Genomic DNA, 275,745 nt, shown 5'->3' on the forward strand with positions numbered 1-275,745 from the left:
CTCAGAGCCTGGAGCCTGCTTCCAATTCTGTGTCCCCCAGTCATGCTCTGTCTCTATCTCAAATATAGATAAACATTTAAATAAACAATAAATAAATTAATTAATTAATTAGTGCTCTGACAAAATGCTTAGGAGTTGCTTTAAGCAATGTAGGCATTATAAGCATGGTTTTTCCTAACAGTGTTATTCTGCAATAAGAAAATATATTTCTTTACATGAAAAAAATTACTTAAAACAGAAAAATAAAACGATCGAAAGCACAGACGATGAGATGCTAGCGTGTATTATTTCTGGGTGGAGGACCCATGGGTATCTGCAGTTTTGGTCTGGGCGCTTTTCTCTAATACCGTCCCCTAGAGTGCCATTTTTAGGAATTAACTTAGACATTGCATAGAAAGCGCTTAGCACAGTGCCTGAACAACAGTAATCGCTCAAGGTATGTCAGCTCCTCCCCATCCCCCAAATCTGGGGCTCCTCCAACCCGGCCTCCCCTGGGTGGTGCTGATCTCTCTTAACCACACTGGGGGCTCCATGAGACTGGGCCAGGGTAGCCCCATCCCCAGCAAAAGGTGTTGACCCTCGGAGGGATGGAACGTAGTAGGCCCTCAGCACTTTGCCAGGGAGTGAATAGCCCTGCCCAGGACCTGGCAAACAGTGGGTGCCCAATAATTACTCTTTGAACAGACAACTAACCGTTACAACCATGACAGCCGTCCCATCCCATCCCACCCGGCCACGGAGAGGCTTGACCAGCATGCGGCACCAAATGGGTAAATTTTTGGCTGAAGGACCCACCTCCTCTCCACTGCACCCCAGTTTAGATAGGGACTTAAAGCCATCTCTGAAATAGGCAGAGTCTGCTCCCCGCCCTACCCCCCTTGGGCGGCCCCCTGCCCTCTCCCCTCCCAGGATGGACTCCCGAGGCCTCAGGCCGGCTGTGGAATGTTGTGTGGTTGGTTGCCCCGGCAACCAAGGCCTGCTAGGTGGCCGCCTTGCGGAGCACAAAGCCCGCTGCCACACTGCCCTCCATCAGAACATCAGAAACCCCCAGGGCCCCCTGGGCTGGTGCAAAACTCCATCCGTGGAAAGAAAGCCCCGGTGACTGCCGGCACAATGGCAGTGCCCTGGGAGGAATATTTCCGACTGGCCTTGCAAGAGAAACTGCCTGCGTGAGTGTCTTGGAATGGCAGGGAGGGCTGGAAGGAGGGCAGAAGCGGGCGGGATGACCCGTGCCTTCCTCTCGCCCACCCGTGGCGTCTGGCTTCCTTGGGCAACTCCTGCTGGGGTATTACTGTCCCCACTTCACAGAGGAAGAAACTGAGGCTCAGAGGAAACCGGTCTCTGGGCTAGTTAGGGCAGAGCTGGGTTAACAGCCTCTGCTCCGGATCCCCACCCCTGGCTGCCATCCGGCGGCTGCGATTAGATCCTTTGCACTGAGATGGGAATCCCTGCAAAGCTCTGCGCTTTCAAGGAGGAGTAGAGGAAGCTTGTCGGGTGCCTGCTTTGTGCTCAGCAGTGACCGAGGGGCCCAAGCTCAGTGTCGGTCTGGACCGGACCGGTGCCGGGGAGGCCCTCCCGCTCATTCTGTTGGAGCCTCCCTTCTGCTCTCTACACAGCACCGTGGAGGGCTGTGTGCAGCACTGCGCCCCCGCCCCCCCCCCCCCCACCCCAGAGCATGCCTCCAGATCCCAGCCTCCTTCTGGAGCCCTCCCAGGGACGTCTGAGGGAGGCCGAACAGCCTTCCCAACGCAGCCTGGCCGCAGCAAGGAGCTGGTCTCCCCTGCGCCCCATCCAGACTTCCACCAGCCCCCGCCTTCCGGCTCTGAGTTCATCCTTCTCTCCTTTCCCCCCACCCCCAATCGCAGCAGCAGCTGTAGCTGGAACCTGCCCTCCTCACCTCTCCCCTACAACCACCTGACCAGCACCACACTATCTCTGTGTTATCCCGGAACCCCGTCACCGGTCTCCCGGCGGCTGCCCTGCCTCTCTGACGGCCCTTGCCCCCCAACAGCAGCCTCCAGCTCTTCCACAAACCAAGGTCCTTCTCTCAGGGCCTTCGCACTGGCTGTGCCCTGCAGGTGTCCACATGCTCACTCCCCCTTGCCCTTCGCGTCTCTGCCCAGACGACCTCAGAGTCTCCTCTGAGAGACTTTTTCATCTCCCTGTCGAAAGATTTCCTTTTGGGGCGCTTAGATGGCTCAGTCGGTTAAGGCTCCTACTCTTGATTTTCACTCAGGTTCGTGATATTGAGCCCCGTGTCAGACTCTGCGCTGATAGCTTGGAGCCTACTTCGGATTCTCCCCCTCTCTCTACCCATCCCCAATTCGTATGCACGCGCGCTCTCTCTCTCTCTCTCTCAAAATAAGTAAATAAACTTAAAAAAAAAAAATTCTTCCTCCCTCCGCTGCCCCTCCGCTTGTGTGCACATTTTCTCTCTTTCAAAAGGGGCGCCTGGGTGGCGCAGTCGGTTAAGCGTCCGACTTCAGCCAGGTCACGATCTCGCGGTGTGTGAGTTCGAGCCCCGCGTCGGGCTCTGGGCTGATGGCTCAGAGCCTGGAGCCTGTTTCCGATTCTGTGTCTCCCTCTCTCTCTGCCCCTCCCCCGTTCATGCTCTGTCTCTCTCTGTCCCAAAAGTAAATAAAAACGTTGAAAAAAAAATTAAAAAAAAAAAGGGGGGGGCACCTGGGTGGCTCAGGTGCTTAAGTGACTGCCTTCGGCTCAGGTCATGATCTCACGGTTTGTGGGTTCGGGCCCCGCGTCAGGCTCTCTGCTGTCAGCTCGGAGCCCGCTTCTGATCCTCTGTCTCCCTCTCTCTCTCTGCCCCTCCCCTGCTCATTTTCTCTCCCTGTCTCTCTATCTCAAAAATTAACACATAATAAAAATAAAATAAAGATAAGTTAATAAATTTTTAAAAAGGAAAAGATTTCCTTTTGTCTGCTTAATTTTTCCTCTGAGCACCTACCACGGCCTAGCCTTATTCATTGTTAGGTTTGTTTTCTGTGTGCTCTGCCCCCCCAGCAGCCTGGTGGCTTCTGGAAGGTGGGGATTTTGTCTGCCTTGTGCACACCTGCACCCCTCGGTGCCTGGAAAGATGCCTGGCACAGAGTAGGTGCTCGGTACAATTTATTGAATGAATTCAATAAATTCAGCAGCTAGCGTGGGGCTAATGGGGGTATTTCAGGCACTAGTTGGGGGGGGGGTTGGGGGCCCCACCTTCTGCCTCCTTCATCCCTGCCTCCTCCTGGAGCTCCTCCAGGAAGATCCCGGAGCAAAGTGTGGACCACTTCCCGCCAGTGCTGCGTCTCCTGGAGAAGAGGCAGGAGCTGATAGACGCGGACCGAGGCCTGCAGGCCCAGAAGGAGGTGAGCCTCCACTGCGGTCCCTGAGACGTTTTGGGACCCCAGAGCAAAAAAACCACAAGTGTCCAGGTGGGGAAGCACCGAGAAGACGCTGCGGGAGCCCAGAGGAAGCCTCTATCTCCACGAAGGGGTGGTCAAGGAGGGCTTCCTGGAGGAAGTAATGTCTTGGGGATTGGGAAAGGGCAAGCAAGTCGGCTTAGCCAGTAAAGGAGGGTGGGGTGAGGAAGGAGAAGCGGGCAGAGGGAACAGCACATACAAAACTGGAAGGCAAGGACAAAACACAGGTGGATGAACGTCTGGAAGGCAGAGTGTCAGAGGAAGCGGGTGAGATGAGGCCAGAAGGACGCACAGGGAAGCTGGCTGCGGGGGGGTGGGGGGCATTTGGGCTTCATCGGGGGTGGTGGGAGCCATGGGCGGGTTTGAGCAGGGGCGTGCGGACAAGCTCAGGAGCAACAGATAAGTAGGATCCTGAAAGTACTGGATAACTTGGACCCCCAAACACACAGACACCCACTCCTCACCTCCCCCAGGTGTTCCAGACCACGAGAGCAGCGCTGAAAGAGCGCTGGGAACAGTTGGAACAGAAGGAGCAGGAGCTAAAGGGGTCCTTTGTGCGCTTTGACAAGTTCCTGCAGGTAGGTGGAGACTGCTGGGGGGGGGGCAGGTCAGCGGGTCACGGAGTCTCTATCCTGCAGGGGCAGCCTCGCTGGGGAATTTTAAAAGTGTGCTGACTAATACAAGAGGTTGTAGAGTAGGAAATACACACGCACCGTCTGTCGTATTCGAGTTTTCAAAAAGCGTGGGGGAGAGGAGAGGGACCAAAATCAGAGCTACTGCTCACTCTGCCCACGGGCCACCTGCCTGCTACCACGGCTGGGCGCGCCAAGAGTTGGGGCGGTGGAAGCAGCGAGCCCCGCGGGCTCCCGGGTCCCGAGGACGGTCGCCTCCGCTCTGTCCGCCTCCCCAGGACACGGAGGCCCGGCGCAGCCGCGCCCTGCGGAGGGCGGCCCAGGAGCGGCTCCAGGCGGACCGCCGGGAGGCGGAGGCCCTACGGCTTCGGGCCCAGTTCGAGGAGCTGCAGCGGGAGCGCGCGCGGCTGCGGTGCCGGCTGGAGCGCCTGGAGCCCTGCGCGCGCCTGCTGGGGCGAGTGCTGGAGCAGCTGCCGGAGGTGAGTACCCTGCGGAGGCTTTGGGGCTCGGCGCCCCCATGCAGCCGGGCTACCAGGTCGGGTGGCCTCTGGAAAGGCTTTGGGTGTGCACTACTGGAGCGCTGACTGTATGCCAGGAATCACCACTTATTGAGCACTGACTGTATGCCAGGGACAAGGTTTGCTCTGAATTCTCCCCAACGCCCGGTGATGTAAGTCCTGTTCTTGTCAACCGCATGGGGGAAACCCGGGTCCCCCCCCCCATTTTAACAAACGGGGAAACTGAGGCTCAGAATGGTAACTCTCACTCAGGGACACACAGGAGAAGGAGGGGGTGTGCCCAGGCACTCAATAGATACCAGTTGAACAATACATGAACACTACATGAATATTAATCACAGGCAGTGAAGTTGGCTAGGCTTTATGCTGGGGTGGGGAGGGGCGAGAGCAGTCCTCGTTTCTGGGGTAGGGGCCGTGTGATACCCTCATTTTGCACGTAGGCTAACCGAGGAGGCGCCGGGGGGCCAGATGGCGGGGGGAGGGGAGGGGGCTGCGGGCCGGCTGAGTCCCCATCTTGACCGCACCCTAGTTCCAAGAGGTCCCCGAGCTGGTGGCGCGCTTCGACGGCCTGGTCGATATGCAGGCGGCGCTGAGGCTCACGGAGCGCCAGCGGCTGGCCGAGCTGGAGGAGGCGCGCGCTCGGCTGCAGCGGCTGCGGGACGCGGGGCAGAGCGAGCTGCTCGGGCAGGGCCAGCGGCGAGTGCAGCTGCTGGAGCGCCTGGAGGCCGCGAGGGAGCGCACGCTGCGCTGGGTACGGCCGGGAGGGAGGAGGTGGGCACCCGGGACCCCAGCCTCCCACCTCCGGAGAGGAGTGCCACGAGTGCTAAGAGCAGAAGGCAGTGGTTACCCCAGAGGGGAGCAGCGCTAACGGGCGGATTCCAGCATCTGAACGCGCTTCCGGACACAGGAGGCCAGTCCTAGCCCAACCTGACGCCCAATTCCTGCACTCCTCTCCCGGAGGCGCCCCGGCGCGCCAGACTGGAGGGAAGGGAGGGGGCTCCCCCCACCCTCCTCAGCAGGCCCAAACCTTGATCGGGGAAGGGGGCGGGGTGTTCTGCAGGAATCCAAGTGGATTCAGATCCAGAACACGGGGGCGGAGAAGACCCTTCTCCTGGGACGCACTAGGATGGCAGCGCTCAACCTGTTCCAGCTAGTGTGCCGGCACAAGACGCACCCGCCTGCCCTGGACATCGAGGACACTGAGGGGCAGCTGGAGCAGGTGAGCTCCCTCCTTACGTGCCCTCCAACCCCCAGATTCAGAGCTTCACAGTGCCTGAAGTCTCCGGGTTCAGTATGACCCTCTGTGATCAGGGCACACACTTCCAGCCCCCCCCCCCCCCGGGGTGGGGGGGATGTGGGCTCTGTGGCCACCTGGGAACCCTGCCTAGGCGGCTGGGTTGGTCTTGGCTCTGCGGGGCATCTGGTCTGTGGCCAGAAGCAAGCCGCCAGGCCCCTCTCTGGGTCCCAGGCCTCTCACTTGCGCCCAAGGGCCGAGGTGTGTGACGATATTGTACTTTAGGCCAAGAGTCTGTCTTTCGTCCCAGGGTCAGACAGCATTACAAGTGTGACATCAATAAGAAACCAGGTTGAGACTCACCCTTGCTCCTGGCAGGGACAGGCCTCTGCTTCCCCAGGGAGAGGGAGGGCGGGGCCGTGCCCTCGTCTTTCTGCACAAGGGCACCACCAATGGCACTGTGGCCCAAGTCGTTCAGGTTTGCAAGGTTGCAGAATATGTGACATGGTGTACAGAGGTATGTGACATGGTTTACAGAGGGAGGGGGTTTCGGACCCCTCTGTTGTTCCTAATGGGGACCCAGAGCATGGTTCCTTTAAGCGGAAGAAACACAAAAGGAGGCACCCCAGCCCCTGCCACTCCTGTCCTGCGCCCAGCACCCTCGACCCCAACCAAACGCCAGGAACTGGGGCCCCGGGAGCCTACCTTTGTTCCACACCCGGAGAGGGATGGATGTCTCCAGTTCTCCCAAGTGTGGCCCAGCACCCTGCGGTGCACGACTCCAGGAGGGACAGAGGCGCAGTTATGACGTAGCAGGCGAACGCCCGTCCCTTTTCAACCAACCCCGATTCTACCAAAGAGAAAGGCTCGTTGTGGGGCGACTCTACCTTTAACCCCTGTAGTGCTCTCTGGTCTCTGGGCCTGGGCCTGGGCCTCACACCCCGTGGAGGCGACAGCGGCCAACCAGAATGCAGAGACTGGGTTTTGCATTCATTGTAGCATTTTCCCAGTTGTCCTCCACTTACGACAAGGGGTAACCTAACTCTCTCCAATTTTTGTTAGAAATATAGTTTCCCTCTCTGTGACAAACGCTAAGGGAGAACCCAAAGATGAGTTCGTTCAAGCTCTAGCTCTTGCCAGGGGACCCATGGGCGTTCATGAAGTTCGTATCAATAAATAAGTTTAATTAGGACAAAATCTGGGAGTGTTCGGAGAGCAGACCAGACACAGGTGAATATGCCCGATCTGTTTAAAAAGGGGGAAACGAATCGTCGCAAATAAAAATACTTTTAATTGTAACGCAAGTGATAGCCAGCTAGGAAACTATGAGGGTACCTGCCGACAACCACAAACCATTTGGGGGGTTGGGACGGAGACCCAAAGAACCGAGAACAGCTTAGGGCAGGTTCGCCGGCTGCTGGTAACCAGCACGTTGCTGGCTTTTAATAGGGGTCTCTACCCCCAAACCCTGCGTTGCAGCATCCTGGGGTGGAGGGTGGGGACGGGACCCTCGGGGGCTGGGATGGGACTCTGGCTGTGCTGGGGACCCCCAGGTGAAGCTGTTCATTCTGGACCTCTCTGCCATGCTGGCCAGTCTTGGGCAGGCCAAGCCCACACCTGCCTGTTAGCCCTGACCCAGGTAAGCAGGGGGACAGGGGGGCCCCCTGGAAAGGAAGTGCACACTTCCTGTGGGGTATGTGCTGAGTGGCTCTCACCGGAAAGATGGGACGGCCGTGCCCCCTGGGGCTGCCGTGGGAAGTGCATGAGAGGTATACAGCAAGAACTAAATAAATGTGGGCTAGCTGGGGGGCACCAGTCCCTCATCCACCACATGGCCTGGCACCGGGTCCTGCCTCCCAGGACAGTCACGGCATTAAACAAGCTGATGTCTGTCAGGTGTTTGGAACGAAGCCTGGTGCAAATTCTGGCAAATTCTAGGCGGGTGTTTGGTGAGTAAAACAGCGTCGGCAAGAGAGCCACACAGCAAACACCCGTTTGCGGGGCGCCTGCTCACGAAGGCTCTCTTGTGGACGGGCACAGTTGAGAACCCAGCTGCCGGAGGCTGCCTTGACCGTCCCAGGACCCCAAGGCTTGGAGGGCAGAGGCCAGGACAGCTTCTGACCTCTGTGGTGCGGTGGGGACGTGTTAACTCCTTCACAGCTGGAGGCGAACAGCTGAGCCCTCTGCTCCCCACCCCACTTCCCCTCCCCTCCCCCAGCCCATGCCCTCGCAGCTCTTCAGGGCCCTGTCCCTTCCTGCTCCTTGGGCCGACTGTGCTCCTGCTCCACGGGGGGTGCTTGATAAAGGTTTATTACATTAAAAATACATCACCGGGCCTTAGGCACTCAGGGCTCGGCCCCGTGTGGCCGCCACCCCCGGGCTCAGGAACCACCCAGATCGCGGGGAAGCGGCAGCGGCGGGGTCGCCAACTCGGGCTTTGGCCGTCCCGACCTCGCTGGCAAACTCCCGTGCGCCCTCAAAGACCGTTTAAATGTCTCGTCTTGGGCAGAGGCTGCTGGCGCTCCGTGGCCACACGACACTCCTCACGGATGACGGCGCCGGCGGGGAGCTCCGCCAGCGCCCGGCACGGGCCAGGCGCGCGGTGTAGACAGGGGACGTCTGCCGATGTCCGCGCTTGGGCCCGGGGGGCCGGACCACCTTCCTTACATGCTCTTCCTCACTTTGCCCTTCTTGGAGCGCGCGCCCCGGCCGAAGGCGCCCTGCTGCAGCTCCTGGGCGCGGCGCCGGTTGCGGGCGGAGAGCTGCTTGAGGCCCCCACGCTGCAGGAAGCGCAACTTCTGGGCTCGGCGCCGCTGCTTCAGAATCTGCTGCTTGGTCTTGAGCTCTGAGCGCACACGGCCTGCAGGGCCAGCTGGGGTGCGGGGCTGGGACGCGCCTGCCAGGACAGGGATCCAAGGAGCTCAGCCTCCGGGATGGCTCCCGGCTCCTCCCCTTCCGGGGGCCTCCAGACCGCCCCTCGGGGGACCCCACTCCCGTGCTGTGCTCACTGCTGTGGCCCCAGGGTCTGGCACGTCTTAGGTGCTCAATAAAGCTTACACAGTCTGCTGCTGTGGTCAATAGCACAGAACCGCAAGCCAACCCTGCCAGGGTTCAAATCCCAGCTGAGACCTCTTGGACCTCGGGCAAGTCACTTAACTTCTCTGAGCCTCAGTTCCCCACTCTAAATGACAGATAATAGCACCTGCCTACTGGGTCCCAACGAGGAGCAGACGAGTTACTATGTGGACAGTGCTCAGAACAAGGCCTAGCCCAGAGGAAGACCCTCCTGAGGTTAATTATCACGATTACAGATCATCCAACAAAGATTTCTTGAGCATGTGCTCTATGGCGGGCACTGGGGACCCAGCAATGGTGGACAAAGACTCGAATCCTTGTCTCCCTGGATTGCATGCCTTAGGCTTGTTAGCTTAACCTTCCTTTGGTAGCAGAGCAGTCACAGAAGGCCAGAGAGGGGAAGGGACTTGCCCAGGGTCACACAGCAAAGTGGCAGCAGCCCAGGTCAATGGCCTCACCCGGGCTGCTTTCCCAGGTCTCCAGAAGGGCACTTAGCCCCTGCCTCCTGGCTCCCCACGAAGCTCTGGGTCCCCCTCCTCTACCATGTTCCCTCTCCCTGCCTGGCTCCTCCCTTCCCACGAGAGTGACCTTTTCAGGGCTCCCACACAGATGATCATTAAGGCGGCCCCAGATGTCTCCACTGGGGCCGGGGCGCCTGACAGGGGCCCGTCACCTCCTATGGGGACAAAGCTTCGAGGGAGAACAGCTGCTCCTTCCCAAGGCCCCCAGGCCATCCTCCCCTCCCCACAAGCTGCCCGCCCGCAAGCCCAGAACAGCCGTCTGCTCCATCCCAGGTGGGCAGGGGCTGGGCAGCGAGGGTTGAGAGAGCCCAGCGGAGGCAGGGCCACATCACAGAGGCGCAGGGCGATGGAGACACAGACAGAGGCACGGAGAGGGAAGAGACATAGAGACACAGGGAGGGGGAGAGACCAGCACTGGGAGATGTGTGTGGAGAGAGAGGAACAGAAACAATGAGGGAGACAGCACGAGACAGAGAGGACAGAGAACAACCGAGAGATGCAAAGAAAGAAGACAGAGAAAGAATGAAGAGAGACAGGAGCAGGGACAGGGATCTAGAGTCACAGACGGAAAGACAGAAACTGAGACCCAGAGAGAGGACGCTTCTGAGAAAACCACGGACAGACGGAGAGGGACGGACAGGGGAGGCCCAGCCCAGGAGGAGGAGTGCCGACAGAGAGGGAGCACAGCCTCCAGGAGGCCCAGAGTGAGGATGGGGACGAGTCTAGCAGCTGGGACATGGAACAGGGCCCGGATGCAGAGGCACCCAAGAGGCAGTGACCAGCCCCGCGGGGTTGCGGGGAGGCCTTGGATGGGAGCACCCAGGCCGGGTCGCTGCCCTCGCCTAGAAGACGTTGTATCTTCTCGCCCCCAGGTCACATGTGGCGTGCCCAGCATAGAGGCCGTTCCCCCAGAGCAAGGGGGAGCCCTCTGACAGCAAGCTCACTCCCAGAGGTGGGGGCAGCACGGGGGCCGTCGCCCCTCAGGCCATGGCAGGGGTCCTGAGTGCTGCTACCAGGTGGCCTTTCTGCCCCACAGGGCCGACCCGGCCCTGGCGTGCAGGGCAGCTGACCACGCTGTGCCTGGGGAGCGCAGGCCCTGCCGACACAGCCCGTTCAAATCCCACTGCAGCCTGGCGCTGGCCCAAGGGCTCAGGCCCCGATCAAAGGGAATCAAGTGCCCAGATGATCCAATGGGCCACTTGCCACTCTGTTCTGAGGACCGTCCTACCTTGGCCTCTGCCCCGTTTCCCCCCTCTTCGCTCTGGACCTCGCTGCTGGGATGCCCCTTCGTCCTCTGAGTCACGATCATCGACTTTCTGCTTCTGTTTCCACTTCCGGTAGCTGGGAAACGGTGTTAAGGAGGCTGCGTACTGGACCCTGGTGCCCTAGACACCTACGTAGCAGGTCCTGCCCGGCTGGCAGACACAGGTCCCACCTCTGGGGGGCGGGGGCAGCAGGAGCCGCTTGGCCCCACCCCCTGGGCCCCACCCCCGACCCAGCTCCCACCTCCAGGGGACGCTAGATAGAAGCTTGGCCCCACCCCCCGGATACAGGTCCCGTTTGTAGGAGCTGCTGATGTAGTGGCCACTCTCCGTCTTGATCTTCTTCTTGTCTTCCTGGCCTGACTGTCCCACAAAGCGCTTCTTCTTACGGTCCCTGCGGGAGAGGGGCTTGGGAGGACTGCCATGGAGGGAGGGGGCCGGGGCGGCCCGCTTGCCCTCGGTGCCTGTTTCCACCCCAGCCCTCTCACTGCGTGGCTGAGAGGACTCAAGGGAGGCAGCGTGCCTGTGCCTAGCACGCAGCAAGTGCTCAGTAAAGGCCTGTTCCCTGCCCCTCCTCGTCTCTTCCTGGCAGCCCAGGTGTGGGGTCACCGGGAACTGGGGGGCCTGGAACAGTGTTAGGGGCCCCTCTGGGAGGGTTCCCAATCCTACTCTGCCACCTCCTGGCTCTGCGACCCTGGGTGGGGTCCTATCACTCCTCTGGAACCAGAGTCCAAATGGGAGAAATGGGTCACGAGCTCGGTCTAGAAAGATGAGCTGGCAAAAAGGACAGATGGGTCAAGATGGGTCATACCCTGTTGTGTATGATGAAATTCAGGGGGTGAGAGGTGGGGGTGGGGGTGGGGGTGGGGTCACTGTCCTCGCCGTGTGTGATCACGTGGGACAACACGGGGGGGGGTCACCATCTAGGCTGTGCACAATCAAATGGGGGGGGGATTTCCCGCTCTAGAGGATCAAACAGGAGTCAGAATGGGCAGGGGGCCACGTGCCTGTTGCGTGGGACCACGTGGCAGGCGGGGGCACAGAGGGCGCTCGCTCGCTCGCTTACCACTTGAGCTGCTGCCGTCCCCTGGTCAGGTTCTGGGCTTCATCCCCCATCAGGTCCAGGACAGCACCAGCCACCTGCTGCTCGAATGCCCCCGCAGCCCCACTGATGCTCAGGCTGCAGGGGGCCGGGGGGGGGTAACAGGTCACAGGGTCAACGGCGAGCCCATCAGGCCCGACCTGCCGCACCCCAGGACCAGCCAGCCACTGACCCCCGCTCGCTGTCAAAATCCTTGGGCCGGTAGTGGATATAGAACTCCCGGTCCCGGTGCCGGGCCTCCTCCCTCCGCCTCTTGGCTCCCCGCTCAGGTCCCGGCTGCTGCCGCTTCCGGCCTATGACCTCTGTGAAGACATCCTGGCGGACAGAGGCCCCGGTCACACCGGCAGCCCCCGGGGAGCCCAGCTGGCCTCTCCACCCTCCAGTCCAGCCGGAGTCGAGAGCCAGGGGCTAGAAGTTTGGTATTGCCAGTTCCGCCCTCAGTTTCCTCGTCCGCGTTCCGGCACCGCCTCAGCACCGGCAGAGCAGACCGGGTGGGGGAGAGGGGGGCTGTGGTGCCAAGCGGGGCAAGACCCACCTTCCAGACCCAGGCTGGTCCCTCAGACTGCGTGACCAAGGCAAGGCCCTGCCCGTCTCTGGGCCTGGCCTGGTTCTGCACAGTATGGACTAGTCCCAGGGTTTTCACCCGTAGTTTCTGGCTGCTGAGCCCTCCGTCCAAATCAAATAGAAGAGGGACATCCTGGTGGACGAGCAGATCCAGGACCTCGCCCACCAGGCGGACAGGCTGTCCGTGTCCCCCCGGCCCGCCTTCCGGCACGAAGGTCCCACGTCTGAAGCTGCCTGCGTCATGCCCCACTGCTCCCAAGAGTCCCCTCTGCCCCTTTCCTCCTGTCCCGGGCCTCAGGCTGAGATGGTCACAGTGACGATGACAATGATACGGCCGGCACTAGGGACCCTTGGGTGCTGCCGTGAATCTGCCCTGCGGGCCCAAGACCAGGGACCGTTGTCAACTGGCTGCTGTGCCCTGGTCCACGAGGTTCTGAAAATGAGCTTCCCTGAAATGCACTTGGTGGCAAAGGCCGAGCTGAGCCACCAAGAGGCTGCCTGTCACCTCGGCGTGGGGGCCGCACGTCACGTCCTGTTGCAGGACCTCCGATGCCTCTGACAGCAGTGACCCCCCAGACCTCCGTGGGGTGTTAGGTCTACACAGGGCACCCACCCTGAAGATCCTGGATCCTGAGACGCCTCCGGCACCGGGCTTTTGGGTGAGGCACAGGGACCACTCAGCGACGGGGAGGCTGAGGCTCCGAGTTACCGATTTGCACGTGTCAGGGGTGGGGCCCGGCATCCACCCTCAGCGACTGCTCAGAGCCCTGAGAACAGCCCCACCTCTGCCCCTACCCCCCCCAGGCCCAGAATCTAGGGTCCCCAGGGTGGAGCTCATACCTCCAAACTCTCTCCCGCTGCCTCTTCCTCCTCCTCAGGCCTCTCTTCCCGGGGTGCCGGGCAGCCTGGGCCTGGGCCAGCTGGGCCCTCCTGCTGCCCCTGCCGCCCCTGCCGCCCCTGCTGGAAGGTGGCGATGGCCTTGAGGTCCTTCTGCCGCTTGGCGCGCATCACCTGGCTGCTGAGGTCCCGGCTGGAGGCGTTGATCTCAAAGATGGTCTGCGGAGGGGACACAGGAGTCCTTCAGCCACGGGCCGCCTCCTCCCCGGCCCTGCCTTCACCAGTCTGGGGAGCTCCCTATGGCATTTCTCTCCAAGCCCTTTCAACGAGGTGGTTATTCTCATTACCTGCGTTTCACCATTAGAAACGGGAGGCCCAGAGAGGGCAAGTAACCAACCCAAGGTCACACAGCTGAGACAAGCCAGCGTGGGATTTTAAGCCCAGTTCACATGGCTCTGAAACCAGTGCTCGTAACCATGACACTCTCCAGCTCTCCTTCCCTGATACTGGCTGCCTGGCTTGCCCACTCCCGGGAAGGTCTCTCTGCGTTTCCACACGTGCCCCGCACAGGCACCAGGTGGGGTGCTCAGGGGGCGTCAAGAGGGGATGAGAGGCTACTGAAAGCCAGCTCCGGGCCTCTGACACGTCACTCCCCTCCGTGAGCCTCAGTCTACCCCTCTGGAAGTGGCAGGGGATGGCTACCACATGGTGAACCTACTGCAGACCAGCTGGGATGGTTCTAGCACGGGAGGCGTCTCTAGAGATACCGATGAACCAGAGCTGAGAACAAAGAACCTGCAAACTCCCAAGGAAAGCCCCGCCGGGGTCCCGCTGGGGGCGGGGGGCTCGGCCAGAGTCCCGGCTCCACGGCGGCCGCCGCGTGACCCCAGGCCGCAGAGGGCCTCACCCCGCCCCCCGTGTGCTCTCACCCCCTTACTCACCGCCCGCGAGCGGTAGCGCTTGATGGTGTCCACCATCCTCAGCCGCTGCAGCTCCTCCTCCTCGAAGCGCGAGCCTGGTGGGCGTGGGGAGGAGGTGTGAGGCCAGGGGCAGGCTCAGCGGGGCCCACCCACTGCCCCCCGTCCCGTGCCCCAAGCAGGGACTCACTGAAGAGGGGGTGGAGGCCCAGCCCCGCGACGTCCAGCTCCTTGGCCCTCTTGATGGACTCGGGCGAGGGCGCGGGCCGGGAGCGCACGTACTGCTGCTGGGCGTTGTCGGCCACCCGGCCCAGGCCCCGCAGCTCCAGCGACGCTGACAGGGCGCTCCGGAGGCCGCCCTCCTCGTCGTCCACCACGCTCTGCGGCACCCGGCCCAGCACCCCGTCCTCACCGACCGCACCTGCCAGCACACACGCAGAGCCCGTCCGGCCCGGCCCCGGCCTGCGGCCGGCCCTCCCCTCACCAGCCCCAGAATCACGAAATGAGCCGCAGGTACGGAGCAGCTCCCACCGCCAGCCGCGCGGATGTGCTCAACCGGGCGCCCACGGTTACGGCCCCAGGGCCGCCGCCTGCGTTTACGAATATAGTTCTACTGGAACTCGGCCCCATCAATCCGTTTTCTCACTGCCCCTGGCTAACTTGTGCTCCAAGGGCAGGGTTGAGCAGGTGCCACGGACCGTATGACCTGCAAAGCCCGAGCTGTTGGCTACTGGCCTTCTGCCGACTCGCCCACAAGACTACCGAATCGCCACGACACTCCCTTACGGAGGAGGAAACTGAGGCTCAGCAGGGGTCGGGAGTCTTGCCCAGCAGCTCTTCAGCCCCCACGCTGAGTCAGGAGCCTGCCGGCCGGCCTTCCTTCCTCTGCACGAAGTCGGCCCCGGGCCAGGCCACCCACCCAGGCTGGCGCTCAGGCAGACGCAGGATGGTCTCCACTGAAAGCCAACCACTCTGTGGGTGACATTTGCTGGGACGCTGCTGTGGGGGCTCCTTCCCTCTCCCTGCCCCTCCCACCCCCGCCGCCCGGTGTCGATCCGGGTCTGCCACAGGCTCCAGAATGGCATTTGGGTGCCGGGCCCAGGGGCTCGGCCGCAGGGGCTCCTGACGCTCCGAGGCACAGAGGCGGCGCACGGTGGGTGCCCGGCGAGCACGTGCAGGGCCGTATGCCGTGTCCAGGCCCCGAGCACAGGGTCCGTTTACACCGGGCCTCCCGCCTCCCTGCGCGGTAACAAGGAACGCGGGGTGCGTGGCTTGGCCTCACAAGTTCTCCGACGAACGCACGAGAACGTGTGCGTTGAGGGCTCGACGGGTGGCAGGCCCATAGGTGGAGGCTGCCATGACCACCGTTTCCTGCCCTACATGATCCCACCCCACAGAGAGCGAAGGAAAGTTCTGTGAGCTCGGCCTAAACCCGAGTCTCCCTCTACCTGCCTGAGACTGCCCCAGAAACTCAGTTAAGTGCAGGGTCTCAAACATATGCCTCCAGCGGCTGGGCACACAAAAGAAGTGGGGGGTGAAGGCTGCAGTGAACGGGGGGCAGGGGGGGGAGAGGAAGGAGGGCATCTATCCAGGCATGTGGCCTAGCACTGCCTGCACAGCAACCCCAGGAAAAGGCAGACTCAGCACAGCCAGACCTGTTTTCCAAAAGACATCAGAAACCTGGACTTTTATGTGAAATCCTGAATTTAAAATACGGGGATCTCGCCCCGGGGCCAAATCGAGCCCTACCTCCTCCCCAAGCCAGGACAGCGTCACCCCGGGCTGCACCAGCAACCCACAGGGGACCCACAGGAACTCCTGTCCCGGTGCCCCGGCCTCTGCTCACCTGAGGGCCCTTCATGGGGGCGGGCAAGGGTGAGAGCACGGCCGAGGAACAGGTGCAGGTCCAGCAGATAGGGGACCTCGTCTGGAGCTACCAAAGAGTAGGCTGTGCCACTTCGGCCCGCCCGGGCCACACGGCCTGTGGGAAGAAAAGGTCAAGTTGAAGCAAAGACAAGGGACTCCACGGCCCAGCATGAGTCCCACTGGCCCCACTCTAAAGCAGCAAGCCAGGCCAAGGCCGCACCTCACCGAGCCGCTGTCCCCAACTACAAAAGGAGAAGGGGCACCAACGATCACCGGGGTTCCCTGCACGAGCACACGAGCCAACGCCGCGCTCTGGGAAGTCGGCAGAAACAAAGATAAGGCACCTCGCTCGTCGTCAGCATCAGAAGTGTGCAGTGTCCCCACTTTGGGAGATCTTCCCCCAAAGACCTGACAGAGAACTGGCTAAATGAACGAGCTGGAAACCCCAGGGTGGGACTTATACAGGCGAGGGAAGGGGCCAGCACACTGTGGCCGGTGACCAAAGCCGGACCCCTATTTGTGTAAATAAAGTTTCACAGGCACACAGCCTCGCTCCTTCATTTACGTATTTTCAAGGGCTGCTTTCACGCTACAAGGGCAGAGATCACGGACACTATAAGCCCCCAGAGCCTCAAATCTTTACTTTCTGGTCCTTTACAAACACAACTTGCCCACCCGTCACAGAATGATGCTTAATGGTGAGCGAAAAACGCGCACGACGTACACTGATGGAAGAAACAGGTTACAGGAAGGAATATCCGGCGACTCTCGGTCTGTGTTAAGCGAACCCCAGGGTGACCCTCCTTTGGGCTTGTTTCTGCCTCTCGTAAAAACAAAGTGTCTCCATATTCAGGAGGTTCATTTGGGGTGGTCTGACTCACACTCGGTCACAGAGCACAGGAGAAAGTCCCCTGGGGGGGTTCTGTGGACCCCACAAGGAACCTGCAAGCCACCCCTCCCCAGAGCCATGGGAACCAGGGCACCACAAGCAGCAACCAAAGGGAGACCAGGCCCCCTGACCCGCAGCAGGGGACCCAGATGGCGCCTCCCACACACCCCGACCGGAGGTGGAGGCGGTTCTCCCGGGGCCCACCACGGGTGGCCACCGTTTACTCATTCAATGACGTTGAATACACGGAACCTGCCGGCCAGATTCTTCTCTCACGGACGCGTGGTTACCTTACCGGCATTTACAAATTCAACACGCACCTTTGCGAGTGAAGAGGAGACAAAGAAAGCAGAATGGTGGTGGCCAGGGCTGGGGGAGGGAGGATGGGGAGCTTGTGTTTCATGGGAACGGAACTTCAGTTTGGAAAGACGGAAAGGTTCTGGACGTGGCTGGTGGCGATGGGTGCACAGCCATACGAACGTACTCACTGCCCCTGACCTCACCCCTAAAAACGGTAACTGTGTGTTATGTACGCTTTACTGCTGTTTTTAAAAAGACAGCAGTGACGAGGGACACAGCAAAGTGACAGCCATGTCACCAGGGAGGCAAGAAGGGATGGCGGTGAAGAAGGGGTTCCAGCCCCAGCCGCCCCACTTTGCTACCTGTATGACCCCCGGCCAGTTATTAACCTCCCTGGCCTCAGCTTCCTCATCTGTGAAACAGAGCTGATGCCGCTGACACCCGCTACACAGGGCTGTCACAAAGACAAAAAGAGTGAGTAAAACATTGGCACCTGGCCCCACAGGAGCGCTGGGGGACCATCGAGTGGCCATCACATCACTAACGAGAGGCACGCGACTCACTGCCTTCCATTGCTCTGTTTCATTTTGTAGTTTTCCTGCTATGTGCGTGCCTTACTTTTATCACTGGAGATTAAAGAGTACTTGGCCCGGGAGGGCTGAGAGGAAGGGGGGCCCCATGCGCAGACTCGACAAAGTCAGGAGCTCCTGTCCACCGTGGGTGAACAGGAGGCAGAGGGGTCTGCGGGTGTCTAAACTGTGTGAAGGTTTAAAGGAGACGAGCTGACCAGACAAAGTGACAGAGTTACAGGGAGAGGGCTGTGAGGAGGAGGGGCTCAGGGGATGTGTCATCGGGCACCATGACAGCAAAGGGAGGCAGCGAGCCTAGGACGGGGAGTCAAAGTGGGAAGATCGGCGCTCAGAGCCGTGGGGATCGTGCCCGCGCCGTGCCCCGGAGATGCGAACGCATGGGCCCTTCCCCATGGGCCCTCGAGTTCTCCAGCTGTGGCTCCAAGCCCCGCGGTCACGGCCCCCACCCGGGGCCCAGATCCAGCTCCCGACTCCTCACCCACGCGGTGCAGGAAAAGCTTGCCCTTGGCAGGAAAGCTGTAGTTGATGACGTTGTCCAGCAGCGGGATGTCCAGGCCGCGGGCCGCCAGGTCCGTCACGATGAGGGTGGAGCACTTGCCGTGGGTGAACTTGGCGAGGTTGATCTTGCGGGCCGTCTGGTCCAGGGCGCTGTAGATGTGCGCACAACTCACCCCCTGGGTCGTCAGCAGCTGCGCGGAGTGAAGACGAGAGGGAGGGAGAGGGGTAAGGAGGCTGGCGGGAGGCGGGAGGCGGGAGAGGAGGCCAGGCCATGGCGGGGGTGCCACGGTGTGGTGGTAGGACCAAGGGTTCTGGGGTCGGGTCCCTGTGGTCTCAGTCCCAGCTCTGGGGGTAGGTCCAGCCTGGTGTCTTCATCAGCACAAAGGGGACTTCACCCCACGTCTCTGCAGGGCTGTTTTGAGTACCAAAGCAGAGGACAGGTGCTGAGGTCTCCCCTAGAGAAGTACCGGCCCAGGACACAAACTCTGCCGCTAAGAAGCTGTGTGACCTTGGGCAAGTTACCTAACCTCTCTGTGCTTTCACTCTCCTCATCTGTAGGATAAGGAGACTGAGAGTTCCCTCTTTGTAGCCTTGCTGTGAAGATTACATGAGCAAATATGCACACAGGGCTGAGCGCGGGGCCTGGAACGCAAGAAGGGCCGTGACGGTGTGAACTGCTCTTCAAAAACTACTACTTTGGTTTTACTCATCAGTGATTCCAGCAGCTGCACGGAGGAACCACCGTTAAAAGCGCATCAGCCAAGTGAAACCCACTGAGCTGCGTCCTCAGAACACAGACCCCAGGTGGGGCCAACCCGGGGTAGGTGGTGACGACTGGCAAGGGGCCCCAGCAGCCTCCGGGGCACGCGGACTGCCCCACGCCAAGGATCACAGGTATATATGTATGGAAAAACTCATTAGGCTGCTCCCGTAACGGGTGCCCAGGTGGCTCAGATGGTTAAACATCCGACTTCGGCTCAGGTCATGATCTCATGCTCCGTGGGTTCGAGCCCCGCGTCGGGCCCTGTGCTGACGGCTCGGAGCCTGGAGCCTGCTTCGGATCCTGTGTCTCCCTCTGTCTTTGCCCCTCCCCTGCTTGCTCTCTGTCTCTTGTTTCTCTCTCTCTCAAAAATAAACACTAAAAAAAAAAAAAAGCTGCTCTCGTGAGCTTAGGACGCCTTCCTTACACAGCTTTCAGCTTGCAGGGTACGTCTCCACTTTAAAATGTGAGATCTGGGGGACACTGAAAACCTACAAGAAACGGTAGGATTGTGGGGGATGTACTTCCAAATAACCTGGATGCGGGGGAGGATCAGAGAACTCAAGAGCGGCTGCGAGCTGATACCCGAGTACTTGGGAGTCAGTCACGCCATCTGCCGATGTTAGTGTGCGTTCAGAATTCTTCACGACAAAAAGTTAAAGAACAAAAGGGCTCCGGCCCTGGCCTGCATCCAGCTCTGGTGCTGCCCTCTGGTGGCCGCACACGGAGCTGCAGCTCCGGGAGGGGGGGGCCTCGGAGGAGGCGCTGGCCCCCGGGAGGGCGGCCCTGGGCAACCCCGTCCCGGCTCCCTCAGGGCCCCTCTCACCTCGCTGAGGTACTCCGCGTGGTGTTTGGTGGCCACAAACACCACCGTCTGGTCCTGGGGCCGCATGACGGTACGCAGCAGGTGGAGCAGCACGGCGGCCTTGGTGTCCTCGCGCACAAGGAAGAAGGAGGTCTGCGGGGAGAGGGGCGGCCGAGGGTGGGCTCCCGCGGCCTCGGCCGCGGGCCCAGGAAGGGGCACGGGCGGAGCCTCACCTTAAGCTGCTCGTTGAGTTTGGCATCCACGTCGAGCCGGATGAGCACGGGCTCCGTGAGGCCTGCGGTCGGTCGGCACAGGGAAGGGGGGGGTGGGAGGAGGGAGTCACAAAACCAAGCCCCGCCCCCCCCACCCCCCCGCCCGGCCCCCACCCCCAGCGGCGGCCCGGCTCACTCACCGGCCCGGGCGAACTCCACCAGCAGCCTGGGCAGCGTGGCAGAGAACAGGACCGTCTGGTGGCCCCCGGGGAGGCGGCAGAGGATTTCCTGCAGCTGCTCGGCAAACCCCATCTCGAAGAGCCTGGGGGACAGAGGGCGGGGGTCGGGAGAGGCGCTTCCGTTCCCGCGAGCCCCCGACCCGCGCCCCGGCCCCCACCGCACTCTGCCACGCGGACTGGCGTGCGGCCCACGTGCTCCACTCGCTCTCCGGCTCCCCTTTTCTCCACGTGACCTCCTCAGCCCCAGCAGCACCGACCTAAAAACTGTGTCTGTTCTCAGGAATGCGCAGGGTCACGCTGAAGCCAGTGCGGGCAGCCCCCGCCCCCGTCTCGTATCCTCGGGTACCGACTCTCCCAGCACCTGCCCGCACAGGCCGCTGGGTCCCCAGCCCGTGGATGAGCCCGCCAAGGCCCACGGACCCTCAGATTCACCCGAATTCACAGGGCTGCTATGTGATCCCACCCCTATCTGTGCTCCCAGCCGTGTGCTCCTGTCTAGTTCTCTGACACCGCCTGTTGGTTGTTTTGCTGTTGTCTTTGGTGCCCCTAAAAGGGAATACCGGAGGCAAACGCAAAATAAAAACCAGAAGGCCGTGTCAGCTCCGGTGCCGCCTCGGGTCTGTGGCCCACGTTTGGGAAAGCACTGCTCTGGGCAGGCCACGCAGGTCTCTCCCGGCAAAGTCCTTCCTCCCGGCCCTGGAGCCAGCCTTGACGCGGGTGCACGGCGGGGCACCCGCGGCCTCACCTGTCTGCCTCATCGAACACCACGTACTCCACGCTCTGCAGCTTCAGGTTCATCTCCACAGCCACGTGCACCAAGCGCCCGGGGGTGGCAATGATTCTGGAAGGGGGGGTGCGGGCTGGGTCACCCGGGGCCAGGGCCGCCGGCAGAGCCCTCCCCGCACTCCCCAGCAGTCGGCCATCGGGGAAGGGGCCCCAGACCGCCATCCCCAACCCAAACTCACACGTCGGGATTTTCGTGCAGGGCTGCAAACTGGTCTTCTATCCTAGGGGGGAGAGGAGGTGAGAGCGAGACGGAACGGGTCACTTTAGTCCCTCTCCATAACCAGACACCCAGGCGAGGCCCACACCCCAACCCGAGGCTCAGACGCGGGGAAAGGCTATTGCTGTCGTACTAGGCAGAGGCACTGCCCTGACAAGACTTACAAGTTCAAACAGACAGAAGGACTGATACCACAAAGAACTCCCACCGGGTTCCCGTCCTTGCCTTCAGACCCCTGGGCACACAGCCCTAACTTGAGTCCTCCTCTGACACATCCTCGGGACCCCTGGGGGAGCCAGAATTTTGAGTGCGGCCTAGCACAGCCCAGGGAGGCGTTTCTGGCGATCACAAGCCCCCACTTCCCCAGGGTGCTCATCTGTGGGACAAGTGTGCTGACTGCACATACGCACACGCGCACACACACACACACACACACACGCCAGAAGGTGGTACCAGCACACTTTCTCAACTGGGGCGATTACAGACCTCCCTGATGTCTGGGCAACAGCTCACAAGTATGTGCACGTATTAAAACACATACAACCGAGCTACCCATTTAGTTGACCCTGTGCACTGGTGGCTCCTTCAGGAGCCCCGGATCCTCGGTCCAAGTTCCAGAACTTCGGTCGGAGTTGTGTGGGAAATTCCTGGTGTTTTACTGCACGTTTCCCTCCTTTGAGGAGTGTGCAGGGACACTGTTCATGAGCAACCCAGGCTCAATCTGATACCCTGGAGACACGGGGTATGCTTTCATGGTGGTGACCATGGCACGGGGCAAGGGCACACTTACTTGTCCCCGCCCAGGATCAGGGCGGTCCTGAGGCCTGTGAACTTGCCCAACTGGAGAGAGAGAGAGAGAGAGAGAGAGACAGATGACTCAGCCCGTGCAGGCCTCCCTGACCGGCCCCAGCTCAGCCCAGCGGCCCCGGCGCCAACACACCTCCTTGGTGAACTTCATGGTCTGCAGGGCCAGCTCGCGGGTGGGCGAGAGGATGAGGGCACGGGCCCCAGTCTGGGCGCTGCGGGTCTTGAGCCGCTCAAACATGGGGATGAGGAAGCAGGCCGTCTTGCCGCTCCCCGTCCGGGCCATGGCCACCACGTCCTTGCCATCCAGGATCATCGGGATGGTCTGGAGGCATGAGCAGGGGAAGGGTAGGGTCAGCTCCACGCGATCCAGGGTGTCGAGTCCCCCGGGGTGTGGGCGAACTGGGGTTCTTGTTAAGTGGGAAGGGGCTTGTTGCCCAGTCCTGAGCCCATTCCTGCCAAGGCTTATTTGTACACTTGCAGGGAGAGGCAGCTCACTACCCCCACCTCTTTCCGTGGCTGAAACACCGTTCTTTAGGTCAAGCCAGACTCTACCTCCCTGTCTCATCCTCCTCCTCCTTGGGACCCCAGAGAATCGTTGTCTACATCTTGGCCAAATGTCTGAGGACAACACCCACAAGCAGGGGGTGACAATGGGGTGCCTGTGAGCTGCCCGGGAGGGGGCCCAGAGGTAGGCAGCCAGGGGGAGGCTCGAATGGCAAAGAGGCCCGACTTTCTCCACCTGTGAAACGGACCAGCTGTGTGGGGCTTCAGCCAGACTAAGAGGGGATCATCGTGACAGCCGGGACAAGGGGTGGGTGTCAAGAGGCTGGACAGGAGGACCAAGTCGGTCATCCCCTCCTCCCCAACTCCATTAACTTGCCCCATCTCGTACCTTCCTCTGGATGGGTGTTGGCACCTTGTAGCCCTTCTTCATGATGCCCTTGAACACTGGGTAGCTCAAGCCTGGGAAAGACACAGGGATGGTCAGGGGGAGGGGAGACCCTAGGGCCCATTACAGAAAACTACACGGGACAAATGACTGTGTCATCAACAAATTAACAGCCAGAAGAAAAGAAAAGCGACAGAATAAAACTGAGAGAGACTCGGGAGACGCACCTGCTGACTGGGGGGGGGGGGGGGGGGAGGGCACGAACCTCCTGGGGATTGCTTTGAACACACTTAGTGCCACCACACAACTGGGGTCTGAGAGTGGCGGGGGCTCGCAGGGTGCTGGGGAGCTGTGCCTGTTCAGGCGTGGTAAGCTCCTGCGTCTCCTGGAGGCATGTGGGAATTATTCAGGGATACCAGAGCGGATGTCTGCGATTCGCTTCACAATCCTCCGGGAAGACGGGGACAGAGGACACAGGACTAACTGTTGAAACTGGCAATGGGTACCGGGAGCTCACTGTTTTCTAGTTTTTGATACATTTCAAATTTTCTATAGATAAGAGAAAGGGTGGTAAGTTGCCAGGGCCCGTGATGGGCACGGGCGAGGATGCTGACAAACGAAGCATGTGGTCCCGCGTGGGGGAGGTGGCCTTTAGAGACTGAATGGGACGGGCCTTGTGGCAATGGGACGGCAAAAGGAGGCCTGGGGACAGGGAAGTACCGTGGTTGTAGCTGGTTTTTGGTCAATCCTTCATTTTTACAATGCAGGAAGGCAGAAAGTAGCCACGTGTAAATGTTTTTATTTGCTTTTTCTCTAATTATTGATGAAATTTAGCACAGTTTTAGTACGTGAACCTGCTGTCTAAATTCCTTTTGCGAGCCGACTATTCATTTCCTTCACCCAATTTTCTATCAGGGTATCTTTTTCTTATTGATTCGTAAAAGCTCTTTGTATATCAAGGATATCAACCTTGTATCTGTCCGAAAGGCTGCAAGTATATCCCTGAGACAGCATTTACTTTAACTCAGTTTACAGCGTTTTTTGCCATACGTATGTCTGATTGAAAACAAGTCAAATTGGACGATGTTCAGATCATACTCACAAAGGGCTTCTTTTTTTTAGAATTACAAAAATATTCACCTTGACATTTAAATCTTTGTGCCGGGTGCTACTGATTTGTAAAGAGCAAGAAAGAGGGTTTAGCGTTATTTCCAGCGAGCCAGGTGTCCCAGTCCCACCCAGCTATTCCACCTTCCCTCCCTCTGCTCTGAAACGCATTCTGTCATGCAGTAAATCCCCGAATGTCCTGGCCCGTTCTGTCGCCAGCACTGCTTTAATCGCTCTCTCGCTGGGCCAGGCCTCAGTGCACCGAACGGATGCCACAGTGCTGGGCCCAGAGCAGACATCAGTCGCGGACCGCAGAGGGCATGACGAGCCCCTGCTCCTACTGCCCCACTGTCCCCGGATGCCTGGCGTGATCACCCACCCATGGACTGGAAGCCTCCGGATTTCTTCTTCTTCTTGTTCTGGGCTCGTACCATGTCCCGGGTGTCGGGCTCCACATCTGAGGTGCATTCCGAGGTGGGGAAGGCGGGCAGGGGTCTGCCAGGTCCCAGCTGGGAGGGAGGAACGGAGAGGCGGTGTCACTCCAGGTACAAAGAGACCACGGGGGACAGGGAATGTCTTGCTGCGGACGTCCCCCCCACATTCAGGCCGATGTCGCCCCTGCCAGATCACGTGACTTCTCTGCGAAAGGGCTCTCCTACAACCGGGCCAGGGCAGGGCAGGGGGTCAGAGAGTGGGCTGTGTAGACGGACTGCCTAGCTTTCAATCCCAACTGTCACTTACCAGTTGTGAGACCTCAGACCAGAGACTTTATCTCCCTGAGTCTGTGTTTCCCCAACTGGGAAACGTGGAAGACGGACCATGGCACACGCCTCCCTCGGTGTTGTGAAGACTAAATGGGTTAAGTAGAAAGCCTAGAACAGCACCCAACACATGCCTGGGGTGTCACCATCATTGTCATTCTGGCCTGTCATTCAAAGCCCGAATGAAAAACTCTAGGGGCGCCTGGGTGGCTCCGTCGGTTAAGCGTCCGACTTTGACTCAGGTTGTGATCTCGTGACTCATGGGTTCGAGTTCTGTATCGGGCTCTGTGCTGACGGCTCAGAGCCTGGAGCCCGCTTCAGATTCTGTGTCTCCCTCTCTCTGCCCCTCCCTTGCTCATGCTGTTTCTCTCTGTCTCAAAAATAAATAAAACATAAAAAAAAAAAATCAAAAACTCTAGAGGGTCAATCAAAGCATGCAGTGTATGTGTGGTACTAGACTTTCCAAGCTGCCCTGTTCTGGTCCATCACTTGTCCCCACTCTGCTCTCTCTCTCCTCTTGGCCTCCTTCCCCTTATCCAGAACCTTCTCACTTGTCCTGGCACAGCTATACTGAACCCAGACACCTCCTCTGGGGAGCCTTCTCAGACCACAGGACTGTCCCCCTGGCTCTCAGAAATAACATTTCTGGGGGCGCCTGGGTGGCTCAGTCGGTTAGGCGTCCGACTTCAGCTCAGGTCACGATCTCACGGTTCGTGAGTTCGAGCCCCACATCGGGCTCTGTGCTGACAGCTCAGAGCCTGGAGCCTGGAGCCTGCTTCCGATTCTGTGTCTCCCTCTCTCTCTGCTCCTCCCCTGCTCATGCTCTATCTCTCTCTCCTTCAAAAATAAATAAAAAGCATTAAAAAAATTTAAAAGAAATTAAAAAAAACAACATTTCTGGAGCACTAATTCATGATAATGGTTAAAATTTCCATGGTGCTCTCTCTAAGCCAGGTGCTGCTCTGAGCATTCATATAAATTAGCTCACTTAATTCTCACAGCGACTCTGGGAAGTAGGTACTATTAGTCTGTCCATTTTAGAGAGAAAGAAACTGAGGCACAGAGCCATGAAGTGACCTGCCCAGGCTCACACGGTCAGCAGGGATTTGAACCCTGGCTTCAGAGTCTATGTTCTTTCCTCTGTGACCCTCTATCGTCCCTACAACTGTCTGGGCCAGAGCTGTGAGCTAAGAATGGATTTTACACATTTAAAAGGTTAAAAAAAAAAAAAAAATCGGGGCGCCTGGGTGGCGCAGTCGGTTGAGCGTCCGACTTCAGCCAGGTCACGATCTCGCGGTCCGGGAGTTCGAGCCCCGCGTCGGGCTCTGGGCTGATGGCTCGGAGCCTGGAGCCTGTTTCCGATTCTGTGTCTCCCTCTCTCTCTGCCCCTCCCCCGTTCATGCTCTGTCTCTCTCTGTCCCAGAAATAAATAAACGTTGAAAAAAAAAAAAATTAAAAAAAAAAAAATCAAACAAAGCAGACAGTGCCCTTACGTGGCCCCATGAAGCCTAAAATATTTACCATGTGGTCCTGAATAGGAAAAGTTTGTCGCCCTGTGAAAACAAAGTGCTTGGAACACACTGGGGCCCCCGAAACATTTACTGAATGAGCAGAATGCACGAACACTGTAATTTCACCCTTGCAACAGTCTTTGGGCAGCATATAATCATCTGCTTCCTATGCATGTGGAAACTTCTGCCCTCTACAGATGTGGCACAGAGCGGTTAAGCAATGTCTCTGAAGTTCCACAGCCGGTACAGGGTTGGGCCACATTTGAACACAGGGCGAAGCTCTTTGTCTGAACCAGATCCGTGGGCTCTTCTTTGGCACCTGCGCTCTGCGCCCTCCTGTGCTTTAGTAATTTCTCCACATTTATAGAGCACCTACTGTATGCCAAGCACTGGGTTCACTGGGGTGAGGCAACACAGTAAGATCCTGTCTGGTCCCTGACCTGGAGGAGCATAGATCCCTCTCTTCATGTAAACATGCACTCTTTCATCTACTTATCCAGACCCTGCTCTGTGTCAGACACCGTCTGGTCACACGGCTGTGGGAAATAATGGGCTTTAGCTCTTTCGCATTAGTGGTGCTCACACACACACACCCCCATTTGCATACAGTTGGCACTCAGTAGCGGAAACAGTACAAGCCCTGGAACCGGAGGTCTGAATCCTGACTCTCCTGCTCACAAGCTGCGAAGTCTTGGTCAAGCTCCTGAACCCCTCTAGGCCTCAGGGTCCGCCTCTGGAAAATGGGGAAGGCCGCACTCGGCTCAAGGGGCTGGGGTGCGGATTAAATAAATAAGGCATGTAAAGTTCTCAGCAAGGAGCCCGGCACATGGAGCCTGGCCAGCAAACGCATGTTTAATTCACTATTGGTTACCCAGGGCGGCGTCAATGCCTCAAACCACGCGGCCCAGCCTCCCCTTAATTTAACCTCACAAGAATCCCGCAAACTCTCCAAGTCGGAGTTTCGGCACCCGCACTTTTCATTGGACCAAAAGGAGCGAGGACCCGCCCCCTGGGCGAGAAGTAGCCAATGAGGCGCGCGCGACCAAACGCCGGCCAGGAAGGCCCGCAGGCCCCGGACCCCGGAACGCAGAGACTCTGGGCCATCGGGAGCCGCGGCGTGAGGGGCACGGACGCACGTGCTCACGCCGGCGGCCCTGCCCCCGACCCCCGGCCAGCCGACCTCTCCCCACCCTCAGCTGTGACCACTTCCCCAGCTGGGGAAACCCAAGCGCGGGGCGATGCGGGGGGCTGGGGCTCGGGCTCCAAAGTGTGTCCCGGCCCCGCGCTCCTACCTTCTGGGCCCGGGCGTCATCTTCCGCCTGAATCTCAAACTCGCCGTCCTCTGAGTCGCTGCTGCGAGCTTGGGAGGCCGCGCCTCGGCGCTTCCGCAGCCCCTTCTTTTTCCTCCACTGGGCCATGGCAGCACGGGACCGAGGTCCGGCCGCCGGGCGCGTGCCGGCCGCCATGCGGGCCCCGGCGCAGGGAACCGGGGAAGGGGGCGGGGCCCGCGGGGACGTACCAACGGCGCGGCCGAGGAGGGGGCGCCGCGTCAACGTGCCCCCGCCTGCGCTGCCTCCCCTTTTGCAGTACCGGGAGGCTTGGGGCGCACACACGGACCCACCCCTAACTGGCGTGAGAGGTCCCTCTCTAGGCTTTGGAGAACTCCGGGGGCGTCATAAACGGGGCGCCTCACCCCCGGTGCTAATGGTTCCGGCCGCGCCGCCCCGCCCCTCTCTGGTTGCCGCGGGTTGCGCGCGCCGAGCCCACGTCGCTAGGGCCTGGCTGCGGCGGCGCGTCCGTTCGCGCTGTGCCCGGGGCTGCCCGAGCAGCTTTGGGGTCCCGGGGTCCAGGCCGCAGATAAATTGGGGTGTCGGAAGCGCCCGCGGAGGAATCCACACCAGGTGGGGAAGAAGCATGAGGTTGCAGCCGACGTCCGCGAGCCGAGATGCTCAGGTAGGAAAACAAGAATGCAGGGATCTCTGACATCAACTGGGACACTGACTTGGGGATCGGGGCATATGGTGTAGTTGGAGGGGTGGGTATGATCTGTCAGTAGTATAATGGTTAAATGCATAAGCTCTGGGTTCTTATTAGGTTCAAATTTCTCTTCCACTGCTTTAGCTTTATTTATTAGGTGTGGCTTACATATGTGACTTCAGCTTTTGAAGCTTCAGTCTTGGCATCTGTAGAATGGACATCACCGAAGCCACTTCGCAGGACTGTTAAGAGGATTAAATGAAACAATGTTTGTAAAGCTCTTTGCACAAGGTAAGCATGAGATGACATTATATCCACCCCGTAAATATTTACAGCATGTAAAGACCGACCCTGTCTCCCCCGTCCCATCATGCCAAGTTTTCTTCTTGGTGCCAAAATAGACACAGACCCCATCTCTTTTCATCCCTCTAGCATTCTATATTGAGCACTGTATGCTGAGAATGCATATTTATTCATTAAATATTTTCCAGGAGCACCTCTCTCCCTATTGTGATATAGCCAAAAGACAGTTGAACGAATTTCTGAAATGTCTCCTGGGGTTGGAAGCTCCGTTTGAGGAGGACTGGTTGAGGGAGGACCTGGTCCTTGGGATGGGAACTTAAGAGACGGCCCATCTTCCCCTGCTGGCACTGCCCGTGACAGGGGTGCCTGCCTGATCCCCTTTCACAGGGATTCCTGGAGGCAGGGCCTGGCGGGCAGAGCATGCCCGGTATCACGGGGGACCATGGGCAGCATGAAAACCCCCGTGGAGCTGGCCGTCAGTGGGATGCAGACCCTCCACCTTCAGCACCGTTGCCGGGGTGGCTCTCGGGTCAAGGCCAGGGCGTCCTATGTGGATGAGACTTTGTTTGGCAGCCCTGCGGGTACCCGGCCCACACCACCAGACTTTGACCCACCTTGGGTGGAGAAGGCCAACAGAACCAGTCGAGTGGGCACAGGGACATCACAGGCCTTGGGGGCCAACGGGAGCTGTGAGAACACCTCCTCCAGGGTCAGCACCCCGACCCTCACACCGAGGAAGAAGAACAAATACAGGTAACCGAATGGGGAGGTGCATTCCTGTACTCGTGAAGCCACTTGGGTTCCTGTTAGAGCCCTTCTGTTCACATGCTGTGTGACCTTGGGTAAGCACCTTGACCTCTCAGAGCTGCAGTTTCCATATGTGGAAGATGAGACCAAGCGGGATTATTGAGAGTAAATGAAGTGAGGTGTGTACAGTGTGACAGTGGTGACGGTGGAACACCTGTTCCCAAATGCCACAAGACCAGGCAAGTGAGACCCAGAAGGGTCCGGTGATTTGCACAGAGTCACAGAGCAATTTGCGTGTGGTTGATCCGCGAAATGACAAGTCATTTGGAAATGGTTCTTGCTTGAACAAGTTAGAAAAACAGGAGTTGATGCTAACATTGTTGTAAGTTAGTTAGACGTTTATTATTGTAAATTGATTAGATTATAACTAGATTGTTTGGATTATTTCAGGTTAATATCAGCCTGGAGGGAGGTGTCTCGTGGTAGGCCACAGGGCTCTATCTTGTTTATTTTATCACGGGTTTGGACAAAAACAGAGAAGAGACTGGCATAGTAGTCGTTTACTGCTGCCATAACAAAATACCATAGACCAGGGAGCTTAAACAACAAATTAATTTGAGTGCTGGAGGCTCAGAGTCCAAGATCAAGACTACCACCTTCTTGCCATGTTCTCACATGGCCTTATCTCTGTGAGCATGTACATTCGCGGAGTCTCCCCACTTTTTATGAAGGCACTAGTCCTATTCGATCAGAGCCCACCCTTATGATCTTATTTAAGCCTAATCATCTCTTTAAAATTCCGTGTGAAATTTTAGGAGGGCATAGTTCAATCCGTAACAACTAGCCAATCATATTTAAGGGTCCATTCTGAGCCAGGAGGACACAGGTTGGTGGAAAGACGTGAAAATGGGAATAGTGCCTATTTAAGGAGATAAGATTCAGTGAGATAGAACCAAGATTCATTATTATTATTATTATTATTATTATTATTATTATTATTATGCCGGGTTGAGCGCCATGCATCTGACATAGGAGCCTTAAGGTAGGGTCGGGTGACATTAGCCGCACTGACACCTATAACATAGCTGAAAACGCTGATGTAAATGTAGGCCACATTAACAGAGGTATGGTGTCCAGGACAGGGGAGGTCAACCCCACGCTCTCCTGGAGGATAGAATTTTGTTCAGGATGCTGACAAGTAGAGGGTGTCAGGTGAAAAGGTGCCTAAGAGCGAGAGATGCTATTGAGTAAAACCTTTGACACTGGACAGACAGAGGCAACAAGCAGATATGGTTTGAGCAATGAACTCAGGCAGCAAAAAGTTGCCTGGCCAAAAACCATGGAGCTGCCACCTGATAGGTGTGTCATGAATATTTGTGAGACTAATAATAAAAAAAGGAAATTGCTAAGTGAATCCAATTAAAGCTGAGAAGTCACTTATATTTGATATACTGATCCCAGAGCTTGGCCCTTGAGCCAGGCTGGATGTGAACCTTGTCTCTACCCTCCTCCTTGCTCTGGGGCCTTACCCTCCCTAGCCTCCGTTTTCTTGTTTGTAAAATGATCACATCTCCCTCCTGTGGCTGTTTGTGAGAAATAATGGGTTAATGCACATGACTTGCCGCGTCCTGGGCCTGCACGGTGAAAAGCCCTCAGTAAACATCCAACATTTAAAATTTTTTTTTTCAATGTTTATTTATTTTTGGGACAGAGAGAGACAGAGCATGAACAGGGGAGGGGCAGAGAGAGAGGGAGACACAGAATCGGAAACAGGCTCCAGGCTCCGAGCCATCAGCCCAGAGCCCGACGCGGGGCTCGAACTCACGGACCGCGAGATCGTGACCTGGCTGAAGTCGGACGCTTAACCAACTGCGCCACCCAGGCACCCCAACATCCAACATTTTAAAAAGTGTCTCTTTGTAACAGTGTAGCTTTATAACAGAAGTTCAGACTGAGCGCCCCTCTGTCTGCCAGGCACTGGGCTGTGTCACTTCAAATACAGTGGGACGGGCCACAGGGCTGCAGAGGGCTCAGCTGACAAGGCCACTAGGAAAAAGGAGAACGGGGGGGGGGGGGGGAGCAAAAAGGTCATATTAACTGGGACTTTTTTGGATACGAGTGACAAAACTTAACACAAACTGGTTTCAGCAGAAAAGTAATGCTTGGGGCTTGTTTATCAGGGGCTCGGACTCTTGTTGGATTCCGTCTCTATCTTAGCGCACCTTTCCCCCCATGTTCCAGCTGAGCCAGCGACCGGCTGCTTGGCCCTTTCGTCCTGCCGGCCTATCAGGTTGGCAGACAAACATCCTTCCCAGTAGTTTCAACAAGGGTCCTACGGCAGCTCTGGTTGGATAGGATGGGTCATGTGGCCAATCCCAAGCCAATCAGTGTGGCGGGGAAGATGGAATATGCAAATTGGCCGGGCCTGGAAAGGCTGGGGTCAGGATTCTCGGCAGGGGAAAAAAACGACAGAGATGCGAGTGGTGGGACATGAGAGGGCTGAGGCCTCCCTGTGGGTGCCAGGCTGGGAGACAGGGACTTCGACATCTACAGGCAGCCCCCTGTGCTACTGCAGGTGTCCAGCAGGGGGGGTAGGGGCTTACGGGTTTTAGGCTTTGTTCACTCCCCCAGCTCACTGCATTTCTCTCCCCTCTGCCAGACTGATCAGCCACACTCCTTCTTACTGCGATGAGTCGCTGTTTGGCTCCCGACCCGAGGGCACCAGCTGGGAGGGCCCGTGGATGGCAAAGGGGGATGCTGCAAAACTCCATGCCCTCTTCTGGACACCCCCAGCCACCCCCAGGGGCAGCCAGTCGCCCCGCCCCAGGGACACCCCACTGCGAGCCGTTCACCCAGCTGGTCCCTCGAAGCCAGAGCCCAAGGTGGCGGCAGATACCCGGAAGTTGTCCGTGGACGGGTTAGACGCTCCACGCCCTCCGAGGCGAGAACGTTCCCATTCCCTCACACACCTGACCGTCCCCGGCACGGGTCGCCCACACACCAGTGCCTCCCACGCCAATGGGCCTCGGGATCCCAGGCCTTCCCCGTCGGGGGTGACCTTCCAGAGCCCCCTCGTGACTCCCAGGGCTCGCTCAGTCCGTGTTTCAGTGCCAGCCGCCCCTCAGCGAGGTGGGGCCACCCAGAAACCAAAGCCCCCTTGGAAATGAGTTTCTTGGTTCTCAGGTTTGCTCGTGGGTCACAGTGAGGGGCACGGTTTCAGAGGAGGGCACCGGTTGGGGGCGCCTCTGGAGAACCAGGGTCTCCTAGGTAACCACGAGGCGTCGGAGAAGCGCTCGTGGGGGCAGACGCAGCGAGGGCGGGCCGTGCCTCTGTGCTGACAATCGCCAGTTCCTACCTTTTACCCCGTCGTGTGGATTTGACGGCCGCCCCTTAAGATTCCTGTACTGGTGTTGCCATGGCCACAGGCCGTATGAGTGCCAACCCAGGGGTGCCCCTGGGAGGGGCCCGCCGCTCCCCCATCACTCCCACAACGTCTTGCCACCAAGTGTGACTAAGTAGCACCATCGCCAACCTGGAAGGTCCCTTCTTCTTCAAGCCAAGCTTCCTGCTCAGGATGAGTTTCCAGCTGAGTCTGGAGTTTTCCCAGGCACAGTGTGTGGACCGTGGGAAACAGGATCTGGGTGACATGCGGGTGGGCATTTTTTAACTTTAATAATCATGTATTTGTTTCTATGTATTAAATATATCAGTAGTGTATCAAAGCCACGACTTTGACTAATTTGATTTTCCTTAGGGGAAAGGCCACCACAGGCCCGGGTTGCATTAAATAACAAAGTCAAATAATATAACAAGGAAGTGGCAGAAATCACGACAGTGGCGAGTTGGCCACTTGAAGTTTGGGAACCTGGGCCTCATGCGTTTTCCACATTTGCCGAAAGAACAGTGACGAGGACCTTGCCGAGTAGAGGGGTCCAGGAAGGCCAGAAAGTTAGACGTGCGACTGGAGAGCACTCGGGACAGAGAGGCGGAAGCCGGCCGGGAGCCCCTTCCTCTCCGGCCCTGCTGCTTGTCATTGGCCACCCTGGGCCGAAGCACTGATGAGAAACGGTAAAGCCTTTGCTCGATGGAGTTGCACCCGGAATCCCAGGATCCTGCCGGATTGGGGTGGGGGCTGGGCTCTGGCCTCTCTGTGGCCTCTCCTCCCGGCTGCACTGAAGACGGTGACCGCCCATGTGGGAAGATACTGGGCAGCCGACAGCGAGGCTGTGTGTCTGGAGGGCAGCTGGGAGTGGCGGGGACGGGGCAGCCTGCGTGCGGTGTCTGCCATCTCAAAGGTGCCGCTGCTCAGCTCGGAGGACGGGTGGCCCCAGGCTATCCGGATGAGATTTTTCCAGAAAAAGCCAGATTTCTCTATGATAGCCCCTGATTTTTTAAATGCCAGTAGTGAATAAAAATACATACGAATATTCGACTACCTGGGCACCAAATAAAGCCGGCATAAGGCTGGAGGCCCTTGAGCTTTCACGGCGCTGGATGAGGGAGAAATTGGGGGCAAATGGATAGCCCCAGGGCGGGGTCTCAGGGCAGCCTGAAACCCTGATCCTCCCGGAGCCAGGGTCCGGCTTGCCGCTGAGGCTAAAGGAAGGAATGGTTGTGTGCTGGCCCCCAGCGCGTGTGCCCTCCCCACGCAAAGAGCATCTACGAGCATGACACAGACGCGGCCAGCAGCCCCGGGCAAAGCGACGTTTATTCGTAGGATGGGACTTGAGATGGTTTTTAACTTTGAAAAATCCCTCCAGCCGGGAATGGCCGGGCTCCCCCTCCTCGTGGCCCCCCGGCCTGCTCTCCGAGAAGTGAGGAGCGCGGCGACACGGGTGGGGAGTGGGGCGCCCAGGGGGAGACTCACTTCCTGCCCTTGCCCTTGCCCTTGCCCTTGCCCTTCTCCTTGCCCTTCTTGCCCCTCCCTTTGCTCTTGCTTCGCTTTTTCCTGGACCTGAGCACGGAACGGACCAGGTAGCCCTTCCACACGGCCTGGATGAGCGTGGCGGCCCGCACCATGCGCAGCATCTCCTGCTCGGCCTCCGTTTTCTTCTTGGCATTGACCTCCCGCTCGGCCCGGATCTGGGCGAACTCCTCCACGAGCACCTTGTACCTCTGCCTCAGCTCCTCCAGCTGGACCTTCTCCTCCTTGTGGATGATGTCGAGCTCCTCGTACTCGTCCTGGGGTGGGGGGGGCAGGGGGCGGGGGTCACCGAGCACGGGGCGCCGCCTGCCACCCTCCCCTGCGTGCACCCCCGCCCTTCCCGAAGGGGCTTCCGCCCCGGCAGTGCCGCCTACGGTCCCAGAGCTGTGGGGAGGTGGGCCTGAGGGCACCCTGTTTCCTAGGTCTCCATTCGCTAAGCACTTCCTCCAGGCCACGTCCTGCGCCGGGTGCTAGCATTTGTGACCGTGGTGCCTCACTGTATCCCCTTCGTGGTCCCGGCACGGGGATGACTGTCGATCACATACAGAGTCAGGCTCAGAAAGGTCAAGCCCCTTGCTTCCGGTCACACAGCGGGTAAGGGACGCTGGAGTAGAAGCTCCAAATGATAACAGGGACCAGCTTCACCGCGCTGTCCCAGCAGGCGGCACATCTCAGGCCCTCAGGAGAAACTTGGGCGCCACTGAGGGAAGCAGGGGAGGCAAGCCCGTGCCTGAGTCTGCCCAGGAGGAGCCCTGGCTCATGAGGCTGCTGGCAGGAGCCGCGTGCGGAAGGGACAGAGAGTATGGGATGTGGACACTAGATGGAGCCAAGATCGTTGGGCCCAGTGACAAGCGCTTAGTGGCTTCCGGCTTCCGGCTCCTTCCTCTCCCACCTCTCCCCATGCTGTGCGAGGCCAGACAAACCCTTGGGCCTAAGGTGAGGGGCAGGGAAGCCTGTCTGGGGAGGCCCAGAGCTTGGCACAGACCGTGGGCCTTTCCTAGAGGACCACGGGAAACGCACTCGAGAGACTACAGCACAAATACCTGCTTCTCGCCCATCTCCATGTCGTATTTCTGGATCCAGTTCTCGATTTCCGTCTCCACTTTGTATTTCTTCTAAAAAAAGTCAACGAGTCATTGTTTGATGGATTCATAGGAACAACAAACCGTGCCGAGCTCACTCTGCAACAAGCTTTAACGTGCCTTGCCCACAAGGTAGTTTCTCCATGTCACAGATGAGGAAACTGAAGATCAGACGTGCTAACTCACTTGCCCAAGATCACAGAGCGAATGAGAGGTAGAGCCTGAATTTGAAGCCACAGGTGTCTGACTCCAGAACACTCTAGGCAGAGGGAGCAGCCAGTGCAAAGGCCCTGAGGTAGGAACAGGCTTGCGGTGTTTAAGAGCAGAAATTGAGCCAGTGTGGCCGGAAATGGAGTGGCTGAGGAGAAGCGGGGTCCCAGGGAGGTCAGAGTCAGAAGCTGCATCACTGAAGGGAGTGTCAGCAGTGGAAGCAATTTGGATCCTAGCGTAAAGGAGACGGAAAGCCATTGGGTGGATTTTGATGCAGGAGAGGGACATAATCTGTTTTTTAAAGATCAGCTCCCCTACCTACAACGGAATATTATTCAGCCATAAAAAGGAACGAAGTATTGACAAATGCTACATGGATGAACCTTGAAAATGTGAGCTAAGGGAAAGAAGCCAGACACAAAAGGCCACATATTCTATGATTCCATTTATATGAAGTGTCTAGAACAGGCAAATCCATAGAAACAGAAAGCAGATTAGTGGTTGCCAGGGGCTGGAGGGAAGGGGGAATGGGGAGTGACTGCTTAATGGGTACGGGGTTTTATTAGGGGGGATGGAAACGTTCTGGAACTAGATAGAGGTGGTTGTACAACACTGTGAATGTACTAAATGCCACCGAACTGTTCACTTTAAAATGGTTACGTTTAGGGGCGCCTGGGTGGCTCAGTCGGTTGGGCGTCCGACTTCGGCTCAGGTCACGATCTCACGGTTCGTGGGTTCAATCCCCACGTCGGGCTCTGTGCTGACAGCTCAGAGCCTGGGGCCTGCTTCGGATTCTGTCTCCCTCTCTCTCTCTCTCTGCCCCTCCCAGGCTCACGCTCTGTCTCTCTGTCTCTCTCAAAAATAAACATTAAAAATTTCTTCTGGTGGTTAAGTTTATGTTATGTGAATTTCAGTGAAGAACAAATAAACCAACTCCCTAATCCTACAGGGCAAGAGCGCTTGACTTGGGCGCCACGGACGGGCTGGCTGCAGAGGGCCTGTGCCCCCCCAGAACCGCCCCCCGGACGTGCAGGTGTATCTGTGCCTTCCTACGGAGGAGAGGCCCATGGCTTCCATCAGATGCTCAAGAGTCATGACACTACGATGAAAACAGGGAACAAGTATTAGAGAATTCCTTTACGAGGAAAGAGGTCTGGAAGCAAGCTGGGTGTGTGCAGGCCCAGGGCCCAGAGGAGATGCTGGAGAAGGCAAGAGAAGCGACGCGTCCTGAGCAGTTAATGCACTCACTTTCCACCTACCGTCTCATTTGATCCTCCTAATGACCCATTAGACCGATCTGCTCACTTTTGTTTTAAAGATGGCAACACGGGCTGGAGGGAATTACGAAATTCGCCTGAGGTTTAGGAGCTCCTTCAGGTCCTTTGCACGACAAGGTGGGTGTTATCATCCCTCTGGGGCCCAGAGTAGTTAAGGCACTCGCCCCAGGTCACACAGCCAGCGTGCAGGAGGATAGGACCAGTGTCTCCGCCCCAGCCCCCAGGCCCATGTGTAGCACAGGGGGTGGGGGGTAGACACTGGCTCCTTCCTGCACTTCCCCTGTTCCCAAGCCCTCCTCCTCAGGGGAGCTGTTCCCTGGCTGGCTGGGGGAGTCCTACCCTGCCCCGCCCTCCCGCTACACCACCCCTCCCCTGTCCCCGGGGCCTCCGTTGTCCCCTCCCTGCTGTCCCTCGTACCTTCCTCAGCGCCTGCTCTGCCTCCCGGTTTTCCACGACCAGGTTGTGGTGTTGTGACCTCAGCAGCAGTATCTCCTGCTGGATCTTGGCCACCCGGGCCTGCGAGGCCCGGAAGTCTGCCTTCTGCTGCTTCTCGGCCTCCTGCTTGGTGCGAAGGAGGTTGTTCTCGGAGAGCCTGAGCACCTGGTGCAGGTGGTTTTTCAGTTCTTGGATCACGAAGTTCTCTTTCTCCACCTGGGCCAGGAAGACGAGAGGCTCCATCATTACCTACGTGATGCCCGATAGTCGCACGAGAACTGGTACCACACGCTCCCTTGCGGGGGGGAGCCGGCAACCTGCGCTGTTACCTGGCGGAACCCTGCCCCCAGTGCCCAAGGGGGACGGAGACCGCCTGATCACAGCCAAGGCAATTGAGGCTCAAGGGCATCGACTCATCTGTCTGGGGCTGTACAGCTGAGCCGGGGAGGGGTGGGAGTACTTGAAGCCAGGTCTGTCTGATCCAGACCCCATGTGCTTGGCCACCCCCTCTGTCTCCTGGCTTGAGTGATGGGCACAGGCAAGCTGGGGCGAGGCCTCTGGGCAGGTCTGGACGGTGGCACAGAACAGGAGTATTCCGTTGGCAGAGACACTAGGAGTGTTTCATGAGAGCACGAGACACACGTACCGTGGGGATTGCCCCCCGCTAATGCTTGAGGGACAAAACCGCCCTCAGAAGGTTCTAGAACAGGAATAGGGGTGGAGGATGGGGCCATTTTGTAAATAAGCTCCAAAGGCTGGTCACAAGCCCCGGAGTCTCCCTGTGAGCACAGCAGTGCTGTGACTGGCTCCCGCCAGCAGCCTGGGGGGCTGGGGTCAACTGGCAGGGGGGACCCCTGGGGGTCTGAGCTTCTCTTGACCCCGCGGCAGCCCAAGGGTGTCACCCTCTCATTTCACACTGAGATCCAAGTGACACGATAACACTTGTCAACCCGGAGAAATGGAATTTGAGCCCAGATCTGTCCAACTTGGAAGCCCAAGCCGTCTCCACCACCCGAATGAGACCCACTAAGCCGTTTGGGGCCCCTCTCCCTGTCCCTCGCTGGCGCTCTTCCAACCTGTGCGTGGTCTCCCCTGACCGAGCGCCCCGGGCCGAAAGAGACAAGGCCCCCGTCCTCTTATGGGGTGCCAGACCCGAACCAAATCACCAGATAAATAATCGCATAAACATTCCTCAACAAACTCTGCTTTCAAGGACAAATTCAGTGAGAACCTAAGGAGGTTCAGCCTGAGCTAGGGCGTGGGGGAGGCCAGGCGGCAAACAGTTTCGCAGGGCCTCGCGCTCTGTGTATCACAGGGGGCTGGAAATGGCAGTGCCAAGGCTGTGGAGCAGAATACTCCTGGGAAACATGGCCCCAGGCACGGACGACCCTTCCCAGCAAAGCCAGCCACAGGGTGTGGCTAAGATCCGTGACCGTGGGCTACTTCCAGGTTGCATCCCCAAAGGGCCAGGGTCAAGGCCCTCCTCCCCTTCCTGCCTCCTGTTGGCTGGACCAGCGGTGACATGATGGGGGGTCTTCTGGGTCCACGGTTAGAAGCCCTGTGTATGGGGGGCGGTGGGGTGGGAGGGAAGGGTTGGGGGAGGAGCAGCAGAAAGGCCGGACGGAAGGAGCCTGGACCCCTGACGAATTTACAAGGCAGAGCTTCTGTGACTGCTCCAGCTTTCCCACTAGAGAGAAACACATTTCCACCTTGACTAAGCCGCTGTCATCTTGGGTCTCTCCGTCTTGGGAGCCAAACCTATACTTAGATACCACCTCACGGGGACTCTGTAAGGCTCTAGTGAGCAAACGTATGCACAGCATAATACATAGGTGTGCATCCCGGATGGTTATTAGGTTGGAATCATGTTATCGTTCCCCCTTCTTCAAAGTCCTTCTAGAGCTTCCACCTGTGCCGTCTGCCCCTCGCCCTCCGAACAGAGGTCACATTCGTTGATGAGGCCTCAAAGGTACTGTGTGGCCTTCTGGCAAAGCCTAAAGTACGTACTCCCCAGCCCTTTGTAGAAAGAGCTCGCCTGTTGCTGGCCTGGCCTGTTCCTCCTCCCTCTCTTGCCTGGTTCACTCCCTTTTGTTCTTCAGGTGTTGGCTCTGATGTCTCTGACCCTCGTCCCTGTCGTATTTCTCAAAACCGTAACGAAATCAGGTCTTTAAGACCTACCTTCCCCCAAACTGCATGAGGCAGGGACAATGTGGACTCATTTATGAGACCCGGCACCTAGTAAGTGCTCCTAGCAGTACGCGTGGGGTGAGTGAATGACAGCAGGCGTTTAAGTCACCGAGGCAAAGACCCGACCGCCGAAAGGGTTCGCTTCTCCGTGCGGCCCCTTCCACGGTCTGACCGATACCTCTGCGTCCCTGTTCTTCGTGCTCGCCGCCAACTCATTCTCCAGCGCATCAATGATGTCCTGGTTCCTCCTGTTCTGTCTACTGACATCCTGTATGAACTGAGTCTTCTCTCTGGCTTCCATGGGGCTGGTGAGTAGCTTCTCGAACAGGAAGCCCCGCAGTTCCATCAGGCAGTCAATAAAACGCTGGGCTTCTGCGCTTCTGCCCAGCGCGTGCGTCTCCGAGAGCTTTGCCGCCTGCGGGTTATCGAGCAAGAGTCTCAGGACGTCCTTGGTGGACTCTCTGATGTGCTCCATGAGCGGCAGTAGGTTGGACTTCTGCAGCTGCACGGAGAGGAGGCGGTCTCTGAGCCATCCCTCGTCCTCAGACTCTTCCTCCTCCTGCAGCCGCCTCTCCTTATCCTGCAGGTAAGCGACACTGTCCAGGAGGCTGCGACACAGGTCCTCGTGCTCTCTCACCGCCCTCCTGACGTCCCCTCCCAGAATCCCCTCCAGAGCCTCGTCCTTGGAAGCCAAGTGTGAGAGCAGGGTCACCAGCTCCACCTTGTGGATGGTCTCATCCAATACGGACATGACCCTCTTGGTCTCGATGGTGGTGAGTTTGGACTTCGAGGGGACCAAGGGTTTTAGCGGGGAGGCCGGCTTTTTGGACAGCTCTGCCGTCAGCCTCATTCTGTTGATGTCAGGGCCCTGGTAGAGAGGGGCCACGGCGAGGACATCGAGAGCCATTTTCCGAGCGGTCTCCCTTGCCCCTGTGCGCCCTGGGAGGCGCAGACGTTGGCAGACTACGTAGGTCTCCTGCCGTTAGTGGCTCTGGCGACCCTGCGAAGGAAGGAGTAAGCGGTTAGTGGCGCGGTGCTGCACGAAGGTGGCTGCTGTGGCCGCAGCGGCCACCGACCGTTAACGCCGAGAGCTCGTCCCGGGTGCCCCACAGCTTTTACGCAGAACCTCTCACTGAGAGCAGTTTCTAGCGTTGTGACGGCATCGGACACGAGGGAAGGAGGACCAAGCATAGAGGTGGGTCTCAGGCACAGATGTCAGGCAGGGCACAGCCCGGAGTGCAGACACCATTCTGTGGAAGCGACTTAACTAGGTAGGATATTAAGCGTCCCCGGAAATGGGTTTGTTCAGCCATTTACATTAATGAGCATTTAATCGCAACAGACATCGTTTCGGGTGACTTAACATGAATGAATAAAAGTCAATGCTGTTGAATTTTTTTTTTTGAAAGCATCTAAATATAGAAAGCCAGTTACACGGGTGATGGAAAGAGTTGAGAGGCTAACCAGGGAAGGGGAAGCCACCCAGTTACTGTCAACGGCAGGAGGCCACCACAGAAGGAGCTGGTGGTGAGCTTGGAGGACGAGGGTCACCCAGGGGAAGCTGGAACCGCACCCATTTCCTGTCCAGGCGGGGCTATCACCCCCACCCCCCCAGGAGCTGTGGCCACTGCTGGAAACGCAGCCCAAAGCAGAGAGAAGAGGAAATACCGTGGTTTCTTCTTCCTCCCACCCTCCAATCCGACACCAGCGCCTCCCGTTGGCCAAACCCCGGGGGAAGCCAGAGGACAAGACGAGTGGGCACAGCAGCCTGCAGGTGTCAGCAGCCCGAGACAGAGCAGCACAGGGACAGAGGGAACAATGCGGCTGCGAGCAAATGGGACTGGGACCACCAGCACAGCACACCTGCGCTGGTTTTTAAGTATGGATTTTAAAAGTCAGGGGGGGGTGCGAACAGTGACTTTGAAACACAGTCTTTCGAACCTGCTTCGCTACGTGCGATGTTGTATCTCGGACTGGATCCTGGAAGGGGAAATGGACATTAGTAGGAAAATGTAAAATCCAAACCAAGCCGATGGTGTCGTTAACAGCATTGTACCAACGTTAGTTTCTTGGTTTTGACGGACAGACCCATCACGGTTATTGAAGATATTAACATTGGGAGAGCTGAGTACAGGGCATTTGGGAATCCTGAACTATCTTTGCAACTTTTCCGTAAATCTACGGTCATTACGAAATAAAAAGTTGAAAAGACTCTCTGAGAAATTTGTGGCAGCGATCAGAAATCGATCGTGGATGTTGTCTACCTGACACAATGGCTGAGTACTAGCTTCGCAGTAGCCCCACTTGGGTTTAGACCCTTGCTGGGGGGACCCTGGGCTACTTGTCCAATCCTCCTAAGCCGGGGCTTCCTCAGCCATAAAACAGAGATCTTAAGATCCGGTGAGAAGTTGCTGGCACAGGGCCTGTACATGGTAAGTGCTCAATAAATAATAACTAGCATTATTAACCCAGGGAACCCCGATCCCAGGTCCAGGACTGTGGTGATTTCCTGGTCTGAGTGTCTGGGCTTGGCCAGAGATCCAGATGTACCATCGGACTTGCCTCCTGCCTCCTGCCTCCTGCCTCCTGCCTCCTGCCCAGGATTGGCTGGGCCTCCCAAAGTACCATGTCTAAGAGGGACCTCACCGCGTCCCCAGCCCTTACCCTGCTCCTTCCTTATCCTTTGTCCTGGCGATTGGCAATTCTGCCATCCTACTTGCTCGAGCTGGAAACCTGAGTGCCACCCCACACTCTCCTCCCCCCCCCCCCCATCCCAGTCTCTTCGTTCTTTCTCTGACAGCGCCCCCTCCTTTCCTTTCCTTCTGGGCAGCCTCTGTGCCACCGAGTGAGGGCCTTATCATCTCTCACTCGGATGATTAAAGAGCTTCTTAACTGGTCTGCTTACGTCTGCTCCTGCTCCCTGCAGTAAGGGTCATCTATCTGGGTATTTATTGAGCTCCTGGGGATATAAAAGAGATTCAAGGAATGGTTCCTGTCCTGTCAGAGTTTATAACCTAGTTTGGAATATGAAACACGCACGCGTGAAAGTTCAACAACTCTAGGAGGAAGGGCATAAAGCTGTAATCACAGAATAGGTTGAGATCATGCCCAGCTTTCAACATAGAGTGGGGACTTTGGAGTTTATCTTGTAGGAGATTGGGATCCATTTTGATTTTGGGAAACAGGTAACAGGATCAACTCAGATTTTCGAGAAAGATTGGTTGTAATGGATGATTTATAGGGAAAGGGTTGTGGCAAGTAGAGAGCTTGGGGTATTATAAACCTTCCACCTCAGGGCCCTTGCACATGCTCTTTTCGTCTTCTTGAAACATTCTTCTGCCTCCTTATTACTAAGTTAGTTATTTGCACTCAGATCTCAGTTCACGTGTCACTTCTTCAGGGAAGACTTGCCTGGGCTTCCAGGCTGGGTCGAATTCTTGTAGTTGATTCTTATAAGGCCAGCCTCTTTGTGGCAGCCACCATCCCCATCCCAACCTCCTTCCTTCTTGCTTGCCTGTAATATAGTGGCTGGAAATATTCAATGCTCAACTTCTCAACCTCCTTTACAGTTCTGAGTGGCTATAGACACTGTTAGAGCCAATAAAATAGAGAAGTTTTCTAGGGGCTTCTAGGAAACCTTTTACCTTCCCCATACAAAAGAAAGACATTGTTGGCTTCACCTCCGTTCCTTGAACTTGGGCTTTAATGCTGGAGCAGTGGCAGCCACTTTGTGAATGAGAAGGAAACTGCAGGAATGCTATTCCTGATGTCATTCAGCCACTGGACCTTCCAAGGGTCCATCATCTCTTACCCAGATGACTGTGAGAACCTCTTCACTGGTAACCCTGCTTCCGCCCACGTCCTCCATGGTCTCATCACAGCAGCCAGAGGGAGCCTTTTAAAACGTCAGATTCTTTTACTCCTCTGTTCAAAATCCAGCTCACGAGGACCAGTTATTAAAATTTCAGGGTATTTGTGAGGTTCCTGTTAAGCCATTGGTAACTTGACTCTTTTTTTTTAAGTTTGTTTCATTTATTTTGAGGGAAAGAGAGAGAGAGGTAGAGAGAGGGAACCTCAAGCAGACTCCGCACTGTCCGTGCAGTGCCCGATGTGGGGCTCGAACTCAGGAACCGTGAGATCAGTGACCTGAGCCAAAACCAAGAGTCAGGTGCTCAACCAACTGAGCCACCCAGGTGCCCCAAGCCATCAGTAGTTTGAAATCAGCCATGGTGGGAGTATTTACACACGGAAATTGGCAAATACTACAGATCAGTGCCCCCTCCCACCAAACTGGTTGTTGGACATTTACCAGAACCCCCCGCTGCCAACAGCTCCCCATCTCACTCGGGATAAAAGCCAAAGTCCTTACAACGACCTAAAAGGCCCTCCGTAATCTGGCTGCTGCGACCACTTGCTCTTCTGCGCTCAGACCGACCCTTTTGCTGTTCCCTGAACATGTCAAATGTGCTCCAGCCTCTGACAGGGCCTTTGCACTTGCTGTCTGTGCACCACGACCCCTGCCCCCCCCCCCACCCCAAGCCCCAGGGCTGGAGCATTCATCTAAATATCTGCAAAGCTCGTTCCCACACTTCCTCCTCTGCTCAAATCTTGGTGTAGTAGTGAGTGCTCTGCGGATTTTCTTCATAAAACGTAAACCCTCTCCTCCTCCCTGCCCTCCCTGCCCTCCCTTTCCCCCTATCCTGTTTGCTTTTCTCCCGGCTAGGTTCTCACCGTCTGACATCTGTATATGGGCCTGTTTGTTTATTGTCTGTCTTTCCCCCTCCCCTAAAAGGTGAGCTCCAATGAAGGCAGGGGCTTTATCTATTTTGATCACGGCTACATACCCGGCACTGAAGAAAACACCTCAACATCGTCTTGGGGCGAGGGCTGGGCCTGCCACCTCCAGGTTCCCTGTGCCCTTCTCCTTGTCATATGCTGTGGATGCGAGAAATGTTTTGAAGACGGAGTCATCAAGGGGCGCCTGGGTGGCTCCGTCGGTTAAGCGGCCGACTTCGGCTCAGGTCATGATCTCGCGGTCCGTGAGTTCGAGCCCCCCGTCGGGCTCTGTGCTGACAGCTCAGAGCCTGGAGCCTGTTTCAGATTCTGTGTCTCCCTCTCTCTGACCCTCCCCCGTTCATGGTCTATCTCTCTCTCAAAAATAAATAAACGTTAAAAAAATTTTTTTTAAATAAAAAAAAAAATAAACGTTAAAAAAAAAAAAGGAGTCATCAGGACTTGATGAGTGAGACCGTTTTGCGTTTGGGGGACTGGGAGAGAAAGATTGGGCCCTTTTGAGGGACTAGACAAATTGGGGGGAAGGAGGTGTGGAAGGGAGGACAATGAGCTCAGTTTTTTTTTTTTAATATATTTGTAAGATTTATTCATTTTTCAGAGACAGAGAGTGGGCGGGGGAGGGGCAGAGCGAGAGGGAGACACAGAATCCAAAACAGGCTCCAGGCTCCGAGTTGTCAGCACAGAGCCCGATGTGGGGCCCAAACTCACAGACGGTGAGATCACGACCTGAGCTGAAGTCGGTCGCCCAACGGACTGAGCCACCCGGGCGCCCCTCGGTTTTGTTTTTTTTGTGTGGTTTTTAAAAGTCTATTTATTTTTGAGAGCAAGAGAGAGTGTGCTTAGCCACGGTCGGTGTCTGTTGCTTACAATCAAAGAAGCCTAGCTGAGCATGCTCTAGGCATCTCACAACACACATCCAGGGGGTCCTGGGAGGCCTTGGGGACAGAGACATAAATGCAGAGGGAGGAGTCGCGGACGCTTGAGGCCCCAAGAGATATTCAGTTCCCCAAACCGGAGTACACGAACAGAAGAGCGGGAATCAGAGGAACATCTCGAGTGACCATGAGCAAGGAAGAAAGGCAGCCAGATGAGATGCTAAGGACAGCCAGGCTTCCTCGGCCAGGCAAAATGGGTCCCAAAGTCAGAAGGCTCTGGGAGCTGACCGAGTAGAGGCGAGGAGGGCCCTACCTTGCATCTCTTTGTCCCCCCCCCCCACTTTCTGCTCCCCCCATCAATCTCGTGAATCCCCTTAAGGCTCCCGCCCCCCCCCGCCCCGCGAAGATCATGTTTTAGGGACAGCCAGGGAGCTTCCTCGGCCCCTCTGAAGATCTTTGCTCCGTGGCCATGGGACGAACGTGAACAAAGTGCTTCACGAAGCTCTCCCATTGTCCCCCAAAGCTCCCAGGCATAAATCAAAAAACGCCTGAACTCTTCAGAGATTGCAGCTGGAAATGCAACGTTCTATGAAATGTTTCCAATTTGCTTTCAGCCAAATTACCTCTTTTGCTTTAAAGGGCAAACTTGTTTTCTTTGATTATGATGACGCCCATCAGTGTTTGACAGCTCATTTGGGTGAACACGGAGAAGCCAGCGGAATGACGATCGGGGGGGAAATGCATCTCGCTCTGATGACAAAAATCACTGGAGAATCTCTTTCCCTTGAATCCTAATATGATCATTTCATGTCCTTTTTAATGCCACCAACCTTAATACTTAAATCATTTCCAACTTAAGCCTCTCCTTTTAAAATTCCTGCCCTGAGAGTGAAGCAAGGTTGTTAATGGATGGGGAACTTTAATTGGGTCTTCCCTTTATTTGTCATTAATTCTGCTGATGAACTTTATAAATGGAAATAGATCTTTATCATGCAAATTATACCTCGGCTTCATTCAAATGGGCTTGTTGGATATTTTATTACTTTTCACTCTCAGAACATTTTGAGAAAAGAAAAAAAGGGTTTGAGCGAAATGACATTTTCTTCCCCTTGGGGAGAAAAAGAGGAAGAAAACCCGACCCTCGCAACTACCCCGCACATCTCACAATGGTACGTGGAGGCAGAGGGGGTTAAACAAAACTGGAATGTGGTGGGGGGGAGGAGGCGGGGGGGGGGAATCTCATTGCAAAGAACGACATTTTGATATTAGCTAACTCTTGACAACTGATTCCGTACCCAACACTGTTCTAAATGCCTTGGGTGTATTAACTCCTTCATTCCTTACAACAACCTTACGAGGTAGGCACTTTCATTAGCTCTACTCACAGACAGGGAAAGGGAGGCAGAGAGGGAGGCGAGATGTTTCCATGAGTTTATAGCTACTAAGCGGCCACGCTGGGGTCTCAGCCCAGGCAACCTTTCTGGAGAGCCTGCCCCCCGCCGTGACTCCAACTGTCCGGTCTGACCATTTTCAGATCGACTTTTCTAGGGGCCCAAGCACAGTGATACTTTGCCGGCCCAGTTTCAGTGGATCCCGTCAAGCAGAGACCCAGTGGACAGACGGGTCCCAGATCCGGTTCCCACAGCATTCAATCTACTTAGCAGCTACAATATGAATGCTCATATTTGTCGTTATAGGTATATGTACACGTCCCACCAGCAGTGTTCTTGCTGGTGTCGCATTCCCGTGGGCACACCTGGGATCAGACACAGTTTGCGTCAACAGAGCTGTCGCCCCACCGCGCTCTCCCCGCTCGAGAGAGCGCATCAGGAGGCTAATGAGTGAGTGGCTGAATTATTTTAGGGTGAGCTTTGAATCATCTCTCATTGACTTTTATGTTTTTGAGTCAATCATTCACCTACTTTGGAGCTTAGTATAAACTAATTACCGAGACACCCGTCGTAACTGATCACGACACAGGACGGTCGAGCAGCATGAGGCCGTCGTGTGGGAAGCAGAACGTGGGGTCTGGGTCGGGAAAGCAGCCTTCGTGAGGGTTAGTTCTGATTCAGGGTTGTCCAAATCTCTCTCACTAACATTCCACCTTTGTGATTTCTGCCAAGTCTATAGACCGGAGCGTACTATTACCGACTCAACTTTTTTTTTTTTTCCTGAAGTGTAAGTATACTTTCATTCTTAAGTACTTTCATGAAAAAGGAAGCTTTCTAACTAGAAAATCTGTATCACTGTCCTCACAGAGAAGACAAGAATGTCTACATCCTGATATCAATTCACTCTAGCTGGATGCTATTGCTCAGGGACGATGAGCATGAGCCCAGATCTCTGTTGTTAAAAAGCGAGATTAGCAACCGGCAGGGAGATGTTACAGACATACGAAAAAAGAGAGAAGAGATAAATTACAAATGTCAGGAAGGAAAGAGAGGCCATCACTACTGATCCCATGGATGTTAAAATGATAATAAAGGAATGTAATGAACTCCTCTATGGCCATAAATTTGATAACCTAGATGAAATGGACCAATTCCTTGAAGATACAATCACAAAAACTCTCATGAGGAGAAATAGATAATCTCAATGGGCCTTTATATATTAAAGAAATTGATCAATAATTAATAACTTTCCCAAACAGAAAACTCCTAGATGATTTCACCGGTGAATTCTACCAACTATTTGAGGAAGAAATTATACCAGTTCTTCAACATTTCTTCCAGAAAACAGAAGCAGAAAGAATATTTCCTAACAGGTTCTACGAGGCTAGCATTATTCTAATGCCAAAAGAGACAAATACCCTATAATAAAAGAAAGCTACAGACCAATATCTCTCACAAACATAGATGCAACAACCCTTGACAAAATATTCACAAATTGAATCCAACAAAGTATAAAAAGAATTATATCCCACAACCAAGTGGGCTTTCTCCTGTGCCTGCAAGGTCCATTCAACATTCAAACATCAATTCACGTAATCCATCACATCAACAAAAAGGAAAACCATGTCAATAGATGCAAAAAAGCATTTGACAAAACCCCACACAATTCAACAAACGATGACACTAAACTTCTCAGCAAATGAGGAATATCATGGAATTACCACAACTGGATGTAGAACATCTACAAAAGCCCTACAGCTAGCGTCATACTCGATTGTGGGGAACTAGAAGTTTTTTCCCCTAAGATTAGGAACAAGGCAAGAATATCCCCCCTTACGCTCCCCGTTTAACACCATATTGGAAGTCCCGGCTAATGCTATAAGACAAGAAAAGGAATTAAGTGTATACAGATTGGGAAGGAAGAAATAAAGCCATCTTTGTTTGCAAATAACATGATTATTTATGTAGAAAATCCCAAAGAATCTCTATACACGCTCCTGGAATCACACAATTATAGCCAAGTTGCCAGATGTAAGGCTAACATACAACAGACTTATTAACACCAAACTCAGATTGTCTCATTGATGTAATTAGAATTAAAGTAGACCTGGAAAGGATCTTCAGCATAGGCTTCTCACCATGAGAATCGATGTAAGTGGTGTTAGTGCCACGTGTATACATCTCTTCCAAAAAATATCGTTGAACCAACAAAACGAACTGAACGGACCCTCTCTTACAGTACCAGCCTACTGTTTAAAATTCCTAGTACAGGGGCGCCTGGGTGGCACAGTCGGTTAAGCGTCCGACTTCAGCCAGGTCACGATCTCGCGGTCTGTGAGTTCGAGCCCCGTGTCGGGCTCTGGGCTGATGGCTCGGAGCCTGGAGCCTGTTTCCGATTCTGTGTCTCCCTCTCTCTCTGCCCCTCCCCCATTCATGCTCTGTCTCTCTCTGTCCCAAAAATAAATAAACGTTGAAAAAAAAATTTAAAATTCCTAGTACATGTATTCCTAGACAACTATTTCCTCAGTGATTCGTAGCTTCGACTGAGATTTTTTTTTTTTTTTTTTTGCTTTCCTGGCTCCAGTCTTGCTACTTCAAGACTGGACAAAAAAGGTTGCTTGTGGTTTAGATGGGAGAGGGCTAAGGAGGAACGGTTTGGGGTGGGAAATATGGTTGGAGGTGGAGATGACAAAGAGAAGTTTTCACAAGAGATGCTATTTGTTTTTACTTCCTACCCTAGTGGGGAATTTGCAGGTCGAATAAAACCATGTTGTGGATTTCACAATTTGTGTAGTTGATTTCAAGTACTTAAAAAAAAAAATTTTTTTTTTTAATGTTTATTTTTGAGTGAGAGTGAGAGTGAGCCGCGGAGGGGCAGAGAGAGAGAGGGAGACACAGAATCTGAAGCGGGTTCCAGGCTCTGAGCTGTTAGGAGAGCCTGATGTGGGTGTCGAACTCACGGACCACGAGTTCGTGACCTGAGCTAACGTTAGAAGCTTAACCAACTGAGCCATCCAGGCGCCCCTGATTTCATGTGCTTTTGACAGCTCTGTCCCGTTTCTGACCTTTACAATTGCCACCCACCCCAGGCCCTTAGGACCTAACACTCCCTGCTTCATTCTTAACCTGAGCTCCTTCTTGGGATTCAAGGAAATCTTTGATGGCTAAGGGATTCCTGGCCACTTAGTTCGGATTTCACCGCGTACTTGCTGGGTTAATAGGCGGAGGTTTTGCCTTTGAAACAGCAGGAATTTCCCTTTTGGTCTCAGGAGATCCCACTGGTCTGGCAACCATGCAAATAGCTTTCTTCAGAACTCTGTATGCTTTATCTGAGCCTTCTAAGTCTAGAGCGGAGAGAGTGAGCGGCTGGAAAGGGGTAGAGAATCCATGACGGAGACTGCTGTCCTAAGCCAAGATCGCGTAGTGGACACTCAACAAATCACTGTGGAATAAGTGAAGAGACGGCAAATCCAGCCCATTTCCTCACAAGGAGATGTTGGCATCATATGATAATGGTACTTCACGAAATACGTTATGTCCTGAATTAGAACCAGAAGATAGCATCATATTTTAATAATGAAACCTGTGGGCCAGCGTTTGGCCTATTTGTTCCCCATCCCTGTACTCGGGGCTTGGAATTTTAAAATAAAAAGATTTACATCCAATTTGTTTTTTTCTTTTTCGTAGTTTTTTTTTTTTTTTTTTTCCTATCACCACTTTTGAAATATTACCCAATCCTCTCATGTCCTTTCGGAGAACCTGTGTTTTGTGGGTTATATTTGGTTTGCAAAAGATTCCCAGGCTGGAGCTGTTAGCAGTGAATGCTGGAGGTATTAACAGATAACAGACGGAATCTCATCTGCCGTGATGACTTCATGGCTGTGGGCTCCGACGTTACCCTGTGCTTTGGAGACAGAGGGCACGGAGTGGTGACGGAGGCTGGGAGGCAATGCGCTCCTGGGGACAGATTTCTAAACTGTTGGTTCTAATGAATGCTCTCTACTGGACACTGGCCACAGCCACAGCCCTGGGCAAATTCACTTGACCTTCTGGGCCCTTATCTCCTCACTGGTGAAGGAGAAAAGAAAAACATGAGCCTACCACACACAGTGATTAAGGTTGTGGGTTCTAGATCCTTGCTGTGTGGCTTTAGGCAGGTCGATCAAACCCTCTAAGCTTTGGCTTCCTCATCTGTAAAATGGAGACAGTAAGGGAACCCATACTCAATAGAACTGTCATGAGTACGACATGAAATCCTGGCTCAATAATGTTTAGCTTGGGCGCCCGGGGGGCTCAATCGGTTAAGTGTCCGACTTCGGCTCAGGTCATGATCTCACGGTTCATGGGTTCAAGCCCTGTGTCTGGCTCTGGGCTGACAGCTCGGAGACTGGAGCCTGCTTTGGATTCTGTGTCCTCCCTCTCTCTCTCTCTCTCTCTCTCTCTCTCTCTCTCTCTCGCTGCCCCATCCCTGCTTGTGCGCGCTCTCTCTCTGTGTTTCTCAAAAATAAATAAACATTAAAAAAATAATGTCTAGCTTTTATTACTTTTATCATGATTTCAAAAATAATATACTTTAGTATTTTTTAATGTTTATTTATTTTTTTGAGAAAGGGAGAGAAGGCGAGCAGGGGAAGGGCAGAGAGAGAGGGAGACACAGAATCGGAAGCAGGCTCCAGGCTCTGAGCTGTCAGCATGAAGTCTGACATGTGGCTTGAACCCACAGACTGTGAGATCATGACCTGAACCGAAGTCACATGCTTAACCAGCTGAGCCACCCAGGCGCCCCTATGGTTTAGTATTAATATTTGAATACTTCTTAAAAAAATTTTTTTTTCAACGTTTATTTATTTTTGGGACAGAGAGAGACAGAGCATGAACGGGGGAGGGGCAGAGAGAGAGGGAGACACAGAATCGGAAACAGGCTCCAGGCTCTGAGCCATCAGCCCAGAGCCCGACGCGGGGCTCGAACTCCCGGACCGCGAGATCGTGACCTGGCTGAAGTCGGACGCTTAACCGATTGCACCACCCAGGCGCCCCTGAATACTTCTTAAAATAGAAGATGTATTTTTCCTCAGTATGCAGAAGGGTTTATAAAGTGCCAAAATGGAACGACTTTTGACTCTTTTTTACTGTTTTAATGTTTGTTTATTTATTTATTTATGTATTTATGTATTTATGTATTTATTTATTTATTTATTTATTTATTTTAAGGTGGGGGCACAAGCAGGAGAGGGGCAGAGAAAGAGGGAGAGACAGAATCCCAAGCAGGTGCCACATTGCCAGCACAGAGCCTGATGTGGGGCTTGAACTCTTGGAATGTGAGATCAGGACCCATGAGGAAACCAAGAGTTGGCTGCTTAACGGACTGAACCACCCAGGCACCCCTACTATTTGTTTTTAATTTGACTGATTTCTACATTAGTTTCATTTTTCTGTTGGTGATGAAGGAGCACTGGAGTCCCGTTTCCTGTCTCCTCCTCCTTACAAATTAATTCATCATGATTTTTAATTCCTCCTTTGGTTAAATGTCATTTTAGACGTGTTTATTTCTGGTTATATCCAACTGTGGGTAGTATCACTGTGGCTGTTTGAGACAAAAGGAAGAATTTCCTAGTGGTGCATTTAGATTCTTCTAAAATAAACTTCCTCCACCTAAGAAAATATTTAAATCCGAATCTTATCAAATGCGAAACACTGGCTTTTCCTCACTGCTTGATTACGTTCCAGAAGTGTCTTTTTTAAACCAAGGATTACGACCCTTCGGTGAGTAGTGAAATCAATTCGCCAGTTGGGACTGGTGTTAAAAATAAATGAAATAGAATGGGAACTATTAGAGTGCATGGCATGTAGTTAAGTATTCATGTGTTATTAACACGTGTGTGCTGAGCAGAGAAGGAAAATGTATTTCTTTGGTTTGTGGTTAAAGGGAAAAAAATCTGTGTTCGAAAGCCACCCCCCCCCCCCCCCCCCCCCCCCCCCCGCTAAAGGCATTTGATTGGTTGTAGAATATAACCTGCTGCTATTATTTGAAAGCTAAGGTCAAGGAGATACTTTCCCCTGATTTCAAATCATCTTGATTTGCAATCACGTTTGCTTTCAGTTCCACTAACCAGGGCCTGAAGGGAAAGGTAAGGTTATGTGCACATGTACCTGTTCGCATGCAATACCATTTGCCTTGTATGGAAATATCAGTCTGGGACAGGTTTCTTTCTTTCTTTCTTTCTTTCTTTCTTTCTTTCTTTCTTTCTTTCTTCTTTTTCTTTCTTTCCTTTTCTTTCTTTTTTTTTTCCTTTCTTTCTTTCCTTCTTCCTTCCTCCCTCTTTCTTTCTTTTTTCCTTTCTTTGTATGTTTATTTTTGAGAGAGAGAGAGAGAGACAGACAGACAGACAGAGCGTGAGTGGGGGAGGAGCAGTGAGAGGGAGACAGAGAATCCAAGCAGGCTCCAGGCTCTGAGCTGTCAGCCCAGAGCCCCGACGTGGGCCTCCAACCCATGAACTGTGAGATCATGACCTGAGCCAAAGTCCGATGCCTAACGGACGGAGTGACCCAGGCGCCCCCTGTAGCAGCGTCCCTGGCCTCTACCCATTCGATGCTAGTGGCACATTTTTCTCATCACCGATTCTGACCAGTTGGAGACAAAATGTCTCTAGACATTGCCAAATATCCCCACATGGTGAGGGTGGCAGGTCGGGGGATGCCCCTGATGGAGAATCACTGCCTAGACCACAGTGGCCTTGCTCTTCTATAAAATTCCTGCCCCCCCCACCCCCACCCCCAAGTCCAGCGCTCCATCCAGGTTCGAAGGAAGGCCTGTCCCTGGCTAGCTCGGCTCTGTCTGACAAGCTGACATCCGTGCCATCTAAAGCTGCCATCGGTTACGAAATCAAGGTCAGGTTCACAAGCTGAGCGTCAGGAGACCCAGCTGCATGATTCTCCCTGTTGGAGCTCTTGGAATAAGTCTGAACACGTCCCTTATCTCTCTGGCATCTGGGGATACAATACTTGTCCAAACCACATCAAAAGGCAACTGGGTGGAGGAGGGCTGATCTACTGGATGAGAAAGCCCTGTTGAGGGTTAAAAGCCCTCTTCAAAGGGGAGTGATAATTATTATATGTTGAAGCATAAATCAGGTGGTGCCTCACTGCTCTGAGTTCTTGTCTCCTAGGGAAAAGGTGTGTGTGTGGGGGGGGGGGGGGGAGGAATTTAGCACAGAGCAAGGAAGACTCAGCCTTTTCCATTTTTCACTGTAAATGAAGTGAAACCCCAACCTTAAACCATGGCATTTACATCTGACCACGTGCGCCTAGAATGTTCCAGAGGGATGCCTTGCTCAGGGGTAGGGCAAACGCCCTGGACAGCCTGTCCAGCCTGTAGGCAGGGAGACTGGTGCTGGGTCTCTGTCGCCCCACCGCTTCCAATCTAAGGCTGTCTGGGGCTTTCTGGGTGGAGGGTGCAGTCTGGGAGAGGGAATGGTGGGGCAGATTCTTGCCTTCTAGCAACAACTTGTGCATGTCCAGGTGAGGCATGAGCAGTGACCTCAGACCTCACCCCTTCTCAAGTTTGCCTTTCCTGCCATTTCCAGTACCTTTTTGTCGTGTCCCAGCCTGGTCATCTGGCTACGCTTCTATTTTCACTTCCCGTCGACAACTTTACGGATAAGAAAGTCCTCCTAACTCGATTGGTTAGAAAATCCAACCGTGGCATCTTCCCTCATTGCTCAAGAGGAGACATGAAAGGCTGGGGGAGGAGTCTTAAGCAGGGAGTGAGCGACGGGACGAGATCTACTGCCTGGATAATTGTGGCGAAAGGGTTGGCAGGTGCAACGAGACAGGAGGATCAGGTTTGGAAGGCTGTCGCGGTGTCTAGGGAAGAGATGTGGGTGGCCTCAACCAGAGACAAAGCAGTGGACGGGCCCTAGGAACACAGAGCAGGCGAATCAGTGGGATGAGATGAAGGAGTAGCCGTGGGGGCTGGGGGAGAAGGAAGTGAGGGATGGTGCCTAGAGTCCTGGCTCAGGTTGCCTGATGGATTGTTTCGGTGTTTACCCAAAGGGTGAACACTGGGAGAGAAGCAGGCGTTGAGGGGTTGGGGTGTTTACTGATGGCAGAACTTGCTATCCACTTACCAACTGTGGGGCTGTGGGTGCCTGGAGGGGGCGCCTCTTTCTAGTTCACACCAAGGCACGATATATGTATAGACTAGCAGCCAGCTGGGTGGGACATCTGTGAAATGTGGCAGAGTGGTTGATATCTGGAGTAGATTTTGTTTTTTATTGTTATTACTTTTAATTATTCAATGTAATTAATTGATTTTAATTTAATTTGTTTTGGTGAGAGAGAGAGAGAGAGAGAGAGAGCGAGCACACAAGCAGGGTAGGGGCAGAGAGAAGCAGAGAGAAGGAGAGACAAGGTCCCAAGCAGGCCCTACACCATTCAGTGCAGAGCCCGATATGGGGCTTGAACTTACGAACTGTGAGCTCATGACCCGAGCTGAGACCTAGGGTTGGATGCTTAACTGATTGTGCCACCCCAGGTGCCCCTGGAGTAGATTTTAAGAAAGACCCAGAAAAGGGCGCCTGGGTGGCGCAGTCGGTTAAGCGTCTGACTTCAGCCAGGTCACGATCTCGCGGTCCGTGAGTTCGAGCCCCGCGTCGGGCTCTGGGCTGATGGCTCAGAGCCTGGAGCCTGTTTCCGATTCTGTGTCTCCCTCTCTCTCTGCCCCTCCCCCGTTCATGCTCTGTCTCTCTCTGTCCCAAAAACAAATAAACGTTGAAAAAAAATTTTTTTTAAATAAAAAAAAAAAAAAAAGAAAGAAAGACCCAGAAAGACCCAGAAATGTGAGAGCTGTTACTGCACAGATGGTGACTGAAGCCATGGCAGGGACAGAGGGCAAGCAGAGCGAGAAGGATGAAGCTCCTTCACTCTTTTAATGACATTTGTTCTGACTGGCTTCAATCTCCCCGACCAGCCATCCCTCAAAGCCCTCCTGCCCTCACTCTGTGCTGCAGCCACACTGGTCTCTAAAGTGTTCAAAGCACCAGGATCTTCACACACGATGTTCCTTTTCCCAGAAACCATTTCCCAAGCCCTAGATTAGCTCTTTCTCAACCTTCAAGTCTCAGCTCAATGGCTACCTCTCCCCAGACTGGAACAGAGAGGCCACTGTGATCTGTGGAAACCCTCTGTACCTTTTCTGCATGGTACTTATCATGGGTGTAATTTTTTTTTACACTCTATTGAGGTACAATTTACATCCCCTAAAATGTGCCCATTGTAATTGTACCACTCCATGACTTGTTTGTAAATGTCCAAAGTTATGCCGCATCACCACAAAATTTCTATCACTTCCCCCCAACTTCCCATGAGCTAATTTGCAAACAATTTCTATTCCCACATTTAACTTTTCTGGATATATCGTACAAATGAAACCATATAAATGGAATCATACAGTATGAAATCTTTCGTATCTGACTTTGTGCTTAGCTCGGCAATTTTGTTTTCAATTTGAGGGAGAGAGAGTGTGTGAGCGGAAGAGGGGAGCAGAGGGAGAGGAAAAAAGAGAGAGAGAGAGAGAGAGAGAGAGAGAGAGAGAGAGAGAGGATCTTAGGTAGGCTCCACGTTCAATGCAGAGCTCCACTCGGGACTCAATCCCTCGACCCTGGGATCATGACCTGAGCTGAAATCAAGAGTCGGATGCTCAGCTGACTGAGCCCCCCCAGGCGCCCCAGCGCAGTAGTTTTTAGGTAGGGGTGACTCTGGCCTCCAGGAGACATTTGACAATAATTTGGATATATATTTGGTTGTCACAGCTGGGAGAGGGCGCTACTGGCATATATAGTGGGTAGAGGCTGGGGATAAAGCTAAAACATCCTGCCCTGCCCAGAATGGCCCTCTACGACAAAGAATCGTCTATCCCGAAATGTCAGTGGTGCCAATGGACCCGACTTGGCATAGTGGTTTTGAGGTTCAACCATGTTGTAGCATGTATCATTATTTCGTTCCGCTATTCTTTCTGTCTGTATGAATTCGACTATTCTAGGTATCTTATATAAGTGGAATCATACATAGTTGTCCTTTTGTGCTTGGCTTATATTCACCTAGCATTAGATCTCCATGGTCCTTGTAGCGTTTATCAGAATTTCATCCCTCTTACAGGCTGAATCACATTCCGTTGTGCGTGTTTTTTTTTTTTTTTTAAATCCATTTATCCATTGATGGGCTACAGTTGCTCTTTGAGGAAAGGATTTGTCGTCCTCCATGCTCCACCGTTCTAGAAATGCACCTCTACAGGTGCACTTTTACATTTATGTGTATATTACTAGATTAATGACTATCTCCCACATTAGACAAGCTCCATGAATGGAGGAATTAGTTTTCGTTGTTGTTGTTGTTGTTGTTGTTGTTGTTGCTGTTTTCTCTACCCCAGCACCCAGTAGTAGGCACTGGGTGAATACTTATGAATATTTGAGGTATGGAACAAAACGACTCCCTCTGATCCATTTGAAGCAGGAAGACAAATGGGCAAATGTGCCTTAGGAAGATAAAAAAATTGCCACTGTTTGCTGAGCACTTACTACGTTGCTCAGCTCCATGCCAAGCTTTTCATTGCCTCAATTCATTTGATCCTTAACAACTAACCCTTTGAATGAAGTATGCACAACGAAATCACATTTTAAGGACAAGAATGGGAATTAAGTTATGTCGTTAGCACAACAGGAAAACAATGATATAATCGAAAGGACCTAATCTGAACACACCCAAGTGAGATGATTGGCACGCTCATCCTGGAATGCATGGCCTTTGGGCGAAATGGTAGGGAACTTGTAAACTACCCTCTCATCCCCATCACCTATGTTTGACTTGAACTTAGTTAACCAGGATGTGAGTCCACTTGACTAGTATCATCCACGTATTAAGGATGAGGAAGCGGGGATGTGAAGATGGTGAGCGGGGAGGCAGAGGAGAAGCAAGGACACAGAAGATGCCCAGTACTCCTTGAAGGCAGTGGAAAGGGAGGCCCGGACAGAGGCAGGGGCTGGAGAGAGCAGGGTTCTGGGGCAGGGACAGCATCGCGGTGCGGGCTACCGATTCCTCAGGCACCAAATGATAGCGGACTGGATCCTATTCCCCATCTCCCGCTCATTCCCGGCCCTTCCCCACCGGGGTCACTCACCTGCTCCTAGCGCCCTGGTTTCTCAACGCAGTTACTTACCTCCGTTGTACCTGCGTTGCTAGGTTACCCGCCAATCACTGAAGGAGGGACTCGGCGACTGACTGACTTTCTTTTTCACCATTCCATTCCTTGTTTCGCTCAATCCGCCCCACCTCCTGAGGCCTGACCAATCAGGAGTACCGCCTCTCTGACCCTCCGCCAATGAAAAGGCCCGCGACTCTCCCTGGGTTGGGCTGAATGAGGAAGGCGGCGGTGGGGTGGGTGGGGAAAGGGGCGGAGCTTCTTTGTCCCACCTCTTCCCAAGGAGGTGGGCAGGGGATCCTGCATCAGCAGCGGGCGAGAACTGGGGAAGGACGTGAAGCTTGCCCAATCAGAGCTCATCATGCTGCCTGGGTAGCCAATAGGCCGCGGCAAAGAGGTGGAATGGGGCGGGGCCGGGGGGTTGAAGGGACGGTAAGCGGCGGAGGAGAGAGCTGGCGCAGCTGCCGTGGTGGCAGCGGCTGAAGTGGCGGCGCCTGCGGCGGCTGCAACAGCTCCAGGCTCGGGGCTTTGGCGGCGGCGGCGGCGCCGGCGGGCTGGGCTGCGCGGTGCGGACCCCGGCGCGCGGTCCGGGTTGCTGGGGCGGCGCGTGTAAGAATCTGAGGGGTGCGAGCGATGGCCTGACGGAGAGGGCAGGGGCCAGGGGTCAGAGGGCATGGAGTAAGGGGTTGCGCCGCGCTCTGGGCTGTGGGAGGCGGGCAGGGCGGGCCCAGAGGGACTTCGGGAAGTCATCGCCGCGCTTTTCTCCCTCCAGCCCAGGCCGGTGCTTGGCGCCCCCTCTCCTCGCTCCCGGCTTCCTGGGGCGACCCCCAAGTTGGGGCCCGGACCAGAGCCGGGAGCACGTGGAGCTGGAGCCCGCATTCCTTGTCCCCCACCCGACCCCGCCATCTGCTCAGCTCCCTGGCGCCCTCAGGCGCCCCACCCGCAGGGTCTCGTGCCTGAGTCTGGATGGCTGCTGGCCCGCTTTCCTGGGACCTGTCCCCACGGATGACCCTTACTGGGTCCGCTATAGAGGGAGGAGCAGAGCCCACCGAAGGAGCACTGGGCTGGGACTCAGGAGTCCTGCACTGTGTGACCTTGGGCCAGTCCCTGCTCCCCTCTGGACCTCACTTTTCCCCTCTCTGCAAGACGATGGGCTGGAATTCAAATTGCTGGTCTGGTTCTGCCGGGAGGTAGATGGTAATGGTTGAGTGGGGAGGGCCCCCGCATTCAGACAGTCTGAAATTAAGCTGTTGAAATCTGGGCTCTCACCACTTCCCTGCTTATAAAAGGCAGGTTAAATTAGCCCCTCTGAGCCCCAGTTTTCCCCATCTGTGAAGTGGGGATATTAGCTAAATAGGATTTCTCAACAGCAGCACTGTTGACATTGGAGCCACATATTTCTCTGTTGTGGCAGGTCTCGCCTGTGCGTTGCAGGGTGGGTGTTTAGGAGCATCCCTGGCCTCTACCTACTAGCACCCCTCCCCCCTAGTCATGATAATCAAAAATGTCTCCGTATGTTCCTGGTGTCCCCTGAGGGCCCAAATCACCCTGGTAGAGAGCCACGGAACTAACATACCGCATGCATTGTTAGCAAGCAGTCATACATTAAACAGTTAAAATAAAAACCTCTAGCCATTATGGTAACAATGATAAAAAAAAATTTAGAAACCTCTTCTTGATGAGTGGAGAAGGTTGGTAGATCCTCTCACCTACAAAGTAAATGGCAGGGAGAGAATGAGAAAACGTTGATCACTGTCAAAGCCGCGCGCAAGGGATGCAAGGAAGTTCATTTACGTATTCGGTCTATTTTCGAATACGTTTGAAAATACCTGTGGTGAAAAGTTAAACGGAAGAGAAAACAAATAAAACACACGCTGCTTAAGACTGCCCGAGTGGCGAGTGGCGGCGTCTCATCTGGGATTTCCTCCCTCGCGTCTCCACTGTTGAGGTTTCCAAGCAAAATTAATCCCCGGATTTGGGGGAAACTTAAAAAAGTCGCACAGGAAGTTGGCTGGGCAGAGCGGCTCCGGGCTTCACAAATACAATGGCGCTCACTTTCACTGCCTAGTTTTAAGAAGATGTTGACGCACAGGAACTTGCCCAGGGGTTTGCTGGTGGCGTGTGAAAGAAGCAAGTGGCCGGCTTGCCATTTAGTGGTTTAGTTTGGAGACAGACTTGGTGGGGCCCAGAAGGCCTCGGCTTGAGGAAGGAACCTGCTGCTGTCTTTAAGTTCAAGGGTCTGCCGTCCGATCTGCTGAGTCTTTGCTTTTGGTCCCACTCAGCGGAAGCGGGAATGTGTATAAATAGGAAACCGCACCAGGCTAGTTCTGCGGGTTCTAAATGGGGAGTCCAGGATGAGCGCCATTTGCTGTGTGACGCGAGGTCATTTAAAAAAATGCTCGTCTCCTTCCTCCTGAAACACCTAAATCTGGGAAATAATGCTTATATAAGAATGATATGGGCAAGTGTGGGTGATCTGGCACGCTGACTCTGCACGTCTTTGAAGCTAGGTGCTGTGTAAACACCGAGGCTGGGTCTGGGAGAAATTGTAGTGTGGTGGCTAGGATAACCGGTCCGGAGCCAGACTGTGTAGTTCAAAGTTTGGCTTTGGAGCTGTGGGTTCTTGGTCAAGTCACTTAATGTCTCTGAGCCTGAAGTCTCTCATTCTGTAATGGGGGCTAGTAGGGGGGTTAATAACTTGCGGGGTTCCTGGGTGGCTCAGTCGGTTAAGCGTCCGGCTCTTGGTTTCGGCTCAGGACACGATCTCACCCTTTGTGAGTTCAAGCCCAGCTCTGCACTGACAGTGGGGAGCCTGCTTGGGATTCTCTCTCCCCTACCTGCCTCCCCCCTACCCCCACCCCTACCCCGCTTGCTCTGTCTCTCTCTCAGAATAAATAAACTTAAAAAGAAAATCCTACTTACTGTTAATGAAGTTTCAATCAGCTTTACTTAAAAATTGCTAGAAAACCCCTGGTACATAGTAAATGCTCAATGAGTATTAACTACTATTATTTTAATGGTTTTTTTTTAAGTCGAAAATCTTCACAAAACACATAAACAAGGGTCAAGAGGGATGGAGGTGGTGGAACATATTAGCCATAATCTCAATCTCCAAACATAATTATGCTTAAATTTTCAGTATTTATTCTTACACAGTTCCCTGCCATACTTTAATGCTATTACTGTAATACTCTATTTATTTTTTATTTAAAAAAAGTTTTTTTTAATGTTTATTTATTTTTGAGAGAGAGAGAGGGAGCGGGGGAGGGGCAGAGAGAGAGAGAGAGAGAGACACAGAATCTGAAGCAGGCTCCAGGCTCTGAGCTGTCAGCACAGAGCCTGACGCGGGGCTCAAACCCACGAACCATGAGATCATGACGTGAGCTGAAGTCGGACGCTTAACCGACTGAGCCACCCGGGCACCCCTGTAATACCCTTTATTGAGATAGAATTCACATACCATAAAAAAATCCACCATTTTAAAGGGTACAATTCCGTAGTTTTTAGTACTTTGCATGGTTATGCAACCATTGCCACTGTCTGATTCCAGAATGTTTTCATCAGTGGTTGTATTTTAATGATTGTTTTTCTCTTTTTACCCCCCTCCCCCCGAAACCTAGAAGATGCCTCTGATGGAGGAGTTTCTGGGAAGTACCTCTGGGCCAGTGGCTTTGAACGAGAGCTCAAAGCAGAGACTATTCAAAGCTCTGGACATCACATCCTGAGGGCTGCAGGAGAAGAGAATATGGCTGTGAGTTTAGATGACGACGTTCCCCTCATCCTGACCTTGGATGAGGGTGGCGGTGCCCCACTAGCTCCCTCCAACGGCCTGGGCCAAGAGGAGCTGCCTCGCAGAAGTAAGACTGGCGGGGGGGGGGGGGGGGGGGGGCGGCCAGGGGAGGGGCACAGCTCTTCTGTTTCAGGGGGTGAGTTGTGGGCTTGGTGGTCTGGTAATAGATGCACCTATGCTAATGCCTGGCCTTGCATTTGACCCCTGAGTTCTGACACAGAAAGTACTAGGAGATTGTGGGGTCCTAATCTTGCACCCCCAGCTTAGGGATTCTTCCGGGGAGGAGCCTCCCCTCCCGGGGCTCTCCGTTCCCTCAGTGCCTTACCCCCCTTGCCCTTGAGGTACGCTGGCTTTGTTTGTGGATGCTCGGTGGGGACCTCAGGCAAATTGGCCCTTTGGCTAACTTCCCTGCCCCATTCCTTGTTAAAAAAGGAAACAGGGGCACCTGGATGGCTCAGTTGGTGAGCCATCCGACTCTTGATCTCAGCTCAGGTGTTGATCTCAGGGTTGTGAGTTCAAGCCCCGTATTGGGCTCTGTGCTGGGCGTGAAGCCTACTTAAAAAAGAAAAAAAAAAAAAAAAAGGAAAAAGAAAAGCGAAAGACACCGATTTCAACCCTGGCCTCCTCTGTCCAACCCGAAACCTTTGGCAGGAAAGCAGAGTTGAGTGCTTCTCCACGTGGGTGCTCAGACCCTTGCTGCTGCCCAGGACAAGCAGGAAGGAGCCGAGCATTTGTCGTGATCCATTGATTTGAGGGTTTGGGGTTTTGTTTTGTGTCTTCCTCTAAACCAGAGCCTGGCATGAAGTGAGCCCAAGAGAGGCGAGCTTTAAATTTTTTACATTTTAATTGTGTTTCTGGCAGGATGGGAGACCTTAAAAAGCTTCCTGGTCCTTGTCCCGGAGCCATTTCCCTCGCATGCTCAGGCCTGGTGTCCGGGAGAGCTTAAAATAAACTTTCGTTTTGTGGAGGGTCCTGAGATGTCAGGGGTCAGTGCTTTAGGAGCTCCTTACCAAATGGACGTGCTGCCCGCTGGCCATGCTCCTGAGCTAGGACAGAGGGCTGTTGCTGTCCTCCAGATCACATGGGAACACACTTGGGCCCCGGGAAAGACGAGCCTGGCCCTTCCGTCTCCTTTGTCCAGAGAGAACACAGTCAGGTTGCAGGGAGCTCAGCAGCGTCCCCTTGGAAATGATGAAGGACAGCATTGTTCCTGTGGCTGAGAGTATGACGGGAGACCTGGCTCCCTGTAAACTGGCCTCTCCTTGCTTGGCAAATTCACTCCGCCCCCCCCCCCTCCGCCCCCGCCCATGGTAGATCTGGGTGGTCTAGGAAGGTTAGACTATCAATCTCTTCCCTAAGCGCCATTCAGGGCTGAGAAATCAGTGGCTCTGATTTCAGACTCACTTCTTAGATGCCCTAGAGCTAGCAAGCTGAGTGTGAAAGCTCCTCTTATCTGTTATCTTAACTAAGATCCTTTGGTAGCACAGACACTATTCCTATTTTAAGGAGGAGGAGACCATGAGTCAGAGAGGTGAAATAACATGCCCAGGGTCACACAGCCAAGCAAGTGGCTGAGGTCACATTTGAACCCAGGACTGTCTGACTCCCTTCCTCCTCCTTCTCCCTTTTTTCCTCTCCATCACAAGCCCTTGATAAATGCGAGTGCCGGCCCTTAGCATTTGTATATATTAATCTGATCAAGATGAGCGTGTTGTCACTTTCCAGATTTACAGAGGAAGAAACAGCCTCAGAGAGGTTAAGTGACTTGTCCCAAGTCAGACAGCTAGTAAGCGGTAACGCCCCTCTGATACCTGCCCCTACACCCTGTGTGAGGTGCTTTGAAGAAAGTGATGTAAATGAACGTGACCTCGTCTCAGCTTGAAAGTAGGATACTCCCTAGCGAAGGGGTGGTCACGTCCATGGCCAACAAGGGAATGGACCACAAGGGAGGGTGGTTGACATGCTAAGGGTGTGGATCATTCTGGAAATAGTCCAGCTCAGGATTCTAAATTGGAATCCTGGTCATTGTCGTGAGTGCCGCTTTTAAGTCCTCGCATAGTGTCAGCCGATGGCCGGGGTGTTGGGCTCTCCTGCGGATCAGTGGGAAGAGCAACCTAGTTCTGTGTCAGGATCAGGTTTGGAACCAGTGACGGAGCTTGAGTGGGAAATAGGCCAAGTAGACAATAAAACCAACCTTGGATGGGCCACTGGCGAGGCTATTCTTTTTTTTTTTTTTAATGTTTATTTATATTTGAGAGAGAGAGAGAGAGAGAGCGCGACAGTGCTCCAGCAGGAGAGGGGCAGAGAGAGAGGGAGACACAGAATTGGAAGCGGGCTCCAGGCTCCGAGCGGTCAGCACAGAGCCTGTCGCAGGGCCTGAACCCAGGAGCTTTGAGATCATGACCTGAGCTGAAGTCGGACTGCCAACTGATGTAGCCACGCAGGCGCCCCCTGGTGAGGCTATTCTTACCTTGGTGAAGTTGGTGGCTCCTTTTGGCTGTATAAGAAGAATGAAATATAGGGGCACCTGGGTGGCTTAGTTGGTTAAGCACCTGACTTTAGCTCAGGTCATGATCTCGCAGTTTGTGGGTTCAAGCCCCGTGTCAGGCTCTGTGCTGACAGCTGGGAGCCTGGAGCCTGCTTTGGATTCTGTCTTCCTCTCTTCCCACCCCTCCCCACCCCCCCTTTCAAAAACAAATAATAAAACATTTAAAAAAAAAAAAAGGGAAGGTCCAGGGAAAGTGTACTTTCCGTGCAGTGTGTTGGTGCCTCAGTTTCCCCTCTCACCCTCTTAGTAGATCATTTGCTCAAACCTCCAAGAGCTGGTGGGAACCCACCAAGCCTCGCTGGCAAATTGGTCGGGCCTCTCTGAGGAAAGAAGAGATTTCGGAGGAGACCTACTGCGCCTCAGTTCATGCCTTTGTTGTTTCATGCTTGGATTTTGGCATTGACCTTCTCCCTAAAGTCCCCCGTCCCCGTGGTCTTGAACAGTCTGTCTGAACCACAAATCGGTCCCGGTACTTTCCCGAGCTCACAGCCCCCCAGGACCTTGCCGACCCCTACGGGATGCGGGCCAAACTCTTTAGCCAGCGCCCTCGGCCTTGTGTGCCCCGGTGCCTTCTTGCCTGAATGGTCCCATTTTCCTGCCTTTGCCACAGTGTCAGGCCGCTTCGGGCTCTGTGAAAGGCCCAAGCGTTCTTCAGCCGCTCTGCCTTGCTGGTGACTCTGCCCAGCCTCTGGTTTGCTGCCATTGTTGCTTGCTTCCAGTTCTATCTTGGAGATCCTGCCGATACTCCCGTCTCTTCGAAGGCTTCTCCGGACCTCCCCCTTCCTGACAGGGCTAATCACTCACTGCCCTTTCCTGCTTTGGTGTCTAGAGGAGGCTCCCACTATTACAAGTAGCTTACTGCGTGGTAATGACTTGTTTAGCCGTCTGATCACCTGCTGGGCCCTGCGTTCCATTCATCTTGGCATCACCCAGCTCGATGCCTACGGTACCTAGGCACTCAACAGCTCATGGTGGAAATAAACCTAACTGGGTTTTCTGGGGCCTTGTCGCTAGCTCGTGGGAGTGGTGTCAGGGACCTGGTCAGAGGCGGGCGGTATCTCCCCCTGCCTTCTCTCCTAACTGGCACTCAGAGTCTCATTTTCCCCAGTACAGCCGATTGTCCTAGAGGCTCCCACCATCGACACCCAGTCCGTGGCTGATGTAAACCCTTTCGGTATTAAGGAGTTGGCAGGATTTAGACGGAGGCCTTCAGCGGAGTTGGCAGCTACGTGGGCATGAGCCACTGAGAACCAAGCCAGCTTTCTAAGGCCGTGAACCTTGTTCTGGAGGCCGGAAGGAAGTCCAACATCTCTTCCGCGGGAGGGTCAGCTTTTCTCTGAAGCCCTTCTCCTTTACCTTCAGACAGCCGCCTTCTGACTGCGTCCTCACGTGTTTGTCCCCGAGTCTGTGTGTCTGTGTCCTAATCTGTTCTTACAAGGACACCAGTCAGATTGGCTTAAGGCCCAGCCATATGACTCATTTTACCTTCATTACTGCTTTCAAAGCTCCGTCTCCAAACACAGCCACACTCTGGGGTCCTGGGGGTTAGTACTTCAACATAGGAATTTTAGGGGCGCCTGGGTGGCTTAGCCGGTTGAGCGTCCGACTTCGGCTCGGGTCATGATCTCGCGTTTTGTGGGTTCGAGCCCCGCGTCGGGCTCTGCGCTGCCAGCTCGGAGCCCGGAGCCGGCTTCGGATTCTGTGGCTCCCTCGCTCTCTGCCCCTCCGCCGCTTGTGCCCTGTCTCTCTCTGTCTGTCAAAAATAAATAAATAAATAAATGTAGAAAAACAAAACACAACAACAAAAAAAAATAGGAATTTTAGAGGGACACAGTTCGGCCTGTATAACACTCCTTTCCTTTTCCTTTCCTCCTCCCATGCAGGAGCCTGGCTGTGCTGCCTGTGACCTTTGACCCTGTGCTAGGGATGGCCTATGCTGGAATATTATCCCTGCAGGGAGTTGGAGGGTTGGGATTTTCTTCTTCCCTTTGTGGGCAAGAATGGATTTCATCCAAGATTCAGACATCTCTCTGGGCTATAAGAGCGGCTGCCGAAATGCTAACGAATGACTCATAGGCAGAAGATGTCAGGTTGATAAAGGGGGCAGGTATAAGCAGAGGTATTTAAAGCCTGGAAATTAGGAATAACCTTGAACATGGTCAGTGGGGCTGACGTGTGACAGCGTGGTTTAGAAATCGCTCGTGGCCTGCATTGTGTATCAGGCAGCGGTCTAGGCCGCCATTAGACCGTAGAGGGTGAACGCCGTGGGCAATACAGAGGATTTTCCAAGGGAATTCTGGTCACACTCACCTTTTGCCTTCTCATTGCCTTCTAACCCAACAGCTGCCTAAGATGGGCCTGTACTCGCTGCTTTCTCTGGGTGTAAGAAGGATTAGGGTCGAGGGGAGGGGCTGACACACTTAGTCTCATGAGCTACTTTGGGTTTGTTTGTTTTTTTTTAAGTTTATTTATTTTAGCAATCTCTACACCCAACGTGGGGCTCGAACTCACGACCCTGAGATCAAGAGCGGCATGCTCTACTGACTGAGCCAGCCAGGCGCTCCTTCCTAGGCTACTTCGGTGGCCCATGGTTTCCAGGTGACAGGCCATGCAGGGATAAGGCGTAAGGTGACAGAGCAGAGGAGCCCCGTCTTCCTCCTTCACCCTGATGCCTGGCATGCCATCAGGAGTTGCCTAACTCGGTGTGAGGTCTAGCAACGTAGAGGACCACTGCTCCCCTGTCTCCAGGTGCACCCCCTTCCCCCCCACCCACCACAGGGGCCAACATGTGGCACCCTTGGCTCCTTTTCCACAGTCTTCGTTCAGGCAAGGTGGGCCAGAGCTGTTGGCCTGGGGGCAGGTGTGGCCGGGATGAGCTGGGAAAGAGCAGTGGGGGCTGTCCACCCGAGGATGATCACCCCCAAGGTGGGCTCTCCATCAACAGAAATCTGTGCCCACGGTTCTTTCCCTGACCAAGCGTCTCCAGCATCTTGCCAAAAAGAGTGAATGCAGCCCAGAGGACCCGTTGTAGCTTTCGTCACCCGTGATACCCCGGATGGTGGCCTGGTTAAGCACGTGGGCTCCGGAGAGTCAAGCTCCAGGCTTCCACTCCTACCTGAATAGGGATCTCAGCCTCTCTGAGCCTCAGTCTCCTCATCTGTGGCGTCGGCTCATGCTAGCATCTCCCAGGAGGGTTGCTGGGGGGCATTTGGTAAGATCACATGTGTGCCGCCCGTGGTGAGTGTTCGGCTAGTCATAGGCAGGCGTTACTGTCGTGGCCAGAGACGGGGCTTCTTCTGTGGAATATAGGGGTCCTGAACCCAGGCCAGGATCTGAATCCTGTTTGCCTCGCTCCTGGCACAGCGGGTGGCCGCCGGCAAGCCAGGAAGCGGAGGCAGCATGGCAGCTGGAGACCAAGCAGCAATTAGATTTTCACGGCCTCCCAGGGAGCCTGGGCATTTGGCTTTCTTGGGGCCTCGCCGAGGCAGAGTGCCGGGTGTCACCGGGCCGGCGGAGGCACCAATTAAAATGAGCAAGCGCCCGGCATGCTGGGTTGCAGCCATCTAACCCAGACTTGAAGCCTTTTACTTCCTCAGCCCTCCCGGTCTTCGTGGGGGATCCTGTCTGTTGCCTCGGGCCCCCCTGCCATGAGATGCCATCTCTCCCCTCCGCCCGCAGAGAGCAGCCGCGTCGAAACGGCGCGGTGGCAGCTGGGTGCGAGCTGGAGAGCCCCGCTCTGTACCCATCGCCTTGGGGAGGTCTGAGTTCACGTTTGCTCCGGAGCTCCGTGAGCCAGAACCGTCAGCTTCTCAGCCTCCGAGTCGGGGAGGGCACCCGGGAGGGCTTAGATGGCTCACAGCAGCATGTCTCTGGTGGTTTGGGGGTGCGGTGCTCTCCCTGGGGCCACCTGCGAAGGGAACCCGGGCTCTTGAGAGGAAGCGCTGAGAGGGATGCCAGTCCCCAGACCGCCCCCATCCCATCTTTGCGTTCGGGGAGCCCAGAAGGCAGCTCTCCGTTCTCCCTTTGCTGGGGTAAACTCCTTGATTTGGACATTTCTTAACTCCTTCCCTTCTGGTAACGGCTCTCGGGTATTGAGCCCCTCCCATGTGCCAGGCAGTGTCCAGGAGCACTCCGCTTGTGCTGGCCGTCACTGGGTGCTCCCAGCGCTTGCAGGATCCTCATCAACAGGAGAGCAAACTGATGCTCTTGGAGGTTGAAACATACCCGAGGTCATGCAGCCAAGAAGTGCCGGTGGCATCGAACGCAGGTCTTCTGACTCCGGACTCAGGCTCTTAACTGATGTGCCACATGCCACGAAGTGAACTGTGCAAGAGGGAGCATTTTAGGCTGAATTCTCTTTCCCAAAAGGAAGCTGGTTTCTGTCTTTATCTTGTTTTTTTGTTTTTTAACTTTTATTTCCTATAAGACATGGTATTCTAAATTGGAGTTTCGTACCTGGAGCTCCTTCTCATAGCTGGGCGCCTGGGTGGCTCAGTTGGTTAAGCGTCCGACTTCGGCTCAGGTCATGATCTCGTGGTCCGTGAATTCAAGCCCCACGTCAGGCTCTGTGCGGACAGTTCAGAGCCCGGAGCCTGCTTCGGATTCTGTGTCTCCCTCTCTCTCTCTTTGACCCTCTCCCGCTCACAGTGTCTCTCTCTGCCTCTCAAACATGAATAAAAAAATTAAAAAAAAATAGCCCAGCCGATGGGGTTTCATCGTACAAGTTGTATTGGATCATCACAGGGGACCGGAAAATGTGGGCAAGTGAAAAACCAGACCACAAAGGACACCCACGACTCAACCCCGTGAAAAACTGTGGCTTTCTCCTCCACGTTGGCTGTTCCTCCTCTCTTCCTGTGCACAGGCATTGGGCTCAATTTTACATCCTGGTGGTTGGGCTGAAATTGAGAACTTAGGAGTCAATATTGGGGAAGTAGACAGGAAGGACAAACGAAAGGCCAGCTTTGGAGCATGAGACTCAGTGAGACTCAGTGAGGAGGGCGATCCCCTTAGGTCACGGTTCCAGGGGCAGGGGACCCCACATCCGGCCCTCCCTGGAGAATGAATGTTCCTTGGACTGGATAACTGAGTTAGGTCATTGGAATTTGGGCTCTCTTTGGCACTGGGGTCCCTCTTGCCTTGTTTGCTCTTTGTGGGAAGGACTTATCTAGCTGTAAAAACGTGTGGTTCTTCCTCTTCTCGAACCTCATGAGGGTCTGGTTCAGCTGAATTGTCCTCATAGGATAGGGCCTGAGAGCTCGGCTGGCCTGGAGCCCTATAGGCCTGGGGCACGCTGGGGAGCATGTGTGCCACCGTGTAAAGGGCGGCTGCCCCTTTACTCTAGCCACTCACTGCCACGCAGGATCACAGGCAGGTCGTTACCACATTTTCCAGTGTTGCAGGAGAAGTCCAAACCTACATTTTTAATCGGAAGTCTTATGATTTCTATTTTTATTATTTAAAAAAACCTTTTTTTAGTGTTTATTTTTGTGAGAGAGGAACAGTGAGCACGGGAGAGGGGCAGAGAGAGAGGGAGACGCAGAATCCGAAGCAAGGCTCCAGGCTCTGAGCTGTCAGCACAGAGCCCGACGCGGGGCTTGAACTCACGAGCCATGAGATCGTGACGAGCTGAAGTCAGATGTGTAACTGACTGAACCATCCAGGCGCCCTGGAAGTCTTCTGATTTAAAAAATTTTTTTTTTCAACATTTATTTATTTTGGGGACAGAGAGAGACAGAGCATGAACAGGGGAGGGGCAGAGAGAGAGGGAGACACAGAATCGGAAACAGGCTCCAGGCTCTGAGCCATCAGCCCAGAGCCCGATGCGGGGCTTGAACTCCTGGACCGCGAGATCGTGACCTGGCTGAAGTCGGACGCTTAACCGACTGCACCACCCAGGCGCCCCTTCTGATTTTTAAATATTGGTAACTCGTTCTTATTTCGTAAACACAGCCGGCCGAATACAATCTGGTCACTGGGCTGCTGCTTTATGACCTCTGAGCTGGAACACATGAATTCAGCCTTGGCTTTGTGTTCAGAACAAAGTACTTCAAAATAAGGAAACAGTATAAAACCGACCAAGGAACCACGGCCCATGAAGTATTCTTGACCTTTGGGTGGCATTCAGTGGGAATTGGAAAGGCCCTGGGGATTTCGCTCTCTGCTTCCATGTGATTTGCCTAAAGAAAGCCCAGATTTCATCCGTCTGTGGAATGGAGGCCGGAGCTTGGGGGCGGACGTGCCAGGCCGGGCACATATGGATGAGAGGGCAGAGCAGGTGGGCGCATCTCCTACAAACCCCTTTGTCTTCCTCTTCTGTTTATACTTTCCTCCCTCTGGGTTGTAGTTCTTGGAACTCTCGGCTGGGGGGCCCATTTTCCTTTCTTTCTCTTCATTTGCATTCTGTCCAACTTTAAGACCATCTTCTCTGTTCTTAGCTATTTGATCCAAACTGGGGCTGGGAATTTTTTTTTGGCTTTGACTTTGAGATGTATAGTAAAGATTCAGGCCGGTGTTAGAAATTAGAAAAAAAAAAAAAAAGTAACAGTGAAGGGGCCTCTGGGTGGCTCAGTTGTTTTAAGTTTCCGACTTCAGCTCAGGTCACGATCTCACAGTTCGTGGGTTCGAGCCCCACGTCGGGCTCTGGGCTGACTGCTCGGAGCCCGGCGCCTGCTTCGGATTCTGTGTCTCCCTCTCTCTCTCTGCCCTTCCCCCGCTCATGCTCTGTCTTTCTCTTCTCTCTCAAAAGTAAATATTAAAGGGGCGCCTGGGTGGCGCAGTCGGTTAAGCGTCCGACTTCAGCCAGGTGACGATCTCGCGGTCCGGGAGTTCGAGCCCCGCGTCAGGCTCTGGGCTGATGGCTCAGAGCCTGGAGCCAGTTTCCGATTCTGTGTCTCCCTCTCTCTCTGCCCCTCCCCCGTTCATGCTCTGTCTCTCTCTGTCCCAAAAATAAATAAACGTTGAAAAAAAAAAATTAAAAAAAAAAAAGTAAATATTAAAAAATAAAGTAACAGTTGAATAGCTAGTGTAAGAGCGGCAGGGGCGGGGAAGACCGTTCCAGAGGAAGGGAACAGGGGGCAGAGGCCCGCAGGTGTCGGATGGGTGCGTATGGGAGGTGCTTGGGCTGGAGGGTGGGGAGGACAGACTGTCTCCAGATCTTACAGGGTCTCTCCCCGTCCACCTCAGGAGTTGGGGCCTCATCCTGGGTGATGGAGAAGCCCGAGAGGGTGCTTCTGGCTGGGGAGTGACGCGGTCACATTTCAGGGGTGTTGTCGGAGAACTCACTCAGGCCGCCCTGTAGAGAGTGGCTAGAGCTGGGTGGAGACTGGCTAACATGGTGGCAGCCCAGGGACACGGTGGGACCTGTTTTGTTCGGCCTGAACGGTTTCCAGGGGTGGCGTGATCAAGCAGCCATTATGCTTGGTCACAGAATGAGCACACAGCCCCTGTGGCCTCACACACCCCGGCTTCCTGGGTTTGTTACCTGCCTGGGGCCTGTAGGTGTTTGGGTCTGTTGCCTTTGGAGTAAATTTCGGTGGTAGGTTACCGCGGCAGCGACGACACCGTGGCAGGAGTCAAGAGAGCAAATGACAGCGGAGGGTCATCTAAGGGAGTAGCAGACGGGCCTGTGGCCAGGTGGCATTTGGGGACAGGTGGCATCGGGGATGCTGGGGAGACGGGCAGGGGCAGTGGCGCGGGCAGAGGGAAGGACGTGTGCAGGCCAGAGGCCAGCACGCTAGGGGCGCGTCGGATGTGGGCCGTAGTTAAGCGTATAGGCTCTCGGGGGCACCTGGGTGGCTCAGTCGGTTGAGCGTCCGACTTAGGGTCAGGTCATGACCTCACTGTTCGTGGGTTCGAGCCCCGCGTCAGGCTCTGTGCTGACAGCTTGCTCAGAGCCTGGAGGCTGCTTCGGATTCTGTGTCTCGTTCTCTCTCTGCCCCTCTCCGGCTCGTGCTGTCTCTTTCTGTCTCTCAAAGATAAATAAATGTTAAAAAAAAAGAAAAAAAGAGTATAGGCTCTCAAACCACCTGAGTTTGAATGGGCTCTGCTGTTTACGGCCGTGGGTTAAACGAGATGGCATATATCAGGCGATTAGCACAGTGCCTGGCTTACGCCGGATTGAGCACCTGCTGGATGTTGGCTATTATTATTTGGGTCAGAGCAGGCAGACCCATTTTATGGGGAGCCTAGAATGCCAACAGCAGGAGTTTGTGAACTTGGGCACAGGAGCTACTATGTGTGTTTGGTGACATGATGACAAAACCTCTTCCCTCTGACCTCTTGCCAACTCTGGATGCCTTCTCCAGCCACCGTGATATCCTTCCTTAGAAACCCTGAGGTGGGTGAGCCCCGGATAGCAGTGACTTTTGTCCCTGGAGATTGGGCGGTGGATGGAGAGGAGACAGACTCCCAGGATATTCTGTAGCGGCAGGAGCCAGGTTTGGCTTTTTTTTTTTTTTCTGGACTTCCCCGGGGCCGGGTCATCCGCAGTCCTGAGGCTCAGCGCTGTGCCTGCCTCGTGCTAGGCACTCAGGAAACATCTGGACAAAATAGAACTGAGGCGTACTCGCCCAGGGTCCCCTGCCCTGGGGCATAGGTGAGGGCCTTCTAGAAACATCAGGGACGGGGTCTGACAAAAGGGCAAGGAGTTAGTGAAGGAGGAGTGAGATCGGGATGAGTATATTCTGCTATGCCCTGGCCCCCCCCCCCCCCCCCCATGCCTTTCCTAGCCCCACCACGCCAAGCCCTTACGATCAGAAAGGACCTACTCTCCTGATTGAAAAAGGCATGGTGTCCAGCTGTATCCGGCAGATAAGTTTCTGCTTTGTTCCATAGCACTGACAGGACCCCCTCAACAATCCATTGTAATCGAGGGTTGATCAGGAAGGAAGTTCTCAGTCGGCTCAGCCAGGAAGCTAGATCTAACTCTGTCCCCCTTCACGAGAAAGCTTTTATGTGAAAAGAAAGCTTTTTCCCCTCCGTGGAGAAAAGGAGGGTTGGATTCTGTCCTCATAACCACCCTTCGTGTACTGAGGAAGTGATATCTTGGCATACAACTGGGGTATTTGGATTGCAAATTTTAAAAATACATGTGTATATATATATATATATATATATATATATACATATATATATATATACACATTTAAAAAAATTTTTTCAATGTTTATCTTTGAAAGAGACAGTGTGAGTGGGGGAGGGGCAGAGAGAGGAGACACAGCATCCGAAGCAGGCTCCAGGCTCTGAGCTGTCGGCACAGAGCCCGACGTGGGGCTCAAACTCACGAACCACGAGATTGAGACCTGAGCCAGAGATGGAGGCCTAACCGACTGAGCCACCCAGGTGCCCCTATGTATGTGTGTGTGTGTGTGTGTGTATATCTATATATCTATATCTATATCTATATCTATCTATCTATCTATCTATCTATCTATCTATCTATATCTTTTTTATCTCTGTGTATTTTAGCTATAAAAGCAAGCATGGAACATAATATTGTAGAAGCAGTGTCTTTTTTTTTTTTTTAGGCACGATTTAGGGGTTTCTATTTCCATGAAAGACTCCGTTATGTCTGGGGATTCTCCGAAGTGAAGGTTTGGTGGCTTCAGCCGGCATATGGAGCCGCACTTGCAAACCTCTCCCTCCGTGCGCGCTCTGGGTTCCACCCCCTGCTCCCTGGCCCCACGGTGGATCCACTAGCTGCAAATCAGGGTCCTTTATGCTGCCATGAAGAGTGCCTCCCCCCGCCCCAGCCAGTGTTGACGCTCTCTCATTAGAGCCAGCAAGTGCTGTGATAGTGGATTGTGGTTGGAAAGGTTGTGTGTAATAACGTTTCTAACTGGTTTAGCCTAGCGGCCCGCGGGCAGCGATGGTATGCATCCCCGTTTTGCAGACGCGCAGTTGGAGGCATGAAGGAGTGGGGCCCGTTTGTTCCGCCGGGTGGGCGCTCGGGCAGGCAGGTCTGCCCACATCGCAGACCCCTGCCGCCTCTGCTCTCCGACCTTGCCCCGCGTGTGCTTCTCTGCCCAGGCCCTAGCGGCCTTGAAAGTTTCACTTGCCTCCCAGTGGAGAGAAGGAAACCGTAAACTTACGCCCGGTCACTCCCTGAAGGGTAGGCCAAGTTCTCGGGTCAAGTGAAAGACGAAGCCCTTGAAAAGCAGATGCTCTGACCCACCTTCCCTGCCGGCCCCCAGCCTCTGGCAGCTGCCCCAGCGCTTTCCAGGCCATGAGAAATTTCGTCTCGGTTACACTGCTGGCTGATTGGCCTCTGTTCTTTTCCTCCACCCCGGAAATCAGAACCAATGATCAGAAGTCTTACAGCATGGCGCCACTCATATAGTCTCATTCATTTTGTTGTTTGAACCACTTTTCACTCCCCAACCTCTCATGGGCTGCTGTCTCTTGCTTCTGACCTCTCCCCACTCCAGCTTTCCATCGGCTGAAGACCTTTGTCCCATTCTTCCACACGGCCTTCCGCAAGCCTCCCTAATCGGTTAGGGTAGTGGCCGCCTGTCCACACCCTCTCATTCTCTGAATATGCTGTGTGCACCTCATTCTCTGCTCCCTGCGCCCAGAAGCCCGCTCCCTCCCCAGCACCTGCATGTGATAGGTTTGATTAATGTCTTATGTACTGAGTCGCGGTTTGCTTTGTGCCATGATGGATTCCTAAAGATTGTGAGAAAATGGGATTTTGGTGAAGTAGATAATTTAAAATATGGGCAAGAGGGCCGAGTTTGGCAAAGCTTCCTTTCGTAGTATGATTAATACCCCTTAGGTCATCCAGTGCCGAGCTGGGTTTTATAAACCACGTTCCTTCCAATCAGGGATTAACCTGTTAGTGGATTTCTTTCGAGTGTCTCCGGATGCCCATTTGAGGTGGCTGGGGTGGACCGGGCAGGAAGGCGGAGTGCCCGACTCAGTGTAACATCTGGGCGGGTGCTGTTGTTGTGGGTGCTGATGTATACAACTGTGCCTCTTTCTAGTAGTACAAGTTTTGCAAAGGCAAAGACCGTGTCTTTTCTGCACATACTCTGGGCGCTTCATAAACAGATGTCAAGTAGCCTATCTGGAAGTGACTCACCAGGTTCGGAGAACACCCAAGGCCCCAGGTGACTCCGTGGGTCACAGTGTAACCGGCTCCTGGAGCCATCTGGGGTGACAAGGGGACACAAACACATGCGACAGGCCAGAAATAGTCTAGGCAGGGCCCGACCCCCGCCGCCCCTGGGAATAGCCAGCTTTTTGGACGGTTAGGTCTCTGCTTTTTTTAAATTTTTTTTTTAAACATTTATTTATTTATTTTTGAGACAGAGAGAGACAGAGCATGAACAGGGGAGGGGCAGAGACAGAGGGAGACACAGAATCTGAAACAGGCTCCAGGCTCTGAGCAGTCAGCACAGAGCCCGACGCGGGGCTCGAACTCACGGACCGTGAGATCGTGACCTGAGCTGAAGTCGGACGCTTAACCGACTGAGCCACCCAGGCGCCCCTTAGGTCTCTGCTTCTTAACACCTTCCCAGTTCTCCAGGAGCCCACACGTCCCATAATTGTCGCGGAGGCCCGGGGTGCTCAGCTCCCACCTTCCCACACCTCGCCCCACCACCCCACCTTTAGCAGGAGGAAAAGGCTGCCTTTTTCTCTTGCTAATCTCTCTTTTTGTTAGATCGGGTTTTTATTTAAAAAAAGATTTTTTTTTTTCATTCCTTTAGCTCTTGCTGAAAATCAGCTCGGGCAGAGTGGTTGTGCTCAGTGCAGGCTAATGGCTTGGAGCCCCTCCAAGCAGCCGGATGTGTTGGCTTTCACTTGTGGGTGGTCGTCGACAAGCGTGATGTCTTCTCTCTGTGACTCTCGAGGGTGCCCTCTTCTCGCGGGCTCGGCTGTTCGCACTTGGCTGGCTTGCCTTGTCGTCTGCAATCACGGCTTTTATGGTGCACCCCGGGGCCAGTCTGGTCGCCTCGACAGGGCTCAGATCCGATCGGTACCAAAGTCCACTCCGCCTCCAGGCCAGTTGCCCCGTTTGGTGTTATTGTAGGTTATTTTGTGCTGTTTCGGTTTAGAGATCAAACACTGGCCCAAGGTACACGGAGACTCACCAGTGTGGAGACGGGGGTGGCCTGGAGAACTCTCAGGTCGCTAGAAATGTGTGTGTGTTGGGTGGGCGATCTTATCTGCTGGCACATGTCCCGTCTACTGTTTCTTCAGAGCGTCTCAGTCTACAGCAAAGGATGGGGTTGAAATTCCGGCATCGCCTGCTCGTGGCCTTGGAGACTCCGATGAGGAACTTCACTTTCTCCCTCACTTTCTCCTCCTCCTGTAGAAGGGGGGATAAGAATAACTGCATTCAGGGTGGACGTAAAGATTAAGTGGGAAATTCCACACGACATCTCCTAGGACCAACTCGGTGAGTGGAAGCCCTGAGTCATAATAAAGTATCAGGGTTTCAGTTTCAACACAGTAGCCATGTTGCCCCTTCCTGAGCCCTGAGTAGGCAGCTGAAGGACTCTGGACTGAGAGCTTGAACGTGGTCTTCTCTTATTAAAATCTCTGCCTTCCTCTTAAGGAACATTAGCTGGTTTGTTTGCGCTTTCTTACCCATGGTACCCATGGTAAACGGGGGAATAATACGTTTACTCCCTTGACAGCCATCCTGGGCGCGCTGCAGGGATAATTTAATTCAAGCAGCTCTGTCTCTTGCTACCTGTTAGCTTGGCTTCTTGGTTGCCCTTGTATGTTTCTTCCTTTTTCTAATATATACTTTTAAAGTTTCTTTATTTATTTTGAGAGAGAGAGTGAAAGAGAGGGAGGACATGAGCAGGGGAGGGGCAGAGAGAGAGAGAGAGAGAGAGAGAGAGAGAGAGATCCCAAGCAGGCTTCGCGCTGTCGGCGCAGAGCCCGACATGGGGCTTGAACTCGTGAACAGTGAGATCGTGACCTGAGCCAAAACCAAGAGCCGGACGCTTGACTGACTGTGTCATGCACGTGTCATGCACTGTGTCATGCACTGTGTCATGCCCGCCATTGTATGTTTGTCTGTGATGCTTCTTTTTGGCTGCTTCCCCACGTGGCAGGAAGGGAGACTGAGGAAAACAGGAAGCAGAGGCTGAGCACAGGGGCTGCCCACGGACGGTGCAGGCTCTCACAGTCCTCTGGGAGCAGCAGTAGCCAGACAAGCCCGGGCCCCTGGACAGTGGCACGCCTCAGGGCTCAAGCTCTCTGCAGGCTGCCGCCTTCCAACCGCTGTCCCCTCCCCAGCGGGCCTGTGCCCCCGGCCGCCTCACTCTTCTGAGCAGAACCGCCGGCAGCCACAGACGATCCAGATGCTGGGGTGAGGCCAGGGTTCGTGCAGGCCGGGTCCAGCCAGCCCCCTGGGTGCTCCCGGGCAGGGGCTGGTGCAGACCTCTGATCTGTGCTGAGCGGACCGTCAGCTGACGCGGAGAGTGGGTCTCACAGCCAGACTCGTCCCCCGCGCGCCACTTGTCTGTTGGCCTCTTGCAGGGGCTCCGGGGGTGCCAGCGTGCAGTGAAAAATGCCTCTCATCCCCATTTGTTCTTCCACAGCTCCTTCCCTGTCCCTGTGCAGTTCACAATTAGCATTTCTGATGCTTCCGAGTGAATGCGGGACAGATGTTCGCACAGGTGCTGCACTCCTCGTTGGGTAAACAGTGGGGCTTGCAGACTGTGTGTGTGTGTGTGTGTGTGTGTGAAGCGAGGGGCCTTTGACGTGTGCACAGACCTTACAGCATTTCTTTTCAAGGCACCTGAAGCACTTTGTGCATGGTAGGTGCTCAGTAAGTACTTTTCGGTGAGTGATCCGTTCCGGCGAAAGCCCTTCGTTTCAATGAAGCCAGTGACACAGGGGCAGGGAGTAGAATTGCAAGCCGAGTCTTGAAGTTCACGGACGGAGGGAGGAGAAATGCCATCCTGCCTCACCAAGAGATTACCTGCGGGCGTCCGGCAGCCACAGTTCTCTCTCTGCCTTGGCAGGAGGAGTGGCGGGGGATGTGCAGGAGTCGCGAGACCAGGGTGGTGAGGAGCCTTCGACGGTGGAAGTGAGCTTGGTGCCTCCTGGCCAGGCACCTGCCCTACACAGGTGCGCTCACTGTGCTCCCCTGGGAGAGCGAACTTGGAGTTTCGTGCACTGGTTTGTAGATGGGGTTATGGTGCTGTCCAAGACAACTGCTTCCCCGCGGACTTCTGGTTGGTGCACCTGGTCAGAGTGCTTCCCTTTGGAACCCGGGGGCTCAGGTCCCGTCTCCCTAATGTGGCGGACAGCCCTCGCGCGGCTCCCGCCTTGTCTCTGCCCGTGTCAGCCTCAGGATCCCTGAACCCTCTGCGGTCTCCCAGACACGCCCTGCTGTTTGCTTCTCTGAGCTTTATGCATGACCTTTCCTGTTTCTGGAGTGTTCCCCTCACCACACCCCCATCCACCTTGTGAACCTCCTTCATCCTTCATCCTTCAGAAGTGGCCCAGACATCACCCCTGAATCCCCCCGCCCCCGCCTCTCCCCACTAGCCCCCGTGGAAGGTAGCTGTGACATCCTTTTCTAGGCTGTTGTAAGAAATGGCTTTATTGCACAGGATCACTTTCCTTCTTTTGCCTCCTGATTGTGGGCCTCATGAGGACAAAGTACAGGGTTTGACTTTTTCGAATCCAACGCCTGGCACCATGCCTGGTATACAGTAGGTGCTGCATAAATGTGTCCTTCAATTAAACCATAGTTGTTTGTATCAAGAAGGCCAGCCTTTTAAGGTTTCACCCTCCCTCGTTCTCCCCCAAATCACGACATGACGTATGAAGCCTGGAGAGTTGCGGTCAAGGTCGTGTTTGCAACCTCAGGATGCCAGGGGCCCTGTGTAGCCAGTTGAGGGTGGGCACCTGGGGTGGTGATCACTACCCTAAAGCATTAAGAGGCACTCAGTTTCCCAGCCACTGCTCTCAACCCTCTAGCCATTTCCCCTGCGAGTTCAAGGCCCTTCTGTGCTGAGCTCATGTATTACAGGGAATCCCTTAGGTCCCTGTCAGCTGGCCGGAAACAAAGTTAGAGGTAGCACAGGGCATTACCCTGGCCTCTTCCAAACCAGGGTCTCTCCTTCTAGAACAGTGCATGACCCATAGTACTGGCCTAGTTGAGCCTTTTGTTTTCCCTTTCCTCCTCTGGCCTGAGCCTTTGGCAGGACGGGTTTCGGGCTTGAGGCCAGTGATTCAGCTAGGCTGGCTCTGTGCCAGCTCTTGCCTTTCCGGAGTCGGTCTATCTGCCCGGGGCCCTGCCCGGGTTTGCAGTCCCGACTAGCGTGCGCTGCAACATGGGTCTGCCTCCCCACGCCATCTTGCAGCCAGTCAGCAGAAAGGGAAGCCCTGAGCAAAGGAGATGTGCACTCTGCTTTCTTGCAGCATCGGGCCTTTTGCTCAATTTTTATCTGGGGGGCTTTGAAGAGCCAGCCAGCGCAGAAGCCGGGTGGCAGCGCTACGCCCGGAAAACTCATCAGTGTCACTCTGGTTTATTTTCCTCTTCTCTTCGAGCTTTTTCCCATGGAGTGGGGCTCTCAGCGACAACTGGCGAACGGTCGGGCGATTGCTCGTTGTTCATTCTGGCGGGCACCGGTTTCCGGAGGGCTCCGGGTGCTCTGTGGGTATTCACATTTGTCTCTGTGATGCCCGGAGCTCGGTTGGCCCCAGTCCCAGCTAATGGCTGAAGAAACTGAGGCTCCGGGGACTCCGATGGTGAACCGGGGGAGGGGAGGGGCACCGTCGGGAGTGAACCTGGGTGTTTTATCTCGAAGAGGATGCGGACGGTGTGTGTGTTTGAGAACGGGCGAGGTTGTGGACATGTAAGAGGAGGGGGGACAGGAGCAAGGATTGAATGGGGCTGGAGTCCCTCCCCCGTATAAACCTGCCCGGAAGCGGTCACGGCCTGGCATCCTCTCCCGTCCAGGAGCTCAGAGGCGACCTCTTTGTCTAGGCCCCAGAGGAAGGTCGCAGTGGCTTCGCCCCGCCTGTGCCGACCCTGCCCTTGCTGGGTGGGGGTTGGGACATAGAAGCCCTCCCCTCCTGCGGGCTCCTTCCGTCTCCTCCCTGGTGCAGCTTTATGGCGGCATATGGAAACTGTTTCTATTTACCCGGCACCACCAGGATGCTGCCGCACGCTGTGCTCCAGCGAACGGAAACCTTGGATTCCCCGCAGGGTCGTTTCAGAGGCTGCATGCAAAGCAGCCAGCTGTTTTGCAGGGAGCGTCTGGGCCCTGTTACATCAGCGTGGAGGAAGCGTTACCATCTGTGCAAACAGGTCATATCCTCGCTTGTCGGCCTGTCCTCTGTATGGGGAACTTCGCTCCTACTTGGAGTCAGTTTTTTGTTACTGGTGTTTCGTATCCTAATGCCTGCCCGTTGGGCCTTTTCTTTCAGCTCCTTCCCCTCCTCCTGCCAGTGATTTTCTGTTCACCTCCCTGGGGCTGATTGCCAAGGTTCAGGGAGGGTAGTTAAGGGTCAGGTGTTGCATAAATCTTCCGTGGCTGAGGTCTGCTGGCCTGAAGAGGCTGCCGCCCGCCCTCCTGGTTTCCGCATGAGAGCTCTCTGCCCAGGGCAGCAGAAGTGTGGGACGAAATGTTTCCCTTCGGGGAACTTTCCCCGGAGGCACAGAATGGGACCTTCTTGGTTTTGCCAAGAATGTTCCTGGCCAGCTTCCTCCGGCCCTTCTAAAAACCTCCTGGGGGCCAACGGAGAAGCTGGCCTGCTGGGAGGGCCTGGGCAGGGTGGAGGCTCCTCCCATCCTCCTGCACCTGCTGCGTGTCTTTCCCCTTCTTCCCTCCCGCTTCCAGCCCAGCCGCCTCCCAGGAAAGCAGACATGCAGAGGCGAGGGCCAGCCACCGCCTTCCTGGAGGAGGTGGTAGAGGGCCAGATTCCCGACAGCCCCGTGGTGAGGTCATCTCGTCTCCACCAGCTGGGCCCTTTCGGTATGCCTTGACCTTGCCTTTCCACCTCTCCAGGAAGAGCCCACCGTGCTCCGGGTGAGGCCAGTGCCCAAGACTGAGGTCTCACGTGTTGATTCTCGTGAGGTCTCTAATAATCCTCCGTGTGAGAGGCCATCCCGGCCCCCGGGACTGGGCTGGACCTGGGGTGTTGTGGTGAGAGGCCCCCTGACTGCTTGGTTATCCAGGACTCTCCTCGTGCAGAGGGCACTCACGGGAGCACCAGCCATTCACCTGGAGGCGTGGGGGCAGATTCGGCCCGGGTGGGCAGGAGTAGGTGGCCAGGGCAGCTGGCTGCTTACAGCCACCGGGGCCTGAGGCTCCCCAGGCAGGCGATCCGCGGCAGACCCAGTGGGCGCGATGTGTAGGCTTTAACCAGGACGTGGGAACACGTTATCCCTGGCACTTCGTGCCCCGGTGACCAGTCAGGGCAACTAGGAGTCCCTGCACCACCTCTCAGTTCCCGGTTTCCTAAGGAAGCCCACTGGGGTGTCTGTTCCCCAGCAAGCAGGTCCTTGTGCCCCCAGATACCCCACTGTTGGAACTATAGGCCCACAGTTGCGTCCCCGGGCTAGGCTGCCTCCTCAACTCTGTCGCTGCTCACCTGCCCCCTGCACCCCTGCCTTCCTCTCCTTTATGGACGATAATTGTCCTGCCGCTCTCGGAAGCTGCTGAGCCTTTGAGCATGCCTTATGCTGCGGCAATAAAGCACTTGGGATTTGGAGCATTTCCATCGCCCCTGTGTGGCCACTTTTCCAACCTAGGAAGTGGGAAGCAGCATTTGGAAGCAGGGAATTAGGACCCACGTGGTGCCCCAGCACCCCGCCCCCGCCCCCCGCCCTCATTTGCTGTGCGGTGCACTGAAAATCCCTCTGGACTTGGCCTCAGGGCCGCCCCCTCTGCGTGAGGGCTGCTTATAAACTGAACAGGAGAAGCCAGAGGCTCCCTGCCTTCCATTTGCGCCCTTTCTGTAATCTCTAATATAATCTCTAAATGTGCTGCCCAGCCCTTGGAGCCAGGTGTGAAGGGGGCTCCGTGAAATCCCCCATGGCTTTCTTGAAAAGCCCTGCAGCCCCGAGGGCCTTTCAGCCCTCCCCGAGTATAAGCGCCACAAACAAGCTGTGGGGCTTTGCCTTTGGGGACCTAGTAAGCAAGCCAAGTTCTCTGTGTTGCGCAAGCACCAGGTTGAATGGTTAGAACAAAGTCCGCCCTGGAGGGGAGACTTCTTTCTTGGCTCTGCTAGTCCCGTTTTTCCCTTTCTTTCTAAGGTTCTGCCCTGAATTACTCATACAAAATAGTGGCTCTCCAGCAAAGTCTTAAAAGAATGATTTTTAGGAAACACGAGAGATCAAGTTGGTGCCCCTTAACACCCTCAGGCACCCCCACTGCCCTCCTGAGGGAGCCTAGTCTGTGCATTCCTCCTGGGCCCTGCCCTCCAGCCACTGGCCTGGGACCCTGCTTCCTGGAATCTTCAAGGAAAAGCATCATTTCACTTCACTTCGGATATGTTTGTTGAGCACTCATACATCATGCCCAGCACTGTCCTGGGTTCTGGGGACACCACAAGACCAAAGTCCCTGTCTTCGTGGAGCTGCCATTCCAGGCAGGGAAACAGGCACTAAACAGGCCAACAAGTAAATAAATGCCCTGCCGGGTGGCGATGCAGCCCCAGGAAGAAGCCCAGAGCAGCATGAGGACGGGGGGGTGCCAGTGATGTGACTTCCAAAGATGCGAGAAGCCTGGGGAGGACAGAGGGAACAGGAAGTGCAGAGGTCCTTAGGAGCGAGAGGGTGGGTGGGGTGAGAGATCTTGGTCTCGTAGGCCATTTTCTTTGATTTATTTATTTCTTTAAGTTTATTTTTTGAGAGAGAGAAGCGTGAGCAAGGGGCAGAGGGGGAGAGAGAATCCCAAGCAGGCTCCTCACTGTCAGCACAGGGCCCACCTCGGGGTTCGAACTCACAAACCGTGAGATCGTGACTTGAGCCAAAATCCAGGGTCAGATGCTTAACTAACTGAGCCACCCGTGGCCTCATAGGCCGTTTTAATCCAGGGAAGGACTTCAGCGTTTTCTCGGGAGCTGGCTGCTGTGGTCTATTTGGGGCAGAGAAGGGATACCATCTGGTTTAGGTTTTTAAAGAATTATTGTTATACTGAGCTATAAAGTTTACTTAAAATACACACACACACACACACACACACACACACACACAGGACTTCTTCGGTGTAGAGACTAGACAGGGGCAGGGTGGGAAGTAGGGAGCCCAGTCAGCAGAAGGGGTTGTGCTTCCCCGAGAAAGAGGTGGTTCGGGCCATGGCAGGGGGTGGCAGGGGGTAAGCTGTGGGATCTCATGGTCCAGGCACAGCCAGTGTCTGGGGGTCATTCAGCAGAATGAATGAAGGGCGTATGAAGGGTGAACCTCCTGACTCCCGAGGAGCCTCCTGCCCTGGGATTCGTATGGGTGTGGCTGCTCCGTTCAGCACGTTAGGTCCAGGAAAATATTCTCCTGTCACCCCCTACCAAGACCCTCTGCCTGTCCGTCAGTCACTCCCGGCCCCCCTGGGCATCCTAAGAGCTCCGGCCCACGGGAATGGCGGTCTGCGCGAGGCCCAGCGCTTCTCTTTGATGGGTCTCACAGCCGTGTGCCCAGTGGGCACGGAGCCACCCGCCACATGTCTCTGGTGAAGGATGAGTGACCAGCGTTTGTGTTGAGGAAGGCTCTAGATGAACCGGGAAGCCCAAGTGCTCGACTTGGCTCTCCCACCCCGTCCCTGGCTCCCCAGTTGCCCGCCTCTGAAAGGTGGGCATTGAATTAAGTGGTCTCTGCCATCCATTCCAGACCTGACAGTCATTCTTTCTGAGATTAGCAACAGAAAGTATCCAAAAACCTGTGCTGGGAAACCCCACAGCAATCCTCCTCAAACTCACTTCCGTTCGTTGCCTTGTCCATAAAATGGGGACAGTAATGGCACGTCGTGAGGATGAAGTTAATACGTATGTGAGGCGTTCAGAAGGGCGCCTGGCACAGGGAATCCGCTCTGGACGTGCCTAAGTTTGTTATTTGGGCAGAAGCGGAGTTGCTGAGCCCTGGGCTATGTAGGTCCGTGGGGCTGCGGTTCTTCAGAGGAGGGGCAGGAATCTGGGTGCTAAAAGACCCTGTGACCCCATCCGTGCAGCCAGGCGGTATTTGTGGAAGGCTGTTGGTAACCAGCCAGGTCCAGGCGGCTGGGCTCTGCCTCACAGGAAGCTCATGAATTTGAGTTGTTTTTAAGGCCACCTGCCCCTGCCTGCCTGTCCCCTCGGAGTGTCTATGTACCTGTGAATACATAGATGCTGGGAATCGCGAGGGGAGCTGGTCCCAATCGCCACTCGCCGGAGGAACCTCCTTTCTGTTGAAACATCCCCACGTTTGGGGTGGGTTGGCTGTGGAACCTCTTGTCGAGGCCCCGTGGTGATGGGGCACTTGCTGCCTCCGGGGCCATCCAGGTACCTCCAGTCCCCGCCCAGGGCCCAGCGCCCAGGGCCCAGCGCTCAGCACCGCCCTCCGCCCCTGGGGACGCCCATCAAACAGACAGGTGGATGAACCGCGCAGTTGTTGATTTAAAATAATTTTACTCAAGGGGGCGCTCAGTTGGTTGGGCATCCGACTCTTGATTTCGACTCAGGTCACGATCTCACAGTTCGTGGGAGTCGAGCCCCGAGTCGGGCTCTGCGCTGGCACCCCAGAGCCTGCCTGGGGTTCTCTCTCTGCCCCTCCCCACTGGCGCGCCAGTGCACGCACGCACGTGCTCTCTCTCTCTCTCTCTGTCTCAAAAAACCATTTTTTTTTTTTACTAAACTATTTCCAAGTTACAGATCCTATTTGGGATAAAATAACAGCGATGTACCCAGCTGCAATAGAGCCTAGCACTTATTAACTTACTTTAGCAAATCAAGCGTGACAGTTAAAGACCCCCCTGCCCAGGGCGTCGTTGGGCAGCGCTGTTTGGCAGAAAGGCCCTCCCTGTGGCCTCCCCTCCCCGGTCTTTGTTCTGCCCTTCGCAGCCCTGTGCCATGTCTCCTGTCACACACCGGCCAGCCCAGTGGGATCTGTGGCTGAGGAGCGCGTGTCTTACCAGCGGTCCCTGTGGATTTCAGAGACCGGAGGGGGGCTGTTTGCAGCATCGAGGGGAAAATGGCAGCCAAGGCAGGATGCTTCGGGATGCCGCAGGGCACCCGCTCCCAGGCAAAACCCGCCGGCGTGGGTGTGAGTGAGGTGCCTGCGCTGGGGGACGCTGTGGCAGTTTCCAAACGCGGACTGGTCACAGCAGTGTGCAGTGTAAGTGTGAGGGCCAGAGGGGAGAGACCGAGGCGGGCCAGGCGCCTTCCCCCACCAGAAATGGGCTAAGGGAGCTCCCGGCTGGGCGGAGGAAGCTGGACCCATCCGCTGAGACCCCCGAGGGAGAGGAGGGGCTGGGGAGGCTCGCACAGGGGGCCTCCGAGGCGGGGATTCTCGCAGATGCCAGAGTCTTGCACCGGCTGGGGGAGTGGCGCTGATGTCCGCTGCCGTCTGTGCGAGCTCGTCGCCGCCCACCCCGCGCGGGCCCCGTCACTCGTTTCACCTAGGACTGCCGTGTCGCGGGCACAGGCTCCTGCCGTGGCACGTGAAGGTCGTGGACGACAGGCACGCGAGACCACAGCACCACGCAGCGGCCTGCCCGCGGCTTCTACGTGGGAGGCACGTGAGCGCATCCGGGAAGGCGGTTGGACCTCCTTGCGTCTCCGCCTCGGGCTTAGTTCTTTCAGAAATAGACACTGGGATCGGAGGCGGGGAATGTCGGCATTGGGTAGAAGGACCAGAGTGGTCAAGTGCACGCTGCAGCCAGATGTCCTGCCTCCTGCTTGTACCTCCATCCAGTGAGGGCACCTGCTGCTGTAGTTTTCATCCTCGAGCGGCTTGAAGGGTACCGATTAGGAGCTAGTCACCTAGCTTGGTATCCCAGCCCTGCCCGCCAGCCGCTGCTCGACCTCAGGAAGGTACCGAGCCTTCCTGCACCTTAGTTTCCCCGAGTCTGAAGTAGAACAGTAGTACCTCCTTCGTAGGATGGTTGTGAGAGTTAAACAGCTCAGTTGGCATAAAGTACTCAGACATGCGTCGGTTATCTGTCGCTGGGACCTAGTGCCTTAAGAGCAGATATTCTCTTCAGATCTTCTGTGCAGCAGTCTGCAGCTTGGGCAGGGCCCGATGGAGGGGCTTATGTCTGAGCCACTCAGTGTCACTTTGGGCACTTGTCCGGGGCTCGGGGATCTGGCTTTGAGGTGGCTCATTCACCTGACTGGCAAGGTGGTGCAGGCTGTTGGCTGGGTGGGGGTGGGGGACTCAGCTGGGCTGGGGACAGGGGGCCTTGCTTCTCCTCCACGGGCCTCTCCACCAGCTGCATGGGCTTCCACACAACGTGGTGTTTGGGTTCCAGGAGCAAGGGTCCCAGTAGAAAAAGGCGGAAGCTTTTTTGTGACCTGGCCTCAGAAGTCACCAGCACTCTGTCCTCCATCGTACACTGGTCAAGGCAGTCACAGAGGCTCACCTGGTTTCAGGACAGACACAGGGGCGCCGCCCATCTGGGGAAGTGGCAAAGGTTCTGGAAGGGCACGTAGGATGAAAGATCGTGCTGTGGCTATATTTGGAGAATAAAACCTGCCACGGCCTAGGTTCTGGCATGCAGTAAGCCTCAACAAATGCGTGCTGTCACTAGTTCGAAACCATTGGCAGCTGTCCTTCCTCCCAGACTCCTGTTTCTTAGAAGGTGGTAGTATAGCACAGTGGTTAAATGCACCTGCTTTGCAGCCAGGCTACCCCGGGTCAAATCCCGACTCGGCCCCTTAGAGCTGTGTGACCTTGGGTGAGTTGCTTCACCTCCTCAGGTTGTAGAATTTATGATGATGAGATTGGGATTGTGCAAATTACATCAGCATGGAGCATGGAGCCTGCAATAGTGGTCACTGATTACTTAGATGCCTCATTGGTGCAGTTCCTTCCAGAAAGATTGTCCTATTTACACGTCCTAGCGATGGAGAGGAAGCTGGATCCAGAGTAAGTTTGTGAACGGGAAGTCCCTTGCGCTTCCAGAAGCCTGAAGGTTGGGAGGGGAGAAAGGGAAGTGTCCTGTTAAAGGTCGCGTACTGTACATGAAGTGGCACAGTAGATTGCGGTAAATTAAAAACGTGTACTCTAAACCCTACAGTGACCTCTGAGTGACAAAAGAAAGTCTTGCAGCTAAGCCAACAAAGGAGATAAAACAGAATCATAATAAACACTCAGTGATCCAAAAGAAGGCAGAAAAAGAGAACAAAGAACAGATGGGAGAACTATAAAAATAAATAGCAAAGATGATATATTTAAACCTAACTATATTGATAGTTACATTAAATGTGAGTAACCTAAATTCTCCAATTAAAAGGCAGAGATTTTCAGATGGGGGCGGGGGGTGGTGAAGCAAGACCAAACTGTATGCTGCCTACGAGAAACACAGTTTAGGAGCTCCTGGGTGGCTCAGTCGGTTAAGCTGCCGACTTTGGCTCAGGTCATGATCTCACAGTTCATGGGTTTGAGCCCCACGTCAGGTTCTGCACTGTCAGCAAGAGCCTGCTTCAGATCCTCAGTCTCCCTCTCTCTCTGCCCCTCCCCTGCTCTCCCCCCCCTCTCAAAAATAAATAAGCATTTTGGGGCGCCTGGGTGGCGCAGTCGGTTGAGCGTCCGACTTCAGCCAGGTCACGATCTCTCAGTCCGTGAGTTCGAGCCCCGCGTCGGGCTCTGGGCTGATGGCTCAGAGCCTGGAGCCTGTTTCCGATTCTGTGTCTCCCTCTCTCTCTGCCCCTCCCCCGTTCATGCTCTGTCTCTCTCTGTCCCAAAAATAAATAAACGTTGAAAAAAAATAAATAAATAAATAAGCATTTTTAAAAGTTAAAAAAAAAGAAACATGGTTTAAATATAAAGATGCTAAGAGATTAAAAGAGTGGAGAAAGCCACACTAATCACTCATCAAAAGAAATAATCAAAAGCTGGAGTAAGTATATTAATAATAGATAAAGACTTGCGTATGTTTAGAGAATATGTATGCGTACATATAAAAGAACTCTCAAAATTCAAAGATAGGAAAATAACCCAATGAAGAAACAAGTAAAAAATTTGAAGATACTTCAGTGAAGACGTACATGTGGCCAACAGGCATATGGAAAGACGCTCAATAATATTAGTCCTAATGCAAAGTAAAAACATTGAGATTAAAACCGAGCAATGCCATCACACAGTTTTTAGAATGGTCAGAAGTAAGAATGCCTGAGCGTGTCAGGTGTGGGTGAGGGCGTGGAGAAATCGGGACCCCCCTGCACTGCAGGTGGGAGTGTAAAATGGTACAGTCATTTTGGAAAGCAGGTTGGCAGTTTCTTTTTTTTTTTTTTTAATTTTTTTTTCAACGTTTATTTATTTATTTGGGACAGAGAGAGACAGAGTATGAACGGGGGAGGGGCAGAGAGAGAGGGAGACACAGAATCGGAAACAGGCTCCAGGCTCTGAGCCATCAGCCCAGAGCCCGACGCGGGGCTCGAACTCACGGACCGCGAGATCGTGACCTGGCTGAAGTCGGACGCTTAACCGACTGCGCCACCCAGGCACCCCGCAGGTTGGCAGTTTCTTAAAAAGTTAAACATACGACCTAGCTATTTCACCCCTAGGTGTTTACCCAAAAGAAATGAAAACATGTGTCCCTACGAAGTCCTGCACATGAATGTTCATAGCAACTTCATTTGAAACAGCCCCAAACGGGAAGCAAGCTCAGTGCCCATCAACAGGTGTATGGATAAACCGCGATAGGTCCATACAAGGGAGTACCGCTCAGCAAAAAAAAAAAAAAAAAAAAAAAAATGGAATGAGCCATCCACACACCATACAACACAGAGGAGTTTTGAATAATTATGCTGAGAGAGAGAAGCCAAACAAAAAAGAATACGTGCTCCATGATTCCATCGGTGTAAAATTCTAAGAGACGCAGATTCATCTAACAGTGACAGAACAGATCAGTGGTTGCCTGGGGGTGATGGGCCGGGGTGGGCACGAAGGGGCGATGGATGTATAGTCTTGATGAAAGTGATGGTTCCACAAGTGTGTGCATGTATCCGAACCTGTCAAATTGTGCATTTTTACTGTGTGTCCAATATATCTAAATAAAATGGTTTCTGAAAGTGCGTGGAGAAGAGCTTTGTTGGATCCAGCTGACCTTGGCTGGCAGTGCAAGGTCAGAAAGGACCAGTTATGACCCTGCAGCCCTAGGAACCCTACCAGTTTCCCGCCCTTTCCGATTGGCTTGTGAGTTTTACATATTTGATTCCTGTCATCTCTGCCTATCTCCTTATCCAAACATATTTCGTTCTTTATTTTCCTGTAGGTGGATCAGTTTGAGTGTGAATTGTGGGCAACCGAACTCTTATCCTAGATGATAGTAAATCTCCCCGATTGGTGCCTTTGCTTACCATGTATCAGTAGACACACTTGAGGGTTTTGACAAACCCAATTCAGACAGGCTTAAATATAAAAGGATCTTTATGGGCTCAGATTTTGGAAACGCTAAGAGGTGGATATCAGGCACAGCTTGATCCTAGGGGTGGCAGCTGATGTTATCGCTGTGATTCTTTTGTTCTCTCTCGGCTTCCTTTCTCAGGCAGCCTTTCCTCAGCCACCTGCAGCAACAGAGAAAGAGCCCCTCCTTCCTGAGTGGTCCAGGAAAAGATCCCAAGTTCAGCCCTCACTGGCTGGGCCTGGGACAGCACCCTGCCTGTACCAGTCTCTGGCCAGGGAGATGAGGCGCTTTTTATGTCATCTGCCCGGGAGCCAGGGGTGGAGTCGGCCAGATACAAAGAATGGGTGGAAAGTAGGGAGAGGATGTTCTCCAAAGGCAGGTGGGGATCAGTGTTACTGGAAGCAAAGAGGGCATGGGTGTCAGCAGGGAAAAGCAACAGAGGACCCGGCACCGGGGAACAAATCCGATTATTTTTATTTTTTAACGAAGTGGAACGTTAACGTGCTTCCAAAAGTCAAAAGCGTACAAAAAGATCACTCACGCAAAGGGAGCGACCACTTCTACGCTGTTCCCCACTCCCCTTGTAAGTCACTGATTTCTGTGAGTCCTAATTTATCCTTCCTGCTTTCTTTATTTTGTAAAGAGAGATATCTGTATGTTTTCTTGTTTCCTCCCTTCTTTACACAAAAGATAGCATACTATATGTGCTCGTTTGCACTTGCCTTTTTCATTTAACAAGAGAATGAAAACATTTCTAACTAGCCATGCTAATTCTTGCTATTATCACACGGGATCCAGCGCTGACTTGTAGATAATGGGATATACGTGTGAGCGTACGAGCCTTTTCTTCTGGTGAATGGTGTCTTTATCCTTTTGAGCCTGGGTCATGAGTGAATCACTCTCTTCTTCCCATGCAGATGGAGGCAGCTATGCCGTCCACGACTCCCGGGCCCCCAGTCTAGGCTCAGGGGGTGAGAGTCCCCCATCGAGCCCCACCGGACACAACTGGGAGATCAACTATCAAGAGGCAGCAATCTACCTCCAGGTGAGCGTCTCCGATCAGGATCTGTTCTCGGTGCCTGTTGGTCGAGTAGGGTACCCGGGCCTCTGCTACGTGCCCAGAAATTCAGTTCTGGCTCTGGTTCCTGCCCCTGCTCCTGTCTCAAGTTTCAGTGAGGAGAGCCAACCCGATCGTGCCCAGACAGGGAGGGCGATGTGCGTGGGCTTTCCTGTGACTCCCAGTATGTGGCCCTGCCTGTCCCCAAGGTTCGCTGAGTCTGTCCCCTTGGCCTTCCCTGCCTCGCTCCCCATTCTCAGGCACTGACGGTCAGTTCTTGAGGGGGAGTTCTTGAAATAACATAATACTGTAGCAGGGGTTGGTCGGCCTGGTATGGGAACTTAGAGATAGATCTTTATTCCTTTCCTGACTAATTTGCTGTTGCTTTCACATTTGCTATTTCTTTATTGGTTCTTGTTTTTTTTTTTCCCCCCTCTTTTTTTCAATAAAAACAATACTTTCTTTATAGAAGTAATACATGCCCACTGCAGTAAGTTTAGGTACAAAGGGGATGTGGCAAAAACATTCACCTGAGTCACTGTCAACATTATTTAGGAATAAGGGGTGCCTGGGTGCCTCGGTCGGTTAAGCGTCCGACTCCGGATTTTGGCCCAGGTCATGATCTCACGTTTTGTGAGTTCGAGCCTTGTGTTGGGCTCTGTGCTGACAGCATGGAGCCTGCTTGGGATTCTCTATCCTTCTCTCTCTCTGCCCCATCCCACTCATGCTATCTCTCTCTTTCAAAATAAATAAACTTAAAAAATTTTATTAAAAAAGAATAGTACAGGGGTTTTCTGTGTTTTGTAAAGTAATTTTAAAGTCACGTGATACGTACAGTTGTATAATCTGCTTTTTTTATAGTGTGTGACAGAAGCTTTTTTCTTATGTTTATGAAAATTCCTAGAAACAAATTTTAACGACTTTATATCTGATAAATGGATCCTAATTTATGTAAACTGTCCTGAAAAGGCTGGATAGTTTCCCATCTTTTATACTTCCCTTATTATATATTATGCATTTCCCTATTATAAATTATAATCCAAGGACAATCCATGCATCGAGCTATTTCTCTCTCTCTCTCTCTCTTTAAGATCCAGGATTATTTTATTAGGAAAGCCTCTAAGAAGTGGAATTTACCTAATGGAAGGAAGCAACATTTTTAGGGCCCTTGATGTACAGTTATCAAATATTCTCCAAAGGGGGGACTGCCTCTTAACTGCCTGTCTCACCGTCTGTAGCATTAGTCACTATAATCTTGCCATTCTTGTCACCGTAAAATGTCAGTTTCCTGTGTGCACTGAGTAAGAGTGTAGATGGGGAAGTGGAATTTTTCTTAAATTCATTTGAATAATAATTTTCCCTAATCTTTTTTCTTTGAAGCAGCTCTCACATTGCAAGTATGCATGTGTGTGTGCGTGTGCGTGTGTGTGTGCGTTTTAAAGATTTCATTAAATTCGGATAGTCCTTTCATAGTTGCTCAGCTCCCTTTATGCTTCTCTTGTTTTATGCAGCATCACATAAGTTGTGTTCCTCACCAGATACATTTTGGTTCAGGTGAAAACAATAGAAATGCTTCCGGGACATTTTGGCAAGCTCGGGCATGCCTGTCGGTGATCTGGAAGGGTGCCCCAGGGTCACTCTGTGCACTGTCACCTTAAGGTTGAATAGACGCTATCTAAGCACAGGATGGATCAAAACACAGAGTTAGGATGGCTTGGGGGACTTGAGAAGTCTGGTAATTCCTTCACTCCTTAAGCAGGTGAGAACATCAGTAGTGAAAATATCTGCCTTTAAGTGGGCACCTGCTGGTCAGTCTAACAACCCTCCAAGGTGGTCTGATCATCTCCCGTTCACTGACAAGCAAACGACACTCAGAGGGGCTAACGGAGCCCAAGGCCACCCAGCTAATAAGTTAAAGAGCATGGATGTAAATCGCATCCAGCTCACCTCAAACAGTGCTTCTCTGCTATACATTGTTGCTTTATTTCTTTACCCGGCCACGTGTATCCACTTGAAAATGGGCCCCCGTTGTGGAAAAAGAGGCCACAGAACTGCAAATATAGTATGATAATTTTTACATAACGTTTATGCATCCAGACACACACACACACACACACACACACACACACACACGGGTTCATATACGTATCTAGCAGCATACACCTGTGTGCTCACGCACATGTGCGTAGATCCCCATTCCCATCTGGAAAGTTGTTCATCCAACTCGTAAAGGTGATTGTCTTTGGCTGACGGAATTTTTACTGCCTTGTCATCCTGTGTATTATTTGAATTATGTTTACCAACAACGCATCTTTTTTTTTTTTTTTAATAAAAATCCAAGCAGAACTCAGACGCCTCTGAACGGTAGTTCACGGCTGTTTCGTGTGGGGTGGGTTTAGCTGTTGTCAGATGGTCTTTTTTTCCTGCTTTGCCGCTGAGCTGCGGCATGGCCCCTGAACCAGGCTGTGGGTACGCTCGGATAGTTGGCCCCTTGCTCCTCTGAAGATACCTGGGGCCTGTGGTTTCCTCTCTTCCCCAATTTTACCTGTTAACTCACTCACCCTCGGGAGCCGGGAGCTCTGTGGTCCTGGCACCTCGCAGTGAGGAAATAAGGCCAGTGTTCTCCTTGGGGTTTGGATCAGAATCCAGTGATGTGAGTAGTATTTTCCTCCATCCTTGTTGGTGGAGACCTCATCTGCTCTCCTGGCAATTCCAAGTCCTGGAGGTAAAGCCTGAGCGCCCCCTCCCCACCCCCCCCTTGTTGGTGGTTCCCTCTAGCCAGACCTGACTACTTATTGGAAGATGTTACCCAAGAATTGCATTTTTTAGTAATTCGAACCAGAAGCTTCCCGGGCCACCCTGTGTGTCCCCCCCCCCGCTCCCTGGCCATGGCGGTGGTGGTAAAAACCACAGCCCTGCACAGATCACAGGGCTACGAGTGAGGCTTGCCGGCTTGCCCTCTGTCTGCCTGCTGGGATGTTTGTTCCCTTTGTCTGGCCTGCCCCTGTTGAGTCTGTGGTTTGTCTTTATTTTTTGGTATTGAAGCTAGTGATGTCTCTGGCTTCAGGGAAGTGACTCGTTCAAAGCCACCCTGCAAACCACAGCCGAGGTCAGAGCTCCCCACCTCCCAGCTACTGGGAAGTCCCAGGACGGGCTGGGGTCTGGAGAGGTGATCTCTTACAGGCGTGGATCATCCTCCCAAACATCCATTAAACACCTCCTGTGTGTGCCAGGCATCGTGCTGGGTGAGCACTGGACCGCATCCCCGGCCTTTCCTGCTGTCCTGACACAGGCTTGGTGAGCTGAAGCGGCCTCGGGGTGGCACGGAAGCCCACCAGGCCAGAGTGCTTTCCACGCTTTCCACGCCCAGCGTGCCCCTCCGGGCCCAGAGCCGCTCTTCCTCCAGCCTGGCTGCCTCTTCCACAGGAATCACTGCGGTGTGTTAGTTTCACCTCCCCGGAATAAGGGTTGTGAGGACGGAGAGGGTGGTCTCGTCCCAGAGGAGCCGAATAGTTGGAATAGTTGAAGGTCTGACCTCATTCCAAGACAGCTGGAGAGCTTCCAGAAGGGCTCTGGGTCAGGGGGCCTGGGTGTCCCTTCCTGCTCCACGACTTTCCCCTCCAGGAAGTGAAGCCCGTGGGAAGAGTCTGCTGAGTGTTCATGCTGGAAGTGAAAGAGGCAGGTGCCCTCAACTCAGCATTGCTGACGTTCGGGGCTGGGTAACTCTTCGGCACGGGGGCCTCTCCTGTGCATCTCAGGATGTTTAGTGGCATCCTTGGAATTTGCACGCTGGTTGCCAGCAGCACCCCCAGGTGTGATGAACAAACGTCTCCAGGCCGGGATGGGGTGGAGGAAGCAGGGGGCGGGGCAGCGTTGCCCCTAGTTCAGAAGCACTAAAGACGACGCGTGCGGAACATTACCGGCTTTGGCTGCTGGATGGGGTGCTGATGGGGGAGAGCTGATGGGGTGGGGTGACCCTTATCGCTGTGCCCACCAATTACAGGGGGGCAGCGAAGACTCCTCCCCACAGCCACCAGAAGGCTGACCCTAACAGGGAGGGTCAGCACTGGCCCTAGGGTGTCATCTGCTTGTCACAAGTGGACCATCCCCAGGGCCCTGCCATCAGCAGGAGGCTCATCACAATCTGGTGATTGTGCGGCTCTGTGAGCTCAGGGGCCACTGAAGCTTCTGTGCCGCGATTTTCTCATCTGTCAAATGGGACAATGAAAGCCCCTGCCAGAGAGGGGATGTGGTCAGGAGTAAAGGAGTGTCCAGGGCTCAGGTAAGGGGCTGAGCCTGGTGCCTGGCCGGGTGGGGACCTTGGTCAAGGTCAGCCCCTGTCCCATTACTGTCGGAGCTCAGGAACGAGGGCAAGGCCTGTCATTGTGGAGGAGTTAGGAAAGGAGATGAGTCAAGAAGTGAAAGAGGCAGGTGCTCTCAACTCAGCACTATACTTACTATATGTATACGTATATAGTCTCAGGCTCCTTTTTTTCTCAGTGTTAGTATCATTTATAATCATAATAACAGGTAATATCAACAGGGAGCCTATTGTATGCCAGACATCCCAAGTGCCCTACAGGAGTCCTGTGAGTAAGGATGCGTGTTGTAGCCCACTGGTAGTCGAAGAAGGGGAAGAAACATTCTCCGCATCGTCCAGGGAGGAGCAGGGAAGCCAGGACTCAGCTGTATTTGCTTCCCCTCTCCCCCCACCTCCCGGCCCTTTACAACCCACGGGCGCTTCTGAGAGCCGGAATTTGGCCACTGAGGGGCTCACACGTGCCGCCTCTGTTCTCGTTCTCTCGGGGACTCTTTATTCTTTGATTCTTCCAGGCGGTCCTGAGGAAGAAGCCGGTCTCTTGAGGGACCTGACCGGGGTGCAGTTTGGTGAAGACAATACTTTTGGTCTCCCATCGGCTTCCATCCCGGGCTCGACACTTCGCTCGTCCGCCAAGGGCCCTCCTTCTCCCCCAGCCCCTGGCACCTCTTTGGTGCTGTGTCTCCTCGAGGCCCGTTTGCCCACACTGCTCTCGTTCCTTCAGGAAGGCGAGAATAATGACAAGTTCTTCACCCACCCCAAGAACGCCAAAGCGCTGGCGGCCTACCTCTTCGCACACAACCACCTTTTCTACCTGATGGAGCTGTCCACGGCCCTGCTCCTGCTGCTGCTCTCCCTGTGTGAGGCCCCCGCCGTCCCCGCGCTCCGGCTCGGCATTTACGTGAGTGTCCGCTTGGCCAGCCCGGAAGGGAACATCCTGGTAGAGCAGATGCCCCCGGTGGATTTAGAACAGAGAGGCCCGGGTGTGTGCGGCGGGCATCATAGAGGCCTCGGGAGCAGCATTGGATTGCCAGTCTTGCGTGGGATCCCTGCTGGAGTGAATGCTCTCTGTGATTGGGCTTACTGGTACCTTCCGGGGGGGGGGGGGGGGGGGCGGCGCCATCTGATTGGCTCACGGAGGGCTGTGGGCCACACCTTGGTTCCAGGGGAGCAGTGCACCTGGCTGCGGTCCCGCCCACCGTCCGCAACCTCAGGGGAAAAGGTAGCCGGGTGTGACCGCCGGGAGGCCAGGGGGCTGGTGGGGCTACACCTCCTCCTGCCCTCTGGTTGCAGGTCCACGCGACCCTGGAGCTGTTCGCCCTGATGGTGGTTGTCTTTGAGCTCTGCATGAAGTTGCGGTGGCTGGGCCTCCACACCTTCATCCGACACAGACGGACCATGGTCAAGGTGATGTGTCCGTGTCCGAACGGCGTTTTCTCCCACGTCAGCTTCCGGCCTGTATCTTCAGTTCAATTCCAAATCCCCCCTGGGCCGAGCCCTGCACTCGGCACTGCAGCCCTGGGGCCCTGTCCTTGCCAAGCCTTGCAGAGCCTCGCCCCGGATGTCGTGGTGATGCTAACGGGAGCCACTGTGATTTGGCACCTAGCGTGTGCCCGGCATCGGCACAACAGCCTTTGCGGGAGATGTGTTACTCTTCCTAGTTTACACCCTGCCGGCCAGACGAGAATGGGATCTAAATCCCAAAGCTTGGGGTTCAAACCCAGGTCTGTCTGGCCTCCAAGCCCACGCGGATCAGTAACCAGTAACATACCCCTCTCTTCTGGGCAGTGAGTAGGCATGAGTCAGAGTGCGCTTTGCCATGTAAAAAGCATGCACGCTCGTCCAGGAGAACGTGCCCAAGGAATGGCACATCAGGATGCCCTGCAGACGTCAGGGGCCTTCCCGGTGGGAATGGGGAGGGCTGAAGGCAGAGGGTGGGCAGATGTGGCCAAGCAGAGTGGCCGATGAGCTGCTGGGAGCAGGGCTTCATTCCCCCCGGGGCCATTACATCTGTGCCAGCAGCCAGAGGGCTTGTGTCCAGGGGCTGCTCGATGTCGGGGGGCTGGGGGGGTTGCTGAGAGAGAGCTGGAGAGAAGGGAAGGGCCTCTCGAGGCCAGAGTGGGCAGGATCTTGCCAGCCCTCTGTTCGTGGTGTGCAGGTGGGGGCTGGGGAAGGAGCTGATGGAGCTCTGTGCCCGTCCACCCCCAGACCTCCGTGCTGGTGGTACAGTTCATCGAGGCCATCGTGGTGCTGGTACGGCAGACATCCCACGTGCGTGTGACCCGGGCTCTGCGCTGCATTTTCCTCGTGGACTGTCGGTACTGCGGCGGCGTCCGGCGGTAAGGCCCGGGGGACGAGACGGTCGCTATCCTGGCCTGGCCTGGCCCGGACCTCTGGGCCTGTGGAGCAGGACCCAGTGAGTCAAGTAGTGATGGGATCAGTTCTGCACGCTGGGAGAACACATGCCCGCTCACTTCCTTCGAAGTGGACCCTCACAGGGCAGAAGGCGGTCCTCCACTCGGGTTTCGGTTTCCTGGCTCCGGGTCCGGGGCTCTTTCCCGTCTTATTTGCAGCCTCCTGGGGCTGGCTCCTCTCTCGGATGCATTATTTGCCCAAACACAGCGGCAGTGACCTCTCAAAGCAGGCAACTGCACAAAGACTGAGTGACTCAGCAGGCTGACCCCCTCCCCGAGCCCGGGGGCTGGACTCAAACCTGCCCACCAGCCTGGAGTTGAGCTTAGTGCTGCAGACTCCATCTGGAAAGTCTCTTGGCTGGGATGCTGAGAGAGAGCAGGCTGGGCAGTTCATTCTTCGGGCCCGTGCTTGTTTCCAAAGCTGGAAACAAGTGTCCCAGGACTAGGTGGCCCTGAAATGTCTTTGCGCGTCCTGCTCCTGGAAGCTCGGTGCCCAAGGCCATGCGCTTGGCCTTCTGCTTGTTCCCCCCCACTACTCACCAGGGCCCTTGCCTGCTTGGGCTCCGCAAGCAGGAGGAAGGGGCTGTGTGTGGCGTACCTGGCCCGGTTTTTCCCCGTCGTCCCCGGGCGGAAGTCCCCTGGGAAAACGCCGAGCGTGACGTCACAAACCAGGGTGCCGCGGGCCTTAGTGTGGTGTGAGTCGGGAGCCCCGGCCCCTGCCTCGCCCGTGGAGTCCCAGACAGCCCCCCACTTGGGCCCCGCGCCCCCTCCCCGCCTCACCCCTCCGGCCCTGCTGTCTCCCCAGCAACCTGCGACAGATCTTCCAATCTCTGCCACCCTTCATGGACATTCTCCTGCTGCTGCTCCTCTTCATGCTTATCTTCGCCATCCTTGGTGAGTTCCCCGCGCCCCGAGGCCCTGACGCTCCCCCCCCCCCCCCGCCCCCAGATCAAATTCGTGGTTGAAGACGAACTCACTCTGACAGTTGGAGAAGTTCAGGAAGCTTTTACACGTGTGCAACATGCACGGCCTTCGGCTTAGGAAATGAAGTCTTAGGAGTAAAATGCAAAGCCCCTCTGTATCTTTTCATGACCCCCGGTCCCTTCCCCTCAGAGGTACCCCCCCCGACCTAAGCCTACCACTGCCACGCGTATCTTTCTAGCTATACTTTATATTTCCTGCAACAGCAAGTAAGTGGTATTGCTGTGCATATCAAAACATGTTATGGGGCGCCTGGACGGCTCAGCCGGTTGGGCAGCCGACTTCGGCGCAGGTCGTGATCTCGCGGTCCGTGAGTCTGAGCCCCGCGTCGGGCTCTGGGCTGACCGCTCGGGGCCTGGAGCCCACTTCCGATTCTGTGTCTCCCTCTCTATGTGCCCCTCCCCCACTCCCCCTCTCCCCCTCACCCCCCCCACCCGCCGTCTCTCAAAATGAATGAACATTAAAAAAAATTTAAACAAATAAACATTTTATAGAAATGGTTACATGATGTGTGCGGGGTGGGGGGGGCCCTCCTGCAAGTTGCTCTTTGGCGGTTTCTTCCGTTGTTGGGCGTTTTCACCATTACACGTCACAATGTAGTGAACGCTCACACATCGGCCACTGGCTCCCTCTTTGCCTCCGACCCTCCACCCGACCACCCCACTCTCTGTAGAACTTCCTTTGTGCTCCAAGGGGGCTAATTACCTTGAGGGCAGAACTTTTTCCCTTTTCCCACTCGGGATTTCAAGGACTCAGGGCAATAGCCCATTCCAGGAGGGAGGAAACCAAGGGTGTTCGCACCCCAGGACCCTGGGCTATATCAAGGGAATCTCTTTGGAATTGTCACTTGGAATTGTCCAGCCTGTGGATGAGTTTCATTTGGTCTGAAAATGTTGAGCCGACATTTGAAAATTAGATTCATTACATGAAAATACAGATTTCTAGCCTTGAAAAAAATGGGTTTTTTAATTTAAAAAACAGAGGTGTAAGTGACATACAACATCGTATTTGTTGTAGGCGCACAACAGAACGATTTAATATTTGTGTCTATTGTGAAAGGACCACCACAGTAAATCTAGTTACCGCCTGTCACCACACACAGTTGCAAATTTTTTTTCTCTTCCGATGAGAACTTTCAAGACCTCCCTGAGCAACTTTCAAATATACAACCGAGTGTTAACTACTCAACATGCTGGACGTCCAGTCTTTTTTTTTTTAAGGTTATTTATTTATTAAAAAAAAATTTTTTTTAATGTTTATTTATCTTGAGGGAGAGAGAGACAGAGTGCAAGCAGGGGAGGGGCAGAGAGAGGGAGACACAGAATCCAGAGCAGGCTCCAGGCTCCGAGCTGTCAGCCCAGAGCCCGACGCGGGGCTCAAACTCACAAGCCGTGAGATCGTGACCTGAGCCAAAGTCAGACGCTCAACCGACTGAGCCACCCAGGCGCCCCCATCCAGCCTCTTTAAACAGCAGACTTGATTCTTGGGCCACGTATCACACCTGCTCCTTTGGACAGAGCGCGTGTTCTCCAGAGTGCTGCTGTCCCCACCACTCCCTGATGCTTTCCCTCTGCCCCCAGCACTCGTTTACATTTATTTGTGCAGTCCTTTGATGTCAGGTTTGGGACCTCTGCTCTAACCCTTTTTATCTGTGTGTTTTCTGCCCCCGTGTAGGTTTCTACTTGTTCTCCTCTAATCCTTCGGACCCCGTAAGTAGTCACCATGTTTATCCTGTTTCTTCTTCTATTTGGGGCCTATCCCCGCAGACAAGGGGGCCGGCCGGACGCCCCGGCCACATGAGGAAGGTTTCTCAGCACGGCTTACGGCTCCTTGAGGGACGACACTTGAGCTGGTCCCTTCCTTAAGCACTGAAAGGGAATCCCCTTTGCCTGCCTTGAGAGGCAGGCTTCCAGGATCAGATCTGGAACAGATTTGGTGAAGGGACAGTGGAGGGGCGCCAAACGGATGGCGCAGACATGGGATTCTCTAGGAAAACAGTCCCGCCGGTTGTCTGCTTCTGCCAGAAGCGCAGAGTTCGAGAAGGCTAGAGGCGGCTGGACTCCGCATTCGCTCACCCCCGCTGCCATCCGTTAGGACTCCTTGGGAGGAGGGAGAGTGGATGGCGAGGGGAGGGGAAGGGAAGGGCGGGCACTCCAGGTGGCCCATCACAGCCTGCCTTCTTTCCCTCCAGTACTTCAGCACCCTGGAGAACAGCATCGTCAGTCTCTTTGTCCTTCTGACCACAGCCAAGTGAGTCTGGCTCTGCGTTGGCTTGGGCCCTCTGCTGGTGCCCCAGGGTCTTCTCTTTTCAGCAAGAATATCCCACACCTGAGGGCAGACAGGTGCTCGGGACACTGTGAGGGATGGGGGTGGCCCAATGAGCTCAAAGCTCGTGGACGTGGACGAGAGGAGGGGCAGGTGGGGGTGGGGCTGGCAAGGCAGAAAGGAGAGATGTCCTCCGTGAGGATGGAGAAAGGGAGAAGGCAGCCGCGGGGCCCTGCAGTGATGCTCTGCAAATCCAGTTTCCCAGATGTGATGATGCCCTCTTACTCCCGGAACCCCTGGTCCTGTGTCTTCTTCATCGTCTACCTCTCCATCGAGCTGTACTTCATCATGAACCTGGTGAGTGAGCGTGCGTCGCGCCACCGGAGCAGCCGTCCCAGCGGGCACAGCGCCGGGCACCGCGGGCATGGGGAAGTCCGGCCCGCTGTCGGCCTCCGTCCGGGATGGGGTCCCAGGCTGTGGTCAAGTGTGGTGTGGTGGCAGATGCCCTGGCGGGACTTGAGTTCAGCTGGTTCCCGGTGGGTACCCCTGGGATGATACTGCCGCGGCTCTTAGGTCTGGAGCTAGCCCTTAGGTCAGGGTGCCCTGGGGCCGTTCGTTCTCCAGCAAATGTGTGTCACAACAACTCTAAAAGCTGGCACCAACGAAGCCTTTGCCAGGCACCGGGCAGAGTGCTCCGTACGTGAGGATGAAATGATTTTCCACAAAAATTCTGGAGGCTCTGTTACGATCCTCAGCTTGTAACTGAGGAAACTGAGGGCCAGACTGACAAAGCAACTTGCTCACAGCTGCACAGCTCGGGGTGGCCAGGTGAGCTGGTCCGATCCCAGAGATCTGCCCTTAACCGCTCCCTCTGACTGCACCCACGTGTCTGTTTCCACCCCATTGATCGGGAACCATTAGCAAAGCAATCCAGGACGCATTCTGCTAAGGAGAACGTCAAGTCCCCGCGCACCCTGGGAACTTTGGAGGTGTTTGCGGAGGCCCAGCTGGCCACCAGAAAGCCTCTTCCCATCAGCAGATGGCCCCTAGGATGAGGCCATTAGGTCCGTGTCGAGACCACACGTCAATGCCAGACTGTCGGCAGAGGCTTTTATCAAAGCTTGTATTTATTTGTATACTTCTGAAGAGCATTCCTCCGCCGGCCCAGGGTAGAAATGGAGAGCACCTCCCCTGGGGCAGACTTAGGAAGTCTCCTAAAAACTTGAAATCCTATCTATCTTTATATGTGGTATAGTTCTTATATCCTGTTGTCGGTTTAGAATCATAAAAAGATATTCTGTGTAACTGACTTGTTTTCATTTGTAATATATTTCGAGCTGTGAGAATCTAGGGCACAGGTCAGCAAACTGCAGCCTGCTGGCCAAAGCCAGCCCACCACCGATTTCTATAAATAAAGTTTTATTGGCGCACAGCCATGTCCATTTGTTTGCGCATCACCTGCGGCTGATTTCATGCCACGGCTACAGGGTTGAGTACTTTCAACAGACACCATCTGGCCTTCAGAGCCTAGAACATTTGCTATATGTCCCTCTCCAGGAAAAGTTTGCTGCCCCTCCCTCGATCTAAAGGAGGAAAAAATGGGGGACCAATTTGAAGGGATGGAAAAGACCAGGGAGTGTCCCTCAAGATATTTTCGAGAGAAAAAGAAAGCGTTTCCAAAAAAGCTTTCTTTCAGATCTGATCCCGCCCTCCCAACACAGACTGTGTCGTAAACATTCCAGTCCTGGAATTGGGCAGCCCGGCACTGTTGTGCCCTGGAGGGCAGGCCACCTCACTGCCCGGATTTCTGGGGTTGTGCACGAAGCTGTGACTCACCGGGACTGGGAGGGAGCAAGGGGGCGAGGGAGGACCGTCCTGTGCCGTGATGCTCCTTCTTGCTCCGAGGTTGGGGTGGACAGCGGCTCCCCGGCCATCAGGCTGGGTATAGAATCCAGGGCGCTTCCCTAGCCGCTTTCCCTTAGAACACTGCCCAGCCAGGCGTGGGCTTAGGTGGAGAGAGGCGACCAGGGGAAATACAATGACGTCTTCGCGTATCCCAAGAGAGGAGACTTACAAGTGACCGCGGGTGAATTCCTCTGCAGACGCCTGGAGACTAACTTCCCGTATCCCCGAGGGGCAGGTGGGAGGGTCCTCTCAAGCCCCCCTTCTGGGGTGGCTGGGAGAGCACCCTCTGGAGGCAGAGGACGAACTCCCCGACTCCTTCAGGCCCCGCCACGCAGGGGAGCCAGGTCCTGTGTTCTTCCCTCACAGCTTCTGGCCGTGGTGTTCGACACCTTCAATGACATTGAGAAACGCAAGTTCAAGTCTCTGCTGCTGCATAAGCGAACCGCCATCCAGCATGCCTACCGCCTGCTCGTCAGCCAACGGGTACGGAGGAGTGGGGGTGGGGCCGGGGAGGGGACCAGTCCCTGTTCTCTCTCGCTGGCCCAGAGTAGCGCCTAAGCACGGCCGGGCCGGCAGCTTTAGAAACCAAGAGTTCTGCCCCTGGGAAAACACGAAAGAGCCAGATGCCCTGGGATCCCTCGTTGTCCTGGGCGTCCGGAGTGGCTGCCCCCAAGGGAAGGGCAGTCTGGGCTCTGTGTTTCCCCGTGTTCGCATGGCCCTCTGTCCTCTCCCTGCAGAGGCCCACCGGCGTCTCCTACAGGCAATTTGAAGGCCTGATGCGCTTCTACAGGCCCCGGATGAGTGCTAGGGAGCGCTATCTGACTTTCAAGGCCCTGAATCAGAGCAACACATCTCTGCTCAGGTAAGAGTGGACGCCAGGTGGGGCGGAGTGTCTGGACAAGGTGTTCACACGAGGGAGCTGGGGCAGGCAAGGGCCCCAGGAGGTGGGTGGGCAAAGAAGCTTCTTAGAGACTAGTTTTCTCCACAGAGATTCTTACACACGTAGATGGCATCGTTCCTCCGGTTTCTTTTCACAAGTAACGGCAGTCCAACCCGAACCCAGTTCCAGCTGGCGTGACAAAAAAGGAGTGTATCGTCTCGCGAAATGGTCCGGCTCTGCCACTCACTCTCGAGTCCTGAGTGAGGTGGGGTAATCCCATTCGAGCGGAGCCACAGAGCCTGGCGAGCACGCATACACACACACACACACACACACACACACACACACACACACAACACGCCCTCTGACCACAGTTCCTGGGAGAACCTCCAGAACTGGCCCTGAGATGTGTGTGGGCAGTCCTGGTCTTCCAGAATGCTGATGATCCGAACCCTTGTTTCCGGGGAAGGAAGCGGGCCAGCTGTAGAAACGCGAGCGGCTGAGCTCTGTTTGGGCTGAACGCAGTCCCAGCTGTTGCATTCAGTCCTCCGCCAGAGGAGGCTCTGTCCCTGGCTATCTAAGAATCCTAGTGACTAAAGCCATCAGTAGTCAGTATAGACCAAGCGGATTCAGTGGGCATGGCACCCAGAGGAAGGAAATCAGCTGCCTGCAGGTAAGGGTCCCTGGGGCACCGAGGTGCTGAAGGTCGCAGGTGTCCCCGCCCCTTTAAAGGTGACCACGGGTGGACGAGGGAGTCCTGAAACTCAGTGGCAGTGGGTTCTGAATTTTTTTTTTTTTTTTTTTTTTTTTTTTACTTTTCCACGTGGCTTACAACAGCCTGAAGGACTTTTATGATATCTACGAGGTTGCTGCCTTGAAGTGGAAGGTGAGTGTTCGTACGAGACAGAAGACCAGAGAGGGAGCGGGGCTGATTGCTGGGGGGGGTGGGGGGGGCTGGGTGCACTGGCGGCCTGACTCCTTCCCGCTGGAGCAGCTCGGCTCTCGGCCTGCCTCCCCGCCCCCCAACTGCAGGGCTACAGGTGGCCATCCGTGTGCCCTTACACTTGCCCTGTAGCCTCCCGATTAAGAGCACTGAATCTCAGGTAGACCGCATTAGTTACTGTGTGACATCCGGCAAGCGTTGGAACCTTTTCAAGCCTTGTCCCACCTGGGAAATGGGATAACGATGATCCCTACAGTTATTTCCAGCATCATATAAAAGGAAGGCACATGCATGGTTCCATTTAAATGCTCAGTAAACTGGCTGTCTTTGTTGTCATTTAGATCCCCGAGTGTTTTCGTTCTTCCCCAAGTTAGCTGGGGAAGCAGGGAAGGAAAGCGGCGTCCTGGTCCCCCAGGGCTGGGTTCTGGTCGCCGGTCCTAACACCCTCTCTCCATGGCCCTGTCTCCTGGCCAGGCAAAGAGAAACAGGGAACATTGGTTTGATGAGCTTCCCAGGACAGCGTTCCTCATCTTCAAAGGTAGGGTTGGCCTGAATGTGACATCTCGGCAGCTAGGGACAGATGGAGGTTTCCAGAGACCACAGACGAGCACCTTAAGAGCATATTCATAAGCTGTGTGTGTGTGTGTGTACAAGAGACAGTGTGGCCACCCCAGCAGGCAGATAAGTGTTGGACTAGGAAGGAAATCAGTAACTTAAAAACCAGACCAAAAGACCTTTGTGGAATAGTCACTGAAGAACATGTACAAAGTCAGACAAAATGAAAAATTTCCACCTAGAGGTAACCACTGTTCATTTTCTGATGTGTTTCCTTCTGTGTTTGGTTATTTTTCTGTGCACTTTTTAAAAAAGATGTTTTTATTTAGTTATTTTGAGATTGAGGGAGCGCCCGTGGGGAAAGGGGCAGAGAGAAAGGGAGAGAGAATCCCAAGCAGGCTGTGCACTGTCAGCACAGAGCCCAACGCGGGGCTCGAACTCATGAACCTGTGAGATCATGACCTGAGCCGAAGTTGGACATGTAACCGCCTGAGCCACCCAGGCGCCCCTCTGTGTACTTTTTAAAAGGGAGTAGGATGACATTATAGACTCGGTTCCCAACCCTGCCTTTTTACCAAATAATGTATTCTGACCATCCTCCTCACAGGATACGTAGCTGGTGTATGTGATCCCTTACATCATGCTTGCGTAGCATAAAATTCAAAATTTTAACATCAAAGCGCCCATATTATTGTTGCCCCTTAGTTGAGTGCCACTTGCAAAGATCCAGTTAGCTCACGGGGCATTTCTCGTGCAGAAAGGCTGAGGCCTGGGTATGGGCCATTATGAATGAGAGTGAAGAGGGCATGTTCTATTTTGTGACTTCTCCCACAGCTAGGGCTTGGGGCACAGCTGTTATCCCATATCCTGTAGAGGGTTTTCCATCCCGTGGGATGATAGCCACTCAAGTGGATGAATAAATGGTCCGGGGTCAAGGCCAGCAGCAGTGAAGGCTCCGTCCTGGCTCCGGGTTGCCCAGGCTCTCCCCAGAGCAGCTGTTGTCGGTGTGGTCTTGCCTGAGCACTAGCGTGGGGTCACTCTGACGGCACACCGTTCCTTCCTCACCCCTGGGCGTAAACACCCTGGTTGCTCACGTGTGTGAAGTGTGCGGTAGGGGAAGGTGTACTTGCACGTGAAGATTTCGCTATTAACATTTATTCTCTTCAAATAGGAATTAATATCCTTGTGAAGTCCAAGGCCTTCCAGTATTTCATGTGTAAGTGTGAAATACCACAGCTCCGGGTCCCTTCCTGCCTGAGTCTTTCACTGTTCCAGAAGGTGGAGAGGCAAGAGATTAGCCCTGCAGCCATGTTGTTGACTTTTTATTATAGCAAATTCCAAGCGTGTATAAAAGTGGGGAGATGACGGTCACCGTGAGCATCCACGGTCACCTGGCTTCAACAGCGGTCCCCCACGGCCAGTCTTTCTGTCCGTCCGTACCCTCACTGTGGCTCTTCGACCCCTCCCCAGACCTGGAGATTTCGGACACAGATTTCAGAACCACAGGATGTGGTCAGTGGCTCTGCCACTTAAGTCTGTCTCAGTCTGTAGGTTTCTCTTCCATCCCCTTTTTCCCTCTTGCGACATTTAGTTGAAGAGACAGGATTGTTCGGCCTTCGGTCTTCTTTTTGTGTATTCCCCCCGTTGGTTGGTTCCTGTAACTATTTCTAGATTTGTGTTGTCCAATGTGGTGGCAACTAGCCATGTGTGGCTATTTATATTTAAGCAACTAAAATGAAAAATTCAGTTCCCCAGCCACGGTAGCCACATTTCAAGTGCTCAGCACCACATACAGCTAATGACTACCAATTAGCACAGAGAAGGGAATCTCTGTTGTCACAGGAAGTTCTCTCAGGCAGTACTAGTTGGGAGGTTGGCTTGAACTGAGACTTTCTAAGGAGCTCTGGTTCCATTTAGCGGGAAAGGGTGTTTAGAGACCACAGTTTGAAATGCTAGAAGTGCTCACTGCTTGGAGTTGGTTATTATTTCTAGGCCTTTCCATGGACAGAGGTGGGATTTTGTCTTTGAAGATAAACCGTATCCGGAGTTCCGGAGTTTCTCCTGACATTTCTTTCTTTCTTTCTTTCTTTTTTTTTTTTTTTTTTTTAAATTTTTTTTTTTTCAACGTTTATTTATTTTTGGGACAGAGAGAGACAGAGCATGAACGGGGGAGGGGCAGAGAGAGAGGGAGACACAGAATCGGAAACAGGCTCCAGGCTCTGAGCCATCAGCCCAGAGCCCGACTCGGGGCTCGAACTCCCGGACCGCGAGATCATGACCTGGCTGAAGTCGGACGCTTAACCGGCTGCGCCACCCAGGCGCCCCTCCCCCTGACATTTCTAATTCAAATTCAGGACTACCGTGTTTTTACTTAACTTCCTCATTCTTTCAAATCCAGATTTCCAGTCTTAAAATCTTGCTTCCCAGCACCATTCACACAATTACTCACTTGCTGTACCCCACGGTAGACTCATAACCATCTCCAGAAAATGATATCAACACTGTCCCAACAACACAGACCCTAGTATACTACTCTAGGGACAGACATTCAGATTTTTGTGCGTCAAGGCCACAGTAGTTCCCCGCCCCCGCCCATGTGGGTATGTTACCAACTGGAGACACATTTAGGTTTCTTTATTTCGTTTTATTTTTCATTTTCAAGGATTGCTTTTTTAAAACTTACTTTTGTTTTATACTTAGGTAAAATATCTATGTGGTTCCAAGTCGGACCTATGAAACAAAGTATATTTAAGGACGTCTCATTTATATCCTGCCAACCCCCCCCCCCCCACCAAATGGGTAACTTTTATTTTGGTTTATTCTTCCAGTTTTTAAGAACTCTAAGTAGATGCATATACGTGCCTCTCCCCGTGTCTTAAATAAACAGTCACATACTTGATACACTTTCTTCCCCACCTTTTCGGCTTTTTTAAAAATATATTCGGGAGACTGCTTCCCATTGTAATATATAGAGACGTTCCTCGTTTCTTTTTAGAGTTGCTACTTCACCATTTCACGAACACGTCATAGTTGATCCCACCAGTCCCCTGTTGGTCATTTAGGTCATTTCTAGACTTTTGCCCTCACAGATAGCTCTCCTGCAAATGGCTTGCGGTAACATTGTTTTGGGTCTCGCTAGTGTCTCGCTAGAGTGGATCCCTTGAAGTGGGATTGCTATGTGAAAGATCAAATGAACGCGTAATTTTGCTAACTGGTTCCTGTAGCCTTTCTTTTCTTTTTTATTTTTTTTTAATTAAAAAAAATTTTTTTAGTGTTTATTTTTGAGACAGAGAGAGACAGCACGAATGGGGGAGGGTCAGAGAGAGAGGGAGACACAGAATCCGAAGCAGGCTCCAGGCTCCAAACTGTCAGCACAGAGCCCGACGCGGGGCTCGAACCCACGAACCGTGAGATCCTGACCTGAGCCGAAGTCGGACGCTTAACCAACTGAGCCACCCAGGCGCCCCATCCTTTCTTTTATTTAAAATTTTTTTAATGTCTGTTTTTGAGAGGGAGAGACAGAGAATGAGTGGGGAAGGGGCAGAGAGAGAGGGAGACCCAGAATCCGAAGCAGGCTCCAGGCTCTGAGCAGTCAGCACAGAGCCCCCTGCGGGGCTCGAACCCACGAACCGTGAGATCCTGACCTGAGCCAAAGTTGGACGCTTAATCGACTGGACCCCCCCAGGTGCCCCTCACGGAGCCATTCTTAAAATCTAGGGAAGAGCAAACATTTTAATACTCAAACACCTCTTACACGGACTTGGCAACAGCAGTGACCTCGAGGGTGTTTTTAGGAATCCATAGCGATTTCCTGCGCAAAACCCCTGGCTGGTGTAGCTCACGTGGTAAAAGCACGAAGCGGAGAGAAGCCCCTGTCACATGGGCTTGTGGGGCGTCGCCCCCCGGGGCTGCCAGGGAACGTGGCCGGGGTGGGGGGGCTGCGGCTGTGAGCTAGAGATTTGCACACCCGCCTGTGCTTCCTCTGTCTGTCACGAGCCTGTCTGTTTACAGACTTGGTGGTGGCCGTCAACGGGGTGTGGATCCTCGTGGAGACCTTCACGCTGAAAGGTGAGCCCTGGCTGAGCGACCGGCCCTCTGGTGGGCGCACCTGGTGCCTTTGAGCTTGAGCTCCCGCCTCCTGTCTTACAGGTGGCAACTTCTTCTCCAAGCACGTGCCCTGGAGTTACGTCGTCTTCCTGACGAGTAGGTTTCTGGCGGTGGCTTTGCCGAACGGCCGGGCTGGGAGGACCCTCATTTGCTTTGGGACCTCGCGGCTCTCCTCGAAAACAGGGAAGCTTGGGGAGAATGGAGCAGGAGTTGAGTCTGATCCCGTTCCACCCCCGTCCAAAGCTCTTTTGCGCTTCTCCGCCGCCCTCCGGATCCCGTCCCCATCCTGGGCGTGACTCACACTGCCTGGCCACCCGGGGCCCGCTCAGCTTCCGCCCTCGCCCCGGCTGTGGCCCCCCACCGAACAGTGACCCGCTCCCTGGCCCCCCCCGTGCCCGGGGCCCCTTCTTACCCGGGGCCTCTGCCAAGGTTGTTTTGTCCACCTGGTGCCCCCCCCCCCCCGCCCCCGCCTGACATTCTCCCTCCTCCTCTTTCGCCTGAACGTCCCTGAGCGCACTGCACCGCCCTGCCCCATTCACCTGCCCCATTCTGGGGGTTGGCTGGAGGTGGCCCCAGTTGACCAGCCTCTGGGCCGGGCCTCTCCCGGGGGGAGGGGCGGTGTGGGTGTGACATGGCCTGTCGCAGAGGCTGGAGACCTCCGAAGGGCCTCAGAGGGGGGGACGGAGCCAAGGCAGGTGTGGGAGAGGCTGTGGTCCGGCCGCTGCTAACTGCCTCCTTCTGTTCCCAGTCTACGGGGTGGAGCTGTTCCTGAAGGTTGCTGGCCTGGGCCCTGTTGAGTACCTGTCCTCCGGGTGGAATCTGTGAGTGCAGAGTGTGTGTCTTCCCCACGTCCGCGACCGAGAGAGGCCCTCTCCCCACACACCCGCAGCACACCTTTCTGCGGTGGCAGGAGGAGGGGGCGGGGACAGGACGAGGCCTTTGAGCTCCGTCTGTGGCTCTGGGACACGCCAGGGTCAGGCTCTTGTCTTACTCTCTCAGGTCCCTTGGCCCGTTCCTCCGGGACGTGGCGTCGTAAGGGGCCTTGGGCTGGCTCTTCCTGAGTCATTCGGCCCCTACACCCACCCCTGACGACGAAGCTCCTGCCTCCCCCAGGGAAACCACGATACCGGCAGCAGCCGGTTGGGGGTGGCGACGAGACCCGAGTGGCCCTTGTCCCTGTCCCCAGGGAGACCTCAGAGGCCACCTCCCGCCCACTTAAGTTGACTCGCCCATGATATCAGGCTATCCTCACAAGGTCTCAGTCTTGACAAACAGAGGAGTCGAGGAGGAACAGTGGTAGCGTGTGCACCATGCTGTTTTCAGGGCCTTAACACACGTGTGCAGAGGACAGAGGCCCTGGCTGGGGCAGGGCTGGCTGGGCTCTAGGCGGGAATCGCACCCTTTCCCTCCATAACCTCACCGGGGTCAGTGGTCACCCATAGAACCCGACGTGCGGCGTTAGACCGGTGCAGGACCTTGGTGGGGAGAGGGGGTGGTTCTGGGCATTTCTGATCCCTGCTGTATGTGCTATGCCTGGAGGGCTGGCCAGGCCGGCCTCAGACACCCCCAGGCGGCAGAAAGCTGCTTCCTGAGCTGTGCGGCTGCGGGCCCCTGCTGGGCACCCTCTGCTCTTGCTGAGGTTGGCGGGTGGGCTCCTTGGAAGGGAGCGTTGTGGGAAGGAGGCAGGCTCCGGGCAGGACAGGCCCAATGGCCCGTGGCTCCTTCCTCTCCCTCCCAGGTTCGACTTCTCTGTGACCGTGTTTGCCTTCCTGGGACTGCTGGCTCTGGCCTTCAACATGGAGCCCTTTTATTTCATAGTGGTCCTGCGTCCCCTCCAGCTGCTGAGGTGACAGGGCCGGGGCTGGGGAGAGGCGGGCAGGGGGAGGGTGGGAAGGCCTTGGGACGGATCTGGGAAGTGGCCGGAAGGAGCCAGAAGGTTCGCAAGCCTGGTGTCAGAGACTCACCCTCCTATGACGGCACCCGGCCCCTGTCGCCTTCCTGTGGGGATGTGCGGCCCGCCCGTCTCCTCCCGTCACCGAGACCAGTAGCCTCTGACTGTGGAGGAGAAATGTGGCCCGCGGCTTGGGAGAACCCGGCCTGCGGTGAAATCTGCTGTAGCCACGGAAACAGACATGCTCAGACTCATAAACCAGAAGGCCATGGCCTCTGATGGTGCGAGGGGCCCGACCCCATACATGGCCTTCCTGGGAGGAGAGGTGGAGGTGTGGGGGCAGCCAGGGCAGTGTCTCTAGAAGACCCTGTGGCCATGCCCCGGGGGTGGTGGCGAACGTCCGCGTCCTCCCCACGCAGGGCGTCCTTCCTTTACTGATGACCGGTCCCTCGCCAGGCTCCTCTGTGGGCGTGGCTTCCGGTCCCTTCTTTCCGAGGTTTGCCACCCCGTCCCTCGCCAGGCCTTGCTGCTCACAGAGCCTCCTGGTTCCAAAAGAAAACCGCGGCAAATCGCCGTTAGCGAGAGACTGGGGGGACACGGCGGGTTCCGGGTCCCTCCGGGGAGGGCCATCCAGCCTTGGTGTCCCGGCCCCACCGCTGCCCCTTCCCAGGGCCCCGAGGGCCACCGGGCCTGGGACAGGGAGGCCCCCCCGGTCGAGGAGCGGGGCTGCGGCCGTGCCGGCCCCTGAGCGCCACCTGCTCTCCTCCCTCAGGTTGTTCAAGCTGAAGAAGAGGTACCGCAACGTGCTGGACACCATGTTTGAGCTGCTGCCGCGCATGGCCAGGTACTGCCCCGCCTCTGGGCTCCAGGGCCAGGCGCCGTGAGGCTTGTGCCCCCGAGGGGGCGGCTGGGCGGCCGTCGGGGGGGGGGGGGGGGGGGCCGGGCGGGGCGGGGGGAAGGCCCGGAAAGGACTGACGCGGAGAGTCTGACGGGTCTCCACGGAGCTGAGATGTTGGCCACCACGCGTCTCCCTGGCGCCACTTCTCTCCTCTGACCTGTCTGAAATATCTAGTAGGGAGGGCAGGGAGCTGTCAACTCACTTACCGCCTGTGTCTACGTTCACAGGTAAGGGGTCACCTGTGAGTCTACCTTCACAGGTAAGGGGTGAATCTCTGGTGAAGGGGCATCTGTTCCTAGAGTCCTGATCCGAGCCGTTTTTGACCCCAGACCTGAATCACGAGGCCCCTTCCCTGCAGGCACTTTCCAGCTGGTAAACCTGGCTAGGGGCATGCCTGTCTGTCAGTCAGCTCAGTGGGTCTGAGGACGCCGGGGCCGCCGGAGGCGCTGGGCTCTCCTGCCTGGCCCTAAGTCGCCCTGTCCCTTCTGACCCTCCTCCCCAGCCTGGGCCTCACCCTGCTCATCTTCTACTACTCCTTCGCCATCGTGGGCATGGAATTCTTCTGCGGCATCCTCTACCCCAACTGCTGCAAGTGAGTACTCGGCGGGGCCCGGCCCTGCCCGCCCCCCGGGAGCCTGTGTCTCTGCCGGGGGCCGGTGGGGGGGTGCCGAGCCAGCCCCACTGAGCAGGTCGCCCCCAGCTCAGGGGCCTCGGGCACACCTCTCCCAGCCGCGACACCCTTTCGAGGCCTGGGAATCCCTTGGCCTTGCTTTCACTGGCTCAGCTCAGCGCAGTAGCTAAGTGAGGGACCTGGGATCAGAGAGGGCTGTCTCTGAAGCAGTGACATCTGAGCAGGTGTCCCTGTCCCCAAGCAGGCCTCTGTCACCTCGCCCTTGGGGCTGAGGTGGTCTTCAGGCTGCCGCAGAACGAGGAGCGGCCCGGGGCTTGGGGCCCGAGTCCCGTGGCTTCCTCCCACTTGTCTGGGGGCGGGGGGGGGGGCTGGGCAGACACGTCATCTCCGGCGGCCTGTTGGCATGAGACAAGTGGACACCCGCAGGAAGGCCTCTGGGGACAGGGGTGGAGCGCACAGCCTCCACGACCTCTCCCTTTCTGCAAGCCACCACATTGAAAGCATTAACTCTGGATTCGCAGTGTTCTCTTTAAAATTTGGCCCGGGAGGCCTCAAGCACAAACTCCTTCCTATGACGCCGGTAGCCCTTCCGAGCGTCAGGCTGAGCCCAGAACCAGAGGCCGATAGCAGGGGGCCCAAACTTTTTTTTTTTTTTAATGTTTTTATTTAGTTTTGAGACAGAGAGAGACAGAGCATGAGCAGGGGAGGGGCAGAGAGAGAGGGAGACACAGAATCCAAAGCAGGCTCCAGGCTCTGAGCTGTCAGTGCAGAGCCCGATGGGGGGCCTGAACCCACGGACCGTGAGATCGTGACCTGAGTGAGCCAGAGTCGGACGCTCAACCGACTGAGCCACCCAGGCACCCCGGGGCCCCAAACTTTATGGTGCCCCGTCATCAGGGCACTGCCTGCTGAACAAGTTCCCTGGGGGCCCCGGGACCAGAGGTGTAGAATTTCTGGCATGAATGTTAACAGATCAGCCATAAAGCACCGGAAGGAAGGCAGAGAATAAGCTCTCAGACAGGGACGACCTTTCGGAGCACTCCAGCCAGGCAAGGAGCTCCCGCTCTGTGCGCACTACCCCACACACAGGCTCTAGAGCAGATCCCAGCCTGGGCAGAACCCTCCGGTAGCTGGGAGGGAGAAGGCTGCTGGTAGCAGAGAAATGCCAAGTGGACACAGAAAAGCAGGGGGCAGGCCTAGGGGTTCCCACCAGCACCCAACAGGTGAGAGGAGCCCAGGGCTTCCCTTGAGCCAGGAACATGGGCGAGGATGCGGGGCGCTGGGCCGGGACAGATGCTTCCTGCCCGGACCTTGGACTTTTGTCCTCTGTCGAGGTGGCCCATTTCCCTGTGACTTTCCCTCTGCTTCCCTGGCCAGTACCAGCACAGTGGCCGACGCCTACCGCTGGCTCAATCACACCGTGGGCAACAGGACTGTTGTGGACGAAGGCTACTATTATCTCAATAACTTTGACAACATCCTGAACAGCTTCGGTGAGTGTAGGGGCCCCAAGCAGGACAGTCCCCGGGGCACACCGCCTCTGTCACCGCAGGCCCCAGACACGGCGGAGCAGAGCTGTCTGAGGCCTCCCCTCCCCCAGCCGTTTGCCACACTCTCCCGAGTCCCCTCGAGCCTCAGTGGAGCCTGTGGTTTGCCCGGTCCCAGGGGTGCAGTCCAGGCCAGACGCGAGCCCTCACTCACCGCCAGGTCTCACTCCTGGGAGCAGAAGAGCCCCGCGCTTTGCCGGAAAGGGTACAGCCCGATGCTGGGGAGCCCACCCCCCCGTCACAACCCCACACCGCAGGGTGGGGCGCAGCCACACCAACCTGCCACGGTGCCTGCACTGACCCAGGCTCAGGCCCACACAGCTCTGCTCCTGGGTTCCGTGGAGAGGCCGGGGCAGGAGCAGGGCATAGGTCAAGAGGAAGGGGAGCCCCTCGGGGCATCCCAGATCTCTACGGAGCAAGGTCTGCCTGCTCTTTCCCTACCATCCACCCCCAGCCCTGGTTGGTCACAGGCAGCTGAGGCAGGAGGCACGCCCTTTTGGGGACAGGCCAAGTTTGCCGTGCTTCTTGTGGGGTGGGAGTCGGGGGGTGGGGGGTGGCGCTCACTTCTGGAACTCACAGCCCAAGCTGGCAGGTGGGATGCCATCAGTTAGGTGCACAGTACCCAGGAGAGGCGGAGACAGGCCATCTGAGACAGACCTTGAAAAAGCGAGCCTGATCAAAACACTCCTCCTCCTCCCTTCCCTTTGGCAGTGACCTTGTTCGAGCTCACAGTTGTCAACAACTGGTACATCATCATGGTAAGGACCTCGGTCAGCTCCTGGGGGGGTGCATCTTCCCACCAGCCTCTGAGACCACCTGTGGTCTTGCCCGGCCCTGGATGGGATGCGTTGCTCTTGTGTTCCCCAATGGGGTCTTGGGTCACACAGGGTTGGGGTCCTGCCCAGAGCCCACTGTCGGGGCTGGGCCCCAGGAGCCACCCCTCTGCATCTGCTAGACATGGGTTCCATCCCTGCCCCCATACAGCCCCTGGCGGCCAGGAGATGCCCATTAGCCTATGGGTTTCCGTCCTCCCCCCACTGTGGCAGGGGCTCTTCGGTCAAGGGGTGGTGTGGCAAGGGTGGTTGGCTTTTGTTTTCCATTCCCTAAACCCTTCCGAGCGCCACTGCCTCTTAGAGCACAGACCGCCCGCGTTAGTCTTGAACCCCGCGGTCCTGGGGAGCATCCGGGCCTCATGCAGCACAGAGGAGTTCTGAGACCCGGGCAGTGAGGTCCCCCTCCTGTGTCTCCCACAACCCAAGGCCAATCAGGCAGGGTCTGTGTAGAGCCGGCCATGTGGGGGACCACGGAGGGGCCCGGGTACACGGCGACCCGGCCCCGCCCAGGCGCCTGCTCACTGGCTGCCTCCCCGTGTCCCCAGGAAGGTGTCACCTCTCAGACCTCCCACTGGAGCCGCCTGTACTTCATGACTTTCTACATCGTGACCATGGTAGGTCCCCGGCCCCAGCACGCCCTTCGCCCCTCGCCCTTCACTTCTGAGTCTCCGGCTGCCCCTGCAGGGTGGTGGCAGCCCGGGGAGGAGGGGCCCGGCCGGGCAACGGGCATCGACGGGCTCTGCTGAGTGCAGGCCCCACAGCAGCTCACACCCCCTGCCCCCCGCCAGGTGGTGATGACGATCATCGTGGCCTTCATCCTCGAGGCCTTCGTCTTCCGAATGAACTACAGCCGCAAGAACCAGGACTCGGAAGGTCTGTGCGGCCCCCGCGGCCCCCGCGGCCCACCCGGCTGGCTGCCCCACTGTCCGCTTCTTGGCTGTCTGCTTGTCCGGGCCTCTGGCAGCTCAGCTGATACCTGTCTGGCTGACCTGTGACATCCCTCATTCACGCTGATTTTCACGCACGTCACCACCGAAGAACGCCCTTGATCTCATTTTTAGAATAAAAACGTTACGTGTCTGAGATTAGAAAAATCAGCCAGCAGGGACAGGCTTCCTGCGAGCACAGCCGCCCTCCGCCCCGCCTCCCTGCGCCTCCCAGACACTCGTCACCCTCTTTGTTATCACCTGCGTCCACAGTGTGGTTCTAGACTTGAGGGGCGTAAATGTCGCGCCGGTGGCTCCTCCTGCAGCTTCGGTGCTTGCAGCCCTGATCACCGGCTCGCCTGTTCCAGGGTGCAGGGCTGACGCGTACTGATCATTCTTGCCCCATCCCCCAGAGCCACCACATACCGATTGGATTGCTCGTCTCCAAATCGCTGTCCCCTCAGGCCACGGGATCATTTGCTGTTTGCCCAGACTCCCTGCCATAACCTCTGTCCCCTAGAAGGTGCTGGCCCAACCAGCCGTCCTGCCAGCCGCAGCAAAGGGAAGGGAAGGGGCAGGACAAGAGTGCCACGCGGCAGGGGGTGGGGGGTGCGGTTTCGCTCAGAGAGGGAACCTCGGGGACCCCCCCCTCCCCGGGGCAGCAGGGAGGATGGCTGAAGCGGACCAAGGCAGACCGGGGGCTCTGAGCCCCAGGCTCCTTCCCAGCGCCCGCTCCCCTCCCACAGTTGACGGAGGCATCACCCTGGAGACGGAGATCTCCAAAGAGGAGCTGGTTGCCGTCCTGGAGCTCTACCGGGAGGTGCGAGGAGCCACCTCGGATGTCAGCCGGCTGCTGAAGGTCCTCTCTCAGATGGAGAGACACGAGGTGAGGAGCCTCAGGGCCGCTTCCAGCGGAGGGGGCGGGTTCGAGCTTCGCGTAGGCCCTCCCCCACCGTGCTCCCCTCCAGCCAGCTCGGGCAGTCCCTAAGCCTCCGCCCTTCTTTAGCAAAACTCCGTGGTGTTTCTGGGGCGGAGATCGAGGACCAAAAGCGACCTGAGCCTAAAGATGTACCAAGAGGAGATACAGGTAGGAGCGCCCCTGCCCGCACTGCCTCGGCCTCGCCCCGGCCGGCTCCTGCCTGGGGGTGGGCCTCCCGGCCCCATCCCGAGTGTGGAGCGGCGCTGGCTAAGGGGGGGATCGGGGCCGCCCGTTGGGGCCGCCGCCAGTGGCGTCTGGGACTCGGGGTCAGGCGGGATGTGGGCTCAACCGCGAGCCCTCAGTCCTCCCCCAGCACAAGCAGCTGTGGTGTGCTGTTTCCCTACGGCACGGCCACCAGGACGTCACCTCCCTTCCTCGCTCTGAGCCAGAACCGCAGGTGCAGCGTGTCCCGCGGGAGACAGATGGGCACGAGGGGGTGCGGGGGCCGTGCTGCGCAGGCCGGGGCGCCTCTCCTCAGGCCCATCGGGTTCTGCCGTGTCCTTGGGTCTCTTGGCTCTTTTGGCTGTTTGGGTTTTTGGTTTTTGGTTTTTTTGGTAATGTTTATCTATTTTGAGAGAGAGGGAGAGAGAGTGGGCACAAGCAGGGGAGGGGCAGAGAGTGAGAATCCCAAGCAGGCTCCACACTCAGCACAGAACCGGACGCGAGGCTCAAACCCACAAACCACAAGATCATGACCTGAGCTGAAATCAAGCATTGGATGCTTAGCTGACTGAGCCACCCAGGTGTCCGTTTGGGGTCTTATTTTTGTTCTCATTTAAGAGAAGGGAGAAGTTTTATATATACATAAAGCCTTCTGTTCGGTCTCCGGGGCCCAGGGCTCGGGGGAGAGTCTCCCGTGCCGCTTGCGTGACGGTGCCGTTGCTGGCATTCCGGCAGCTGAAAATCCTGTTTTCACTGGGACGGTGATGACCAGTGTCCACACCCAAAAGGCAGGGAGGCTGCAGTCCCCAGAGCTGAGTCACTTGCTCTCTGTGAAAATGCCAGGGGCGAACAGACACATGGCGGCTCAGGAAGCAGGAGTCACGGGGGCGCGAAACCAGCAGGGGCTTTGGCTTCGTGAAACCCGGGGGGAGAGTGCCGGTCCGTTCCCACCTGTGGAAGGGGGGCCATCTCCGGCCCAAAGCAGAGGAGACGGCTTCACGGGGGCACGCGCTCAGCTGCAGGCCTTGTCCTTTGTCCTCTGCCCGTCCGTCCACTCCCAGCCTCAGTTTCCCCCCCCGCCCCCGTCCAGTGCTGGGCCACAGAAAAAGCCCATCTCAGTCTTTTTTTACGCCATCAAGTTCTGTGATTCAGACTCTTTGAAAACGTTAAGGGAGGTTTTTTAATTCCTCGATTACCTGAATACCCATCCCTGTAAACCGTGGGTGACGTGACAACGGTCTTAGGCAGGTGGCATTTTTTTTTTTTCCCCAAAATGCTTTCACAGCCTTATTGGAGGGCACGCAGGCAACGTGGGAGTTAGGGGAGGTGCTTCACCCAGTTCACCTGGCTTTTCTGCAACTTCTGAGCCTCGCTTTTGTCAGGTGTTTCACGAGGACACCGTTCCTGCCAAGCCCAAAAGGGGCGACAGCGGGGAATCCCTTTGTGAAGGACAAGAGATTGGGTTCACAGAGGATGATTACCAACTGCCTGGGCTTCTCTTAAAGAGTTGATATATGCCAAGGAGAATGTTTCCAAGGAGGTGTGCAAGCCTCTAATTAATAAGGGAAAGATTTCTGTCTTTCTTTGTTTTGAGAGGGAGGGAGAGAGAGAATCCCAAGCAGGCTCCACACCATCCACGCAGAGCCCGACGCGGGGCTCGAACTCGTGAACTGCGAGATCACGACCTGAGCCAAAATCGAGAATCGGGCGCTAAACCGACTGAGCCACCCAGGCGCCTCAATAGGGAAAGATTTCAGTGTAATTTTTCTGTTTGGGCCATATTCCGGATTCCCAGTAGGTCCAGGGCTCAGGAGACCCTGCGGTCACTGTTGGGTGACTTGCAGCCCCGCCCCCTCCGTCCTGAGGCCCCTGTTGCCCACTGTGTGCCGGGGTGTGTGTGGGGGGGGAGGGGGCGCAGGGCTGGCGGGGAGGAGTGCAGCCAGCTCAGCGCCCTGTCTGCGCTCTGCTCTAGGAGTGGTTCGAGGAACATGCCCGTAAGCAAGAGGAACAGCGGCGACAGCTCAGCGGCAGCCGCCAGGCCCCCTCCACCCCGCAGCTCCCAGGCAGCCGCCAGCGCTCCCAGACCATCACCTAACCCCAGCCTGCGGCAGCCATCCCTTCTATGCAATAACACAATAGTATTATTTTACTACGATGTATTGAAGAAAAAAAAAAGGTGTGTGTGTGTGTGTGCACGCGTGCGTGCACACACACGCGCACACACACACACCCATATATATGCACATATTTATATATAGGAAAAGAAAAAGACAAGACGGGGTTTGCTGTGCAACCACCTTGCCCTGTCTTCCTTAACCCCAGAAGTCACTTTGGTTTGGGGGGCGGTCAGGCCACCGTGAGCTCTTCCTAATGTGGAAAGTTCCAGAAGGCCTCTTCAGAAGAAGAGCACTTGGATAGATCCTGCCGATCTCTGCAGGGCTCGCCTTCAAAGTGGGCCAGCCCCTCCCCAGGCCAGAGCCAGACCGTCTTCCCGATGCTGCTCTCACACTCACGTCCCAGCTGACAGCTTCCCCAGTAACTTTCCCTGTGGCCCGCGTCACGGGGTTTCTGTGCCCTGCTTTAGGGACGAAACCACTTAGGATGGAAAGAACCTACATCCTCGGGGTTAGTATTTCTATATATATGATAATGTAATAGAACATTCCTTTGGGGGAGCAGTGCCTAGGTCCTAATGGAAAGAGTAATCAAGGGGTGTGATTATACCCGTGTGGTCAGATCCCAATTAGCCGGCGCTGGGCAGCGCGAGATTGTGCGAATTTCACATCCTGGCTCTGTAAGCCTTCTCTCCCACATCCCACGCTTCCTTCGGTTTAACCCGTGTTGCTGCAAATCCTGACATGGCCTCCTTGAGAACCTTGGCCCGGCAGGGGGAGGAAAGCGAGAAGAGGCCAGGCTGACGGCTACCACCCCGGACCAGTTCCCGAGATGGGCTTTCTCCACCAAGTCCCTTTTCCTTGCGATCGTCTTGTTCAAGCAGAGACACATCTTGGGTAACACGGGATTCTGCTAAAGACAGCGGCAGCCCCTTCACATCGTGCATTAGGTTCTGCTGCTGGGAAGGGGCCTACAGGGACGTCCACAGCAGCCCTGTGGCTGGGCCCCTGCCAGTCCACGTGGACCGCTCCCCCCGCGCCTTGAGCAGTCACCTCCGTGGACTCGACCGAGGCCAGAACGGGGGCGGGGCGGGGGGCGGGTGGTGCACAGGTAGGTCGGGTTGAGCGCTCGGTTAACCGAGCCCCCCTGTGTCTCGTGGGAGTGCTCGCTGAGGTCGGCATGGCTGGGGCAGGACCGGTGCTCGAATGCAGAGAAGGCAGTTGGGGGGCCGCTTCAGTGGGCGCGGCAGAGGCGGGGTCAGAGCACAGGGACCTCCAAGGTCAGCTTTCCTGGGCTGCCGACCCAGCCTGGGCTTCCTGCCCCTCCCCCGGCTTCCCAGCTGCCTCCACTGCCTTCCAGAACTTAGGAAGGTGGGTGGGCAGAAGGTCCCCGGCCTGATCCCAGGGGTGCCATACTGGCTCGCCCCCTTCCCCCCGTCTCTCCCCGGCCATCCGCAAGGCCAAGCCTTCTCAGGACGGCCCTGATGACGCTGCACAGCTGTGCCCCTCCTGGGGGGGTGGCGTGGGGGGGGGGCTTTGTTTTTAAAGCACAGCCCTTTGGGGAAACAATGAACCAGTGAGATCTCCATGGGGCATCAGGAGACTGGCATCGTCCTCTCCGGCTCTGGAGGGCCACCAGCCAATCCAGGCAGCCCTGCACCAGGCCGTAACCCTTTGCCCTCTCCAGAGAAGGAACTTTATTTATTTGCACAATTGGGTGCCTTTTAGCATTTGTGTATTGAAATGGGTATTTTAGAAGCAGGAGTCGAGGGACAGCTTACAAAGGATAGGTCCCCTGCCCTCAGTGCCTGGCCCTCATTCTAGTCCCTTCCCCCCGGGAACCGGGGAGGGGCGCCAGGGTCGTTGAGGCCCCCGGTGTGGGGGATGGGATGGATGCCGCGGGCCAGACTCCTGTTGGCAGTGGGCGCCCTTGTCATTGAGGCTAAGGACGGCTGGCCCCTGGGGGTCACCCAGGACTGTGAGCTCTGAGGGACCTGGGACATCATCCAGCTCACATGCCCTTACCTCCCACGTCATAGCTGAATGAAACCGAGGTCCGCCTCGCCAACCCGCTCTGGGTCCCGCAACCTGCCAGCAGCCGCGATGGCACTGTGCCCTGCCCCGCTTTGGGGGGACGCCATCTGGTCCCTCCTCCTTGCTTCCCTCCCCCCACCCAGCCTTACTCCACACCATGTGACAATCATTTTGTATGGATAGCGGGAGCGACGCTGCAAGGTTTTGTACATCGGTGTTTTGTTACCTAGAAAACCCACCGTGTCTCCGGGTTTCTGGCACATTAATAAAGGCCTCTGCTTTGTAAACGTGGCTGCCGCCTCGTGACTTCCGTCAGGTGCCGTCCCGTGGCTTCCCCTATTGTGGGGAAAGAGGAGGGAGGCTCGTCCATGGTTGCCCCTGACCGCCCACCCCAGCCCCACCCCTGGACGTGCCACAGATCCATCAGGCCCAAGAGCCTTTGGCCCTGGAACCAGCCGCTCGTCACCTGGCCCAGGGAAGGAAGAACCGGTAAGAGCTGGGTGTATCCCTTTCTGTACACTTGAAATATTTAATGACTTTTTCACTGGAAAAAAGACAGTTGGACCCCTTTGCCACCACCGGCATAAGGCGGCCGGGCAAACTGAAAAGGTAGGTGCTCCTTGGAAAGTCAGGTCAGCGGCGGACAGCGGGAAGGCACTGGGGAGCACTCATTCTGTCCCCGGAGCTTTCGGGCATTGTGACCCCGGCCCGGGGCTCCCCCTGAGGTAGGCACAGGGCCATGGTCAACGGACTCCTGTTTCACAGCTGGGGAAACCGAAGCTCAGGGCACAGAGGCGCTTGCGACAGTCGGCAGACAGTCCCGGAGGTAGAGTCGAGGGCTGTGTCGTCCAGGACGGTGGCCGCTGAGGGGGCCAGAGCCACGTGCTGCGTTTGGGGCCACTGAGCCATACGTATGGTACCACGAATTTCCCCCCGTTTGCTTTGGCTTTTATTAACGTGGCAACTGGAAATCTCAAAGTCAGGCAGGTGTCTCCTATTCCATTTCTGTCGGATGGTGCAGCTCTAGAACTCAGCCCCGGTGGCTGGAGGCCCGTGGTGTTGTGCCCGCCCTCTGAGTCACTCTGGCTAAGCCCGGGCTTGGCAGCGGTCTGAGTGAGCCCTGAGAAGATGCGGGAAGGCAGCAGGGCGTGACTCCAGGCCCCGGACACGCCGGTGGTCTTCCAGTAACAGCTTGGAAGGCACTCCGTCATCCCCTTCACCCCCAACCCCAGCCTCCGAGAGGCTCCGCCGATCATCCAAGGACGTCTGCCTTCTGTCTGCAACTCTGTCCACAGCGAGGCCGGGTCTCCGACGTCGGGAAACAAGGCTTAGCTGGTCGCCCCGCCCAGGGCGGCGACCGGGAACCTCCAGCCCCATTCACGGGCCCCCCGGGGTCCGACTTCCATCTTTCTGCCTGCAGTGACACCTCCCGGCCACCAGGCGGCGCCGGCCACGCGGCGTCACTCACACGCTTTTCAGGTGAATCACCCCAAATTCGGTAAGCAGGGCCACCACGAGGAAGCTCACGTAGAAGAGGAGCAGGCAGAAGCCGTAGACTTTGTTCAGCTGGAAGCACTGCAGTGGGACCGAGACCAGGGAGTAGACGAGGCTGAGGCCCAGGGCGCCCGCCAAGACCCACACCAGCAGTCCGTCTGGCTCCAGCTGTGGGGGGATCGGGGGGAGAGGCGGGGTCACCGCGGCCACCAGTCCGGCACCCACCCCTCGCCAGGTGCGGGAGCTCTGGCCCCGTGGGATGGCACGCCCCGCCCTCAAGTTCCACGCTCTGAGCCACCTACCTAACTGGTGGTCACTTGCCATGGTAACCCTAGGAAACTAACACGGTCTGTTACATACGCGCGTTCCGTGCAGGTGGTGGAAAGTTCTCCAGCGATACAGAAGAGCGAAAAGAAGTGAAATGACCCTCTCCCTGCTTCCCTGCCTCCTGGACTTAGCATTCACCTGACATCATCCGCGAGGGACTCGACAACTGGGTGCTGTGCTGGGTGTTTTCACCCACTCCACGTAGCGTCTCATCTGTGCGTCGGGGTAAGGACCTCCCCCGACGACCTGTGAGGGGAGCGTCTTCACCCCAAGGCACAGGCGAGGAAACAATAATTGGTGCCAGAGCCCACGTCCACGTCCAAGCTCTTGACGACACCCTATCCTGCCTCCCCGCCCAGGGACGAACATGCACACACGCGTGTGGATCCACACACGGAGACCTGCACGTCCGTCCTGAAGCCAGAAACGGAATCGTAGGCAAAGCAGTGCTTAAGAGCAGCTGCGTTTTCCACCCAACACCAGCCCTTGGCCATCCGTCCGTGATGCCTTCCATCCCTAAACTCCGCACAAAGGCAGTGGAATGCGCACACACACACACACACACACCCCACAAAGAGCAAGAGAAAGGAAGAAATCGGCCCCTTGGGGAGCCAACCCTAAATCCTCATTAACTGGAACTGCCCGGGAATGGATCATGAAAGAAACCTATTAAACCGTGAAGCGTCTAAACAAAATTTGCAGCCCGTGTTTACCTTTTAGAAAAGCAAACTTTCCAAGCAGTCAGTAGCTATTTGCTTGTGGGCGTGGCTACCTCGAAGGCTGGCCCTGCCGCCAGCGAATTCCAGGCCCCCTGCCCGCAGGAGTCACGGCCAAGCAGAGCCCCTCAGGGAAAGCATGGGTGACGGTTCCCATTGATAACGCCGCCTTTCAGCCCCACGGCACCCCAGCTGCTCTCGCGTGGGGGGCCCGGGCGGTGGGTCCTTAAGAACAGAGATGCCCGAGGCACGATGCGAACTGGTGGCCGGGGCGGGGTCGAATCTGCCTCCCGCCGGCTTCCCGTTTGCCCTGAGCAATGTTTGAGACTCGAGAAAGTTCCCCCGGGAATCCTGATTTCTCCTCTAGAAAATGTGGACCATCTGGCCACATGAGGCCCACGTGAATCACCCACACGTTTTGGTTGCCTCCCTGGTCCTGGTAAGGGCTGACGTTTTCAACCTTGTTTGGAACAGGGTTTCTCAAGCCACCTACCTTCATCCGTCCCCAGGGAGCTGCTTTTAAAACGCAGTTTCCAGCCCCCACCCGCTGGAAAGCCCCGTCTCATGCACCCCTCGGGCATCCTTGAAGCGTTAAGAACCTCCACTCAGTGCGTCTCAGAACCTTCTCCAAATCTGCCAGGCTCCCTGCTGGGGCTGACTTAATCCTCCCTCCTGGCCTGTCCTCTGTGGGCAGTTTGGGCAAAGGGGTTCCGCCTGGCCCTTGCCTCACGCATGCTATCCAGGAAGCTTGTGGGGGCGCCATCTCACCCAGTTCCCAGGTGAGGAGACTGAGGCCCAGGGATGTCCTAACTCACCCAGAGTCACACGGCAGGAGACTTAAAGTGATTGACCGGGACATAAATCCAAGGGCCTTCCTGACCCCCTACTCCCACCCTCCCCCCCCCGACCCCCGCCGCAAGGCTATATCCTAATTACCCTGGGAACTTGCAAAGAATACATTTTTTTTCAACCCTGCATTCAGGCTATTTTAAAAATATTCTACACATTCTGACTTGTCACAAGTTCAGGTAACACCTCTCCCCAGCAAGCATATGCTGCTGAGACGGGAATGTTCTCGCACTGGGGGACAGGAGAAAGATGAGGAGAGAGTGACTCCGATCTTGACCTCAGGGCCGTGAGTTCAAGTCCCGCGTGGGACTCCGCACTGGGTGTGAAGGCTGCTTAAAAAAAAAAAAAAAAAAAAAAAAAAAAAAAAGGAAGAAAGAAAGAAAAATCCCAGAAGGGGCCCCTTGCACAGGGGTCCGGCCACTCACCTTCACCTCCGCGTGGCTCCTGGAGATCTGGAGCAGGCAGCCCAGCCCTACTCCCACCAGGATATCTGCGGCCCGGCTCAGGAAGTTTGCTGGAACAACGCCCCCCAACCCCAACCCCACGCCCCTCGGCTTCCCTTGTGGTCTATGCACCCCCAGCCCCCCCAAACCCTGAGGGGACCCTTTCCAGTTTTAGCCCCTTTTAATGTACATTTCTCACTCAAACTGTAAGGAGGAAATGAGTTTGCAGAAGTGCTTGGTCCCTGGTAAGCACTGGGCTTCCCTGCGGCTAGGGGAGGCGACCTGTGACGGAGCACGGGTCAAGGCCATCTACAGGTGTCGGTCAAGGGACGCCGCTCCGGGCAGGGCTCCTTCCTTCCCACCCCAACCTGAGGGCTCAGGAGAGGCCACAGCGAGAAAGCCAGGACCAGGTCTCAAAGGGCCACCCCCCGGAAGGCCCTGGCCGGCCAAGGAGTGACAAACGGCCAGTCCCCGCCCACGTTTGCTGGGCACACGTTATGTGCCGGGCACCGCCCTGGGTGCTTTACCCCATCATCACTCTCCACGCCAACCCATTCTAAATTTACAGACTGCTGAGGTTCGGAGAGTAAGATGTGTGCAAAGCCCCGAGGTCACACGGCTGGCGAGTGGTGGCACTGCAGCCGGAACCGAGTCCGTCTACTTTTAAAGCCCTTTCTTCTCAGCCCCCGGGGGAGGGGGGCGGGGCTCGTCCTTGTCTTTCCTGCACAGACCGGGGCGTGGCGAGTTGCAGCCCCCAGGCCAAGCGGCACGCCGGCCGCTGTTATAAATAAAGTTTTATTGGGACAGAGCCACACCCATTCATTTCTGTATTGCCGATGGCTGTTTCCACACGACCACAGCAGAGTCAGGTGGTGGCAAAAGAGGTTGGCGGGGCACACAAAGTCTAAACTATTTACTCTCCGGCCCTTTAAGAAAAAGCTGGCCACCCCCTAACATCTACAGACCACGATGTCCAAAAGAAAGAGGAAGAGGGTCTTCCAAAAGGGCCCGCATAAGCTCGGCACGGGGGCGTCTACGAAAAAGAGTATCTGCCGTCCACTGAGGGCTCACCAGGCACCAAGCATTTCTGTCACCTCATTCAATCCTTACGACAGCCCTTCTGAGGTCAGTCCTCTCAGCACGCCCATTTTACAGATGAGGAAACTAAGGCTCGGGCAGCTATGTCACCTGCCCAGGGGGTACAGCAAGGGCCAATCCCAGGGGTGGGGCGCCGAGCACGCCCATGGCCCTCGGAGGCTGGGCCACCAGAGCCGAGGGGAGGGCGGCCCCATGAAGGATACTCAAGATGATGCCGCCGAAACAGGCTGCGAAGGCCATCCGCGGGTAGCCCTGGCGGGCCAGCGTGAAATCTGAGAAGGCGTCTGCGTGGAAACGAGAGACCCCCTTGAGGGGTGGGGAGTGGCTCCCCCTGGCCCTCTGGTCATTCGCTCCCTAATTCTTAACCAGAGTCGTTCGGTCAACAAACACCCACGAATGCCCATCTGGGCCTTGCGGTAGCTGGCTGGGCCCTCAGCCACGGCCTCCCACGACATGATTCCCTCCTTCGTTCTTTCTATCCCATTCCCTCCCACCCGGGGTGTGACATGCCATTACGGCCAGCACACATAGCACCTTTATGCAAATTAGAAAAAGGTACCCCGAAAGGTGAGTGGAAGGAGATGTGGATTTTAGCCCCCCTGACTCCTTGTCTGAATGCTCTTGTGCAGTGCACAACCTGGCCAACCCTACCCGGCGGGAGCAGTTAGAGAAGGGTATATGGGTGCGTGTGTGAATGCCCACGTAGGTGGCATACCCCACGTACACGTTCAGCGTGGTTGGCTGTAACGGGGAGCCCCATGTCTACACATCGGACAAGGGGAAAGAGGCGAGGGCTTCTACAGTCTCCTGGCCCAGATACGGTCCAGGCCATCTCACCCCTATGACCAGTTATGGTCACTCCAGAGCAACAGTGGGCCCGAGCACATGCCCACAGGCACTCTGGCCAGGGGAGCAAAGGACAGTGAAATGCCGGCACTCATCCCAGAAGCCCACCCGGCCCTGCGTCACCTCCGATGCTGTTCCCCCAGGCCAGCAGCGTGAGCCCCAGGACGGTGTTGCTCAGCCGGAACACGACGCCCAGGGACCGCAAGATGTTCACCACCTCTGTGGCGGCTGCGTTGATCCACAGGGCGCTGGTCAGGAAGCCCAGGAAAGCAAAGAGCTGGGGAGGGAACGGTGCGCTGATGGCCCAAGGCCGGTCCCCAGCAGGGATACGGCCTCAGTTCCCCCATCAGTAAAATGGGATGATCACAGTACCTACCCCCTGAGATTGTCACGAGCATAAATGAGTTAACGGATTCAAAGCAGTGAGTGCTTGGCACACAGTAAGTGCTCAGTAAAATGCTAGCTCAGTGTTACTCTTTTGTCATAGCTCTCTTGGGCCAGAGGCCCATAGACGAAACTCCATCCCCGTTAGCGGGGACTCCCCAGCGCACCCCACCTCCCTCCGGTGCCCAGCAGCTGCTACTCTGCTCCCTGCCTGCTCTAGACACGCCATATACACGGCTGCATGCAACACGTGGTCCTTTGTCACTGGTCTCATTCACTCCGCATCACGTCTTTCAAGGTACGCTCCCTGCTGGAGCGTGTGCCGATGCCTTAAAATCCGCAGTTTTTAAAAATCGATAAATAGTTAAAAAAAAAAAAAAAGGAACATTTTAAGTGAACTCTTAAGAGTAAACTCTGGACATACTGCCTAAAAATTCCTCAGGGTGTTGCAGGGTGGAGAGAATGGGAAAAAAAACCCACCCACGAACACCGGAAAATTCTATCCCTGGAACCTGGCTGTTGGAGACACAGGGGCTTCCTGCAGCAGGAAACAGTCTGGCAATCGCTCGGAAAGTGACCCCACCGTTTCGCCTAGGAATACACCCAAGAGAAACAAAACCTCCCAGCCACGCGTTTTTACGCGAAAGTTCACAGCGGTGTTACTCGTAACATCCCCAAAGTAGAAAGAATGTCCGTGAATGATGCACGGATAAGCTAAATGTGCTGCATCGCCACACGATGGATGGCACTGAGCCACGAAAAGGAGAGATTCATTAATCCCTGCTCATGCCCGGAACGACCTTGAAAACACGACGCAGAGTCACAAAAGACCACATATTGTATACGTATGTGTCTACAAAAAGTCCAGAGCAGTCGAATCCATAGGCACCAGAAGCAGACTGGCAGTGGCCAGGGGTTGGGTGACAGGCGTGGGGTGTCTTTTTGGTGTTGAAACGCTCCCCAACTGATAACGGTGATGGCTGCACAGCTCCGTGAATATAATAACCACCGAATCCCATATTTTACAGGGGTGAGTTGCATCAGGATATGTGAATTACATCTCAATAAAATAAAGCTGCTCCAAAAAAGAGAAAGAAAAAAAGAACCTTGAACAGGTACGAAACTGTCCAAAGTGTGGGGCACCTGGGCGGCTCACTTAGGCGTCTGACTCTTGATTTCGGCTCACTGTTGGTGAGTTCAAGCCTCGCTGGGATTCTCTCTCTCTCCCCCTCTTCTCTCTGAGCCCCCCCCCGACTCGTGCACTCTCTCTCTCTCTCTCAAAATAAACTTAAAGAAGAAAAACAACAAACCCAACAGTCTCAAAAGTGGCTTTAAAGACCTGTCATCACGGAAAGTGATTACTGGCCTAACTGCCCCGGGAGCACGAACACCCATCTTTCTGGAAGATTCCAGTGTCCCCTCATCCCACCCCGGAGCACCGGAGATTCTTACCCAGTGAAACCTGGGAGGCTCACTGTTGGATGTGGCAAAAAAGGTCACCGCAGCCAGGGCTGTGCCCACAATCACCACCACGGCCCAGACAGGAAAGAGGCCACCGATCTCGTAGATGCCGTCTGCGGAGAGGCAAGAAAGGGACTTGGGACCACTGCTTCCGTGTGGCCGCGCCTCCTGGAGGGCACACGTCTTCCCCAGAGTGAGTGGGAGGGCTGGCAGAGAGACCCAGGGATAAAACTCACTTGCACTCCGTCGTTGGACACGCAACGTGCCCAGTGCTGTCCCGGGCACCGCAAGGGGACAGAGAAATTAAAGACAGAGCCCCTGCCTCAAGCTAGTCACACTGGAAAGGCAGCAGGCCCGTGAAAGACAGACTCTCTCCAGCCCTCTCCCGTGAGACTAGGACGGGGGTGGCTCAGCCCGCTCCCCACCACCGTCCTCTCCCACGCCGTGGCAGACATCACTAGTCAACCATGATGCTGATGCACCACATGGTGTCGGTACGTGGACAAGACGCTGTCGTGCCACAATCACACCTCAGGCGAGGGATTCCTCCTTCAGAGAAAGTCTCCCTTGGTGCTAATGGGTCTGTGACGTCTCTGACACCTGCTGAACGCCCTCTGGAACAAAGGCTCCCGGCTCAGATGCTTAATTTCTGCTGTGCCTTTGCCTTGCATGTATCGGCAATGAAGCCAGTTTCCTACTAGTGCGGCTGATACAGTTTCCTTCGCGGTGAATGTAAGTTTAAGGACAGCGGATTCAAGAAAAATGTCAGACTTAACAGTACACAGAGGGAGAAAAATCAAGAAGATGGCTCATGAGTGACCGACGCCTGGGAACTACTCTTTTAAGAAGCCACAGAGATCATGAGAGCAAGGCCCCGGGGGTGCCCTGACCGGGAGACGAGACCCTCCCGCTCAGTAGGGAACGAAAGGCTGAGGGATGAGACGGCTGGCACCCCCAGGGGGCGCCCTTCTCGGCTCTGGGATCACACCTTGCCCTGCTGGACAGTCTCTGTGCCCCCTCCCACCTCCCCCCCGCACCCAAATCAGAGAGGAAACCCCCAGGGAACTTGGTAGCTGTCTGATGCTGACACCCGGCCATGCATTTGTCACCAGAGTCCCCCCCCACCTCCACGTGATGGCCAGGGGACAGAGGGATGGGCAGCACGTAATAGAAAGAAGCCTGCACAGCAGGAGTTGGGAGACACCTGATAACACTGGGCATTTCTTTGGCCAGAGCAGGTCGGAAAAGGCGAGGGCAGCCTGGTGCAGACGGGAAAAAACTCGAATTCCCCAGCCAGGTGCCCCAGCAGGTAACAGAGGGGACGGCCGTGATTCGGACAGCAGGCACCCCCCACCGGGGACGCCCTTCTGCCATCCAGGCAACTCTGCCTTCAGAAACGTGGCCCGGAATGGGGGGCGGGGGGAGGGGGCCGGCCCAGGACCATACTCACAGGCGCCCGACTGCAGGGTCAGGGCCAAGACCAGCGGGCTGATCACCAGGTGCAGGCAGTTGAGGGGCCGTTTCCAGTTGCCATCGTCCTTGTCGGGGTCCACAACTGGGACGGTGAGCAGCAGCAGGAACTCCACGGGCAGCTGTCAAGTGGGCCAAGGCAGACGGAGGTCACGAGGGAGGCGCGCGTCCCAGCGGGCTGCGCGAAGGCTTGGGCAGGCCCAGGCTAAGTGCCCGTATTAGTCTCCCAAGTGCCGCTGGGACACCTTTGCCAGGAAGGAGTGCCTTCCGGCAAGTTCTGGGGAACAGGCTCCTAAAATCAAGGGGCTGGCAGGGCCGCACCTCTTTCTGGAGGCTCTGCGGGAGAATTTGTTTCTTTGCCTTTTCCAGCTTCCAAGGCCGCCCGCATTCCTTGGCTTGTGGCCCCCACCCGGGTCATGCCAAGCTGTGCTTCCGTTATCAGATCTCCTCTGACTCCGTCCCCGCCCCCCCGCCCCCCTCCTTCCCTAGAAAGAGCCTGGTGATGACATCAGGCCCACCTGGATAATCCCAGAAAATCTCTGCATCTCAAGATCCTTAATCACAGCTGCAAATCCCTTTTTCCATGAAGGTAACATAGTCATGTTTCCAGGGAGCAGGATGCAGGCATGGGGCGGGGGGCGGGGGGCCGTTCTTCAGCTGACCACAGCACCTCGCCCGCTGATCCTGACGACAACCCCGTGCATAGGAACTAATCATTTCCCACCTTCCAGACGAAGAAACTGAGGCTCAGAGAGGTTACGGAACTTCTCCAAAGACACACAGAAGGGTATGGGAAGTTGGGATACGGGGCCAGCTCTGACCAACTCCACACCTTGTGTTTTCAGCCAGTAACTAAATTAGGTAATAACACGGACAGAGTGCTGCCGACTTGCAAACCTCAGAGACATCATGGGTTTGGTTCCCAACCACCTCACTAGAGCGAATGTCGCAACGAAGCGAGTCAAACGAACGTTCTGGGGTCCCAGTGCACACAGAAGTTATGTTTCCCCTACACCGTCGCCTATTATGTGCACAGTAGCCCTGTGTCTACAAAAATGTACATCTCTTACTTAAGGAAATACTTTGTTGCTACAAAATGCTGTTATCTGAGACTTCAGCGAGTCATAAGCACCGACTGCTAAGCACTGACCACAGATCACCACGGCAAATATAATAATGAGAAGTATGAAATATCGCAAGAATTACCAGAACGTAACGCGGGGCCACACAATAAGCAAATGCTGTTGGAAAAGTGGTGCCCACAGGGGCGCCTGGGTGGCTCAGTCGATTGGGCGTCCGACTTAAGCTCAGGTCATGATCTTATAGCTCGTGAGCTTGAGCCCCACGTTGGGCTCTGTGCTGACAGCTCAGAGCCTGGAGCCTGCTTCCGATTCTGTGTCTCCCTCTCTCTCTGCCCCTCCCCCGCTCATGTACTCTTTATCTCTCAAAGATAAATAAACATTAAAAAATTAGGGGCGCCTGAGTGGCTCAGTCGGTTGAGCGTCTGACCGGCTCAGGTCATGATCTCGCGGTTCGTGAGTTCGAGCCCCGCGTCGGGCTCTGGGCTGACAGCTCGGAGCCTGGAGCCTGCTTCTGATTCTGTGTCTCCCTCTCTCTCTGACCTTCCCCTGCTCCACTCTGTCTCTCACATTGTCTCAAAAATAAATAAGCATTAAAAAAAAAAAATTAAAAAATTAAAAAAAAAAAAAAGAAAAAGAAAAGTGGTGCCCACAGACCTGCTAAACACAGCCTGGCCGCGAACCTTCAACTTGTAAAAGATACAGTATCTGTGAAGCTTAATAAAGCGAGGTGCAATGAAATGAAGCATGCCTGTTAAGACACGGGACCCAGCCCTCCTCCGCATATTACTTTTTATTAAATTGTCACAGCGACCGTGACAGGCTCCATACTGTTCACGATGCTCCAATCCCTTCCCGCGACAGAATTCAACACCCACACGCTTTGCCAAGTGATAGGAGTCTGCAGGATACGTCGCCCTGCCCCACTGAACTTGGCCGTGTGACGAGCTTTGGAACAACGGGCTGTCGGCGAACGTGATGGAAGTAGAGACTTCAACCGCGCTTGCAAAGTTGGCCTTGGCCTCTTCTGCCGAGACCAGAGCGCATCCCCAGCACCCACGGGCCCCAGAATGAGACGCTGGGTGGACCTACACCTCCGAACACAGCCTGAAGTCCCCCCAGACAGCCCTCAGGCCTTTGAATGAGAAGAAAAGACTGTCGTCGTAAGTCGGTGAGATTTGGGGGGCTGTTTCCTGTAGGGCATTGCTGTGGCAGCAACTCACAATTACAGTCACCCCAGAAGGAGGGCACTGTATCATTGTCCCCATTTTGCTGCGGAGGAAACTGAGGCTCAGAGAGGCCCCAGGTCACGATGCCACCGGAGCCACCGTGGAGGACGGATAAGTGTGTGGCACGTGCCTCCTGGAACAGAGGGGCCGAAAATGTCTCCGCGTTGGCGGCCTCCAGGTTCTCTCCGGGAGGAGATAGGGCTGGGAGGTGAGACCCTGCCCCTTTTGCTCTGGGTGGTGAAAGGCAGCCACAAACCAGCCTGGGCACCCCGCTCAGGTCTACACCTCAGGACACGTTAGCCCGGGGAAGCAGCAAATGGTCAGCACGGCTCAATCTCATTCTCGTTGGAGCTCACCTTGACCCACTCCCTCACCCCAGCCCCAGACCCCCGTTGCCCAGTCAGGAGGGGTCCCAGAGGCTCTCCTATCCTCCACGGTGGGGGCCGAGCCCCAGGTCAGGCCCCCAGCCAAGCTCTATGACTCAGTTGCCCCATCAAGTCCCAGGTAACCTATTCTGAGAGGGTCTCAGCAGACTCCAGCCCCTCCCCTGTCATTTAGCTGGAGAAGGTTGAGCGGCCACTGCCCTGCCGCTGTCGTGGAGCCATGAGCCTGGCTCCAGGGGTCCCCCCTCCTACCTTGAGCACCTTGAGGGCCCTCCAGTACACGGACTTGTTCCTCCACTTCCTGTAATCCAGGGGGTTGAGGGCCCGGGCCAGGATCTGAGCCGTGGTCTCCTGATAGAGGAGAAGCGGCCGGTACTCTTCGCCTGGGTGTGCAAGGCGGAGTGTGCGGCTGGCTCGGCTTCCAGGAACCCCGCTCCCCTCCCCCACTTCTTCACCCCCACCCCCGCCGGGCACGGAGACCAGACTCACTGTAGTCGTAGCTGTTGGAAGACACTGGTTCCACCTCAGAGTCTGAGAGCATCTCTGTAGGAGAGAGGGGTGTTTCGCACGAGCCGGCCAGGGAGCCCGGACGCTCTCCACCACCATTCCAGCGCGGGACAGCCCCGGGACAGGGCGGTGTCCAGGGCCCAAGGGTCCAGGCCCTCTGGAGCTCGGATTGCTCAGAATCCCTACGCACGCCCAGGATTCTTACCGAGTGAGAAAGCCTAACTCAAAAAACATCTCCAAGTGTAACGTAAGGGCGTTGGAAGAGGTAATTCAAACATTTGCTGACTTCAGTTTGGGACCTTCCAGAACTTGGAACCCATCCCATGTTTCTCTGTCAGTCTGGAACTTTCCTTGGAAGTCCTCTGGAACGCTTACAGCCTGAGCCCGGCAAAGAGGGGCCTAAAATCAACATGGTCTTTCTCAAGTGAGTTCTGCCTCTGTGTGACCTTAAGGGCCCTCTCCGGGCTTCATTTCTCCCTCTTCCTCCAGCCTGATGGGCTGTGATGGGTCTGGAAGACGGCACAGGGGTGATGGGTGCTGAAATCGGAAGGCTCAGTTGCCACGGGGGAGGAGAGGAAAAATCATGGCAGACTTCCTGTAGGGGGAGTCACCGGCACCCGCGTGTTGTTCAAGGGTCGGCTGCGCGTGCGTGTATGCACGTGTGTTGTGCACGTACTTGCGTACGTGGGTGTTACGCGCGTATCTGGGTATGTGGCAGCGTCACTGGATGTGAGCCGTGACGGCTCTTGGATGTCGCCCTGGAAAGAGCACGGAGCAGGAGGGACTCGAGAACCTGGACAGGCAGCTGGGGGAGAGGCCTCACCGGCACCGGCGAAAGCGTGGAGGCGGGACCTTGGGGAGAACGGGTAGAAAAAGTACACGGAGGAGCTGGACGATGACATTGGCCTCCAGAGATCTAAGGGAGCAGCGAAGGGCACAGAGGGTGCCAGCCCTCGCCGGCCTCTCTCGGGAGCTCGACCTAGACCCTTACCTGGGGTGCCTGGCATGGAATAGACCAGGGACCTCCTCCGCTGCCATCGGTATAGCCAGGTGCAGACAACCACGGTAAGCACATAGAACACGTACAAGCCCAGGTAGCCTGCGGACAAGGGCGCGAGCCGTCACCAAGCGGCATCCTGACCACGGGCCCAGAGCAAAGGGCTGTCAGCGCCCCTGGTGCCTGGTGCCGCTGGTCTGTGCCAACCTAGCCCCGCGCCCGCAGGTACACGGCAATTTCCCGGAGCCCCCACCCCACCACTCTGCTCTCCTTGGCCCACCTCCCCTTCCTGCCCCCCACGGTCTGGAAATCAAAGAGGAGACGCCCGACACAGCCAGTGGCCTTCGGGACCTGAGTCGAGCGCTAAGGGCTGGCGTCCTGCTCTGCGCCCTGGGAAGCCGGAGCCCCAAGACCGCAGCCCCCGAGCTCCGGCTGTGCCGGGTTTGGCCAGCAGGGGGCCCACCAGCAAATCAGCAGGTGGCAGGAGAGGGTCTGCGGTACCCTTCCAGGCTCCCTCCCCGTGGTGCCCTGTCTCTGGCGGGGCGGGGCGGGGCGGGACCCTCTGTGACTTGTCGCTCTCGCCCTCGGTGGCACCAGGTCTAGACCTCCAGTCCTCACTAGGCTCCAGCTAGCATGCCCTGCCCTTTCTGGGGCTCCTACTGTGCTGATCCCCAGATGTCTCTGCCTCTCAGTGCCCCTCGTGGGTGTCTGTAACCCTTTAGAAATTGTGCCTCCACCCGCGTCACCTGAGTCAGGAGTGGAACGCATGCGCAGCAAGGACCCCGATGGCCACCGTCAGCACCCTGGCTCTATTGCTTGTTAAAATGTGACATCGTGAAGGTCTGCAACACCACCCCAGTCTCCGCCCTGCCCCCTTTGGTTACCTGAACCGTATGTTCCTTTTTGTTGTTGTTGTTCCGGCCAGCTCGAGTAGGGTTTCCCCTCATTTGGGACCCCAGAGGGACGCTGTGCCCCACTGGCCTGCCACCTGCCAGCCCCGGGTGATGGATGACCCACCCAGCCCCGCGGCTGCTCACCCAGGGCCCATGCGAGCGTGACTCTGCCCAGGTAGAGCGCGGTGAAGGTCAGGAACACGGCCACCATGTAGAAAACGATGTCCCGGAGGAAGGGCCTGGAGGCGGCCGTGAAGGGGCGCAAGATGGCAATGCCACCGGCCACCACGGTGGTCACCAGCACACCCGCACCTGGGGGAGAGGACGGCGTGCTCAGCCCGCCCTGCACCCGCTCCCGCTGCCCCACCCCCCCAGCCGGGCCACTCTTACCGAACAGAGCCCCCAGGGCCAGGCCGGCGGTGCGCGGATCCGAGAAAGCCACCAGGGCGCTGAAGATATCAGGTGCACCGTTCCCAAAGGCCAGGAAGGTGACGCCATGGGGGGGTGTGCGTCAAGGGGACACAGACCAGGGCCCCCGGCCCGGCCGGGCCTTTCCTGGGCCACGAGCCACACCGCCCTGTCTCCCAGCCACCCCTCGGACTGCCCTCCCTCCCTCTCCCTCCGGGGTGCAGGCCCTGGACAAAAGGATACTGCCACATTGTGAGAAAGCTTGAGCAAGGTGCAAATGGCTGACAGGTTCGGGCAGAAACTGCGGAGAGAAAGGCACCAGTGTGGGCCTCCCCGGCGGGTGGTCCCTGCCCACCTCCTTCTCCTAAACACGGGGTCACCCGAATGCCAACGCCCCCGGGGGCTCTGTTCCCATCTAGAAGCAGGTCCGTGAGCCCAAGGCCAAACTCACAACTTTGCGGCGGTGACTCCCAGAATCAGAAACAGGTACAGCAGCCAAACAGCCTGGAGGGGCGGCCGGAGAGGGGAGGGAGGGTTAAGTCCGGCCCGGGCCGCCACCGGCCCCTCTCACCAGCTCCCCGGGGCAGGGCCTCACATAGAGGGTGACGGCCAGAGGGAGCAGGTTGGGTGGGAGGCCACAGAAGATGCCCTCGAGGTAGTTGAGGTAACCCCCTTCGCTGCGGCAGTCAGGGTTGGTCCTGATGAAGTCACAGCGGTCAGAGACGTTCAGGCCGCACACCTCACGACACTGCAGGAAGGGGCGGGCGGAAAGGGGGGGAGGGGGGGGGACATGTCAGGGGTAGACGCCCTGAGGGCAGCCGGACCGGGACCATCCCAGCAGCTGAAGACAAGCTCCTTCAGCCCGACCCCTAACCGCCCCACCCCCCCCGCCCGGTGCCAACCACATACTTTAATTTTTTCAAAGAAACTTGTGTTTGAAATTAACACAAGTAAGTCACGAATACGTATTGGTTTCCAAACACAAATATGTACGGATTTCTAAATCCCCCATTCTCTTCCCTACACGCCACAATCCCCCCTCTTCCCAAAGGCCCCACCACCGTTAGTTTCCCGAATAACCTTACAGGCATAATGACCTTGTATATACATCCTAGCACACAGTTTGTCTTGTTTTACAGAAACGGATCCGTCTTCACTCTCTTCTTACAATGTGCTGTTATCACCTCACATACGTGCCGTGTGTTAACATATCGGTACACATGACAACGGAGAAGCGGATAGAAGTCAAAGCGTTCTGAGTAATGGCTATAAGGCAGGCACTAGGCCAGGAGCTTAAAATGTATCTCAATTGGGGCGCCTGGGTGGCGCAGTCGGTTAAGCGTCCGACTTCAGCCAGGTCACGATCTCGCGGTCCGGGAGTTCGAGCCCCGCGTCGGGCTCTGGGCTGATGGCTCAGAGCCTGGAGCCTGTTTCCGATACTGTGTCTCCCTCTCTTTCTGCCCCTCCCCCGTTCATGCTCTGTCTCTCTCTGTCCCAAAAATAAAGAAACGTTGAAAAAAAAAATTAAAAAAAAAAATAAATAAAAAATAAAATGTATCTCAATTAACCTGCCCCACAATCTTTCAAGGAGAGCCCTATTATCGCGCCCGGTGCACAGATAAGGACACGAAGGCGGTGTCCTGGGGTCCACTCAGTGGTAGACAGGGTGGGAATCCAGTCGGTTTGAGCCTCCAGAACCCTGTCCTTAACCCAAGGTTGGGTCCATAACCCAACCTTCACCATCACACTCCCCCTAGACTCCCTGCCAATACATTTCAATTCTTTAATTTTCAAGTAGGCTTCATGCCCAGGGCGGAGCCCAACGCGGGGCTTGAACTCACCACCCTGAGATCGAGAGGCAGCACGCTTAATCGACTGCACCACCCAGGTGCCTCTCCCTGCCGATCTGTTTTTAACATCAACGGAGGAGTATTTTATACTCTGAAGGATACACAGGGGAGGTAACATTTCCCTACTGGCAGGCCTATGGGTGTGTCTGATTTTTCAAGATTGCCAACAATAAACTTCCTTGCATGTGACTCTCTGAGTGCACGTGAAACGATTTTGAAAGAGAGAATTCTAGAAGTAAAAGGGCTGAGTCAGAGTGTATCATAGTCTGGGTTCCTTCAGAAGCGACCGGGACACAAGGATTTATAAGTGAGTATTTGGAAGAAAAAAAATTTTTTTATGAAAAAAAAAAAAAAAGTATTTGGGAGCTGTATGGACTACAACTATCAAAATGAGGCGGTGGGGAAGGAAAAGAAAGCTACCAGTGAGCCTGGGCTGGGACCACGCCCACCTCGGACTAGTAATCCCGCTGGGACCACGCCCACCTCGGACTAGTAATCCCGCTGGGACCACGCCCACCTTGGACTAGTAATCCCGCTGGGACCACGCCCACCTCGGACTAGTAATCCCACCGGCAAGGGAGCTGGGGTATTTAGACACTGACTCCTACCGGTCGCTAGCTGGCTCCCCAGCACTTCTTCCCACCATGCTTAGGGGCGGTTCCAGAAAAAGATGCTGGCAACTTGAAGCCAAGAGCAGCCCAGCAAAGAACGGTAATGCCCAAAGGATAGGGGCGGGGCCCTGCCCGTGTCTCTTGCAGAGACAAATCCGTTAAACGTTCCATGGGTTCGGCCAAAATCCCCGCCCCCGACCCTACATATTATACACACTCCCACCAGCAGTGGCAAGTGGGATCCACACCAGTGCTTCTCACTAAGTCCTGTCCAGGCCAGCGCGGTGGGAAACGCCTTGTCGCTAAATTGCAAGTCCCCGATTACTTGCCAAGTGCCCCTCTCGTGCGCGAACGGTCACGTGTGTTCCTTTTTCAAACTGCCAGAATTTTCAGCTGGAAGCTCTCTGTATGATGGATATTTGCCCTTTGTCGGGTCTGCAGCCTAGGATTTCCCTCCCCCTTCTCAAACTTTTAAAAGCTCTGAGGGGCACCTGGGGGGCTCAGTGGGTTAAGTGTGGGACTCCGGCTCAGGTCAAGAAGTCGCAGTCCGTGAGTTCGAGCCCCGCGTCCGGCTCTGTGCCGACCGCTCGGAGCCCGGAGCCTGCTTGGGATTCTGGGTCTCTCTGGCTCTCAGAATGGAATACATGTTACCCCAAAGAATTAAAAAGAAAAAAAAAAAAAGGCTTTGTAAATACCGTCTCACCCCCATTAGGAGGGCTGCTATATAAAGCAAACAAACCTGGAAAATAGCAAAAGGATGGGGAGAAATCAGAACCCACGCGCACTGCTGGTGGGAATGGAAAACAACAGTGGGGCAGATCCCCCCAAAATTAAGAGAATTATCAGTCCGGGGAGGAAAGGCACCACGTGGTGACCAGTTAGCGCTGCTGTTTGGGACGTATGAAAGCTGTTAGGACAATAAATCCTAAGAGTTCTCATCATGAGGGGTAAAAAAAAATATATATATCTTTTTCTTTTCATCTATATGAGAGGAGAGATGTTAACTAAGCTTCCTGTCCTCGCTTCACATAACTCGTGATGCCGGACGCCTTCAACGGCGGCAGTGCCGGACGTCCGCTCTATCTCAATAAAACTGGGACAGAACCAGATCGGGTAAATCCGCTTCCGGGTGTATGCCGAAAAGAACAGAAACCCAGGTCTCAGAGAGAGACGAGCACACCACGTTCCTCGGCACTATTCACAAACCGCCCAAAGGTGTAGAAGCGACCCCGGGGTCCCGGAGGGATGAACGGACGACGAGGTGTGGCACATCCATGCGGTGGCCTAGGACTCTGCCTTCAGAAGGAGGGAAATGCCGCCGCCACCGGGCGCCGCCACCACACGACGGAAGGGCCTTCCCCGACTACCTCCAGCCTAGGGCGGATCCCCCCTAGTTATAAATTCTCATCACCCCAGGTGCCCCCCCACCCCTGCCAAGCACCTATGTGTTCTGAAGTCCCCAGCGATTCGTAGGCTCACACACTGGTTAAGTGCCCACCTCGCCACCAAAGCCTTGCACAGTGCCCAGCACACAGTAGGTCCTCAGCAACTGTTTTGTCACACGCTGTGCCGGGCACCATCGCACTCGGTCTTCGTGACAGACCTGGGAGGTTGGTACAATTGTCTCCATTTGATAGATGAGAAAACGGAGGCACAGAGAGGCAAAGTGATTGCCCAAGGGCGGTTTCGAACTCAGCTCTTTCCAAAAGTGACTAGCTGAAGCTCCTGGGGAACCAACCCGGTGGGGCAGGGGTAGCCTCCCCTTCCAGCCCGCACCCCCTCCCCGCTCCTTGTCCTCAGGGTCAGCCAGGGAGACACAAGCCCAGCCCAGGCTTGTCTTCATTTCCCTGACATCAGAACGAGCCAGCAAGGCGGGTCCCCCACATCAGCCTCCAGAATCACATTCTGCTACGGCGTGCCTGCCCCCCATCCCAAGGAAGTCATGCCCTCCCCTAAAGCCCAGCAGCACCCGTCCCCAGCTCTCTGCCCTGGGGTGGCAAATTCACGGTGGCACTGCTCTGAGTCTGGGGTGGACTTTTCGGTTCCTCCCCATTCCCTGAGTCACTAAGGACACCCAGGGGAGTATTTGGCCCTCTCCTGGCTCTGGGTTCCCCTCCCGGACCCTCAGCACCCTCATCTATGGCAGAGATGTGTCCCTAAATGGGGGGGAGGGGGAGGAGTTGGGGGAGAATTTGTTGAGCGTGCCTCGGTGCTGGCCTAAGTGCTCATAAACTCAGAGATTGTCTGGCACAAGCCACACGTTATTCAGGTTTTCCTGCCCCCGAGGAGCCTGCCCCGAGAGGCTGCGGTGAAGTTTATAGCCACACTAACCACAAACCACTTTCCCATCTGTAAAGTGGGTATAATTACCCGTTCACCTGCCTCCGAGGGTGGGCACGAAGGTACTCTGCGGCCCTACAAAACTGGCGTGGGCGCCGAACACCCCCAGCTCTTCGGTGTAAGAGGAAGGAGTTTGTAATTCCATTCTCCCAAGGGGGAATGGCGGGGACTCCAGGGGTCACGGTGACCAGTCCCCTTTCTTTTTTTTTTTTTTTTTCTTCAACGTTTTTTATTTTTATTTTTGGGACAGAGAGAGACAGAGCATGAACGGGGGAGGGGCAGAGAGAGAGGGAGACACAGCATCGGAAGCAGGCTCCAGGCTCCGAGCCATCAGCCCAGAGCCCGACGCGGGGCTCGAACTCACGGACCGCGAGATGGTGACCTGAGCTGAAGTCGGACGCTTTACCGACTGCGCCACCCAGCCGCCCCCAGTCCCCTTTCTTCAGTCTTTCACTTGGGATCTACTGTGATCTCTCCCCTGCTCGCAGACATCAGAATGGCATGATGCAAGTTCCCGCAGCCTGTCTCAACGGCCCCCACCCTCCCTGTCTTGGAGAAAGACTTCCTGCCTCTCACTGAGACATCTGCATTTCTCTCCCTCCATGCATCCAAGTCAAGAGCACCACCGTCCCCCCCCCCCGAGATCTCTCTTTCTCCCACCACCTCATCCGTTGGTAGATCCCATGCAGTGTGCCCCCAATGTTTATGCCAGATCCGCCCCTCCGCTGCTCTCCCCGCTGCCACCCTCACTCCTCTCAATCCACTCTCCCCAGAGAAGCCAGAGAGCTCTTTTGAAGAAATAAATCAGATTCTGACAACACTCCGCTTACAACTCTCCACGGACTCCCAACTATTGTAAACAAATATCACCTCCTAGCCTCAGCCTATAAGGCCTTTTATAACCTGGCCACGGCTACCTCTCCATCCTCATCTCTTAACATTCTCCCCCTCGCTCGCCCTGTACCAGCCACTCTGGCCTCCTCACTGCTCCAGGAACATGCCAGGCTTGCTGCTGCCCCAGGGCCTTTGCACTTGCTGTTGTCTCTGTCTGGAATGCTCTTTCTTCCCCAGATGTCTGTATAAGTGACTTCCTTTTTCCATTCGGGGCTTGGCTCAGAGGTCAGTGTCTCACAGAAGCCACCTGTGACCACCTATTCGGAACTCATTGAAAATACACCCTCCTCATCACAGCTCCCGCTAACGTCTTACCACCTGAAATTTACATGTTTTACTCCTTGATCTGTCCTCCCAGAAGACTGTTCGCTCCATGAGGGCAGGGAGTTTTGTCTTTATCGTTCCCTGGTATATCCCAGGGTTCAGCTGGGTACCTGCCACATAGCAGAGACGCAACAAATATTCGTGGATTGGGTGAATATACCCCCACCTGATGCCAGCTTCCTACCTGGATGTACACGTCTACCGTGGAGGTCTGCTTCACATCTGAGGCCGAAAACGGGGAGCTCATGTGGGTCCCTGTAAATGGGCCCCTGGCCCCGGACACCGTCTCCACCATCCGCAGCACAAGGAACAAACTCAGCACCCAGTGCAGATCCTTCTGTCTGCCGGTCATTGGCCCCCACGGAGACTGGCCCGCGCTCTCCCCTTCCCCTTCCGCAGCGTTTCCCTTCCAAACAGCTGCTAGCTCCAGTGGCCTGCAGGGTGAGGTGAGAACGAGGGACAGTGTCACCAAAGAGCCCAGGCCCCAGCAGGAGGGGACTGAAAACTTTTTCAGCTGAGGAGCTGCCCTCCGTCCTGGCCCCACCAAAGGAAAGCCAAATGTAGAAACCCACCCCCTGGATGGAGGCTCTCTAGAGGGACCCAACTCACCCAGCGGGCAGGTTTAGTTACACTCCCTTCTTCCTAAGCCCCCAGGTAGTGTCTCCATGGAGACGCAGGCCTCTCCCTGTCCCTACGCCCACCCCCTAGCCTGAGCCGGGACCCTCAGGGCTGCAAGGAGGAATCCTGGGACTCCAAGGGGATCTTAGCTCCAGGGACCAGGTGGGTGAAACAATATGGGAAGTGGGCAGCGGGGGTGGCGGCTTGGCAAGCCCTCAAAACAACGAAAACATACTCGTGGGGGTGCACTTGGCCTTTGGGCCACCGATTTGAGGACAGAGAAGCAGTGTGGTTGCAGGTCCTGCAGTGAGCTAAGCACTTATCACAGATGACCTCACTGAATTCCCAGAACTGGCCAAGAGAAGGCACTGTTATTATTTCCATTCTATGGATGAGCAAACCTGGGCACAGAGCCAGGTCTGTTTCCCCAGCCGCTGTGCCTCACCTCTCTCATCCAGCCCTCAGGACAGCGGTGGAGAGGTCACCGTCCCCGCCCCTTGCACAGAGGAGGGAGCTGGGCTCCGAGGAGTTCCCTAACCTGCCCAAAGTCACATGGCAAGGAGGTCCCAAAGCCCACACAGCTCCTGGGATGGGGAAATCAAGGCCCAGAGGGAAGTGCATTGCTCAAAATCACACAGCCTGTTAGCAGCCGAGCTGAGCTGGGTCCTAGCATCTGCCTTTTACCTCGACACCAGGGCAAAGCCAGCTTTATTTCCTCCCAAGGAAATCAAACTGGAAAGAAAACAAAACAAAACAAAACCAGGTCCTGGGCACACCGATTTCCTTCTTCTGGCTCTCCCACGTGTTATATACACGAGCATGCTTTGTTTTTGCCCTCACGAGAAGCGAAGTCCAGAAAACCACATTGGGCTTGTTTGTTTGTTTTTGTAATTCTTTACACAGATGTTTCTCAATGACCTGACCAGGCAGGAGGGGGAGGGGGAGACCCCAGAAGAAAAGAAGGGAAGAGGAGGGGGCAGAAGGGGCCCGTCCCTGCGTTCTTTTCTTACCTGGTGACTTTCCCCCTCTTCTCTTGTTTTCCGGAACTTCACTTGGCACCTACTTGGAACCGGACACCGCAAGTTTCCAATCCGGTAACGGCCACTTACGAGCCGTGCGGCCTTGGGGAGGTCACTTCGCCTCTCTGAGCTTCCGATTCGGCATCTGCAAAATGAAGCCACATGCTGACCCATCGGAGCACATAGTAAAAGCTCAATGAATGTCTGAATCTCTGGCGTCCCCAGCTTGAGGGTCAGGACCTCCCTCTCTGTGGACGACGGATTGCTTGTACTCATTCACAAAGAGAGCATGTATCGAGCGCCTTCTGTACGCCTGTCCGAAGCCCAACGCTCATTAGATGTGCAGTCCTGATAGGAAGAGGCGGGCACAGGAAGTTGGGCTTCCACCCCATCTGCGGCTGCACTTTCTAGGTGCGAGACTCCAGGAACATCAAAGTGTTTCCTAATCTTTGAGAAAATTGAGAAGTTGAAGTCCGGGTGCCCGGCCCTCAGGCGGCGCCCAGGCGGGCGAGGAGGCTCCGCTTACCTCTGGCCGGGCCTCGGACTCGCAAACTCCGAACCTCGATCCCGCCGGGCCTCGCGGCCTTCCCGGTCCCCGGCCGCCGGCCCGCGCAGCCGGACCTTTCGCCCCCGTCGCCGCCGACCTGGGCGCCCGGCCCGCTGCAGAGTCCTGGGCACTTCCCCGGTTCGTCCCCGCCCCGCCCCGCCGTGGCCCCGCCCCCGCTGGCCCCGCCCAAGGACACGCCCCGAACGCTGGTCCCACCCCCTCCCTTAAAGGCACAGGCCCCCGCGAGGTCCCGGGGAGGTCTCGAGGTTCCTCCCCGCCAGCCGCCCTCCTTTCTCAGTCTCCAGCCTGTCGGTTTCGCCGTAGCGGCTCCGGCGGAAGCTGAGATAAAACCTGAAGGGTAAAGAGAGCAGGAGGCCGGAGAGGGGCAGTTAGAGAATGAAATTAGGAGGTTTACTCCTAGATGCTTCTGGTAAAATCAGCGGTGGTAAGGGGCGCTCGAGAGGGTCCCAGGAGAGGCGGGTCCCGCAAATATTCCGGCTGCCCTGCCTAAAATGCCTCCGTTCGCGAGACCTCCTGATTGGGGTCAGCACTCTCTCTAGTAGCATCGCTTTTAAAAGAGGAATAAGGCAAATAAGTCAAGACAGGGGAGTCGGTGCTCTACTCCTACCCCTCCCCGATTCCCAGCCCCTGGGGAGGTTCGCGTCTTCGGCGTCTTTCCGAGGGCTGGGCGGCAGGACAGCAGGTTGGAGTTGGGGCCGACGTCCCCTCCCTGGCAGCTCCGCAGGCTCGCTCCGCCCCCCGCCCTTGCACGTAGGACGCCGCCGCCTGGCTCCCCCGGTGCCCTGGTTCACCATCACCTGCCCGAGGCGTTTGGGGCCCCTCAGCGTCCAGCCCTCGCGCCCCTTTCTGACCTCATCTTGTACCCCCCCCCCCACCCCGCCGCCACCCCCTCCCGCTCTGTCCCGGGGAGGGTTCCCCATTCCCTGAACACCCTGCTATTTACACGCGGCCAGCACCTCTGTTCCTTCTGAGCTCCCTTCCCCGGATGCCACGCTTCCCTGTTCCACCTGACAAAAATCTTACTCATGCGCCTGGCCCACCCTCCCCCCAGCCTCCGTCGCCCCCACCCTCCCGGGTTCCTCGCCGTCAAAAAAGAGCATACCCCTGGGTCCCCACTCTGGGACACGGATGACACGGTGGCCCAGTGCATGATATCTTTGGAATCTCAGAGCGTCTGGTTTCCTTGCAACCTTTGGTAAACACGCTCTAAGAGCCTCACTTTCCTTCCCTGGCAAATGAGGTTGATAATAGTACCTACCACGAGGAGTCCTTGCAAAATGAAATCCAACACTGTGTGTAAAGGCCTGGGCCTTATGCCTGGGGGCTGAGTGAGTACTCCCTCCATGGAAGGCATCGTGGCAACCATTATTTCATGAATCCTGCAATATAGGGGCTTACACACCTGATCCCTCACCAGCTGGGAGTCTATCCGAGCAGGGTGCAGGCCAGGGGTGCCCACAGCTAGTGTCTGGGCAGGGGAATGACCGCTCCCCCTCTGTGGTCAGCTGTTCCCCGGGGCACCCGCTGCTTGGAGAAGTAGCTCCGAAATTGCTGAGTTTGGAACCAAAGTCCTCGTTCCCTAAGCGGCCCTAACTGGTACTTGGTGTCCCAGCCAGCAGAAGAAACTCAGTGTCACCATCTAGGTCAGCTGTGCAAGCGGATCACTATCTCCTGGTCTCCCAGGGCTGCGGGGGTGGGGAGGGGGGGTGGGGAGGAGGAAGGGTACGTGTTGAGAGACCCCAGGAAAGAGCCAAGGGAGGGAAAGACTCATGGGGGACAGAGAGGGGAGACAATTGGGGCCTGGGACACAGCCCGTGGTTTGCCCTTGCCCTGGTGGACAGTGTTCAGGGTTAAGGCCTATTTCCCAGTCTGGGAAAGGCCATTTTTTTAAAATCTTTATTTATTTATTATTATTATTATTTTTTTAATGTTTATTGATTTTTGAGCCAGAGAGAGACAGAGCATGAGTGGGGGAGGGTCAGAGAGAGAGGGAGACACAGAATCTGAAGCAGGCTCCAGGCTCTGAGCTGTCAGCACAGAGCCCGACGCGGGGCTTGAACTCACGGACCGCGAGATCATGACCTGAGCCGAAGTCGGACGCTCAACCGACTGAGCCACCCAGGCGCCCCCCCCAAAAAACCTTTACTTATTTTTTAAGAAAGAGAGAGAGAGAGCAAGAGTGCACACATTTGCACAAGTGGGGGAGGGGCAGAGAGAGAGAGAGAAGGAGACACAGAATCCAGAGCAGGCTCCAGGCTGTGAGCTGTCGGTGCAGAGCCCAACACGGGGCTCGAACTCACAAACCGTGAGCTCATGACCGGAGCTGAAGTTAGATGCTCAACCAAGCCACCCAGGCGCCCCTGGGAAAGGCCATTTGGATATCATGAGTCATCGTAGGAGTAGCCTCAGGAATCACCCAATCCAAGTTCAAGTTCTAACTCTGCCATTTACTGGCTACTTGACCTCGGACAAATCATTTCATGTTTTTGAGGCTGAGTTTCCCCATCTGGAAAATGGGTTGGTAACAGCACCTAACGGCACTCACGGGACTGTCGTGAGATTATATATGTAAAACCCATAACCCGCTGCGCGGTACTCATAAGAGCTGAACACACAGAGGTTGCTGTTATTATCATCATTATCACCGGCATTATTATTGCTGAGGGTGGAAGAGCCTGACCCAGCGTCTGACACCCAGCGGGTGAAAACGTCGATGTTGAATGAAGGATTTCACGCTTGCGTCGGGTGCCTATAGCCGCCCTCCTCAAACAAGCACGTTTTATTATATGTCGGAGTTTCTACGGGTCAAGAATTCGGGAAGGGCCCCCTCGGGTGGTACAGGAACAGGGCTCTTCTGTGCTTGCTCGGGTGCGGTGGCTGGGCAGGGGCGGCTGGGGGCCGCCCGGACATTCCTCTTTCTTCGTGGAGTCTCGGGCCATCTCCGTGTAGATTTCTCTGCAGGAGCCGGTCTCGGGCTTCCCTAGATAGAGCACGGCAGCCTCGGCAGCCGGACTCCACGGATGGCACAGCCAGGGGCTGGGGCAGCTCAGGGTATGCACGTCAAGGCTCCGGGGCTCGGGGCAGCGGCCACATTGCCTTTTATGGCTGGTTGTGGAAGTGATGCTGTGTCACGGATCCCCCCAGATTCAAGAAGAAACAGATTGTACCTCTCGGTGGGAGATACGTCAGGCTCCTCTCATAGGAAGACGGTGGGACACGTGAGCTCTCAATGCGGACTCTGCTGGGAAAGCACAATCCGCCACCGTGTCTGACTCCACGGAGGGAGGAGTCAAATGGTGCATATTTAGGTGGCGGCCGAGCAGCGGGAGGGGAATTGTATTTTGGGGATAGGAGGAGAAAAGACCCTCAGATCCCATTGCGTGGACAGCTGCCTGCAGCAACACGGGCAGGCTGGCCCAGGGCTCAGCGTAAACCGGATAAATAACCACAGTTTATCGAAGACTTTATTTGCACTGAGTGTTCACGTGCTTGTCACGTTCCCCCTTGCACAGAACAGGGAAACTGAGGTTCAGGAAACGAAGTGACCCGGGCCCAAGGCACTCCCTGGGAAGCGTCAGAGTTGGGATTTGCGCCTAGGTCTGGGGGACCTCGAATGAGTCCCCTTCACCACCCTGGGCCTGGCGTCCCCCATCACGCCAAAGGTCAGGCCAGCTCTGCCCAGCACTCCGCACCCCTGTTCAGGGGGCCCGGGGCATACGGCGGGAGCTCCGGAAACAGCGCAAGTACCTGGGGACCGCGCGCAGAAGCGGTGAGGCTGAAAGCGGAACATCGGAGGGGAACAAGAGAATCAGAAATTTCAGTCTCGGGCCCAGAGACCTGGAAGGTCCCGTCGGGGCGCCTGAGTCTCACCTGCAACCGATCCACGTGGCTTCCTGATCCTAGCAGCCCTGAGCAAACGGTCACATCACACCTACTTAACTTCCCCCACGGATGTGGCGCTCACTACCTCTCACAGCAGCCCAATTACCAGAGGAAGTGTTTTCACTGGCTTTGTGTGTGTGTGTGTGGGGGGGGGTCTCCATTGGAATAGTCTTTCTAGAAAGTGACTTGGCAATGGATACACGTCAATTCCAAGGGCCTCAAAAACACGTGTGCCTTTTGTGCCGCCAGAGATGCTCCAGAGGTATCTGTGGTGAAAAAGAGAAGATATGGGCAATGCACTGAGCGCAAGAGTGTTCTCAGCAGCAATCTTTACAGTTGTGCAACAATTAGAAACCCCTAACGGTCCCACAACAGCCGGCTGGCTCGACCACTTATGGGATCTCCTGGGAAATATTGCCACAAAGCCATTTAACGTTCTGTTTTTCTTTCTTCTCTTCCCTTTCCCCCTCCCCCTTCTCCTTCTTCAGAGAGATAAAATCTGCCTTTCGACCCACTAACAACTGCCTCGGGGAAGCAATTTAGATCATATGTGGTGTGCTGAGCTTGGAACTCTGAACTGAGAGAGGGGCTGAGGCCGGAGCACGCTGGCTCTGTGATGTTCTACCTGGTGCCTCCCCACCCTCGTGTTCTAGAACGCGGTCCTGTTCCTGGAGAACATCTGGTCAACCTCCACCAAGCTACTCCATATACACGTGGCTTCCTCTTCCAATGGAGGCTTGCCGTTTATTTGCTTGCTGGCCTTGTTTTTTTAAATGTTTTATTGTGGACTATATTTTATGTGCAAAATGGGGCAAAAATAGTTACTTATTTGCAGTTAAAATAATAAAATCAACACCCAAATACTCTCCATTCAGATTAAAAAACAGAACCTTATCAGTACATTCAGAGTCCCTGAAATCACCATCAACTTGATGATTGTTTAAATCATTCTCCCATCATAGGGGCGCCTGGGTGGCTCAGTGGGTTAAGCATCTGACTCTGGATTTGGGCTCAGGTCATGATTTCATGGTTCATGAGATCAAGCCCCGGATGGGGATCTACGCCCACAGCATGGAACCTGCTTGGTAGTTGCTCTCTCCCTCTCTTTCTGCCCCTCCCCACTCTCTCTCTCTCTCTCTCTCTCCCCTCAAAAATAAACTTAAAAAAATCATTCTCCCATCGTGTGTATAAAACTTTGTTTCATATATATATGAAACATAAAATGTGTGTATATATTATTTCTAATGTATTTGCTTTGATGCTCATAATATAAGAGATATTGTATACCTCTTGTAATATAAGAGATATTGTATACCTCTTGTAATATAAGAGATATTGTATACCTCTTGTAATATAAGAGATATTGTATACCTCTTGTAATATAAGAGATATTGTATACCTCTTGTAATATAAGAGATATTGTATACCTCTTGTAATATAAGAGATATTGTATACCTCTTGTAATATAAGAGATATTGTATACCTCTTGTAATATAAGAGATATTGTATACCTCTTGTAATATAAGAGATATTGTATACCTCTTGTAATATAAGAGATATTGTATACCTCTTGTAATATAAGAGATAATATATATTGTGGTAGATTATAATGTATATTATATCTACATCAAATATACATGCATACATTTATCATTACATACGTTTGCCTAAGCAGCGACTTATTTTCTTCTGCCTGTCTTTGAACTCTACGGAAATGGAGCAGTATTTTACATATTCCTCTGCAACTTTTTTCGTTTGCCTTCCCGTTCGCGGGCTTCGTGCGTGTTGTCCTGTGTGGCCACAGCTGCTGTGTGCCCAGTGCTATGTCATAGTCGTTGCATGACTGTACCAGGGTTTGGGGACCATTTTTCCGTTGATGGATGTACGTGGGTTGTCCCCGGGGTTATTGCTAATCAATGTCATCTTTTTACACGTCTCCTGGTGCGTTTGCAAAAAACTTTTCCTAGGGCATTGTGTCAGCTGGGGTTCAACCAGGAACAACCAGGAGGAGATCGGGGTTCAGAGATGCACTGCAAAGAGGGATTTACAAGACTGTGGGAGCTAGTTGGGTGAGTCCGAAATCCAGAGGGCAGCTGGAAAGTTCTAGGCATGAGCCATCACAAGTGGAATTTCTTGGGGGATGGTTGGGTCTGCTCTTAAGGCTTTTCGACAGATTGGATCAGACCCACCCAGATGATCCAGGATAGCCTCCTTTGCTTGAAGGCAACTGATTATGGACTTTAATCACATCTACAAAATTCCTTCACAGCAACAGCTAGCTCAATGCTTGATGAACAGCCAACTGGGGACTGTGGTCCAGCCAAGCGGACCTATAACCTTGACCTTCACATCATAAACCAAGAAGTGAGATTGCTTGGGCCAGAGCAAGGATCCAGGTGTGAAGGAGGCGTAAGTGCGTGTTTTTACACACAATAGCATTCCCGTTTGTTTCTTTTGTTATCGGAAGGGCGGGAAGGATAGTGACTAAAGTCTGAAAGCCAATACAATAAATTGTGAAATTCATTCTGCCCTCCTCCCCCTTTCTGTGGGCCCACCACCCCTCTACCCTGCCCCTGCCCTGCCCCAGACAACCAGGTGAGAGCAGGTGTGTGTAAATATATGCCATGCAGGGATCCCAACTTTGACTTCATTAAATTTTTATAAAAGACTCCTGAGATTGATGTTATCTTGTAACTTGCATTTTAAAAAATTGATAACATTTTATGGGTGTCCCTCATGCCAGGACATTTAAGTCTAAAATCATTAAATCATTCTTTTTCTTAAAAAAAAATTTTTTTTAATGTTTATTTATTTTGGAGAGAGAGACAGACAGAGACAGAGAGCAAGTGGGGGAGGGGCAGACAGAGAGGGAGACACAGAATCCGAAGCAGGCTCCAGGTTCCAAGCTGTCCGCACCGAGCCCAACACGGGGCTCGAACCCACGAACCATGAGATCGTGACCTGGGCCGAAGTTTGACACTTAACCGACTGAGTCGCCCAGGCGCCCCTTTCTTTCTTTCTTTTTTTTTAACTGGACTTCACGTCCAGTGCAGAGGCCAATGTGGGGCTTGAACTCACGACTCTGAGATCCAGACCTGAGCTGAGATCAAGAGTTGGATGCTTAATCAGCTGAGCCACCCACATGCCCCAAAGTTATTCTTTATAATAGTTGCTTAATATTCTGGTGGACAGAGGAAAGCACTGTAACTGTGCAAACACCCCCCTGTTGCTGGGTACTTGCTAAACTTCAGGGTTTTGCCCCCTATAAACAATGCTCCATAAACATCCTTACAGACATTTCCTTGGGTGCACGTGCTTTTATTTCTGTAGGACAGAGTCCCAAAAGCAGAGGGCAGGTCAACAGGCATGTGTGTTTTAAATGCCAAGAGAGGGGCGCCTGGGTGGCTCAGTCGGTTAAGCGTCCGACTTCGGCTCAACTCGTGATCTCACGGTCCGTGGGTTTGAGCCCCGTGTCGGGCTCTGTGCTGACGGCTCGGAGCCTGGAGCCTGCTTCGGATTCTGTGTCTCCCTCTCTCTCTGCCCCTCCCCCGCTCGTGCTCTGTCTTTCTCTCACTCTCTCAAAAATAAGTCAAACATTACAAAAATGATAAAATAATAATAAACGTTGAGAGACTCCAGCAGATACTTCCCTAGGAAACCACAGCAGTCCAGGCTCCCACCGGCAATGGCAGAGCAGGGAATAAAATCATTCCCTGCATGCTCACCAGACTGATTTTTAACAATTTTGCTAACTCTTGCCAATGGATAAAAAAAAAAAAAAAAAAAAAAATGCTTTCTCATCGCTGCTTTAATTTGTATTTTTTTTCCCCTGTTGGCAAAACTGGTGAATTTTCACAACCCTGGTGGCTACTTGCATTTTTTTTTCATGTTCTGCTAGCTCACATCCTTTGAGTATTTTTCTTTTCTTTTTCTTTTTTTTATTTTTTATTTTTTATTATTTTTTTAATTTTTCAATATATGAAATTTATTGTCAGATTGCTTTCCATACAACACCCAGTGCTCATCCCAAAAGGTGCCCTCCTCAATACCCATCACCCACCCTCCCCTCCCTCCCACCCCCCATCAACCCTCAGTTTGTTCTCAGTTTTTAAGAGTCTCTTATGCTTTGGCTCTCTCCCACTCTAACCTCTCTTTTCCCTTCCCCTCCCCCATGGGTTCCTGCTAAGTTTCTCAGGATCCACCTAGGAGTGAAACCATATGGTATCTGTCTTTCTCTGTATGGCTTATTTCACTTAGCATCACACTCTCCAGTTCCATCCACGTTGCTACAAAAGGCCATATTTCATTTTTTCTCATTGCCATGTAATATTCCATTGTGTATATAAACCACAATTTCTTTATCCATTCATCAGTTGATGGACATTTAGGCTCTTTCCATAATTTGGCTATTATTGAGAGTGCTGCTATGAACATTGGGGTACAAGTGGCCCTATGCATCAGTGCTCCTGTATCCCTTGGATAAATTCCTAGCAGTGCTATTGCTGGGTCATGGGGTAGATCTATTTTTAATTTTTGAGGAACCTCCACACTGCTTTCCAGAGCGGCTGCACCAATTTGCATTCCCACCAACAGTGCAAGAGGGTTCCCGTTTCTCCACATCCTCGCCAGCATCTATAGTCTCCTGATTTGTTCATTTTGGCCACTCTGACTGGCGTGAGGTGATATCTGAGTGTGGTGTTGATTTGTATTTCCCTGATGAGGAGCGACGTTGAGCACCTTTGAGTATTTTTCTATGGGGGTCTTGTCTTGCCATTGTTACCTCTACAAAATGACATTGTTAAACCAGTTTTGGGGAGACTCTACATTGGAAGGCTGCCCACGTTGAGGTCCCCTGTTATGTCCTGGATAAGAATTAGGTCTTGGCTCAGCCAGACTCAGGTACGCTACTCACTTGAAACTGTCCCTGGGGGAAGTCACCTCTCCTCTCGGACTCTGGTTTTTTTCTACTTTTAAAACGGGCTGAAGGGCTCTTGGATCTCTTAGGCTTGTTGAAAAGATTGAAGGGGAAAACGCACATCAGATGCTTGGGATTTGTCAGCGCTCAGCAGGTGGATGGCAGATGTTATCAGGGGTCGAGTCTCTGGGAACACAGAATTGCTCCACGGTCACATGCAGCACATCCAGAGTGACTGGTCATAGCAGAGCCGCAGCAGTGGCCATGGGGGGGGGGGTCATATGACCCATGGGGAGGATCAGAGGCCCTGCGCTGGGGCAATGCTCTCACAGCAGGGGGCCTGCCAGGCACTGCCTGGGCCATCCCTGAGCCCGAGCAGTGCCCTCTCTGCCCGGGAGCCTGTTTTCTTGGCAGAGATGGCCGCTTTGGATGGTGGAGACCTCAAAACCTGGCTGTGGTGCAGGTAGCACCTGCTAGGTGTGGGGGACAGGCCAGGATCCTGACTCATGAGGTCTTGCCCCTTTGCGCGGGGCCCGGAGCAAGCTGGGGGGGCACCACAGGAGGCCATTAGGAGGCAGAGGGAGAGGGTCCCATTACTTCAAGGCTTCTGTAGTGCCCAGCACTACACAAACCTCTGGACAGGCCTCCACGGTGTAAATGATCATTATTCCCTTTTTACTGGGGCTCAGAGAGGTGAGTTCACTTTCTCAAGATCACACAGCCGGCACATGACGGAACTGGGATTTGAACCAAGTCTGTCTGAATCCCCAACCCCATGGTGCTATTCACCCCACGCTGTCTGGCTAGTGAGAATGCCACTGCCCTTGCTTCCACGTGGTCAGTCCACAGTGGGCACCGGGACCAAATTTCTCGGTGGACCAGAATTCTCGGTGGAGCCGCTTTAATTAAGTACTTGGAAGGCACCGGGGCTGACGAGTAACAGTTACTGAGTCCCCCTGAGTTTCAGGTGCCGCGCAAGGCTCTGACTGAATCCTGGTAGGTCGCCTGATGAAAGAGGTCCCTCTCTTGCCCCCTTTTTAGAGATGACTAAACTGAGGCACAGCATGGTGACGTCACTTTAACCAAAGACACCCCCCCCCCCCAGCGAATGAGGATTGGAGTGGGGGACACGGAGCCCAGTCTGTCTCTAGCCAGTGCCCCTGGCACCTTTAGGAGGGACGCAGGAAATGCTCTCAAACGGGGAAGCGGTTGGGAATCGGTGGCGTGCGCCCTCTGCTGGCGGACACCACGGGGCAGCGCCCACAGCGCCGCGGAGCTGAATTCAAATCCCTGTTCTCACATTTCCTGGTTGGGTGACCTGGGCAAGTCACTTCACCTGCTACCGCCTCAGTTTCCCCACCTGCACAATAGGAATAGGAGTAGTGGGGACTTCTCGGGTCGCTGCGAGGCTTCTGTAACAGAAGGCGTTCACAGGTTATGACTGACCCTTGATAGTGCTGATGGATGTCAGTGGCAAGGGAGGGACTCCTTTCTTCCCAGGATGGGAAGGGAGCTGGAGTGCCCCCTCGCGCCCAGCTCACCAAGGGCGTGAAGAGCGGGAGGAGGGCACCTTGAAGCTTTAGAGATCCTTTGGGGAAATCAAGGACCATCCCGTTATCTTATGCAACCTTCTCCCCTCCTTCACTGGCCTCCTTTCTGCTCTTCCAAGGCCACACAGTCAGGACGTGTCAGAGCAGTGCGCCCCCCACCTCATGACGGTGACCACTTAGCAAAGCAACCTCTTGGCCAATCTCCCCCAAGCCCTACCTTTCTCACTGCCTTCACCCCCCGGCTCTGAAACCAGCCATGGCTCCCCATAGTTCCCAAAGTTCACCGTCCACCGTCTGCCTTCAACCTACCCTTCCAAACTGTCTCTCTGTCCTCGTTGGGCGGGCAGAAAGCTAAAGATGGGGCTGGTTGTTGGATCCCGCCAAGCTGGTTTATTCACTGCCCCAGAATCAGCCTTGTGGGGTCACCTCTGGGCCTCTGCCCAGGCTGGACCCCCACCAGGAATGTCCTTTCCCCCCTCTTTGGCTCTAACCCTAACTCTATCCAAAGTGAGAAATGGCAGTAACCAGCTGCAGGAAACCAGAATTTGATCGCTCTAACCCGCTCTACTCAAAGATGTAGATAATGACACGGATGTATGGATCGCATAGGGCTGTAGATAGACATATAGATACAGACATACAGACACAGAGTAACACGGATAGACAAATGGATATACTTACAGACTTATAAATGGGCATGCCCATAGACATGTAGGCATGCACATTTTTTTTTTCAACGTTTATTTATTTTTGGGACAGAGAGAGACAGAGCATGAACGGGGGAGGGGCAGAGAGAGAGAGGGAGACACAGAATCGGAAACAGGCTCCAGGCTCTGAGCCATCAGCCCAGAGCCCGACGCGGGGCTCGAACTCAGGGACCGCGAGATCGTGACCTGGCTGAAGTCGGACGCTTAACCGACTGCGCCACCCAGGCGCCCCATCCCCTCCATTTAACACATCTACCAGCAAAGTAGGCATGTCTATTTCCCCAGAGTCATCAAGAGCGTAAGCTGTCAAGCGTCTTCATGTTTTTCTAATCTGAAGGGTGAGAAGTAGTTTTTTTTTTAAAGTTTTTTTGAAAAGTAGTACAGCTTATCCGGCTTCTCCCAAGGATAACGTGCCACATAACCAAAGTGCAATGATCAGCGCCAGGAATTTGACATGAACACATCACTTTTCACTAAATCACAGACCTTACTCTGATCTCCCCAGTTTTTACACGCACTCAAAACTTCTGGTGTATATTTCATTGAAATTTTATCCTCAATGTAGCTATAATTTGGGTGTCTCTTATGGCCAATGAAGTGAGCATTTTTCGTAAGTTTAAGGATCATTGTTACATCGTTTTTCATCAATTGTTCACATTTTTGTCCATTTTTCTATCTGGTTTCCACATTTTCCCCCTTTCACACTTAAAGAGTTCTTCATACATTAATGATATTAGCCTTTATCTATAACATATGTTGCACGTATTTTCTCTTTGTCAGTTAGCTGTCTTTTGACTTTGCTTACGGCGTTTTCCACGTGTAAAAGTTACAGAAGATGTTGTGTACTCAAATGCATTGATCTTTTATCACATCTGGATTTTAAGTCGTAGTTGGAAGGCTATCCCCCGCCCCCCCGCCCCCACACACAAGCTATGGAGGAATTCACCCATATTTTTTTCACCACTTCTGGTTTTGTTATTTACATCACGCTCTCATCATTTAGGAGTTTGTGTTTGTGTATGGTGGGAGGGGTGGATCCTGGGTCAGATAAGTACATAGAACAAAATATTAGCCATAGATGGCAGGCACACGGGTATTTGCCACGCTTGCACCTTTTCTCAAGGTTTGACCATTTGAAAGATAAACAGGGGGCAAAGCGAGCGAGGCCGTTGGCTTAGGTGGACGGGGCGCCGGGGCCCTTTAAGACGGGCCCCGCCCACCCCGGAAGAGCTCGTCCAAGCCCCGCCTCCCGCCGCGCTCCGCCTTCTCCCCGCCTGCGCCGGCCTAGCCCTCCGCCACCGAGTGCAGTCACGTGAGCCGGGCTGCGGTGCCCCGGTCCGCGCCGTCATGGTGGCCCCGATGTACGGCTCCCCCGGCGGCCGCCTGGCCCGGGCGCTGACGCGGGCCCTGGCGCTGGCCCTGGTGCTGGCCCTGCTGGTCGGGCTGTTCCTGAGCGGCCTGACGGGCGCGATCCCGATCTCGGGGCGCCAGTGGGGGCCCGACGGGCCGGTCCCACCCGCCTCCCGCAGCCGCTCGGTGCTCCTGGACGCCGAGACCGGCCAGCTCCGACTGGTGGATGGCCGCCACCCTGACGCCGTGGCCTGGGCCAACCTCACCAACGCCATCCGCGAGACCGGGTGAGGGTTGGTCCGACTCCGCGCGGGACCCGCTGAGGGAGGGGGTTGCATGGACACGGGCCTCTCGCCCGCCCCTAGAACGGGGCCCCTGTCTCCCCGAGGGTCACTTTTCCCGCCCCTGAGACTGCAGCACAGCCATCCGGACCGGATCCCTGGGGCTAATGCAGCATCTCTCAGCTCATGGGGACCAGTCCCTGGCCTTGAGCCAAAGGTGACAGTACCTCTGTTACCCTAGAGACCAGATCCCTGCCACCCTGGCCCCAGTGACTCCATCTGCATCAGGTCCGCGGAGCGCCGCCCCCCTCCCCCCATCTTGGGCCCGAAGGCTGGTGATAGCTCTTCAAGAGAGAAACTCTCATCTCACTTCCTTGGTTGTGGTGGCTTACCCCATGGGTGCCAGCTTCCTGCCTCTGTTCTAGAACCAGGGCAGCGGGACTGAGCCTAGATTGTAGGCCAGTGGGAAAAGCGCGAGGTCCCTAAATTCACACAGACCCAGATAGTATGTTTGCTTGGGCTCTTCTCCTTTCTCTCCTCTCTCCCGGTCCTCTCTCCTGGTCCTCTCTCCTCTCTCCTGGTCCTCTCTTGCTTGGCCAGATAGTATGGAGCCAAGTGTTCGGTCCTTGGTAGTCTCGATTGCTGTCCTTATCGCTGGAACCCCGGCTGTCGTTCTGACTCCCTTGCTTGTCTGGGCTCCCATTTCTGTGATCCAGATTTTGGATGTGCTCCACCGGGAGGTTGAGTGGTACCCTCTCAGGCCCCGTACCAGGGTTTGTGCCCATTCATTCATTCATTCACTCACCTGATGTACTTGGCTTTGGGGACACCGAGCTGAGCAAGGTGAGGGTCCCGATTCAGTGGGGAGGCAGACAGTGCCAGGAGGGAAACCGGAGCCCGTGGGCGGGGGAGAATTGCCTAAAAGCCTTGTCAGCAGGGCTCAGGCCCTGGATCAAGGCTGTGTTGGGGATCCTAGTGAACCCTAAGTTCCCCTCTACTGCCCTCCCACTGCCCCCATCCACTTTGCTGGCATGCATTAATTCCTGCAGGTGTTGGGGAGATACAGAATGTGGGAGACACCCCCATTCTGGTGCTTTGTGGGACTTGGGAGGGTATCGGGTAGACAGAGGGGACATTGTGAGGAAGGATTTGCTGCAGACACAGCGGGTGGGGCTAATGTGGGAAGGCTCCCAGGGAGAGGAGGCCACAGGGTGGGCTAGAGTCTATGGCAGGAACTAGGGCTCTGTGGCTCTGTGACTCTGGAATCTGGTTACCCTTTTCTCTGCTGACTCATACGTGTTTGGGGCCCTAACAAAGCCAAGAGGGCCTGACAAATCTCTGCCTGAATGCTGGCTAGGAAGGAGGCACAGAGGTGAGGCCCCGCATAGGGCGGGGGCTTTGTCTTCAGGAGGCCCCCACTGGGCTGTGTTGCTCTGAATTCTGGAAAACAGACGTGGAGAGAGGACTTCCTTGATTGTGCCGGATGGAAAGGTCTTTCAGGCCCAGCTCCTTTGCTCTGCGACCTTTGCTCTGTGAAGGGTAAATCCCTTCACCTCTCTGAACCCATTCCCTCCTCTGAAAGGAAGGGCGGGGGGGAAATTCAGTGGGGTCACAGAAAGCACCTCTGCTTACTGAAAGAAGGAGTGAGTGAAAGAAAGGAGCAGGTGCCCTCTGCCCCATTTTATAGTTGGGGAAACTGAGGCCTAAGGCAAGAGGCCAGGTCTCTTCTGTACTTCTCGCTTTCACCTCCCCTTTCCAGCATCCTTTCGGTCCAGTCTTCCCATTTAGCACTTGGGACCATGATGTAGGGAGAACTGTATCAGAAGCAGGGAAACTGAGGCCCTTCAGAACAACCTCTTAGAACTCAGAGGTGAGACGAACTACATGTGGGGTTTCCTGGTCCCCGATCAGCAGAACCGCCGAGCTGTGGGTGACTGTCTCATTTTTCCAAGGATGGAGGCCAGGAATTTGACTCGTCTTTTGTTTACCTGGACTCGGGATCTCTCCTCCTTCTGTCCCCCAGATTTCGCCACAGGATTGTCTGGCTAAATTCCATTTCCTCTTCCCACATAGTCTGCCCTCTCTCGGTTGTGCTGTATCTGACCTTGGACCGATACTCCCCGTGAAGCCTGAAACAGTTAGGATTGGGTGCGTGGGCATCTGAGCTGCCCCAGGAGGCAGAGCCTTCGCCAGTTTGGCTCTGACCTTGGTGCTGGGGAGGCTGAACCCTCCAGCCTTACCTTTTCCCCCTTCCTTGACGCCCCCCTCCGTCAACCAGCTGCTTGATACAAATCACAGATCACCTTGGAGTCAGGAAAGGAAGAGAATACCAATAAGAGGGAATTAACCTGTTAAGAGGCAGAGAACCAGCCCAAATCCACCAGCCAACAAGCAGAAGCTTGTGAAGTGGATAAATACCATCCAACTGTTCTTGGAAGTCAGAAAAGATAATCATATTCCATCGAGAATGAGGAAGGAGTGATAGCCCCAGATGAGGTAGGGTGGCCTACATACCGAGGGTGCCCAGGGTACCCTATACCCCGAAGCAGGGCGTGGTGACCAGGGGAGATTTGTGACCCCCAGCTCATCTCACAGGAATGGGCTGGTTTTTCTCAAACGTGGCCTCTTTAGACCCTGGAATCGTCAGGCATTAGGCACCGACAGCGTAAAATCACAGTGTGGCCCATAGACGTTACAGAAAAGACAAAAAAAAAAAAAACCAAAAAAAACCCCGGAGGGAACAGATCAGTGTACCAACTTTTTATTTTTGTCGAAGCAGTGCATTAAGAACAAAACAGAGAAGCATTTATTGACCTCTGTCAGTTTTATCTCCTAACAGATCAGCTCTTTTAGAGTAAGAGTAGAAAGTAAGCAGAAAGGACGTGTTCTTTAATAGAGAGCAGTCTAATGGGTACATTAAGCTTCAGAAATGCTCTTGTCAGTGGTTTCCTCTTGACCGGGGATCGGGGTAGAGTTTGGCAAAGTGGTCAGCACAACAGGGAACCTAGAGGCCGTTTGCCCAAATTCAAGCTTCCCCGTTTCACAGATGGGGAAGCTGGGGCTGGAAGGGCAAGGACATGTAGTATGAGGCCGAGTGGCTGCCTTACTGTCAGAGACATTTGGGGCCCTTCGCCTGCCTCATCTCTGTGGTGACAACCTTGGAAAAGAAGTCATTCGATGGGCGCCCGGGTGGCCCTGTCGGTTAAGGGGCCGACCCTCGATTTCCGCTTGGGTCCTGGTCTCACAGTCCGTGAGGTGGAGCCTGCATTGGGCTCGGGCTGACATCGCGGAGCCTGCTGGGGATTCTGTCTCCTTTTCTCCCTGCCACCGCCCCCCCCCCACCATAAACAGATACATATTAAAAAAAAAAATCATTTGATTAGGCCCAGGGCCTGTGGCAACAGAGGGATCCTCATAGATCAGCCTCAGGGGCTCCAGCCCTGAAATCTGGTGACTTAGAACAAAGCCCCTTGCATGGGAACTCCCTCCATGCCAAGTGTTCTGGAAATAGGCGGAAACCCATCAACCTGGGTTTTCTGAGGGCAAAGTGAATACAACCCACCTAAATGGAGTCACCTCGGTTGCCCTTTGGAACGAGGCCGCACACCAGGAGATGGGGGGGAGGGGAGGGGTGGGGCTATCGCTTCCTGCTGCTTCTTCCTCGTTTCCGTTCTCTTTTAAGTTTTTGGAATTATTATGCAAGTAGTTAATTGTATTAGACAGGTAATTAATTATTATACAAGCAATTCTTGTGGTAAAAATCCCAGCAGTCTAGAAAGTTAAGACAGGATGCATGAAGTAAAAATACAGCCCCAGAGATAACCAGGGTTAGCTCTTTCTTCCAGAACTTTCTGTGCATAAATAGGCCTAAGTATGTATGCCTATGTATAAGCATAGGTATGTGCGCGCGCCCGTGTGTGTGTGTGTAAAACGCTTTCCCACAGACCACCAATTGCGCTTCTCTAATTTAAAAAAAAATTTTTTTTGGGGTGCCTGGGTGGCGCAGTCGGTTAAGCGTCCGACTTCAGCCAGGTCACGATCTTGCGGTCCGTGAGTTCGAGCCCCACGTCAGGCTCTGGGCTGATGGCTCGGAGCCTGGAGCCTGTTTCCGATTCTGTGTCTCCCTCTCTCTCTGTCCCTCCCCCATTCATGCTCTGTCTCTCTCTGTCCCAAAAATAAATAAAAAACGTTGAAAAAAAATTAAAAAAAAAATTTTTTTTAAGGTTTATTTGTTAGTTTGAGAGAGACAGAGACAGCATGAGCGGGGGAGGGGTAGGGAGAGAGAAAGAGAGAGAGAGAGAGAGAGAGAGAGAGAGAGAGAATCCCAAGCAGACCCCGCACTGTCAGCACAGAGCCCAACGCCGGGCTTGAACTCACGAAGCCATGAGATCATGTCCTGAGCCGAAACCGACAGACGCTTAACCGACTGAGTCACCCAGGCTCCCCTAATTTTTTTTTTTAAAGGAAATTCTTTTTTTTTAATGTTTATTTATTTTTGAGACAGAGAGACAGAGTGAAAGTGGGGGAGGGGCAGAGAGAGAGGGAGACACAGAATCTGAAACAGGCTCCAGGTTCCCCAGCCGTCAGCACAGAGCCCGACACGGGGCTCGAACTCACGGACCGCGAGATCGTGACCTGAGCCGAAGTCGGACGCTCAACCGACTGAGCCACCCAGGCACCCCAGCTAATTTTTTTTTTTTTTTTTCTTAACGTTGCCTCTGACATCTCGTCAGCACATGGCACTCTCTTCCCATCAGAGCAGTGTCCCTGTTATGTCATTACCTGTTTACATGCCGACCCCTCCCCCCCTCCCCTGCATTGGCCTTTGGAAGGCCGAGCCTGCTTGTCGTTCATTTCTTGGCGCCTGGTACCCAGTAGGCTCTCAACGAGGCTTGCTTGCCCAAAGTATCAGGCGTGCACATTTTGACCGTCTTTTCCTCTCCAGAGCCCTCTCTGGGGCTGAGCTGTTCCGGGCCTGGACCCCTTCCGGGGGCTTTTTAGCCGCCTCCCCATGAGGCTGTCCCGGCTGAGCCTGGCTGTGCCCTGTTTTGTCTCACACTCTCATTAGTGCCTTCCCGTAGCCCTCATTTTGTTCGCAGGAATTGCCTTAACCAGCGTTTCTCCCCTAGGTACAGAAGTCACCTGGGTGAATAGTTTGGTGTCCTTGGAGCAAGGATGAAATCCGGAACCACACGGGAAAAGATGGATAGATTTGGCCGCACACACACGAAAACCTCTGTGTGGCAAAAACAAAGGCGAAAAATCAATGAAAATGCAAACATATTTTCAGTGTTAGTGACAAGCGGAGGGCTAATGTGGACGTAGAGAATTTCGCAGATCAATAAGCAAAGATAAACACAAGGGAGAAAAGAGTAAAGCGCGTGCACCAAAGAGCTACAAGTGACGAATAAAAATGTAAAGACAAGTGCAATTTAACCGAGGAAAGGATTACAATGAGAACAACACGATGGAATTTTTCGACCATTGCCCGAGCAAAGGTGGGAAAGATTGATAGGAATCATTCCCAGCCAGGAGTGTGTACCTTGTGACGAGGCAGCCTGTTAGTTAGAAACACGGGGCCTCGGGCCCTGCCCCAGACCTCCTGATCAGAATCTGCTTCTGAACAAGGTCTTTTAGCCACACGGATGCACATCAGAGTTTGGAAATGCTGCTTCCCAGGGGGAATGGGAGCCAGCCTGCCTGGAATTGAATTTCGGTTCTGCCCTTTGCCGGCTCTGTTTCACGCTGTGGGTCTGCGGACCTGGTCCGCTCCATGTTTCTGGGAGCGGCGGGCTGGCTGGGGCATGTTCTCAAGTCAATAGCAGAGGCACAGGAGGGTGAGTAGAAACCAAGGAGGCCTCTTTTTTTTTTTTTTTTTAAATGTTATTTATTTTTGAGAAAGAGAGAGAACCAGAGTATGAGCTGGGGAGGGGGAGAGAGAGAGAGGGAGACGCAGAATCTGAAGCAGGCCCCAGGATCTGAGCTGTCAGCAACAGAGCCTGACGCGGGGCTCGAACTCATGAACCGCGACATCATGACCTGAGCCGAAGTCGGACGCTCAACCGACTGAGCCACCCGGTCGCCCCAAAGGAGGCCTCTTGAGGGCTGATCTTATAACTGGCAGACGGTCATTTCCACCCATGTTCTGTTGGCCAAAGCAAGTCCTGTGATGTCACCGAGCCCAAATCAATGGGGCGAGGAAGCGCTTGGCCGTTGGTGGGAGGGACCACAAAGTTGCACAGCAGAGGGCACAGATACGGGGGGCAGGGCAGTAGCACAGGCTCCCGCAGCAGTGACATAACTCTGTGCCTTAATTTCCTCTTCTTGTGTGATGGGGGGTGGGGGTAACCATGCCGACCTGGTAGGGTTGTAGGAGGGTCACAAGGATAAATGAGTTCGTACGTAAGAAGTGACTAGAACAGGGGCGCCTGGGTGGCTCAGTCGGTTAAGCGTCCGACTTCAGCTCAGGTCACGATCTCGCGGTCCGTGAGTTCGAGCCCCGCGTCGGGCTCTGGGCTGACGGCTCGGAGCCTGGAGCCTGTTTCCGATTCTGTGTCTCCCTCTCTCTCTGCCCCTCCCCCGTTCATGCTCTGTCTCTCTCTGTCCCCCAAAAATAAATAAACGTTAAAAAAAAAAAAAAAGAAGTGACTAGAACAGCGTCTGGCACAGGGGAAGCCCTCACCGGACGCTGGCTGACGTGATTGTGGGGGGTGGGACGTGGATTGGTACGGTTTTGTGGGGGACGGATGTTTCTCAGTGTTTATTGAAGTGAAAAAAACGTGCCCTTTGACCCAGCACTCCTCTTGATGGACATTCGCGTGAATGGCCGTTCCTCACTGTGTTTTTCAGGGTTTACCGCTAGAGATGGCCGTGTGCCCAGCCGGGGGCTGGCTTTGCATCTGTCCCCGCGCTGACCAGGTGTCCCCTCTCCTCCCCGTCTAGATGGGCCTTTCTGGAGCTGCGGACGAACGGCCGCTATAACGACAGCCTGCAGGCCTACGCGGCGGGCGTGGTGGAGGCCGCCGTGTCTGAGGAGGTAAGGCCGGACCCGGGGGCGGGGAGCAGGGGACCCGGGGCTCCTGCCTCCCGTCCCACCCAGCGTGTTCCCCAGGGAGCTTTGAAGGGCTCTGAGGTGAGGCGTGTACAGAGGGGGCTCCCCTGCCTCTGCCCCCAGCCCTGCACCTAACTGGGGAGCAGGGGCTCACGTGCATTCCCGGAAAACTTAACGCCAGGTACCGTTTGATGCGTATAAAATATACGTAACGTGTCCCAAGTCACGAAGCACAACGAGCCAACGAACATCCAGACTAAAACGTAAGGCTGTTACTGATACCTTTGAGGCCCAGCCCCCGCCCCCAGAGGCACCCGTCACCCTAAATGTGACTTCCATTCATGCATTCACTTATACGGGGGGATAGAATTCACATGCCGTAAAAGTCACTGTTTTAAAATGCACAACTCAGTGGTTTTTAGTCTAGTCACGGGGTTGTGCAACCGTCACCCCTAATTCCAGAGCATTCTCATCGCCCCAGAAAGAAACCCCGTGCCCCTACCTCCCTTCTCTCCCTCACCCCAGCCCCGGGCAACCCTTCATCCACCTCCTGTGTAGATTCGCGTGTTGTTAGCGAGGTTTCATATGAACGAGTGGTCGCCTGTGTCTGGCTCCTTTTACGCGGCGTCATGTTTTCAAGACGCATCCACGTTCTAAAGTATATCGAGCCTCGCTCCTTCTTGTGGCCACGTGATACTGTATCGTGTGGATAGAGCCCATTTCATTCATTCGGTCGCCCGTGGACGGACACCCGAGTTATCTCGCCTCTCTTACTTCTGGTGACTTACGTGTACTTCACGTGATGAATCCCCAGGCGACATACCTACTAATCTGCTTTACTTGATTTGGGGCGCCGCGAAAGGGATCTCATAAATTTCGGAAGTCAGCCCATGTCAACAAGGAGGCGAGGCTGTGGAGTGACAGCCCTTCTCCCCGCCCCCCGCGTGGGTGGAGGTGTGACGCCCGCTTTGGAAAATCATTGGGCAGTGAAGAGCCGAGGCTGCCCACGCCCGGGGTTCCAGCGGCCCCAGTCGTCGGGTGTGCCCGGGGCGACCCGAGGACGCGCTTGAGGGGCTCAGAACTGCCTTAAGGTGGCAACAGCCGAACGCCCCTGGCGCGTGAGTGCCCAGATGGTGCCACGGTGGCAGAGAGCCGATGACAGGGCCTTGACAAGGAGTGAGCAGCCGAGCTGCGTCCAGGTGCTCGGGGGCGAGAGGGAAGAGCATGCGACAGACGACAGCACGCAGTGGGACACTCCTTTAGGAAACTCACGCTCCTCGTCCTGATACGCCAGCAGCACTTTGGGACGCCCTCCTGGGATCCCGATGTCCGGGGAGCTGCTCAGACGCTGGGTCGGGCCTGTGCTGCTTGGGGCGCTCGGTGGTGAACGAGACCTGATTCCATCTCTCGGGGGGCCCGTAGCCTGCCAGGAGCACCGGGGCAGGGCCACAGGGCTCCCCTGTAAGGAATCCCCAACACGTGTGCCCGGAGCTTTGCCCGTGTTCTCTCCCTGATCCTGCACACCGCACCGAGGCCCAGAGAGGGGAGATTACTCACCCAGGGTCACACAGCCCGTCAGCAGGGAAGCCAGCACTCAGACCCGCCTCTGTCTGCCCAGAGGTTCTGCTGCCTCCCCTACTGGCCCGGGGGGCTTCCCGTGACTGGCCACTGCGTCCTATCCCAGGCTGTGTCCCCTGCGCCCAGGCCAGAGACTGGTGTAGGCCAGGCGCTGGGCAAATGCTTCTGGAAGTAGCGGAAGGCTGCATGGTCAAGGTGGCATCTTACCGAGGCCTCCAGGGCTGAGTAGAATGTGAGGGTGTTTTCAGGGAGATGAACGCAGAGTGGGGGTCCATCTACACCTTCCCATGGTTCGAGTCTTGACTCTTTGATTCATTACCTAGAGGACCTCGGGTAAGGTCCTCGCACGCCTGTGCCTCAGTTTCTGCAGCTACAAAGTAGGGATGCTGACGGTAACGTTTTCTTAACGGAGTTGCGGTGGGGTTCGACAGGGTTGGGTCACGCCGAGTGCTGTTAACGCTGGCTACGGGCAACCGGCCACTTCTCCGTCGCGCTGCAAGTTAGGGGACTTCCCTCCCCCTGCTGGAATGTCACTGGGTGGATTTGGGATTCCAGGTCAGGTCTGGCTGATCTTGGCCGGCCTCCCCCGGGCTTCTGCAGTCAGCTGACAGGTCAGCCGGGGCAGCCGGGTGACCTAGAATGGCCTCATTCCTGTGCCTGGGGTGGGCTGTCTGCCACCTGGGGTGATGGGGCGGCGTGGTCTTTAACCTCCCAGAAAGGTGGTCCAGGTTTGCTCGTGTGACATCAGAGCAGCGGGGGTGTGGAGGGCCTCTTGAGGGCCAGTTGAACGGGCACGCGTTCTCTTGCGCACGTGTCGGTTGTGAGTTCCTTGCTGTGTCCTCGGGGCTTAGGATGGGGACACAGTAGGTGCGTAAACAGTAGCTGACTGAATGGGGACGTAGACTGGGCGTCTGAGGCTGTTCAGAGGCACAGTCTGAACAGACTTTGAACGGCGGAGGCTTTCAAAGGAGGGAGGCAGCCAGAGGCTCTGGGCCCCCGAAGGGACGACAGCGGGGTGGGGGGAGGAGAGCAAAGGTGCGGAGGGGGCCTCCCAGGGCGCCTCGGCTCTTTGGAGGCTGGGGTGGGGGCGAGGCATCGGAGCCCGAGTGGGGGGCCGGCTGGGTCCTCCGCGAGGGGAGCAGCCCGGCTGCGCCACCCCGGCCCGCGCCCACCTCGTCCGCCCCGCAGCTCATCTATATGCACTGGGTGAACACGGTGGTGAATTACTGTGGCCCCTTCGAGTACGAGGTCGGTTACTGCGAGAAGCTCAAGAACTTCCTGGAGACCAACCTGGAGTGGATGCAGGAGCAGATGCAGCGGAACAAGGGCTCTGCTTATTGGCATCAGGTGGGCGTGGCCCCCGTGCCCATTGGGCGGGGCGGTGGGCGGGGCTGCTTTGGGGACCTGACTCTGCTGTGGGTGCTGTTGCTCTGACCGCCGGCCTCCCACCCCTCTTCGCCGGCCCTTTCCCCTCACTCTCTCCTTCATTCTTCCCTCCATTAGTCAGGCCTTCCTCCTTCCTTCCCTCCCTCTCCAGCCACCCGTCCAGTCCTCCATTTGTCTGTCCATCCATCCAGTCTTCCCTCCATCCCTCTCTTCTTCCCTTTCCCTCTATCCCTCCCTCCCATCTGTCCTTCCAGCCATCTCCCCACCCACCTCCCCACCCACCCATCCGTTTATCCATCCACCTACCCATCCATCCATCCACCCATCTACCCACCCACCCATCCACTTCTCCGTCCAGCCATCCAGTCTTCCCTCCCGCCATACTTCCCTCCCTACCTTCTGTCTTCCTTTTCCCTCAATCCTTCCTTCTCTCCCTTTCACCTGTCTACCCATCTGTCCATCTTCCATTCATCCTTCCCTCCCACCCCGCCCTCTGTATGTCTAGTCTGTCCACACATTTACCACCCACAAGCTTATCCCATCTTTCACTCTCTTCCTCTCACCCGTCTGTTACCCCCACCCATTATAGCCCCACCCTTCCTGCCATCGATGTGCCCCATTGGGTTGTCTGTCTGTGTCCCTGTGCACCGTCTACCCATCTGCACACTTCCCCCCTACACCCCCTCCCATTCACTTGCCCAGCTGTCTGTCTGACCAACCACCCTGTCTGCTTTATTCCTCACCTTCTTCCTGGCCATCGGTCCTTGAAGCACCTGTCAGTGTGAGTCTGTCCATCTGTAGCTCCATCATGCCTGCTCTCTCTCCCCATCTTAAATCTTGCCAGGGGCTGCCCTGTTCCCTGGGGATCATGCCCACACACCTTTTGCACCTTCTCTGTCCCCAGCTTCGTCTCTTGCTGACCACGCTCTGTGCTCCAGCCTCCCCGACCTCCTGGTTCCTTGAACCCTCCTCTTCCCTCAGGGCTTGTGGCCCGCTGCTCCTTCTGCCAAGAGCACTTCCTCTGCCTGGCTCGCCCCCCACCCCTCACCTCTGTCCGGTCCCCACACTTCCCTGTGGTGCTCTAGTGAGGGACTCAGAGTCCGTCTTCCACTGCCCGTGAGGACAGGCGGGGATCACATCTACTTTGTTCGCCAAAATACTCCCAGTGCCCAGCACAAGGGCCGGCACATAGTGGGTGCTTTGTATGTAAGGGATTGTTGAACATTTATAGATGAAGGAATGGGTCTGTCTTGTCCTGTCTGCCCATCCAGTCTATGCACCTGATTAGACATCTGTCCTTCTGTCCACCCTGCCATCCATCTGGACGATTGTTTCTCTTTCCTTTCCTTCTACATAACTTAGTGACCACCCATCCATCTTTCAGTCCTGCCTGCCTGTCTGTCTGTGTAGCTTAGCCTTTTGTCCATCTGTCCATCCATCTTACAGATGCTAGGTGCATGGTCAAGGCCCCACGGGGGACACAGTGATGATCTCCCTGGTTATAGAACAGTGACAGTGACAATGGGGGAGAAGTCAGTTACAAGACACATGCCCTGAGGCAGCAGCGCAGCCAGTAGCTAAACTCAGAATTGGGAGCAGTTGACAATGGGTCAGGGCTGGCTGGGAGGCTTCCTGGAGGAGGTGGCTTTGAACTGGGCTCTTAAGTGGGAGTGGTTTAGGTTGGCGCAGGGAAGAGAGATATAATTAAGTAAGTAATGGCAGGAAGGGTGGGTGCTGGGTAAGAGGGGGCTCAGGGCTGGCTGGAGCCATGAGGGTGCACCTGGGCCGCTCCTGCTCTGTCTGGATCCCCAGACCAGAGCCCCTCCCACTGCCTCACACTCCCTCTGCCCCTCCCTCAGGTGCGGCTGACCCTCCTGCAGCTGAAGGGTCTGGAGGACAGCTATGAAAGCAGTGTGACCTTTCCGACTGGGAGGTTCACCATCAAACCCTTGGGGTTCCTGTAAGTGCCACCCCCGGAGTGGACAGGGTAGGGGAAAGGGCCCCGCGCCTTATAGTCAGACAGACCTGGGTTCCAGTGCCCATTCTGCCGCTGCCTGGCCCGGCCTCGGACCGCTCAGCTCACCTTCCAGGGCCTCAGCTTCCTCATCTGGGAAAGGGGTGTGTAAGTGCACTCCCGGCAGGCACGGTGACCCGCTGGTGCCCGGCCCTGCCCAGCCTGTTGCAGCTTGCTGGGGACCTGGGAGACCTAGAGCCAGCCCTGAACAAGACCAAGAGCAAGCACGTCATGGGCTCTGGTTCGTGCTCCGCCCTCATCAAGCTGTTGCCTGGCCAGAGTGACCTCCTGATCGCCCACAACACCTGGAGCTCCTACCAGAACATGCTGCGCATCATCAAGAAGTATTGGTTCCAGTTCCGGGAAGACCCCCAAGGTGGGTGGATGCGGGTGTATCTGCGCGCGTGGGCGCGTGTGGGCGCACGGGGCGGGCTGGAGGGTGGGCGGAAGGTGCGGGCCTCGGCCCCACGCACGCCGCGGGGCCGCTCTAAGAGTTCGTCTCATTTTTAACACGTCTGTTTCCTTTTAGTTCGTACTTTACAAGGTGTGTCAGTCACCTGTTGCTGCGTAACAAGTCAACCCCAGTGTAAAACAACCAAAGCTTGAGACCCAGCCATTTACTTGTGCTCGTGGGTCAGCCGGGTGGTTTTGTCATCCGGGGCCAGGCAGGCCTGGCTGATGGTGGCCGGGTCCCTGACACTTTTGTGGTCAGCGGAGGTGGGACGGCCGCATTTGCCCGTCTGGGGCTTGGCCGTCAGCTGGGTGTTGGGGCGGCCGGGCCGGCCCGGCCGGCCCAGGCTCCTTCGTGTGACATCTGGGCAGGGAAGCGTGGAAGGCCTCTCGAAGGCTGATTGAAACCGTTGCTCAAAGCAAGTCAAGTGACCCACTCAGATTTGAGAGGTGGGGAAGCAGAGCCTGCTGTTTGAGGTGAGGAATTGGAGGGTCCCACTGCAGACGGTATGGGTGCGAGATCGGGAAGAATGACGGCCATTTGCGCAAATGCTCAGCTGCGTAAGGAGCGTGCGAGTACGTTCTTCCTGTCCAATGTGAAAACTTGGCAACTAAGGCCCAAGTACCCCAGAGTGGCTCCCCGCCCACCAATCCCCGGCCCCAGCGCCGCAACCCCCACCCCCCCCCCCGAGGTAGCCACTGTCACATGTTCGCAGTGTCTCCCTCTTGGCGACCCTTAAAAATCAAATGTTGCCAGGAGGTGGCGAGGCGGTGGGGAAACATACACCCTCCTCCTCTGCTTACGGGACTGGGGCTTGGTGCTGCCTCTTTGAAGACGAGCCCAGCCGCCCTCTAATAAGATTCAAAATCTGTCTCTCCCATGGTCTAGCAGTTCTTGGCTCGGGTCTGTCCCTGGAGAAACATTGCGACTTCCTGCACAGAGCCCGGGTACAAGGATGTCAACTACCTTAATGGTTTGGAAACAACCTAATGCCCGTTAATTTCAAGTAAATTTCTGAATTGACTGACACATATACAGAGAAGTGTGCGCATCATTCATGTAGAGCTGGGATGTTTGCGGCCTGAACGGCCCTGGGTGCAGCACCCACATTTGGCCTCACCCCAGCATAAGCTCCATCTGACTTCTTACAGCATAGACGAGGTTTGCCTGATCTTGAACGTCACGCGAGTGGAAACATGCGGCATGTGCTCGCCTGTGTCTGAATTCTCCCGCTTAGCGTGATGCCTGTCGGGCTCGTCCATATTGTCACCTGCGGCCATAGGTCTCTCCTTTCCGTTGCTGTAGATCCGTGAACACTGTAATGTCTTTTTAAAAAACCTACGTAAGGGGACGCCTGGCTGGCTCAGTCAGGAGAGCCTGCGACGCTTGATCTCAGGGTCATGAGTTCGAGCCCCGCGCTGGGAGCAGAGTTTACTTAAACAAAAACCTACATAAGTTATACACATGTTACAGAAAATTGGAAAATACAATAAAACATTCACGTAGAATCACAATCACTTTGAATGCCGCATGACCCCTGGGAGATCATTTCGGAGACTATTTGGTTATGTTTTTTCTGAGACTGAAATATACTTTATTTTTCCATTTGCTTTAACTGATTTGTATTATGCTAGTAACATGTGAATACATTCGTGCAGACACAAATTCTAGCAATGTAGATGAAGAAATACATCTCTCCCGTGAAACCCTTCTCCCAAATTCCAGACCCCTCCTAAAAGGACACCCGTTGCCACTTTGGTTTGGATCGTCTAGATTTTTTTGGATGCCTTTATAATGTGTATGTATGAACCTTTTTTTTTGGTTAAGTCTTTATTTTTTATTCTTATTTTTATTTTATTTATTTAATTTGTTTATTTATATTAAATATAATTTATTGAGGCTGGCACCTGTTGGGAAGTCTTTAGTTTTTAGAAAAGCTTTAGGTTTACCGATAAATTGAGTGGCTATTACAGAGAATTCCAATATACCTTCCCACTCCTTTCTCCTATTATAAACATGTTGCATTGGTGTGGTGCATTTGTTAACAGTTGATCTAGCGATATCCGTATGTTACCGTCAACCGAAGTCCTTAGCCTACATTCAAGTTCAGTCTGAAAAGTATGGTTGTACAGATTTTGGTGAATGCACGATGATGTGTATCCGCCTTTATAGTATTATACAGAAGAGTTTCACTGCCCTAAAAAGTTTGTTTTCTGTCTGTTTTTTTTTTTTTTAAACATAAATGAGATCATACCATATGGATTGTCTGCAGCTTGCTCCCTTTGCACAACAGCTGGCCTTGGAGAATTTTTTTCTTAATTTTTTTTTAATGTTTTTTTTTTTTTTTTTTTTTTGGGAGAGAGAGGCGGGGGGGAGGGGCAGAGTGAAGGAGACACAGAATCGGAAGCAGGCTCCAGGCTCTGAGCTGTCAGCACGGAGCCTGCGAGATCGTGACCTGAGCTGAAGTCGGACGTTTAACTGACTGAGCCACCCAGACGCCCCTGGCCTTGGAGAAGTTTTGATGATTGCCATGTTCAGTCCACCTTCTAACTGCTGGATGTTAAACTTTAAACTAGTTCTTAGTTGAGGACTTGGGCCATTTCCAGGTCTTTGGTGTTTGCAAGACAAGTGGGCCCCCAGGTAGAAACACTAGGTTAAAAGACGGGATAATTAAACATTTTAGTCTCAAGATGCACACGGCCAAACTGCCTCCAAAAGTGGCTGGGCCAGTTTATACTTGTCCACAAGGCTGGGAGGTATCAGCTTTCCCCTCAACCTTGCCAGCACTGGGTGTTATGGTTTTTTTTCCATTTTTGACATTCTGATGGGTCATAAATGACATCCCAGACTGAGCTTTTTTTTTTTTTTTTTTGTATTAACTTTACTGATGGTTAGTTTAAACACACGTGTAGGATGTATATATTGATGGGTTTGGACAAACACAGGCTGTCATGTAACCGCCACTCAGTAAAAGCAGAGAACACTTCCGTCACCCAGGAAGGTCCTTGTGCCCTTTGTAGTTATCCTTCCGGCAACCACGCCCCTGATCGCCTTTCCATTACATTAGTTTTGCCTGTTCTAGAACTTCATATACACCCCCCCTGATTGGAGGCCTACTGTGTACCGCCGTGGGCTAGGCGCTCTTCACCTTGGCACTCTTGGAAGTTAAATCCTTAAAGAAAAGGGAATCCCTGCCACTTTCGACAACATGGACAAACCTGGAGGGCACCGTGTGAAGTAAAATATGTCGGACACAGAGAGACAAATACTGTATGATCTCATTTATAGGTAGAATCCTAAAGCGTGGAAGCAGACAGTAGAAGACTGGTTGACAGGGGCGGGGGGAGGGTGAAGCAGGGGGACGTCGGCCGAGGGCACAAAGTTTCCGTTCTGAGATGAGTAAGTTCTGGGGATCCGAGGTTAACAACTGGGTCATGACACTTGAAATTTGGTAGGAGAGTAGACCGTAAGTACTTTAACCCACATGAGATGGCAACTATGTGAGGTGATGGGCGCCCTCGAGAGCTTGACCGTGGGCATCATTTCACAGTGTGTGTGTATGTGTGTGTGTGCGTGTGTGTGTGCATGCATCAGACCATCACACTGCACACAGTGAATACAGGCAACTCTTATTCATCAGTTATATCTCAGTAATTCATCGGTTGTATCTCAGTAAAGCTGGAAGACAAACAAAAACAAAGCCCGTGCGCTCAGACTTCTGGGTTTTGCCCTCTGAATTATCTTTTTTACAATAGGTCTTTGCAACTAAAAAAAAAAACAAAAAAAAAAAACAAAACGGGGGGGGGGCGTGGAATGCCAAGGGGTGCCTGGGTGGCTCAGTCAGTCAAGTGTTGGACTCGATTTCAGCTCAGGTCATGATGTCACGATGGTGAGATCGGGCCCTGTGCTGAGCGTGGGGCCTGCTTGGGATTCTCTCTCTCCCTCCCCCTCTGCCCCTCCCTTGCTCTCCCTCTCTCTCAAAACTAAACTGTTACTAAAAAAACTTAAAAAGGAAAGCCAAAGCGTTCTAGTAAACGAAATATATTTTTAAAGAAACGTGTGTGTATATATATATCTCTCTCCCTTTTTTTTTTTTTTTTTTGCTACGGCTTTCCTTTTTACACATGCACACACAGACGCGCGCACACACACACACACACACACGGCAAAGGCATGGTTTGCTACACATCAGAACGGATGGAGGCCCCCCCTGAGGCCTGCTGCTCCCCACCTGGAGGCTCTGTGTCTTGGGCGGGGGCGCAGGGGTCCCCGGATGGGCTGATCTGACCTGCACCCCTATCCCCCGCTGGGCTTACTCCCCCCTCCCCCCCCCACAGCGAATTCTCCACTGGCTCCTGGCAACAAGCTGGTCTTCTCATCCTACCCTGGCACCCTCTTCTCCTGTGACGACTTCTACATCGTGGGCAGCGGGCTGGTGAGTGTCCCTCTCGTGTCTGCCGATCCCCAGTCCCTGCCGGGGCTCCACATTGTCTGCTCCGCGATCACCCCCTCAGCGATCCGTCGCTGGTTTGGGGCCCCGTTTGCGGTTTTGTTCGTGTGTCTTTAGCATACGCCGCCCCTCCCTCCACCGTGACCTTGCTGTTTCTCGTGCTGCCTCCCCTCTTGCCGTCCCCACACTCCCTCTAGCCCGGCCAGGTTTTCTGAATAAATGTTGTTTCCAATGTGTTGTTTTTAGTCGGTTTTCCTGGCCGGGGTCCAGACTCGTTTAGAAATCTGTTCCTGGCATCCCCGAGCCGGGGCATTGAGCCCTGAGATTGCAACATGCGGAGGAGAAAAAACATTGCTTTAAAATAATACCCTCCTCGCAGAAGGTGCCGGTTCCCGGGGTGGGGTGGGGGGCGGCGGGGAGGGGCTCCTTCCTTCCCTGTTGCTTTCTGAGAGAAGCATGGGGTTTAGCTCCCTTAAATGTGGACGGAAGCGGGAGAGGGCCAGGTCGTGGGGGCGGGGACCCCCTTGCTGCAGTCCTGGTGGGGAAAGGAGGGTACGGTCTGGGGAAGGACACCCGAGAAGGTTTCATCCAGTTCCCTGGCAGGTGCCCCGGCAGGAAATTAACCTTCCAGCAGGGTCCTTAACTGTTTCTGTGCCACAGACGCCTTTGGCAGGCGAGGGGGTTGTGGAGTAACGTTTTTAAACGCATAAGCCAGAATATAAGGGATCATAAAGGGAACCAATTATACTGAAACGCATTGATCGCAACACCACGTAAGGAACCTTTGCATGTTGTACACGTGCTGCTTACCGAACGCACCGAAGGCCTGACCACCGTGACGCAGAAGGAACGGGGAGCAGAAGTGATACCCTGAGCGAGGTGCCGCCCTGTCGCATGCTGGGCAGACAGACGTCTGTGACCTCTCTTGGTGACGGTCTCAGGTGCCACGTGCCACGGGGAGCTGCCAGTCAGTGGAAGGAGATGCCGAGTTTCAGTTCGGTGGAGGGCTTCCCTCGTCCCGCCGCCGGCTCAGAGCTCCCCTGCCCCGGGAGGGGAAACCGCCCTCCGGGGCTTTCCGGGCCACGCCGGTCCGGGTTCTGGCAGTGGCTTTGGGTGCTAAGAGCAGTAGAGCGAGGGACAAGGAAGGGACGGGGTGGAAGGAGTGGAAGACGGTGTTCCCACCCGGGCGTCGCTATCACGGATTGGTGTGAGAGCCGGAAGTTCAGTGATCGAACCTCGGCCCATCCGCTTACCAGCCATGACCTCTCGCACGTCCCCTGGCTGTTTCAGGCCTCACTTTACCTTTCAGTAAAGAGGGGCATCAGAGGTCCTGCCGCGTTTTCCCCAAGCCCCCCGACTTGCCCTGCAGAACTGCAAGGCAGGTGTAGAAATGGGATGCCGTCTCTCTGGGGAAAGATCTGACCGACTTGGTCGGGAGAACGGGTCCAGAGGAGCAGCACCGGGGGCTCTGTCCGTGGGGGCTGTTCTCCGGGACAAAGGCGGATGCGTGATCGTGAAGCCCCCTCGGCGCTCAGCCGAGGAACCAGTGAGGAACGCGCACCCAAACCAGGACCCGGGGTTTCCAAAAGCTGTGAATAACCAGCGTGCGGACCACGATTGGGGCAACGTTGCCACTTGGTGGCAGCGTGCCCCGGTCGTAAGTCAGGTGGCCCTTCGGTGCAGCGTCCCTTCTGCTCTCCCACAGGTGACACTGGAGACCACCATCGGCAACAGGAACCCGGCCCTGTGGAAGTACGTGCAGCCCAAGGACTCTGTGCTGGAGTGGGTCCGCAATGTCGTGGCCAACCGCCTGGCCCTGGACGGGGACGCCTGGGCGGACATCTTCCAGAAGTTCAACAGTGGCACGTGAGTGGGCTTCTGGCCTCCTCATCCCCGAAATGGACCAACCCCCCCAACAGTCACGCCCCCGGGGACCTGACGTGGCACCAGGGCCAATACCCCACACCCTCCGCAGAGCCCTCATGGTTTTTCCTGGAGTTGGAAAGTGCCTTAAAGTCTTCTCCCTTGTCTTATATCTAGGGAAACGGAGGCTCAGGAAAGGAAGGGCTTTGCCCCTCTCCTGCAGGCTCTTCTATCCAGGGACAGGCTCTAAGAGGGAGGCCAGGGAGAGAACCTGGAATATGAGAGCTCTGGGGACAGAGACACTGGAGCTGGACATTGCAGGGCCTTGGAAGGTTGGGCAGAAAAATTGACTTCTGTTCCAATAAGCACTGGGGAGCCATAGATTCCTCTGGAGCAGGCAGACGGTATGATGAGAGCTGACGACACCTGTTCAAGCTGCAACGTCAGGGTGACAATCAGACGGCCGGACATCCCCCACCCCACCCCCACCCCATGAGTCCCGACTCCGCGGGCCACTGGGGCGGTGGCCCCAGGGTGTGTTCAGTCCCCCTTCCTTGGGCACGGCAGGTACAACAACCAGTGGATGATCGTGGACTACAAGGCGTTTGTCCCCGGCGGGCCCAGCCCTCGGAGCAGGGTGCTCACCGTCCTGGAGCAGATCCCGTGAGTACTGTGGGAAGGACGGAAGGGTGTTCCAGGCAGAGGGAACTGCCTGGGCAAAGGTCTGGAGGCATGCTGGAATGTGTGTGGGAAGGCGAGCATCTGAGGAAGGCCAGGTGGGAGAGGGGAAGATTCAGGACGCAATCTACCCCGGGGCAGTGGGGAGCCATCAGGGGTTCTGGAGCAGGGCAGCGCCCACAGGTGCTCCTTTCCTCACCAGTCCTGCCCCGTCTCTCTTCTCGGTCCCAGGGGCATGGTGGTGGTGGCCGATAAGACCTCGGAGCTCTACCAGAAGACCTACTGGGCCAGCTACAACATCCCGTATGTCCCCACCCCTGCCCCATACCCGCCTCACCCTTGCTCAGCTCTCCGGGCTGGCCAGGGGTCCTTCCGTGCGTGATCTTTTCAACCCGTGGAGCAGAGAAACCGCTCTGCCCTTTCTTTGGCCAGAAAAGCCCTGCCGGTCTGGGGGCTTAGGTCTGCACCCGCGGCAGGGTGGTGGGGGTTGGCCCGGCTCAGGTGCCGACCCCTGCGGTGGCTCCCTCGCCGTGTGTCCTGTAACTAGGCTGCGCAGCCGCAACCTCTTGGCCCTCTGGTCCTCTGCCAGACGAGAGATTTGACGCTTACGACCCCCTCCCGGCAGCCACGGCCACTGTTCCCATGTCACAGATGAGGAAACTGAGGCCTTGCGCGAATGCCTGCCTTTCCTGAGGTGCCTTCCACAGCTGTTCAGTGGCGAAGTCGGCATCTGAACCCATGTCTCTGGGACTGCAGAGCCTCAGCTTGGTCACCTCACCAAGCCGCACCACCCCCCCCCTGGCCTCAACGGAAGACGTTGCTGTCCTGTCGTGGTTGTTAGTGATCATGTTCTGGAGTGACCCCCCCCCCCGCCCCCCGCCCCCCACCTCCCGGGCCACAGCCGGTGCGGTCAGAGGCCGGGAGTGACCCTCCTTGTGCCCCGTAGGTACTTTGAGAGCGTGTTCAACGCCAGCGGGATGCAGGCCCTCGTAGCCCAGTACGGGGACTGGTTCTCCTATGACAGGAGCCCCCGGGCCCAGATCTTCAGGCGGAACCAGTCGCTGGTGCACGACTTGGACTCCATGATCCGGCTTATGCGGTGCGTGGGGCAGCGGGAGCCCCGAGTCCCGTGGGGCTTTCTGTGCGCTTTCCTGGCCCTTGTGTGACCCTCACGGCAAGCCCGGGGGCCGCGGGGCGGCGGCCACCTGTAGCCGCGGGTGCGGGAGCCCCGTGGCGCTGTCCTCCTGTTCCGGGCGAGGGTGCCGGGCAGCTGTGCGGTGGGCCACCCCGTGCCAGGCACCGTGCCCGGTGCCAGAGAACCCGCACTGAGCAGGGGCGCCCTGGCCGTGGGAGGCGCGGAGCCCGTCAGGCGCGTGCACCGATGTGGGCGTGAGCTCGGGCTGGCGGAGCCCCGAGAGATGCCAGAAGGGGGCAGGATGGGGCATCTAGCCCGGCTTGGGGTTGGGGGCGGCCTGAGCAGAGACGAGCCGCTGAGCATGGTGCGGGCAGGTGCAGGGGTGAGGGAGGCCCGGGCGGCGGCGGGGGGGGGGGGAGCAGGACCTGAGGGCGGGTGGCTTGTCCCGGGGCTCTGCCGCCACGGGGAGCTCAGCCCCCATCTTGGTCCCCTCTCCCCGGCACGACTGATGCCCCCTCCCTTCCCTCATCCAGGTACAACGACTTCCTGCACGACCCACTGTCACTGTGCAAAGCGTGCAGCCCGCAGGCCAACGCAGAGAACGCCATCTCGGCCCGCTCCGACCTGAACCCGGCCAACGGCTCCTACCCTTTCCAGGCCCTGCAGCAGCGCTCCCACGGGGGCATAGATGTGAAGGTACGGCCCCGCCCTGGGCCTGGGGGCTGGGGGTGGGCTTGGGGAGGAAGGGGGGGTGGCGGTGACGGCTCAGGTCAAAGCGGATGGCAGGACAGGAGGCAGGGTCGGCGCTGGGCTGCGGTCGGGGTCAGAGTTAGGGCTGGGGGTCGGGGCCCTCCGGACTGGGGCGGCTCGGGGCCCGGCCTGGGCTGGTGCTCAGCGGCCTCTGCCCTGGCCCCCAGGTGACCAGCATGGCCCTGGCCAAGGCCTTTCAGCTTGTGGCGGCCAGTGGCCCCACGTGGGACCAGCTGCCCCCGTTCCAGTGGAGCGCCTCGCCCTTCAGCGGCCTGCTGCACATGGGCCAGCCCGACCTCTGGAAGTTCTCGCCCATCGAGGTGCGGTGGGACTGAGCCTCCGTCTCGGCCCCACCGACCCCTGTGGGGCCACCACGTGCCGCTGCCCCGACCTCCCACCTGCCCGCTCCGTGGGCTTCGTCACCTGCTGGGACCCGGGTCTGAGGGTTACTTTCATCTGGGTCGTCTCCTCGGTGGGACACGGGGCCCGCCGGGGGCCAGCACTGACTCGTTTGCTCCCCGTAAGTGGGCGAGTGCCGCCCTTGTCCCCTGCCTCTGCACCTCTCTCTCTGCCCCGTCTGCTTCTCTCTCTCCCCCGGCCTGGGGCCCTGTCCTCATGCTGCCCTCTCCTGAGGGCTTGGGAGGGGTCCTCGGGTGGGGTTCGGGGCCCCTGCTGGGGCAGCGGGGGACTGTCTGGGTCCCTGCCTCCCAGTGTCATTCCTGCCGGTGGCTCGGGAGCTTGTGGGGTTTCGGCCCCGAGACCTGGGCGTTGCCTCTGGTTGGCATCCGTCCTGCCACCTCCTGCCCCTGCCCCCCTCGGGAAGCAGCCCCCTGGTTTCTCTCCTGGGCGGCTTCCCTGAGGACAGAAACTTGAAAACAAACAAAAACCAAAGTTTCTGGTGACTCGTGGCTGCGGGGGTGTGAGTGTGCCTCGTTGGCCTCGTTGGCTGCAGCCTCGTGCCCCTTGCCCCCCAACTTGGGCCTGCCCTTGGCCTCTGGGCCGTGCCCACAGCTCCCCTGCTGTAGGAACCAAATCGCAGGCTGTGCTGCCATTAAATGAGAGGCCGTGGCCCCTGTGCTGTGCTTTTTGGGGCAGTGGGGAAAGCTGGGTTGCTGCCTTTTCTCCTCTCTGGTTTGGGTTCTAGACCATCCACTCTTGCATTCTCTTGTCCATTCTTCTGTCTATCCACCTATCCATTTATTCATTTGCCAACCCTCCTATCTGTATCTACCCACCTACCCAGCCAGCCAGCCACCCATCCATAGATCCATCCATCCATCCATCCAGATGTTCATTGAGCACCTACTTTGTTCTGGGTCCTGTCCTGGGGCCTTCTGAGCCAACAAGACTTTCCCAAGTTCCACTGTGGGGTACTACACAAGACGAAACCGAGCCTGTCACCGTCTGACCTTAGCCGGCTGGCCGACCCCAGCCCTCAGCGCCTCAGCTCTTGTAGTGGGCGGAGGGGTCTGCCCCGCCTCTTTTGGGGGCTTTGTGCCCACACAGGCGGGACAGTGGAGGCTGGAAGCAATCCAGTGTTCTGGGCAGGTTTTCTTAAACTGAGCGCTATTTTAGTCGCAGTCTGGCTCCCGGGGAAGAATTGTGGGGCCCCGGGGGCTGCTGGTATGCTGTTCCTTCCAGCCCTTCCTTGGTATTCCGTCCCCTGTAAGATATATGTGTGCCCTTCCTGGCTGGAAATCGGGGGATGGGCCTGTGTCCCGGGCGGGCTTGGGGTGGGGTCCCCACTCTCCCCTGAATCTCACAGCCCCTGCTGTTTGCTCGGCTGGGTGGGACTCTGCGGAGGGAGCCGCATCGTGTCCTGAGGGGCTCCGGTGGGGGTCTCAAGCTTCACCCTGACCTTGGGGATTCAATGAATTGCCTGAGGCTGCTGCCGGAGGCGCAGGGATGCCCGTGAGCAGCGTGGGTGTCCCTCTCGGACCTCGGGGAGCCCTGGCAGGCCTTCCTCGGTCTGTTTTCGTTCGCTGGCTTCCGCCCACGCTTTCCTCGGAAGACGGGTGTCCTGGTTTGAGTGACCTTCTCTTCAAGTCCGCCCCTTCCCCTACCCCGGAGATGGGTGTCCAGTCGGTGTAGCTTTGCCCACCCCCACCGGTAGGGGGCTCGCTGCTCTGCTCCCAGCGGTTCTGTGCTAAGTCATTCGGCTCCTGGCCTCGTCCGCCTCTCCGGCTGGTTCCGCCTCCAGTGGAGGCAGCCCCTGCCCCAGCTCTGGTTCAGCGCCCTTCCTTGCTTCCTGCTCGCTGTCTCCGGGCGCGCGAGCCCAGCTGCGCGCAGGGTCCTGGCTTCCGTGTCCTCGGGGCCCCGAGGTTACAGGGGTGAGGGTGCAGGGAGCTCGCTGTTGAGAGCCGGGGCCGCGAGCGGGCGGGTGGGGTGGGGTGGGGGAGGGGAGGGAGGCCGACTGCGATGGAGGAGGAGCCCAAAGGACCTTCAGTCCATAAATATATTGTTTTCTTTTTCAACGAAAAAGTCTGCAATTAGAAAAACGCCTGAGGGCGGGGCTGGGCGGGCTTGGGGGGGGAGGGCAGCTGGTTCTCAGTTCTGGCCCCTGGCCCCGACCATGGCCCCCTCCAGGGAGGGGGCCCACCCCGCCCTGGGGACCTGGTAGGGGACACGCGGGCAGCCGTCGCCTAGCAGGGGTGGCCAGGATAGTCGCGCCGAGACGCCGGAGAGGTTCAGATCCAGCCTCGCTGGCGGCCGACCCGTCCCCCACCTTGGGGCTTCGGCCCCTCGGCCCAGAAGGAACCGAAGGAACCGCCGGTCGGGGCCGCAGGCTCACCGGCAGACGCAAGAATAATATTTACAGTGAGACGCTGGATAAAACTCCAGCTCCCCCGGGGGTACCTACCCCCCACCCCCCCCCCCCCCCCCCGGGTAGGGGAGGCCGGCCGCGGAGAAAGGCCCTCACTCGGGCAGCCCGTTCTTCATGCCCAGCTGTTCCTTGAGGGCCCGCAGCTGGCCCAGACTGATGTTGCTGCCGCCACAGACGATGACCACGAGGGAGGACAGTGGGGCACGGAGCTTCCCCTCCGCTTGAAGCTTCTGAACCACGCGGCTGTACACGGCGGCCAGGGCCGCCCCGCAGGCGGGCTCCACCAGGATCTTCTCATCATCTGCCAGAGGAGGGGGTGATGAGGGTGGGGCCTGGCTTCCGCCGGGGGCAAGGGGACTGACTGTTGGATCCCTGGGAAAGACTCGGGGCTAGGACTCTGGGCACCAAACCTCCCTTCGCTATCCTAGTTGACCTTCGGAGCCCTGAGGCAGGGCTAGGTTTCACCCGGAGCGCTCCCACCGATGCATGTTAACTGCCCGAGCACTGTGTTGAGAAGGCTTGGGCCCTCGCTTGAGCAAGACCGCCATGGTTGATTAGCCAAACTGACGGCTGGTACAGGAGGATTAAGTGCTCCCTTTTGTGTGTGTGTGTGTGTGTGTGTGTGTGCGGTCCCTGTCCTAGGCTGAACCCAGAAAGAGTCCAACCGCATCACAGACCCACTTCTGAAGCCAACCCTGGGGTTGGCTTTCCTTTTTCACCCTGGCTACCAGGAAGCTCCCTGCTATCATGGTTATCAGTCCTCTTCACTTGTGGCTTTGGCCTTTCTAGTTATACTGCTGCCTTGTATTATCTTTCATTAACGGGAAGTTCTAGCAAGGGGTGGGAGACAGAACTGTGAGGAAAATTTGTCGTGAATGGGATCTGTTAGGACACCAGTTAGTCCCTGAGCCAGCAGGGCTTGGAAGGACTTGGCACATACCCACAAACTTCTCAATGGCGGCCACAGCCTCCTGGTCCGAGATCACCTCAGAGAAAATGGGGTGTTCCTGAAACAGCTTCAGGGCCTGAGCCCCCACGGTCTTCACGCACAGGGCCTTGGCCACGCTGGGAGAGGTGGCGATGGAGAAGAAGGCCGGAACGGGGGAAAACAGGAGGGAGGGAGGCGGCAGAGATCGGGACGAGGAGGGATAGAAAGAGAAAAATGGATTTGAGAGGGGGGAGGGAAGTGGGGTCCACGGGCAGGGGCGCGGGGCATGCCCTCTGAAAGGCCCCAGAGGCTCCCCGCCAGCGTGAGGTCTCCTCATAAGACGCGGAGGCGTGAGTGGGGTAAATAACCTATCCTGATCCACGCGGACGGAAAAGCCCCCTTGCGGTTCCCTGAAAGGACGCCACCTGCTCGACCCTCCCTCAGCTGGGCACCACTCTGCCCGTCCCAGTCCCGCCCTGTCCTTCAAGGCTCAGGATTAAGGCCACCTCCTCCAAGGAGTCCCCCAGGGACTCCAGTGCCTGTGTCTCCGGACGGAACTCTCGAACGGTCGGTCCTCCCCCATAAACAGACATAGCGACCCCTTCTCGAGGGAGTATGAGGTACCACCCGTTTTATGTGCATTTTTAAATCCTCACGGCTGTGTTTGCCGTTCCACTGGTTCGATTCCGTGGAAGAGGAAACCCAGGCAGAGAGCACGCGGGTCACTGGCCCACGGTTATGTGTTCAGGGAGTGGTGGTGCGGGCACCCGGAGCAGGATCCACATAACCCTGGGACCTGCACGCGTAATCGGTGCCTTGTCTTTCTCCCCGCCCTCCCTGGAGTCATCGTCGGCTTTATTCCCAGCTCACGTCTCCCATGAGCACCTGCAGCCTGGACCACCTGAGCCCTGAGCCCTGGCACGTGACTCGTGGTAGGCACTCCGCCATTATTTCAATGCCTACGGCGCAGGATCAGAGGCCAACATGGTGGCTGCTGGGTACCAGGCTCAGGAATCCACAAGGAGGTCTCACCTGGACTCAGTCTTCCCTATCCGAGGTAGGGACCTGTCTACCCAGTATCTCTTCTAGCTGCACACGTGGAGACCCGATAGGAAGACATTTCCCAGCCTCCCCTGCAGTAGTTGTGGCCATGTGACTAAATGCTGGCCAGTGACAGGTCAGTGGAAGTACTGTGTCTTTAAAGGCAGGGGGCATGGCTCTTTCTGGCCAGATGGACCGTGGGTGTGACAGCTGGCACTTAGGCAGCCCTTTTGGGCCGTAAGGCTACATGATGAGGCTGATGGAGAACAAACTCGAGGAACCTGGACCCCTGGCTTCAGGGAGCTCCCTGCCCCGAGACTGTGTACCTCTAGACATTTTTTTCACTTTATAGAGAGGAAGTAAAGCTCCATCTTGTTTAAGTCACTGTTACTTGGGCCTCCTGTGTAACGTGCCAAACCTAACCCTAATTACACACCATCTGTCAAAGGTTCGGGGCTGGAATATGAACTCCTTAGGAGCAGGGGCTGTGTTTGTTCACCACCCTGTCCCCAGGATCAGCAATGCTTGCACCTGTTAGGGGCTCAGAAAATGGTTGGCAGATTAACGAGGGGTGTAAAACCCTGTGGCAGGGGCCTTGGTCAGTGGTTAACAGTGAACTCTTCACGTGAGGAAATGTGACGTTCATCCTACAGAGTCACACAGACCTGGGCTCGGTCCCAGCGGACCCACTCTCTGGCCGTGTGACTCTGGGCAAGTGGAAAGCCTCAGTTTCCTCGTCTGTAAAATGGGACGGGTAGCGGGGCTCTGCCTCGCAGCGGGCACCGAGGTGGGCTTCCCAAGGCCTGCTGAACATCCGCCGGAGGGGGCCCCGCTGCTCACCTGGTAACCTGGGGCAGGGAGACGAGCTTGCCCGCGGTGGTGGCGGCGTGGAAGCTGTGGGCTCCGGCGGTCTCCATGGCGATGACGGGCACGTCCCCCCAGCCCACCTTCTGCAGCCCCTGGACCACTCCGCACAGCAGGCCCCCGCCACCCACCGACAGCGCGATGGCCCCCGGCTTTGCACTCAGCGTCTCCTTCAGTTCTTCCACGATGGAAGTGTGGCCTTCCCTGGAGAGTTAGGGACCGGGGGTGGGGGGGGGGCGGGTCAGGGCTGGGCTCCCTGGAGACCCCACGGGGGCTGGGGGTGATCCTGGAGACGGCTCGTCCTCAACCCAGGCGGCTGACGGGCTTTGGGCCAGTCGCCTCCTCCTCACCTCCACCCGGTTTCCGGCTGCCCGCATCAGTCACCTGCCCACGAGAGCCCTCTGTCGCCCCCTGCACCGGGTGCCTTGGGGCTCCACATACCAGATGAGGGGGTCGTCAAAGGGAGGAATGTAGACCCAGCCTGGGTTGTTCTTTGCCAGGGCCTTGGCCAGCTCAAAGGCCTCATCCAACATCTGCAAGACCACAGGGGAGGTTGGAGAGGGTGAGGGGCTGGGGGGACCCTGCCCTGCCACCAGGTGCCCCCCCACCCCGTGGTCCCTGCCCCCGGGTTGGTGCTCACCTCACCCACCACCTTGACCACGGCGCCCTCATTCTTGAGCCGCTCGATGGTGAGGGCAGGTGTGGTGCTGGGCACAACGATGGTGGCAGGGATGCCCAGCTTCCTGGCGGCATAGGCGGCTGCCATGCCTGCGTTGCCCGCTGCCGGGGATGGGGTGGAGAGTGTCAGTGAAGGATGGCCTGGGAGCCCAGCTGGGACTGTCATCCCCAGCCTCGGGGCTCCGAGGCCCCCCCCCCCCCAGTGACTTCCCGCCTTCCCCTGGAATTCTGAACGGGGGCTGCCGCAGGCGTTTGTAATGGCTCGTCACTGGGGAAACCAGGGCCCAGAGAGGTAGAGCGCCCGGCCCTGGGACACACAGGAGGAGGCACACCGCCACTGACCCGAGGAGCAGACGAAATGTTCACAGCCTTGCTCAGCCCACTGTGGAGACAAGGGGGGAGGGTCAGGCCCACGTCCCAGGCTTTCCCTGGGCTCTCCCCTCCCCCAGGGAGTAAGACTTCGTATTGCCCTTGCCTCTCCGCGGACATCGCCCCTCCCCAAAGGGCCTGGCTCAGGGAAGGGTCCGGGGGGAAAGGCAAGCAAATGACGGCTCTGGGACGAGTCCACGGGCAGACCCTCCCGGGCGGGCACCGCCTCTTTGGGGGGAGTGCTAACCGCGGATGCGTCGTGGGACTTCACACAGCTCTGGCCTCGCCCTGTCGAGGAGAGAGGGCCTGCCCCCCTCCCTCAGACGACGCGGAGCCCATCCCGTACCATCCTGCAGAGATGTCCGATGCCCCGGATCTTGAAGGAGCCTGAAGGTTGGACGCTGTCCATCTTGAGATAGACGCTGGTGCCCGCCACTTTGGACAGGGACATGCTGTCACGGACGGGGGTCCGCACGTGCAGGGGCTCTCCAGACGTCATTGCTGGGAGGCGGGAAGGAAACCCAGACGGTCGGGAGAGCCGGCCCCGGGGCCCTTGGCGCGCCTGCCAGCAGGCCCTGCCCTCCCCTCCCACGAGGCCGAGGGAAACGCCCACATGAGAAGCATCCCGGACGCCTGGATTCCCATCTCAACTGAGCCACCTACTCACCAGGTGACATCAGACGAGCGATGCCCCCTCAGCTCCAGCTGCCTCGTCTGTAAAACGGGGGAGAAGCCCCCCCCCCCAGGGCACACTGTGCTGGGAAGCTGTGAACTCAGAAATAGCATTGGGACCTGGCACCTGTCAAGGGGCGTGACTCAGATGGTTTCGCAGGGGCGGATGCAGAGCGAGCTGCGAGACGGTTCTGTGCTAAAGAAGGGGCAGGACGGTGGGTATGTATAGTCTGTGCAAGGACATGGGGACACGCGCACACACACACACACACACACACACACACACACACAAAATCCATAGGCTTCTGTGGGCATAGAACATCGCAGGAAACACACAAGAAACTCGCTAGGGTGAGAAACGCTCTCTGGGGAGAGCGGGCACTCGGCCTCCCCTTTCGTGCTAGTTAACTATTTTGCTACGAAGAGGTATTGCCTCTTTATTTAAACACGTGTATTTAAAAAAATTTTTTTTTAACGTTTATTTATTTTTGGGACAGAGAGAGACAGAGCATGAACGGGGGAGGGGCAGAGGCAGAGGGAGACACAGAATCGGAAACAGGCTCCAGGCTCCGAGCCATCAGCCCAGAGCCTGACGCGGGGCTCGAACTCACGGACCGCGAGATCGTGACCTGGCTGAAGTCGGACGCTTAACCGACTGCGCCACCCAGGCGCCCCTAAACACGTGTATTTTTTTATACTAACCTTTGGAAAGCCCTGTACCCAACTAGGGAAAGCTTTTTATTATTATTATTTTATAATAATTACTATATTGTTTATTAATTGCTTATGAAGCGATTACCATGTGCCAGGCACTATTTTAAACTTGACAGATATATATAGTTTAAGTTTACCTATTTATTTAGAGAGAGAGAGAGAACATGAGCAGGAGAGGGGCAGAGAGAGAGAAGGAGAGAGAGAATCCCAAGCAGGCTCTGGGCTGTCAGCACAGAGCCCGATGCGGGGCTCAGTCTCATGAGCGGTGAGATCGTGACCTGAGCCAAAATCAAGAGTCAGACGCTTAACCGACTGAGCCATCCGGGCGCCCCTAAGCTTTACCAACATCAATTCACTTATTCCTTTGAGGACAAAGGCTCGGATTGTGTTTCCCAGGATGGATGGCCCCTGCAAGCCCTTCCCATCCCTCCATGATGGGACACAGATGCTTTTCTCAGTGAGAGGCGGGCTCTGTGTTTCCTCCCCTTGAACCCGGGAGGAGGGGGGTGGTCTGTGGCCGCAGTTGGAAAAGACACGATGCGATTTCCAAGCGGTGGTGTGCTTGTAAATGTTCAACAATGGACTCTCCCAAGACAAAGCCCCGATTTGTAGCGGGCGCACTTCTGTTCTGTACGTAACCTTCTCCAAGGCCACTCTCGAGCTACCAACATGACGTCATTGCCTGTGGAGCTGGGAAGAGACGGCACAATCTGCTGGCTCCAGTGCAGCCCTGCTCCCCAGGCCAAGTCACAGAAGGGGACACAGCCTCCGCCTGGCCGTCTCTCTGCGGCAGCTCCCCTCTCGAAACCCAGCTGCCAGGATGGGAGTAAGCCCAGGCCGCATGCAGAGGCCACATGTAGGTGCCCTACCTGACAGCTGATGGCCAGACATGGCGGGGTGACCTTGAGATGTCACCCTGCAGCCGTCTGAGAGACCCCAGTGCGAACTGCCCCGATAAGCCCCAGGGCCATGACAGACAACAATACGATGAACGCTGTTGACCTTGGGGCGGTTGGTCACACAGCAACAGGGACCGGAATATTAATGTGACTTGCCCAAGGCCACACAGCTAGTTAGTGGGGGAGGCAGGACTGGATGAGACAGTCTAGCACCCGGGCTGCAGGCTGTGGGCGCGGCTCAGGGCTCCCCTTCTGCACGGGCTCTGGGTGATCGAGAAGCTGAAGTGGCCCAGAGTCTGGCCACCACACACGTCCCTTCTCCTCCTGGAGTCTCCCCAACTCGGGCTGAGCCAGAACTGATCAGCGGGTGGTTGCGTGGGGAGCCTGTCTGGCCCTCCCCATGTCCTTCTCCGTCCCACACAAGGCTGGTTGCCTCTCCCCACCCACCCCTGCCCCATTTCCAGTGACCCACCCGGTGCAGCCCGCTCTGGCCACGGCCTCCAGCTCAGGCCTCTGGCTCCCAGAGAGGGCCATATATGCCTGGCTCAGAAGAAAAGCGAGGGATGGGGTTCCTGAGCACCTCCCCAGCCTTAGCTCCCCCACATACGGACAACTGATGTCTGTGTGAATTAACTAACATCCAGGGCCTGGGAGCGGGAGGCCCTGAACGGATACCACTTCTCCCCTAGGTCTCCTGAACAAAAGCTGGAGACTAGATGCACCCCATTACAGAAGCGTCCCCATATCTATTTGATTATTACCCTCCTGGAGGTTATTCCTGAAACCACGGCACCCCCCCTTCTGGCTGACGGGACCCCGTGTGCGTGTCGCCAATCTCTGGCCTCAGGGAGCTCTCCGGGTTGGCAGTGGGGGGCATACCCCCAAGACTGCTTTCGGGCGGATTTGGGAAGCCTCTGCCCCCACCTGGGTCTGGTTGCACCACGGATGCCTTCAGATGAGGGGCAGGGACCCCCTATGGGCACTGCTCCCTCCAGCCTCCAACATCCTGGGTGGGGGGTGCCAAACACGGAGGAGGGAGGGGGCTGGAAGCTGCTGTCTATGTGTCCCCTCTCGCTCAGAAGTCACTCCCCCTCGGGCGCCTGGGCGGCTCAGTTGGCTGAGCATCACGACTTCGGCTCAGGTCATGATCTCCCAGTTCGTGGGTTCAAGCCCTGCGTCTGTGCTGACAGCTCAGAGCCTGGACCCCGCTTCGGATTCTGTGTCTCCCTCTCTCTCTGCCACGAATCCACTCACATTCCGTCTCTCAAAAATAAATAAACATTAAGAAGAAGGAGAAGAAGTCACTACCCCTCTCATAGCAAGAGCTCAATAAAAACGAACTCTCATTTTGAGTGCACTATCTCACCCTTCCCACTGCCTGATGAGGAAGGGTCCGTCATGACCCCCATTTTAGAGAAGAGACCACTGAGGCCCAGAGCTAGATGCCAACGCAGCCGGTCTGGCTTCAGAGCATGGGTTTTTACGCTCCACGGGACTCTACCTCCTCTCCTTGGCCTGGAACCTGCCCCCTCCAGTCTGGGGTGGGGCTGAGGAGGGGTACTTACCTGGCCAAGGCGGCTGGACAGAGCGAGCAAGCCGGGAAGGGACCGCCAGGAGGTGATCTAGATGGATGGACTGGGTAGATGGGCCTCGGACAGATGGAGGGTAGCGGGGCAGGTAGAGGGTCTCCCGATTTGTCCCAGGGACTACCGGTCTGGGCCTTCGGTCCCAGGCTTTATTCCCCGGGCGCCTCCCGGCAGCCAATGGAGCCCCGGGGCTGGCCACGCCCCCCGCCAGGCCCCGCCCCTGGCCGCTGGCCCGGGGGCTTCCGGGAGGGGAGGGGGAAGCTGGCCAGGCTTGTCCTGCCTGCGGCTCCGTCCCTCGGGTCTCTGTCCTCGGTGGCCACCTCCCTTCCCCACCCCCACCCTCCCCCAGGGCCTGCGGGGAGGATGGCGTGAGACGGTGCACTTAGTCACTAGCAGGTGCTTGGCACCTAGTGGGCCCCCAGGGGAAAGTGGGTACTGTCACTACCCTCATTGGACCACAAGGGAAGCGGAGACCCACGTGGTGACAGAGATGAGCCGCCCCGGAGCCCAGTGGGCTGCAGTGTGAGCACAGGTCTCCGTTGCCTTCCTCTGGCGCTCTCAGTGACGCTTTCATCTCAAAGGGGCAGATGGCCTTCTGGGGACCACCCTGGCGGGTCGGGGTTCAAGTCCTGGCTCTGCCAGTTTACTCGCTGTGTTGCCCCAGGCAGGTCCGTTTGTCCCTTTGCATCCTGGAGCCTCCCTCTGCTCATCCGGAAGATGGGGGGGTGGGGGGGGGTGGGGGGGGTGAAAATGGAACCTCCCTCCGCGGATTAGATGACCCAATAACGTGTGGACCTGCTCACTCCCTGCCCCGTGCCGAGCCTCCTGTCTGTCTGTCTCTGGCCGTGGGCAGGGGTCCGTAAGCCCCCAGGGGTGCTGCGCGCGCACACGTCCGGCTCGCCTTTTCCGGCCCCTTCAACAAAGCCCTCTTGTCCCGCTGGCCAGGACGAGAATAGCAATGAGACGGAGGGCCTCGAGGGCACAGACAGCCCGCCCAGCCGTCCCTCTCACGGGGTGCAGCAGGACTGAAGACGCGTGGGCATCGCGAAGCTCCCACGCGGTAGGCACAGCCTCCCTGTGTGCATCTGAGCGTATACAGCCGGCACTCACGACGCCCAAGCCGCTGCCTGCGGCCGATCCCGTTCCGAGTGGGGCCGTGTGGGGCCTCGCTTAACTCTGGAACCGCCAGGCGAGTGGGCATGTTGAGCCCCCTGTCACAGGTGAGCAGACAGGCTCAGGAAGTCGGAGTTCTCGGCAGACGCAGGACTGGGGGGTGGGGGAGGGCGGCGGGGAGCTGCCAGGGGTGGGGCAAGTCGAGTCTGTCTTTCCTGAGACTTCTGCCGGTCGTTTCGTTGGCTTCAGCAAGGATGTGTCACTGCTGTGATTTGAAAACCACCCCGTTAAGACAGCCAACCGTGTGAGCGCCCGAAAGAGAAACAAAGGCCACACCTGTACCCCTGTTGTGGACACCCACCACTTGCTCCCCTGTGCCCCCTCCCTGGAAGGTCTTGGGGGAGGAGGGGCAGCCGTCCCTGTGCAGAGCTCAGCGGGATCAGTTCCGGCCTGTGACTCTCCCATCCCGAGGTGTGGCAGCTTTCATACAGCAAGTGAGTCACTTTGCTGACGGGCCCAGGTTCAAGTCCAACTTTGGTCATCGACTTGCTGTGTGACCTTGGACGAGTTACTTAACCTCTCTGTGCCTCAGTTGTGTGTTTTTTTTTTTTTTAACTGATAATAGTGTCCGCTTTGTAGATTTGTTACGAGGATTGAAACCGAACTGGCGTAAAGTTATAAGGATAGTGTTTGGCGAGTGGTGGACCCTTGAGAGGTGATGGTCATCCTTATTTTCTGGTACCCAGGAAGGCGTTTGAGTTCTTAGCTCTGGGTGATGGGGAACAAGGGCTCTTCTCTTCCATCTAGTCCTCCTTTGAAAGGGCTTCAGAAGTAGGGGCAGAAAGTGCAACCCACCCTCTCCCATTTAGCAGATGGGCAAACTGAGGCCTGGATCTATCCAACGTCGGAAGGCCAGGGGGCAGCGCAGTCCCCGTCCCGGGAGGAGGGATGGGAGTCTGGCTGGGGAACCTTGGGCAAGCTGCCTCCCTCTCCTGGGCCTGCTGCTTCCATTACATCACACCTTTTCCAGAAGTGTCCCCGTGGATGGCCAAATCAGCGTGTCCTTGGCCGCGGGAGGCGGGGGTTCTGACGATTGTTTTCACAGCTCAGAGAGGAACGGGCAGCTCCCCTCTCTGTTTGCCCGCCCTGGCTGGAGCCTCCGGCCCTGGAGTCTGCTGATTGGTTAAGGTCTCTGGCTCCCGAGCCCGTCAGACCTGGGTTGAAACTGACCCCCCGGGTGTGACCTCAGAGAAGTCGCTTAACTTCCCTGAGCCTCAGTTTCTTGCCCCCAGAAATGGGGACGATGATACCTCCCGGGTCTGGGTATTGCAGCCTAGGACCGGGCACAGAGTAAGGGATCCGAAAATAGTAGCTGCCATTCTGATCGTCTTCGATCTCATTATCGTAATCCAGGACCTTCCCACACTTGCTGGGCCCCTGGCCCTGAATCTCCCTTCCTCGTTCATGTTCCCTCCCCAGCCAGTCGTGGGTTAGTGCCTCTTTGGGATTCTGCAGCCTGGCGGCCCCTGGAGTCTCTCCCTGGGAGCTCATAAGCAGCCTTAGGGCAGGTTTGTACGGACCCCTTCCCTGCTGGATTCCCCTCTCTATCCTCTATCCGCTCAACATCCTGTCGGGCACAGGACAGCCCCCCACCAAAGAAACACAAAGGGTTATCTGGCCCCAAATATCAGTAGTGCCAAGGTTAAGGAAACCTGCGTAAGGGTAATATGGAATGAGACCCATACCTCCCTCATTCTACCTTCTCTACTTCTATTAATATGACCAGGAGAAATGAATTAATCCCACCTGGGTGACATGTGCTTTATCTAAAAAGCTGTTGTTCTGTATCCAACTGCTTCCCAATCGACCTCCAGAGAAGTTAAACGATTTTTTTTTTTCTTGGTGAAATTAACCCAATCAGATAAGGCCTATCTTGTTTTGGACGTGATGCACTTAACCTCTGTGATTTCTCCTGTGGGGCTTGGCATTCAGTCCCCTTCATGTTCATTCGCCTGGCTTCGGTCCATCGTTTGATTCGATTGAGACTTTGTGACCCCTCCTTCGGTCATTGGACAGAGCCGTCTGTAGGGACGCCTCCCGGCTTTGCGTCATCCGAAAATGTGACATCAGTCTCTTGGTGGGCCTTTATGGCTAAAACTGGCCACGGCCAAGGTCAGGACCCCAGGGCCACACTGGGCCTCCCCCTTGGGCTTATCATCACCCATCAATCAACATGTGATGGGTGGAGTTGGCTAGGTCCAGATGGCCTCTGAGGGATTTTGTCCAAAGTTCATAGAAGAATCAAGATATTTGCAGCAGGATTAAATCTCGGACCACACACTCCATGTGCAACAAATGGAGACTTCTTTATTTTCCCCTAACCCTGATTAATTTTTTAATTATTTTTTTTAATGTTTATTTTATTTATTTTTGAGAGAGAGAGAGACAGAGACAGAGTGTGAGCGGGGAAGGGGCAAAGAGAGAGGGAGACGCAGAATCTGAAGCAGGCTCCAGGCTCCGAGCTGTCAGCACAGAGCCCGACGCAGGGCTCGAACCCACGAACCGTGAGATCATGACCTGGGCCCAAGTCAGACGCTTAACCGACGGAGCCACCCAGGCGCCCCGAGGCTAATTTTTATTTATTTCATGCAGATAATTAGCTGGAGGCAGTGAGGGGTTTCTCCCGCTCACCAGAGACGGCAGGGAGATTCAGGGGCCAAGGCGGTACAAGGTGGGGTGCCGGGTGGTTCTCAGCTGTCTGCCCCCTGACCCCAGCTCGCCTGGGGGCCCTTCCTCCTTCCCAGCCACGTGGGTCCTTGTCCTATAGTCTGGGGCCCGTGGCAACTGTTCCAGAGAATGCTTGGAAACTCAAGGTGTCTTCCCCGAGTTGTGGCCACTGCCACAAACCCTCTCTCTTATTTTGTTGTTCCCTCCTTTCCCAGAGGCAAAGAGCACCCCCTGCTTGTAGGACGCCCCCCCCCTCCGCCTCCCCCAGCAGTGGAACAGGGGAGTAGGTTCCTTCCAACTCTCAACTTTGCGGGACATTCGTGAGCCAAGCTTTGGTAGCTTGCAACTGTCCACGGAGGGAGTGGTGACACCACGGACATCAGCTGATGCTGTCAATCAGGACTCTCCTTCCCTTGCTTGCTTTCTCCATGTGTCTTTGTCTCTGTCTCTCTCTCCTCCCCGGGGAGGGAAGTAAGGGGGAGGGAGTGATAAGTTCATAAGCTCAAAAGATTATTCCTCCCTCACACACGCCTCACCGCATGCATTTTCCCGGCCATGCAGACAAATAACCGGCAGAAGGGAAAAACTGTGCCGATGATCCCGGATAGCTCCCGTTCGCTGCCCCTTCTTTCTCTGAGGCTTGCAACCGATCTCTTTTCCAGCTTCTTCTCTGTCATCCGCTAGCTTCTCGACAGCTCTGTCCCAGGGTTGGGCCTGTTTCTGGCTTCGCTGTGAAACACAGGGCTTCTGTGACAGAAGCAGCCCCATTATGTAAGCCCTCTCGGAGGAGAAGCTTTCTGCACAGAATCTGCTTGTAAGGGGTATTGTTTATTTCCCGCTACTTTTGTAGGTCTGGGGGTAGGGACTTGGAAAAGCCCCTTTTTTAATTTTAGAACAGGTTTAGACGGACCGAAAAGGAACTCTAAAACTGCGTAGATAGTGCAGGGACTTCCCGGATACCCGGCTTCCAGTGTCCCCTGTTATTAACGACTTACATTACTGTGGTCCATGTGTCACAGTCACGGATTCAGGACGGGCGCGTGGGGGGCTCAGTCGGCTGGGCGTCCGACTTCGGCTCGAGTCATGATCTCGCGGTCCGTGAGTTCGAGCCCCGCATCGGGCTCCGGGCTGACAGCTCGGAGCCTGGAGCCTGCTTCGGATTCTGTGTCTCCCTCTCTCTGACCCTCCCCTGTTCATGCTCTGTCTCTCTCTGTCTCATAAATAAAAATGTTAAAAAAATTAAAAAAAAAAACAATTATTGATCTGATATCGATACCCTGTTACTCCCTGAAATCTGTGCTCTCTTCAGACCTCCTGGTTCTTCCCTAACGTCCTTCCTTTGCCCCGCAGTCCCATCCAGGGGCACGCGCTATGTTTTGTCCTTGTCTCCTTACGTCCCTCTTGGCTGTGACATTCCCCAGACTTTTCCTGGCTTTCCATGCCCTTGGCAGTTTCCAATAGTACCGGCCGTGGATTTTGTGTTGTGTTTTGTTTTGTTCTCATGAGTAGGATGGGGTTCGGAGATCCGGGGAGGAAGACCGTGGAGGTGACGCAGTCCTCAGCATTCTCGCATCATGAGAAGGCCATGTCAAGTACCAACGTGACTGATCACTGCTGATACTAACCTTCACTGCCCGGTTGAATTGGTCTTTGTCAGGTGTCTTCGTGTAAAGTTCCCTCTTTTTTCCGGGTGTGGGTTTTTTTTTTTTTTTTTTTTTTTTTTTTTTGGAGAGTCAGAGAGCGAATGGGAGAGGGAGAGAGAAAATCTTAGGCAGGCTCCGTGCCCAGTGCGGGGCCTGACACCGGGCTCGATCCCATGACCCTGGGATCATGACCTGAGCCGAAGTCAAGAGCTGGGCGCTCACCAACTGAGCCACCCAGGCGCCCCAGGTGTGGGATTTTTAAAAGTTGTGTCCATCTGAAAAAAAAAAAAAAGTTGCGTCCATCCGTATGCCACACGGACCGAGTGTTTGTTTTGGGGACTTACGTCCCTGTTGGGTCGTTGTCTTTCTGTCTGCGGGCCACTCAAATCTGTCTGGCTTGGGACGAGGGCATCGTTACGCAAAGCCTAAGGATTTCCTGATGCTCCTTGCTTTCCTGGTGACAGTGATATGTCTCGTGTTGGGTCCGCACTGTCTCTTAGAGTCTTCAGAATTTTGCTGCCCAATCCAGTCGCCGGTGGCCGCTCGCAGTATTTAGGTTTAATGAAGATCGAACAAGACTTAACAGTTCAGCTCCCGAGTTGTGCAGACACATCTCACGCGGGCAGCAGCCGTAGGTGGTGATGAGGGGCTAACACATTGGACAGTGCAGGTGACGGGACATTTCCATCCCCGGTTTCATTACGGCCCCCGTGTCTCCTCACCCCTCTCCTCCCTCGTCCCCAGTTCCCAGGTCCCCCAAGGACAACCCACGTGATCGGCGTTGTTCTCCACGAGCCTACAGGTATTTACGCAACCGCAGGCTGGTGTATGACGCACTTTGGGTCACGGTTCTTCGTAAAGAGAAAAGAAGCTCTTACCCACCGTACGTATATATGTTCTCCTCGCTTGCAATGCGTTGGGACTGTCTCTTTGGGCCAGTAGAGTTGCAGCTAATTTATTCTCTGCGATGACTGCATAAAATTGCGTGCTGAGAGCGTATCACGACTTCACAGCCATTTCCGGATTCAAGGGCGTCCAAGCTTCCAGCTTTTTGTTTCTTTGTTTGCTGTCCCGAACAGGATTCTAAGAAACCTTCTCATACTCAAATCCCTACCCTGTGGCACTTTTCACTTTGGAGAGTAAACCTCTTAAATTAATGTGTCTTGGTCAAGGGAATGGGTATGGATTAAGTTGTAATCGGTATCGACAGATCTGTTTTCCGAAAGGCTGTAGCAATTTCTGGTCGCCCCAGCCACGTACGAGAGAGCCCATTTTCCCTCATGCTCACCAGCCCTGGTTGTTGCCGCTTTCATGCTTTTGAAGAGTTTTTGCCAACCCCATTGGTTTTTTTCCCCCCTAAGTTTATTTATTTTTGAGAGAGACGGGGAGGGAGGGAGAGAGAGACAGTGGGAAAGGGTCAGAGCGAGAGGGAGAGAGAGGGAATCCCAAGCAGGCTCCACGCTGCTAGCCTAAGCCAGTCAGGACCACCCCCCCCCCACACACACACAAAAGCTTTTTTTTTTTTTTTAATTTTTTTTTATGTTAACGTTTATTCATTTTTGAGACAGAGAGAGACAGAGCATGAACGGGGGAGGGGCAGAGAGAGAGGGAGACACAGAATCGGAAGCAGGCTCCAGGCTCTGAGCCATCAGCCCAGAGCCCGACGCGGGGCTCGAACTCACGGACCGCGAGATCGTGACCTGAGCCGAAGTCGGACGCTCAACCGACTACGCCACCCAGGTGCCTCTTCACAAAAGCTTTTTTTAATGGCATTTTATTGTTGCTCTGATTTTCATCCCTAACACTTTATGGCATCTATGCACTGATATGTCGACTCTAAGCCCCTTGAGGGCCAGGAATGTATATTTGATTTTTTTTTCAACGTTTTTATTTATTTTTGGGACAGAGAGAGACAGAGCATGAGCAGGGGAGGGGCAGAGAGAGAGGGAGACACAGAATCGGAAACAGGCTCCAGGCTCCGAGCCATCAGCCCAGAGCCTGACGTGGGGCTCGAACTCCCGGACCGCGAGATCGTGACCTGGCTGAAGTCGGACGCTCAACCGACTGCGCCACCCAGGCGCCCCCAGGAATGTATATTTGTTTTCATCTCTCCTTCCCTAGGGTCTAGGTTTTGGTGGTTTGGGGTGATGTTTGCTGAATGCCTAAAGGAAAGGCTTAATTCTGAAAGCCTGGCAAGAATTTCCCTTGGTCTTGCTTGAGGGCAGATGTTAAGCTGTTCGCTTCCCCCCCATCCCACCCCCACCCCCGCCGCTGGCTTCAGCGTCTCCATCCAGAAAGAGGTTGGATTAGGCCCACATAGATTCTTCCAGCTCAGACATGATGACTGTGGGTGTGTAAGTCTCTGAGGACAAGAGCATCCAGGTTGGATGTGGGCTCCCTTGAAGACTGGTCCTGTGGCCTGTTTGCTGGGCAACTTGGGCCAAGTCGCTCGACCTTTCTGTGCCCTCTGCTTCTCCCTTGATAACCGACTCCTTCTTTTCAAGGGCGAGAGAGAGAGGGAGAGTTCCGGTGTGCAAGGGTCTCAAACTCAGAGATCTCAGGGGCCGGGCGGGGGCCTGTTGGGTGTTGAGGATGCCACAGGGAGGGGTGGCAGGTGGAGAGCCACATATACTGTGTTAGAGGACGTGGTGGGTTAGCTCCAGTCAGCGGAAATGCGGCCCCCGGGTTTGAGACCCTCTCTGCGCCAGAAGGATTTAGCGTCTTGGCCAGAGTCGAGGGATCCGAGACCTCAGCTGAGATGCCGTGTCGCATCGGACATCAGAAGACCCGGGTCCACATCCCAGCTGGGTTACTCGCGGGGGCTAGGCCAGCCCCGGTTGGTGCAATGCTGCCCCCGCGGCCTGGAAAGTGAATGACACAGAGTCCGGGGTTAAACGGGAATCGGGGGGGGGGGGGGGGCAGTCTCCTGTGTCCGAGGTTCCATCCCTCCTCACCCTGGCGACAGCTGGGGTGAAGCTGGTAAGAGGAAGCTTAATGAATAACCCGGGGGACTGGCCAGCGTGAGTGTTTGGCGGCTGTGGGCGTCAGGGACAGGGGCTGGCTGACGAACGTAGCTCTGGGCTCCGGGGGGGCACGGGTCAGTGACCCGGGCCACCCCTCCAGTCTTATCTGCCCTCTGATGCAGCCATCCTGGCGTCCCCACTTGGTGCCCTTCTAAGACAGGTGCTCTGGAGCCTGGCCCCTCGGCTTCTGAGCCCTGGCTCTGCCAGTGCTGTGTGACCTCGGGACAGCGGCTTGACCTTTCTGAGCTCGGTCTGGATGCTGACACGCAACAAGTATTCCGTGATCTGACGACGTCGTGTCACTTCCCACCGTCGCGTGCCGCCACTGTCTGCTGTTCTAAATGTTTTACATGTCTTAACTCGCGTGATCCTCCCTGAAACTCCACCAGAGAGGTTGTGTTCTAGCCCCCTCTTACAGTTGAAGGAACAAAGCACAGAGAGGCTGAGGGACTGACCCGAGTTTGCACAGCGAGGAAGTGGCAGAGCTGGTGTTTGTGCCAGAGGCTGGTTCCGTGGTCTGCGTTCCAGAAACCGCTGCCATGGCTCCCACTCACTATTCAAACGAACAAAACACAAAACAAAACCTTAAGAACATCGTAAAGAAGAGAAAATACGTGTATAGTATTAAAAAACCCACATATAAGTGGACCTGCGCGGTTCACATCCGTGTGGTTCGAGGGCTATCATGCTTCTTGTTCAAGTCTAAGCTGTTTGCTAAGGCCCCACTCCTCCAGGAAGCCCTCCCTGATTCTCCCCCACCCCCAGCTGCCCTGTGCGGACCTTCTGCTCTCTGAATTGGATGTCTTCCTCTCCCCTCCAGGCCAGAGGCCACCTCGGGGCACGAACTGGGTTTTGCCACCTCTGCGTCCCCAGTGCCCCGTCCAGGACAGGACATTTGACGAGGACGGGTACATGTTTCGTGGGAGGATGGCCAGGAAGCTGCCAGAACCCTCATCAAGGGTCATGGCCAAGCAGCTCAACTTGACCGCGAGTAGCCAGGAGTTAATCATCAAGCCTGGGGAGGTCACACGTAGTCCTAGGAGGGCAAAGAACATCTCAGCTGCCAGGTCCTTCCTGGAGCTCACCTCCCGTTTTGTATATAGGGAAACTGAGGCTCAGAGATGGATATGACTAGCTCGGTTTCACCCAGCGAGATGGTGACAAGATGTAAATTTGCTCGTGTTATTCCTCTGCCTATAGTCTTCTATGGGTCCCCAGTACCCCTGGGTAAGTTCCAGATTCTGGAGTGGCATAGGCATCCTGCAGACTGTGGTTCCTGCCCACATCTCCAGCCCCAAACCTGCCGTCCTTCAAGAAATTTCCCAGCCCCCCCGGGACCAGGTGAGATACCTGCTCTGGGCGTCCACAGCCCTCCCCCACCTCTGCCTGATAGCATCTGATAGACACCGATGGTAACTGCTCTCTGGTGGCCCCTTGGGGCTTCATGAGGGCAGGGGACTTGCTGTGTCCTTTGAGGCTAAAGTCCCAGCGCTCGACACATAGTAGGCGTTCAGTACATATTTGTTGACTGAATCAATGGTCAGAGTCATTCATTTGAACCATAGTAATTATTTGGGTGCCTGTATTGGGTGTGAAATATTAGAGGTGAGGAGGGGCTTCAGAAAAAAATTATGCCTTCTCGTGTGACAGATAACAATTGTCTCTTTGTCCTTTGACCTAAGCCGACCTGACAGTGGCCCAGGGATGGTGGCTTGGCACACAGAGCAGACACTGGACCCTGGGTAAGAGGATTCGGAGATGTCGGTGTCACAGGAGAGCTGGTCCTTGGCCAAGGAGAGCCTAGCTGGGTGGCCTTGGCCAAGAGAGTCTCCCTCTCTGAGCCTCAATTTCTTCATCTGTCCAATGGGACCCTGGACAGCGCACAGCGGGGCAGTGAAGGTTGAATCTTGTCCCCTTTCTTCCTCCGGCGGGGAGGTATCCCTTTAACGGGGGAGGAGGGGCCAAGGCTACAGGAAGTTGCAGGAAACTGGGCAGAGCTGGTGCTCCGGCTGGGCTGGCCGCTGGGCCACAGACTGGAGCCAAGCCGGGTCTGAGGACTGTTCGGCTGGAAGGTAATGGGGCCTGGGGCCCGAATGCTGCCCCTGGGGCTGTGTGTGCATGTGCGCGTAGGATAGTCTGGAAGGTTCTGGAGCAAAGTCCATGATGAGTGGACACAAAGTGAGAGGGTACGGGTGCGAAACCTTCCCAGGAACGCTCATTTAACTCGGGGTGCTCTGTGGTCTGGACTGCCTTGGAAAAGAAGGCGGGGTGCCGGGGACTCTGATGGCCGGGGAGCAGGCCCTTCTTGCCAGAGGGGCTTCCTGCCAGGCAAAGCTTCCCGGCACTGGTCCCAGGGATTTGGCTATGCCACCCAGGTGGCCTCTGGGAAAGCCTGAGGGACAAAGGAGGCAGAAACAGCAGATGACTCTTACCCTAATTCATAGATGCGGCAGGTGAGGCCCAGTGAGGAAGAGGGACGTGGCCAAAGTCGTGCTTGCTGGGACCTGAACCCAAGCCCCGGGCTTCCCACTGCATTGCCCCACAGCCGAGAGGGCCCGGGGCTCCCACCTCAGCCCCAGTGGTTGCCACATTTGGTCAGAGCCATGCGTCCCTAGGCCAAGCTCTCACCTTGGCCCCAGACCTCAGTCTGGGAGGCCTGCGTCCTTATGGGCATCTGGGCCTGATAAGGCTGTTGACGGTTTGAGGCTTGTCCATTTGACTGATGCCTGCCGTCCTTCGGTGGGCCGATAGTGTAACTGACAGCACTAGGCGGGCCCGGGAACTGAGCCAGGAGCATTTGGCGCCTAAGGACAACTGGCGATTAGTATGAAACGCTCACAACCCTAACCATCCCCATCGTCGCCATCTAATAGAGAAAGCATGGCACGGTGTTAAGAACACAGATGCCCAAGTGCGCTGCCTGAGTCTGAAGCCTGGCCTTGCCATTTCCAGCTGTGTGACTTTGGGTAGATAACCTAACCTCTCTGGGCCTCAGTCTCGTTGTCTGTACAACGGAGCTAGTGGGTGAACCTATCTCGGGGTTGTTGCGATGATTATATAAGATGGCATATAAGGTTCCCGGCACGGTGCCTGGCTGGCAGCGGGTCCCGCACAACTTGCTATTAGCTATTATTAGATGTCAGGCATGGAGTTGATGCCTTCACCACATGGCTTCACTTCATCCTCACAGTGACTCTGTGAATCGCAAGCTCTTCTCCCAGTTTCTGTGTGGTGGGTTCATTCTCATTTCTCAGGTCCCAGTGTTAATGGCCACTTCCTGCAGAAGCCCTTTCCTGACCCTTCTATCAAAGTAGGTCCCTGTTTTCTTCTCTTTCAGACTCCCTAGGTGTGTGTCTTCCTCCTAGCGACTTTCACCATTTCTGATTATTTTGTTTGTCTATACAGTTATTTGTTGATCGCCGATCTCCCCCATCAGCTCCAAGAGTAGATGTCTGTCCTGCTCACCGTGGTCTCCCCAGTTCCTAGGTCAGGGCCTGCACCTTGTGGGTGCCCTACAGACATGCTAGAGTGAGGGTAAGCACGCCCGCCTTGTGAGAAGGCCCCAGTGAGGTAATGCCTCTAGAGGACTCCTCTGATGTCTGGCATATACTGGGGACTCAACGAAGGGGGGCTATTATTACTGTGAATGCACACCATGCCCTGCGAGTCTGGGGACTGTTATTAGTCTCATGTTACAAAAGAGAATACGGCACAGAGAAGTTGAGACACTTGTTGGAGTCACACAGCTAGGAAGACAGAGCTGGTTTCTAACTTTGGTCTCTGATTCAGCCCAGAGCCCAGGGCCAAGGTGAGGCCCAGGCTGAGGGATGCTGAGCTTGGGTGACCCACGGGGCCGTCTTCGTCAATGCCATGCCCAATTTGAGAAGTGCCCCTGATGGAACTGGGTGCAGGTGCCTCAGACTCTGCTCTAACCAGGGAATCCCAGGGCCATCCCAACAAGGGCCCCAGGTCAACTCCAGGGGCAGGAGCCCGGAACTCTGGTGGGGCAGGGGCGCAATGTGACTAAGTAAGGGTGGACAAGAACCCCCGGGGCGGTGGAGGGTGGGCAAAGCTGCAGCGCTCCTCCTACTGGCCAATAGCGGAACTGCAGGGGTTGGCCCAATGCTTTTCTGCCCCCACTGGAAAAGAGGGGTCGCTTTTGCACTAACGGGGCCTTTGCTTAAAACCTCCCGATGGCTTCCCACTGCAAGCAGAATTAGAAGAACATTCCAGTTCCTCCCCGTGGTCTGGTAGGCCCTTCCAGAAGTCCCTGCCCAGCCCTCCTTGCTCGCCTCCTGCGCCCAACCCCCTTATCCCTGCACTGGAATCTCCCCAAGTTCATTTCTCTCTCAAGGGGTTTCCACCTCTGTCCCCTCTGCAGGAATGCTTTTCCCTGGGCTCCCTGTTGTCCCTCATCTCCAACATCCCCGTTGGAGAACCTGCAGATCGAAAGAGAATTCAAAGACCTCTCAACCAACGCACACGCGCAGATCCGATCTGCATCCTGCTTCAAACTGTTAGAAACCCCAAATCACTGACAGCAAAACCAGCCATTTATCCAGCTTAATGAGAGGGATGGAAAGGTGAACAATCACCAGGTATTTGATGATAATAAGAGATGATTAATAATATTTTTAGAAGTGATAATGGTATTTGACGATTAAAAAAAAACCTTAGCATCCTTGAGGTGTAATTTCCATAAAATAAAATGAGCCCACTTTGAGTTAGAATTCAGTGAGTTTGCCCAGACGTATACAGTTATGAAACCATGTGGCTACCTTGTTGGAAAAGAGTTCTTCATTTTCAGAGATGTGTGCTGAAGTATTTGCAGATGAAATAATACAGGAGGGAAATGTAATAATAATGATAAATAGGGGTGCCTGGGTAGCTCAGTTGGATAAGCCTCCGACTCTTGATTTCCGCTCCGGCTACGATCTCATGGTTCATGGATTCAAGCCCCACGTCTGGCCACCGCTGGCAGTGGGGGGCCTGCTTGGGATTCTCGGTTTCTCCTCTCTCTCTGCCCCTCCCCTGCTCACATTCTGTCTCTCTCTCTCTCTCTCTCTCTCTCAAAAATAAATAGATTTTAAAAAATTTAAAATACTGCCTCCTGCCCCTGTCACCCCTGTTTGACGTTTTGCGATCCTGTCTCCGCAGCTAGAATGTGAGCTCTGGCCAAGCAGGGGCTGCTTCTGACTTGGGCATTCCTGGGTCGCCAAACCTGGAACTGCCTGGCACATAGTAGGTGCTCAAGAAAAGGGTTTTTTTTTTTTGCAGCCTGCTTGAATGAATAAATGATGAGTGAATGAATGAATGAATTCTACTCTGGTTCATTCATCCCCAGGTGCTGGCCACGTTCTATATCCCCAGCACTGTGGGCAATGCCCGTTACAGAGTGAAACCTGGTGGTCCAGATGGGGACACTGAGCAGCTAGTTGCCTGGAGTGTCACAGCTCGGCAGCCAGATAGGGCTGAGGGGCCTAGCCGAGGCTCTTCTCCCTCTTCCCCTCCTCTGTCCTGGTTAAGGGGTCTCCTGCTGGAGCAGCCTGGGCTATGACCGTCGCGTTCTTCTGCAGGCTGCTGGAATGGAGAGCCCCCTGGCAGACTGTGCTCAGGGTGGGCATTTCCATGTGGTCACTCCTCTGCTGGAGAGCTGGGCACTATCCCAGGTGGCAGGCACAACCGTCTTCCTCAAGTGTGAGAACGTGCAGCCGGCCGGCTCCTTCAAGATCCGGGGCATTGGGCATTTCTGCCAGGAGGTGAGGTGTTGGCAGGAGAGGAGAAGTGAAGGCGGAGGGGAAGGAGGAGGAGGCGGGGGATGGATGCCGGCTGGATGGGGGGCAAGGGCAGGAGGGGAGAAGCAGACTTGTACAGATGGGAGGGGCAGGACGAGGGGTGAGGAGAGGGCTGGGGACGGTCTGAGTCCATCCCGCACAGGCTCTGTGACATCTGCCTGGGTCAGCCCCTAAGCTCATTCCTTCTCTTCCCAGGCGGTCAAGAGGGGATGCAGACACTTGGTGTGCTCCTCAGGTGACCCTCAGGGCTGGGTCCTCAGCTCTGGGTGTGGGGGAGGAAGAGCTGGAGCAGCAGCAGTAGATGTCCGGGGATCAGCCTCCTCCCGAAGGTCCCGCCTCATCAAGGTCATGGTCAGGTGGCCACTGTCCTCTGCCTGCCCTCTTCCCGTCATTCAGGACTTATGGCAGAAGTGACCAAAACCCAATTTATACAGGCGTAAGCTACAGGTTCCAAGAATGGAAAATTCTTGGGATTAGTGGCTTTCAGGTACAGCTGGATCCAGGAGCTCCCCTTTCTATTTCTCCTTCTCTTGGCTTGTCTTTCCTCTGTACTAGCTTTAATCTCACGCAGACCTCAGAGCAGCAAGATGGCCATCAGGAGTCCCAGGCTTGCCTCCTGTCATCCTATCAGCCCTAGTGAAAAGGGAGCACCCCTTCTGGCTGGTTCTCCTCAATCCATGAATTGGTCTTTTGCACCCGTCTTGGGTCATGTTCTCATCCCTGAAACAGTCACAGGTTAGGGGACTGAGTTCTCTGATTGACTCATTCTAGGTCACATATCCACCTCTGGGACCAGAAAGAGGACAGAAGGTGGGGCATATGAGCGTGGGGAAGGAGTGGCTCACAAAGGGAAGTAGGGGGGAGGGGGGAGAGTGTGTTAACGGGCTAAAACCACGCTGACCACCCTTCCAATTCTTCCACAGGGGGCAACGCAGGCTTTGCTGCTGCTTATGCCGCTCGGAAGCTGGGCATCCCTGCCACCATTGTGCTCCCTGAGGGCACCTCCCCGCACGTGGTGAGGAGGCTGCAGGGGGAGGGGGCTGAAGTCCAGCTGGCTGGAAAGGTAAGGACCCCAGGAAGTGGAAGCCGGATGGAGTGGGCTGTTCCCCTTTACCCTCCACTCACCCCTAAGAGACGGTATCCCCCCCCCCCCCCATCCACACACATTTTTAAAATGAACTATGCCTGGAGCCCAGCCTTCTCTTAGGATGGCTGAGACGAGGGGCAGGAGCGAGGCATGATGTATATTGAAGGCTAGCACTTTCCCGCCTCTACTACCTCTACTTGCCCTGCGTGGGCCCAGGAGAAACAGGAAGCTAATGGGCCAGGAGTGTGCCCGTGTCCTCACATCCTCACTAACACTTGGCCTTATTCGTCTGAAAATTGTTGGCATTTGATGAGACAAAAAGCGTAGAGAAAGATGACGGTGGCATCATTTCTCATTCTGAGACCACCCCAGTGAGAAAGGGGCCCACCGTCAAGGATATCGCTGGCTTATCTCGTTACTGAAGAGATAGAGATGCAACTGTGTAATCCTTCTGCCTTCCTGGAAAGAAGGAAAAAAAGCATCCTTGGAAAAGAGAATTTTTTAAAGCATCAAAATTAAAACTAAAAACCATACCATGGTACCTGAGACCTAGTGTCCAAATATTCAGTGTCCAGTTTCCTTCCTTCCTTTCTTCCTTCTTTCTTCTATTTATTCATCCGTTCAACCATCCTCCCATCCATTACCCTCTTTCCCTCCATCCCATCCATCCATCCATCCATCCATCCATCCATCCATCCATCCATTTATCCATCCATCCATCCATCCATCCATCCATCCATCTATCCATCCATTTATCCATCCATACCTCATCACCTTCCCTCCCTTTGTCCCTTCCTTTCTCCCTCCTTTCTACTCCTTCCTTCCTTCCTTCCTTCCTTCCTTCCTTCCTTCCCCTCTCCCTCCCTCCCTCCCTCCCATCCATCCATCCATCCATCCAATATTCATTGAACTTCTACTATGTGCCTGTAGTATGTTAGAGCCAGCGATATAGAGATAGTAAGCCATGGTCTCTACTCTTGCAAAACTCCCCGATGTTGGGGAGACACACAGATAAGCAGATGGTGACAAGAGAATGTGGTAAGTGTTCTGATGGGAAGCACAGGGCCCTGAGGAAGAACAGAGAAGGTGTATCGTTTTAATCGGTGACTGCTGCTAGATAATGCTGTGTAACAAACAGCCCCCACATATCAGGGGCTTATGAGAAACATGATCTGTCTTGCTCATGGGCCTGTGGGTGGGCCAGGGTGGCTCTGCTTCAGGCTGCAGACAGGATTAAGGTCTGCACGTGTGCCCCTCATCCGTCTTGACCAGTGGCCACCTGGGACTTGTTCTTCTCAAGGTGAATGTCAGGAAGAGTGAGAGCAGAGTGCCTCTCAAGGCCGTGGCTCAGAACTGTTGTGCTGTTGCTTCTGTCACATGGCATTGGCCAGAGCAAGTTCCACACTGGGACCTACATCAATTGGTGGTGAAGAATGTCCTCTGCCCTCTCTAGTGGGAAGAACAGTGGTCACCTGGCAAAAGCATGATGTGTGAATGTAATGGAGGGAAGGAACTGGGCAATGGTTCAAACTACCACCAGGCTGTGCCTCAGATTTGGGGAGATGACCCAGGAAAGTCTCCCCAAGAAGGGTCCCCTGGGTTGGGTCTTGAGAGGGAAATACAAGTCCTCCCATTGGAGAAAGGGGGTCGTGGGCAGAAGAAGGAGTGAGGGAAAGGCATGGATGGGGATGAGCATGGTGCATTCCATTCCCCGGGCGGGGGGGGATGACAGGTGAGGCCCAAGAGTGGGGGTGGGGATGGCCGCCTCAGCAGCAGGGTGGCTTGAGGGTCAGGCTGGCACAGGTTTTCATCTGAGGGCCATGGGGAGCCATGACAGGATTTTGAGCAGGGGAGGGACACGATGGGACCCTTACTCGGGCAACGGACAGGAGGCAGGAAGCCTGTGAGGAGGCAGCTGCTCCAGGTGAGTCAAGGGCCACATGGTTTTGAATCTCATTTTTGTTTCAATAACTCAAGAGAATGAGGCCCGTCTCTTCGGTTAGATTAGAAATTCCTTGCGGACAGAGACCATTTCTTTGCTTTCTCTGCGTCCCCTGACACGGGACTGGGGCCATCCAGGAGACCTCAGGCTCTGCTCCAGCCTCCGAGTGGTCTGATGCCTGGGCCTTCTGAGACCCTCGATTTGTCTTTAGGTCTGGGACGAGGCCAGCCTGAAGGCACAAGAGTTGGCCAAGAGGGATGGTTGGGTGAACGTCCCTCCGTTTGACCACCCCCTGATCTGGTAAGGTTGCTGTCCCTCCCTCATAGAGCTTAGAGCCCAGACCCTCGTTGTGTTGGTGTCCTCCCAATGTACAGAAGGGAAAACTGAGGCCTAGAAAGGAGACGATGCTTGGAAGCCACGCACACTGGGGTTCAGGCCCTGTTTCTGTCACTTGCAAGTTGTGGGACTCGGCAAAGTATCTCACCACCCCATGCCTCAGTTTCCACATGTATAAAATGGAAATGTTAATAACAAATCCTGTTTATGGCGTGCACTTTGGGATGCATTTAATCATTTGATCCTCCCCAAAGCCCTAGAGGTGAGTGTTTTATGCCCATTTCACAGGCACAGAGGGGTCAAGAAACTTGCCTGAGATCACACAGCTAGTACGTGGCCAAGACATTGGGTCCCAGGCCCAGAACTTGAGTCAGCTGGTTCCAAGTGACATGCTGGTCTCCTCTTAAGCACACACTAACTACCCATTTCCAAGGTTGTGGAGGGGATTAAACGGGACAGTGTCTGAGAACGTGCCTGGAAAGAATGAGTGAATGAATAAATTGAATGAATGAAAGCTGAGTGAACTAAGTGTTCCTGGGTCTCCTCTCCCCTTGATGCAGGTGGGGATTGGGGTGGTGATGAGGAGAGTTTGTGTATATGTGAGCCTTTGGGAATGGAGGAGAGTTTGTGTATATGTGGGGAGACCTTGCTCAACCTGCTTCCTCCTTCCCCCAGGGAAGGCCATGCCAGCCTGGTGCGAGAGCTGAAGGCAGCACTGGGGACCCCACCGGGGGCCCTCGTGCTGGCAGTAGGCGGTGGAGGGCTCCTAGCTGGGGTGGCAGCTGGCCTCATAGAGGTGGGCTGGCAGCATGTGCCCATCATCACAGCAGAGACCCAAGGGGCACACTGTTTCAATGCAGCCATCAAGGCAGGCAAGCTAGTCACACTGCCAGACATCACCAGGTAGGTGTGGGCTGGGGGCATTTGTGGGGGGCTGGAGGATGGGGGTGTTAGTGTCACTGGGCTTCTCAGTCCCAACCAGTGGAGGCAGGGTGTACACAAGAGGTTCTACTTCACCTGGGGACCCCGACCATGGAAATGTGGATCTCACTTAGAAGGTGATGCCAAACAAGGAGATGAAGGATATGATTTATTTAAGTTTCATGAATTAATAAAACAAGTTTCATTGGTATGTACCATTAAAAAGGAAGTTTAAGTGTGTTGCAGGTAAGTTAGAAAATGTAGGCAAGCAATAAGCAACAGAAAACAAAACGGCACCTTCAATCCCACCATCCAAAGATGAACAATGGGCTACATTTTCCCAGTCTTTGTTTTCCCCTTGTGCATGCATAGTTACACACAAGTAAAATGTGCCTGGCATATACAGTAGGTGCTCAACAAATGTTTGTGAAATGAATGAGTGAATTTGTATATGTATATGTATTTGTACATATATATGTATATATATAATTTATTTATATATAAAATTTATTTATTTTGAGAGGAAGAGAGAGAGAGAGCGAGAGCGAGCACAAGCTGGGGAAGGTCAGAGAGAAGGAGAGAGAGAGAATCCCAAACAGGCTCTGCACCTCAGCATAGAGCCCGATGCAGGGCTTGAATTCATGAACTGTGAGATCATGACCTGAGCTGGGATCAAGAGTCAGACACTTAACTGACTGAGCCACCCAGGCGCCCCCTAAGTCATCTGTATTAAGCACCTATTGTGTAAGGTTCTGGGTGGCCAGTTAGAGAAACAACTCAGTCCTTACCTCAAGAACTCTATCTGGGGGCACCTACGTGGCTCGGTCAGTTAAACATCTGACTTTGGCTCAGGTCATGATCTCATGGTCCGTGAGTTCGAGCCTCACTTCAGGATCTGAGCTGCTGGCACAGCATGGAGCCTGCTTCTCTCTCTCTCTTTCTCTCAAAAATAAATAAACATTAAAAATATTTAAAAAAATAAATTAGGAATGCCTGGGTGGGTCAGTCAGTTAAATGTCCGACTTCAGCTCAGGTCAGGATCTCGCAGTTCATGAGTTCGAGTCCTGCATTGGGCTCTGTGTTGACTGACGGCTCAGAGCCTGAAGCCCACTTCAGATTCTGTGTCTCCCTTTCCCTCTGTCCCTCCCTGGCTTGTGATCTCTCTCTCAAGAATAAATAAACATTAGAAAAATTGAAAAAATTAAATTAAATTAAAAAAAAAAGGAGAATTCTATCCTGATATATGAGTCTCCTTCTTGTCTTTCTGGTTACCGTCTCTCCTCCTTTCTGGCCCCACCCACCCTCCACCATCTCTGTACTGCTTTTTTCCTGGAAATTATTTGTGCCTCTAATCTCTGAGCCTTTCTTGTCCTTTCCACCTGAAATACCAGCCCTTCTTGCATTGATGAAATCCTCCGTGGCTCAGCCAGGCAGTTGCCACCCAGTATATAGTTGACCTATAATACTCTATTCATTTCCGGTGTACCTCATAGCGACCCGGGAAGCCTATACATCACGCTGCGCTGGCCGCCATGAGTGTTGTCGCTATCTGTCACCACACAAAGCTATTACCATAGCGTTGACTCGGTTCCCCATGCTGTCCTTTTCATCCCCTTGGCTTGTTAATTTCGTAACTGGAAGTTTGTACCTCTTCCTCTTCTTCGCCTATTTCGCCCATCCCCCCAGCCCCCTCCCCTCTGGCAACCACTAGTGGGTCTTTGTAGTTATGAGACCATTTCTCTCTTGTTGCTGTTGGCCTTATTCTTGGCAATGGCGATGATAATAACCACTGCTAAGCCTTCTGTAGAACTCACATTTAGTGAAATGCCAGGCTCTCTTCTAGGCCCTTGAAATGTTCGAAGTCCGTCCCCAGGACAATCTCATGATTATCTGCATTTTTCGGATTGAGGATACTGAGGCTCAGAGAGGTGAAGTGACTTTCCCAAGGTCACACTGCTAGCTCAGAGCCAAGGTTTCAAACCAGGCAGCCTGGCTCCCGAGTCTATGCTCTGGGCCCCTCGGGACGCAGACCCAGCTGTGATGGACTTGGCAAAGTCTCTCCTGGGCCTGAGGCAAACTGCCCAGCTCCGGAAAGTGCCAGCAGGTAGGTGATCCCAAGCACAGAGATAAGAAGCAAGGACCTTGGAGCCAGACTGCCTGGATTTGAATCCATGTTCTGCTACTGACTCACTGTGTGTCCTGGAATCAGTTACTTATTCCCCCTGAGCCTCAATTTCCTCTCTGTAAAAGGGAATTCATAAATTTCTTTCTTTAAAAAAAAATTTTTTTAATGTTTATTTATTTTTGCGAGCGAGAGACTGAGTGCAAGAGGGGAAGGGGCAGAGAGAGAGGGAGACACGTAATCCGAAGCGGGCTCCAGGCTCCGAGCTGGCAGCACAGAGCCCGACGTGGGGCTCGAATTCACGCACTGTGAGATCATGACCTGAGCCGAAGTCGGACGCTTAACCGACCGAGCCACCCAGGTGCCCCAAGATTTCATAAATTTCTAACTCAAGGGGTGATCATGAGAATTGAAAGAGAAAATGCATCTATCACCCTGCAGACACTCAGCAAGTATTAGTTATCGTGCAGACGTGATAAATAGTTATTAATGAATAAGATGCAAAAAAAAAACCAACCCATTTCTATGCTTGGGTTTCTGGGGTCCGTGCAAAGGAAGGGCACACTCATGGTTATCGAGTGGGAGGGAGTGAGGTGCATTTGTCTGCCATTCGTGGGACACCCGATTGTTGAGCACGTCCTCTGGGCCAGTGCTGTGCTAGCCTCTTACAGGGCTGAGCCGCGGCTCATGGCTGGATGGGAGGGGGCCCTGGGGCTTGGAGGGCTGGGTCCGCAAAGGCGGAGGTCCGAGGATTCACCAGCTCTTCCCCACACCCCTGCGCTCCCTGTCCTGCCTGCCCCCTCCTGCAGTGTGGCCAAGAGCCTGGGTGCCAAGACTGTGGCCAGGAGGGCCCTGGAGTGCACGAAGGAGCTGGAGATCTTCTCTGAGGTACTGGACGATGCCCAGGCCGTGAGTGCTGTGCAGAAGTTCCTGGGTGAGTGAGCCTTGCCCTCCCTCCCCAGGCTCGGAGACTCATGAGGTCCCTGGGCCCCTAGAGGTAGCGTGTTCCCTCTTGTCTGTATCCTCAGTGCCTGCCACGGGGTTGGGCGTGCGGTGCTTACCAAATAACTGCACGTTGAGTGCACGGAAGAGGCATGTGCCGGGCCGTCTCTAGCCTCCAGGCTTCCATGTGTACCTTCTTCCTTCCGGCCGTCCATCCCTGGCCCCTGTTGATTTCGTGTGACTCAGGGCTACTCAGTCATCATGGCACCTGCTCCGGGCAGCCTCCTCCGGTCTCCCACGCACATCCTGCAGGGGTTAGAGACGTCCCAGGCATCAGTTTGTCTGTTCATACCTGCCTGGTCCTTATTCATCCACAGCACTAGATGTAGCCCCCGTGAGGGTGGGGCCTGCTGTGTCCTGTGTACTGTTGTGTCCCCAGAGCCTTCCTAGCATAGGGCCTGGCAGAGAGTGGGCACTCAATAAATATTTGTTGAATGAATGGGTGAATGTATGAGTGAGTGGAAAGGTAGATAATGGATGGATGGGTGGGTGGGTGGATAGATGGATGGATGGACACGTTGATTAATGGACACATTGACGGATGGACAGACAGTCCAATGATGGATAGGGGGATGGATGGATGAATGCATGGATGGATAGATGGACGGATGGATGGATGGATGGGTACATTGATTGATAGATACACTAATGGATGGACAGACAGACAGTCCCGTGATGGAGAGGGGATGATGGATGAATGGATGGATAGATAGATGGATCCGTTGACTGATGGATACGCTGATGGATGGACAGACAGACAGTTCCATGATGGATAGAGGGATGGATGGATGGATAGATAGATGAAAGGTGGATGGATGGATGGATAGACGGTCAGATTGATGGATGGAGATGGGGTCAGCCAAATGATGGATTGCGAGATGGCTGGCTGGCTGGCTTCATGGATTTGCAGTGCCCAGAGCCTCCTGAGCACTGACTGGTTCCTCCTCCCTTTCTCTCTTCTCATCCACCCCCGTCCCCTCCTCCGGGCAGACGACGAGCGCATGTTGGTGGAGCCTGCCTGCGGGGCAGCTCTGGCTGTCATCTACTCAGGCCTCCTGGGGAGGCTCCAGGCTGAGGGCCGCCTGAGCCCCTCCCTGGCCTCGGTCGTGGTCATTGTGTGTGGAGGCAACAACATCAACAGTCAAGGGCTGCAGGCCCTGAAAGCCCAGCTGGGTCAGAGCTGAGGGCCCCTCCTCCGGACGGACACACCCGCAGGTGGCCGAGGGGCCTCTGGGCTCATGGATGGTGCAGCCGCCTCCTACAGGAAGCCCTCCTGCTCCCTGTGACTCCCCGCAGCCCTGGCCAATAAACCCTTTCTTAGTTGAATTTGTAATTCCAGCTAGTCCAGTCTCTCCTCGAGGCTGGCTCTGCGGTGAGGCGCCTCTTTCTACATCACATGGCGTGGGCGATAATAGCAAGGATGCAAAACTTGGGTCTCTAAGGGAATCCCGTCATGCAGAACCCCCTCAGGGCTTTCCTCCCTGGGGGACCCGCTCGGGAGGAGGGGGACCTCAGGCCTGGGTAGGCAAGGACAGTATCACCAGTCTTTACCGAGTGCTTTTTGTTAAAAACAAAAAGTTTTAACCTTTATTCATTTTTGAGGGACAGAGACAGAGTGTGAGTGAGTGAGAGGCAGAGAGAGAGAGGGAGACCCAGAATCCGAAGCAGGCTCCAGGCCCTGAGCTGTCAGCACAGAGCCCGACGCGGGGCTCGAACCCACGGATTGTGAGACCATGACCTGAGCTGAAGGCGGACGCTCAACTGACTGAGCCACCCAGACGTCCCTTTACCAAGTGCTCTCTATGCATTTGCTTCTTTAATGTTCACAAAGGTCCTTATGAAGCAGAAACCATTATTATCACCCCCGTTCTAAAGATGGGGAAACTGAGGCACAGGAAGGTGACCGAACCCACTCAAGGTCATAGCTGGAGTGCGGCCCAGCCAGGCTCAAACCCTGTGATTTTCAATATGACACCTTTGTGTGCAGGTCGATGGTGGCGGGACATTGGGGAAGGAGGGAGGACCTCCAGGTTGGTTTGGATACAGCTGCGGGTCACAAGGAGGGTGGGTGCTGATCTGACCTGTGGGAAGCATCCCTTAGGAAGGGAAATTAGAATCTTTTGGAGCCACCAGGGGGCAGCAAAGCGTCTCTGATGGGGAAGCCTGGCTCTGGGCTGGGAAGGCCGGGACCCGCCCCTCCAGCCTCCCTGGGCTCTGCCCCTCAGGGGCCTTCACCCCAGCTAGGGGTGCTGAGGTCCCACAGATGGCCGGAGCCCATGAGGTCTTGGCATCGGGAAGCCCTATCCCACCCTCACGACCCTGCTGGAAACAAGGCTCCGAGGGTGTGGGGTCCAGCTGGCAACAGCCCCTGGCTCCCCTCCCACGGAGTCCCCCCGGCTGCCTCAGGAGGGCTGTGTCTGCTTGGGCAAGTGCCCTCCCTTCTCTGGGCTTCAAAGCCTGCACCAGTGTGCTGGCTTCCCGCCTCTTTTCCTTTGCCCAAGCGCTTCCCCCTTCCAGGAACCTCCTCCTTCCCGCAAGGGAATCTGAGACCTGCCGTGACCTCCCTCTGCCTGTGTCCCATTCTCTCTTTGACCCTGACGTTGGCCTCGATGGCCAGAGTTGCCCCTCCAGAAGCCACTGGGCCGTGTGGTGTTTCCTGGGAACCCTACGGTGTGAGCTCCCCGGAACAGAGGGGGCGCGGAGAGCCCCGGCTGTGGATTCAGCCAGAACCGAGCCCGGCCCTGTTCCTCCTCATTGAGCAAGCACTGCCCGGCTTCAGAGCCTCAGTGTCCTAATCTGCAAAATGGGTGGTTTGCGGATTCTTGCTATGGGCCTGGCCTATTTCAATCAATGTTGGTTCTTACTACCTCCTGAGCGTGCTCCCCAGCAACGAGGGTGCGCGGGGGGCCAGAGTTTATTCGTGTCCTGAGTACTTACTGTGTGCAAATGGGCCTTAGCAGTCATTGAATCCCGCAATCACCCACGTGGTGGATACCATTACCTTCATGTTTGCGAACGAGGAAACTGAGGCACAGAGAAGTTGAGCGCTTCCTCCAGGCCACACAGCCTGACCAGAACCCCGCTGCGTAAACCCCCGAGGCGCGTGTGTGTGACTGCTCCTGCTCTCACGCTTCTCCGTGCTTCTAAATCCTACGTGCTTTCAAAGCACATCGGCAGGGCACCTCCTCCCAGAAGCCCCACGGGATTGCTTCAGCCAGCGATGCTCTCCCCCCGCCCCGTGCTGGTCCAGGCAAGGGGCAGGGTGCACCTCAGTCCCAGGTGCCCTATCTCCCAGTCAGGCCTGGGCCGCGGCTGCACCCCTGGGAGACTTGTCAGCTGCTGTTTGCTCCCCTACCGGTCCTGGCGAGCCAGAGATAAGACGCCGAGGGGCCCGTGGCCCCGCTCAGATAACACCCGGCAGTGACCTTACTTTAGCCCTTCCTGGTTGACACCCCAGGAATGCCAAGGGCAGGGCGGAGGCGCAGGGAGGGGGTGTAGCAGGACGGGCACCGGACACGGGGACTCTCACCATCTGTCTGTGTCCTCGCAGACCGCTGCGGGGGGGAGACGGGGAGCCTGGAGGAGGGTCCTGGCAGCGGGAGCTTCTCTGTGTTTTGTTTGTCCAGGGCTGTGCAGAGAGCGCAGCAAACGGGGCCGCCGCCAGGTGCACGTACCTGCCCTGGGTACACGCAGCCTCCCCGCCGCCACCGGGGCCCCCGCGCGGGGCACAGGGCCCTTTTGGCCCCCCGTGTATTCTAGTAGCTGAGGCTTCCTCTGCCTCCTGGCCGGCCTGACTCAGGCACCCTGCTTCCCGATGCCTCCCCTCCATCCGGTCCTTTGTTCCAGCCTTAATCCGGGGTGACACAGGGGCTTGGAACCCAGACGAGGCGGGATGTGAGGAGGGGGGGACCAGAGTCATACATGCAGACACACATCCCCCTCCTCAAGCCCCAGTGGGAGCCCATGCAGGGCGGGGCACATGCCCCAGCACCTGCAGGGCAAGACCTGACCCCCATGCTGGGGACGTGACGGCTCAGGCTGGCTTTGTGTCCCAGGTCGTCTGCGTGCGCTTGCGTGTGCCCCTGCGTGTTTGGGTCCACGTGTGTGTGCATGTGGGCGAGGGCACACACTCAGGTATTTATGAGGGAGTGTTGCCATTAGTCGAAGTCTATTTGAGGGCCACCTGGGTGGCTCAATGGGTTGTTGAGCGGCCGACTTTGGCTCAGGTCGTGATCTCGCGGACCGTGAGTTCGAGCCCCGCGTCGGGCTCTGTGCTGACAGCTCGGAGCCTGGAGCCTGCTTTGGATTCTGTGTCTCCCCCTCTCTCTGCTCCCGCCCCACTCACGCTCTGTCTCTCTCTCTCTCAAAAATAAACATTAAAAAAATGTTGGAAGGCTATTTGATTTCTCTCATAGTATGCTTCACATCTTTGCATTTGGGACTTATCCAACCACAAGCAGATTTCAAACTTCAGTGTCTACAGGGAGGCGGGCTGGGGGCTACACATTAGGGAATGGTGGGGATTGGAGCAAACTGAGAACTTGTGCTCTGTCTCAGGGAGGCAGCCGCTGCTCAAGCCCATCTAACCACAGTCCCGGTACAACAGATCTCCTGATCGTTCGGCCAGATTCAAAGCAATTTAGGAAACACCACATGTCTTTGCCCACGTCTTCATGGAAAGTCTCTGATAAGTCCTGCAGGAAAGTGACTGCTCTGAGTCCGGAGGAGCCCGTGACCCCAGCCTGAGCCAGTTGGAGGCTTGTTTGTCCCCTGGCCACAGTGATTGGTTCCCGTTGGGCCCAGGAGCCACGCTGTCCAGTCAGAGTGTCTGGTCAGGACTTTAGGAGGGAACTGGGAGCCATCCATGGACTGTTCATTTATGCAAGCCAGTGCATTCCCCTTTATAGCCTGCAATGTCTGTCACTTGGGACAGAAAGGGCCCTGACTGATGGCCTACACAGCACACGTCTCACGAGTTGCACTCACTTGCTTCGAGCTGCCTGGGTTTGAGCCCGACCTGCGGTTGGCCCTCGGCAAAAATGAGGCCAGTCTGGGCAGCTTGCCTTTCGTTCTCCGCCTGTCTTTGGGTGTGCTTTTCATTCTCCCTCCTGGGCATGGGGGTTCATCCCGCCTGCCTCTACGGGAAGAGCAAAGCCTAACCCACTGTGATATTGATGATGTTGGGGGGCAGTGTTTGATGAGGCTGGGAGGGTGTTTTAAATCAGAGGGTAGGAGTCTCTTTTGGAAGTAGCCGGTGTGAGTGGTGTTGGGGCTGGTGGAACCCAGAGACGCCGCCAGCTTGTAAGAAGACGGTTGCCTAATTTTCCATACACCCCCGGGGCCTGCGGCCAGCATCACTCTGACTTAGAGCCTCATGCCCACCTTTCCTGGAAGGGCCGGCAGGACTGTTAGCTGCCGGGGGAACCAGGAGGTTGGCGAGGCCCGGAGAGGGGCAGCCACTCCCTCCAGGACACCTGGGCCTTCACAGAGCTCTCGTAGGGCGCCTGTTCTCACGAGGATGTAGACCCCACTTATTCCTAATCTCAAAGTCTGGCTCCTCTGGGGCTTTCTGGGGCAGACTGGCCATTCAGCGTCCCATGCAGAAGGGTACGGAGGATCCAACCCGGAATCACACACTCAGTTCCATTCTTTCGTTGTTGCTGGTTCATTTCAGAATGAGTAAACGCACGCGAGTGTATCAGTTAGGATTAGGTTCCGCGTCGCAATTCAGAAAACACAGAAATAAGCGGCTTAACCAAAATAGAAGGTTATTTCCCTTTCACTTAAAAGGGCTGGTGTAGTGTCTCAGTGGTGTCAGAGACCCTTTGCTTTTGGTTCAGCTGTGAATGGATCCCGTTCCCATGGTCACCTCACAGTCCCAGATGGATGCTGGGGGGCCGGCCATTACATCCTCATTCCAGGCAGTAGGAAGGCAGAGAGGATGAGGAGAAGCACATTTCTTCTCTTTAGGGACGCTCCCTGTAATTAAGGCACACTGTTTTCTACTCATAGCCCATCGGTCAGAGCTTAGTCCCACGGCACAGCTAGCTGCAAGGGAGGCTGGGAAATGTAGTCTTTATTCCAGACAGCCATATGCCCAGCTAAGACCAAAGGTTCTGCTATAGACAAAGAAGAATAAATGAATATTGAGGGATGACAAGACGTCTTTGGCACACAGACTGAACGAAGAGACCCCACGCTACGGTGTTAGTTCAGAGAAGGGAGGCAGCTCTGTTCCACGAGGTTATAGAGGGACCCAAGTTCCTTCTGTCCTGTTGTTTCACCACCGCTGAAAATATTGTCCTTGTCCACATGCTCAACATTGGTCCGTAATAACCGAGGCTGCCGTGGGGAAAAGAGAAAGCAGAGGGCAAGACGTTTCCTTTTTATTTAAAAAAAAATTTTTTGGGGCGCCTGGGTGGCGCAGTCGGTTAAGCGTCCGACTTCAGCCAGGTCACGATCTCGCGGTCCGTGAGTTCGAGCCCCGCGGCGGGCTCTGGGCTGATGGCTCAGAGCCTGGAGCCTGTTTCGGATTCTGTGTCTCCCTCTCTCTCTGCCCCTCCCCCGTTCATGCTCTGTCTCTCTCTGTCCCAAAAATAAATAAACGTTGAAAAAAAAAATTTAAAAAAAAAAAAATAATAAAATAAAAAAAAATTTTTTTTCAACGTTTTTTATTTATTTTTGGGACAGAGAGAAACAGAGCATGAACAGGGGAGGGGCAGAGAGAGAGGGAGACACAGAATCGGAAACAGGCTCCAGGCTCCGAGCCATCAGCCCAGAGCCCGACGCGGGGCTCGAACTCACGGACCGCGAGATCGTGACCTGGCTGAAGTCGGACCCTTAACCGACTGCGCCACCCAGGCGCCCCAAGATGTTTCCTTTTTAAGGGCTTCACCTGGATGTGACACCCTTTGCGCCTGCTGGTGGCCCCTCGGCCAAGACTTAATCACATGGGTCACCTGGCTGCACAGGAACATGGGAAATGTAGTCTGTAGCTAGGGACGCACTCTCCAGGCTGAAGCTCAGGGTTCGACTTCCAAAGAGGAGAAGTGGGACCAAAGGGCAATTTGCAGTGTTCACCATGACGAGGAACGAAGGGACGGGTGATTGGGTGACGGTGGATGAGGACGTGGCAGGTGCCCCGACTGGGCTGAAGTCTGTGCTGGGGTTAGATGCTCAGATGCCCAACCCCAGACTCACCTCTGCTTGGCCGGGTGACGCTGGGCCGGGCCCCGGCGGCTTTGACCGTGTGGTCTGGCTGTGTGGTTTGCTTGGAGAAGAGGTGATGAGTTTGGGGAAATATGGAATGTGTCAAGTGGGACCGACACGACCTAGTGATTGACTTGGCGTGGCAAGGGGCCCACCAGGCTTGGTGACCGTCTGGGAAGATGACTGAGAGGGGAGATCCGAACAGAGGGAGCATGTGGGAAGAAAAGCCAATGGATCCATCCGTTCACCCGCCATTCATTTAGTCACTCAATAATTCGCTTAGCAAATATTTATTCAGCACCTACTCTGTGTTGGGCGTTTTTACAGGTGATGGGAATGCAGCAAAAGCCCTGGCCTCACAGCGCTTACATTCTAATGGAGACGGACAGACAATAACAAATCCCCAAATAAAAATATGACGTGTCAGGGGCGCCTGTGTGGCTCAGGTGAGTAAGCGTCTAACTTCGGCTCAGGTCGTGATCTCACGGTTCGAGCCCCGCATCGGGCTCTGGGCAGACAGCCCAGAGCCTGGGGCCGGCTCTCTCTCGCCTGCTGCCCCTCCCCTGCCTGTACTCCGTTTCTCTCTCTCTCAAAAGGAAAAATAAACATTACAAAAAAGAAATTAGAAAAATGTATGACACGTCAGACGGTGATGGATGGTGTGAGGAAAGATGAGGCAGGGGAAAAGGAGAGAGAATGCCTCGCAAGAGGTGGGGGGCTAGTTTGTTCCGCTGGAGTCTGCCAAAGCAATCCCAGGCATCATATGGTTTGACTTATAAAGTGTATCAGCATGGCCCCTAATAGATAAGGAAAAAAATGTTTTTTTTTTAATTTTTTTTCAACGTTTATTTATTTTTGGGACAGAGAGAGACAGAGCATGAACGGGGGAGGGGCAGAGAGAGAGGGAGACACAGAATCGGAAACAGGCTCCAGGCTCCGAGCCATCGGCCCAGAGCCCGACGCGGGGCTCGAACTCACGGACCGCGAGATCGTGACCTGGCTGAAGTCGGATGCTCAACCGACTGTGCCACCCAGGCGCCCCGGAAAAAAATGTTTTAATGCAAGCATGATACCCTTACCAGGTCCATCGCCATTAACAAGTTACTGCTTAATGCGATCCGCTAGTCAGTCGGTATTCAGCTTTTCTAAGATGGTCTCAAAGCTGTCTTGTTGGCGTGGGTTTGTTGGAATCAGGGGCCAAAGTGTTCACGTCGCATTCGGTTGTGCAAGGGGTCTCTCGGGTCTCTTACTCTGTCGGTAGGTTGAGGTAGGATGGTCCAAGAAGGCCTCTCAGAAAAGGGAAAACCTGAGCTGAGGCCTGAAGGAAATGAAGGAACGAGTCATGTGGGGCACGTGGGGGGAAGAGCAGCGGGGAGAGCATGTGCAAAGGTCCTGAGGTGGGAACCTGTGAGGAGGCCAGTACGGCTGCAGGGGAGCGGGCGAGGGAGAGAATGGCGGAAGATGCTAGAAGGTGGACAGAGAGGCGAGAGTGTCTGTGTGTGGGGGGGAACAGGGCATCGGATCATGGAGGGTCTTCTGGGCGGTAGTTAGGACTTTGGTTTTCACTCTGTGCCTGAGCGAGAGCCCTGGGATAGTGGAGGATGAGACCACCCCCCCCTCCCCTGCATCCCCCAGCCCCGTCCCCCGCTTTGAGTTCCGTCTCCTGTCCAGGGACCCCTTTGTCTCCACAAGGGACCCTACTGCTGCCTCTCTCCCTGACTCAAGTCCCCTTTATCAGGCAGGTGCACCATTCCGCAGCTGCTGGGGGTGTCGGCTGCTAATAGCCCCCAGCTGCACCCACCCTTCTCCAGAGAAAGGTCAAGGGGAACCGCTGTGTCCAGAGACGCGCGAGAGGCCACGCCCCCCCTCCCCCCCCCCCCCGCCCCGGGGTAGCCCGCAGCCGATGACCGATGGAGGGAAGTATAAAAGAGACCCCTTTGCGAGCCCCAGGCGGGGCGCTTCCGTGGTGCCATCCCCAGAGCAGGGCCCCCTGGGTGGCATCAGGCCGAGGGCAGGCTCCGCCTGAGCCCTCCGCGCCCTCCGTTCAGCCACTGCCCTCCTGCTCTGCTGGTGGAGAAGCCAGCCGAATGGGACCCTCCCTCTCGGCTCCCCGTCCCATCGGCCTCTCCCTTCTCCACTGTTTGTGCTTTTTAAACTCCACCAAAAATGTCATGGGCCGGTTTCTCTCATTGCTTCCAAACTCCCTGATAAATTCCACCGGCCGGGCAACCCCTGGAGAGGTTTTCTGGAGCAAGGAACCCCATAAATCACCTCGCTGCCACTCCGGCGTGGGCAATATCTTATGTAAAAAGGTGTTTCCTGGGAGCGCCATAGGCAGGAGAATCCTATTACAAGCCGCCCCATTAATTATAAAGAGTCAAGCCGACCCTTTGCTGCGATTTTTTATCTTAAGTCCGAAAACTGATTACCTTCACCAAGCCTTCCTCTTCCAAAAACAAAAAAACAACAAAAAAAAAACCCCTAAAGAATAAAATAAATGTTTGAGGAACAAATACCAAAGTTTCTCCATTTAGGGGAGAACCAGCAGAGAGAGAAGTGGGTGGGGAAGGGCTTTTTTCCCCTAACTTTTAAGGGAAAAGGTACTGTGTGCTTCGCCGGGGCGTGGCTTATTTAATTTCCTCGACCCTTCAAGTCTAGGAAGTGGGTACTACAATTCGTCCCACATTGCAGCTGAGGGAAACTGAGGCTTGTTTATTTGAAGTCACGTGAGGCAGCCCTTTCTTCTGAGCTGGTAAGGGTGGGCAGAAAGTGGGCCAGACCCCACTGGTCTCCCTGCCCGGTGTTGGGGCTGCCCTCACCCCCTGATCTGGAGTCTAGGACGAGGCTAAGGCAGATCTTTGCCCCCTCTGCCTTACAATACCCTCCCATGCCCCCACCGCATTTAGCATAAAGGGCCCCCCCTTCGCCTTGGCCTATAGAACCCTGTATCATTTGATCTCTGCTGACCTTTCAGACAGACCTTAGCTCCTGCCTTTCCCCGGCCCCTCCTCACCTCTTCCCAAATTGCAGCCACACCAGCCTCTTTCTCTTCCTAGGATTCACCAAGCTTGACCCGGCCTCAGGGCCATCGTCAGTGCTGTTCCCTTTGCCTGTCACACTTTTCCCCCACATCTCAGCTGACTCGGCACTTAGCTCAGAGGGGCCCTTCCTCTGAGGGCTCGCAGCCTGCCTCTCAGGGCCGGGTCTAGGCTGAGGAGGCTGAGGCCCAGAGGGGGTGAGTAACCCAGTTCAGCCACACAGCACAGCCACGGCCGAGCAAGCCGCACGCATGAGAATCCCACGGCCCTGCGTGTTCACCGCAGAGAAGTCTCTGGTGACCCCGAGCCGGCCGGGTGGGGGCCAGCCCTCCTACCGTGCGCATGTACCTGCAATGTCGTCCCGGAACCCCCCGCTGCCACCTAGGGTTGTGCGTCATCTTTACTGGTACCCAATTCATGCGTTTCTTGAAATCTTAAATGCCTTCTAGAAAGAAAACGTTAGCACCGCTCTAAATGGAGACACGGTATCACTTCCCAGAATTAGGCAATGAACGTAGCGATGAACACAAGGAAAAGCAAAGCGATGCCTGTGCGGGCGGGCGGGCTTCGGGTGCGCCGGGTCTCCGAGCCTGCCTGCAGTGTGTTTGAGACGCAAGCGCGAGAGGGGGCGTTGAAGACCCGCAAACACCCAGCGGGGACTGGCCCTGAGACTGGTCAGGAGAGCGGGAGAAGCAGGGGAAAGAGAGTGACTTCCTGCTTCCTCCAGAGGCCCCTGCCCCTCACCCTGGGAAACCCTGCCTCGGTTAAATAACGGCCCGGTGGAACCACACAATGATGCCGATTTTATTTCAGGGAACCCGTCCCCCCCAAAGTCGGCCAGGAGGAGCTGGAGCCCGAACATCCACCGTGGGCAGGAACAGAGGCCCCAAGAGACTCTTCATTCTCCAGCAGGGATTTATTTATTTTTATTTTTTTTTCAACTTTATTTTTTTTTATTTTTTTTATTTTTGGGACAGAGAGAGACAGAGCATGAACGGGGGAGGGTCAGAGAGAGAGGGAGACACAGAATCGGAAACAGGCTCCAGGCTCCGAGCCATCAGCCCAGAGCCCGACGCGGGACTTGAACTCACAGACCGCAAGATCGTGACCTAGCTGAAGTCGGACGCTTAACCGACTGCGCCACCCAGGCGCCCCTGATTTATTTTTTAAGTGTTTTTATTTTAATTTTTGAGAGGAAGAGAGACAGAGGATGAGCGGGGGAGGGGGCAGAGAGAGACGGAGACACCGAATCCGAAGCAGGCCCGGGGTTCTGAGCTGTCCAGACAGAGCCCGACGCGGGGCTCGAACCCACGAACCGTGAGATCATGACCTGAGCTGAGTCGGACACTTAACCGATTGAGCCACCCAGGCGCCCCTCTTTTCATGTGGAAAAAATGAGGTGAAACACAGCATAAAATGAATCACATTAAAGCGAACGATTCAGAGGCAGTGAGCACACTCATAATGCTGTGCTACCACCTTCTGTGTCCAGTTTCGGGACGTTTCCGTCATCGCAGAAGGAAACCCTGTGTACCCATTGAGCAGCCACTGTTCATCCTCGCCCCCCTCAGTCCCCAGCAACCGTCGGTCCGCTTGCTGTGTCTGGATGTGTCTGTTCTGGATATTTCACGGAGACGGTAAGACCAGACAATGTGTGATTTCCTCGCACCTGTCTGGCTTCTTTTGCTTAGCGTCGTGTTTTTGAGGTTCTCCTATGTCTTAGCGGGTATCAGTACGCTTCATCCCTTTTCATGGCTGAGTAATAATAGCCCACTGAATGGACATACCACAATATCCTTTCGTTGTTGACAGTGCAACTGTTGGGTGCCTGGGTGGCTCAGTTGGTTGAGCGTCTGACTTCGGCTCAGGTCATGATCTCACCGTTCATGAGTTCGAGCCCCGCATCGGGTTCTCTGGTGTCAGCATGGAACCCGCTTCGGATCCTCTGTCCCCCCTATCTTGGCTTCCTACCGCATGCGGGCACGTTCTTGTCTTTACAGGCCCTATAATTTTCCATCTAGCAAGTTTTCCATCTATTAGTACGTTCTGGAAAGTAATACATTGCATATCTATCCAGATAGGCTGTGAAGTTAGTCTTTGTCCTAAAAAAATGCTTGGGGCCCCTGGGTGGCTCAGTCGGTTAAGTGTCCGACCTCGGCTCAGGTCGTGGTCTTGCGGTTCGTGGGTTCGAGCCCCGCGTCGGGCTCTGTGCTGACCGCTCAGAGCCTGGATCCTGCTTCCAACTCTGTGTCTCCCTCTTTCTCTGCCTCTCTCTCTCTCTCTCTTTCTCCCTCTCAAAAATAAACACTAAAAAAATTTTTTTTAAAAAAAAATTTTTTTTTTCAACGTTTATTTATTTTTGGGACAGAGAGAGACAGAGCATGAACGGGGGAGGGTCAGAGAGAGAGGGAGACACAGAATCAGAAACAGGCTCCAGGCTCTGAGCCATCAGCCCAGAGCCTGACGCGGGGCTTGAACTCACGGACCGCGAGATCATGACCTGGCTGAAGTCGGACGCTTAACCGACTGCGCCACCCAGGCGCCCCTAAAAAAAATTTTTTTAAATGCTTTAATCACCTTCTTCAAAGAAGAAAACAGGGTAATGGTAATAATAACGACATCAAGCAGTAAGTGGCCATTGTTATCTTACTAAACTATTATCATTTCATTCAGGGTCTATCACTCCGTTGGCCCGCTCTATGCCAGGCACCGCGCTTAGACTCTGATCGATGTGGCCTTACTTAACCCTGACAATGACACTTGAAGTTGGTATTGTCGTACCCTCTTTACAGCTGGCAAGCCTCAGAGAGGTTGAGTGGCCGATGTGAAGTCACACAGTCCCTGATTTCAAGTTGCTCGCAGCCCGAGGACGGGGATGGGCACGCAGCGTGGGTCAGGATGTCGCCTCGCAGTGCTGCAGTCTCCCTGGCTCGGCCGGCTGCCTCGTCTTCACTCAGGTTGACCGTGAAGTTGGGGTCCCTGCTGACCTTTTTTTTTTTTTTTTTTTTGGCGTGCCTGCCCGAGAGCCACGGGCACCTGCTGGGGTGAGGATTTCCTTCCAGAGCCCTCAGGAGCCCATCGGCAGGTGCTAGGGGGAAGCGGCGGGTGGGGGGGGGCGGGGTGGCGGTGGTCCTGAGCCCGGGCCCAAAATGCAGAAAGAGGAGGCCAGAGACGGCAAGGCCCCAGAGAAGTGGCGGGAGAGATTTCCGTTCATCACAGAAATGGCCCATTTGCAATGATCGGTTGCCCAGGTGTTAATAACACTAATGGCATAGGAAGGGTAAACTCAGTCACTTGGCTCAACAGAAGAAATATGCAGAGAAGTGCTCAGGTTTCCATAAATCAGCCGTGTGCAGCACTACGAGGGAGACAGGACTTAAAATTCCGGTCAGGAGATGGGTATTCTCATAATCCGAGCTGGAGAGGTAATTTATTCTGTTTATATCTTTTTACTGCACGACAAGGCTTGGGAACCGGAGCCCTCCACAGCCATTCTGCATTTTAAATATTAGTCCTAAGCACAGTGGGTCAGCTTTCGTGCTCTGTGGGGGGTTCATTTCCGGGCAGGGGGACAGGGCTGGGGCTGGGGAGAGCAGGCAGCAGGGGTGGGGGGGCCCGGAATACATGTGGTTTCACTGCCCAGGGTTGCCAGAATCGCAGCCTGGGGGCAGCGAGGGAGAGGAGCCGGCCCCTTTCTCCCAGAGCTGGAGGGCACCGCTTGGGGGGGGGGGGGGCAAGGGCCTGGCTAGCTTCCTTACGGGCACAGCTCGGAGCATTTTTTCTTCCCCCTCTTGGAAATCTTTTATTTTTAAATGATAATAAATACAGGTGATGAAGAGATAGAAGAGGAGAGGAACAGTTTCATTAATGGAGGTGGAAAGAGCTGGCCGTGGGGAGGGAGAGTGAAAGAAACAAAGGCGAGCCTGGAGAAGCCGGAAGTCCTTGTGTCTTTTGACCTTGGCGATTTTCCTTATGCCCTTTGCCCTCGGGCTAGCTTTGACCCCTGAACGATCCGGTGAGGTTGCTACCCGTGAGAGTTAGCACCCGTTAGAGTCTCTCTTAAAGAAATCTCTTTTGGTGGCAGCTGCACTTCATTCATTCATTCATTCATTCATTGTAGTTATTCCACAGAGAACGAGGCGTTCGTTACCTGGGCCAGGCTCTGTCCTGGGTCCAGGGGCAACATGGGCTCTGGAAGCAGGAGTCCTGCTTTCAAAGCCTGGGTCTGCCACTCCCTGGCTGTGTGACCCCGGGGCAGCTCACTTCACCTCTCCGGGCTCAGTCTTCTCGCCTGCAAAGTGGGGATAACAACACTCACGCTGAAGGGCGTCTGAGGGTCTACGTGGACCCCAGATGGACGAGACTTCATCGGGCAGTGGTCCTGAATGTTTGGGGGACAGCGGAATCAGCTTGGGAGCTTGAGTGGGTGGAGCATCTGGGGTGCCGGGCCTGGGAGCCATGCCAGCCAGGGGCCAGGAGGCCCCGGGGGGATATGTACTCCTAGCAAGCACCGTCCCCTGATCACACTTTGAGAAAATGGTTGTGGGTCTCTAGGGACCGGCAATCATGCCCAGCCCTCCCCCTTCTCTGGACGGCCTTCCTCAGGAGCGGTCTCCCTAACTTAGCGCACCTAACTTAGCCACTACACCGCGGGTCCCCTGCAGGGGCACTGAGATGAGGTGGGTGGGGGTGGGATCTCTCCTCTCAGAGTCCCTGGGTCCAAGTAGGCACTTGGGCCATTGAGATGAGCTCACAGCAGTGGGCGTGGGCTTGAGCAGATGTCGACTGTCGACAACACCCCCCAGCCTCTTGCTTGTCCCCTTTCGAGGAAGCTGGTGTGTGTGGAGGTGGGGGGAGATGGGGGTGGGAATTGAACCCAGGTCCTAGATTTCTTGAACCTTGGCCACAGGTTGAATGAATGACATCTCTCCGATGTGCATGAAATGCCATTGTGAGCCCATTTTGCAGCGGGACCAAAAAAAGCCTCAGAAAGGTGATACGGTGACCAACCAGATAACCTCCGGGACCCCAGGACCCTTGCTCTGTTCTGCCCTCATCCTGGTCCCAAGAGACCTCTGCTCCCATCCTTCCTCACTCAGGCACGCTCAGAAGGAGTGCCCTGGGAGTCAGCCCCCAGTACTGATCACGACCCCACAGACGTCCCTCCCTCCTGGATTCTGGTTTCTGGAACCACCCTCAGAGATCTTGATGGACCACCCCAGGGCCATTCAAGCATTCCCTGGTGCACGAGTGGGCTCCTTCCACTCCCGGTTCTCTCAGGCCGAAACTGTGGGCATGCGAAGGGCGGGTATATGCTCTGAATCCATGTGCGCGAGCACACGTTCACAAGGATATGAGGTTTGGGTTTGCGGGCGTCCGTGGGGGCTGGGCATGTGGGTTCAAAGCATGGATGTGTGGGCACGCGTGTGTGTGCTTGTCTGCGCTTGCGTATCTGTGCAAATCACACTGGACACAAGCACGTGGGGTGTGCACATTAATGTGCCTGTGCTGGCATGCCTGTGTGTGCATCGGCAGGAGTGCGTCCGTGTGCCTGTGCCCATGTCTGTGTCTGTGTGGGTGTTCTGTTTGTGCACATGTTTTTGTATGTGTGAATGTGCATTTGTGTGAGGACATACGTGTGTGGTGCGTGTGCGTGGGCGTGTGCGTGTGTGTGTAGCTGGATGGGGGGCTGGGAGGGATGGTGCTACCGAGAATTCTCACCCTGTAGGTCCACTCTGCTGTCCCCAGGAAGGAGCTGATACCTCTGCTCAGTCTTTCCACCTGTCGGCACCTGGCGGGGGTGGGTGGAGTTGGGGGGGGGGCGGCTGAGCGGTAGGTCACGTGACCTGGCACAGCTGGGGTGGGGGGAGTCCTCCTCTCTCTTGTAAATCCCTTCCCCTCCTCCTCCCCTGCTTCCATGACCCTGTCACAAGCCTGTCTGCAGGGGAGTGACGGTGAGTCTGTGCCTCTGAACTTCACTTGCCCAGGTTTCTCTCTGGTGAAAAGTTCTGAGCGAGCCTAAGCTTGCAAAATTCACATGTGCCCAGAAAACACTTGGGGGCCTGGCAGAGATGGGGCCCAGAATCTTGCAAATTGTCTCTGGGGCTCCGAGACCCATTACAATCAGGGCACCCTTGTGGCGTAGAAACACAACCTGATACATACATGGGCCTGAATCCCTACTCTGCCACTCCCAGCCATGTGACCTTCTGCAAGTCCCTTGACCTCTCTGAGCATCCTAAGGCGGCAAATAATACCTCCCCTGATACAAGTCGAAAGATTTAGCGACGAGGATGTCTATTCCAGCCTGGTTTACAGCGGCAAAAAGCTGGAAACAGACCCAAATGTCCAACAACAGAATAGGTTAAAGAGAAAACAAAACCCGGGGCACCTGGGTGGCTCAGCTGGTTGAGCATCACATCTGGGCTCAGGTCACGATCTCGCGGTTCACGAGTTCAAGCCCCACATCGGGCTCACTGCTGTCAGCGCTGAGCACGCTTCAGATCCTCTGTCCTCACCGCCCCCCCCCCCACCGCCTCTCTCTGCCCCTCCCCCACTTGCACTCTCTCAAAAATAAATAAAACACTTAAAACCGTGAAAGGGTGGTTCGCCCATCACCAGGAAGTTTTCGCCAGTCACTCCAGAGGATGACATCGCTCTATGATCAGTTTATTAACCTGGGGATCTTGCTGAGTGAAACAGAGCAGGTAACCATATAGTGTGGGGAGAATGATCTCTAGTTTCAAAATGAAGACAAAAACGAAAGTCTGGAAGGAAATGCGCCAGATACATCAGCAAGGCGCTTGAGATTCTGGGTGATTCTGTTCTCCTCCCTTTGTTTAGCTGAAGTTTCTAAATTTTCCTCAACGAGCACGGAGCATTGGTCTGATAAAGACAAACGCATGTCAGGGGAAGGAAAGAAAAAGCCAAGCCACCTTGAGTTACTGCCCCACAGTCCACATAAAAGGGCTCTTACTGTGTGCCCATTCCTTAGTCTCCCTTGTCCCCTCCTGGCCCCTCTGCCCCTGAAGTGGGCAACCCCCTCCCCCCGGCTTGGGTGAAAAGGGACCCCGTGCAAGACACTCTTCCATTTACTGGTATCTCCCCCATCTGCCTCTCTAACCCTACAGTGTCTGAGCCGGAAGGGAAGGTAGCAAGCCCTCCCTCCAATCCCCGCTTTTGGAAATCAGGAAACTGAGGCAACAGGAAGGAGGGACTTGTCTTCAGGTAGTGGCCTCAGGCCTCCGGAATCTCTAGCACTTTCCATCATGCTGCTGCGGATTTACCTGCTGGCGAGCCGCCTCGCATCAGAAAGGCAGAGGACCTCAGCCTCAGCTGCTCACTCTCCCTGGGGCACTTCTGTCCTAACAGGGCCTCGGAAGATAACTAGCTTACCAGCCCGCCCATAGTTTTTGCCCGAGGGGGCCTCATTAGGAGCCAGGCTGGAATTCTTCTGACCCACACTGAGGGCGAACAAATGACACAATCATGCGTTCGTCAACGGCTTTGAAGGCCTACTGTGCGCCCGGTGTGAGAGGCGGGATATTACATACAGCAGCAGAGCATTAAAGCATCTGGGCTATACTGTGCCCGGCACATAGTAGCTGTGGGGGAAAAAAAAAAAAAAGATGGCAGCCATTGTCATTACCTCCTGGTTCTTAAAAGCACCCCCCCCCCCAGATGCAGAGAGGGCTGTGCACCCATCGAGTCCGTGTTATGTGGGACACGTGGACCAGAGAAAAGAATGGCTCCCTTCACTCTCAGCGGCTGAAGGCAGGCACACACACAAAAGAAAACCACACACACAGCACTGAGGGAAAAAAAAGCATTTTTTTTTATTAATCTTTCTTTTTAAAAAAAGTTGATTTTTCGTGTTTTTGTGTTTTTTTTTTTTTTTTTAGGTAAACCTCTTTCTGCCTCCCCTCCCTCACTCTGCCCCACCCTCCTCTTAAAAATATAAAAATGTCCAACCCCGGATAACTAGAGTACAATAAATAAACAGTAAACACAAAAACATACTTTATTTGTTTCTTCTTTATACAAAATAAGGAAACTAGAAGCGTTCGACTTCCAAAAAAGTATAATACTGTACATCCTGACGACCCAGCCTCCAGGCCCCGGGCAGGGAGGGTGGTCTGTGGGCCGGAGCCCGGAGATCTTGGCGCCTTGCCCTTGCCAGGGGGCTGGAGAGCAGGGTGGGCGAATGTTCCAGTCTGGCCTGGACCCCCGGGCTCACAATAAATGTCCAAGGAAGGAAGAGTGGAGAGGCAGTGGCGGGGGGTGGGGGGGGGGGGTGGGGAGCGGGGTGTGGGTGGGGGATGGGGGGGTGTGCCCGGCCCGGGGCCTCGAGGTCCGGACCGCCCCCTTCCTAGAAAGCTGACCTTGATCCTCCAGTTTGGCCACCAGGGGGCGCCCACGCGCAGGCGGATCCTTCGTCCTCCCGGCGACACCCCTCCACCCCTCGAGCGCGCTCCTCTCTCTCGCTCTCTCTCCATCTTCTCTCTTCCTCATTTTGCTCCCTTCCCTCGCCCTCCCTTCCATCTCTCTCTTTTTCTGATCCTCTTGTTTTAAAGACGGGGGAAGCAGAGTGAGAAATAAGGTTACCAAATGCCACTCGGATGGCGGAGGGGGGGGAACGTCAGCCTCGCCGCTGGGCCTCGACCCTCTCTCGGTCCGAAGAGGCGGTGGTGGCGGGGGTCGGGGGAAGTCTAGGGCGTTGCTCGAAATCTCTCGACCCTCCGCAGTATTGACTTTGGTCCCGAGCACCGCTCGCGCCGCCGGGACGGCCCCGCGGGGTGGACACCGGGGCGCCCCCGCGCGCCCCGCCGAGGAGCAGCTGCCGCTGCGCGCGGACGCGAGAGGGAACCCCTGAGGGCGGCGTGGCGGTTCGGGCGGCTGCGTCCGGGGGCGCCCCGGCCCCGCGGCCTTACCACACGGCGGCCTCGTTGAGCTCGGGGTTGGGATGCGACAGGGGTCCGCTGTAGCCGCTGGCGCCGCTCATGGGGAAGGGCGGGCTGGGCCCGCCGCTGAACACCTCGCCGGGCAGGGGGTGCAGCGCGCCGGGCAGGCCCGGCTCGGGGCTCGGCGTGTCCGGGTGCGAGATCATGTCGGTGAACCTGGGGTTGTCGGCGGCGTGCGGGCCGGCGAGCGGTGGCTCCAGCGCGCCCAGCGGCGTCGAGCCGGGCCCCGACGCCGCCAGGAAGCTCGAGTCGGCCGGGGACTGCGCCTGCGACGGCGGGCCGTGCGCGAAGAAGTCGTAGTTGCCTCCGGGCGCGTAGTAGTCGCCTTGGTAGTCTGCGGGAGGGGGCGGGGAGGAGACAGGGACAGGTCAGAGGTGGCCGGGCCGGGAGGAACGCGGACGGACGGACGGACGTGGGCGGGGGGGGGGGGGCGCACACCGACTCAGGTTGGCGAGCCCTGCGGGGAGGCCTGCGGAGACCAAGGGAGAGGGCGGCCGGCGGACAAGGACACAGACACCCCTCCCCCGCCCCCCCCCACACCCGGGACAAGCGTCCCCGAGAGAGACCATGAGAGCTGCCCGAAGGCCCAGAGACCCAGGCTGAGAGACACAAGGACCAGAGCCAGAAGCACAGACAGAAAAATATCCTGACTTCAAAGTCAGAGGTTCCCCGACAGACAGAGACAGACAGTGGACATAGAGTCAGTGAACCATCCGAGACGGTGCCTTTGAAGTGGGGAGATCCACGGAGAGCCGGAGACACGGAAATAGCCAGAGACAGGGTCACTGGGAGATGAGCAGTGAACAGTGTGACAGGGGGGCGAAGAGGGGGCCCAGGAGGGAGTCCCCAGACTCAGGTCGGAAAAGAGACCCAGAGGCACCAAGCCCAAGGCAGAGACAGAGACCAGGGCGATCGTCTAGGATGAGCACAGAGAAAGGGATGAGATGGACCGTTGGTTAGAGATACACCGAGAAAAACCCATCGAGAGCCGGGGAGGGGGGGAGGCCAGGAGAGACAGAGGCGCCCACAGACCCGGCAGATGAGTCAGAGACACGGGAGAAGAGCTGGGTGGGGGATGCTGGGGTGGCCAGAGACCAGAGACCAGAGCACCAAATGGTTGAGAGGGGCCAGCGACCTGGCAGGGGGGGGTGGTGGAGAACCCAGACCTGGTTCTGGGGAGAGACTCTCTCTGAGCAGCGGAGCAGGGCTGAGGAGTTGGCCTGGGGACCCGGCAACCGGAACTCTGACAGCCCCCGGCACCCCACGGCCCTGGCCGGTCCTTCGCCCCCTCAAACACAGCCCTTGGACCTTCTGGGTGAATGTGGGGGTCCCACCATTTGTGCTGGCCTCACTAGAAGCCTGGAACTTGAAGGAGGGAGGGTATTCGCCTGGTCACGTCCAACGCTTCGTGGGTACTTCAGCGGGAAGGCTGGGGCCTTCAGTCTCACCCCCGGGGGCGGGGGGGGGGGGCGGTTTGCCAGGACACCCAGCTTCAGAAACATTTGGGGACACTGAGTGCTTCTGAGAATCTGGTGATAGCTATGGGCTTTCTCCAGAAAAATGCACACATCGCATTTCCCCCACAAAACCAGGGGGCACAGGGGCTCCCGGTGACAAGCCCCCCCCCCCCCCCCCGGTTCTCAAGAAAATTGTTTCCGCATCACCTCTCTCACCTCCTTCCAGAACCCCTTCGCTTGGGTCTTTCCACGCAGCCTCCTCCCCTCCTCCGCCCGTGAAGGTTTGAGGTGTGGGACGCCACGGAAGGAACACCTTGTAGCGGCCACCGGTGACAATAACCCGCTTTGTGCGCGGGAAAACCAGCGCACCCCCAAGCCGGGGTTTCCTCTGCACGCCCCCCCCACCCTCGCACTCCGTCTTGGGGGGGTCTCCGTCGCCGGGGCGAATTCGGGACGTCCCCTGCCGCCGGCTCCCTTCCCTCCCCAAACCCCAAAATCAGTCCAAATGGGGGGGGGGTGCCCGGAGGCGCGCGGCTTGTCGACGGTTTCGGCAACAGCTAAAGCGTTGGCCAATTAACTTTTTAAAGACCGGTCGTTCCATTCTCCCCGAAAGCGAAGAGAAAGGTTGGAAGCGGCGAACTTGGGGCCCCTGAGGGACGGGGATGGGGGCCGGCCGCGGCTCCGGGCGAGCCGGCAAGCCAGCCAGGGCCGCGGCCCCCGCGCGCAGCGCGCCGCCTCCGCCCATATGGCGGCCGGGCCGGAGGTAATTGGAACAAACGCCGTCTGAAAAGGGCACAAAAGCCGCAGCTGGGGCTTTGTCCGCGCTCCCACGGGGAGCCGCCGGCCCCGCCGCCCAGCCCCTTTCTCGCCCGCTGCCGGCCGCCGCCGCCGCCGGGATCTCCCAGCGCGGATTAGGCGGGGCTGCCTCCCTGGGGCTGGGGGGGGGGGGGCGGGGGTCCTGCCCCCCATTCCGGAGAAAGAGGGGCCCGCGTGTCCAGGCCCCCCGCCCCATCCAGCAGACGCGCGGGGAGAGGAGGCAGCGGGACCGGTGGGGGCACACGAGTCCTCGGGGAGACCTCGCTTAATTACCCAGGCGGGGAGAAATGCCGGACGGCGCCGCCCCACCATCTCCCCGCGCCGGGCGGAGATCGTGAGCCGAAGGACGCAAAGATCGGTAGAGAGAGTTGGTGACTGAAGACCCGGGGACACGTCCACCATCCGAGCCGTCCTGGGCGTCTGCAGCCCCCCAGTCAGGGCCCTGCCACCGCAGAGTCTCTCCCCAGAACACAGCCGCCCTATATGCCCACAATTTCTGGCGGCCCTGGCGGGAGGTGAGATCTAACCTCCTAGACCCACAATGTGCGGAAGCCTTCCTTCCTGGGTCGGCCCGCGTGCCAGGCGCCCACCCGCCGGCCTCGGCATTGCCTCCAAACCCACGTTTCTAAGAAAAGTCACCTCTCCCCAATCTGGGACACCAGCCTCCCCACAGGCCTGTGGCACTGAGCAACTCAGCAGAGATGTGTCTGAGGCATAGGCACTCCTGGGGGCTCTCCAAATTCAGAGGCTCAGAAACAAACAGAAGCGGGAGGTGTTTTCCTTGAGCCCAAAGGTTGGGGAAGTGCAGGACCCGGAGTGGATTCCCTAGCACACTCGGGGTCTCAGAAAACTGTGGTGAGGGAGTTGGGAGGGCTGTGGGGGGTTGGAATGGGTCGCCAGGCAAGTGCCAAGGAAATGGAGGGGGGGGGGTGATGGTGAGGAGACTAGGGAGGAAGGAGAAGAGGAGGGAAGGAAGAAAAGAAGTGACCAGGAGGAGAGTTCACCCAGGCCTTGAACCCGGTAACAGCAACAGCAGAATTCTCTCTGCAAAGTCCAGCTCCTGGCCCCCTGCAGCTCCAAAGACTGGGAGTGGGGAACCGGGTTGGTCAAGTTCTAGTACCTCCAGCCCTAATGACCACTGGCGTGCCTGGAGCTGGAGAGTGCTCGGGAGTCCTGCCCAGAGCGCCCAGCCCGGCATCCTGGCTGACAGTTCCAGACGCCTGGGGCGCACAGCACAGTCATGGATGGATCCCGACCCCTCCATCCCTACCGCCTGCGCTGCCCTCCAGTGCCTGTGTTCCCGCTGGGGCCAGGGACACCAGGCCATGGGGCAAGGGCAGCACGAAGGCTGAGTGTCCGGCTGGCGCAGGGGGCAGGTGGATTTGCCAGCGCTCGCCTTGGCATGACGCTTGGGGGTGTGTGAGCCTGTGCATTTCTTTGGGTATATTTGTCATTGAATGTAACTGGGGAGTGGCACCCACCTGTGTGTTGTTGTGTGGGATCATGTGTCTAGATTTGTGTCCACGAGGTCTCTGAACTCCAGTGTGTGTGCAAGGGAGTGTACCCGTGAGTCCTGCGTGGGTGCGTGGGTGCGCGGGTGTTCATCTGTGTGTGTCGCTGTATGGGTGTCTGATTTGGGGTCCAGGAGTAGGAGAGTGCACACGCCTACGTTGCTGTGTGTCTGTTAAGGTGTGTTCGTGATTGTGTATGTACCTCCCGCGTGAGTAGAAGGGAGGGAGGGCGTCCCTGGCGGCCAGCGGCGCCCGGGATCCCGACCTGCGTCCTCAACCCCCAGAACGGCACGGGCCTGGGTGTAGGGCAGCGCGTTCCGAGGTGGGGGGAGGGGCCCTTACCTCCGTAGTAGGTGTACGGAGTGGACCCCAACATCTCAGACTCGTCCAAGCGGCCGCCCAGCGGACGCATGCGCCGCGGACTCCGGAAGAAGGCGTGTCTCCGGGCGCCCAGCGCGCTCAGTTGTTTCATCCTGCGTTCTTTGGACCGTCGGTTCTGGAACCACACCTGGGACAGAGCAGGGATTGTGAGCTCCGATCCGGGATGCCCTCTCCTTCCTGCCCAGGCCGCTCCTTCTGGGTTCTATAGCCTCTTCACCAAGACTGCCCAGGGGCGGGGGCGGGCGGATTAGGCCAGGAGAGGTGGAGAGGGGCTTCGGGGAACCAGCCAAGGGTGAAGGATTTCGCGGACCCGTGGGGCGACTCATAAAGACCTGGGCTTCCTGGTCCTCGGCCCGCCCTCGGCCTGACGGCTTTATAAAGGCCTCCCGCCCTGCACGGCCCTGGTCCCGGCCCCTCGGCTCCCCAGCCGGGCTCTGGCCGTTTGTCTGTCCGCCCGCGCACCGGCCCAGGGAGAGGGCACGTGGAGAACCGTGCCTTCTTCTCCGCTCGGAAATAGGAGAGGAAGGGAGGGGGTACCCCAGCGAGGCTTAAAACTCCTTGAACGGGGAGGGGGCGGGATTCCGAGGGGTGAAGTGACCCGCCCCAGATCGCGCCGTCAGGAGGTCAGCGGGGCTTTGCAGAATCTTTCGGTTAGGAGTTTGACCAGCCGGCCCTGCCCTCGGGCAGAGTCTGCCCTTCGGCAGACCCCAACTCGGCGCACTCTTGGCCAAGGAGGCTGGGCGGGAGGCTCCCGTGGGCCTCCTGGCTCCGGGGCTCCTCTGGGCTGGGAAAGGGCGACCCGGGCCCAGCCGCACCTGGATGACGCGCATGTTGAGGCCGGTCTCCTGCGCCAACTGTTCGCGGATGTGGCGCGTGGGCTTGGGCGTGGCGGCAAAGGCAGCCTTGAGCGTCTCCAGCTGCTTGGCTTTGATGGTGGTGCGCGGGCCGCGCCGCTTCGTGCCCGAGTTCTGCTCCTCGTTCTCGTTGTTGGCCGTCTCCTTGTCCGACGACGTCGAGTTGTCCGTCTCCTTGGGGTCGTCCTGGAGAGGGTCCTGGAGGTCCGGGGACAAACTGCGGTCCGTACAGGATGACACTGCGGGGCGCACAGAGCGGGAAGAGGACCCCGGCGTCAGCGGCGGCCCAAGGTCTCTGCAACCGGGTAGCGGGTTCCCGCCGACCCCGGCGCGCCGCTACCCGCGCCGGGTTCCTCCCCAAGCCTTGCGACAGCCCCTCCCCCAGGGGCCCGGCGCCCGCCCACTCCCTCCAGGCGGGGCCCGGCCTTCGGAGAGACCCTTCTCCAGCCCTCTCTAGCACTTTTCGGTTATGGCCTGGGCGAGGGGCAGGCACGCCCTCTGGGGGAGCCCGGCCTTCGCGGAGAGGGGACCGGGAGGAGGCCACAGACGCCTTCTCCCCTCTCTCCTTCCTCCAGACCCCACTGACCGTCCTCCCAGAGCGGCCTGAAGTTACCAGGTGCTGCAAAGATTCGGAACGTGGGGGGAGTCGTGTGGTTCCAAACTGGGGGAGGAGGGCAGCTTGGAAAAGATCCCTCCGGGGAAGGAGAGCGGGGAAAGAGCCGGGAGTCCGTATCCGGTGGGGACAGACTCCAGATGCTGTCCCCCTTTCCCGCCCCTTCCATTTGCCCCAGAAATGCCTGGTGGGAGCGGAGAGCCGAGCCTGGCACAGAACGCACACGGGGGTGGGGGGGTGGTGGTGGTGGGGGGGTGCAAAGTAGAGAGGGCCGGCCTGCGGCACCGCAGGGTCTCAGGGCCCCTGGCTGGGCAGGGGAGGAGGGCTCCTACCTGAGTTGAGGCTGCCCTCCTTGAGGCTGGAGGAGCTCAGGTAGTCATCCTTGCACACGAACTTGTTCTCGTCAATGACGTAGAGCTCCTCGCCCGTGGACAGCTGCTTGTTGCACACCATGCAGGTGAAGCAGTTGAGATGGAACACTTTGCCGCGGGCCTTGCGCACCAGGTCGCTGGGCGAGATGCCTTGCCCACAGCCCGCACACTTAGTGCCAAAGCGCCTGCGGAACGCAACGTGGCCTGTCACCTCGGAGCAGCCCGGCGTCCCATTCCCTCGAGCCCCTGACCTCTTCCCACGCGCCCTAGCTTCTCAGAAGCCCCCCCCCCCCCCCGTCCACATCTGTCAAACGAGACCCCAATCCTATGCCGTCCGACTAGCGCAAGAGAGATGAGGCAAATGTCCCGGGCTGTTCTTGGGGCGGCGACTGTCGCGTGCCTTGTTCAGGTTTATCCACACACCACCCGGCTTGGAGCCTGGAGCCAAACACAGGCCAGAGCACCCCGAGATGCCAGCCCCGTCCCTGCCAGATCCGCCCCGGCTGCTCTCCTGAGGCAAACTTGGATCTCCAAGTTAGGAGGCATTTTAAGCCCGGCAAGCCAGGTTTGGACCACCCCTTCCTTTGCCTCCTGGATGCTTTTCCAGCCTGCTGGGACCCGGGTAAGGCCAGACGGGCCCAGATGGCAGGTCCTATCAACGGGGTGGGGAGCTCTTCGGGGCTGGACCCGAGTAAGGACGAAGGGACCTTTAGCTGACTCCCAGTGCCACCGGCGCTGGAGGCCTTCCAGTCCGGGACCACTCTGGGACCCGCTGGAGCTAGTTGGGAGCCTGTGGACAGCAGGGCCTCAGAACGATGGTCTCCGGAAAGCAGGGATCGGGTCTCCCCCGCCCCTCCCTGTCGCCAATCTCTGGCCCTGGCAGGAACTGGGAGAATGTAACCAGAAGGCAATCCTCAACCTGCACGGCCAGGATCTCTCAACCCCCCCCTTTCCTGCGTTCCTGATCTAAATCCTTTTCTTTCTTCCTTGAGCGCTTGGAGAAGGCCAGCCTCCCCCCAAAATGGGTGGTGCAGGCCAGCACTGGGAGGGGGGAGGTGTGGGTCGAGGGGGAGAGTGAGGACCCAGGACTTTGGGGCCCCCCATCGACTCATACCCACGTCTCTAAACAGGGCGAATTTGGGTGACGTTGATGTAGTGAGGGCATTAGAAGCCATAAGTCACTTTTGGCCTTATCCGGCAGCGTAATTGGCCATATGCACCTTATCAAAAATCATTAGGCACTTTGCAAGCACCACCACATTAGGGGCCTCAGGCCTCCGGAGCCAGGGAGCTGACACGTGTAAAGCCGAGGCTGACATTCTCTCCCGTTCAAATTCCCTGGTGCCTGGCTGCTGGGGCCGGAGAACAGCCTTTCTCCGCGGTGTTAATCACGCCCCCCCCTTCCCTCGGTGCCCGGGAATTCGCACGCACAAAGCCGGCTCTGGGTGCCTGGCGGAAGCAGGCAGGGCTGAGCTGCCGAAAACCCCACAGCCTTTCAGGTCCTCCCCTGGCATTTCCCAGCTGGGGAAACTGAGGCCCAGAAAAGTGATCCGTGGGCGGCAAAGGGAGGTGACACATCGCAGACTGGACCCTGGAGGTCCTGATTCTCAGCTTCGATTTCGTTTGGACATTTCAACGTGGGAGAAAATGTTTAAGGAGTTGGGGGTGGGGTGGGGGCAAGGAGGAGAAGGTTCCCTCCCTCCGTCATCAGAGGAGATCTTCCCGACTGAGTTGCCTCGGAGTTGGGAAGTTTCGGCTTGTCCAGGAGGGCTCTGGGGCCCTGGCCTGCGGGAGGTCAGCCCCTGGGCTCCCGCACTCTGCCGGCCGGGAGAAGCCTCCAGCAGTCCCTAACTTCGGCAAAAATTCTTCCTCTCTCAGAACCGGGCCTGAACTTCCACCCTGGGGTCGCAGCTGCGGGGAAGGGGCAGAGATGAGGGGCGAGCAAGTTTCTCAGGGCTTCTCCGCCCTGCCCCGCCGCGGCTCCAGGCCGGGCTGGAGGAGCGAACTAGCGACAGCGAAGAGGCAGCATTCTCCTGACTCCGCCCGGGCTCGGGCGCCTTCCCGGACCCAGGGCAGGAGGAGAGCAGTGGGCCGCCCGCTTCCCGTCTAAGGTTGGGAGCCCAAGGAGGCTGCTTCGGCGGTCTCCCCCTGCCCCGGCGCCCCCGAGGAGCGCGCGCAGGGCGGGCGCGCAGGCAGCAGGGCGGCGCGGCCTCTTACCTGAAGAAGTCATTTTTGCAGTAGAGCTTGCCCTCGCGCGAGAAGCACTTCTCCGAGAGGTTCGTCTTGCACTCGCAACACTGAACGCATTTGACGTGCCACGCGCGGTCCAGCACGTTCAGCAGAAAGCGGTCGAGGATGGGCCGTTCGCAGCCGGCACAGTGCACCATCATAGCGCCCCGGCGGCTCGGGCCGCCCTGCCCTCCCTTTGGGCCCCCGGCCCTCGGGCCCCCGGGCCCCGCCGCTGCGCTCCGCCTCTTATCTCGGCCGCCGCCGGGCGAGTCCGGCCCGGACCAAGACTCAGCCGGTCAAGTCCTTGGGTGATCGCTGGCCTGGCGCTGGGCTGCCGGGGGTGGGGTGGGGTGGGGAGGGGTGGCCTGCACAGCCTCGTGCCCCGGGCCGCGCGCCCCAGTGCCGGCTCCCGGCTCCCCCAGGTGTCTCGGGTGGCGAATGGCCTCGGCGCTGCGGAGCGGCTTTCCCCGGTGGCGGAGGCGCCGGCACTTTCCCCCACTTTCAAGCGGTCCCGATCCTCATCTTTGTCTGGCCGCCGCCTAATTCGCGCATCCTTATTCAGATTTGGTGACGTGGCGCGGCACGTAGGGGGCCCGGCGGCCAATGGGCGCGCGGTGGCCATGGCAACCTCTTAAATTTATAGCATATCTAAATTGGCTACAGCGTTGCGGTCCGGACAGAGCAAAAAAAACAAGGCATCAGTATTGTTGAGTATTAGCTTGTACCTGGTTCGGAGGCTAAGTAAGTATTACCTTCCAGTTTGGGGCTGGGGGCGCGGGCCGCGCGATCTCAAAACTGCACCTCCCTTCCTCTGTCTTCTCGTAAATATTTGGGGGCCAGGATTCCAAGGCCTGGCGGGAGAGGGACCCCTGCCCCATTCGCCATCCCCGGAACTTGCAGAAGTTGCCCGAGGCCCGGAGCGCGCTCTGCGTCCACCCCTCCTCGTTCCCAGTCCAGCACGCCCAGATTGGACTCCCTCGTCCCGGCGTCCCTGGGGTCGGCTCCCCGAGCGGGGCGGCTTCTTTTGTCACACACGGAGCTGGGGCCCAGCCCGGCCTTTCTCATGGACCGAGAGACAGAGAGAGAGAGAGAGAGCGCGAACGTGCGAGCGAGAGAGCAAGCGGGAGCGCGAGCCGCGCCGCGCCGTTTGGGTATCTTTCCCCGCGCAGGCCCCAAACCTAGGTGGAGCGGGGCGGGGGGGAGGGGGAGTGGGTCATCTGGCCTGGTCCGAGACCCTGGCGTTTCAGGCCTGAGCGCGCCGCCCACGGGTACTCTGGGGGAGAGGTGGGGAGCAGACGACCCAGGGCGGACGGGTCTTTCTGAAGCCAGCTCAGAGGTGGCGTTCACCACGTCTCTTCTCTCCTCCATGCACCTTCCAGATCCCGGCTCAGCCAGTCGGGGCACCGTGGTGAGTGGGTCAGGCTTTCGAGGGGTGGGGGCGGAACGCTAGAGGTTGTGTGGGCGCTGCTTGTACTTGGCGGCGCGTGCGGGCTGTGTGTACAAGTTGCGTCCAAAGTCGAGCGAGGGAAGAGGGCTCGGCGGGGAGCCGAGGGTCTGGGGCGTGTGGGGGGCGCTTGCAGGTGTGTGTGTGTGAAGAGGGAGGGGTGGGTCTGGGGGGGGTGGAGGGAGAGGCCAGGCCACCTTTCCCAAGGGGCCGACCTGGCGAACCCGACTCACCAAGGCCGGGAAGCCTCCGCAGTATTTTTTCCGCCCTGCTCGCTGAAAAGTCGCCATTGGCCGACCGGGTAGGTAGGCCCTGGGCCGGGGCCAGAGAAGTGTGTTTGTGCCAAGACTTGGCTGTGAACGTGTGTTTGGCGCATCTACAGAGTTTGTTAGTGTATGTTTGCTGTTTGAGAATTGCATTTTTGCCTCTATTTATAGTTAGCCATTAATCACGTGAATACATTTGGGCATGTGTCTTTTTTGGTGCAAATCTGTGTGTTTGCATTTGTTAATAGTTCTGCGCTGTGTTTTAGTCTGTGTGGTCTTGTTTCTGTCGGGGTGTGCGTATGTGTGTAGGCTGACTTTCAGACACTCAAGCGGGAGGGTGTTTGCACGTGTGAGTGGGCGTGTGGATAATATTATCGTGTGCGTGTGCTAACATTGATGTGTAAGTGGACTTAAAAAAGCCTGCAGGTGTGTGTTTGTGCGTGGGTGAGCGTGTGCGTGCCTGAGATGCCGTGTGTGTGTGTGTGTGACTGAGCTAGGTTGTGTGCGCAGATTTTTGTGGGTCTGTGCTTGTATGCCAGTCACTGTGTGTGTGTGTGTGTGTGTGTGTGTGTGGATGGCCTGTTTTTGTTTATGTGACTCCTGTAGGCTTTGGGGGCCCTGTTGTGTGTGTGCTCCTCATATTACCTTTGTGGATTTGATGGGGGCAGGATTTCTGGATGCCCGTGTTGGGGCATTTGGTGGAGGCACGGGGATGCTTACTTCTCTCTGTTCCTGTCTAGGCTTAGCGCTGTCCCCCAGTCTCTAGGGGAGGCGATCTGGCTGGGGACAGGAGATTGACAGATGCTGGTCGCCAGGTGGGACTCTGACCCACAGCTGGGTCTCTGAAAAGAAGTCCCCAAATCGGGTAGCTTCTGCCTGATGGTGCTGTCACTCCAGCCTCTGGCTTGCCCAGGGACAGGTGTCCGCACGAGGTAGCAGCGTGGCTGGTTAGAGCCGGGCTCGGCCAGGAGCAAGTGGACCGGGGCTCGCCCGGTCCCCTAGGCCCAGCTGGGAGAGCTCCCAGAGCCCCAAACGAAAACCACAGTTTCTGGCAGCCTGGCTTTGCCCTCCCGGGGCATGAGGGGCCCCAGCCTCCAGCGGGGCAGGGTCCGGGAGGACCAAGAACGCACGAGGAGAGAGGCGCCAGGCTGGGAGTGGAGGCCAACTGGGTTGCCTACCCCGCCTTTGTTTCGCTGGGGTTTCTCTCTCCCGCGTTCCCTGCACATCTGTTTTCCTTTCTGTCTCCTTTTCTTTCTTATGTTCAGCCTCTGCTCTCTTTCTGTTTTCCCTTCATCTCTGTTTCTCCATCACTTTCTCGATTTCACTCCGTTTTTATCTTCTCCCCCCTTCTTCTCTGCTGGGCGTCCAAATCCAGCACCGTGCTCAGTGCTTCAGTGAACAATTCTCATCGTGCACCGCACAGCTCTTGGGGTGCTGGGAGACTCACATACAGTCATTAAAAGCCCCATCTGACAGCCTTCTGCTCTGTTCTGGACTAAGCACCTCAAACTCACTGTCCTCCAACGCCCCCCCCCCCCCCCGCCCGACTGGGTCCTTGAGAGCCAGGTTACTGTGTCTTCCCAGCCCTGGCTTTGCCAACCCTGCCGGCTGCTGGGTGCTGTGTGCCGGGTTCCATCTGGGACAGACCCACCTGCCCTCATGTCCTGGATGTGCTTAAATGCCAGTGCACAGCCAGGCCCCAGCAGGCTGGGGAGGTAGCAGGAATCGGGGACGGTCTCAGCAGTTCTGAGTCTTCCGGAGCCTGGATGTGGTGAGTCACGAGGGGCCGAGTGCCCGTTTGCAGGAGAAGAGAGCTCTGCTTCCAGAAGCCCTGCTCTGGCCTCTGCCTCCTGTAGCTGGGTTTACCCATCCCGTGCAGGACAGAGCCCCCCCCTTGAAGTCACCCTGGGGGCCTCAGCCCAGCCCAGCCCCAGTCCAGAACCTCCATGCCCCAGCCCCACCGCAGGAAAGCCTGCTTGGCCTTTACCAGCCTTCCACCTTCCAGGGCGCACAGCATCCGAAAAACGCCGGCAGACCAACTATTAGACGAATTATCCCGCCCTAACAGCGCTAACAGATGGCGACCAGGCAGCGAAATCCGCTCCTATATGTAACTAATAAACCGCTTGTGTCTTAACAGGGTAATGCATGGAGACGCAGTGTCACTTATACAAGATGTTGATGGAATTTACTATATAAAAATCTTCCTCCTAGACTAAAGAGTATCAACATTACAACTCGACAGACGGCGGCGGGATAAGTAAAACAGACAAAAGACAAGCAAGATAATAATCTGTTTCCAATCACTTAAGCCCTGTAGAGTTAGTAATATGCGGTTTGCATATTCCCCCTTGAGTTCGGTAATTAATTACCGGCGAAGAGGCACACACCCGCCCGGGGTGGGAGTTTGGAGGCGCGCTGAGCTGGGGCTTGGGGTGCTTCTTCCTTGTCTTCTCCAGCCGGGGACTCGGGGCGGCGGCCGGAACGGGGACTCTTCGCGAATTTGGAGCTGGCCTCCCCGCAGGCTAAGGAGAATTTTCAGTCGCGCCTCCCTAACTCCCTGGAAGCTCTCTTGCCTGGGGTGGGGCGGGTGGGTGGTGCTGCAGGCCAGCAGGAACCTGGAGCTTTTGTGGCGGCCGGAATATCTCCTTTCGCTCCTCCGAAGGCATCCCCTCCCCTTGAATGGTCCGGGGCGGCTTGCTTTCGTGGGGGACGCGCGCTCTGAGGGAACCCGAGGGGTGCGCCCCTCGTTGGCTTCTCCGCGCGGCATCTTGGGCGGCGCTGCCGGTCCGCTCGCGACTTCGTTCATTACCTCCCCCCAACCCCCCCCCCAGCCAAACGCATTCTCCGCATCCACCCCCCCCCCACCCCGCCCCCAAGAGCCGGCGCGGGCTTTAACATTAAACAAACGCAGCGAGCGCCTCAGAGCTGCGCTCTCGGCCGGGTCTGCGCGGCGGCGGCGGCGTTACAAATTGTAAATTTAAATTGCTCGCCGGATTCATTACTTCCCCTCTTTGATTTCAGCCAGCCGTGAAAAATTATACTGGTGTACCACTGAGAAACTGTTTTGCCGCAAAGAGCCCGCGCCTAATCACTGGCTTTCTCCCTCCGACAAAAGTGTAATTATTTTGTTTGGGGTGTAAATATAGGCCGCGCCGCGCACACACACTCAGCGTCCCGCCGCGCCGCCTCGCTCTGCCCGCCGCTGCGCGCAATCGGCCCCCGAGTAAGAGCGGGCGTGGAGGCTGGGCCCTGACGCCCGGAGGCCTGAGAAGAGCGCCTGGTTTGGCGCTCCGGAGAGACCCAGAGAGCCGAGCTGGCCGGCCGGGTCTCCAACCTCTATCCTCGGGAGTTCGAGTTTGCCCGAGGACGCCCGGAACGCGTGCGCCCTGGCTGGCCCGGGTGGACGCTGGTGGAGTGCCAGGAGTAGGTCAGGGCTCGGGCGCAGGCCTGGATATCCGCACAGGGATGCAGAATGTGGGGGTGGACGAACCTTCCGGGAGCCCCAGGGGGTGGCCACCTGGGGGCAGCCCCGAGTCCAGGCAGGGACAGTATCTGGGCCTGGGCGTCCCCAAGAGTGCCGGGACATAAGCGGAACCCTGGAGGACAGGGGCGATGAGGCCGGTGTGCCCCTAACGCTCTGCCTTGGACTGCTTGGTTTCCAGAACATCTCTGCGGGGTGCGGGGCCTTCCTGTCAGTTGAATTGCGCATGGCTTAATTAACGGTCTCGTTAACTGGGCAGGCCCGACCTGGAACGTTTAATCAAAAAGGCAGGGAATCCCTCTGTTTCCTTCCTTCCTTCCTCCCTCCCTCCCTTCCTTTCTCCCTCCCTTCCTTCCTCCCTCCCTTCCTCCCTTTCTCCCTCCCTCCGTCCTTCCCTCCCTTCCTTCCTCCCTTCCTTCCTTCCTTCCTTCCTCCCTTCCTTCCTTCTTCTCTTCCTCCCTCCCTCCCTTCCTTCCTCCCTCCCTCCCTTCCTTTCTCCCTCCCTTCCTTCCTCCCTCCCTTCCTCCCTTTCTCCCTCCCTCCGTCCTTCCCTCCCTTCCTTCCTCCCTTCCTTCCTTCCTCCCTCCCTCCCTTCCTTCCTCCCCTCTATCCATTCAACAATGGCACTCTTCCTCAAGCCCCCTCCCTCCCCTGAGTTCCCTTGCCAGAGCCTGCAAGGGTGGCTCTTGAGTCTGAACTCAACCCCAGTCTAGTATCTGCTTGGGACTTTGAGGGGCCCGAGAGGGGCAAGCCAGCAGGGGTTGGGCAACACTGTCACATTGGGTAGCTTTGGGACGGACTCGGGGGCCAGAAGACTGTGGTCAGCTTCACGGGGTGGAGAGTCGGGTGGCCGGTGCAGGTCAGCTCTGCAGCCTTACCAGGCGCTGGGGAGCACGCCTGGCAACTCTGGGAGGGAGCAGATGGGGAGGACAGCGGCTGAGCACCGCTTCGGGTTCTGGGAGATCCAGTCCCAAAGCGCGAGTGCTTCTGAGTGCTGGCCAGCTTAGAGACCCCGACAGTGGTGCGGTGGGGGCAGGGAATGGTGGCCCCTCTCTCCTTCCTGCAAGCCCCTCTCCTGGAACGCACCCTTCGGGAGTCTCTACTTGCCCAGCAAGCTCCTGCAGCCTGTATTCCGAGATTGGGCGCTGCGATACAGGGCGGGACTCAGGCTCCATTCGTTGGGAGGCTACCGGCTGGGGCTGATTCCCCGGAACCAGAGGGGGCCCGAGGAAGACAGAAAAAAAGGTGCAAGCCAGCCCCCCCACCCTTGAGGAAAACACTGAAGCTTTTGTTCAGAGAGGGGAAACGCTGCCCTTCGCACTTGGTGCTGAGCTGCGGGCCGCCCCAACGCTGCCCGCCGAAGCGCATCTCCCGGGCGGCCAGATAAGACGACGGTCGGAGCTGAGAACGGCTGGGATCCTCCTCAGCCTCGCCCTGGCGGTTAGGCCTGGAGGCCAGCCCCAGCCGTAGGGCGTCGGAGGGCCGGCAGCGCTGAGGGATCGGGCTGTGGCCACGGCTTCCCTGGCCCCATTGAGCGTATCTGAAGGTGGAGACCAGCTGCGGGACTGAGGGAGCCGTTTGGAAGGAGGTGCCTGCAACCCTCCGCCATCTCTGGAGCACAAACGAGAGAGCTTTCTGGGGACTCTAACCTTCCGATTTAGGACCCCTACACTTTCTGGTTACCCTTGAACCAGCGAGTCTGCGTCTGAGCCCGGATCTTGCTGCCTCTTTCTTTCCTCTTGGTCTTTTTCGCGGTCTCCATAACATCCCTCCCGCCCTTCTCTCCCCGTTCTATCCCACCTCCTCTCCCCGCCCCTCCCTACCCCACCTCCTTTTTGTTAGCCTCATATGGGTTCCTTTAGAATCCGCCCGACTTTGGCAGCCTGGCGCTGTGTGTGTGCGTGAGCGCGCGCGTGTATTTCTCGGCTGCTAATGATTGTGTGTTGATAGAGTAAAGCAGTGGCCTCATTAGCCTTTGTTTAGAAGGTGTTAAAAGGGAAATCTGCATCGGAAAGCGGCGGTTTACACCGCAGCCGGGCTGAACGACGCACCGGAGCGGGCGGGGTGGGGGGCGTCCTCCCCCCAACCCCCGCCCCAGGCGTCGGATCTCGGGAGGGGGGAGGGGCCCAGGGAAAGCGACCCCCGCTCCTTCCTCCCAAGGCGAGTATGTTTACCCCGCTGAGCGCCCTTCTGCTCCACGGGGACCTCAGCGGGGATGCGCTTTCTCTAAAACTCCTTTGAGCTGCCCAACGGTGCGCGGTGGCCTTTCTCCTCCAGGTTTCTTGGGGGGAGGAGGAGGGGAGGGACAGAATGCTGTTCAAAAAAAAAATCCAGGAATTTTTTTTTTCCCCCGAAGGGGATGGTGAAGCATCTTATTTTGGAGGCGAATTCCAATCCGTCTACAGTGGCTGGACTGGGCTCCGGGTCTTCTGGCTGGTTGGTTTGTGGTGATATCTCTGTGCTCCAGACGCTGGTGTGGGGGCCCTAAGCTTCAGATCTGCAAGGGTCCGCTTTCTTTCCTCCTAACATATTTGCGGACTGCCAAAGGAAGTCCTCCTTGTGCAGGAGGCTCATTCTTAAACTTCCCTCGTCTCTACCCCCACCCTAGGGCTCCACTTGGGGAACAAATTCTATGAGAACAAATGGTGGCTTGGCTGGTCGACTTCTCTGAAGCTTGGCAAAAGCGCAGAACTTTAGTGACCCTAGGCTACATTCTCTGTGTGTGTGTGTGTGTTAGGATTTGGAGAATGAGTTTCACATGCACGGCATCTCCTACTTCCTTGGGGAAGCAAGGTTTGAGGCAGAGGAGAACATGAGGCGTTCTTTTTATCCTGGATCCTACGAAAGGGCCCAGAAAAAAAAAAGTATTTTGAGCAGCCTCTGTGGGTGATGCTTGTTGAACTCAGAGCCAGATGCTTTCTTTGGCGAAAGGGAGAAAAACAAGGCTGATTTCGTGTGGTGGGATGTATAGTTTCTGAACACAACATAATCCATTGCTTTCTGCCAGGCTTAGGTTGAATCAGAAGAAACCCTTTCTCATCTTTCTGGCTCCTGTCTCCCAGTGGTGGTTTTTCTGGATTTGATGCTGTGGGTCTTGGGCCAAGCTCAGCTGGTCTGGGCGTCCTTGTGTGTCCACAGCTCGGGACGCGCATCAGCGAACCGTTCGACATCGCCGCCTTTTTTTTTTTTTTTTTTGGTCAAAGGCTAGGCGTTGTCTGGGGACAGATGTGGGGGTCTAGGACCTGGGACAGTGACAGCAAAACGAATTCCAAACCCAATTTGAACTCACCACGGAGACACCCCAGCCCCCAACACCATGTAGCCAGAAGCGAGGTTCCTGGCGAAGCCAAGTTAATATCAGCCGCCGTGATATGGTGGGATGGCATCAGGGCCGAGTTCGGAAGATACGGGGAGGGGATAGGAAAATCCCTCCCTCTCCTCCACGCTCCCTCTCTCTCTCCGAAGCAGGCTTGGTGGAGAAGGCAGCAGGTGCACCAGCGGTCGCTACCTCGCTAAGCGCGGGCCCGGAGTTTGGACCAAGACAAAGACGGGAGCTGTCCGCGGTGCTGAACCTGCCGCGCCGCCGAGGGGGCAAACGGGCTCCTGTAACCTGTCCTCTCCTCCTTCACTCCCTCCTTCCACCTTCCCTTTACCCTGTGATTTTCGCTTTCTCCTGCGTTTGTTCCCCCCGCTTTGTCTTTCCTTAGCACCCGCGTCCTGTACACAGGTATATATATCAAAGAACAAAACAACTGACTAAATACGGTGTCCTCTCCTTTCTTCCCAAATAAACGATGTAAGAAAGGTGTATTTTAAGTGTACTCTTAAATAGATACAAGTAGGTATCGCCAACCCCAACGAAGTGGAGACTCATGCTTAAAACAATAGAACTGGGCAATAGCGGAGGCCATGAATCTGCCTTTTGATTTATTCTGAAGAAGAGGCGAGGGGTTTAGACATTTTAGTTTCAGGAAAATCATATCCTTGGCATCTTAACTTTTGGGTTCAAAAATATAAGAGCTGGAGAGGATTGGCAGTCAAATATGAAAGTGAACAGACTAAGGCATTTGCCTACAAGTCAATAGATGGCTTGTGAGGGTCACAGCATGGACATTAAGTTGACTTAACCCTTTGAGGCTGAGATGAGATCTGAAAAGGTAACAATCTCTAGGATTATCAAGATGGAAATGATTCCTTTCGAAAGTTTGGGTACAAAAGGGTTAATCTGGTGTTTCATTTTCTAAATGTGCACTGTGTTATCTAGATGCCTGGCATGGTGTATAACCAAGCATCGATTCCTCTGCTCAAATTTGTATGCAGTACTTGTCTGAAGAAGTTTGGGCAGGGGAGGAAAAAAATCACATACTTCCTCCGGAGGGGAGGCGCCCACCCATTTTTAATGCACACAGATCCGTACACGTTCCTTCTGGCATCTCATAGATACACTGCTTCCCAGAGAGCCCAGATACCCTGGGGCCACTTCTTATGGTCTTCTCTGAACCCTCCAATCCTCCCCACCACAGGGGTGTCAGCTAAGCCCAGTTGTTAGCATTGTCAATACATCTGGAGAGAGGTCCCTGTGAATTCAATGGAATAGATTCACTCTGGCTCCCCACCTGGGCATTCTAGAGCTAATTTGCCCCTAAAGGCAGAGGAACCAGAATTCTTAAACGGGGGGTGATTTGTAATAGGAGGCTGAATCTTTGGGTTGAGGTAACGAACCCCCATTCCGCCAAACCCTGACTGTTAAAACAACCTGAGATATTTCATTAAGGCGAAAGCCAACATCCTTCTGGATCATATACCTTTCAACCTCTTAGAAGAAGGCAGGACAGAAACCCTGACCTTGAGTGAGTAAAGGAGAAATGAAAAAAAAAAGCCATTTATTGAGTGACCATTATGTGCATTTGATTCCTAATCTTCACTGAGATTCTGAAAGATGGTAGATATTTATCATGGCTCCATGTTACAGATGAGGAAATTGAGGCTCAGAGATGTTCATGAGGTTCCTTATGGTTATACAATGATTCTAACCTAGGTTTCATTGGTTCTGGAGCCTGTCCTTACTCTCATACCCCATGCTTTTCTGGGGATCACACTGATGGTTATACTGGTGGTTATATCAGTGGCCACACTGCCACAATCCCTTTGGGTTGCCCAGCCATCATGGCCTTTGGTCTGTATTTGGAAGTTGGCTTAAACTCTAAATCTGAAACCAAGACATGAGAATGGAGAGGACGGAGGAGCCTCCATTCATGTGGGTTAGGTGGGTATTTGCAGAATGTGAAAAGGGTCCTGGGCCATCTCGCAGGAGTCACACCTAAGAGTCATCCTTATTTCCCCCTTTCTCTCCTGCCATGTATCCAATCCATCAGCAAATGCAGTTAGCTCTGCCTCCAAAATATATTCCAACCCATCTACTTCTCATCTTCTTCTCCATTATTACCCTAGTCCAAGCCGCCATCATCTCATCTATTTTATAAAAGTAGCCTCCTGACTGGTCTCCCTATTTCTCCTATCTTTGCCCTCCTCTGCAATCTATTCTCTACACGATAACTCAAATTATATTTTAAAATCATAAATCAGATCTTGTCATTCTTCTGTTTTTAACCCTCCCACGGCTCCCCAGTGCACTTGGAATAAAATCCATACTTCCCACCCTGCTCTGCGGGCCCCTTTGTGATTGGCCCCCGCCCATCTCTGTAACATGCTCCCCCTTCATTGGCCCCCCTGCTGTGCCTCACACACTTCTAGGTTTTCTCTCCTCCAGACCTTTTGCACTTGGCTTGCCCCTCTGCCCTCAGATCCTTAGGAGATTGGCTCCCTTCTGTCCCTTAGGTCTCAGCTCAAACGTCAAGTCCTCAGAGAAGTCTTTCCTGGCCACCTTCGCTAAGCACTCTGTCCTCGGTCACTCTCTAGTCTACCCCTCTGTCAATTTTCTTTGTAGCCCTTTACCAATATCTAGAATTATCCTACTTGTCTGTTTAGGTGCACATCGTCTGTGTTTCTTCATAAAATAAAAGCTCCTTGAGGGCAGAGACTGTGTTTGTCTCGTTCACTGTTGAATCCCCAGTGCCTAGCCCAGTACCTGGAATAGAGCTGTTCAGTATGCGTGTGTCGACTGAATGAAAAGTAACTGAATACACAGATGAACCACGTGGTACAGAAGTGAATGGGGATGGGCTCAAAGCCGAGGAGAGACTGAACTGCATTTGCCTATCTTCTGGGCTCCACAAACGGAGCAGCTGCCTGGTGGGTTCCCAGCATGGAGAAGGGAAGAAAGAAAAGTTTGCCAAAGACCCCAAGAGGGCACAGTCTTTAGGTGGATTCTGAAAACCAGATGCAGGAATCACATTGGGGTGGCAAATCAGGTTCATGCCTCAGAGAGTGATTTTTATTTGTTCTTGTCGGACCTGGAACCTTCTCTTGGTTACGAACAAAAGGGTGGCAATGGAAAAGCACAGCAAATCGGGAAGATATCTAAATTACACAATCTTTCTTGAAAGATCTAGCCAGTCCTACTTGTGAGGGAAGTAATACAGTGTGGTGTTAACAGTTTCAAACTCTGGAGCCCAATTCTCCTGGCCTGGAATCTGGCTCCATTGTTCACCAAATGGAGTTGCGTGACGGGGGGCAAGTCACTGGGCCTCTCTGTTCCTCAGTTTCCTCATCTGTGGACTAGAGATAAAAATAGTATACCTATCCTGTAGAGTGGCCATGAGGGATTGCTCTAGTCTGTTTTATTTGTGTTGGAGTTTGGTATAGGAGAGGAAAAGGGGAGCAGGGTTGCAAGTGGGAGAGACATAGATACAAACAGACTGAGTGCCAAGGGAAAAAGATGAGACTCACCTTTCTAAGAGCTCCTTTTCTCCTTTAAGAGCTCTTCTCTTATCTGTCAAGGTAGAAGAGGGCTCGGAAATTAGAGGGCCTGGCTTAGAGTCTCAGCTGCAGTGCTGACCAGCTCAGTCACGGCAGGAAGGAACTCTCGGCCTCTCCGAGTCTCAGTCTTCTTATCTATAAAATGGGCAGTAATTGTAAGCCTGCCTCATTTGGCATTTGGGGAGATGATGTTTGGGAACCTGTCCAGCACATGGGACAGCATCTCTAGTAGTTAGTTGCTGTCAATGGGTCTTATTTGGAGCTTTTTTTTTTCTCTGTATAAAGAAACGTGTCTCTTTGAGCATTATTCTTGGGCCCTAGAATGGATCAGAGTAGGAAGGCGACCTGCTTGGAGTCATTAAAGGGCCTTCTTATAGCCAATCCTGTTGCTGGGGCTGACCCGGTTTCAGATGGCGCTGGTTCCCAGAGACCTTATCTGGGCCACTGTGGTCAGTTTCACCCTTCAGGGGAACCATCCTTTACGTAACAGAATGTTCTACAGAGACATCTCTCCAACCCACGATGGTCGATGGCACCAGGTGTTAAATGCCCTACTGGAATGTGCCGTTAAGATAATTCTCCTGGTGAATCCCTTTGTTAGGTTAATGAGCACTCCCTAATCTGTACGCCTTAAAAAAAAGTCATCAAGTCTTTTCAGGGGCCAGATACTGTGCTCTGCAGTGCGGTGATCCAGATGATCCACGTAAGCACATCATGTTTTCGAATGCTCCGAACGGCACTAGGAGGCAGACCCCGTTTCGCAGGCGGAGATACTAAGGGAAGGAAAGTCACATGGCTGGTGTCAGAGCCCATCGCCCAGATTTGTACCTGGATCTGAAGACTCGGACTGAATTTCTGGCTCCAGTGCTAATGGGCTTTCTTTGTGCGCGCGCGCGCGTGTGTGTGTGTGTGTGTGTAAAATATAAACAAACTTCACAATGTAATATGAGCCGTCCAAGAAAATCCTCTGTAAAGTAAACACACAGATGTGACTTGGGACGAGAGGAGACATTTCTCTCCACGTGGTTCCCTCCCCGTTGGTGCATCTCGTCGACACACAGTTGCAAAGATCGTGGGATGAAATTGAAGTGGGACAGAGCCTCCCTCCCCCTGAGCAACGCCAAGGTGGAGTGCCTCCTCCCTCTCCTTGAGTTCTCTCTTTGGCTCACTCACCACTCATTTCCTATCCGGCACTCCGGTGTTGCTTGTCGTTAGCAGAAACCCCAGGAGCTGGTAAGCTTGGCAGAGCGCGACTGAGCCGTATTTATCTGTCGCTTCCTCACCCACCCCTTCTTGCGATTTCCTTACGTCAGATGGTTTGGGTACAGGTGTTCTGAATGAATGAACGAACAGCTAGGTGACCCCAGAGTGTCTGTCCCTAGATATCTGTAACAATCCCTGATTACAATTCATCTGCTAATATGTCCACGTAGAGCGGGCTTGATTATAATAGAGCAGGCGCTATTGACACCTTGGGCTGGATACGTCTTTGTCGTGGGGGGCTGTCCTGTGCATAGAAGGATGTTGGTTGGCCTCCTCTGCCTTTCCTCCTAAATGCCAGGAGTATGACAGCCCCAAGGGTCTCTAGATATCGCCAACTGTGCCCTGGGGTGCAAAATCACTGCCACTTAAGAACTACTGATCTAGAGGGGTGCCTGGGTGGCTCAGTTGGTTAAGCGTCCGACTTCGGCTCTGGTCATGATCTTGCAGTCGGTGGGTTCGAGCCCCGTGTCGGGCTCTGTGCTGACAGCCTGGAGCCTGCTCTGGATTCTGTGTCTCCCTTTCTCTCTGCACCCCCCCCCCCCCCGTTCACACTCTGTGCTTTTCTCTCTCTCAAAAACAGATAAAACATTGGGGGAAAAAAAAAACACAACTACTGATCTGGAGCCAGGTCTGCCAGACTTGCCTCAAGCCCTGGGAAGCCTCAGGGTTCCAGAACCCGTCCTGTCCTCTTTGAACAAAATACAGTAATACCGAGAGATCCTACTATGGGACAGAGCCCGTGCTGGGTTTGGGAGGTGGTGTTTATGAGGGTAAATTAGACGTGTGCAAAGTGCCTCCTTTCGTTGGCTCACTCGGTAAACCTGTATTGGTCACCTACTGTGTGCCAACCCCTGTGCCAGAGGCTGAAGTTGCCTCTGTGAATGAGGAGCACCCCACCCCCACCCCAGCTCCCAAACTGCCTCACGGCCTGGCAAGGGAGACCCGACCCACCATCAACTCGAATTTGCACACAGCGTCTACACATTACTGTTGAACATCAAAGGAAGAAGAGGTATGGACTGTTGGGCTGTCCTTCCTTCCTTCCTTCCTTCCTTCCTTCCTTCCTTCCTTTCCCCTTCCCTCCTCCCTCCCTCCCTCCCTTCCTTCCTCCCTCCCTCACTCCCTTCTTCCTTCCTTCCTCCTTCCTTCTTCCTTCCTTCTTCCTTCCTTCTCCTTCCTTCCTTCCTTCCTTCCCTCCTTCCTCCCTCCCTCCCTTCCTTCCTTCCCTCCCCCAAAGCTATACCAGCTTGAGTGCTTTTGTTTTAGGTGGCTCACTGTCTTCATTTGCAAACCGGGAGAAAGAACACTGATAAAAGCAACGACTCAGCTCCAGGAGTTGTGGGGATTAAATGAGATGATAAATGTAAAGTGCTTACTACAGTGCCTGGTCCAAGGTAAGTGCCCAATTAACGATGGCTGCTATTCATGATCAGGGATGAAATATGTAGTAATAATACGAGCAGCACAAATTTCTTGAATCATTTTCGAAATGCATGCGTGGAAGCGCCTTGTCTCCAAAAAGCGATCAATAAATATTTACATAATAGAATCATGCCCTTATTAAGAAAAATAAGAAGGAGGGATCCCTCAGAATAAAGGGGCAGAGTGTGAGCTCTGTTACCTGGACAAGATTCCGTTCTAAGGCCGGTGGGCGTGTCTACGCTTCTTCCCCTTTCTCTCCCCTTCTACCCACCACTGTTAACTGGGGGCTCTGTTCCTCCCTCCCCTTCTGGGAAGCCCCCTTTACATCGGTGGTTCTCGGTCAGGGGTGATTTTGTCTCCCAAGGGACATACGGCAATATCTGGGGACATGTCGGCTGACCCAACCAAGTGCAGCGTGCTACAGGCATGGAACAGGTAGACCAGGGATGCTGTTAAACATCCTCCCGTGCACAGGACCATTTCTTCCAACCCCAGATTTACCCCAAATCTCAATAGTAAAAGTTGAGAAACCCTGCCTTACGTCCTATGGTTGGGAGAAAGCCCCCATTCCAGTGCCTGGGATTAAGGCCCTGAGACCCAAGCCCCTGCACTAGAGGCCCCTACTGTGGTGTGTGTGTGTGTGTGTGTGCACCCACACCCAGGCAGGCCCAGCCCACTCTCTCCTGAGCCAATCGGTAGCCCCAGCTGGTCAGATCCCCAGGGTCCAGTAGCCACACGGGCTTCTCTGGAGGGCTCTCCTGGCAGGCAAGTGTTGTGGAAATGTCTTGGGGTCTCTTTGCCTCTCTCCTTCTCTCTGGGAAGCTTCAGGATTTTTGAGGCCTCGTGAAACCAGATCCGAGAAGGCCTTCGTTTTTAAAGATGCCGTCGGGGCTCTCTCTGGAAGGAGGTGACCCAGCTGTTGCACACAGGTCTCTACGGACCATGTCCCTGTGGAATCTGCAGGTGAAGCGGGGCACGGGTGACCAGGTGGTCTGGCACCGGATCGGGAGCTCTGAGGGCATCAGAAGTTCTGTGGTCCGAAAGGTCTCCCAGCCAGCTCTGATTCAACGTGAGTCATTTCTACCTCTTGGGGCTCTTTTGGAAAGTAAACAGCAGCCACGACAGCTCAGCTAATGATTGCGTGTCCTGGGGACTACGCGTCTTTGAGATAGGTGCTACATTCTATCCACTGCACAGATGAGGAAACTGAGGTGCGGAGAGGCTGGGCCACTTTTCCTGGATGTTACAACGTCTCACTTGCAAAGCCAAGATGGAATCTGGAGCTGTCTGAGGCTAACTCAGCAAGACACTCTCCCAGCAGGGACACTTTTGTCCGGTGGACCTCATGTTGCCAAACGCGGCCACTCTCTTGCTGTGTGAGCTTGAGGGAGTCCCTCTACCTCTCTGGGCACCGGTCTGTGAGGTGGACCCAGTGGGTCGGCTACCCCAGCCCTGCATGGACTTGACCGGGGTGTGTTTCTTTGAGCCGGTCTTTCTCCACGGTGGATAGCAGCGGCCCTTTTCTGGTCTCTGATCTCCACGAAGTTCGAGAGGAGAGAGGACAAGGGAGCAGCGTGCCCCGCCCCCTTCCTCGATGAGATGCGATGCTTTCCGTGTGAATTCCGATTGCCTAGGCCTCAAGTCCTTCATTATATCATCACTACCACTTTATAGACATCTGAGGCCTGGGACAGACGGCTGTTTTGGTATCTCCCACGTGGTAGCAAAAAGGGCCGGGATAGAAATCCAGGTTTCCAGAGGGCCTCCCGGGCCATGGGCATTATTCAGTCAATGGTTTGTGTCTCCCCTCCACCAGCGATGTCTCCTCTCCGCCTCGTCGAAGGGTCAGAACACTTACTGTCGAGCCTCCTCCCCCATCAGGTCACTTTGTGAGGGGTTGGGGAGCAGGAAGATGAATCAGACTCAGTTCTGGCCCCAGGAGTTCAGTTGGAGAAGATTAAATATGAAACCAGTAAAAGATACGAAATGCCCCCCGGAAGGAAGGGTTTGCCGTGACCGAGCTCATCAGTGTAGATAAATAGAGTGACTGCTGATTGTACGTGTTCCCTGGAGAAGTTTAGAAGTGGAGGAGAGGAGGGTTCCAGTTTCCGCTCCAGTGAAAAAGCTGCCTGCCCCTCCCTAGCTGTGAGGGTGTGGGCAAGTCACTTTACCCTTCTGCCCTCCTCATGGCTTTTCTAATCTGAGACCCTCAGGGTCCTCAGAGGCCAACTTTGGAGAGTGTAGACAGGGAAGATGAGCCCGTGTTGGGGACAAGACACCCTCTGCGTCCAGAGGCCTGGTTCTGCCTTTGGATTTGCTGTGTGGCCTTGGGAGAGTTCCTGAACCTCTCTGTTGCATGTCTCAATCTTTGAATTGGGAATTATGTGTCCCCAGCCTTGGGGACATTGGCCAGAGCTTCCTGGAGCACAATGTCGGGGCTCTCCGAGATGTAATGATTAATATATGGCAGGCATTGGGGCGCCTGGGTGGCTCAGTCGGTTGAGCGTCCGACTTCAGCTGAGGTCATGATCTCACAGCTCGTGGGTTCGAGCCCCGCGTCGGGCTCTGTGCTGACAGCTTGGAGCCTGGAGCCTGCTTCGGATTCTGGGTCTCCCTCTCTCTCTGCCCCTCCCCCGCTCATGCTCTCTTTGTCAAAAATAAAGAAACATTAAAAAAAAAAATTAAATATATGGCAGGCATGGAGTTCTGTTCCCTCCTGAGGGCAAAGTGACCATGAAGAGGGTTGGCCAACCAGAGGCCGCCTCTTCTCCAGGAATGGAGCCCAGTGGGGGAGTCGTGGGAGGGCTTGGCGGAATGGGCCCATGGGAATTTAGTGCTGCTTTCCATACACCGTTCGCACCGGAGGCTTGGATGGAGGCGATGATACCCCCAACAAACAAGTAGATGTCCCTTGAGACTGAGCTTCCGCCTGGAGAGAGAAATCAGCAATGGGCCAATCGACAAACATCCGTTAGGAGACAAAGATCTGTGAGGCCTTGCGGGTGGCTTGCTGGGGACGATGCAAAGATCCTCAGGGATCTCATAGTCTCTTTAAGGGTCTCGCAGCTTGAGGAGGGCTTCGAGACCCGGCTCCTGGGCGTCAGCTTCGTCTACCCAGCCGCCCGCTGAACAGACTCCCCGCGGTGGGGGTGGCTACAGACCCCTCAGCGTGATCGGTACTAACCGGTCACCTTCTCCCTCCCTTACCTGCTGCCCCTTCTAGTTACTGCTGTCCTCCCAGCCGCCCAAGCCAGAAACCACACGGGCTCCTTCTCTCCTGCTCCCCACAACCCCTCCCGAATCCCGCCCAGTCTCTCACCTGCCTGTGACCTGCCTGGACACAAGGCTCCCACCCCTCCTCTTCCAATTCATTCCCACGCCCCCCCCCCCCAACCCCTGCCGGAGTGATTTTGCTGTAGAACAAAACGGACCAGGTGACTCCCATGCTTGAAAGCTTCCGGGTGCTTCCCCATTGCTGCCAGAACAAAATGCAGTGTCTTAGCTGGTTTCCAACCCCCTGTCTCCCTGCCCCCCCTCCATCTGGCCCCCCCCCACTTACTTCCTCTCTTGCCTCCTCCCTCCCTACAGTCCAGCCATCCTGAGCTTTGACTGGATTCGCCGACACACTCTGTCCCTTTCTGAGCCTGTTTCTTTCTTCTTAACTGTTGTTCCTCCCCGACTTCCCCCTGCTTCTCTTGCCTTTCAGGTCGGCTCTCAGACACGTTTCCTCCAGGAAACCTTCCTACTCTCCAGACCCCCTGTGGATTTCCCCACAGGGCTCTGAGCTCCTTGAGGGCTGGGGCTGGTCTCAGCATCCAGCCCCACGGCGTGGCTCCTAGTGGATGCTCAATAAATAGCTGGGGAATGAATGCATGCCGAGCAGAGAGAGCCAGGGACCAGGCCTCATCAGGAGGTGGGGAATCTGAAGATTTTTGGCGGTGGGGGGTGGGGTGGATTTTTTTGGGTCTAGTTTTATTTAAATACAATTGGTGTGTAATGAACTGCACATATTTAAAGGGTACGATCTGATGCGTTTGGACACATGCACGCACCTGTATACACCGTCACCGTGATCAAGAGACTGAGCACGGCCGTCGGCCTTTAAAGCGACCACACGTCCTTTTATGACGCTTCTTACCAAGCCGCCCCTCCCCGACTGCCCCCCCCCAACCCCCGCAACCACTGCTCTGCTTTCTGTCCCCACGGATGAGTTTGCGTTTTCTAAAATTGTATGCAAACGAAGCCATGCAGTATGTAGTCTTTTGTGTCTGGTCTTTCAGTGGGCCTACAGGGTCTCAGCTGAGTCTGAGCTGGGCTGGGAAGGACGGGGTCTGAGTCAGAGAGGAAGCAGAAGGCATTTTAGGGGAAGAGACTAGCGTGCACAAAAATCCAAAGGCGGAGAAATGCAAGGTAACGAGGTGAGGCTACGTCAAGCATCACTCACTCATCGAACGTCTGTTGAGCTCCAGCCACATGGTAGGCACTGTGCTGGGGACGGGGCTAGAATAGCGTGGGGGGTCTTCTGTCTGCTCCTCTATATTCGTTCTCCTCCGTCCTCCCCCACCTGCCCTGTGTTATGGGGGGCTGACCTATAGGGAGCATCATCTATGGCTCTCTTCCCTCTGACTTCGTTTTTATTAATTAAAACAAAAAATTTTTTTTTGAGAGAGAGAGAGAGAGAGCACAAGCGGGAGAGGGGCAGAAGGAGAAGGAGAGAGAGAATCCCAAGCAGGTCCCACGCCCAGCACAGAGCCCAGCTCAACGCGGGGCTCGATCTCATGACGGTGAGATCCACGATCTGAACCGAAATCAAGAATCAGATGCCTAACGGACTGAGCCGCCCAGGCGTCCCTCTCCCCCCTGGCTTCTGCTTGGGTTTGCCCAAAGGGGATCCCCAGAGGGAGGCCAGAGGGGCGTTGGGCAGCTGTTCCCACAGGGGCCACAGCTCCTGCTGAGAGACGGTGTCTCCTGCCTGACAAGCCATCATTCCAGTTGCTTCTCTGGGTATGTTGACCAAAGCTGATGCTGCTTGAAAACTTTCTAAAAAGCACCAGAAGATGGCCTGGGTGGGGACGGGTTGTTTTCCAGAGTCCTTTCCCATTGCCACCCTAGGAGACTCCTTGGATGATTCTAGAGGCTCGCGGCTCCCCCGGGAGGATCATTGTACAACCTTCAAACCTGACTCACCCCAAGGTCTTTGCACAGAGGCCCCGGGCCTTCAGGCTTTCTGGGAACTGAGGTCTTAGTCCCATGTGCGGGAAAAATTTCCACATGATCAGAAAAATATTTTTGAATTTATACCCGGTCCTGTTCTTTTTTTTAAAGTTTATTTATTTTGAGAGAGAGAGAGAGAGAGAGAGAGAGCAAGCAGGCTTTGCTCTGTCAGCGTAGAACCCAATGTGGGGCTCAAACTCACAGACCTTGAGATCATGACCTGACCTGAGCCGAAACCAAGAGTCAGACGCTTAACCCACTGAGCCGCCCAGGCGCCCCTACCCTCTTCTGATCAGTAGGCTTCTCTCAACAGCACAGCCAGGACTTGGTGCTGAAAATTCCAAAATTGAAGGCACCCCCATTGGAAGTTCCGTCTCTTCCCGAAGCATGGGTCCGACCGTTTGGGCTGGCTTAGGTTTGTCACAAAATAGGTCCCCCGGGGCCTGTGAACCCCCCCAAGTGGTCCTCACAAATGAGGACATACATTTGCTTTTCTCCACAAGCATCGTGAAGAGAGCTCTCTGCCTTTTTGGTGACTTCCACTCCTCGGTACTGACTCTCTTTCTAGGCCTCAAAGACATTTGTTTTTATTTGGGGGGCCGGGAGGTGGTGCAGGAGGAGGGAGCGTTCTCCTAAGTGACTGTCGCTTTGAATAGCGTGTCTTCTTAAATGCTCTTCTCTCTGATTATGGAAGGAATCCAAGTTCATGGTGGAACGTTTTGGAGAAGAAGCCGATGTCAAAAGTAATAAATGGGAGATATGGGAGGTATCTACTCCAGAAGAGGGATCTACTTCGATTAAATCCTGGTCTCTCTAAGCGGAAGTGAAACTACGAAATGGGGCTTGTTGAAGGGCCGGGAGAGGTGCAGCCTGAATGAAGTCCTGAGGCTTTTGAGGGGCCGTGGTTTGATGGAGGAATTAGGGCCGTTCGGAGGGGTTTATGGGTCGAATAAGGGCCAATCGCTGGAAGCTATGGGGACGCAGGCTCAGCATCTCAAGAAGGTCAGTCTTGCCAACTGTTAGCGCTGTCGCAAAAGGGGATGAGCCTCCCCAACGCCGGGGGTGTGCAAGCAAAGGCTGATGGGATGCAGAGAGCACTCCAGCAGGGACCCATCCAGGTCTCTGATGCCCAGACACCTGCAAATCACCAAGGCTCTGGTGGAAAACACAGACTCGTTCGTTCGTACATGCAGCTGATGTTTACTGAGCAACTACCATGTGCCAGGCCCCGGGCGAGGCAGCCAAGGCCCCCGCAGTGGCAGGACACTGAAGTCTTGGCTGTCACGTGGCTCCCGTCCTAGTCGGGGAGACAGACGGGGAAACCTAAATAAGGGAGCTGTGTGTTGGGATCAGAGTGGCGGAGTTAACCAACTTGGGTGATGGAGAGGGATGGGGGCTGGGGACCTGCTTTAGATGTGGGCCTCAGGAGGTGACATTTAAGCTAAAGATCCAGGGAGAGAGCGTTCCTGGGAGAAGAAAAGGGAGGTGCCCAGGCCCTGGTGTGGGGAGGGGATGGCAGAAGAGAAGGGTGTGGGCCAGCCAGACGGCACCTGGCCCTGTGGGGACCTGGATATTATCTCCCTGCACCAGAATCATCAGGAACCCTGGGAATGGTGGGGCCACAGAGGCCACTCTTCCAATCCATTTTCCTGGTGAGTCTGAGATGTAGCCAACTTTGAGAGTCTCCAGACTTCTCGCCCCCCACCCCCCCTTTGCTATTCCCTAGAGGGAGGACGGTTAAACTAGGAAGCGGGTCATTAAAATAATATTGAAGGCTACTGGTGAGCTAGTGGGCACAGCCCCTTCTGGCCTGGAGTTCTAGCAATGCCTTCCTGAAGACCAGAGATGGGCACAGTGGTTCTCTTTGTGGAGGAGGGTCTGGACGAGGGGGTGGCAGGACCCCAGGCGCAAAATGAAAACGAGAGGCCCTTAACAATTCTTCAGAACTTTTGAGAATCTCAAGATGGCGACCGCAGGCCATTAAAGCAAGTGGGAGGCCCCTGTGGGACTTCACAGTTTGTGTGGCCACGAAACCCATCCTGGAGAGAAGAGACAGGCGGGGAAAAGAAGAAAAGAAGGGGAAAGGAGAGGGAGGGAGGAGCAGAGAGTAAGAGGGAGGAGACGGGAGGGCCCCTGGGACTGGGAATCCATGGTGTCCCACAGTGACCTCAGCTGAGTACTGAGTGCTCAGTCCTTTGTGCTGCCAGGCCCCCGGGCAAGCCCTTCCTGCCTACGCCGCCGACGAATCCTCCCTCCAGTCCCGGGGGTGGGTGCTATTATGGCTCCCACTCAGCAGATGAGGGAACTGGGGCCCAGAGAGGGGAGGTCATCGACCCAACGTCACAGAGCTGGGAGGGCAGCCCTGGAACCTGAACTCTCAGCTGCGAGTCTATTCCGAAAGCCCCCAAAGCCGGACGTTTCTGCCACAGGAAAGGGTGTGGGGGCCACAGTCCTGGGTTGGAGCCCCAGTATTAACAGTAACCCCGGGACACCTTGGGTAAAAGTGTTCTGGCCATTATGGTCTCTGCCTGGGCCAAGGCCATGGCCATCACGCTGGTCTCCCCGCTGCCGTCCCTGCCTGTACCATTCTCTACCCGGTGGTGGGTTTTTTCCTTCTTTTTCTTTACCGCGACGAAATAAATCCAACGTAAAACTTGCCGTCTTAACCATTTTTCATCAGGGGCATTCACCGTGCTGTGCCACCATCACCATTGTCTGTTTGCAAACGTCCTCACCCCCGACTCGCCCCCTTAAGGACTAAGTCCTGCTCCCCCCGCCCCAGTTCCTGGTCACCCCCGAGCTGCTCTCTGTCTCTCTGGGGTTGACTGTTCTAGGTGTCCTTCCGGGCCTGGCTTCTTGCGCTCAGCGTCACGTTTTCGAGGTGGCAGCTATCAGGGCTTTGCTCCTTTTTCTGGCCGAAGAGTATCCCGTTGTAGGGATCGGCCACATCCGTTTAAGCGTCTGTGGGTGGAGTTGTAGGTGGTGTTCACTTCCTGCCTGCTGTGAACATTTACCACCCAGTGTCCGAACGAACGAACGAACGAATGAATGAAATGAAAGCATTTCTCCTCCCTGAGCCTCCGCCTTCTCATCCGCGGGGTGGGGGGCAGGAATCGCTGAGCAGGGGGAGGGATTTGGAGCCAGCCCCGCAGAGAGGTTGCGGCGGCCCCCCGTGTGGGAGGGGCCGCGTCGGGACATCCGTGGAGGGGCCCTGCGGCTGGAGGTGCGGGGCATGATGAATGGATGGCGGAATAGGTCCTAGGACGAGACAGAAAGGACGGGCACGACACTATTTAGCTGAGGAATGACCTCCTGACACTCTTCAAATAAATGCAGGCTTGTTCTAGAGATCGGGAGGCTGCTCCTGCAGTGGTCGCTGCCCCTGAGCTTGTTGGTGTAAGAGGACTGAACGGACTGGCATTGTGTGTGTGTGTGTGCACGTGTGTGCACGTGTGAGAATCTGTGTGCGTGGGAGTGTGCATGTGGGCATCTGGGTGAGCCTCCGTATGTGTGTGAACGCCTGTCTATATTTGTGGGCATCTGATCGCGTCTGTCTTTGTGTGTTTCTGTCTTTGTGTGTCTGTGTGTCTGAATGTGTCCTTCTCTATGCCTGTCTGTCTGTGCGTGCCTGTGTGTGTGTGTGTGTGTGAATGTGAGAAGTGCCTGGATGCATAAAAGGAGCTTGTCTGGGGCGTCTGGGGGGCTCAGTCGGTTGAGCGTCCGACTTCGGCTCAGGTCATGATCTCGCACTTCGTGAGGTCGAGCCCCGCGGAGGGTCCTGTGCTGTCAGCACAGAGCCTGCTTCAGATCCTCTGTCCTCCCCCGTCTCTGCCCTTGCCCTGCTCACGCTCTCTCGCATACCCAAACCCGAACCCTTGGTTGGCAGAAAGCTCTCAGCACCCCCTTGGGTTGCGACCAGCAGGCAAACGGGGCATTAACCACACCGGCTGCGACTGGCCACGGTCCGGGCATCTCCGCTAGTCCTGTGGATGTTGTAAAATCTCGTGTCCGCTCCTATGAAGTGGATGCTACCATCATTCGCTCTTTGCTTACAGGGGGGCCGAGGCACAGAGAGGGGAAGACACTTGCCCAGCGTCACACAGCCAGCTGGTGGCAAGATGAGCGAGTCGGTCGAACCCAGGAGGCTGGACTCTAGAATTCACATTCTTTCTTTTTCACACTCAAGATCTTTATTGATCGACGGTAAGAGCTACCATTTGGGAGAATTATTATTATTTTTGCCCCCCCCCCAAATTTCCAAATAGCTCTTGGTTTGGAAGGACAGTTAAAAAAATAACCTTGAACTGGCCTCTAAAGTAACACGCGACTGCCCCAGGGGCTGCATGGGTGCCCACTGCCCACAGACAGATCTCCCCTTCTGCGGGCACCTGTGGGGCTGGAGCACTCAGGGAAAGGCCCCCCACTCACTACAGTCCAGGCAGCAGCCCTGACGGGGGACGCCAGGCGGGAGCACCAGGTGGGAGGAGTCAAGGTGGCCTTTGGAGAAGGAGGGCCAGTCCTGAGCAGGTGCTTAGGCCGGGTGGGTTTAATCAGGTGGAGGCGGAAGGGAATTTCAACTCACAAGACTGCCTTGCAGAGCAGAGCGGTCTGAGGACCCAGTTACCTGGGTTACTGGTTAAAGCTGCAGATTCATGGGCCCGCCTCAGACCTCCCGAAACAGAATCTCTGAAGGCAGCAGCAGGAATCTGTATTATAACAAAGGCTCCATGGGGTTCTCACACTCCCTTGTATTTCGGAACCACAGACATTTGGGGTGCTGAGAAAACCCGGGGGAGGTTACGTAGTACCAGATCACAGGCGGCCTTAATGTGCTACATTTAGACTTTGTCCTGAGATCCATAGGGAGCCACCAAAGGTGTTTGAGCAAGGGAGGGACCGGGCTTATTTCTCTGGCGGAGCAGGGGAGGCTGGTTGGAAGGAGGGAAGACAGCAGGCAGGGAGAAGTGATATAGGACCAGGGTGCAACTGTTCATGGGAGAAATAGTAGGGCCTGAACTTGCACAGAGAAGTCTAGAGAAGGGGCAGAAAGTCAGTGTGCAGGGCATCTGTGGCATTGGAGAAATTGCCAAAGGTCCTGCCTTATGTGAGGTCAGGGACGGGGGAAGAAATGTCTTCAACTTCCACCACAGGGCCTCTTCCAGGTTCAGATCCATACATTGAATTTCACCAAACCGGAGAGGGCTTCCCGGAGGAGGTGATGCTCCCCCACCCCAGACCTCAGTGAGGGGCCAACCCAGAGAGAAAAGAAAAGGGGTTTAAGGAGAAATGGTCCAGTGTTCAAAGCCACTCCCTCCCGAGGCGCCTCCTGCCTGCAAGGCATTGGGAACTTCTCCACCGAGTTTCAGAGACCCCTCCCGGGTGTGTGGCTTCCGTCAAGACGCGGAGAAAGTTGATTAGTGTGGGCGTCAGCCAGGACTGGCGTTTCTAATTAACACGCAGGCAGGGAGAATGCCTCTTCTTCCAGAGTCTGTATTCAGCTGATTGAATATCAGGGCTCGGGCTAAACTATGAATCGTGTGTCAAAAATAAAGCCTGCGCGCTCCACTTGTTAAAGGAGCAGCGTCCCATTTCCAGCCCTCTGCCTCCCCATCAGCTTTGCCTGCTGCTTAGAGCCGGGTGCCGGGCAGGGGGTGGGGTGGGGTGGGGGTGGGAGTGGGGGGGGGGGGAGGAGCACTGGGGGCTCCAGGCAGGGATGAGGAAGGCCAGGCGCTCGGGGTGTCGGGGCCACCAGGCTCGGAGTGGGAAACCCCGGAGGAAGGTGGAGAAGAGCCCCAGGTGGGCTTTCGGGGGGCTACGGGGTTCAGGAGGAGAAGGAAAGGAAACGGGCCATAAAAAGAGAAAGGCGGCTTGCTGTGGCTGGGGAGAGAGAGAGGGGCGAGCAAACACAGGTTCATTAATCTGTAGTTCGTCTGCCTTTTCTGTTAGGAGGATGAACTTGATGAGTTAATTAAGTCGCAGTCTGTAAAACCAGTTTATTTGCATAGCAAACTCCTGGGCCAGTGTGCTGTGAGTTGAGTGTGTACGAGCAGACAATTCGGGGGGAAATTACAGCCTCATTAATATGCTAATCTGGTTGCAGGCCTGGAACGGAGTTTTGGGTTGGTGGTGCTCCGGGGTGGTGGGTGTTTGGTTGCTTAGCAACCTTTTTCTCCAGGTAACCCTTCTCTGGCTTGCCCTTGATATCCCCCAAAGGATTGCAATGTGGAAGAGGAGGTAAGCGGGGGAAAGCATTCTGTTGTCACAGAACAGTGAGCAAAATAAAAGGGAAACACACACACACATCCACACACACATCCACACACACATCCACATTATGCCGGGTGTCTTTACAAACAGGCTTGGGGAGGGGGCAGGGGACACCACTATGCAAATGCAGTGTGTGGTCTGTGGAAACAGACACAGGGGTAACACCCGCCCACCCACCCCCACCCCCACACCCACACACCCACCCACACACACACCCACACACACACGCTCATGCAAGCCAGCCAGAAAGCAAACCAGAGCTATACATGGCCACATGGTGGCCATAAAAATATTTGATGTGAAAAAGTAAGAAACGGGGTAAGATGTGTAAAACGGTATCACTTATGTAAATTAAGAACAATACTACAGCCCCTCCACCGTTGAATGGATTCGTAGACTATGGCACATTCACACAGAGGAACACTACTCAGCAATAAAAAGGAATGCGCTCCTGATTCAGGCCACGGTACAGAGGACTCTCCAAAGCATCCTGTTAGGTAGGAGCCAGACCCGAAAGGCGACATGTCGTGGGACTCCGTTGATATGAAAGTCAAGAACAAGTAAAACTCATCTCTAAGGGCACAAGGCTGGGGCTAGGGGAGGTAGAGTTACTCCAAGGAGGCACGAGGGAACTTTCTCTAGGGTGGTGGCAGTGTGCTCGTCTTGATGGAAGAGGTTACGTGAATGTATACATTCACCGAAATTTACCAAATTCGATACTTAAAACGGGTGCGTGACTTTAGCTTCAATAAGGTTTAGTTAAAACAGTATTTTATTGTAAATAAGAAAATATAAAACAAAAATAATACTTAAAAATTATTTTAACAGATTTTATTTTTAAGTGACCTCTACACCCTGTGTAGGTCTCGAACTCACAACCCCAAGATCAAGAGTCACATGCTCCACTGACTGAGCCAGCCAGGCACCCAACACTTAAGATTTTTTTTAGGGGCGCCTGGGTGTCTCAGTTGGTTAAGCATCTGACCTCGGCTCAGGTCATCATCTCACGGCTTGTGAGTTCGAGCCCCGCGTCGGGTTCTGTGCTGGCAGCTCAGAGCCTGGAGCTCCCTTCGGATTCTGTGTCTCCCTCTCACTCTGTCCCTCCCTGCTTACACTGTGTCTCTCTGTCTCTCAAAAAAAATTGGCATTAAAAAAATGTTTTTAAAAGATTTTTTAAGTGACTGTATATGTATATATGCCTCTATGTCTCTGTGTGTGTGTATGTATGTGTGTGTGTGTGTATGCGCGTACATATGTATGTATGTGTCTTCTGCTCGTTGGACATAGATAAGCGTAGGTGCCCGCGGTGGGGAGGAAAAGGAAATTGTGAATGGGGATTGTGATAGATTGGATCATTGCTCCCAATTCTCCACTCCCTCATGTTATAAAATTATACTTCTCCACCTTTGCTGTGTCTTCAGTGTGGTGGGGTGAACTCCCCTGCCCCTTGACTTTGAACTTGGACATGTGACTTGACCAATGGAATGTTAAAGGATGTGATACCAGCACAGGCTTTAAATGTGCATATGGGGTCGACCCTCTCCCCTTGCACTTTCATGATCTGCCTTGATAAGTTCATGCCCTGGGCAGCTGCTGGTCTCCACGGAGCACAGTCATGCCCTTCACGGAGCCTGGAGCCAACCTGACCCAGGAGGGCTTGGCCTGGATCAGCCAAATCACAGCCAACCTGCAGACCCATGTGTGTGAAAAAAAAATTGTAAATTTGTTGTCGGAAGCCTCTGGGATTCTGAGTTTTTGTTTGTGTTTTTTGGGTTTTTTTGTTACGCGGCATTATTGCAGCAGTAGCTGGCTAACACAGGGACAAAGGGAAACATAATAATAAAAAGCAAAAGGGGCGCCTTGCCTGAATAAACGGTGATAATGTACCCTGTGCATTGAGAAGGGTCAACTTGATTTCAGCCCTTGAGGTTAAGAACAAACCAACCCACCCATTCACAGGGCATCGCCTTCCCTTCTTGGCAGAGTGACCAGCCCCAGATTCTGTCTTTCCTCAGCCCAAACTGGGGAAGTCCGACCTTCCTGCTTACAGCCTCGGGTACCTAATCTTATTGTCTCTGGTGCCAGGGAGGAATTAATTTGCCTACATCTGTCTCATCTCCCACCAGGCCCTACACAGCTCCTCAAATCTACATTCCTTCAACCCTCAGGGCCTTTGCCCAGGCTCTTCCCCTCCTGCTTGATATGCAGTTCCGATCAAGACTCAGACCAAATAGGCGCACCCAGGAAATGTTTCTTACGGTGACTCTCCCCATGTGCCACACACTATGTTCAGTGCTTCATGTACATCACCTCCATTTATCTTGTCCCCACTTTACAGATGGGAAACTGAGGCCAGAGAGGTGAAATAATTTGCCCTTGGTCACACATCTAGGAGCCCTTGGAAATCTATGAATCTGCCCTCCCTCCAAGTCGAGGTCCAAAATTAAAGAAGTTTTCTTCTAGATGGCTTCTAGGATTTTCTTTTCTGTTGGGTGTTTCTGCCCTACCAAGATGGCAGCAGGAGTCAGGGAGACCGTTCGGTGATGGAAACCTTAATGCGCTTGAACCTGAGAACATCACCTTGGGGAAGGGCTTTGTCCCTTAAGAAATTATAAATATTTCATTTTCCCCTCTTCCCTCCCGCCTTGTCAGTCCCGAGATGGAGTTATCGACGGGAACCCGGGTGATGGACAGATTGGCGGGGTTCTGTATTGATGAGTTAATAGATTGTTGGCTTTTTTTTTCATTCTCTGAAAAAAAGAAGTCTTGACAGCTGTTTTCACTGTTGTGGGGGGTGGGTGGGGGCTGCTGCAGAAGGTGATGGAAAGCGAGGCCTGGGTCGGGCGGGTCGGGGGTGGGGGCGCCCATCAGACAGTCACGTCAGCTCGACCTTCAGCGTTTATCCTGAATCCCATCAGCTCCCGCCTTCTGCATTGCTGCCCTGGGCCGGACACCCCATCATGTGTTGGCCGTCCACTGTTGCAGTCTCCTGCCTGGGCTCCCTCCTTCTCCCTTGCTCCTCTGTTCCTTCTGCACCCAGCAGCCAGAGCTGTCCCAGAGCGCAAGCTAGGTCCTGTCATTCCCCTGCCCCAAACCCTCAGGTCACCCCCGTCGTAGCCAAATCCTTAAGTCCTAACTGTGGGCCCCGGTTCCCTCTGTGCCCTCCATCACTCTGTTCCCGCCACAGCCTCCTTGCTGTTCCTCAAACTCCCCGAGCACGGTCCCATCTTGGCGTGTCTGCACCTGCTGGTCCCTGCCCGGCTCACTCTTCCTGCAGCCGCCTACCTTCAGGTAAAGGTGACCTACACAGCCCTTCCTTGACTGCTCTGCCCAGACCTCCCTGTTTTCCATCCAGTCTTTACTTTTCTCCATGGCACTTAGCACTTCTTGACTGTTATTCATACAGCTATTTATTTCTTTGTGGTCCCTTTCTGTCCATAGAATGGAAGCTCCATGAGGGCAGAGACTTTGAAAGACATGTTCGCGGCTGTATTTTTATCAGCTGGGCAGGCGTCAATAAATTACAGCCCATGGACAAAGCCAGCTTGCAGTCTGCTTTTGTAAATAAAGTTTTGTTGGAACACAGCCATGCCCATTCATCTCTGACTGTCAACGGCTGCTTTCGCCCAACAGCTGCAGAGTTCAACAGAGACAGGGGGGTGCAAAGTCAAAAGTGTTTACTACCTGGCCCTTTGCAGAAACATGTTGCCATCTCCTGACCTGGAACACCGCCTGACGCACAGTGAGTGTTCAAAATTTATCTGTGGAATGAATGAATGGATACAAGACCCAACTTTTTTAAGAACCAGACTCTGACAGCAGACTCTTAAGTCACTGGGCATTATCGCCATGTGTAATCCTTGCCCTGGAGGAAACAGATCCCCTAAAGGACTCCCATGTCCTCCAGAACTCTCTCGGTTGCAAGTAACAGGAGCTCCAACTTGATCGACTTGATCCAGAAAAGGTAATTTGTTAGCTTATTCACTGAAAAGTTGAAGGTAGACTCCTTCAGGCACAGTTGGATCTCGGGGCTCATCCTCCTAGGTTCTAGGCCAGAGAAAGGGAGGGTCTCTACTTTTCCTGGGAGCATGACCTTGGATAGGCAGATTCCCTTTCAGAGCCTCAGTTTTCTCATCTGTAAAATGGAGGGACTAACGGTCCCTCCCTCATAAGGTGAAATGAGTCGATCCAAGTCAGGTAGGCTGAAGAGAAAATTGTTCCTGGATCCTAATCCCTGGAGCCTGTAAATATGTTCATTTACATGGCCACTGGGACCTTGCAGATGGGATTAAGGATCTTGAGATGGAGAAATTATCCTGGATTATCTAGGTGAGCCCAGTGTAATCCTAAGGGTCTTTATAAGAGGGAGGTTGGAGGATCACAATCAGAGAAGGAGACGTGAGAAAGGAAGAGAGAGAGAGACAGGAGGGAAAGCGGTTGGCTTTCTACGAGGAGGAGGAGGCTATAAGCCAAGGAAAGCAGGTGGCCTCGAGAAGCTAGAGAAGGTAAAGAACAGATTCTGCCCTAAAACCTCCAGACTAAATGCTACCCAGCCAACACCTTGATTTCGCCCAGGGAGACCCGTGACATATTTCTGACCTACGGAATGAGAAGACAGTCATTTTTTGTGTGTTGTTTTAAACCACAATCTGTTTACAGCGGCCCTAGGAAACTCACATGCCAGGTAAAGCCCTTATTGTGCCTGGCACGTAGTAAGCGTTTGGTCAGCGTGAGCTGCTATAATTAACTGGTTGAATATTACAATTCTTCCCGCTTTTACCATTTGGGCTCCTCGTGGATCAGCCCAGCTATTTTAGACAAAGCCCCCAGGGTAATTCACAGTCCCTGAAACTGCGTGATGTCCGTGGCAGGTGCTAGGCTTGGGGTTGGCTTCCAAGAGGCTTATCGAGGACCCACAGCTGACCCAGATCTGCCCGGGGTCTGAAAGCTACCTCCTGCCTCCCCAGCCAGCGAGCCCTCCTTCCACCAAGCTCTGGTATCTCTGTGCCCTTCCCCGCTGTCCCCTGGAATCCCCTCCCCACTAAGCTATTTTTAAGCCACGCCCCTTCTGGCTCCCTATTGATTTTCAACCTGGTACACCCTGAAAGCGCTTTGTGGCCGGGGCCCAATAAACTCGTCAGGTCTTTTGTAACCATCTGTCCCTTTGCTCATTGAGGTCAGCAGCAGGATCCCAGGCTGGTGAACGAATGATCTCTGGCTCCTTCAAGCAAAACCTTTCAGTGTTTCTATTTGCTGATGGTGGAATGTTCTCTCACATCCGTGTGTGTGTGTGGGGGGGGGGAGGGTGGGTGGGGTGGGGGGAGACTGTCCTTCCCCAGCTACTGCTGAAGGCTGGGGGGTCTGCTGGCAGGGGCTGCCTGAACGGGATGCGGTTTCTATATATGTTTATTTATTTCGCGCTTTTGCTCACGTGACGTTTCCTTTTTGCCAAAAGCGCTGTTTTCAGCGATGTCCACGTATTAACAATTTTCACGGCAACCTTGTGAGATTGGTGTGATTGTGCTCTCCGTTTTTCAGACGGGGGAAGGGAGGCACAGAGAGATTAGGTAACTCGCCCAAGGTCACACAGCGGGTCAGGGTTGGAGCTGGCATCTGAACCCAGGCAGGTTGTGTGTTTAACTATTACCTTCCGTGCCTTGCATTCCATAGTAATACGGATTCTCCTGTCGTCTCCTTCTCTCTCCTTATGTCTACCCTGCCTGGTACTTTCTGCATTTCCATAATCCCCCCAGTCTGGGCCCAGCTGCCCAGAAAGTCCCTGATGCTCTCCAGCCTCCTCCCTATTCCCATCACCGACCTTTTACAACCTGCCGCCAATGAGCTGGTTTTGCCAATGACCCCAGGAAGCAGGTGCTGTGATCATCGTTTCCTGGCCACAGAGGAGGAAACCGAGGTTCAGAGAGGCCACCGTGTACCCAAGGTCAGCCAGCTGGGAAGCGACCAAAGCAGGACTTGAAGGCGGGCATTCTGGCTCTGAAGCCTGGACCTGCTTGGGGGAAGGGGGAAGTTTGCCAAGGACCCTCTATCTCAGGATTTTCCCTTCTCAGGAAAGGGTTCGATGGAGCCCAATCACTGGGATTTTCTATTCCTGTGTCTGACAGCTTCTTTCGCATGGTGCAGCCTCACAAGACTGTGCACGCTATGAGGGCAGGGGTTATACCTCCCTGGCGCCTGGCGCGGTGCCCGGCATTCAGCAGGTGTTCGCAAACACTGGAACGTATGAGAGAATGTGAATGAAGGGCCACCGCCCAACCCCAGCCAGTACTTCCGCCTTCCTAGGACCGGAAGGTGAACTGACTTGTCAGGAGTCCCGAACCTGTGGCTGAGCTGTTCACACTTCGCGTGTGAGGGACCCCTGCCCAGCTGCTGGCCCTGCAGTGGCGAAATTATTAAAAACCCCATTACGAATTGGATTTTAATCTCTGTAAATGATCCTGCCACTATAGTGTCGCAAGAAGCGAGAACCGCCCCCCCCCCCTTCCTTCTTTCTTCCCTCCTTCCGGATACAGAGACTTTCTGGTTTTCCCAACTCCCCCCAAGTTAGGGGGTGGGGATTGATGCTTAAGGGGATCAGCCAGTTCTGGCAGAGCGCCTTCCCCCCTGCCCACCCAGCCATCTAGTCAGAGGGAGGAGCCTGGGGCAGGGCTGGAGGCTCCAATGGAGGGAGACAGAGTTGCCCTGTGGCATCACAATGGAGCTTCTAAGTCGGGGTTTCTTAGGCTCCATGTCAGGGCTCTGGAAAGGCACAACTCAGGTGCAGTGTCCCAGTGGGGTGCCGTGTGTAGATCTCTCCAGATCTCTACGGTAGTTCTGCGCGCAGAAGCCAAACGGTGGCAGAGGGGGAAACCGAGGCAGCGGGTAATTCTGTATCTTTGCAGAGAGCAAGGAACATTTGGGGACGTCAAGAGAAGCGGCACCAACTCCCCCTTCTGGATCCCTTTTGCCCAAGCTCCTCTCCCTGAAACCCTCGCCCCTGAAGGTGAGATGCCTCCCCTTGCTCCGCCTGCTAAGGATGGGCAGGGGGTCTGCAGGGCTGCGGTGGGCTGGGGGCAACAGCAGAATGGGTCCTTGGACAGTGGGGACTTTGCGCAGGAGAGAAGGCAAGACCTTGGCAGTGAACTCAGGAGGTGCGATCTCAGCTCTCCCCTCTGACCGGCTGGTGAGCTCAGGTTTTTCTCCCACTGGGCCTCAGTTTCCCTGTTTGCAGACAGGGAGGCTGAATAGGTGCCCGGGGAGGTAGAGGGAGGAGAGTTGCAGGTCAGCACCCCCCTCCTGTCTCTGCGGCTGGCGGGCTCTCCCTCCAAGGACAAAGCAGAACTACCTTTTTATATTTCCTGAGGTGCTGGGGGCCCAGGAGCCCCAGGGAGGGCCCCACCCCCCACCTGGAGCTGGGGCCTTCCCAAACCACAGAAAGGAGGAACATCCCTCCTTCACCAGGGACCACCTCGATTTGCATCCCAAAGCCCAGCCCTCCCTGGACGGAGCTGGGCAGGGGTGAAGGGGTTAATAGACCCAACTGGCCCCCTTTCCCCAGAGCCCCTGCCCCCCTCTCCAGGTGGGGGTCCCCTGACAAGCCGAATGAGTTAAGAGGGCTCCATCTGGTCTCCAGTGGGCCTTGCCTGCAGGACTTAGAGTGACTGACAGGTCACAACAGGCCTGGCCGAGGGACACAGCGTGGAAGGGGGCAGGCTGTGGGTGGGGGCTGGGCACGGGGACGGCCTTCTTGAGCAGGGTCCAGGCTGGGTTCCAGCAGGGGCAGAGAGCTCCAGAAGCAGACTTTTAGAATTGAGTCTTGGGACATGTTTCTTGAGGGCTTTTGCTCATTCACTAAACAAACGCATAGCGAGCACCTACTACGCGCCAGGTGCCGCGGGAGGTGCTGGGACCGCATTGGGGACAACAGAGATGAAAACCCTGACATCCTGGCGGTAGCTGCTGATTGATCTTTCTTACTGCCGCGTCATATTTCATGGTATGACTACGCCCTGTTTGATTCACCTGTTCTACTGTTGATGGGTATTGGTGGAGTTTCCAGTGATGGGCTGTTTGTCCATCTTGGGCCACGTTGTCCTCCTGACCCCCACCGCCACCTTTCCCGAACACAGGGATGGGCCAACCCGGCAGTGGACGGCCATCCGTTGGCCAGAGCGCAAGAATGGCGCCCCTTCGGGCTGGGCGGTCTTCTCCATTTTGCCCACGTCTCCCCCTTCCCCTGTGGCTTCCCGATCTCCAGCATGGCCCACGTGCCTTACCTGCATGGCATCCGAGTGTGCAAGGGGGCTCTGATCCCTGGCCGGGGCAGCTAGCTGGTATGGGAACCTTCCAGAGCAGTGCCATCCCCCCCACCCCCCACCCGGCCCCAGGGTGCCCAGCTCAGAGCCCAGCCCGGGAAGGCAGGTCCTGGTCAGCGGTGTTGGCCCGCATGGACCTCCCCGAGGCCCATCTCTCCCAACGTGGGTGCCCGGGGAGGAGGATGAGAAGGGGGGTTGGGGTTGAAACAACAGAAAAGTGGGGGGTGGTGATGGTGGGAAGCAGAGCTCCGTAATTATAGAGGAAGAGGCAGTGATAAAATGATAATGCGTGCGTTTTGACCCGGGCTAACCAGTTCCCGAGCTGTGAACTAACTCTGAGGCTTGTGAGGAGGGCAAGGGGCCGCCGCCCGGGCTGCGGCTGAAACGGCGCTTTCACAAACAAGACATAAATTGGATGCAAACATCTAATTAACCTTCTCCCTCAGTTCCCTCTGCAGAGAGGGAGGCGGCCCTCCCAGGGCTCCCAGCCTTCCCTCAGGGGATGGATTTGGGGGATGGGACGAGGAGGGGAGGCCATAGGGAGGGAGAGGAAGCCAGGCTTTTTTTTTTTTTTTTTTTTTTGCCAGCTCCCCTCCAGGCAGGGGCTGAGCTAAAACTCCAGCGGGTTGATTTTCTCAGCAGCCTCAGGCTTGATCTGAGATCTGCATTCCGGTTTAATAAGCCCCAACGCGCTGGGCAAGCCCACGTTATTTGCTAGGGCTAGGGATGTGGCCCTCGTGGCCCTCAGGAAAAAGGGAGGCTTTGTTTTCTGGTTTTTTCTCTTGGGTTGGGGAGGTGGCAAAGCCTGTTCCCTGCGAGAGTCCCCCAGACCCTGCAGTCCCCAGGACACAGATCCTGGGGGCCATGGGATGCAGCAGGTGTGAGGGTGTGCCTGTGGAGTTACCCAAACCTGGCCAAGGTCAAACTCCATCCCTGGCAGCTGTGTGTGTGTGTGGGGGAGGGGGCCCTCAGCGCCTCTGCCTGAACTTCATGCATTCACTCAACAAATATTTATTAAGTTCCCACTGTGTGCCAGGCGTTGCTTTAGGCTCAGGGAATATAGCAGTTGATAAAACAGAATACAAAAACCCAAACCCAAACCCAAACCGTTCTCTCTTCCTGGGACTTTGAGGGCTGTGTGGGCGGTAGGCAGGAAGACAGACGAAGAGGGGCAAACTGGCATCTATGTATCTTTTGAGATGATGCTACTCCTCAGATTTGCACTGACTGGTTTTAGCATTCTTTGATGATTCTTGCCTGCCTCGATTACTTTTTTTAATGTTTTTATTTACTTTTGAGAGAGACAGAGCATGAGCAAGAGAGGGGCAGAGAGAGAGGGAGACACAGAATCTGAAGCAGGCTCCAGCCTCCGAGCTGTCAGCACAGAGCCCGACGCGGGGATGGAACCCGTGAACTGCTAGCTCACGACCTGAGCTGAAGTCGGATGCTCAACTGACCGAGCCACCCAGATGCCCCTTACGATGCTTCCCAAATGCAAATTTTCTAACTCTGGTCTTCCTTCTACACTTATGAGTTGGCTTTCTACCGTAAACAAGAGGATTCCTTACTTATTTGCTTGTTTGTTTATATATATATTTATTTATCCATCCGTTCATCTGTTTATTCATTTATGTATTTACCATGTCAGGATGGACTTAGGACTCTTACTTTATTCACTGGCCAATAATCTTTTACTATCACCTATGTATTTTGATGTTCAAGTTGTCCTAGCTTTGGCCAATGGGAGTCTTTCAAGTGGACTCCTGTGCCCTTTGGACAGGCCCCCATCATTCTTTGGACATTTCCAGCTGTCTCAGACTCACTTTGCCCTTTCTCTGCTCCAGACCTGGAATCAGCCATTTCTTTGAGGAACCCTAGTTCTTTTTAGTGGGGGAATGGGACGTAGAAGCCACAGTCTGGGCTCCAGGTGTGCTCACGGCTACTGGGGTGTCACTTCATGTAGGAGTTCTCAGAACACCTAGCTGCGTGCTTCAGTTTCTCCCCATGTTAGCAGGAAACAATAATCCCTACCTCCTAGATTGATATGAGGATTAAATGAGCCGGTATCTGAAATGTGCTTAGAACCATGCCTGGCCCCTAGCTCATGCTATACAAATGTTTGTTTAAACAAAAAATACACATAGGGTATTAGATAGATAGGTGCTCCACAGAAAAAGAAACTGTGGGAGGTGTTCCAGGATGATGTAGAATGATCTAGAAAGGCCTCGCTCGGAGAATGACTTTTGAGTAGAGACCTGAAGACGTGAAAGGGTGATATCTGACAGAAGAAGGCAGAAGGAACAGCCAGGGCAAAGGTCCTGAGCACACCTGGGCCTGAAAATAGATGCTTGCTCCCCAGACTCCAGGAAAACCAAGTTTCTAAGTAGAGAGACCGTGTTTTTGGAAGGGAGGGGGGTAATGTGGGGGGAGATCTGGAAACTAGTATCTGGGGAACATAGCTATCATGGATCAAATGCCCACTCTGTGCTGGGGACCGGACCACGCGTTTCCCCTGAATTATCTCCCTGGGTTCCCGCAGCACCCTTAGGAGGGAGGTGAGAAGTTTGGAGGCTTAGGCTGAAGGGCTCACGGGGCCTCGGTGCAGCTAGTAAGTGGGCACCCGGCAGAACTGGAAAGCCTGCCTCCCTGGCCCCAAAGACTTTGCCAGAAGTGGCAAGGAGGCTTGAGCCGCCCTCCCATCTCGGCTCTGGTACTTCCTCCCTGTCAGACCACTGGCTAGGTGGGCCTCAGTTTCCCCGTTTGCCAAGATAGCAGCACCTCGTGCCCTGCGTGGTGTCGGTTGGACTCAAACCACGCTGGGAGGCGAGGTGGGTGGGAGGGGGGGCAGGGGAGGGAGGGGGAGGTGGGGGGGGTGGGCCTCCCCCTCGGAGAGGCGGCCGGCTTTTTCTCCGCATGGCTTCCCTGCAGCTGCCCCTCCCCCACGGCCCTTCCGACGGCGCCCCCCTTCCTCTCTTTCACCCCATCTTCCCCAGGGGCAGCCAGCCAGCAAAAAGAGTCCCTCAGCAGCAATGATGAAGACGGATGTGTGATTGATTCAGCCCCCCTCCCCTCTGCCCTTCTGGTAGAAAATTAAAAGACCATTTGTTAAGGGGCGAAAGTCCTCAGGTGCATCCTGAGGCCGGACAATTTGTCTCTGTGAAAAGGACGCTATTATGAGAGGCTGGATGCAGGCGGAGGGCGGGCCGGAGGGGCGGCTGGGGAGGGGGAGGCCCCGAGGAGGGAGGGGGCTCGGGCCGGGCAGGGGGGAGGCCGAGACAATGGGGGGAAAAATAATAAATACATCGGAGCGTGCCAGCCGCGGGGCTCCCGGCTGGAGAGGAGTGGGGGGCGGGAGCGGCTGGGGCTGCGCGAGCTCATGTGCGCGGGCCTCCGAAGCCAATTCCTGTTTCATGACCCTTGTCCGGGACCAGAAGGGTGTCACCCGGGAGCTCTGCCGCCCTCCATTAAGGAGGGTTTGTAAATGACCCTCTTTAAGGAGCCAGTTTCTCTTTATAGACCTGGTGCAGAGAGGGGAAGGCGGAGGGGGGCCTTGAGTGAGCCCCCTCCGCCCTCTTGGGGGTCATTAAGTGATTAGAAAGAAGGGGCCGGTTCTCCAG

General features: G+C 55.5%; 10 protein-coding genes across 19 annotated transcripts; 5 read left to right on the plus strand and 5 right to left on the minus strand.

The window, feature by feature from the left end:
- The first annotated feature begins 992 nt into the window (after positions 1 to 992).
- CFAP73 (cilia and flagella associated protein 73) lies at positions 993 to 7,428 on the plus strand. Its single transcript, XM_043557666.1, has 7 exons — positions 993 to 1,169; positions 3,257 to 3,362; positions 3,890 to 3,994; positions 4,327 to 4,527; positions 5,096 to 5,317; positions 5,627 to 5,785; positions 7,354 to 7,428. Exons 1-7 carry the CDS (start codon positions 1,114 to 1,116, stop codon positions 7,426 to 7,428), a joined length of 924 nt encoding a protein of 307 aa, XP_043413601.1. The 5' UTR covers positions 993 to 1,113.
- Positions 7,074 to 27,781, minus strand: DDX54 (DEAD-box helicase 54). Its single transcript, XM_043557663.1, has 20 exons — positions 27,608 to 27,781; positions 24,423 to 24,552; positions 22,940 to 23,010; positions 22,181 to 22,369; positions 22,031 to 22,080; positions 21,203 to 21,244; positions 20,983 to 21,078; positions 20,199 to 20,320; positions 20,020 to 20,081; positions 19,808 to 19,939; positions 18,202 to 18,412; positions 15,925 to 16,059; positions 14,269 to 14,499; positions 14,103 to 14,176; positions 13,165 to 13,380; positions 11,933 to 12,075; positions 11,725 to 11,838; positions 10,948 to 11,052; positions 10,625 to 10,737; positions 7,074 to 8,696 (listed from the first exon to the last, which is right to left on the minus strand). The coding sequence occupies exons 1-20, from the start codon at positions 27,779 to 27,781 to the stop codon at positions 8,464 to 8,466; spliced, it is 2,643 nt and encodes an 880-aa protein (XP_043413598.1). The 3' UTR covers positions 7,074 to 8,463.
- A 127-nt stretch (positions 27,782 to 27,908) lies between these two features.
- On the plus strand, positions 27,909 to 33,068 carry RITA1 (RBPJ interacting and tubulin associated 1). Its single transcript, XM_043557665.1, has 4 exons — positions 27,909 to 28,268; positions 28,437 to 28,583; positions 28,983 to 29,348; positions 32,002 to 33,068. The coding sequence occupies exons 3-4, from the start codon at positions 29,038 to 29,040 to the stop codon at positions 32,507 to 32,509; spliced, it is 819 nt and encodes a 272-aa protein (XP_043413600.1). The 5' UTR covers positions 27,909 to 28,268; positions 28,437 to 28,583; positions 28,983 to 29,037; the 3' UTR covers positions 32,510 to 33,068.
- Positions 33,069 to 34,032: 964 nt separating this feature from the next.
- IQCD (IQ motif containing D) lies at positions 34,033 to 57,932 on the minus strand. The gene is made up of 5 exons (XM_043557664.1): positions 57,691 to 57,932; positions 39,636 to 40,457; positions 37,253 to 37,486; positions 35,310 to 35,381; positions 34,033 to 34,523 (listed from the first exon to the last, which is right to left on the minus strand). The coding sequence occupies exons 2-5, from the start codon at positions 40,362 to 40,364 to the stop codon at positions 34,206 to 34,208; spliced, it is 1,353 nt and encodes a 450-aa protein (XP_043413599.1). The 5' UTR covers positions 40,365 to 40,457; positions 57,691 to 57,932; the 3' UTR covers positions 34,033 to 34,205.
- Positions 57,933 to 58,136: 204 nt separating this feature from the next.
- Positions 58,137 to 121,290, plus strand: TPCN1 (two pore segment channel 1). Of its 4 annotated transcripts, none has more exons than XM_043557668.1 (28): positions 58,137 to 58,320; positions 61,335 to 61,568; positions 90,481 to 90,608; positions 95,663 to 95,839; positions 96,232 to 96,345; positions 97,147 to 97,277; positions 98,158 to 98,246; positions 100,008 to 100,042; positions 100,525 to 100,583; positions 100,856 to 100,955; positions 102,870 to 102,986; positions 103,241 to 103,365; positions 104,221 to 104,269; positions 104,801 to 104,864; positions 106,053 to 106,097; positions 108,893 to 108,949; positions 109,031 to 109,084; positions 109,737 to 109,809; positions 110,727 to 110,834; positions 111,652 to 111,723; positions 112,280 to 112,369; positions 113,786 to 113,901; positions 114,667 to 114,713; positions 115,334 to 115,402; positions 115,577 to 115,661; positions 116,461 to 116,600; positions 116,721 to 116,801; positions 118,828 to 121,290. In XM_043557668.1, the coding sequence occupies exons 2-28, from the start codon at positions 61,457 to 61,459 to the stop codon at positions 118,948 to 118,950; spliced, it is 2,460 nt and encodes an 819-aa protein (XP_043413603.1). In that variant the 5' UTR covers positions 58,137 to 58,320; positions 61,335 to 61,456; the 3' UTR covers positions 118,951 to 121,290. The 4 variants fall into 4 exon arrangements, with proteins under 4 accessions (XP_043413603.1, XP_043413604.1, XP_043413605.1 ...); XM_043557669.1 differs by having other exon boundaries at positions 58,247 to 58,320; positions 61,332 to 61,568; XM_043557667.1 differs by lacking the exons at positions 58,137 to 58,320; positions 61,335 to 61,568 and adding an exon at positions 78,668 to 80,998.
- Positions 121,291 to 121,506: 216 nt separating this feature from the next.
- Positions 121,507 to 143,349, minus strand: SLC8B1 (solute carrier family 8 member B1). 4 transcript variants are annotated; one of them, XM_043557672.1, is made up of 17 exons: positions 143,235 to 143,349; positions 142,909 to 142,956; positions 141,791 to 142,040; positions 136,183 to 136,335; positions 136,039 to 136,091; positions 135,831 to 135,888; positions 135,570 to 135,675; positions 135,324 to 135,491; positions 134,281 to 134,388; positions 133,272 to 133,325; positions 133,035 to 133,165; positions 130,072 to 130,213; positions 128,613 to 128,734; positions 126,900 to 127,053; positions 126,134 to 126,214; positions 124,815 to 124,879; positions 121,507 to 122,665 (listed from the first exon to the last, which is right to left on the minus strand). In XM_043557672.1, the coding sequence occupies exons 3-17, from the start codon at positions 141,956 to 141,958 to the stop codon at positions 122,468 to 122,470; spliced, it is 1,761 nt and encodes a 586-aa protein (XP_043413607.1). In that variant the 5' UTR covers positions 141,959 to 142,040; positions 142,909 to 142,956; positions 143,235 to 143,349; the 3' UTR covers positions 121,507 to 122,467. The 4 variants fall into 4 exon arrangements, with proteins under 4 accessions (XP_043413607.1, XP_043413609.1, XP_043413608.1 ...); XM_043557674.1 differs by lacking the exon at positions 142,909 to 142,956 and adding an exon at positions 139,547 to 139,651 and having other exon boundaries at positions 143,235 to 143,346; XM_043557673.1 differs by lacking the exon at positions 142,909 to 142,956 and having other exon boundaries at positions 143,235 to 143,346.
- A 12,747-nt stretch (positions 143,350 to 156,096) lies between these two features.
- Positions 156,097 to 178,922, plus strand: PLBD2 (phospholipase B domain containing 2). The gene is made up of 12 exons (XM_043557675.1): positions 156,097 to 156,502; positions 163,439 to 163,532; positions 166,314 to 166,472; positions 168,371 to 168,471; positions 168,687 to 168,901; positions 173,314 to 173,411; positions 175,132 to 175,292; positions 175,857 to 175,952; positions 176,199 to 176,270; positions 176,914 to 177,066; positions 177,636 to 177,798; positions 178,020 to 178,922. The coding sequence occupies exons 1-12, from the start codon at positions 156,213 to 156,215 to the stop codon at positions 178,185 to 178,187; spliced, it is 1,770 nt and encodes a 589-aa protein (XP_043413610.1). The 5' UTR covers positions 156,097 to 156,212; the 3' UTR covers positions 178,188 to 178,922.
- Positions 178,923 to 180,293: 1,371 nt separating this feature from the next.
- SDS (serine dehydratase) lies at positions 180,294 to 188,605 on the minus strand. The gene is made up of 8 exons (XM_043557676.1): positions 188,407 to 188,605; positions 184,903 to 185,057; positions 184,530 to 184,569; positions 184,150 to 184,289; positions 183,951 to 184,042; positions 183,486 to 183,713; positions 181,617 to 181,741; positions 180,294 to 180,977 (listed from the first exon to the last, which is right to left on the minus strand). The coding sequence occupies exons 2-8, from the start codon at positions 185,053 to 185,055 to the stop codon at positions 180,769 to 180,771; spliced, it is 987 nt and encodes a 328-aa protein (XP_043413611.1). The 5' UTR covers positions 185,056 to 185,057; positions 188,407 to 188,605; the 3' UTR covers positions 180,294 to 180,768.
- A 10,291-nt stretch (positions 188,606 to 198,896) lies between these two features.
- Positions 198,897 to 211,464, plus strand: SDSL (serine dehydratase like). 4 transcript variants are annotated; one of them, XM_043557680.1, is made up of 9 exons: positions 198,897 to 199,005; positions 201,315 to 201,531; positions 202,510 to 202,692; positions 202,924 to 202,963; positions 203,652 to 203,791; positions 205,969 to 206,057; positions 206,769 to 206,996; positions 209,946 to 210,070; positions 211,129 to 211,464. In XM_043557680.1, exons 3-9 carry the CDS (start codon positions 202,519 to 202,521, stop codon positions 211,320 to 211,322), a joined length of 990 nt encoding a protein of 329 aa, XP_043413615.1. In that variant the 5' UTR covers positions 198,897 to 199,005; positions 201,315 to 201,531; positions 202,510 to 202,518; the 3' UTR covers positions 211,323 to 211,464. The 4 variants fall into 4 exon arrangements, with proteins under 4 accessions (XP_043413615.1, XP_043413614.1, XP_043413612.1 ...); XM_043557679.1 differs by lacking the exon at positions 201,315 to 201,531 and having other exon boundaries at positions 198,906 to 199,005; XM_043557677.1 differs by having other exon boundaries at positions 198,927 to 199,005; positions 201,315 to 202,692.
- A 17,815-nt stretch (positions 211,465 to 229,279) lies between these two features.
- On the minus strand, positions 229,280 to 238,115 carry LHX5 (LIM homeobox 5). Its single transcript, XM_043557173.1, has 5 exons — positions 237,566 to 238,115; positions 235,310 to 235,533; positions 234,326 to 234,603; positions 233,472 to 233,637; positions 229,280 to 229,679 (listed from the first exon to the last, which is right to left on the minus strand). The coding sequence occupies exons 1-5, from the start codon at positions 237,736 to 237,738 to the stop codon at positions 229,312 to 229,314; spliced, it is 1,209 nt and encodes a 402-aa protein (XP_043413108.1). The 5' UTR covers positions 237,739 to 238,115; the 3' UTR covers positions 229,280 to 229,311.
- Positions 238,116 to 275,745: the final 37,630 nt, after the last annotated feature.

This window comes from Prionailurus bengalensis, chromosome D3 (assembly GCF_016509475.1).
Source record: "Prionailurus bengalensis isolate Pbe53 chromosome D3, Fcat_Pben_1.1_paternal_pri, whole genome shotgun sequence".
NCBI lineage: Eukaryota > Metazoa > Chordata > Mammalia > Carnivora > Felidae > Prionailurus > Prionailurus bengalensis.

Coding starts and splice junctions, on each gene's coding strand:
- CFAP73 (XM_043557666.1), top strand. CDS start 1,114: ATGGCAGTGCCCTGGGAGGAATATTTCCGACTGGCCTTGCAAGAGAAA. Junction 4,528..5,095: donor TGCTGGAGCAGCTGCCGGAG/GTGAGTACCCTG, acceptor ACCGCACCCTAG/TTCCAAGAGGTCCCCGAGCT. Junction 5,786..7,353: donor CTGAGGGGCAGCTGGAGCAG/GTGAGCTCCCTC, acceptor GGGGACCCCCAG/GTGAAGCTGTTCATTCTGGA.
- DDX54 (XM_043557663.1), bottom strand. CDS start 27,781: ATGGCGGCCGGCACGCGCCCGGCGGCCGGACCTCGGTCCCGTGCTGCC. Junction 14,177..14,268: donor GGGCCTCCACCCCCTCTTCA/GTGAGTCCCTGC, acceptor CACGCCCACCAG/GCTCGCGCTTCGAGGAGGAG. Junction 8,697..10,624: donor GAAACGGGGCAGAGGCCAAG/GTAGGACGGTCC, acceptor CTGTCCTGGCAG/GCGCGTCCCAGCCCCGCACC.
- RITA1 (XM_043557665.1), top strand. CDS start 29,038: ATGGGCAGCATGAAAACCCCCGTGGAGCTGGCCGTCAGTGGGATGCAG. Junction 29,349..32,001: donor AGGAAGAAGAACAAATACAG/GTAACCGAATGG, acceptor CCCCTCTGCCAG/ACTGATCAGCCACACTCCTT.
- IQCD (XM_043557664.1), bottom strand. CDS start 40,364: ATGGCTCTCGATGTCCTCGCCGTGGCCCCTCTCTACCAGGGCCCTGAC. Junction 37,487..39,635: donor CGAAGAACAGGGACGCAGAG/GTATCGGTCAGA, acceptor TTCCTGGCCCAG/GTGGAGAAAGAGAACTTCGT. Junction 34,524..35,309: donor TGGAGATGGGCGAGAAGCAG/GTATTTGTGCTG, acceptor CCCCCACCCCAG/GACGAGTACGAGGAGCTCGA.
- TPCN1 (XM_043557667.1), top strand. CDS start 80,608: ATGAGAGCTCTCTGCCCAGGGCAGCAGAAGTGTGGGACGAAATGTTTC. Junction 80,999..90,480: donor CCACCAGCTGGGCCCTTTCG/GTATGCCTTGAC, acceptor CTTCCCATGCAG/ATGGAGGCAGCTATGCCGTC. Junction 116,802..118,827: donor TGTACCAAGAGGAGATACAG/GTAGGAGCGCCC, acceptor GCTCTGCTCTAG/GAGTGGTTCGAGGAACATGC.
- SLC8B1 (XM_043557671.1), bottom strand. CDS start 139,891: ATGAAGACAAGCCTGGGCTGGGCTTGTGTCTCCCTGGCTGACCCTGAG. Junction 128,735..130,071: donor GACCCTGCAGTCGGGCGCCT/GTGAGTATGGTC, acceptor GCCTCTCCGCAG/ACGGCATCTACGAGATCGGT. Junction 122,666..124,814: donor GGAGCCACGCGGAGGTGAAG/GTGAGTGGCCGG, acceptor ATCCCCCCACAG/CTGGAGCCAGACGGACTGCT.
- PLBD2 (XM_043557675.1), top strand. CDS start 156,213: ATGGTGGCCCCGATGTACGGCTCCCCCGGCGGCCGCCTGGCCCGGGCG. Junction 173,412..175,131: donor ACATCGTGGGCAGCGGGCTG/GTGAGTGTCCCT, acceptor GCTCTCCCACAG/GTGACACTGGAGACCACCAT. Junction 177,067..177,635: donor TCCATGATCCGGCTTATGCG/GTGCGTGGGGCA, acceptor TCCCTCATCCAG/GTACAACGACTTCCTGCACG.
- SDS (XM_043557676.1), bottom strand. CDS start 185,055: ATGACGTCTGGAGAGCCCCTGCACGTGCGGACCCCCGTCCGTGACAGC. Junction 184,043..184,149: donor TGGTCAAGGTGGTGGGTGAG/GTGAGCACCAAC, acceptor GTGGTCTTGCAG/ATGTTGGATGAGGCCTTTGA. Junction 181,742..183,485: donor TCCCTGCCCCAGGTTACCAG/GTGAGCAGCGGG, acceptor CACCTCTCCCAG/CGTGGCCAAGGCCCTGTGCG.
- SDSL (XM_043557680.1), top strand. CDS start 202,519: ATGGAGAGCCCCCTGGCAGACTGTGCTCAGGGTGGGCATTTCCATGTG. Junction 202,693..202,923: donor TTGGGCATTTCTGCCAGGAG/GTGAGGTGTTGG, acceptor TTCTCTTCCCAG/GCGGTCAAGAGGGGATGCAG. Junction 203,792..205,968: donor AAGTCCAGCTGGCTGGAAAG/GTAAGGACCCCA, acceptor ATTTGTCTTTAG/GTCTGGGACGAGGCCAGCCT.
- LHX5 (XM_043557173.1), bottom strand. CDS start 237,738: ATGATGGTGCACTGTGCCGGCTGCGAACGGCCCATCCTCGACCGCTTT. Junction 233,638..234,325: donor TCAACATGCGCGTCATCCAG/GTGCGGCTGGGC, acceptor GCTCTGTCCCAG/GTGTGGTTCCAGAACCGACG. Junction 229,680..233,471: donor TCCGTACACCTACTACGGAG/GTAAGGGCCCCT, acceptor CCCCTCCCGCAG/ACTACCAAGGCGACTACTAC.